The sequence below is a fragment of the Gopherus flavomarginatus genome, chromosome 1, assembly GCF_025201925.1.
Source record: "Gopherus flavomarginatus isolate rGopFla2 chromosome 1, rGopFla2.mat.asm, whole genome shotgun sequence".
NCBI lineage: Eukaryota > Metazoa > Chordata > Testudines > Testudinidae > Gopherus > Gopherus flavomarginatus.
Genome location: NC_066617.1, coordinates 353,763,398 through 354,051,755, shown reverse-complemented (window position 1 = coordinate 354,051,755; position 288,358 = coordinate 353,763,398). Strand labels below are relative to the sequence as shown.

The 288,358-nt window shown below is 44.1% G+C and overlaps 3 protein-coding genes and 1 non-coding gene across 10 annotated transcripts; 2 read left to right on the top strand and 2 right to left on the bottom strand.

The window, feature by feature from the left end:
- Window positions 1-95,107: 95,107 nt before the first annotated feature.
- Window positions 95,108-95,291, top strand: LOC127043399 (U2 spliceosomal RNA). Its single transcript, XR_007772254.1, has one exon. It is a non-coding gene; the product is annotated as a U2 spliceosomal RNA (small nuclear RNA).
- Window positions 95,292-131,678: 36,387 nt separating this feature from the next.
- FAM181B (family with sequence similarity 181 member B) lies at window positions 131,679-134,283 on the bottom strand. The gene has a single exon (XM_050938110.1). The coding sequence runs from the start codon at window positions 134,036-134,038 to the stop codon at window positions 132,914-132,916; it is 1,125 nt and encodes a 374-aa protein (XP_050794067.1). The 5' UTR covers window positions 134,039-134,283; the 3' UTR covers window positions 131,679-132,913.
- Window positions 134,284-185,102: 50,819 nt separating this feature from the next.
- On the bottom strand, window positions 185,103-262,760 carry PRCP (prolylcarboxypeptidase). 3 transcript variants are annotated; one of them, XM_050941783.1, is made up of 10 exons: window positions 262,346-262,435; window positions 247,310-247,479; window positions 209,590-209,730; window positions 207,761-207,862; window positions 207,161-207,342; window positions 203,111-203,268; window positions 200,945-201,117; window positions 195,196-195,360; window positions 193,990-194,177; window positions 185,103-188,742 (listed from the first exon to the last, which is right to left on the bottom strand). In XM_050941783.1, exons 2-10 carry the CDS (start codon window positions 247,358-247,360, stop codon window positions 188,538-188,540), a joined length of 1,365 nt encoding a protein of 454 aa, XP_050797740.1. In that variant the 5' UTR covers window positions 247,361-247,479; window positions 262,346-262,435; the 3' UTR covers window positions 185,103-188,537. The 3 variants fall into 3 exon arrangements, with proteins under 3 accessions (XP_050797740.1, XP_050797731.1, XP_050797751.1); XM_050941774.1 differs by lacking the exon at window positions 247,310-247,479 and having other exon boundaries at window positions 262,346-262,760; XM_050941794.1 differs by lacking the exons at window positions 247,310-247,479; window positions 262,346-262,435 and adding an exon at window positions 211,014-211,101.
- A 255-nt stretch (window positions 262,761-263,015) lies between these two features.
- On the top strand, window positions 263,016-282,321 carry DDIAS (DNA damage induced apoptosis suppressor). Of its 5 annotated transcripts, XM_050940498.1 has the most exons (7): window positions 263,064-263,102; window positions 264,462-266,895; window positions 267,480-267,608; window positions 268,978-269,139; window positions 276,842-276,959; window positions 277,058-277,183; window positions 279,529-282,321. In XM_050940498.1, the coding sequence occupies exons 3-7, from the start codon at window positions 267,496-267,498 to the stop codon at window positions 282,061-282,063; spliced, it is 3,054 nt and encodes a 1,017-aa protein (XP_050796455.1). In that variant the 5' UTR covers window positions 263,064-263,102; window positions 264,462-266,895; window positions 267,480-267,495; the 3' UTR covers window positions 282,064-282,321. The 5 variants fall into 5 exon arrangements, with proteins under 5 accessions (XP_050796425.1, XP_050796465.1, XP_050796455.1 ...); XM_050940468.1 differs by lacking the exon at window positions 264,462-266,895 and having other exon boundaries at window positions 263,016-263,102; XM_050940489.1 differs by lacking the exons at window positions 263,064-263,102; window positions 264,462-266,895 and adding an exon at window positions 263,153-263,222.
- The last annotated feature ends 6,037 nt before the right edge of the window (window positions 282,322-288,358 follow it).

Below are 288,358 nucleotides of genomic sequence, written 5' to 3'. Positions count from 1 at the left end.
CTGCAATGGACGTAATGTCCAGAGGAGGTTGGGGTCAGAGAGGCAGGAAAAAAGACTTATTTGGCACCTGGCTCCCTACCATGGAACTCATTTCTACAGATCCAAGTGACAGTGAAACTCTCGACTTTCAGGACCAATTGAAAAAACTAAATTCTTCCATTTAGAGTTCCCATAACTAGAAAAAGAAGAAGGTCAGAGAAAGAGAGGAGGGAAAAAAGGAAAAGTAGGTATATTTAAAGTCACTCTCTCCTGGAAGAAGGGAAGGATTTAAGTTAGACCACATCATTCTTCATAACCTTTCTAAATTTTGTTAGGCAGTCAGATGAAAAGCATGGTGTAAATTCACACACACACACACACACACACACACACACACACACACACACACACACACACACACACACACACACACACACACACACACAAATAAATCTATCTGAAGAAATCATCCAAGGGACCAAACACAAATATTTTGTCTCTTAAAGGTGACTTCAACTATAGGTCAAAAAGAAATATATTGGAATTCTTGTGAATACTTTAATGAGTTTACTTAAAGACAGATGCTTGTCTATTAGAAGTAGCCTTGATTGTGTGTATATATAATTGCTAAACACTTTCAGAACATGATGTGCTTCTGTCTGAAGTCAAGATTTATTCTAAGCCTTTGACATCTTTTCTTCTTTCCAAGCCCTTTTTCCCTCTGCTGAGGTAAGTAAGGACCTTCAACGAAGGCCTCATCTAAAACAGGGTGCTGTTTATAATTAGTTGTGATATGGCATGAGCTGCTTCAGAAGAGTGCAGATACATTATCTCCAAAGACGACAGCATGCCTCCAAATGCAGCAAGTCTTCTAGGAATGGGCAAAACATGAGCAATCCATAGGTTAGGTTCAGATTCGATAACTGTCCAAAAATTGAGATGTTCATCTGAACCTACCTCTTGAGTCTGCAAATCTTTATTAAAACAGTGACACCCAAGTTATCTCATCTAGTAGTGACAGTGTCAAGCAAGCACACAGCAAATTGCCTCAAGATCAGAGGTCTTGGTATAACCACAGTTTAGGAAGTTGATCTGTGGGCTGTCTGTCCATGAAATTCACTTCTTCACCCACGTGTATTTCTTTGTTCCTTCTTGCACCATATTCGTTATAAGGAACTCAGATACTAAAGTGATGGGCCAAAGATAGCTCTTGTAACAATAAGCATGGGGATTACAAATAGCCAGATGACTGACCATCACGCTAATTTGCAAGTGCTGGAACCCATACACGCCACAGACACTAGGAAACCTTCCAGTGTCATCTCTGCTTCACAGTATCAGCAGAAATATGCAGCATTAATACACCTCAAAGGCTAAGACAATGGTCGTTTATCAGCCTGGTGGCAACTTACAACATCATATTGAAGTGGCGTTTTACACCATGTGTGAGCCAAGCAATCATTATACTTATATACATAATGGTGTCTAAATAAATAACATGCACTCAAGCACAGATTTTGCTCTGGCAGCAGGTGTGGTATTGGGGACTGCACCTTTAAGGGCTGAGCTTCCTAGACAGAAAGTCTATGCAGGGCACCACAACGCTCTTGTTGTTAGGCACAGCCAACCACACAGAATAAAGCAGAGCTCTTGCAAGCACCTTAAGAACTGAGTGATCATGGAGCACCACATGTAATCCAAAACTAAAAGAGATTAAGAAAATCCCGAGTGGAAGAATGGAGCTGTGCTGAAACTCTCTGGGAATGTGAAAGACTGGAGGAAGGTTACACAGCACTTTACTCTGCAATCAGTTGGTGCCAGGAAAAAGAAAGACATTCACAAGAGAGACTTACCAAAAAATTTTTAAAATTATTAAAGCTAATGTTAAAAAAGAATAGAATACACAGGTTAAGAAATGAGGGTCTGTATATCTGGGTATAGTGCTTAGATTATCCACAAAGACAAAGTTTGTTTTAAAAGTCATCCGGTACATATAGTACATAATCAGCAATAACCTAAATGTAGGTGAATAAATTTAACAATACAGTTTAGATATTAGCATCCACTTATTCGGGTACATTACTCATGAAAAGTTATACATAGAGTTGGTTGTGGAAAGCAAATATATGAATGAGTGAAAGTTGTCCCTCAGTAACTGAGAATTTAGGGTAGGTTGTTAGAAAATACAATCCATCAGGGAAGTATTTCAGTGACTTTCCCGAGTGCACTTCTCATTGTCAATCCAGCTCATCACTCCTGGTATTGCCAATGTCCGGTGATGTGTTCTAGGTAGATGTGCCTTGACCATCTGATGGCATCCAACACCGCGAGTTGCTGCATCAGCCGAGCATAGCGTTGACAGATTCCACATTATCTCAACAGTCGCTTGTTACTGGGGTCTCATGCGCCTACTACACCTAAACAAATAGGTGACTGAGCATGTCAATTCTCTTTTTGCTAGACATGGCATTCCTGACATAGTAACCTCTAACAATTGGGCACAGTTCAGTGGGCATGTGTTTAAAGGGTTTGCAGTGAAGTGCAGGTTTAGACATGTAACAGCCAGTCTCTATTATCCTGAATCCAACAGGTTGTGGGGAAACAGTGTCAAAATAATAAAGCCCCTTCTGAAAAAGCCTCCAAAGTCACACTCCAAATTTACCGTGGTTATATTACAGAATGGCACCAATGAAACACGGGCTGTCCCCTGCTGATGTTTTCTTCAGCAGAAAACTGAAAATAAGAAATGTCAGAGTCACTGGGGACTTGCACATGTATAAAGAGACAGATCAGGCAAAACAAAACAAGAAACCAGTCTGATCTGGAGTCCCAGGAGCTCCCATCACTTCATGAAAATGATGCAGTGGGTCTCTATTATGGGAACTAAGGGTCATGAACAGCCGTGATGTCACTAGGGGCTGTTCCATGATAGTATGAGCTTGTAGTACAGCTGGACATCTACTACTGAGGAAAAGGCAAAGCTTCCTCCAGACCCCAGAGGAAGGGAGATAAGGGGAATTGATTCTGCAGCTTAGCCCAAGAAAGTCTTAGACAGGCAACAACCACCACAGGTTGAGACAACAGAGTCCCAGAACAAGGAACAACCAGAAGTGGACTTGCCACCTCCTGACGCCAGTGATGCTGATGTTTGGGGAGCCTGCAGGTCCATGCAACAATCCAGGGCACCTTGAAGACTAACTGAACACTGTTAGCAAGTTTAGTTATTAGGTTGGTTATAAGTATTTGTAATTGTGTATTAGTTAATTGTATTTTTAAGTGTTACTGTTATTAAATGTTGGCTTAGAAGAGTGATATTGGGGACTGTGACTTTAAGGGCTGAGCTTCCCAGACACAGTCTGCTCTTGTTATGCACAACCAGTGCGGAACAAGATACAGAATAAACCAGATCTACTGACAGCATCTTAAGCAGTGAGTGACCATTAAACACCACAGCAGGAGTGACTGGATGTCCTAATAAATAGGTCTTTTCCATCCCTAACATGTGTAATTCAATGAACCATGCTTTGCACACTGCTTGAACTTGTTTAATAATGAATTCCTTCAGAGTAAACTTACTCTTGAAAATGTTACTATGGCAATATTTTCCATTAAAAATTAGATTTCCTGGGAGTTAGAGTTAAATAAGTGCCTTGCAGGGAAAATCAGAGAATCTCATTTGGAATACAGATGGTGGAAAGGTCCTAGATGAATAAATTCTTAGAGAAATTCAACTTGTACTATTGACTTGACTTATGTTAGCTCCTATTTAAAATGCTATAACAAGGATATCAACATATATTTTGCTGTTATACTGAAAGGGCATTATAGTCACGTGTGTCAGCATCATTTAACATCTGGACTCAGAACAGCAATGCACATTCTGCCAGAGGCCAATTTTTCTTTCTTCTTTTTACATTTGTGTGCAAGACGTCATGCTGGGTGGTATTATATTAAAGCTAGCTCTTTCTTCCCACCATTGTGGTCAGACACTGGTTCATTCAGGACTGTAGCTACTCAGTGATGTTTAAACTGCAGTTATATTTAAAGCCCTGCGTGGACACAAAAATGTGGATCCACATCCAATCTGCATCCGCCACGATCAACCCATGATCCACTATCTGTCTTTTACCTGTATCCGCATCCACACCCACAGCAGCAAGCCATCTCACAGCGACCGGGGGAGGGAAGGAAGAGAGTGGGGGGCGGGGTCTTGCAGGGAAGAGGCAGTGCAAGGGTGGAGACTGGGTGCAAGGGGTAGAGCGGGAGTGGGGTCTCAAGCCACAGGGGAAGAGTTAGAGGCGGGGCTGAGGGGAAGAGGCATCACATTGAGTGCTTGCCCCCGGGGCTTGTGAGCAATGGCACACGGCAGCAGCAGTGCATGTTGCATCACAGTGGGGCAGAGGGGTGGGGCGCCAGAGCCGTGCCCACTCCAATCTCTGTGGCCAGGGGTGGGCCTTGCTGCCCAGGAGCCGGTGGGCCAGGCCCGAGACTGGGAGCGCAGCCAGTGCTGCTGGGCCAGGCCTCGGTGGGGATGCTGGCGCTGGCCGAGGGGCCCGAGCTGCTGGACAGAAAGCAGCATGGCAAGCGGTTGCTAAACAGCCCCGACCACGACCTGCTGCCCAGCCCCAGCCACTGGCTGCTGCCGTTGGCCCCGAGCACACTGCACCCCCTGGCTGTCCAAACCAGACGCTGCAGGCCAGGCGCTACTTGTGAGTAGAGCCCTGCACAATTGTATCTGCCTCCAATCCACTATCTGCAAAAATGGTCCATGGATTTGCAGGGCTCTCATTCTATGCGTTTGCATTCATCTCTTCTGGAGAAGAGCACTGTAGCTGTTTAACATAATACTTCAATGCTACACAGCAGTCTCAGAAAAGAAGAATACTATATCCAGTAGAGTATGCAAATTATATCAGCAAAATGTAATCATTCAAGTTGGAATTTGTCCAAAACAACGATCAAACTTCCAAATGCTGAAGAAAAATGCCCTAGAGACTTCGACTACAGAGAGTCAAAGACTTTAGTTTTAAATCTGAGCCAAAAAGAGTGCAGTCCAGCAGCTAATTCGATTCCAAAATCTGGGGCAGTACTGACTCAAAAGAAAGCGTCATCTCCTGTATCTTTTGAGGTCTCTCACCTAAACATTGTCCAAACTCAGCCCTGCATAACTTGTAAGTTAAAAGAGGCATGGTTATCAGTCTGCACATCCAGCTGGGAAAAAATACTAACAGAACTAAAGAAGACACTACTGCAATCACAGTGGTATAAACCAGTTCTCAATGAGGGTCTACAGCCCCCTACGGGGCCACAAGCTGGTTTCAGAGGGTCTGTGAAGCAGGGCCAGCGTTAGACTGGCTGGGCCCCAGAGCAGAAGCCCCACCCCACTGCACCCCACCCCACAGGGCTAAAGCCACATGGAGCAGAAGCTCTGAGCCCCACTACCCAGAGCCTCTCTGCTCACCTTCCACTGGGCCCCGGAGTTTTTATAGCCTGTTGGAGATGAGGTCTTACAGAGTAAAAGTTTGAGAATTCCTGGTGTAGATTATGGTTTCGCAGCAACCAAAACTATATCCTGTGGCAGATCAAACCAAAAACACTCAGAAACCATGTTCATGAAGGAAGTGTATTGAGTTCTCTGTGCCAATCCACAAAGGCCATGAGTTGTTACAGCCCTCAGCGACAGAGCCTTGGTTCTTTATCTCAAGCTAGAGCTGCTCATGCTTCCAGTTCTGGATGTCAACGATTCATCCCTGGTGTGTCAGCCAAAAGGGCAGCTTTGGGGGTTTATTTTCCTGAGCCATTAGTTTAGAGCCTCCTGAGCGGTGTCTTCTTCCAATCCAATTCAAAGCAATGGAAACAAAGAAGAAAGTTTAACACCTGCAAGCTAAAGCTACACAAATTCAGACAAAGAAAAAAAATTACACTAAAGTTTTAAACAGTGAGCCTAATCAACCATTCAAACAATTTACTAGGGATGCGGTGGATTCTCCAGCATTAGATGTCTTTAAATCAAGAGTGAATATTTTTCTAAAAGCTATATGCTATCTCAACCAGAATGTGTGTGTTAAATGCAGGAATTACTTAATGAAATTCTATGGCCGGTATTACACAGGTCAGACTAGATCAGCATTTCTCAACCAGGAGTCCGCAAAGCAGAGTTAGCATTAGACTGGCTGGGGCCCAGGGCAGAAATCTCAGACTCCGAAGCCCCAGTGCCCTGCAGGACAGAAGCCCCAAGTTCCCCCTCACCCGCAGGGCTAAAGCCCCGAGCACTGTGCCCCAGCATCCCAAAGGCCAGAAGCCCTATATCCTCCCCTACCAGTGGGGCTAAAGCCTGCCACTCTGCAGGGCAGAAGCCTGGACCCCGCGCCTGGCAGCTGAAGCCGGGAGTCCCGAGCCCATCCACCCCCCAGCTGAAGGGTAGGATTAAAATTCAAAATGGTCTGGACAAACTGGAGAAATGGTCTGAAATAAATAGGATGAAATTCTATAAGAACAAATGCAAAGCACTCCACTTAGGAAGGAACAATCCATTGTGCTCATACAAAATGGGAAATGACTGCCTAGAAAGGAGCACTGCTGAAAGGGATCTGGGGGTTATAGTGGATCACAAGCTAAAGAGGAGTCAATAGTGTAACACTGTTGCAAAATAAGCAAACATCATTCTGGGATGTATTAGCAGGAATGTTGTAAGCAAGACACAAGAAGTAATTCTTCTGCTTTACTCCATGCTGATTAGGCCTCAACTGGAGTATTGTGTGCCACATTTCAGGAAAGATATGGACGAACTGGAGAAAGTGCAGAGAAGAGCAACAAAAATGATTAAAGGGAACTAACCTATACCAACTTGTCCTGAGGGGATAGAAGAGCTGGTAGCACACCCAGATCATAGAACTCCAGTTTCAGGCCCTAAAAGCAGAGTCCACAGTGTGTATTTAACCCCAAACCTCCTCCATGAGGTTCTTCCCCCATCCCAACCCCCCATTATATGCATTGTGTATCCCACTGGAAGGTTTCCAAACACAAATCCTAGAACAGAGTGGTGCTGGCCTAAAAAGAGTCCCCTGACAAGTCATAGTGAGCTAGTATGCCTCTTTACATATGCTCTGTAAACTTCAGCTCTTAACCAAAGGTGAAGTTTAGAAAGTAAGGAGCTTTTAAGGAAACCAGAATTATCTGCAGTCCACTGCATCTCAATGGACAGCACAACACTGCATGTCTCCCTCTACCAAATAAACCATGGCAAAGACAGGATATTCAAAATATTTGACAATCAGCTGCTGAGATCTGACAAAACTCCACTCAGAAATCAGAATCTTCAGTCTTACCATTAGATAGAGAATGACCAGGTGAGGCTTGACCATGAAGTTTTGCTTCATTGGTAGAAACACTTTCAAAGCAGTCTTCAAACACTGTTGCAATGGTACATGTGAGCACTTGGTCTGTTACCTAGGGTTTTCAGAACCCAAAGCAGTGGTAACTTAACTGTTTCATTCCAGGCGGTGTCAATGGGAACACAGAAATTCTGTCTGATGAAAGATTAATACAAGTAAGCGTGCTCTTATCTAAAACTACAATTTATTAGATTTAAGCACACAGAGACATAATCAATAGGTTTAGTATCAGAGGGGTAGCCATGTTAGTCTGTATCCACAAAAACAACGAGGGGTCCGGTGGTACCTTAAAGACTAACAGATTTATTTGGGCATAAGCTTTCGTGGCTTATGCCCAAATATATCTGTTAGTCTTTAAGGTGCCACTGGACTCCTCATTGTTTCAATAGGTTTAGAACATCTCAAATAATTACCTAGAATCCGGAATGATATTGAGTAATTTACAGCAGGCCCATGATGGCTAGTCACTTCCACGCCGGGGCGTAAGGTGTCAGGAAAAAGATCTCTCAGGATAGCTTCAGAGGACTGCTCCAAATTATACTCTATTATCTAGTCTTTTTATTACACTTGACTAATAGGAAAATTACATTAAATAGGTCAGATAAATGGCTGGACCTTCAGTCGTAGAGGATGATGGCTGAGGTTATTTTCTTTTCTAGGAGATATATCTATATATACACACTGTATACATGAAACACACAATAAGTTTACGTTTAATGAGGGGGGAATACTGGGTTTTTAACTCAAGATAGCAGAATCTGGGATGTCACCAAGAATCAGCCTCTCTGATTTCAGTGACTGTCTTTGCATCATTTTGGTCAATGCCCTTAAAAAATGACACCATCTTTACTTGCATCATTAAAAAAACTTCACCAAAATAACATGCACATGCAAAAAAGTTCTTGATCTTCCATTCAAATGTAAAATATAGCATCACAGAGTGAAAAATGTGCTGATCTGCCCGCTATTAACCGGAGTGAAAGAAAGCACAAGGCACATCTCTGCATAGTCTAGAAATACCTTTAGAAGATATAGGGCCAAATGCAGCACTGGCCTGTACGTTCCCACTAAAGTTGATGGAGTTGCGCCTCCATACTTACACCGGATCTGAATGCGCTCCATAGATCATAACAATAGATTATGTTCCTTTACATTTTTGGCTATAGGACTGGAAAGATAATTACATACAGTTGGCTCTAGTGCTGACTGGCCAGCAGTAAACTGAGATAAATTCATATTATATTATGGTATTAGTGCTTCCCTTTTTCTGTAGATGGAAAAGAACTGTGGCCATTTAAGACTTCTTTGATATATTCCCATCTTCCTTTTAGTTATCCTGAGGATATAAGACCAGATTCTCTCCTACAATTAGCCCCTTTTGTGCCACTCAGGTGACACGAAGCAACCAGATTCTGGCTACATTTGACCAGCTGATCATTCTCCTTACAGGGAAAGATCTCAGCTAGCATAAAGTCGGCATAGACAGTGCCTATGGCACACCTTCCCCCACTGCCGACCACAATGTAGGAGGCATCAGTGGGAGAGATGTGGCCAGAGCACTAATGCTGCCTGTCACTTCTTACCTGATAGATCATCCCTGGAGGATTTCTAACAGCTGGCAGGAGTCAGAGCGGACCACGAGGCTGCTTTAAATTATGCCAGGGCTAGAGTTTGAGCTGTGGAAGGTGGAGAATCAGGGAGCTAGAGCCAGTTTCGACAGTCCTCCATTCCACTTCTCCTGCACTGAACAGACATCAGCATGAGAGAAATTAGCCCATCATTCTGATTAGGTATTTCCTGAAAGTACTATTTATTTGCCCAATTAAAACTGGGTGCATTTGAATGAATACTTTGCCAAAGCGAGTCCAACAGTAAAAATGTGAAGGACGATGAGTATGGTATAAACAGACAAATAGTATTCTATTGCTGCAGAGGACCTGCATTTACCACTATCTCAGTTACTAGCAACAAAATCAAGAAAAGAGATCAAGAAAGTAAAAGTTTTAAAAATATATAATAATAGATCTTCATACATACAATGTAATTACTGTTGTACTTTTCAATGTCATTCCAGGACTCTCTTCTGTTTAAAAAAATAGATTCCAGTAAACTTTAAAAACAGTGAACAAACTCATAGCAATATAAAGAGATTGTGGGGAGCATTCCTTGGGTTGGGCAATATTTTTCCTTGCAAATTCTCATTTTGGACACCAATTGATGTGTGGGTACCTTTCAAGTAAAGATTTCCAGGCGTGACTAGCAACTGGGGATGACTCAATTTCTGGGTGTGCAGCCAGAGACTAGGTTTCAGATTGGGCCACTACACAGGGGTACAATACACTGATACCTCTCTGCAGCAGCTATCATGTTCTCCAGAACCACAGTTTTCATGTTAAATGGAAAAAAGTCTCTAGCTATTATGGTTGTGAAGAAAATTTCAGAAATGTGAACTGATGTAATTGATGCAACCATGTCTACAGGAGTCTGCAGAGTGCCTGGAACAAACAGCTCTGAGAGCTTTGAACTATTTCATTCTTTTCAGTGAGGGGCTAACTCAGATGCCTAGCGATTAGATTTTAAATGTCATCATGGTTAACTATTGCATTCCTCATGTTAGAGAGGAGAAGGAAGATCACAGATCTGCACATAACTTATTGTGAACAGCATCTTGTTTTGGTGCCACAGGAGGGTGGCATTTAGAAGATAACACCATTTTCCCCCTCAATCAAGCTGACAATGCCACAGTGCCTAGCAGACCTTGAGTCCAGCAGAGCTCAGAAAGCACACCTCATCATACTTTGAACATCTGCACAATCTACCTTGAGCAGTGTCTCATTTTAGTGACTTGCTTATTTTGTGGGCAGAGCTTAGAAAAGTACCACCACTTTCCTTGTCCCCTCTCTCAGTTTGACTTCTGCTTGAAAGACCTTAAAGACAAAAGATTTTCAAAAGGTAAGTGATCAGCATTTTCTAAATCTTAGGCCCATTTACAGTGCCACAGGTTGGGCAGCTAAAACTTATTAGTCACTTTTGAAAATCTTTGTTATGACTTTTCAAAGTCCTTTGAAGACAAAAATATTTAGCATTTATAACAGTTTTTATATTATTACACCTCATGCCCTTATTTCCAGGCCAGGAGCCACAGAGAAAAAGGGATTCTCCATTGCATAAAAGCAAAAGCACAAACTCTAATTCCAGTTCACAAAGTAGTAAACCAACCAACTAGATTCATATTTATGATTGGAACTGGAGTTTCTCCCTATTGTGGCATATCTGAGCAACCACAATCCTGATTTATGCAGAAGTCTGACTGACTTCCACTGGAGGTTTGCTGAAGTCCTCCAGGACTGGCTTGAAAATAATAGTAAATAGATCTCCCAGCTCTACAATTCATTGCATGCAGGCAGGCTGCTGCACCTACATAGAATATCAGGGTTGGAAGGGATCTCAGGGGTCATCTAGTCCAACCCCCTGCTCAAAGTAGGACCAATCCCCAGACAGATTTTTGCCCTGTTCCCTAAGTGCCCCCCCCCCCCCCCCCAAGGATGGCACTCACAACCTTGGGTTTAGCAGGCTAATGCTCAAACCACTGAGCTATCCCTCCCCCTATAAAGTAAAGTGGAATAGTTTCAACAGGCAAACTAGATAAACTTCCTTCTTCAAAGAGTAACTCAGCACTCATGGGACAGCCACACTACTAGGAACACAAGGTGGGATTTGAACCAGCTTCGCAAACACCCCAGACCAATACCCAAGCCACCTATGAAAGGCCCAAGGAAAGGAGATAAGCTTTAAGCACCTCAGGGCTTTTCCCTGCCTTATTCTGTCCTCCCTGCAGATGCTGAGGAGCCAGAGAGACTGGGCTGGGGTGACAAGCTGGACTCCAAACTTGATGCCTGAATTCTGGTGAAAAGCCTCATCGGCGTCCAGAAGTTAGGGGAGTCCTACTGATGTCAATGGGGCTCTGCGCAGGTGCAATGAATTACAGACCGGGATCATATGAAGTAAATTTGGTTTGAGGAGCTGACAACGCTTGACAAAACATAAAGAGCCTGTTACAAAGTCCACTGAAGTCCATGAGTGTCTTTCCATTGACGTTAATGGGCTTTGGATCAGGCCATAACTGAAGAAAGAAATGGAACTGTGTTAAGAACATTGATTACATGCTGAAGAGATACATTGCAAAGAGGGAAATACTGGACTCCATCCTCCAGTCCTTCTACAAGCCACTTTCTGACAAACTTCAGTGGGAGTAAGAAGAGGAGGAGGAGGAGAGAGGGAGCCTTTTGTATACAGCAAACAAGTCAAAATGAAAATGATCACTAGCTGCCTAATGCCCAGTACTATACTGAGTGCCTCCTGCTAGGTGCTGAACACCTTCTGTTCCTATTGATTTCAGTGGGAATAAATAGGGGTTATGGGTGCCCAGGACCTTGCAAGATTAGGCCCATTAACAGTGTAACTCACGAGAAACAAGTGTTAAGTACATTCAGCAGAATACTAAACAGAAAAGAATAGCTGGAGCTTCCTCATTATGAACCCATTTACAAATTCATTTGATCTACTGATTTTATAAACTGAACCACAGATTGACATTTCTGAATGTTTAAGACTGAGGGAAGGATGTATATAAGTATATTTCACAGACATAAAAAAAAAGACCCACACACGGGGATTTCAGCTCTTCCCAGGACAAGTAAAACAAATTAAACTATATATTTCAAGTATCAGGTTTCTTTCTCTTTCCCAGCAGCTCTTCGCCATCTCCTGTTAAACATGCCTATTTGGATTAGTTTAGACATTACTAGAAATTGAAAGGCAAAGGCCAGGCATCCTACTGTGTTATTTGAAACCAGTGTTGAAGGCCTCAAGCTGTGATATAGAGTGAACTGTCTATCTCCTAAATATCCCATAAATTATCCCAACCATTTAACCTGGGATGGGAGATTATCTATTTTTCTGCTTGAAATCATTCCTTCACTTTCCCCTCTTTATGCTGGATAGCTCAGCTAGTGTGATAACAGTAGGAGTTCCAGCTCTCTCTTTTCCCCAGTATTATAAGCACAACTCTGGTCATTATTTGTCAGAATAACAGGGCTTCCCATCCATCTTGCCATTTCTTCCATGCAAATTCTCTGGCTTCTTCAATATATACACTTTTTCAAAGAAAAACTATTTAAGGGAGTAGGGAAAGGGGGTTGTAACAATTTTCACACTTCTGGGGATGCTGCATGGATGCAGCCTTTAGAAATGCCAAACTGAATGTTGCAATGGCCTCCTCAGAGGAAGCATTCAGGAAGCGTTCAAGGGTCACAAGTGAGACATCAATTCATTTGTCATGGCTTTATTTTACAATAATCTTATTGATTTGTAAAAATGCCCATAAATTCGTTATTAAGAACATTTGATATTGGGAAAACTCTCTTGGCCTTTCAAACCACATGGTAACCCCATAATCACCCTCCTCAAACATGAATCTAAGAGAAAAGATGGGCCTCATTCCATACCCTGAAGGCTACTCTAGTTCTTCAAGACCAGTGTGGGAGGCAAGGTCCAGAGCCAAGGGCTCTCTCTAGAGAATACCCAGGCTCCTGCCCCACTCTTACAGATCCAGAGACTAGATCTGCTGTGGTGGCATACAGAAAAAGATGAAGTATTTCCAGTAGCCAGGATCCCAGGCACAGATCAGCCATCACTTTGAATCTCAGCCAGAAGGAAATGGCAAGCCAAGATACTTTGGAGAATTGCTCCTTGTAGTTCATTTACAAAGCCAGTCACATTCTACACTAATTTCTGAGTAACCTTCAAGGTTAGCCCCATGCAGAGCACATTGTGATACTCTAAACTGGAAGTAACAAAGGACCATATGAGACAGCAATGATTGTAATTGTCTTATAAAGCACAGATGTTCGACTCATCCCTAAGCCTGGATGATCAGGCTTCGTCAGTGGGGAAAAAAGCCTTTGGCCATCTGCAGCTTGTTAGGAAACTCTGTCCCTTCCTCCCAGTTGAGGATCGTGCCGTGCATTCATCAGCTCTAGGACAAGATCACTGTATGTTGGTATGTGGTTGCAATTGGGGCTTTAGAACTTTTACAGAAGAGAAGTGCAACTGAACCCGCTTAGTAGTCAGCTGAGTCTTGAGCCTCACACCACACCCTCTGTAGGCTTCCCTCGGTGCCACCTCTGACTTGAGCTTCAGCTAATTCACCCTCAGTCAAGTCCCAGCCTCAGCCACACCTTGTCCCCTGTCTATAATCCTGTAACAGACAAAATAACCCAGGCTGCCTGACCTCTGTGCAAGTGTGCAAGGGGGCAGGGGCAGAAATCTCACTATTCTCACTGCTGGGCACAATTGCAATCCTTGTACTTCCCTGTGTTGTAACTATTCATAAAATAGCAGCAATGTTTGGTTAAAAGTAACTGGAGCAGACTAAACCCTTTCCTTTTCCTATCAGAGAAACTAAATTGATTCCCCTAATCCCACCTCAATCATAGAAATGAGAAGCAGCCAGGAAATTGACTCCTCCTTCACTAACCAGAATGACATAAGGAACTCAGAATTAATGGACATGCAAATACTTGGCTGCAGAAGAGGAGGTAACTCTGGTGGTTTTGACAAGTGCTGGATTGTAGACGTCCATGGCTTTATCTAAACACAGCCATGACTGGCTGGAAATGGGTGCAGCTGTTCTGCTGCTGACCCCTAAAGGGTATGTCTTCACCGCAGAGTTAGCCTGGGTGTTTTCTCTAATCCCCCACTTGTCCACCTACACAACCCTCTCTCCTGAGTTCAGTGGTGCTTTCAGGCCCCTGGTATGGCAGGGGATGTGGGTTAGAGCCCAGATTCCAATTTCATTTGGGCTGGCAACCTGCCCACTTTGCAGTGAGGACACAGGCTAAATCGCTCAAGTGCTGATTATTCTCCAATGCTTTCCCACAATTCTCCCTGTGTGCCTGGACACACAAGTTCTTCCACAATTCACTGGGAAAGAATCATACGGCTCAGCTGGCTGCAGCACAAAGAACCACGGGCTATGCCCCCAGAAGTCCCTAGTGACACACCCAGGGGAGTGCAGAGTGGCTACTCACACCTCAGCTAGGCTTACCCGAGCTAACCCCAGGTGCCAATCATCAGCCTAACTCTGCAGTGAAGACCTACCCTAAATGTAGACAAGGATATGCAGAGGTTCACACTGATGAAGCTAATCAAGGTTCTGTTCTCCCTGTAATCAGGATCAATCCCAATTAGCTCAATCAGTGCAAGCCTCAGCTTACTCTTGTCTACATTTAGGGATCAGCACCAGTGCAGCTACATGGGTGAGTGGCTACCACAGACAGAGTCAGGGCTATTCCCTAGTGTGACGCTGTGTGGAATCTGAGAGACATTTCATGACATTGTTGACACCAATATTATAAAATTACAAGGAATCTGACCGGGTATGCCATGTGATGTATCTGCAAAAATGTTACAATTTGCCAAGTATGACAATCTTGTTTATATGTTTGTATCACCTATGTATTATGAGTTATAGGTATGTAGAGTGTGTATGTATTTCAAACTTGTGCTGTGCATCTGGGTCACATCCCCAGACATATTGGCATCAGCACTGCCTAGCCTGCTTAATGACCCATAAAGGGACATCAACTGTACAATGAACCCATTGAAAGGATCAGGGATTACACCTTATGACTCAGCAAGACATGCCTATGGACAGAACTCTAAGGGTATGGCTACACTTACAGTTTTGCAGCGCTGGTAGTTACAGCGGTGTTCGTACAGCTGTGTAGGGCCAGCGCTAGCCGTGCTTTGCAAGTGTGGCCACATCCTAAGTTGCAGCGCTGTAACCCCCTCACCAGCGCTGCAACTCTGTAGTGTAGCCAAGGCCTAAGGTTCCCTGTGCTGGGCAGCTTCTGTTTGGAACAAAGGAAACACAAGCTGCATGGCAAAACACTATAAAAGGCAACTGCATCCTCTCCATTTTGTCTTCAATTCTGCTTCTTACCTCTGGAGGAACTCAGATACAAACTGACGCTCTCAACGAAAGACTGAATGACCCATCCAAACTGTGGATGTATTCCAGAGGGACTTTCAAGCCAGCAAACTCACCAATACTGCTAGGAACCTGATATATGGATTTTGAAGTCTTTGAATGTATGTGACTGTTTTACCATCTCTTCTTCTTTCTTTAGAATCATAGAATCATAAAATATTAGGGTTGAAAGAGACCTCAGGAGGCATCTAGTCCAATCCCCTTCTCAAAGCAGGACCAACACCAACTAAGTCATTGCAGCCAAGGTTTATAATAAACCTTTTGTTTTAGACACTAAAGGATTGGCTAGCAGCATGGTATTTTGGGTAAGATCCAATCTAATATTGGCCTAGTAATGTGTCTGGCCCTCTGGGGTTCAGAAGAACATTTTGTATAGAGAGTAGAGTTTTAAAATAGCTTCTTACTGTATGGACCTAGATGCTGTTTGGGAATCAGGGAACTGGAATGCAATAAGGGAGCTGTGTGATTTATTTTTTAATTTTTTTTATTTGCTTCTTGATAACCAGAGTGGGGCTCAGAAGCACAGTTTGTGACTGGTTGGGGAGTTTAACTTCAGTGTTATCCACCAGTCTTGGGAGTATTTGCTTGGGTTTTTAAAAACAGGCTAGACAAACACCTGTCAGGGATGGGACTAGGTATACTTAATCCAACCTCAGTTCAGGAGGATGGACTGAATGACCTCTCGAGGGCCTCTCCAGGCCTACATTTCTATGATTCTAGAACATCTAGAAAAAGCCCACTGCCCTCTTTCTTGTCTCTAAGTGCTCCCATCTCAAGCGCACCCACTTTACCCTTATGGGTCTCAGAGGAGAAGCTTGCAATTCTTCCATTCTTAGAACAGGTCTCAGGCTCACTAACTCATGTGTACCACTCACTTATCAGTCTGCTGGCAAACACCTGCATTTCTTCCTTTTGGGACCCTATGATCTATGATATTGGTTAGAGCTGGTTGGGAATTTTCCACTGAAATGATATTTCAACAGAAAATGCAGTTGCTCCCAAGCGCAAAAAAAAAAAAAAAATCAACCTATTGCCGGGAAAACCCAAACACAATATTTTGTTTCAGGTCAGCCTGATGCAAATTGAAATCATTTGGTTTGTTGAACTGACCCAAAATGCTTTTTTTCCCCTGCTCGTCCAGCCCCTTTTCAGCAAAGTTCCTGATGGGCTCCCCAAGAAAAGGAACCTATTTGATTCACTGCAGGCTCAGTCTGCAGTGACAAGCTCTGGTTTGTCCCATGGGTTTGGAGGGACATGGGCTTGTAGGAATGTGGAGAGGAATGCCACACAGAGCAGCCATCCCCATTCTCCCCTCGCCTGTCCTCTCTCTGAACCTCCAGACTGGGAAACCTGTGGAGGGGCTCAGAGGAGGGAAATGGGAGCAGAGCCAGCCCTCTCCCTTTCCATGTCTCTATTGGCCGAACCCATGGGACTCTGCTCACCTCTACTGTTATTCTTCTGGAGGGCTTCACTGCAGAGCAAAGGCAGTGGAAGCCTGAACCTACCCCAGTGAACTCAGGGAGAGCTTGGCCACCAATTTCAGTGGGAGTAGAAGCAAGCTCTTGCAGAAGAGCAACTGAAAGCACTATCCAAGGCATTCTCAGCATCCTTACCTACACTTCACTCCTAAATTGTGCCAGCCACAGAGCCAGTAAATGGGAATGAATTCCTCAGGCACTTCTCTTTAGAGTTCAGCACGGAGGGAACATGTAGAATGCTGGATGAAGGTGCAAAGCTAGGGCCCTATCCTCAAATTGTGGAAACTGGTGTAGCTCCATTGACAATGGAGTTATTCCGACTGACACCAGAATTCACTTTTTAAAAGTGGATGGGCATTTGGGATAGAAATCCAAGCACATTTTTGTGTTTGGTCATTATGCACCTTGAATCAGAAGGGAAAACACTCCTGAGATCTCAACGTCTCAAGAATGCCAGACGCAAGTGCCATTACATTTCTCTATTTTACAATTATTAACGAAGAATATTCATTATTCTGTATACCCTCAAAGTCCTTTCTCAGAGATCACCAGCTAAGCCAGATATTTTATTTTGTCTGACCTAAGAGCAATTCTGTGCTCTTCAGGCTTTTCAAAGAGAAGCTGTTTGTGTTTGCCATCTAAACTCACACACCATAATACTTCTTTTCAGAATATATGTCCGTGAAAAAAAGAAAAACATCAGTTCAGTCACTCCACATCAATCTGCATTTATTCATTACAGGGTCCAGAAAGTGAAAAACTGATGCCCCACATGAACCAGGTTTAAAATTCAGCGCTGGTACATTCACAAGAGGATGTTACCAGTACCAGGAGAATTCGGAAACCCATATGCCTAATGAACAGTAATTTATTTGAGAAAGAATCACACAAGTAGTTAAGGTTACACAGTACATGTCTTTTCCTATAAGCCTTAACTCCTCAAGCATAAACCCTCAGTAACTGTGTTAGCCTTACACAGTATCCTGATTAGCAAACAGGGCAGATATATCTACCAATTCTAGATGGAGACTTCTTTTCTTCTCTTCTTTCCCTTTTTAGGTACTAGGTCTGTTAAATGTTCCATCTCACAGTCTTGAACCTCTTCAGATGTTAATTGGGGAACTCACTTAACTAATTTACTTTGTTTAGCATTTGTAACTTTTGTTCTCAAAGGAGTCACATGTCCCAGAAACATGCCTTGAGAGCGTTCATTACTGGTATACTCTAATATTTTGGAAGGAGGGGCTGCAAAACAGACCCAGACCGAAGCTCAATCAACATTTACCCTGTTATCAATTATTCACTTAAGCTCTTAGCGTGATGTCATCCAGAAAGGGTCATGTCAGCTCACACCAAGCCCATTGATTGTATAGAATCACAGAAGAATCATAAAAGATTAGGGTTGGAAGAGACCTCAGGAGGTCATCTAGTCCAATCCATTGCTCAAAGCAGGACCAACACCAACCAAATCATCCCAACCAAGGCTTTGTCAAGCCGGGCCTTAAAAGCCTCTAAGGATGGAGATTCCACTACCACCCTAGGTAACCCATTCCAGTGCTTCACCACCTTCTTAATGAAATAGTTTTTCTTAATATTCAACCTAGACCTGCCCCACTGCAACTTAAGACCATTACTCCTTGTTCTGTCATCTGCCACCACTGAGAACAGCTTAGCTCCATCCTCTTTGGAACCCCCCTTCAGATAGTTGAAGGCTGCTATCAAATCCCCTCTCACACTTCTCTTCTGCAGATATGGGTGGCATGTTTGTAGAAATTGTGGTGGTGCCCAGAACCCGTCCCTGCCCAAACTCTGCCCTGCCCCCAAACTCCACCCTCCACCTGCCCAAGGCTCTGGGTGGGAGTTTGGGTGAGCGAGGAGGTCTGAGGTGCAGACCCTAGGCTGGAGCAAGGGATTGAGGTGCAGGATGCAGGCTCTGGGAGGAAGTTTGGGGACGTGAAGGGGTGCAGAGGGATGGGGTGCAGGGGTGAAGGCTGTGGGGTGTGGCTGCTGATGAGGGGTTTGGAGTGTGGGAGGGGTTCAGGGCGAGAGTAGGGGTATAGGAGGTGAGGGCTCTGGGGCTGGCAATGAGGGGTTTGGGTGTGGGAGGGGTTCAGAGCAAGAGTAGGAGTGGGAGGGGCTCAGAGTAAGAGTAGGGATCTGGCTGGGACTGAGGATAAGGTGTTTGGTGTGCTGGAGGGGCTCAGGGCTCAGGCAGAGGGTCAGGGTGCGGCAGGATGAGGGCTCTGGCTGGGACTGGGGATAAGGTGTCTGGGGGGCTGGAGGGGCTCAGGACTAGGGTAGAGGGTTGAGGCTGCAATAGGGGGGACTCTGGGGTGGGGCAGAGCTGGGGATGAGTTTGGGATGCAAGCAGGATGCTCTGGGACAGGGGACAGAGAGGATTCTCCCCAGCCCTTTCCCTGTTGGCAGCAGCAAACTCTGGGGGAGGAGCCCCCTTTCCTGCCCCCCAGCAGCACTGCAGCCTCACTGGGGGTGAGGGATGGGGCTGCCTCCTGGCATGGGGCAGGAGTGGTGACTGCACGCGGAGGGGGCGGGGGCTGTGCTGCTTGAGGTTCCTGCCAGAAAAGGGAAGGGTTTGAGGAGGAAGGGCAGGCTCAGAGTCAGTCTGTCCTGGCCGCGGATATGGAGGGCACTAGGACCCTGTGGCAGCAGTTGCTGGGAGTCAACATGGAGCTGCTCAGGGAAGAGACAGTCAGTGATTCTCTGCTCCCGGGCCCGGGAGAGACGAGGCGGGGAAGGGCCTGGTGGCAGCAAGTCGGGGCCGTGGAACACTCGGGGGAGCCCTGGGGGGGGGGCTGCAGGTGGGTGGGCACCCGGCTCCACATATTCCTGGAGCTGGGCCCCTGGTTCTGAATATTACTGGTGCCCAGAGCACCACATGGGTATGGAACTCGCCGCCTATGTCTGCAGATTAAATAAGACCACTTCCCTCAGCTTCTCCTCATAAGTCATGTGCCCCAGCCCCCTAATCACTTTCGTTGTCCTCCGCTGGACTCTCTCCAATCTGTCCACATCTTTTCTGTAGTGAGGGGCCCAAAACTGGATGCAGTACTCCAGATGTGGCCTCACCAGTGCTGAATAGAGATGGATAATCACTTCCCTCAGTCTGCCGGCAATGTTCCTACTAATGCAGCCCAATATGCTATTAGCCTTCTTGGTATACTGGTATACTCAAGGGCACACTGTTGACTCATATCCATTAGCCTTCTTGGCAACAAGGGCACACTGTTGACTCATATCCAGCTTCTCATCCACTGTAATCCCCAAGTCCTTTTCTGCAAAATTGCTGCTAAGCCAGTTGGTCCCCAGCCTGTAGCAGTGCATGGGATTCTTCCGTCCTAAGTGCAGGGCTCTGCTCTTATCCTTGTTGAACCTCATCAGATTTCTTTTAGCCCAATCTTCCAATTTGTCTAGGTCACTCTGGACCCTATCCCTACCCTCCAGCATATCTACTCTCCCCCTAGCTTAGCATCATCTGCAAACTTGCTGAGGGTGCAATCCATCCCATCATCCAGATCATTAATGAAGATGTTGAACAAAACTGGCCCCAGGACCGACCCTTGGGGCACTCCACTTGATAAAAGTTGCCTATTAGACATCAAGCCATTGATCATTACCCATTGAGCCCGACGATCTAGCCAGCTTTCTATCCACCTTATTGTCCATTCATCCAAGCCATACTTTTTTAACTTGCTGGCAAGAATACTGTGGAAGACCATATCTAAAGCTTTGCTAAAGTCAAGATATATCACATCCACCACTTTCCCCATATGCACAGAGCCAGTTATCTCCTCACAGAAGACAATCAGGTTATTCAGGCGTGACTTGCCCTTGGTGAATCCAGATTGACTGTTCCTGATCACCTTCCTCTCCTCCAAGTGCTTCAAAATGGATTTCTGCTCCATGATTTTCCCAGGGACTGAAGTGAGGCTGACCAGTCTGTAGTTCCCCGGATTCTCCATCTTCCCTTTATTAAAAATGGACAGTATATTTGCCTTTTTCCAATTGTCCGGGACTTCCCCCAGTCGCTACGAGTTTTCAAAGATAATCGCCAACTGCTCTGCAATCACATCAGCCAACTCCCTCAGCACCCTCGAATGCATTCAATCCAGCCCCATAGACTTGTGCATGTCCAGTTTTCCTAAATAGTCCTTAACCTGTTCTTTCACCACTGTTTTTACATCTTCTTTATCTTGTGGGTTGCTCTTGCTGATATTCCAAAGTTTGATGTCGAAACATCCACACATACCGAGCTTATTTTAACCTTTCCAGTGCAGTTCCAGCACCTTCGGTAGTTTTCCACATCATTTATATAATGCTAAGAGAATCCTACTCCCAGAATCCTCTAGCAAGTTCAGACATACCAAGCCATACCAAAATCATGCTTACCACATTTATTCGTATCAGTCACAGCAATTCATAATAATTTGGCACCATCCCAACAAGGTAATATGTTCCATTGGACCAACTTCTGCTGGCGGAAGAGACAAGCTTTCAAACTTCACAGAGGTCTTCTTCGAATCTGATTTTTGAAACTCGAAAACATGTCTCTTCCACCAACAGAAGTTGGCCCAATAGAAGACATTACCTCACCTACCCTATATCTCAAATCCTTGGACCAATCTGGCTACAAAAAGCACTGAATGCTAAAAAAGGTTACTCATATGAGTAATCACTCAACAGGATGAGGGCTCCATAGTCTGAGCCAGTGTCAGCAGGCACAGACCTATGATGTGGGCAAGATATTTAAATGTCCAAGATACGGAATTTAAAACCAAAGGGGCCTCTCATCGAGTCAGCTACCATGCAGCATGCCTAAAGGTATCAGAATCTCGTCCTAAATTATTAATTAGATTTTTTTAATCTTCCCACAATGGAAGCACTAGGCCCATAACAAATTTTTCACTTTAAATATTTTTGTCCGGATTGGTCAGTTAAAACAGATATGTAAAAGAGCAATAGTAAATGGAAGAAGAAAAGCCATTTTTTTAATGTCTTTCGGACATCAGTGGGGATTTGTTCTGTATTTAAATTAATGGCTTAAAATTATTTAGGAATGGTTAAATAATGCAACATATCAAATCAATTCTAAAATATGCATTTTCAATTTTCCCTATGTTGTAAATTATTCCTTGCTATAATTTATGATGGGCAAGTGTTAATTTACTTAACCAATATTTTATAAATATGTATTGACTAATCATACATCCACAGTTGAGGGTAAATAAATATGTGATTTATAGTCAACCAAGTCACACAATCAATTTTCAGTCGACTGCCTCAAACACAATATCTGTGTGTGACAGGTTTATTGGCATTGACATTAGATGTCACAGTTTTATGAACTGCTGAATGTAAATCTGAAATGTTATTCATTAGCCTGCAGTGGATTGAGCTACACAGCAAAACCTAAGAACATTAAAGAGACTACGGGTGGTGCTGCTGCTGAGCTGTAGCCAGCTTACTTTGATCAGAGTTCAATTCAAACCCTGCTTAGGGATTAGGGGTAGGACGTTGGTTCTGTTCCCATAACATGAGGGAAGGAGGGTTAACCCCAAATTCTGCCCTTGCTCGTCTGATCCAGATAAAGGGATACAGTGGATGAACGAATGGGCCTTCAGCCATTCTTTCTGCACAGGGCAAAATGGTTTGGGGAAGCCAAGATCCAGCCCATTCACCAGCACTCATTACTGTAGCTCAGTAAGTGGACTACCCTAACCATCTGGCTGACCCTCGACAGCAGCATGCCCTCAGAGATGCGCTGGACCTGGCTACGCCCTTAGTCCTGCTGATCTTTCCCTTTTGGAGCACAGATCATTGCTAAGTGCACTTAGCCAGGCATTGTACTCCTGGGTGAGTGCCCTGGGATGCTCCGTCAGGACCCAATCCCAAAGCCTACTGAAATCAGTGGAATGACTTCCATTGATTTCAATGGGCTTTACGTCAGATACTACCTGCACCAAGGCCAGGGCACAGATGGCAGAATTTTTCCCCAAATTTACATTTTCCTCATGAAAAAAAAAAAGAAGCAAGATTTTGACAGTGAGAGTTTGTGTTTAGCTTGTTGCTTGTGGCTTAAGAAGCGGAAGGCATTTTGCTCATGCTTTAAAATAAATACGATTGAACTTCAAACCAGGATAATCTCTACCTCTTACATAGTGCTTTTCGCCAGTAGATCTCAAAGCACATCGCAATCTTTAATGCATCTATACACATGTACAAGGCCTGTGGGAGACAGAAACATGCCATTTTTACACATGGGCAACAGAGGCACAGAGAAGCTAAGTGATTTTCCCAGGGTCACACAGGAAGTCTTTAGCAGAGCAAGGAACTAAACACAGGTCTCATGTGGCCTAGTGGAGTGCCCTTCCTCTCAAGATCAAACCATCCTTCCTCTCAAGATCAAATAAGAACACGGTTCCTGAAAATTTAAGGCATGTAAAAATGGTAGATTTAAATGGAAACTGATTTGCAACTTTAATTATAGTGGATGAGACCAAGTGGAGGGTGGGTAGGGAGAGACGGGTTAATTTTGACAAATAAATTATTCAGAGCAAATAGTTCACCCAGCTGTAGTGGAAAACTTATCTCACATGATGGCTACAATGATTCACTCAATGAGTATGTTATTACTAGATGTTTTAGAGCTATTTAATGAGCTCACTGTACCCACAAAGCCCTATGTTAAAGAAGGGAGCACACAATGAAAGCAATGAAGTGGTAGAATGAGAATAGTCCAGGCACAGTCATTAGAGACACAGGAAAGATGACTAGCATTCTAGGAAGTAAAGAATAGATGAGATCCTTGTTAAAAGTTATGTAGTCTCCTGAAAGAACTAGTTAACAAAAAGTTGGGTGAGGTTGAAAAAGTTAGACAATTTCACTCATCATTTAATTGTAATTTAGATTAACCAAAATACAGACCAAAGATTAAACCATGGTTTTAATCTATGCAAAGAAAAGGCACATAGAAAAAAGCTTCCAGTTTTGTTTCTCCAGACATTGCAGGCTTTGGTTAACAATTTGAATGGAGTCTGCAGGCTGGAGTTAATTATTTGCATTAGCATTTCAGAAGGGTTTCAGTGTAAATATCAACTCTTTGATGTGTTCTGGACATACACAAAAGTTAGTTAAATGTTTGATCTCCTTTACAGAATCCAGGATTATATCATTTAATAGGTAGCCAATAGCTTAGTTACTGAATGATACCAGCCTTTGAAAACAACTCCAGGATCTAATTAATTGGGACACATTATTCAGAGTCATTTGGCATTAAGGAACTTAGATGTATTTATGGTGCAATCTCTTGAAATAAATGAGACTTGATCAGAAAGGGAGAAAAGACAAGAAGAGTTGTCTGAAAAGGACAGAAAGAAAGACATTTTTTCTTGTTGATCTTTAAAGGCCTGGTCCAAAGCCTAAAGTTGATGAGAGTCTTACTATTGAACCAGCTTTAATTATGTCCTGTATCATCATCATATATGTAACACTGTAAACACTCTGTACACCATGGAGCTGCACAATAAATAGGTTAACAGTGCCAATTGGATAGCAAGTCCCTACCGCATAGATCTCAAAGTTGTTTTAAAGGCTTGATCTTACAAGTTGCTGAGTATTTCCTACAAATATTGAAATGCTCTCACCTCACTCTGATATCAAAGGGAGCTAAGAGTGATCAGCACAGGTGATGTACGTAAATATGAGCTTTAAATTCAGCCAATGTAATTTGAAGTCAATTACACTGATCAAGAGTTCTCAGCACTTCACAGGGGGTGCTTAGGGCTTCACAGAAACACATGAACATGCAATAATCCACATGCAAAACTATTGGCAAACATACACTTGAATCATTAAGTAGTTTATTTTTACCCTAATCCTATTCCTTTTGTGTTTGCTTTCCACAAATATTCTATCAAACACATTTCCCGGTGGTGGGTCATTTCATATGGTGGTCTAATTCCATTGATGTTGATGGATTTACTCCAGCAAAGATTTGGCCCAGAGATCTTCATGAATACAGAAAATGTTAACAAAAATGTCAGAATATTCACAGAAAGAGAACTCTGGATTTGTGCTCAGGAGCATTCACATCAGACAATTCCACTCATCCCATTAGCAAATGGATATACGTGACCTCTTCCAGTCTCCCATCTCTGGATGGGTGCTAGTCTGTTGTGAGTGGCTTCCCACATGCTTCTTATTCCCAGGTCTGGGTAGGGATTTGTCACCATTCCAAGCTCTTGGTCTCTCAAGCACACTCCCAGTGCAGACATCGTTTCTGACACTCTTCTTGGCCAGTGGGATCCTACAGTTCAGCCACCTTAGACCCTAAAGCCAGTGTCTCAACCCTCCCAAGGCCCCAGTTTCCAAAAAACAGTCCCTCAGAGTTCCACTGAACCATGGGAACTCTGAATTGCTTGATTAATCCCTTCAGGGAGAATGTGGATACAGATTTAGCTAAGAGATTTCTGAACCACAGGCAATTTACTCTTGAAAGCACTAGAGAGTTACAGATCTTTGAAAAAAACAAAATCCTGACTGCAACCCCTCTTAGCGTGATTCCACTCCCTCCTGTGAGTTCTCAGTTTGGTCAGCATCCAGATCCAGAGTGTAGGCAACCCTTCCTGCCTCCTCAACTTAGTCTTCTTCGATGTGGTCGCTTTCTACTCAGAGAAGCAGACACCTTTTAAAATACTCTGTCTTCCTTTTGCCCTTGTTCTTCCCCAGTTAGTTCCAGGCTGGCTCTAGCCCCACCAGCCAATCAGTTTATATGAAGGAAGTCATTCTTGTGAATGGGTCAGTAGCTGAGAGATGGAATGGATAGCCCTAGATTGCTCTGTGCCATCCTCAAAGTCATACAATGAATTGTCAAGTCACTACCACAGAATGGATGCTTTAATCCAGTGGCTCTCAACCAGGGGTCTGGGGCCCCCTGGGGGGCTGCGAGAAGGTTTCAGGGGTCCATCAAGCAGAGCCAGTGTTAGACCTACTGAAGCTTAGGACAGAAAGCCAAAGCCCCACCTTATGGGGCTGAAGCTTGGGGCCCTGAGCCCCACCACCTGCAGCTGAAGGCGAAGCCTGAGCAACTTAGTTTCACAGGGCCCCCTATGGCGTGTGGACCCCCACAATTGCCCTGCTTGCTACCCCTAATGCTGGCCCTGGCGTTTATATGCAGAAAACTAGTTGTTGTGGTACAGCTAGGCCGCAGAGTTTTTATAGCATGTTGGGACTGAGAACCCCTGCATTAATCCACAATGGAGGTTACAATACAAATGAATGTCACACTCCAAAATGAAGCTTACAATACAGAATAGACAAACTGGCATTCGCAAAACAAAATTCGCAAAACTTCGACACAGACTTACCTCCGGTCTGTCACTAGAGCTGCGCAAATAACCAATTTTTTGGTTTGGTGGCCGAACTGAAAAAAAAATTGTTTCGGATCAACCCAAAATGAAACTGTTTCAAAATTTTTGATAAATAGAAATGTTGAAAAGTTTTTTTATGGATCAACCAAAACATTTCGTTTGACCAGAAACAAATATAGTTTGTTTCAGTTTTGAGGGTTTTTAAACAGTTTTAAGTTATTTTTAGTTAAAATGAGGGAAATTCCAAAACAAAATGCAATAAGTTTTATTTTGGAAATGCCAAATGAATTTTTGACACTTCAGAATTTTGTCTCCTACAAAACAATTCACTTAAATCAACCCAAGTTGGTGAATTGTTTCAGTTGACCAGAATCTGCATTTTTCAATGAAAGGTTTTTTACACAAAAATTTGCTCAGCTATAATCACAACCTTCTGAATGGATTGGTTGAAGATGGATTTTTAATTGCAAATATCTAATATATGAAGCAAAGCACATGTCATTTGCTAGCCACAACCACATGCTGAAATATCTGTATACATATATGGAACATTTTAAACAAATTCCCATGAATTGTCTTATGTTCAAGAATAATTCACAACAATTAGAAAAAGGGCTAAAAATGCAAATAAATTATTCACTTCAAATAGCTTGCCCAGTTGTACCAGAACCCTTAGCTCACAGATTCATATTTCTGAATTGCACAGTGCTAGTTGATTACACGAAGGCATTATGACAGATTATTCCCTATCCTTGGAAATGCACCTGTACAAGCAGAATTCTTTCAGGAAAAATATTACTTTGCACAGGCTTGTACACCTTTCATCTGAGGAGCTCAAAGTACTTTTATAAACATGAACTAATTCTCACAAGACTTCTGTAAGGTAGATAAGCAAAGCTGAAAATCAAATCCATGAGTCTCCATGCTCAATAAGTCTAACCACTATAAGACACTATGTCAAGAAAGAGGAAAGGAGGTGGTGGGAGGGGAAGGAATCATCAGTTATACATAACATAAGAAAACTACCATATCCTTCTTCTCGGAAAGATGTCTACCTACCTTTGGTAGCTATAAGGCCCTGATTAACAAATAGCTGAGTGTAATACAATCTTTAATGTACCTCACAACATCACTGTGAGGTAGGGAACATTCTTTCTTTATTCCCACCCTCACCCCCCTCAGGTGCACAGGGCATCCAGCAGTTTCCACCATTTATTTCATTCTTGTGCTGATCTGTTCAGGCTTCTGAGTGTCATGTTGATGGATTTGGCTTCCTTCTCTATTGTTCTGTGTAATGTTTCTCTGGATGGCATCCACATTATCCCTTGACGTGGAAGTAGTGTTCGTGCCATCCTTAAGACATGTCCTAAATATGTCCATTGTTTTCTTCTACCCATGTTTGTTGCTTTAGACTGGTTTGGTCTCCTTTGAATTCTGATGTTGCAAGAAATTCTTTCCAATGGATTCTAAAGATCTTCTGCAGGCATTTGCTTTGGAATGGGTTGATTTTCTTATCAATTTCTGTTGTAGATTTCCATGACTCTTATCCATAATGGAGGACAGTCATGATGCCAATGCTAACATATTGTGTTTTTGTATCAGTGCCAGTCATGCTACTTTTCCAAATCTTCTCAAATGTATGAAAGTTATTTGATGCTTTTAATATTCATTGCTTGACATCTCATTCCCTGGATAGGTAAAATGACTTACTTCTTCTAGTGTTTCTCCATCTACTCTGATGGTTGCTTTAAGGATATTGATAGCCACATATACCTTTATCTTCCCCTAACTGTCTTCCCCTTGTTGATAAACAAACCAACTTGTTTTGCTGTGTCTGACAAATATCCCCATTTTACAGATGAGGAACTCTGCCACAGAGAGACTAAGCAATTAGCTCAAGGTCACCTAGGAAGTCTGTGATGGATCAGGGAATTCAACCTGGGTCTCTTGAATCCCAAGGGCAATGGCCTCACTACTTCCTTATAGAATCATAGAATATCAGGGTTGGAAGAGACCTCAGGAGGTCATCTAGTCCAACCCCTGCTCAAAACAGGACCAACACCAACTAAATCATAATAGCCACGGCTTTGTCAAGCCGGGCCTTAAAAACCTCTAAGGATGGAGATTCCACCACCTCCCTAGGGATCCCATTCCAGTCTTTCACCACCCTCCTAGTGAAATAGTATTTCCTAATATCCAGCCTAGACCTCCCCCTCTGCAATTTGAGACCATTGCTCAAATGGGCCTGCTGAAGTTCGACCTGCCAAGTGCCAGTCCTTATTCTGCTAAGCCACTTCTACAGAAAGATGGACATATAGGATGTAATTTGTGAGAAAGGTTTTTTATTATTCTAAACAATTTAGTTTTTCAGAAAAAAAGAATATTCCAAAAGATGATTTAACAGTAAGCTTCATTAAGAAATGTTATGGGGCATATTTTTAGAAATGTAATACTGGTGTACTGATTTCCCTTGAGTACAATTATAGTAGCTAAGTTAGTTAATGCCAATTAATTGTCAGTACTTTTGCCAAGTAAGAGCTATTTCAGAGCTATTATGGTACCATCACATTATTTAAATGTATTTTTATTTTTTTCTAGACAGTTAAAATATATATTCATTGTACTTTAATTCCTCCAGTCAGTGCTTTGGAATATTAAAACTAAACAAATCATAACTTGATTACTCTTTTCAGATAATAGGTGCACAGAACATACGAAAACCAGTCAATTTTGTTTCTTAAAAACCTCAGATTCACATTGTTGCTATGCTTCATGTCTCATGATCTCTTTAAATGCCAGCCTGAATAGTCTGATCAAACATTATTCATCTTTGTGATATAATTGTTAAATATCATGGAGTTAATAGTGTTCACTTGTTAAAAGCTAGTGTGTCTTTCCCTGCAAAATGATGTGTTTTAATATACATTGATTGATATTAATTAGAGCTGTACAAGAATTTTCCAATTACACTTTTTTGGGGTCATAAAATGATGATTCATCACTGAAAGCATTCGTAGGAAAGAACCAGTTTTTACAAAACCCTCACCAGGGAGACTTCTCAGGTCTGGGATAAACTGGCTGAAGTAGGGATTTGAATCAAGGTCTCCTAAACATCAGAGAATGCTCTAAACACAAGGCTACTGTCTCATTGTGTCTCAATGTCTCCTGTCGGAGCTGTTCCACTTTGCATAACTAATTAAAGATTCATTGGGCTTGAAAAAGACTGCCATGGTCAGTGGTGATGGCAGCCACACTCACAGTATAGTAAAAACATTGTCTCAGGAGAGTGCTAGTTTGGGCCCCTATTCTTGTCTATGGGTCAGGATCTCTGGAGGATACATCTCTCATAATTCAATGTGGATTTTCCTCTGAGTGAGCAGTGTGGTGCATCCTAGGAGTCACGTGACTCCAGGTACATCATGGGAGATATAGTCCAGTCAGGGAACCTGGCCCACTAGGGTAAAGGTGGATATGACAGTGTCAAACTACAGCTCCCATAGGGCAATGTGTCACTCTACAAAAATGTAGTTTAATATTGAACGGACTCAAAGCTAAGTGTATCAGGTCAGTTCAATAAACCAAAACAACTTTTCAATTTTACTTTTGTTTAGATCAAATGAAATTGCAATATCTCAAAATTTCTAAATAGAAACGTTTCGGCATTTCCATTTTGCAAATTAGAAATTTCAGCAAATGTTGAAATTTCTTGCAGGATGGAAATTCTGAATTTCACTCAGCTCTACCCCATAGTGTGGATTCAGATACAGTGGTATAACTGTTTCAGTAAAAATATCACACCACTAACCAGCATAGTGACATGGGTTCATGCAACTGTACAGACCAGCCCTCGCTGGCAGGGGCGGCTCTAGGCACCAGCAAAGCAAGCACTTGTTTGGGGCAGCCCATTTGCAGGGGCGGCAGGGAAGATGAGAACCAACAAGGGCCTCTAGGAGCTGTAGTTCCTTGATTTGCTCCCTGCCTATAGAGCCAGCCCTGGAGCAGGGAAAGAACTAAATTTCCCAGAATTCCCTTGGGCACTACCAACTGGACAGGAAGGAGTGGGACCTCATGGGGCAGCGTGCTGGGAGCGCTGTGAATGGTAGGGATACCATATTTTAACATTGAAAAAACAGGACACTCCACGGGGAGGGAGGGTAACCCCACCGTGCCACCATCCACTCCCTCTGAGTGCCCCCCATAGAAACCCCAACCATCCAACCCTGCCCCGCTCCCTGTCCCCTGATCACCCCACTCCTGGGACCTCTGCCCCTAATTGCCCTCCAGGACCCCACCCCCTAGCTAAGAGCTGCTGCTCCTTGTCCCCTGATTGCCCCCTCCCGGGACCCTGCCCCTAGGGACCCCACCCCCTATCTAAGCCTCCCTTCTCCTTGTCTCCAACTGCCCCCTCCTAAGACCTCTCCAACTTCCCCCCAAGACCCTACCCCCTACTTGTTCCCTGACAAACCCCTGGGATTCCCATGCTTATCCAACTGCTGCCTGTCCCCTGACTGCCTCCTTGAACCCCTTACCCATCTAACCCCCACTTCTCCCTGCCCCTGACTGCCCCTCCGACCCTCTGCCCCATCCAACACCCCCTGCTCCCTGTCTCTTGACTGACTGCTCCGCGCAGCACCAGACACACTGCTGCATACATGCTGCCGTGCTCCCCCGTGGAGCCTACAGCCTCCCCTCTCACACACACACACACACACACACACACACACAGCACCTGCCTTCCAGATTTGAACACCTCAAAATTCAGGAGTGCTCAAGCTCAATTTGGGCAGCTGTTACTTCATTTCTCCCATATCAAATATACTGATCCACTGTAATTTGCTGTAAAAAAAAGTAGGATAAAATTGAGCAAGAAATGCTTCTCAGTAGTTATTAGGACTGGAATTGCTATTTTCAACAGCCATTGCCTTTTTTGTTTGTTTGTTTGTTTGTTTGTTTAAAAGGAAGACAGTGATATTGCATTGGCAAATTCCCCATAGAAAGAAAGAGTGGAACAAAATAATAAAGGCACCTCAACTTTTCCTCATTTATGTAAGACAGTCTTATAATATGTATCCAGATATCCTCCAGTCACACAATCTGAAAATTGTTCCACTTTACTGCAGCTCTGTATCCATATGGAACCCAATCCTGTCTGTGTTTTGTGCACATCCAAAATTCCTGCTGAATAACCCGCCCTGGGAGCGAGTTACCAGTGACCCAGGATTGCAGCGGAAGGAGGGTGCAGGTAGGGGGAGGGGAGAGCCCAGGGCTGGGGCAGCAGGAGGTGTGAGGGGGGCACTGGTGGGGGTTAGGGGGGAGCCCAGGGCTGGGGCGGCAGAGGGGTGGGGGAGGGCACTGGTGGGGGAGAAAGGGGGAAGCCCAGTGCTGGGGCGGCAGGGGGTGTGAGGGAGGGAGAGCCCAGGGCTAGGGCAGCAGGGGGGTGCAGTGGGGAGCCCAGGGCTGGGACGCGGGGCAGCCAAAAAATTTTTTGCTTGAGGCAGCAAAAAACCTAAAGCCGGACTGCTCACTGAGTTTCCTTTTATAAATGCCTAGAGGGATGTATGGATGCTATTTTATTTCATGTTCCCTCCTCTTAGTCCAAAAAATATTTATTCTGAAAAAGGGCTGTTTTTCATTAGCCAATAGACTCTTTTTGTAACCAATAATATTCAGAAAATTCTTCCTGCCACCTCCAACAACCAGAATTCCTCATGAAGACAGAATGTCCTTGCCTGGATGTACTAGACTTACTTAATCAATCAGCTTCCCGCATCAGTGCTATACCAAGTGTTCGTCATCTGGTAACTGACAGCTGAGGTTAATGACTAATATCGTCTTGGTCCCAAACCACATCTGATGAATTTATTTAGAGTCAATTATTATTTGTTTATAATATGTGGGGACCCCAGATCCTGCAAATAGCTCTCTGTACGCAAACAGATCTCTGTCCCCAGATGGAGCAGTATTGAACCATGGACTGTTTATATTACATCAAGTGCCTGGACCAGGAACTGTGGTTTGAAGTAGTTACTTATCTGTATTTTAATGTATGGGAGAGACAGAGAATATGTATTAAATCAGAGATGGGTTCAAGTGCAACAAAAATTTCACAACCTCTGTTCTTCTTATCATGAATTATTTGCATTTCCATAGTACATAGGAGCCCTAGTCATGGATCAGGCCCTCATTGTGTTTGGTGCTGTACGAACGCAGAACAAAAAAATGGTCTATTATTTTTAGGTTCTCATACCACAGCCATCATCATGGTATCTAATCACCAGTATGACTGAGTCCTTGTGCTCTGTCTGTTGCAGTAATCCCTCTTCCAGTCCTCTATAAACACAGTGACCTTTTGCCTTTTTTCCAACTATCCCTCATTTCTGTTGTTTCCTAAGGGTCTCATCACCTTTGTTAACTTTACAAAATATTAATTGTATTTCTAAGTCTCTGGACTGGATTTGAAAATAACATTAAAGTTTTAATCAACTTGCAGACATTTTGAAGAAGTTTCTTAGACAGCAATTATTGCGTTAGGATTTTTTAGCTCCTTTGGACTAAACCCTTTGAAATAGATAGATTAGGAAGAAGAAAGAGATGGATCTGACATTTCAGTCTGAAAGCAGTGAGACTCATGGATGGTCTAATGGAAGTGAATTTTGTAGTAGTGGGTCAGGCATCAGGAAAACTGTCTTCAACATGCATAAGTCTCACTCTCAAAGCTGGCAATTCCATTGTTCCTGCAGAACGCCACAGCTGTCGCAAGACGTCATGATCACACAGAGTGAGGTGGTCCCTCTGATAGCTTGGGCCAGCCCCGTGCAGGGCTCTGAAAACAAGTTACTATAACTGAGCTACGCCCAGGCATGTCCCAAGTGTCACATTTTGGGGGGTCCCCATGAGGCAAGAGCTCATCACCAGAAGGCACCCTTTCTTTAAATATGCAATTTTCAGATCTCTGCATTTTGTGCTGCACTACAGAAGCTGACAAAAGGGATCTACTGTAAATATAGGAGCATATCTTCACACAGCATTAAATTATGCCAGCTGAGAATCTGTCCCATCGTATTTTGACAGTCTTGTTCAGTTCTGTAATGAGTATGTTATTTTTAAATTCCAATGATGCTTTATTTTGACACAGTGTATTTCTGCATTAAAGCGTTTTGGTTTGGGGCACTAAAAACAACCTGTAACTTCAGTTTAATGTGTAGCTCCACATCGCTCAGACCTGGCAGACACTGTGGAACATACCTGTGGTAGGAGTGAGGTGTGAATAGATGCCTGATGTCGCTTCCCAATTTTACCAGCTAGAAAAGTTTTCTTTTTCCTATTCCAAAGAGAAACTGCTGAACTTCAGTTCATTTGCAAATTTGACATCATCAGCTCAGGATTAAACAAAGACTGTGAATGGCTAGACAACTACAAAAGCAGTTTCTCCTCCCTTGGTGTTCACACCTCAACTGCTGGAAGAGGGTCTCATCCTCCCTGATTGAACGAACCTCATTATCTCTAGACTGATTTTTGCCTGCATATTTATACCTGCCCCTGGAAATTTCCACCACATGCGTCTGACGAAGTGGGTATTCATCCACAAAAGCTTATGTTCCAATATGTCTATTAGTCTATAAGGTGCCACAGGACTCTTTGGCGCTTTTTACAGATCCAGACTAACACGGCTATCCCTCTGGTACTCACCTACTGTTTATCACGTAGCTAAGGCTACTGGTGTATCCAGGGGAACAAAACTGCATCTTTTCTCTGGAACTACTCTGTGAAGGAGGTAATGTACATAAGGACAAATGCGGTCACTCCGATCTAAAGGGAAACTGCAGTCATGGAGGTAGCTCTGTCTCAACTGTCTGTCAATCTAGGCTCTGTAAAATGATCATAGAATCATAGAACTGGAAAGGACCTCAGGACGTCTAGTCCAGTCCCCTGCACTCATGGCAGGATTAAGTATTATCTAGACCATCCCAGACCGGTATTTGTCTAACCTGTTCTTAAAAATCTCCAATGATGGAGATTCCACAACCACTCTAGGCAATTTAGAATCATAGAATCATAAAATATCAGGGTTGGAAGGGACCTCAGGAGGTCATCTAGTCCAACCCCCTGCTCAAAGCAGGACCAATTGCCAACTAAATCATCCCAGCCAGGGCTTTGTCAAGCCTGACCTTAAAAACCACTAAGGAAGGAGATTCCACCACCTCCGTAGGTAACCCATTCCAGTGCTTCACCACTCTCTGAGTGAAAACGTTTTTCCTAATATCCAACCTAGATCTCCCCCACTGCAACTTGAGACCATTGCTCCTTGTTCTGTCATCAGGTACCACTGAGAACAGTGCTTAACCACCCTGACAGTTAGGAATTTTTTCCTAATGTCCAACCTAAACCTCACTTGGTGCAGTTTAAGCCCATTGCTTCTTGCCCTATCCTCAGAGGTTAGAAAGAACAATTTTTCTCTCTCTTCCTTGTAACAACCTTTTATTACTTGAAAACTGCTGTGTCCCCTCCTGGTCTTCTCTTTTCCAGACTAAACAAACCCAATTTTTTCAATCTTCCCTCATAGGTCATGTTTAATCATTTTTGTTGCTCTTCTCTGGACTTTCTCCATTTTGTCTACATCTTTCCTGAAATGTGACGCCCAGAACTGGACACAATACTCCAGCTGAGGCCTAATCAGTGCAGAGTAGAGCGGAAGAATTACTTCTCGTGTCTCGCTGACTACACTCCTGCTGATATATCCCAGAATGGTGTTCACTTTTTTTGCAACAGTGTTACACTATTGACTCATATTTAGCTTGTGGTCCACTATGACCACCAGATCCCTTTCCACAGTTCTCCTTCCTAGGCAGTCATTTCCCATTTTGTATGTGTGCAACTGGTAATTTCATCCTATTTACTTCAGATCATTTCTCCAGTTTGTCCAGATCATTTTGAATTTTAATCTTGTCCTCCAAAGCACATGCAACTCCTCCCAGGTTGGTATCGTCCGTAAACTTTATAAATATACTCTTTATGCCATTATCTAAATACTGGTGAAGATATTGAACAGAACCGGACCCAGAACCGATCCCTGGGACCCCACTCAATATGCCCTTCCAGCATGACTCTGAACCACTGATAACTACTCTCTAGGAATGGTTTTCCAACCAGTTATGCACCACCTTATAATAGCACCATCTAGGTTGCATTTCCCTAATTTGTTGTGATACATTTCATCTTTTCCAGGCGAGTAAATCACATTCTGTCAAATAGCAGCCAACATAATTTCTAAATTAAGGAGAAAAAATCTAGGTCCAACTTATACACATTTTAAAACCATGGACACAATGCAGCATAAATATGAATCTGATTTAAATCTGAGGAGACGCATTGGTTGTTACATTCAGTGGAGATGAGCCAATGAAATAGTGTTCAGATCTTGATGTGGTTCAGATTTGGGGTAACACTTTCAAAAGCGTGTATGTGGCTTGGGAGCCTAAGTCCTAGTTTCAAAAGAGACTCAGGTACTTAAGTGTCAATGGGACTTAGACTCCCAATTAACTTTTGAAAATTGGACCTAGGCTCCTAAGTCACTGTGTCATTTTGACAATTGTACTGTTAGGCAAACGTTTGGATTCGCAACTGGATCAGAGCAGGGGTGATGGGGGTGAGAGTTAGGAACACAGAGGCCTCAATGATACCTACTAATTTTTCCACAAAACTCTTGTCTCATGCAGTGCACAAGAGGGCCCTGCTCTGGAGATAAGTCAGAGTTGGGTAGTGAAGGAGGCTTTTGTCTGTAGGACTTCTGCCTTCATTTGTTGCAGAAGTTGGGTAGTGAAGAGAAAGGAGGGTCTGATCGTTAAGACCGTTGAATGCTGCACTGGAGTCTATCCGACTCTTATGTGTGATGCTAAGCAAGTCACTTAAACCTAACCTTTTTCACAGGTGGTCACTGTGTGCGCCTCATTTTCTGGGTGCCCAGTGTGAGTTCTGAGCACTCACAGCCACAACTGAAGTCAATGGAACCTGTGCTTTGAACATATAAAGTGCTATGTAATGCTAAGTACTCTGAAAAATCAGGTCCTGGGCATCTCAAAGTGGGCAACCAAACTTAGCGAATGCTTTTGACCTAAATCTCTCTGTGCCTTAGTTCCAACAGTAAGCGGTCATGTAGTTAAAGACTGCATTATAAGGAGACAGAATTAAGTTTCCACAGGTATCCTCTATTCTGACATTTCCTAACCTGAGTGCTGGACTTTGTGACCTTAACAATGCTCTTTTAATGTATTTTGTGTGTGCGTACACACGCATGTGCGGTTATATATATGTTTACCGCAGCACCCACAAGAGGCAAAGCCAAAATAAGACATGGTCCTTGGCCCAAAGAGCCTACACTGAGGACCGAGTGCCAGAATTTTAATTCTTTACATGCTACGCACTAGGCACAACCAGATCAATATGGTTTTAGGTACCATATCGGTGTCTACAATGTCTCTGAAATGGTTTAGCATGTAGTGAACCTACTTCCCTCGGGTTATACAAATGCCACTCGGTTTGGAGCCTGGCAGTACATTACAGGGTACCCAAGGAGTTAAATCAAAAGAAAATACTTATTTTAAAAAATGCATTGCTTGCTACAATGGAGTACCGCGAGCACCGTAATTCTTAGAAGAAATGTTGACTCTCTCTCTCTCTCTCTCTCTCTCTCACTCACCTTCTGTAGAACTCTTCACATAGATTTGTTAATTTTCTTTGGCTTGTCAAATACATGAAGGCTTGATTATTAATAAATATTCTAATGTGGCAGGTGCGTGTGTGTGGGATGGTGTCGGTTTTAAGTGACAGATGAACCTTTTGTTGAAATGTAAGGTTTGCTCCGAGGAGGAAGTGATCTTATCGCTTTTTTGGGGCATCGTACATGTTATGATGCAGGATGTTAATATTAGAAATGGAACAGATGGCTCAAATTGAGACCGGGGCCACAGCTACAACTCAGAGATGGGGAAAGATTCAAAAAGGAGCCAAGAAGAGCCGAAAATTCAATTACAACGTTCATTCTGAGGAAGCAGGTGTGTAGCATTTGCCACGGGGAGCTCCATGTTATCGTTTAAAGTAATCCCTTTATGAGACTGGTTATGAGCTTGTCTAACCCTGTCCCTAATACTTCATTATCCCTGCAGGTGATGCCTATTTTGAGGGAATCCGAAACATCATTTGAGTCGCCCACTCTCATTTTGGTTACACCTGAGAAACTGACAGTGCCATTAGATCCTTCTGCATGGGAGGCACTTTAGAAAATCGATCCGTTATTGTTATTATTGCTAGGTATTTGAAACGCCGAACCTGTAGCATAGCAGATTTTAAATGGCACGACCAACATTTTACAAAAGAAATGTCAGATCAATAATACATTTACATGGCTCCACATCTCCTTCCTGACCTCCATGGCCTCACAATGTTCTTGTCTTGCCAGCACTGGCTACTCCCCCGCTTGTGCATTGATAACTTCACTCCCTCACTCCTCTTTTGTATAAATTCCTCTCACAAGCACTCCCATGTTTCCTCCCATGCTGTCCCTACAGCTGAAGCCTCTTCCTGGATCCTAACAAAACAAACAGCGTGACCAAACATGGAAAAAAATCTCCCCAATGCCATCCCAGCCTTCCATCCCCAGCCACTCAGTCTCCCACCTCTAGAGGAAGAACTTGGGAAGACAGATTCGTCTTGCAACATGTCTCGAATATCACGAGATATGAACTCCAGTGGACTAGGGAGAGAAACAAGTTCCTAGGCTAACGACCCCTCATTCAGAATTCCGTGCAGCCAGGCCCCTTCTGTTCATATGAAATATGGGATGTCATAGCATGAGCACCTCAGATGATAGCTTGGTAAGTGGTTAGAGGCTTCCACACCTCACTTACTACATTGAATTATCATTCTGGAATGTGCACAAAAAAAATCAGAGGGAGTCTCTGTTTTTTCTGTCAGTGGATGAAGCAACTGTCTGGACCTGGTCATTCAGTTCTTACCCAGGCAAGATTCCCATTGAACTCAGACTCATAGTTATTGGGCTGCATTCTCCAGTACAATCCAGCTGCTTTAGGCCACTCTGGTGACAAAGCAACTGCAGACCTGGCTTTCTCTTTCGCCACATCGCTAGATAGTGCAAAGTAGCCTGAACAAATCAGGCATTTGGCCCATATAACTGTGTCATGAGTAGACCTCATTTTGCTGGATGGATTAGAATATGAACAAGTACTTTGCCTGATGAAATTTACATCTTAAACATGATCCACAAAGGAAAAAAAGAAAAGGGGGTCACAATTGTATTCCTCGAAGATAACTTTCTCAGGAATTTGGTGACAATTCAATTTCCTGGCCAAGTTTAAGTGCATCCAAACTCATCTAAACTCCCTGTTCCATTTGTTGCAAAAATAACATCAAACATTTCAAATTGGTATATTAATATTAAAAAATACAAGACCACAAGCTATATTCTGGGACCTTAACAAAGGATTCCACAACCTTCAACACTACTTGTCTGCCTGCCTGTTAAACCAAAGGTATAAATATGAGTCCCTGGCACAAGATATATTCATGTCATTCTATAGTGTCACATGATGATGGCCGCTTACAAGCTGCTAAGACAAAGTGGTTGACACAGCCCCTTAACTATTCTCTTAGGTACTTTTTTCTAGACAATCAATTTGGTTGTTCTATCTCATTAAATTTCACTATTTTGGTACCTCATATTAGTTGAAAGAGACAGTCTACGACGTCCTTGAACTGAAGACATTTAAAGATCATTCTCGCAGACAGGAATCTTCGTCAGTTAGAGGGAGACCTGGTGCATCTGTCAATGGGAGGGTTGGGGGATGAACAGAGAAAATTATCAGTCCACATTACTGGCAGAGGGACATCAAGATCATCAAAAGGGTGCTGAATCCTATCTTTTTATCAGGTTAGGCAGAATGCAGCAGTAGCTTGTAGTGTCAGTGTAAGGAACTTATTGAATCTCTGTGTAAAAAACCTAAATGCACTGGAATGCTACACTGCAGCAATAAAGCCAGGTTTATTACTCTGCTGCAGCTTTACTTGATGCTAATAAATTACTGCATTAATAACCCATTATATATATTGTATTAGAGACGATATAATTACCAATAAAAATGTTAACTATATTAGCAACATTGCACTAATTGCATTAAGTGGCAATTTAAAGTTAATGTATTAGAAATATACTGTCCTTGACAAAATAAATTACAGCACATCACATTAAGATTGATATTGCCAGAATGTCATTCTGTTTTCTCCAAGAGGTATTATCTGATAATGACCTCCATGTTAGTTTTCAGGATCCAGTGAGTCCTTTGGCAGGAGTAGATGCAAACTGTAAAATGAGGTTCTGGGGCTGAGATCCTCAGCTGATGTAAAAGCTAACAGAACTAGGCCAATTTACACCAGATGAGTCTCTTGCCCTAGAATTGACTGTTCAAACGAAAATCTTCCAACAGACTTAAAAGGACAGGGTGGAATCAGGTGGTTGGACAGCAGACTAAGTCACAATTCCCAGTCACAATTCCCAGCTGTGTGTGACCATGGACAAGTAGTACAATCTCACTTCCCTCTCCGACTTACTGGATGACCTTGGTCAAGTCAAGTCACATACTGAAAGGAAACTGAGGTGGGACCACAACTATTATTTTTTCCCAAAAAATAATTGAGTACCAAGTTCATTGGCATAAATACACCACCCACAATCCAGTTCTTAGCAGGAGAAAATCATGTCAAATGGAGAGGAAAGATGGTCCAGCAGTTGGATCAGGACTCAAGTCCTTGCTGCCCCCACAGACTTCCTCTGTGACCTTGGATAAATCATTTAGTCTGTCGGTGCCTTTATTCTCCATTGATAAAATGAAGGTAATAGCACTTCCCTGGCTCACAGGGATGCTGTTAGAATAACTATATTAAAGATTGTCAGATGCTCACAGACTAGCAAAAGAGAGAAAGAGAGATTCCATAGCCTTTTGGTTCCATAGAAGACGTTTATATTTCTAGCTGAACACACCCCTTTATATATATATATATATTGTGACAAAGTTCACCCTCTACCTTGGTGTGTCCTGCGCTTATTGGCAGATTTTGCTAGCCTCAGAGATCTTCCTGTGTTGGAGCAGGAGTTGGGAGGTTTGGGGGGAACCTGGGCCCACTCTCTACCCCGGGTTCCAGCCAGGGCCCTGTGGACTGCAGCTGTCTAGAGTGCCTTCTGGAACAGCTACACAACAGCTACAATTCCCTGGGTTACTTCCCTATGGCCTCCTCCCAACACCTTCTTTGTCCTCACCACAGGACCTTACTCTTGATGTCTGTTAATGCTTGTACTCCTCAGTCCTCCAGCAACACATCCTCTCACTCCCAGCTCCTTATGTACACCTCACTAACTGCGCTGAGATCCTTTTTATACCAGGTGTCCTGATTAGCCTTAATTAATTCTAATAACTTCCCAATTGGCTACAGGTGTCCTAATTAGCCTGCCTGCCTTAATTAGTTCTAGAAAGTTCCTGAGTGTTCTGGAATAGTCCCTATTATCTTACCCAGGGAAAAGGGACCTGCTTAATCTGGAGCTAATGTATCTACCTTCGACCACTCTCTTGTAGCCATCTGGCCTGACCCTGTCAATATATACAGAGAGAGAGAGAGAGAGAGCGCGCCTCTGTTGCTCTCCTAATAGCTACACTAAGAATGAAATTCCTTTCAGTCTAGACCTGAATGGTTCAAAATTAAAATCAAAGATTTATTCATTAAGATAAATATAAGTCTGTACGCAACAAGTCTGGACTTTGTCCCAAAGCTCAAGCCTCTGGGGGCCAAAATAGTATTTGACATTTAATTTAAAAAGCCAGGTAACATGATGGGAAAACATCTCTGTATGGATAGTAAAAAAGCAGTGGTGCATTTTATTTGACATGGTGGATTGGATTGGCTTTATTTTGATATTTTAATAAGCTCATCTCATAAAAGTATAATGAAAATAGGAAGATCAGCTATCATCGGAATGGATGAGTGGTTTTTTTTTTAATCCTTGTTTAGAAAAAAGCAGTTGCCTTCCTACTGCTAAAAATAAATGTAAATTAAACAGTATGAAATTGCCTAAAAACCATCACAGATTCCTAAAGAGACATCATGATGTTTAAATGTCAATACTAGATTCATCAAGAGGGCTGATTTTTCATGAAGAGAAATCTCATTCTAAGATAGATTTCCATTTTGTAGAAATACATGGAGATAACATCATTTTCAATTTACAATATTAAATATTGATGTGGTGCTTTGACAAGCAAGAGGCAGGGATTTTACTCCCTGGGTGGAAGGTCCTGTCTGCTTTTACAAGGCCCCTGACGGTAGAACCAGTGTAGAACCATTGGCATGGTAGGGGACATGGACACTGAAATAGGGGGTGCACATCTTTTGTAATGAGATGGCACAGAGTATTAGTCTGTGTAGAATTGTCTTAGGTACTTACAGAGCCCCATTACTGCAGCATGCAAGCGCCTCACAATCTTTAGTGTATTGATCCTCAAAACATCCCTGTGAGGAAGGGCAGCACCCTATTGTACAGGTGGAGAACTGATGCACAGAGAGAGTATGGGACTTGCTCAAGGCCACACAGGCAGTTTGTGGCTGAGCAGGAAACTGAGCCCTGATCTCCTAAGCCCCAAGCTAGTAGCCTAACCATGGGGCCATTCTTTCCTCTATTCAGTCACTTGCTGCCTCTGTGCGCTGTATAGAGAACCCAGCAGGGTGTGGTCCTTGGTAAACAAGGGAGACAAATCCATGACAAACCATGGCAGCTTGTTTGTTTGGGTCTGTAGTTTGTCGCTGTTTTCCTTAATTAAGTATTATTTGTATTTCAGTGGCCCCTGGAAACTCCAGGCAAAGTTAGGGCTTGCCGTTGTACAAACATAGTGAGAGAGTGTCTGTCCTAACAAGCTAAGACACAAACGATGGGAGAGGAAACCGAGGAAGAGGTGCTCAAGGTCACACCGCCGGTTCAGGGACAGAGCTGCCAATGGAGCCCAGGTCTCCTGACTCCCAGTCCAATATACTGTGCAAGATCGCCTCCTGCTTCAGAAAAACAGCAACCCCAGATATCACGACACCACATCAGGGCAACATAGACCTCTGTGCAGAGATGCCTGCAAGCCATAACAAAGGAGACAGATAATGGCTGGGGGTAGATAGGAGAGGGAGGAAGAGGATCAGGGCTGGCCTGACCGTGAGGCGAACTGAGGTGGCTGCCTCAGGTGCCAGACTGTGAGGGGGCGCCACTAGGACCCAGAGTGTAGGAAATTATGTCTGCTGCTGGTGCATATGTATTCTCTCTGCTTACATGCACAGAGATGGTGGAGTGCAGTGCTGGAGGAAGGAGGGCACAAGAGATTAACAGGCAGGCAGGAGAAAAGGGGAGAGGGAATAACAGAAAGCAGCAGGAGCTGCAGGGAGAGAGAGGAGGAGGAGCCTCTTATGTACCTCTCTAGCACCCCCAGGAGCTTGGACTGATTAACACCAGCTTCTCAGGGAGCTTCCTGTTTCCTGCTCCTTCCCTGAACCCACTTGAGGAGAACAGGCAGTCAGCTGAAGTAGTAGGAGCCAGTTAGGCTCTTCAGATGCTGATATCTTCCCTCACTCAGGCCCTGCTACCAGCCTGCTTATTTGTCCCCATCAATTGAGTGTTGAGAGCCACTATAGCTGGTACAGAACAGCAGTCATGGGTGAAAAAAGAAAACGTATGTGCCAAACAATGGAAACTTCCTTAAAATTGTGGAGCAGATGGCTGAGTTTGATGCTGTACTCCAGGAACATCTAAGAAGAGTCACCACCCAAGAAATGTACACACACCACTACCTTGGAAAAACAATTCACGTTGAGATCATACAGTTACTCGCAACAAAAGTCAAACAGAAAATTGTGACAGATCTGAAATCAGCACGATATTACTCTGTTATTCTGGACAGCACACCTGACATAAGCCATACGGAACAAATTACTTTCATGGTGCATTTTGTAACTACAACAGAACCTAGTGAAAATGTCTCTGCAATGGTGACTGTCAGAGAGCATTTTCTAGAATTTATTTACATTGATGATGCTACAGGAGCTAGTATGACAAGTATGCTTCTTAAAAAGCTGAAAGATACGGGAATTGCAATAGCTGACATGAGAAGTTAGGGTTACAATAATGGTGCCAACATGAGAGGAAAGAACAGAGGAATGCAAACACAGATCCGAGAGTTAAACCCTCAAGCTTTTTTTGTCCCATGCAGTTCTCATTCATTGAACTTGGTAGTCAGTGATGCAGCATCAGCTTCTAGTGAGGCTGCTGAATTTTTTTAATGTAATTCAAAGCATCTGTATTTTTCTCTGCATCAACTCATCGACGGCAAATTTTGAAGCAACCTCTGGGAACATCCTCTCTGACACTGAAACCACTGAGTGCCACACAATGGGAAAGTCGAGTGGAGGTGATAAAGCCTATCAAACACCAAATTGGGAAGATAGACGATGCCATAATTGCCATTATGGAGGATAATGCTATGACAGGAACTGTTTGTGGGAGAACAATGGCAGAGGGAAATGGAATCACCAGAAACATACATCACTTCAAATTTCTGTGCGACTTATTGTTGTGGCATAACATACTGTTTGAAATAAATGTTGTAAGCAAGAGACTCCAAGGTGTTGACCTTGATATATCTGGAGCAATGGAACAACTGGACAAAGCAAAGTCATACCTACAGTCTTACCGGTCAGAAGAGTGATTTCAAAACATTCTGAAGAGTGCACAGAAGTTGGCGGTGGAACTTCACACTGAAGCTATTTTCCCACCCATTCAAGAATACAAGAGTTACTGAAGAAGACAACATTTTGATTTTGAGGCACAAAATAATCCCATAAGAAACCCCAAACAACAATTCAAAGTTGAATTCTTTAACCAGGTGCTAGATTGTGCAATACAGTCAGTCAGTTGAAGAACGTTTCATGCAGCTCAAGGGATACAGCAGTATATTTGAGATGTTGTATGATATTTCAAAACTCCTCACTATACCTGAAAAAGACCTACACCAGCAATGCAGGGCACTAGAGACAGTGTTGACACATGATGGCATGCATGATATTGATGCAAGTGATTTAGGTGATGAACTAAAAGCCCTTTCAAGATGCATTTCAGCAGGATCAGCTCCAAACAGGGCTGCCGGGGGGGGGGGGAAGTGGGGCAATTTGCCCCAGGCCCTGGGCCCCATAGGGGCCCCCACAAGAATATTGTATTCTATAGTGTTGCAACTTTTTTATGGAAGGGGCCCCCCAAAATTGCTTTACCCCAGGGCCCCTGAATCCTCTGGGCAGCCCTGACTCCAAAGGTTGTTCTGGAATATATGTGCACAAATAAGATGACCACCCTCTTTCCAAATGCTTTTGTTGCTCTGTGCATACTTCTAACACTTCTTGTAACAGTTGTCAATGCAGAATGCAGCCTCTCCAAGCTGAAGTTAATAAAAACACATCTACGCTCCACAATTACACAGGAGAGGCTGGTCGGCCTTGCAGCCATCTCAGTAGAGCTTGAGGGGGCCCAGACTGTGGACCTCCAGGAAGCAGTTCAAATCTTTACAACCAAGAAGGCACGGAAAGCACCACTGTGATTATTCAAACAGATAAAAATGCCAGTGTTTACTATGCAGACAAGAAAAGTTATATTTGCTGTTCAGGCATTTGAAAGTTAAGCATTACTTAACATTTTTGAACAAGGCATTTTAAATTGTTAGTTCTCCTTTATTGGGGTAGGTAGCAGAGCAGTACCATAAGAGGAGTAGAACAAGAAGAAGGCAGAATTGAGACCTTTCAAAGTTTTGGCCCAAGCGAAGGGGTATGGGGGCATCATTTGAGTTCCCCGCCTCAGGTGCCAAAATGTTGTGAGCCAGCCCTGAACAGAATATCCTCAACATTTCCCTACCCTTCACAGAAGCAGTGCTCTAGAGAAGAGGTGAAAACAATGGGGAGTTGTGGCACCTTAGAGACTAAAAAATTTATTTGGGTGATAGCTCCACAGCCAGTCGTGGGAGAATTCCTTTCCCATTCTCAATCCAGGAGCCACTCAGCTATCCAGGCAAGTTCTGGGCTATGGATTAGAGCCCCAAGAGCTACATCCTGACACACACCAATCCCTCAGCTGGCACACAAGCTGCAAAGCACAACCCCTCCAGCATTTTTCTCTGGCAAACTTCTCCCCTGGCCTATCTCAGGGATGACAGTGATACATTGGGGGCAAGAGAGTAGAAGTGACATGACCACTAGGTCCACCAATTGTATAGATCCTCTGGCACAAACCCTGCTTATTTATGGGAGTGTGAAGACACCTTGTTTACTACAACAGTCCATGGGCCATAGGGTAGAAGTGGCAGCCATGGCCTGCATGCACCAACCTTTCATTGTCATCTATACAAAGCCTGTGTCTATGTGAACTTTGCACCAGTGTTGTGAATTGCACTCCAGAAGGCACAGCTCAAAAATCCTACTCAAATGGGATGTTTCTTAGTTTATATTCATGTTGTGTCCTTGTGTCCTACAGATTAACAACATTTATCTTTTTTTGTCCAGTGAAGGAGAAACATAAATTAGGGCACTTACAGAAACCACCCAGGGAAGATCCAATAACTTTTATAGCTGTTAATCAAGCGGAAAGGAAGTAGTTCCATGGTTGTCTGATTGGGAGATGTCTCCCTATTTTGAATGTTGACTGAAAGTCCCTAATCTCTCAGGTGTGCATTCTATGTTAGCTAAGGAAATAACAGAGTAACTTGAAATTTAAAAAAAAGTTGCTTGGATTTATTGTATTCTGTCACTCTCTGAAAATAAAAGAACTATGTATTTGTTTGAATTTTACTCTGATTGTGCCACCCTTGCTCACATTAATGATCTCTTACACAAACAGACCCTTGATTTCAATGGCATCATTTGCATCAGGAAGTGCTCATCAACACAAGGGTCATGCAAGTTGGCATATGATGTAATGTGATATATTGTACCTGTTCCTTACCATGAGCCCTGTTCACTGCTACTGTCTACTGATAGAATGTCACACCTGCTCAAGAGTGAGTGTTCACGTCACCCTCTAGAGGCTAGCCCACCAACAACTATAAGTCTCAATACTACTCACCGGGGTGGACAAAGGTGACGTTTAGATACACATTTGGAAATCTTCAATATGCAAGCCCTGGTTGGTGTGGGTGGATTGGGATGGGGGCAATTCAGCCTATTCACCCATCTCTACCCCACAGCTGGAAAGAAGGGGCTCAGATACCAGTGACTAGAAAGGTAGAAATCCCCAAGTAAACAGAAGTTACTTCATCATTCTGGGTTTCAGAGGAAGAAGCACAGAAGAAGTGTAGAAAGAGGTTTTTTATGTTTTCAGAGACAGAGAACTCTAAGGCTTGTACTCCCAAACAAAGACAAGCTGAAACTTCAAGTAATGTATCGGTGCTGCAATTTTTTTTTTTCAGGCCAAGCTGTCCTCAGACATTCTGCAACAGCTTCTAATTACTTTCTGTAAATTTCTTCCTAGTTGCTGTTTCCATCTCTCCCGGGATTTCACCAAGGATGACAACACAATTTGCACATCTGAGGTGACTCCAAGCACTCACTGTTAACCTTTCGTGCACTTCCCTTCCCCTGTGAGACTCCTGAAGTTTGTTATTGAGCCAAGTTTTGAAATTATCTCAGAAAAATAACATCTCTTTACCAAGGTCCATGTTTCATATGTTGCCCTCTAGATAGAAAAGTGGGACATATGAGCACAGAAAATTGCCTGAGAAGAGACAAACATTTGTATACAGTAACTTCCTTAACTTCTCCAGCCGGGCTTTTCTTTCTGTACAGAGCTGTTCTAAATCTTCATTTGCCCTGACCTTCTCCTTTGGACTGGGTTTCTCTGACCGTCCAATGGCTGACACAGAAAAGGATTAAGTCCCAGCCCCTATGTCTCATTCCTTTTCTTCCTTCCCAGATCCAACTTTCCTATCTCCACCCACTCTTTTACTTCCTAGAATGGGGCTGCTGGTCAGCCAGATGGGAGCCATAATGAACAGCTCTTCTCAACACACCAGTTGGCAACTTTTCTCTCCATTTTAACTTTCCATTTAAGCAAAAGCCTCCATTTAACATTGTTTTAACATACTTTCAGGATTTAGCTGTTACAGGAGTGCTGCATGTCTGCATAGACGTAAATGCACATCTACCTCGATATAACACAGTCCTTGGGAGCCAAGAACTCATACAGTGTTATAAGTGAAACTGCATTATATCAAACTTGCTTTAGCCTCGAGCATTTCCATTATTAATAGTCAGCAAATCATTTTTGTTAGAACTAACACAGTGTATGCAGTAAATAAATCTGTTCTACAATGGTTACATTGTATCTTCTTTCTTTAGTTACAACAATCATTTTGCTTGGTGTCAAGTATCAGGGGGGTAGCCATGTTAGTCTGTATTGCATCTGAAGTGAGGTTTTTTTCCCCATGAAAGCTTATGCCCAAATAAATCTGTTAGTCTTTAAGGTGACACGGGACTCCTTGTTGTTTTAACAATTATTTTATACGCTTACTTAAAAGATACAGTGTATTAACAACATGGGTACTAAACACTGCTAAATGCAATCATGTGGGCTAGGTTTCATCATACATCAATTGTTTGCTTAGGAAAATGCAAAATTCACATAAAATATCAGAAAATGCTTTTAATTACACATCCTTTGTCACTTAGCCAACCATGTTATACACAGATTGTTAAGTAATATGAACTGTTAACTATTAAATAGTTTGAAAACATTTTAGAGATGGGAGTTTTTACTTATAGAAAAAGTTAAAATGAAGCAAAAAAAGCTAAAGTAATCAAGTTTTAGAGACATTGATAAAATGGTAAATACCTTTTTTTGGTGTACAAGATGCTTTAAGATGCACCCCTTTAAAATGTTTTAATTTTAAAAAAAACTTGTTATGCTTTGTTGCTTCATGTTACTGCGAGCCTTCTTCTTCACCAGGTCAGTTATGGATTTTAACTGCAGTATTTGCAGTCTATCCACATCCTGGCTTTCTAGCCACTTAAGACCAATCTCTAATCCTACAACCGCATCAGCAGCTTTGGGAAGTGGCTCTGAGGGTTCTTCGTCACTATCCTCAGGGTTAGACACATTTTCTGAGGCACCAGGTGGTTGAGGGGCAACATTATGAATTATATCTACATATGTAAGTTGTTCGTAGGTTGGACACAGAGCATCCACCTCCATCCACTCTTGAACATCAGCTATCCCACTTCGAGCCATAAGTTCCCTGTAGACTAGTTCTGCCTCCATGGCCTCTTCTTCTGTAAAACCTTCAAAGTTCTCATCTTCATCTTCTTCTTCATCTTGGTTGTCATCGCTTTCAGTTACAAAAGCACTTTTCAGACCACAATGCCAACATGCTCTATCATTGACGGAGTGATTCCTAGCCAGGCTGTCTCGCCTAAGTTAAATACATCCAGCAAATTCAATTTCTTGATTACATCCATTATGCTACTGTTGTCCTCAACAATTTCTTTACTGAGGCTTTAGGGTAGTTCATTTTAAATGTGGTTATAATGCCTTGATTGAGGGGCTGTATTTTGGACGTTGTGTTCTTAGGAAGGTAGCTCAGCTTTATCTTCCCGTCTTTGCTGGTTAAGGTCTCAACTGGGGAGTGGGTGGGACAGTTGTCAAATAGGAGCAATGCCTCTGGCTCCAGGTTTTGTCTGCATAGGTGGCTCTGGACAGCTGGTACAAAATATTTATTAAACCATTCCTCGAAAATAGCCAATGTCATCCAGGCATTTTTTGAATGGTGATAAATGAATGAAAGCGAATCCATGTTTTTATGGATGGAAAGCCCTACATGACTTGGATTTGCCTATGCACAGAGGTTTAAGTTTATGTGAACTGTTTTTATTCATGCAGAAAAGTATTGTCACTCTCTCTTTTATCACCTTAAAACCTTTGGCCTTTTGTTCTTCGGTCCTAGAAGCAAATGTTCTATCTGGCAGCATACGGTAACATAGGCCAGTTTCATCAGCTTTATAGATTTGCTCCAGAGCATAGTCATCCTCGATGATGATCTCTTGTAACTTTAGTGGGTATTTGTCGCAAGCTTTTACATCTGCAGAGCACATCTCTCCTGAAATTGTGACTTACCGAATGCCATGATGTTTTTTAAAACGATTAAACCATCCACTGCCAGATTTAAATTCGTTACCTTGATGTGCAGAAGCATCTTCACCCGAGCATTTAAAATTGAGATCCTTCTTCAATTTCTCCACTTTTTCCTTATAATGTCACCAGAAATTGGTGTGCTTTCAGAGCGTTCTTGGGTAAACCACGTAAATACTGCTCTATCTAGTTGGTTATCCTGCGCAGTTTTTAGGCACTTCCTTTCTAGGCCTTCACTTTCATCCAGTTCAACTAGCATTGATCGTAATTTTTCCTCATCTTTGATCCACCCTCTTAATTTTGATTCCCCCACTCCTAGTTCTTTTGAGACCTTTGCTTGGTTCATTCCTGATTTTAGTCTGTCCAAAACTTCCAGTTTTTCTTTGACTGTTCATGCCTTTTGTTTCCGTGGCTGTGAACTACTTGCCATCACGTCAATGGATTTTAATGTTAATGCTAACAATTTTTTCAATTGTTTAGAAAATGTCAGTGCAGAGTTACAATGTTTCCAAAATACAACTAGTGAGACAACTTAAGCTTAGTCTATACTGCACACAATTTAGAAACGAGATTCAAATAGGCAGGAGAGATGAAAACACCTAATGAGACCGTGGGCAGACAACATACGTTTACTCCTGCCTTCTCATTGTTGCACATTCTTTCCATCACTTTGATACATGCACATTTGTACAGTCAATGTACCATATGTATGCAATTTAATACAAGCCACATTTTAAGAGCCAAGACGCCGGCCATGGATGGTTTTGTAACAACTTTAAACTGGCAAGGTGGCAGCAGGTTAGTCAACGACAAAGTGAGACTAAACTCTCCTTTTTGATAAATTAGTCATGGCTATAAATACAAAGGCCATTTTTATTATAATGGCCGCTGAAAATTAGCTACCACCTCACACGTTTTTGTTGTCCACAAAACGAACTTAAACTTTCAATGGTTTTAAACTATCAACGGATTTAAACTGTCAACATTATAACTTTAATTAAGACTTGCAGACAAGACTGTTTTTTATGCAATGAAAATCAGAATGAATGTTTAAAAATGCTGTAAATGTGCTCGGCTTTGTGTTTCGACTTTCGATCCAAGGCAGGCTCGTAAAAATATACATACTGAATATGTACGCGGTAATCATTAAATGTATAAACTGGGATTAAACAGAATAAAAGTATGTTGTAGATGAGACAGAAAACCATTTTTGCTTTACCGCGTTATATCCGAATTCGTGTTACACTGGATCGCATTATATCAGGGTAGAGGTGTAGTTATTTAACAGAAGCAGTGCCAGTAGGTGGTGCTCAGGAGTATGTAGTATAGTTTCTGGGGTTTGAAGAACCAATAAAACTACTACTTCTTGTGCACTGCAAACGGCTTCCTTTCTGCAGCTCGTAACAACTATCACTACACCGTACACAAACACCAAGACCAAAAACATGGCCTCATTCTTTCATGGTCCTAGCTAGACAAGGTGCCTACTCTCTCCCTTTTCAGCTTAAATTGTTACTATACAGTGATATGAATTAGAAACAGGGCAGAGTTGTAAATTCAAATCTGGTTTCAAATTTTGACCACACAAAGTTCAGGGTTGTTCAGACCAAGGATTGTTTGTTCATCTCACCCCGGAACAAGGATCCACATTGAAATTTGGATCAGGGTTGAGATTCTGACCTCACCTCTCCTCCCTTCTCAACATCCCAGACACTCAAACCCGTAGTCTCATCAATTTGGCCTTTAGGTTGTAAGCAATTTGGGACAGGGCCCCTGTCTTTCTTGGTGTTTGTACAGCACCTAGAACAATGGGGCCAACATTCCAAACAGCCCAGAAGAATCCATACAGTCACCACATGGCCACCCCCACTGATCTCTTGTGCTGAGGGCAGGAGGAAACAGATTTCCTATGGCTCAGTACACAGAAGGCCTGAAAAGCAGTTTGGGGAGATAGCTAGGCTTACAACACAGTTTTCTCTGCAAAGAACACTTCATAGCTGAGGATTTGGGCTGTAAATGGAGCCCAGACATAGGATTTAGCCCTATCTGATTAATATGTGGTCATTTCTACATTTGGAAGAGTAAACAGCCAATATAGGTTGAAAGGTTGTTTGAGGTAGGCCATTTCTTATTGTGTTTTGCTCACCTTAGATTAGATTGTCACAAGTGAAAGACAGGGATGGACAGCAGGATAGGACTGATTAAACTGTCACACACCAGTAACAAATTGACCTGTTTTGGCAGGACAATAAAAGCACATTTGACATGTTGCTGCCACTGGTAATGTTTCACTATGCATGGTCACAACTGGAGCTCCTGAGGAAGGCAGGGAATAAAATAACAATATATAAAATCAGAGGTATATGTATTGTGCATCACCAAGTGGGGGATGCTAGTGATTAGCAAGACCTACACTTCAGCCAGATCTCTTCCTAACAGGGGACCTGATTCTCCACTATCTTGTTCTTTGTGCAGGCATTTACACCTACGCAGAATGGGTGCAAAACATTACTCGCATGAGTAAAGGATCCATTGTCACACCCACAGACTCCACCTTTAAAATCTCATTCATATTAGTTCTGTTGAACAGTGCAGGACAAGGTAACAGGACAAAGTGCTAATGAAACAGCCCCTCTTTCTTCACTTGAAATATAAAGCAGAGATGAGCAAAGCACAAAAGGTTTAGAGTTCAGGTTCTATTTGGATAAGCATCTAGAAACTCAAATGCTTATCAGAACCTCACCTCTGGAGATTGTAAAAATCATGCTGGAATGCTGTTGAAAGAATCCCAGTGCTCCTAAATCTGGTCACATCCAGAAGTACTGAAAGCACATGCATTTCTCATAGCATTTCAGCTTTCCAGTTCTGATACTAACTAGATGCAGAAGCAACATGGACTTAACAAAATCATTATCCCACAATCAAAGAAGAAAGCTGTATTGGTTAAAAACGGATAGGCTTTAGAGAAGAAGTGAAGGCAGCTAGAAAAAGTTAAAAAAATATATATTAACAAATGGAAGAACAGGAAAGTTGATATAATGAATATAAACCAGAAGGTAGGAATTATAGAAAATTGATAAGGGAAGCAAAGGGACACAGAGAAATATATGGCCAGCAGACTTAAGGACAATAAGAAGGAGTTTTTTAACTGTATTGGGAACAAAAAGACCTATAGCATAGGTATTGGGCCGTTATTGGGTGGAAATGGTAGAACTATCAACAAACATGCAGAAAAACAGAAGTGTTCAAAAATATTTCTGTTCTCTATTGGGGGAAAAACAGATGCAGTCATATCATATAATACTTTCCAGTCTCCCTATATCTCAGGAGCATGGTAAGCAGCAGCTACTAAAATTAGATTTTGTTAAATCAGTAGGTCTGCTTAACTTGCCTCCAAAAGTTTTAAAAGAGCTGGCTGAGGATATCACTGGACTGCTGATTTTCAGAAAGTCTTGGAACACTGGGGAAGTTTCAGAAGATTGGAAGAAAGCTAATCTTGTGCCAAATTTAAAAAGGATTAAGACGATGACCTAGGTAATTATAGGTCTGTCAGTCTGATATAGATCACAGGCAAGATAATGGAATGGCTGATACAGGACTCAGTTAATTATATTACCCTCCTTTTATTCATTATTAATATCAATCCGCATGAGTTTATGGAAAATAAATACTGTCAGACCAACTTGATTTTTAACAAGATTATAAATTTGGTTGATAAAGATAATAGTGCTGATGTAATATACTTAGACTTCTGTAAGACATTTGACTTGGTATCATGTGATACTTTGATTAAAATCTTTACAATAAAAATTAACATTGCACACATTGAATGGAATAAAAATTGGCTAACTGATAGGTCTCTAAATGTAATTTTAAAGAGGAAATCGTCATCGACCACGTGTGTTTTTAGTGGGGTCCCGCAGGGATCAGTTCTTGGCCCTATGCTATTTAACATTTTTATCAATGACTTGGAAGAAAACAAAATCATCACTAAAAGTTTCCAAGTGACATAAGTTGGCAGAGGAGTAAATAATGATGAGGGAAGATCACTGATACAGAGCATTCTGATCACTTGGTAACCTAGGTGAAAGCAAACAATATAGGTTTTAATGCAGCTAAATGTAAATGTATAAATCTAGGAACAAAAAAGATAGGTGATACTTACGGGATGGTGAACTCTATCATGAAGAGCAGTGACTTTGAAAAAGATTTGGGGGTCATGGTGGATAATCAGCATAACATGAGCTCCCAGTACAATACTGTGGCCAAAAAGGCTAATGTGATCCTTGGATACATAAACAGGGAATCTTGAGTATGAGTAGAAAGATTTGTTTACCTTTGTATTTAGCACTGGTACAATCACTGCTGGAATGCTGAATCCAGTTCTGGTGCCCACAATTCAAGAAGGATGTTGATAAATTGGAGAGGGTTCAGAGAAAAGCCACAAGAATTATTAAATAATTGGAAAACCTGCCTTCTAGTGATAGATTCAAGGAGCTCAAATAAATTTACCTTAACAGAGGAGGTTAAAGGATGACCTATTTATAGTCTATAAGTACCTACATGTGGAATAAACATTTAATAATGGGGCTCTTCAGTCTAGCAGAGAAAGGTGTAACGTGATCCAATGGCTGGAAGTTAAAGCTGAACACATGCAGATTGGAAATAAGTTGTGTAAATTTTTAATGGTGAGAGTAATTAACTATTGGATTACCAGCAATTTTAAGATCAAGACTGGATTTTTTTTTCTAAAAGATCTCCTCTAGGAATTATTTTGGGGGTCGTTCTGTGGCCTGTGTGATATAGGAGTCCGACTAGATAATGGTCCTTTCTGGCCTTGAAGTCTGTGAATCTATGAAAATACTTGTGGAACATCTCTCCTCAGCTACTTCACTTTTAAGGTTCATCCTATGTCTGTTTCTTTTTTTGGTTATATGGTAAGATCTTTAGGACAGAGAGCTTGAATCTAATTCTCCTCTCATTTAAACTAGTGTTTGAGTTACAATGGTGTTAACTGAGAGTAAATCCATTTATATGTAAGGAGAATCAGATATACTGACTTTGAGTTAGTCCTTGTTAACACTGCGAAAGGAGAAACAGGCCCATAACTGATCTCTAAAATACTTAGTACAGTTTTGGTAATATTTATAAATAATGAACAATAAAAAATAACTAATTCAGCTTTTTTTCGGAAGCTTTTAAAGTTTCATTTTCAGTTTGACTCAAGAAATGGGGCAGGGTGTCAATTTGTTCCCCAAACCAGCAGACCCATGATATAAAGTGAAATTTATACCAATATTTTCAGACTTGTGAGACCAAATTTAGGCACCTAAAAAGTGGGAACCACAGTTGCTCAGTACCTTTTAAAACAAGACCACTTACTTCCCTGCCTAAATATGGATTTAAATGACTAGCTTTTAACATCCAAGTTTAGAAATGAAGCCCTGATTCTCATGATAGATGCATGTGTAACCTTTGGGTGGGCTAGAGTTCACTTCATTTCCCATCTCCAGTACCTTCAAAAAAACCACCCCAACTCCAATATAAAGTAGCTGGAGGCCCAGAGTTCAGTCTCTAAGGATTTTCAGGAAGGATTGCACAGGGTCAAGCTCCCCACATTCAAGTCCCAAAAGGAACTGAAGAAATGAATTTAATTAAATAACTTTATACATTTATGATAAAGAAGCAAATAATAATCTAATTTTTACAGCATGAAATGGCTATTTTATAATAGACATTACCTTCAGTTATACATAAACACAAAAAAAGAAAACAAATTAAAATCTGAACAGTTCAGTCCGCACAGAAATACAGTGAGAAGAAAATGAAAATTCCCAACAGCTTAGGTTTAGTTCACCTAAGTCTCAGGCCAGGTCCACACTACAGCGTTAAATCGATTTAACACTGTTTAAATCGATTTAACGCTGTACCCGTCCACACTACAAGGCACTTAAAATCGATTTTAAGGGGTCTTAAAATCGATTTCTGTACTCCAGCTAAACGAAAGGAGTAACCCTAAAATCGATTTTACTATATCGATTTAGGGTTAGTGTGGACGGAAATCGAAGTTATTGGTCCCATTCTTTTACTGAGCTACCCAGAGTGCACCGCTCCGGAAGTCGATGGTAGCCTGGGACCATGGACGCACACCACCGAGGTAATGTGCCCTAGTGTGGACGCGTAAAATCGATTTTATAAAATCTGTTTTATAAAATCGATTTTATTAATTTCGATTTTACTCTGTAGTGTGGACGTGGCCTCTGTTAGTGTCTTTGATCGCCAAATCTATACAGCCTGCTGAGTCTAAACAACATCTTCCCTTCACTTGCTTGTAGGACTCTTCAGTGGAATCCATTCAGATTCTTCCTCTGCTGAAATCACTGCTAGCCAGTCAACTGAGTGACTAACCAACCACTCAGTTAAGTGTACAGATTTAAAGAAAACTTTACTGCAAAATGCTTCAGAATTAGGGACAACTACCTGCTTCCTGCTCCTGGGCTCAGTTTCTCCCAACTCACACAGAGCACATGGTCTTCTGCAAAGCAGCTGCCCTGACCGCTTGCCCTCATGGAGTCTGACCCCAGCAACAGGGAACCTATTGAAGCAGACCCAAAACTACCACACACACAATTCCATAAGCTTCTGGATGTGGAGTTTTTAATCTGCTTACCAACAGTGACCCAGACACAGTTCACTCCTACCTCCCCACAATGGATCTCTTAAAGAAATATCTCCCTATTAGACACATGGGTTACACATTTACTAAATCAAATTATACATCTAAATTCACCCTAGAATTATTTATCTATCTATAAAAAGCGACAAAGTGGCACCTTATAGACTAACAGACATATTGGAGCAATACATTTATTAGTCTATAAGGTGCCACAGGACTCTTTGTCACTTTTTACAGATTCAGACTAACACGGCTACCCCTCTGATAGAATCATAGAATCTTAGAATATCAGGGTTGGAAGGGACCTCAAGAGGTCATCTAGTCCAACCCCCTGCTCAAAGCAGGACCAATTCCCAACTAAATCATCCCACCCAGGGCTTTATCAAGCCTGACCTTAAAAACCTCTAAGGAAAGAGATTCCACCACCTCCATAGGTAACCCATTCCAGTACTTCACCACTCTCTGAGTGAAGAAGTTTTTCCTAATATCCAACCTAAACATCCCCCACTGCAACTTGAGACCATTACTCCTTGTTCTGTCATCAGGTACCACTGAGAACAGTCTAGATTCATCCTCTTTGGAACCCCCTTTCAGGTAGTTGAAAGCAGCTATCAAATCCCCCCTCATTCTTCTCTTCTGCAAACTAAACAGTCCAAGCTCCCTCAGCCTCTCCTCATAAATCATGTGCTCCAGCCCCCTAATCATTTTTGTTGCCCTCCGCTGGACTCTTTCCAATTTTTCCACATCCTTCTTGTAGTGTGAGGCCCAAAACTGGACACAGTACTCCAGATGAGGCCTTACCAACGTCGAATAGAGGGGAATGATCACATCCCTCAATCTGCTGGCAATGCCCCTGTAATAACCTTAGTCCCAGATTTGGACCTTAGCGTCCAAAATATGGGGGTTAACATGAAAACCTCCAAGCTTAGTTACCAGCTTGGACCTGGTACCTGCTGCCACCACCCAAAAAATTAGAGTGTTTTGGGGCACTCTGGTCCCTCTGAAAAACCTTCCCTGGGGACCCCAAGACCCAAATCCCTTGAGTCTCACAACAAAGGGAAATAATCCTTTTTTCCCTTCCCCCCTCCAGGTGCTCCTGGAGAGATACACAGACACAAGCTCTGTGAATCCAAACAGAGTGAATCTCCCTCTCTGTTCCCAATCCTGGAAACAAAAAGTACTTTCCTATTCCCCCAGAGGGAATGCAAAGTCAGGCTAGCAATCCAACACACAAATTTCCCCTTGATTTCTTCCTCCCACCAATTCCCTGGTGAGTACAGACTCAATTTCCCTGAAGTAAAGAAAAACTCCAACAGGTCTTAAAAGAAAGCTTTATATAAAAAGAAAGAAAAATAAGTACAAATGTTCTCTCTGTATTAAGATGATACAACACAGGGTCAATTGCTTAAAGGAATATTGAATAAACAGCCTTATTCAAAAAGAATACAAATCAAAGCACTCCAGCACTTGTATTCATGCAAATACCAAAGAAAAGAAACCATAGAACTTACTATCTGATCTCTTTGTCCTTACACTTAGAAACAGAAGACTAGAAAGTAGAACTACTTCTCCAAAGCTCAGAGCAAGCAGGCAGCCAGAAAACAAAGACAAAGACACTCAAATCCCTCCACCCAAAGTTGAAAAAATCCGGTTTCCTGATTGGTCCTCTGGTCAGGTGCTTCAGGTGAAAGAGACATTAACCCTTAGCTATCTGTTTATGACACGCCCCCCAAATTGCAGACAGTGGGGAAGCTCACTGGCGGCGATTTCCTTCTAGAACTTGAAAATAAACAGATTAATACAACACATACACCTTTACATATACTCCTAAGTATATAACTAACAGACTTCTACATTTTAAGAACACTTTTTAACTACTGAATTCTGGGAAACTTTCACGGGAGAGTGCATCAGCTACTTTGTTAGAAGCTCCTGTGATGTGTTGAATTTCAAAATCAAAATGTTGGAGAGCCAAACTCCAACGAAGAAGTTTCTTGTTGTTCCCCTTGGCAGTATGAAGCCACTGTAGTGCAGCATGGTCAGTTTGTAGTTGGAACCGCCGTCCCCAAACATATGGGCGTAGCTTTTCCAGGGCGTACACAATGGCATAGCATTCCTTTTCACTGACTGACCAGTGACTTTCCCTCTCAGACAGTTTCTTGCTGAGAAACACGACAGGATGGAAGTTGTGATCTGTTGCTTCCTGCATGAGCACTGCTCCTATACCACGCTCAGATGCATCGGTGGTTACTAGGAATGGCTTGTCAAAATCCGGGGCCCTGAGCACAGGGTGAGACATGAGCGTTGCCTTAAGTTGGGTAAAGGCCTTTTGACACTCATCAGTCCACTTAACTGCATTTGGCTGGGTCTTTTTGGTCAGGTCGGTCAGTGGGGCAGCGATTTGGCTGTAGTGGGGTACAAATCGCCTGTAGTATCCGGCCAAGCCTAAGAAGGATTGGACCTGCTTCTTTGACTTTGGGACAGGCCACTTTTGGATAGCATCCACCTTGGCCTGTAGGGGGTTTATGGTTCCTCGACCCACCTGGTGCCCCAGGTAAGTCACTCTGTTTTGGCCTATTTGACACTTTTTGGCCTTAACAGTTAGTCCTGCCTGCCTGATGCGCTCAAAGACCTTTTCCAGGTGTAGTAGGTGTTCGGGCCAGGAGTCTGAAAAAATGGCCACATCATCGAGGTAGGCAACTGCAAATTCTCCCAGTCCAGCTAGTAGACCATCTACCAGCCTCTGGAAGGTGGCGGGTGCATTTCGAAGGCCGAAAGGAAGGACATTGAATTCATACATCCCCGCATGGGTGACGAATGCTGACCTCTCCTTGGCAGGTTCATCTAGCGGTACTTGCCAGTACCCCTTGGTTAAGTCTATTGTAGAGATGAACTGGGCACGTCCCAACTTTTCCAATAGCTCATCGGTACGTGGCATTGGATAGTTGTCCGGACGAGTTACCGCATTTAGCTTACGGTAGTCCACGCAAAAGCGTATTTCCCCATCTGGTTTGGGTACCAGAACCACTGGAGATGCCCATGCACTAGTAGATGGGCGGATTATACCCATTTGTAGCATGTTCTGGATCTCCCGTTCTATAGCAGCTTGGGCATGAGGAGACACTCGGTAGGGTGGGGTTCTGATTGGGTGAGCATTACCTGTATCAATGGAGTGGTATGCCCGTTCAGTCCGTCCTGGGGTGGCTGAGAACAATGGGGCGAAGCTAGTGCACAGCTCCTTGATTTGTTGCCGCTGCAGACGTTCCAGGGTGGTTGAGAGGTTCACCTCTTCCACGCCACCGTCTTTTTTCCCGTCGTAGTAGACACCGTCAGGCCACTCAGCACCATCTCCCTGGACTGTAAACTGACAAACCTGTAAGTCTCTGGAATAGAAAGGCTTGAGAGAATTAACATGGTACACTTTAGGCTTTAGTGAGGAATTGGGAAATGCTATGAGGTAGTTTACAGCTCCCAGGCGCTCTTGGACCGTGAATGGCCCTTCCCATGATGCTTCCATCTTATGGGCCTGTTGCGCCTTCAAGACCATAACCTGGTCTCCTACCTTGAAGGAACGTTCTCTGGCATGTCTGTCATACCAGGCCTTTTGCTCTTCTTGAGCATCCTTTAGGTTCTCTCTAGCAAGGGCTAAAGAGTGTTGGAGGGTGCTTTGTAGGTTGCTTACAAAGTCCAGAATGTTAGTTCCTGGAGAAGGCGTAAACCCCTCCCATTGCTGCTTCACCAACTGTAATGGCCCCTTAACCTCGTGACCATACACAAGTTCAAATGGTGAAAACCCTAAACTGGGATGTGGTACAGCCCTGTAGGCAAACAGCAACTGCTGCAACACTAGGTCCCAATTATTGGAGAATTCGTTGATGAATTTTCGTATCATGGCCCCCAAAGTTCCATTGAACCTTTCAACCAGGCCATTGGTTTGATGGTGGTACGGGGTGGCAACCAAGTGATTCACCCCATGAGTTTCCCACAGTTTTTCCATGGTCCCTGCCAGGAAATTAGACCCTGAATCTGTAAGGATGTCAGAGGGCCAACCTACCCTGGCAAAGATGTCTGTTAGGGCCAGGCACACAGTGTTAGCCCTGGTGTTGCCTAGAGCTACTGCTTCCGGCCATCGGGTAGCAAAGTCCACTAAAGTCAGTACGTACTGCTTTCCTCTGGGCGTCTTTTTTGGGAAAGGGCCCAGAATATCCACAGCTACTCGCTGAAATGGGACCTCAATTATGGGGAGTGGCTGGAGAGGGGCCTTGACCTGGTCTTGAGGCTTTCCCACTCTTTGGCATACCTCACAAGACCGGACATACTTGGCAACGTCCTTGCCCATCCCCTCCCAGTGGAAGGACTTCCCCAACCGGTCCTTGGTTCGGTTCACCCCAGCATGGCCACTGGGATGATCATGGGCTAAGCTTAAGAGCTTCCCCCGGTACTTAGTTGGAACCACCAACTGTTTTTGCGGCTGCCATTCTTCCCGGTGTCCACCAGAAAGAATTTCCTTGTATAAAAGTCCTTGGTCTATAACAAACCGGGATCGATTAGAAGAGCTGAGAGGCGGTGGGGTGCTCCGTGCCGCCGCCCAAGCTTTCTGAAGGCTGTCATCCGCTTCCTGCTCAGTCTGGAACTGTTCCCTTGAGTCTGGGGTCACCAGTTCTTCCTCAGACTGTGGACTTGGGCTTGGTCCCTCTGGAAGCGATGTAGGTGATGGGGTTGTTTCCAGTGCTGGTGAACCGCTCTCCGCTGGTGCACCTGAGGGTATTTCAGGCTCTGGCTGAGCCTTTTGGGTATGGCTGTCTGTTGCTTCTGCCAGTTTTGGCTCGCTGGCGCCCTCTGGCGTTGAGTTTGAAGATGTAGTTGCACTTGCTGGTGCTGGTTGCTGTTCCAGTTCCGGGCCTGGGACTGGAGATGCTGTGGCTGTTTCAGTGGTAGGCATGGAATCCGGGTCCACTACCTCTGTCTGGGTCTCTGGTAACACAGACGGGGCCTCTGTGGACGGTTCAGGAACAGGAATGGGTCTGGAAGCTTGCCTGGTTTGGCTACGTGTAACCATTCCCACTCTCTTGGCCCGCCTCACCTGGTTGGCCAAGTCTTCCCCCAGTAGCATGGGGATAGGATAATTGTCATAGACTGCAAAAGTCCACATTCCTGACCAGCCTTTGTACTGGACAGGCAGTTGAGCTGTAGGCAAGTCTACAGCTTGTGACATGAAGGGGTAAATTGTAACTTTGGCCTTTGGGTTGATGAATTTGGGGTCAACGAAGGATTGGTGGATAGCTGACACTTGTGCCCCCGTGTCTCTCCACGCAGTAACCTTCTTTCCGCCCACTCAAATTTTCCCTTCGCTCCAAGGGTATTTGCGAGGCATCCGGGCCTGGGGATCTTTGGTGTGATGGTGGTGTAATGAATTGCACTCGCATGGTGTTCTTGGGACACTTGGCCTTGATATGTCCCAGTTCATTACACTTAAAGCATCTTCCATCTGATGGGTCACTGGGCCGAGGTGAGTTACTGGAGACTGGTGAGGTTGAAGGGTAGGGTATCTGTGGCTTTACTTGGGTGGTATGTGGGGTCTTTGGCTGTCCTCGGTTGTAGGGTTTATGGTCTGTGTGCCCCCTGGGGTAATCGTTCCCCTTGACAGTAGCTTTCTTGCTTTCTGCCAGTTCCATCCATTTGGCTCCAATCTCCCCCGCCTCAGCGATATTCTTGGGGTTTCCATCTTGTATGTACCGCGTGATGTCTTCAGGAACACCATCCAAGAACTGCTCCATTTGTATGAGGAGGTTCAGTTCTTCCAAGGTTTGAATGTTGTTTCCTGTTAGCCAGGCCTCATAGTTTTTTGCAATGTAGTAGGCGTGTTTGGGAAATGACACCTCTGGTTTCCACTTTTGGGTTCTGAAGCGCCGACGGGCATGATCTGGGGTTATCCCCATCCTGTATCTGGCCTTGGTTAGAAAAAGTTTATAGTCATTCATTTGGTGCTTAGGCATTTCAGCTGCCACCTCTGCTAAAGGTCCACTGAGCTGTGACCTCAATTCTACCATGTACTGGTCTTCGGGAATGCTGTACCCAAGACAGGCTCTTTCAAAATTTTCCAAGAAGGCCTCGGTGTCATCACCTGCCTTGTAGGTGGGAAATTTCCTGGGCTGTGGAGCAATATTTGGCGCCGGGTTGTTAGGGTTGGCTGGCACAGGCAGCCCAGCTTTTGCCAACTCCAGTTCATGTTTTCTCTGTTTTTCCTTCTCTTCATTCTCTTTTTGTTGTTTTTCCATTTCTCGGTGGTGGGCCGACTCTTCTTCTGCTTGTTTCCTTCGGTAGGCCACCTCTTCTTCTTCTTGCTTCCTTCTGTGGGCCAACTCTTCTTCTGCTTGTTTCCTTCGGTAGGCCACCTCTTCTTCTTCTAGTTTTCTTTTGTGTGCTGCCTCCTTGGCTGCCTCTTTGGCTGCCTGTTCTCTTTGGTAGGCTGCCTCTTTGATCTGTTCTTCTCTTTCTTTCATCTCCATCTCTTTTTGTTTTATTTCCAGTTGTCGCCTGTGTTCAGCTTCTTTGATTTGTACTTCGGCGTCAATTTTTGCCTTAGAAGTCATGGTTCCTGTTTTCTTGTGTTGGGGTGCCCTCCGGTGTTTATCTTCTGAACTGCAGGTTCTCTGTTGCCTCCTGAAGTCTGCCTAGCAACAGTGCCTTTAGCTAATTTTCCTTTTCTCTTTCTAGCTAATGTTCAATGAAGGGAAACCAGAAAAACCACTTTATTTGCATGCATATAAGTGCTGTTACTTGCCTCCTAATGGGAGGGCTATTGCATGACAAAAGACCCTCAACAGTTTCTTAATGGCTTCTCGCTTAACATGCAAGCCACAAACTGCGAGAGAGAGCAGAAAAAAAAATTCTCTCTGGTTCCCTTTTAAAACCAACTGCTTCTCTCTGCTAAAAAGCCCTTAGCAGAGAAAAGAAAAATATAATATTCCTACTGGCTTCTGGATTCTGTCTATCTCCCACCCACTGCCACCATGTGATAACCTTAGTCCCAGATTTGGACCTTAGCGTCCAAAATATGGGGGTTAACATGAAAACCTCCAAGCTTAGTTACCAGCTTGGACCTGGTACCTGCTGCCACCACCCAAAAAATTAGAGTGTTTTGGGGCACTCTGGTCCCTCTGAAAAACCTTCCCTGGGGACCCCAAGACCCAAATCCCTTGAGTCTCACAACAAAGGGAAATAATCCTTTTTCCCTTCCCCCCTCCAGGTGCTCCTGGAGAGATACACAGACACAAGCTCTGTGAATCCAAACAGAGTGAATCTCCCTCTCTGTTCCCAATCCTGGAAACAAAAAGTACTTTCCTATTCCCCCAGAGGGAATGCAAAGTCAGGCTAGCAATCCAACACACAAATTTCCCCTTGATTTCTTCCTCCCACCAATTCCCTGGTGAGTACAGACTCAATTTCCCTGAAGTAAAGAAAAACTCCAACAGGTCTTAAAAGAAAGCTTTATATAAAAAGAAAGAAAAATAAGTACAAATGTTCTCTCTGTATTAAGATGATACAACACAGGGTCAATTGCTTAAAGGAATATTGAATAAACAGCCTTATTCAAAAAGAATACAAATCAAAGCACTCCAGCACTTGTATTCATGCAAATACCAAAGAAAAGAAACCATAGAACTTACTATCTGATCTCTTTGTCCTTACACTTAGAAACAGAAGACTAGAAAGTAGAACTACTTCTCCAAAGCTCAGAGCAAGCAGGCAGCCAGAAAACAAAGACAAAGACACTCAAATCCCTCCACCCAAAGTTGAAAAAATCCGGTTTCCTGATTGGTCCTCTGGTCAGGTGCTTCAGGTGAAAGAGACATTAACCCTTAGCTATCTGTTTATGACAGCCCCTACTTATACAACCCACGATGCTGTTAGCCTTCTTGGCAAGAAGGGCACACTGTTGACTCATATCCAGATTCTCGTCCACTGTAACTCCTAGGTCATTTTCTGCAGAACTGCTTCCTAGCCATTCGGTCCCTAGTCTGTAACAGTGAATGGGATTCTTCCATCCTAAGTGCAGAACTCTGCACTTGTCCTTGTTGAACCCCATCAGGTTTCTTTTGGCCCAGTCCTCTAATTTGTCTAGGTCCCTCTGTATCCTATCCCTACCCTCCAGCGTATCTACCACTCCTCTGAGTTTAGTGTCATCTACAAACTTGCTGAGAGTGCAGTCCACGCCATCCTCCAGATCATTAATGAAGATATTGAACAAAACCGGCCCCAGGACTGACCCTTGGGGCACTCCACTTAAACCGGCTGCCAACTAGACATGGAGCCGTTGATCACTACCTGCTGAGCCCGACAATCTAGCCAGCTTTCTATCCACCTTATAGTCCAATCATCCAGCCCATACTTCTTTAACTTGCTGGCAAAAATACTGTGGCAGACCGTATCAAAAGCTTTGCTAAAGTCAAAGAATAACACATCCACTGCTTTCCCCTCATCCACAGACCTAGTTATCTCCTCATAGAAGGCAATTCGGTTAGTCAGGCATGACTTGCCCTTGGTGAATCCATGCTGACTGTTCCTGATCACTTTCCTCTCCTCTAAGTGCTTCAGAATTGATTCCTTGAGGACCTGCTCCATGATTTTTCCAGGGTCTGAGGTGAGGCTGACTGGCCTGTAGTTCCCCGGATCCTCCTTCTTCCCTTTTTTAAAGATGGGCACTACAGTAGACTTTTTCCAGTCATCTGGGACCTCCTCCATTCGCCATGAGTTTTCAAAGATAATGGCCAATGGCTCTGCAATCACATCCACCAACTCTTTTATTACCCTTGGATACAGCGAATCCGGCCCCATGGGCTTGTGCCCGTCCAATTTTTCTAAATAGTACCAAACCACTTCTTTCTCCACAGAGGGCTGGTCACCTTCTCCCCCTACTGTGCTGCCCAGTGCAGCAGTCTGGGAGCTGACCTTGTTTGTGAAGACAGAGGCAAAAAAAATCATTGAGCATATTAGCTTTTTCCACATTCTGTGTCACTAGGTTGCCTCCCTCATTCAGTAAGGGGCCCACACTTTCCTTGACTTTCTTCTTGTTGCTAACATACCTGAAGAAACCCTTCTTGTTACTCTTAACATCTCTTGCTAGCTGCAACTCCAAGTGTGATTTGGCCTTCCTGATTTCACTCCTGCATGCCTGAGCAATATTTTTATACTCCTCCCTGGTCATTTGTCCAGTCTTCCACTTCTTGTAAGCTTCTTTTTTGCGTATAAGATCAGCAAGGATTTCACTGTTAAGCCAAGCTGGTCACCTGCCATATTTACTGTTCTTCCTACATATTGGGATGGGTTTTTCCTGCAACTTCAATAAGGATTCTTTAAAATACAGCCAGCTCTCCTGGACTCCTTTCCCCTTCATGTTATTTTCCCACGGAATCCTGACCATCAGCTCCCTGACAGAGTCAGGGTCTGCTTTTCTGAAAACCAGGGTCTGTATTCTGCTGCTCTCCTTTTTCCCTTGTGTCAGGATCCTGAACTTGACCATCTCATGGTCACTGCCTCCCAGGTTCCCATTCACTTTTGCTTCCCCTACTAACTCTTCTCTGTTTGTGAGCAGCAGGTCAAGAAGAGCTCTGCCCCTAGTTAGAATCATTGCATGGGTCCACAAGGTTAAGATTGCTTTTTTGTGTTATAAAGAGTGAGAATGGGAGTAGCTTCACAGAATCATAGATTGTTAGGGTTGGAAGGGGCCTCAGAAGATCATCTAGTCCAACCCCCTGCTCAAGGCAGGACCAATCCCCAAATGGCCCCCTCAGGGACTGAACTCGCAAGCCTGGGTTTAGCAGGCCAGTGCTCAAACCACTGAGTTATCCCTTCCTTATTCGAACCTTTTTTAACAGGATGGCTCCCAATACACATCTCTACATCCTGTTTGAATTCTCTATTTCTTTCTGAATGGTTTTCCCAAAAAACCTCCCATTGACTTCACTGGGTTTTGGATCAGGTGCATATAGTATTCAAACACACTAGAGTTTTTCTCTTCAGAGTCTTTTACTACTGGGAATGTTGAGATTTTGGTTTACGTTATTTTTGCAACTTCAGAGAATAGAAAATGCAGTAAGCTAATCTGACTTGCAAAGCATCAAGAAAATAGCACTCTGACCAGCTCCCACCCATCAATACTGATTTTTGGAGCTCAATGTCTAGAAGTTATTATAGAGCCAAAACTTTTGAATTAGTTTGAGACTGAAGGTGAAAATCCTTGAATCTGTAATCATTTTGGTTGTAAATCTGACCTGCCATCTCCTATATTTTTATTTTATATCACAGGGCCATTCAGCTTTCTCCAGGCACATGCCACAAAGAAACAATTCCAATAAGGGAAATAGCTTCCTGAGGTGTCAGAAGAGACAAGACCCTGTTATCTGATGACAGGCAGGAAGATAATGTTCATCAACCCTGAGCAACACAACACAGCAAATCCAATTAGGCTCAAAGTTTTAGACACCCTACTAACAGGAACTGGATATTTGTGTTGCTTACAATAGACAAGAACAATTTACGTCCCTCATCCATCCATCAGCTTTCCATTGTTAGAAGTAAAGTTTCACTCTCTTCTGAGTTAGGAAACAAAATCAGGCACCAAAGGACACCTGCTTATACCAAGCTATAATTTACTTCCATATTTTGGAGGCATACTGGCCAGGAGGGGAAAGGGGCCAGTAATTGATATGGAAGAAAAACAACTGACTCGCTATTTCAGATAAGTTTTCAGCAATCAATTAATTGCTTGATCAATTCAGCATGATCTAGGCAGCTCAAATTTAAGAGAATTAGCACTTAAGAAGCTCAAATCTCCAGAGGGGGACCAATGCCAGCGAAGTTAACAGTCTTTAGAAATGCAGCTGCCTCATTTGATTCAGGAACAAAACCAGTGTGAAATCAGATACAAGGACATCACAGATAATGACATCCAGAGAGATACCTTTCAACAGGAAGGCTTCAGACTGAGATTTCATTGACACCCATGAGAGAGTTTGCCAACATATATATGTTCCTATTGGGAACCTAACAGCGGGAAGGTATGAATTTTTCATTGTACCATCACACTGTCAAAGCTGATTCTCCCTGAAAGGAATTGTGCCCTTTTATAGAATAAAGGCAAATATCCCTGCAGTTCTTTTTAATTATGCTCTTGCTGTAGTTACTTGTCAGCCACAGTAAAAAACTAGTTATATTAACTATTGTTTATATTCAGCATACGGGCGCAGAGAATTGAGATGTCCTCATTTCAGAGATAATAATGAAAATCTCATTTTCCTCACATAGGTAACAAACTACTGCTGTATACTTGGGAAGGAATAAGATAACTGTCTTTGAATCTTAACCAACCAGCCAGCCACATATCTGATTACTGTTGTGTAAGGAATACACTTCAGACCTGATTTTCAGAGGAGCAAACAGAACACAAGTCATTGACTTCACTGTAAGTCTGAGTGCACAGCACATCTGAAAATCAAGCCTTTAGTTCTTAAGAGAAGGGGCGTGGCTAAGGAATCAGAGCAGACATTCTACTCCCAGTTCTGTCACCAACTTGCTGTGTGACCTGAGACAGTCCCATTTTACCACTTTGTGCTTGAGTTTACCCTCTGTTAAACGGGCAAAAAGTGTTCACCTGCCTCACAGGTGTGTCGTGAAGCTGCATCAACTTCTTGGGGTCCACAGATGAAAAATGCTATACACCATAGCAATAACTTATAGGGAAACTTAATATTCCAGTCTCCTGAAGGGTGAGAGTGTCTTTTATACAGGAATCCAGTCATCGTCAGTGATACTCCTCATGTCAGGAAGGAAATCTACTGTATCTGACTGCAAAATAATAATGTATGTTGCTGGAGAAAAAGTGTATTCATTCTAAAATACTCCTGGAAATAGGCAACCCACGCTGGCATCCTAGTCTCAAGAGTCTCACACTCTAGGAGATGTTAATAAATTAAGCTAGCCACAACTTCACAGCCAAGGGACATACCTCAGTCATCATTACTTCTGTACCACTTCCCTGGTTTGGCTAGGGCCCAGGGGCCAGACATGCTGGTATGGCAGAATATAGATATTTTTTCCTTTCAGTCGGTCACTCATTTATTTCACTCTGCCTTTATGTCACCTCAGGTTGCTCGGCAACAGATGGCAAGTTACAATGATGTGGCAGGACATGTCATCTGCAGGATAATGTGGAAATCCATGTCAAAACACAGATGCTAGAACATGGGGAGGTTCCATGAAAAATGCCAGAGAGCCAAGATGTCGTTGTTTCCTCATCTGTTATTCCCAGCTTGTGCTTCTGGTTGTCTTTGTGTTTCCTGTCAGCTGCAGCCAAGGCTGGCAAACTCTTTGTTTTCATCTTTTTTTTAAAAGGTCATAAAATCCATTGTGTTTTCATTCTCAGTTCATAAAGCATGTGGCAGGCCCCCACGTGGAAAATCAGTGGGCCTAAATCTACTCTGTCAATTTAAGGCAGTCAATGTTCTTCAGAAGCATCCAACATTGGCAACTACAGAACACTGGTCAAGATCAGTGGCTCTCAACCTTTCCAGACTACTGTACCCAAGCTTCACCTCAGTTAAGAACTTGCTTAAAAAATGAGACATAAAAATACAAAAGTGCCACAGCACATTATTAGTGAAAAATTTCTGATTCTCATTCTTTACCATAGAACTCAATTGGAATATAAATATAGTACTTACATTTCAGTGTATAATATACAGAACAGTATAAACAAATCATTGTTTATGTAATTTTAGTTTGTACTGACTTCGCTAGTGCTTTTTATGGAGCCTGTTGTAAAATTAGGCAAATATCTAGATCAGTTGATATACTCCTTGGAAGACCTCTGGTACTTCCAGGGGCATGTGTACCCCTAATTGAGAAAAACTGGTCTAGATGATCACCATTCATTTCCAGTATGGCAATTATGCAATTCCTCTGTTCTTATAGAAGATCTGTGCCCTTGTATGTTGTGGATCACCATCCCATCTCACTGACTAACTGAGAAAGCAAGGCAACTCTGAAAGTCAGACCATGTATGAATAAGAGGATATGCGTGAATTTAATTATGTACCTGATATGTTTAATTGTGCAGGACTTGTGATGCAAGGAGGAGGAGAAGGAGGTCTGTTGTGAAAAAAAGATTGAGTAGCTCCAAGATCTAAACATCCTCCAACTTTTTCCTTTTGATTCACTTACAAACACTGGTCTGAACTCTCCAAACATTTATGTTTAACTTTGCATGTGTGAGTGGTCCTGTTGATAAAGCCATTGTAAACATTTAAGAACAGTGAGCTAATGAGGGGAGATTTTCAAAGGCATAAAGGCTGCTTAGGCAATTGCATGCCCGTGGAAGCTGGGTGCCTTTGAGGATCTCCCTTTGTTGCAGTTTTTCACTTAGGATCTGACCCTGCAGCTTTATGAAGGTAAAACTTTCTGGGCTTCAGGGAGTTTTGCCTTTGTAAGGAAAGTAGGGCCAGACCCCAGCTCAGAAGGGTTATCCAGACATTCTGGATGTTCACGTTGTACTCACAGCATGCTGAGTCACCCTCAACACACAGGCTATAAGTGTGTGCCGAGAAACTGTGGGGTGTGGAGAATGGATTAAGTGCATGCTGGTCGGGCATGTAAATTAACTCTGTCCAGAGGATGAGCTGCTAATGTCTCCCTTCCCTTTGGTTCTTCTGCTCCCTTCCCGTTACCAACTCCTCATTCCTGCCCTTCCCCCTGAGCACATCCCTCTCCACCATTCGAAAGCACACAAAAAATCCCAGCACCAAAACAAGTAATGAAGAAAACTGTCAGCGCTGTGTTCATTTCCTTGTTGACATCACCAACCCTCTGATCTCTCTCCGTGTTTGTTCAGTGCCTAGCAGGATCCCAGTCCCAACTGGAGTCTTTGGGTGCTATCAAAGTATATGTATTCATACTTCTGCCAAGGCTCCATGCAGAGGGGGAGTGCACTCCAATCCCTCACTGCAACCTCACCTAAGGGCTAGACTGAAACGAGCTCTAATTAAATTTTAAAGTTAGATGCATATATCTGGCCCCCATCATGGTAGCATCTAAGCACCTCACATTATTAGGTATTTATCCTCACAAGAGCCCTGTGAGGCAGGACAGCGCTAATACCCCCATTTGACAGATGGGAAACTGAGCCACAGAGAGACTGTAACTTATCCAAGGTCAACTAGATGTCAATGGCAGAGGAGGGACTTGAACCCAGGTCTCCAAGGCTAGTTCTCTAACCACTGCACCATCTGTCCTCTCTATAATTAAATCATTTCCTAAAGTATGTAAAGGGAAGACTACAGCTAATGAGGGAACCATATCTCTGTATCTGAGGTAAACTGGCAAGTGTCCAAAGAACATCCAGCTGTTTCTCTCTTCACTCCTTTGGCCCCTGTCTACTTTCCTTCTGTTTTTTCACCAGACAGATGTATTGGAAGTTCAACGTGGTTACTAGGGCAGGTAGTAAAGTAGTAATAAATACATTCCAGAAAGCAGTGGCTATAATGACTCGGTTGTCTATAAAGTCTATTGTAAATTATGCATTGCTGTTTAATATCCTTGATATCTTTAGTAAGCGCAATAAAACACCTTTATAGAGTTAGAAAGAACTGTGTGTCAGCTCAAAAGAAAAAGAAAAACCAATTGTTTTACTGGCAACAGAATTCTCTAGATTACTAGTGAAATGCAGAAACCTTTTTCCTGTCTTCTCAACAGCATCACATCCCTAAAAGGTTCTGTATTTCATTCAGCCAGACATTAGATTAGGAAATAAAGTGGAGAAGGGAAGGGTGAAGAAATTCTCAGCAGTTTTCCCTTCATTTGCTAGATTCAAAGCAATGGAATTGGTTTTGCTACTGTTTTAACAGTAGGAGGACATTTTCTCATTTGGTAAGCAACTGTAGGCCAGGTCCTCAGCTGGTATGAAATAAGCAGTTCCACAGAAGTCAATAATGCCATGCCAATTTATACCAGACAATGATCTGACCCAGTGACTTTTCTTCACACAATTCCAGCATTTACAATTAGATTTATTTTTAATAGCAGGATAAATTTATGGTCACACACAAGCTTTGATCAGATGTTACAAGCCTGTGAGCACACAAATACAATCCTCAGATTTAGGTGATATCGGCACATTTAGCTATAGTCTGACTTTCTACCAGCTGATCACAGTCTAAAGAACCAAGGCTAGTTTCCTGTTCAGTTTTAGTGCAAGGTTCCTGAAAGGCAACTTCTCTTTTTATAGGGGAACTCTGAGGCTTCAGGTTCGCAGCTGCAGCTGAATTACAAACAGAAATCTGAGTCCTTCACTTCTAACTAGAGCTGGTTGGAACATCTTTGGCAAAAAGAAATTTCACCAAAATATGCTGTTTCCTCAATGCTGAACCATTAGATAAAGCTTTCATGGAGGAAACAAGAGAGTAGTTTGGGATGTAAGAAACCCAGGTTCAAGACCCTGATTCAGGATGAGCTGGAAGGAGTTCTGTTCTGAACCTGGGTCTACAACTTATTTATTCATTTTTCTGAAGCCTTGAAAGTTGCCACAAAACAAAACTGTTGTCCTCCAGTCAGCTCTACCTTTAACTACCTGACAATGAAAGCAAAGCAGGCAGTTGGAAATGTAAGTTTTTGCATCACTTCCTAGCTAGGTTCTTATATGACCCCTTGGCCATGGTATCTGGATTTCCACCTGCAATTCACTCCGACGGTGGGGTGAAAAGTGCTAATTTTGAAGCTGGCCCTTAGCTCCTTTGAAAATTTGTCCCTGAGGGCTCCTTTCCTCTGTATTTGGAGTCTTCACTGAAGAGATGTGCGTGCCTCTTCATTCACATCTTTCAGTGTTTGCAGTCCTTACGGGCCATTTCTCGCTTGTGATCACATTCTGGCTTTGGAGAATATACTGTTTCGATCAGTCTAGAGGCAATGGGATCTACTCAGTATCCTAAGTCTTGGTCCATTTTTATACTGCTATTTCATGGTTATGAAATTTGCCACAGAGTTTTTCCCTGATGCAGAACTCTGCTTCAGTGTTGAAGTTTCCTCCCTCCCTGCTCCAAATTATATGATTTCTTCCCCATATAGTTGCAAAGTAAATCTGCCAAATATGAACCAACTGTAACAAATGTAGTGTTGTTTTCCTGAGTCTGCAGGCAGGCCTAAACAATGGACCTCTTTTACAGTATTTTTATGCCTGTATGCCTCCTTTGCCAACCTGGACACAATTAATTCAAAACATTAAGCATGATGGTGAAGTCTAACAAACCTTTAACTTCCCTAAAGCTCACTCAGGGCAGGGCAAATATTGGAAGATCCTTTATCTACTCACAATATATTGGTTTTGTGATTGTGAGAAAATATCATCATAAAAGGCCTTCCTGACCATTCACTCAAAGAGCAATACCAGGGCAACATAATTCCAACTTTAAATTGCAAGTGTCTTAAAGCAATATGCCACTAGACAATCAATGAAGCCTCTGGCAGACCAGAAAATCAATTTAAAACATGCTACATCAAGAGAATCCATTCCAAATTTATCATCATTGCACAGCCTAATGTCTGCATTGTTAAAATAATGTGATGTGGTTTTGGACTAACTGGCAAAATAAGGCACTGAGAAAGCCAAACTAATTACCTTAAAGTCTATGGATGCATTTTAATCTACAACTTCCCCTGCTTTTAGCATAGTATGCCTCTCTGGCCGGGGTGTGAACTATCACTTCAGACATATAAAGATGGGAAAGAATAACGCATAGCATTTGCTTCGATAGCATTTCTGAAGGTTCAGAGGCATCACTCTCAAAGGGTAAAATTCACCTCTGTGCAAAGGCTGTAACAAAGACATCCCATTTAAGAGCTCTTTTGAGGGCTTCAACATATTAAGTTGATTAAATTGGCTCCAGTGGGGACCTCCATGCAAATATCTGCTGATTAAGATAAGAGATTCGCACAATATGGCTCCAAGGATGTAGATGAAGAAATATATGTGATTGAGACCCAAGTCCATGCATGAGCCATGTGGTGTAAATTAAGATACCTCTGCTGACTTCAGTGGAGCTACAGTGATTTAGAATTGAGTTCTGATCCCATGTTGACATATAGATACACCTGTAATCATCTGCAACAAAGGAGGCAGGGGTGAGACCCTGATTAATTGGTGTGGACCACCAATATTTCAACTGTTTTCTTACTTTCTCCATTGGGTATGAGATGTATGTTTTATTCAGGGCACAGCCATGTTATTTTTAGTGCATTACCAGTATCTGCAGTTATTTAAAGTAGTGATGACAGAAACACTAATACCAGACCTAGAAACAATACTAGAAATAACTGCCTTAACCAGGCTCAAAGCCAAAGTAGTGTCATCATCAACTACCATTAATAAAACATAGCTTTACTCTTAACCTGAGCACACATTCCCTATATGACTATCTATATGGTGGGAGAAATAAAATTGGCTTCGAAGGAAACAGCATGGTTTGATATAATCCACAAGCTTTTGGCTTCAAATATCCCCCACAGTGGATCAAGGAAAATCTGTACCACCTCATCTTCCAGGTTAGATCTGGTGCTACTATGATTACAGTAAAACCTGTAAAAGAGATCACATTTCCTAGACGATTATCTGTCTTCAGAGACCTTCCTCAAAATGTACAATTTATCTTTACATTTATCAGAAGACCACCATTGCCAAATAACTTACTGTACCTTTCTCAGTCCATTGAAAGGCCACCAAGACAGCTCTCATAACAGATAACTCTGTAAGTTCTGTACAACACAAATAGAGAGTTAGCACCCACTCAGTTGGGTGGCACTGGTAAGGGAGCCTGGGTCCAGCAGGCTAAGAGCTAGGGCCCTAGAAGGGTAAGCAGCATAGGCTCCTAGAGGGTGTGGATTCTAGAATATCATGGCTGGAAGGGTCCTCAGGAAGGCATCCAGTCCAACCCCCTTCTTGAAGGTGGGACCAATCCCCAGACAGATTTTTGCCACATATCCATGAATGGCTCCCTCAAGGATTGATCTCACAACCCCGGGTTTAGCAAGCCAGTGCTCAAACCACTGAGCTATCCCCTCCTCTGTGTTTCCCTCCCTGGGTTGCTTCCTTCCACCACTCTCTCTGCTTCTGATCCCAGATAAGGAAAAAGAAATTACAAGAAAACCAAACAAGCAGCGCCAACCAGGGTCAGCATGCAGTCCTGAGGTTTCAGGGGGACATCACTAGCCCCTTTTGCATTCCTCCCCAGTCTCCCTCCTTCTGAGCTGGGTTGCTCCCTTTTCCACCCTGAATCCAACTGGAGCATGCTCTGAAGAGTTGGAGGGGGATGGGGCTAGCTGGGTCCAGTATTGTCCTTCCATTCCAGTGTGGGGTTTGTATACCCCACCACAGACCTATTCTAGAGGTCTGTAGAAGCACGCTCTCTCCTCTAGAGTGCCTCCGTGCATCCAGGCGCAGTGCTACAGTGGTCCTTTCAGTTTAACCCCTCCTCTAGCCTTTCTGGAGTCAAGATAGTCTGTCATCTTAGTGGCCTTGCCCTTCAGCTAAATCACTGCTCAATCTATCCCCTTTCATGGGGAAAAAGTCCCAAAAGGGAATTCCATCTAACACATGTAGTCCTCTGCCATTTGCGCTCTCCCTCGTTACTCTGGCAAAGAGGTAAGGGAAACCAGCCTGCTGACTCCGCTGAGTTCCAGCTTAGGGCCTTTGTCAGAGGAGCTAGAGTTAATCCTTCTCATGTCCCTGGCTGTTCCATGCGCTGCATTCTACCCCTGTGGGCTTTCCCGCCTCTTGTTCCGCTTTTCTTTCTCTGGAGCGTTGGCTTCCCTAGCAGCTTCTCACCAGTCTCTCTGGTAGTCACCCCATCCTGCTGCCTTACTGCCCTTTTAACCCCATAGCCGCTGCAGGGCTGCTAAACAATTCTGGCTGAGCAGGCAGGCCATTTCTGCATTACCCCTTTGTCATAAACAGAGAGCTAAGGGTTAATGTCTCTTTTAACTGTAAAGGGTTAACAAACAGGGACCCAAACACCTGACCAGAGGACCAATCAGGAAACAAGATACTTTCAAATCTCGGTGGAGGGAAGCCTTTGTTTGTTTTGGGGGGGGTTGGCTTTGTTCTCTCTGGGCTCTGAGAGTGATCACACGTACCTACAGGCTCTCTAATCTTCTATTCCAATTTTGTGAGTACAAATGTGGAAAGGCGGTATAGTCTTTTTATTTGTTTTCCTTTATTTGCAATTGTGTAGTTTGCTGGAAGTATTTTAAATTGTATTTGCTGGGGGGAGGTTTCTTTTTAGTTTCTGTAAGTTGACAGACCCTGTAACTTTTTACCATCTAAATTGCAGAGATAGACATTTTACTTTTTTCTTTCTTTTTATTAAAAGTTTTGCTTTTAAGACCTGTCTGATTTTTTCCCCTTGTTAAGGCTCAAGGGAATTGAGTCTGTACTAAATAGGGAAGGAGAAGGGAGGGGAAGGGTGGAATCCCTTTGTTTTAGATTCGCAGAGCTTGAATCTGGATTGCCTCTGGGGGAAGGTATCATTCCTCTCTGTGTGGTGATTCAAGGAGTTGAATCACGGTGATCTCCTAGTGTACCCAGGGCGGGAAAGAGCTGGGAGGAAGAGAGGAGGGGGAAGGGAAATGGTTTATTCCCCTTTGTTGTGAGACTCAAGGAATTTGGGTCTTGGGGTACCCAGGGAAGGTTTTGGAGGAGACCAGAGTCTATCAGGCGCTCTACTCTAAGTCCTGATTGGTGGCAGCATTACAGGATCTAAGCTGGAAATTAAGCTGAGGGGAATTCATGCTAGTACCCATATTTTGGACGCTAAGGTCCAGATTTGGGAATTATACTATGACATGGTGGTAGAAGTGGGATAAAGATAAGAATCCAAAAGCCAGTAAGATTATTATTTTTCTTTTTCTCTGCTAGCTGCTTATAAGCAGAGAAAAAGGGGTTTTTAAAAGCAAGTCTGCAGGGTTTTTTTTTCTTTCTCTCTTCCTTCTGAGTACACTGAAGGCAGAGAGATTAAGGTTTAACAAGGGTCTTTTGTTAAACAAAGCAGGCTTAAGTGGCCAGCAACAAACTCCAGCAATACATATCTGCAAATGAAAGGGTCTTTTATTTCTTTTTACTTTACGTGAAAGGCACTGTTGCTAGGCAACAAAGAAGCAGCAGTTCAGGCAGTAAAACACCAGGAGGCACCCCAACACAAGACATCAGAAACCATGAGTACCAAGGACACCCTGAAACAGGAACAGGCAAGGCTACAAGCCATAGGAAAAAAAAAAGGCTTCCCTCCACCGAGATTTGAAAGTATCTTGTTTCCTGATTGGTCCTCTTGTCAGGTGTTTGGGTCCCTGTTTGTTAACCCTTTACAGTTAAAAGAGACATTAACCCTTAGCTATCTGTTTATGACACCCTTAGCTTGCTTTTGGGCTGTGCAGACCCCAGGACAAGGTTTTTTCCATAATGTACTTGTATGCCTTCTGCAATGAACAACAACTCATGGCATTAATCATCGGGGTTTGGTAAACCTGATTCCTATTAGTTATTGCCTCTTCTGGGGAGAGAGCTATAAAAATATTATATGAAATGTAGGCCTCTTGAGCCATCCTACAGACCTGAACAGAGAATTCTATCCCTGCTACAGAATTTGACAGGATGACTCACACAAGCTATAGAAATGATCTCATTCTCTATTAAATTCTATCCACTTTCAGTAGAATTTCTGGTGAACGCTATTGGTTTCACTCTTATTAAATGCTGTAGGGCACTATTTGTTTGCAAGGACCACTACCTCTCTCACACACACTACCAGAATTGCTACAATATACTGTACTGAACTGGTTGCTTAAATCTAGATTGGCCCCTTGTCTTACTTGGCCAAGTAGGGCAGGGAGGAGGAGTAAGTCCTGCATATGCCTCCTTATTCAGCCTACCTAGATCTAGGGTTCAATTCCAATGCGGAGTGCACCCCATTCCAAATACTTTTCTCCACTCACCCAAGAGCAGTGGAAGGAGAGAGACTGGCTCCGTCTCCTATTCATTGGCCAGAGTGTTTGGCTAAGTACATGGCAAGGCATAAGCTGCACCCTATCAAGAGATGCAGTACCGTAAATGGAAGCAAACTCAGTCACCATTCACTCTTGGGCAGGAGCAGTTATGTGCCATCCCATTAAAGTAGTAATAAATTCATAATTATTTCCCCAATTGTGTATATCTGACTGCAGTGCCAGGATTCTACAGCACTAGCAGAACCCCCCACAAAATCAATTTCCCTTAACAGCCCAAACAAAAGTCTGACCTGAATTCAATTGAAAAAAAATCTATGGGACTTCTGAGAAATAAAAAGGAATGACCTCATGTCAACATGCAGAGCAACTCTGAAATTGATTACTCAGGTGCAGAATGACATGCCATCTGCTGTTGTCCAATGATTTCTATATTCAGTGTCCCCAAGCCAAGCGACATGGACTATTATGTCCTGAGAAAGAGGGAAATTATACATTGACAAAAATATGTCAGTGACAGTGATACTGTTGATGACCTTTTGGAAGAGGCTGGTGTAGATGGATCATTTCTATTCATTCTTTCCTTTAAAAATAGCACAGTACTGCCTCAATTATCCAAAGAATTTTTAGCATCATTAAGAGACATCAGGGGACATGACACTGTTTCAGATGGAGTGTTTGGGATAACTGAGGTTGTATTTATACTGAACACTTAGGACTAGATTCTCCTGCCCCTCACACACACACTGAATAGTAACTATCTCCTGAAATAATTTAACTGAAACTATTTGTCAAGCAAGGTACTATGCTTAACATGAGTAAGAATAGCAGAATGAGGCCCTCTTTAATTCAGTTTAGCATCTCCCTGCAAAGGAGTATTATTTCCATTTTAGAGATAGGGAAATGAAGTCAGGGATGTGAAATGATCTGCTTAAAGACAAACAGCAAGCTGCTGTCAGAGCAAGGATTAGAACCCAGGCATTTCTTCTGCCTAATGTAATAATTAATCCACCAGTCCCTACTGCCACTCAAGCTTTTAAAATGATTCCACCCCTTTTTTTGCTCACGTGCCCAGCTGATTTTAAATGATTCCCAATTATTTAAAACAAAGTTCACTCATTTTCTTCCATTACTGCTCTAGAAAAAAATGACACCAACTTGTTGGGATACAAAGCTGCAGCCTGCTAATGGTGCTCTCTTTTATTTCTTGCTCAGCTAGTGTTCTTCAGCTGAAAAGGGTAGTGCTGCCCTGTCTTGGTCTCAGATAGCAAAGGAATTCTGTTCTGCCTGCCTGAATTTCCCCCTTTTTTCAGTTGCCTAAGCAGGATGCTTTTCACTGCTGAGTACGATGATTTCTGCACCCATACTAATATGTTACACGTACTCATCACCCTCTGTATCAGATTTAAACTCTTAGGTCCCTCCTTGCCCTACTGTACCCAGCCCCTCCCCCACCTACCCTTCCTGCTCCCATCCCTCTTCTGTCTGTTCTCCACGCCGCCCAAGCTATGCGATTAATCATGGGGGAGATTTTTGAAGGCACAAAGGAGAGTTATTAAAAGGCTCTGGCTTTGGACTTTCTTCCACGTTACCCAATACTCCTGGAAACCACTCCCTGCCTGATCTGCCATGTTTCGATCTCTCCACCAACAATGCTTCCTAAAAGGGGCCTGCCCACATCGTTCCATGTGCAGGATCGGGGCCCTAGCCCTCTGCTCAGATGGGCCCGATCAAACAACACGACTGAAAATCTTCATTCCTTTTCACATTAAAAAAATCCAAACAAACTTTGTAGAACCACTATGGAGCAGGCTATATTAACTCTCTCAGCTGCCTTGATTGGGTCTCTTCTCATCCCCTGGTTATGTTTCTACATGGTCTAGCTAAATTGTAAGCACAGCGGGGGAAGATACTCACATAGGTTTCAAGTATTATTTGTATTACAGGTATTACAGTAATGCCTACAAATCCAAACCTCTCCATCCAGAGTCCACCAATTATAATAGTAGTTACAGGAGAGGAGTTTCCACACCACGGAGAAGAAACTTTCCACTAGATATTGTTCAATGGAGCTAAAGCCATCTGAGGTTTGCTCCATCCATGTTCGATTACTGAAAATGCCAATTCTCAAGGAGCCACATTTTAAGATGTTGGCCTTACCTTCCTGCTGCCTCAGTTTGCCCATCTGCAATACGAGAACAACCACCATTATATCTACTATTCTTCACTGGGAAATTGCCAAGATGGATTCATTATTTTTGTTAAAAATCTGTGAGCTTATTGGTCAGCAGGTGCTATAGAAGTCAAAAGTATCATTATTAGCTAAAGATCATTGGCAAGACAGGTGCCTCAGGTTCAGCCCCGCTACTGAAGTTTCTTTGGTCTACTATTGTCAACAGACAGGAGGAAGTGCAGCAATCACAATCCTAGGCAGCAGAGGGATGGCTTAAGCATCTGAATGCTTTCAATTCATGCAAGCTCTTGACCCTTAGGAGGGGTCAAAGATCTTCCTCCGGCACAGCAGCATGGAATCACACATCAAGTTTTCTCACCATGCTTGCCCTGTGCTAGAAGCTCATGTCAGAATTTTTCTCTTTCTTCTTGATGAATTTCTACCCCTCCCATAGTTTAACTCTGGAAGCAAAATGCTTCTTTCTTCCTTGGCCCATTGTTCCTTCAAACAAAATGTGGAATGCAGAACCCTCAAGAGCAGTTCTTAACACTGCCCCGGTTTGGTCTTGCATAGAAGCCCAGTCATCATTATTTGTATTAAGGTACTGCCTCGGGGCCCTGCTCAGGGATTGGATGCCAGGTGCTGGTACAAATATTTCTTGAAAATAGCTTCATATATTCCACAGCCAGAAGGGACCATTGTGATCATCTCATCTGACCTCCTGCATAACACAGACCATATAGTTTCCCCAACATAATTCCTAGAGCATCTCTTTTAGAATGACGTAACCGGAAAACAACTGTATTGTGGCAAGAAGGCATTAGTCCTGGCTTGGGACCTGCCTGGCTGCTAGCACTGTCTTCTAGGCATCATGGCAGAGGTGAGTTTTAAAGAGGGATGTAAAAGTAGATGAGGTGATAGGTAAATGGATTTTGTTGGGGACCTGAAGGAATGTGAAACATATAGTAAGTAGTGAGCTCAAAGGTTCAATTGTTCTGACTGTTATGAAAAAGCAAAAGGGGAAAAGGTCACATAGATCTTTGACCTGAAGTGACCAGGCCAACTAATTGTATTCCCTTAGTTAGATTTGATTATTAGGATCTGAAATAGCCAAACATAAATACTGTCCTTGGAGAATTCTGATCTAACTATCAGCTGAATGCTCACTTGTGTAACATTAAAATTCCTAACAGGAAATAATAGTAATGTCCAAGGCATGGCTATAGTGCCTTTCGTCTCAAAGCTCTTTGCAAACGTAGGGCCCAGCTGGGCAGCTCTTACTCATGCTGGTGAGCACTTTCTTCTGCAAGCAGTCTCTCTTGCAGCCAATAGGACTATATGACAAGCCACTGCTCACCAATATGAGCAGGCATTTCGCAATCAGGCCTTTAAATGAACACCCCCTCTAGCAGAAAAGTGCCCCCTAGCTGGGAGGGAGAATACCTCTGTCCAAAAGCCAGATTACAAATCCCCTACTCACTAAGAAGAGCACTTCCTCACACCCACTGAAGTCCCATTGAAGTTAATAGAACTACTCATATGAGTAACGCCTCCTCAGAGGAAGCAAGGGGTTTGCAACCTGGACTGGAATTCAGGCAGTGGCCCAGCTTAACCCTGCGCTTTGTGCAAAGGGGTAAATAACATAGTAAATTCATCACTATTCGCATCTAGTGGCACATTTCAGCAGAATGGTTAATTACACATGAAATCCAAAAGGAAACTGCACACTCCAAGCAGAGAAAACGTTTGTACACTAAGGCCGCCCTTTTCTATCATTATTTTTCCCTTGCTAAACTGCTGCACTTTATAATATAGTTATACGTTACTGAGCATGAATCACAGGGAAGAGAAAACCAGTGAATTGACTGTACAATAATCAGATCTACACTGTGTAACTGAGAATTGAACACTTAGTCTTTGCTTTTCCCCCAAGCAGACAGGATACTTTGCCTGGAGATTCCAGTTCCATGGGTTGTAATACATGACTACAGTTTGTTACTCATGAAAGAAAATTATTTTCACAAAGAAAACACTGAAGCAACATCCGCAAAGGTGAAGCTTCAGTTTTAGTATACTAGGTTAGCTTGCTCAGGGCAAAGTCACAAGACAATCTTCTCTTGCGTTTGTAGGAGAAAACCTCAACAACATATCAGTGATGTGCATAAAAAACAGAGTTACAGTTTATGTGCTGTAGGGAGATAATTTAGCGAAATCCCCATTGGCAAAACAAAAATGATAATAGCTGCACTCTGCACAAAGCCTACATAACTTGCCAGCTTTTCAGAGTTCCATAAAACCAGCAGAACAATAAGACCCTGTGTCTGGGGAAAGAAAAAAACACAGTGAGTGTGGGTCTTCACCCACCACCAAAGATCAAATAAAGCGTCTGCATATGTAGAATTTAAAAACACATTCATTTCTGTGAGTAGAGGCAACATGCGAAGCACAAATACTGACAAAGGTCGTTTCTGAGTGGATCGTTTGTGTGTAGGCACATCCTGTGTATACACCAAACCTAACAGCTCCTCCTAAGCTAGAGTTGCAGTGTAGGTAAAGACAGCTTCACGGCCTGAAAAGCCACCCACAAGAAACCCACTTAGGCACTGGAGCCAAGCCCAACACACTGGGCTTATTTGTGAATCAAGGCATGCTTGTGTGTCATTCTCTACTCTGCAGGGCATTTAATATATTGACAAGGAGACTAATTCCATTCTTGGGTTTCTTACATGTTTTCATACCCTTCCTGCTCTAGAGAAGGAGGCAGGCAAGGAAGTGACTCCTGTACAATTGCTGTTTCACTACAGTTGCTTAGAAGGCAGGGCAGGTGCACGGATGTTTCATGCCCTAGGCAAAACTTCCACCTTGCCCCCCCCACGCCCACGCCCTGAGGCACCCCACCCCCGCTGCAGCTCCCTCCCTCCGCCCTGAGGTGCCCCCCTTGCGGCAGCTCCCCATCCCCCACCCTCCACCCTGAGGCACCCCCACCGCCCCAGCTCACCCCTGCTCAGAGCACGAGCACCCTGAGCACGCCGTTGCTGCTTCACTTCTCCCGCCTCCCAGGCTTGCGGTGCCTAAGCTGATTGGCACCGCAAGCCTGGGAGGCAGGAGCAGTGAAGCAGCGACGGCGCGCTCGGGGAGGAGGCGGGGCAGGGGTGAGCTGGGGCAGGGAGTTCCCCTGCGTACCGCCCCCCCACGTACTTGCTGCAGGCGGCCCTCTCCGCACTCCCCTGCCCCAGCTCCCTCCACCTAAATGCCGGCGGCGACTGGGGAGGCCAAAGATCCGGCCTCCAAGGTCACTGCCAAAGAAAATGTCGCCCCCCAAATCCCAGCACCCTAGGCGACCGCCTAGGTCGCCTAAATGGTTGCACCAGCCCTGTTAGAAGGACACCATCCTTCTACTCTAGCTTCAGAGGAACCTTTAGGTTTGGTTTTAGGATCAGGAGCAGGGAAAAAATCTTCTATTGGTTTCAGGCCTGTCAAACTTTAGCTCATAGAGGGGCATGATAATACCAATGGTCTACATCACAGGATCCCCAGCTGTTTTATGAATACTGAGGTAAAAGCAAGCCAAAAGCCAGAGACACTGAACCCTGTGATAATATTCTATTACAGGAGTTTTATTTCCATTATACCCAATGACTGATGTAGAGATAATCAGTTTGTCTTCTGGATATGTATGCATTAGACTGCGCTGTTATTTAAGTCTGCACTCTGATTGGCTCAGAGAACAAGCTTCTTACAGCATGTGCCTCAGACCATTAGAAAGCAGATTTATTTGTACAAGTATTTTGCAGATAGACTGAGATTATTTCAATATGTCCCTTCCACAGTCAGATGCCTCCCTGGACGCCACCACCATCCTTCTGATACCAGCTTGCAGAGGAGCACAAGCTACACCCTTAAAAAGATGGCACAGTAAAACTGAATTTGCCAGGAGACAATGGGTGGGATTCACAAAGGTTCTTAAGCACCTAATTCCTATTGAAATCTATGGGAGTTAGACACCTAGATACCTTTGGGAGTCCCATCCAATGTGGCTGCCTAGCTATCTAGGTGCTTCAACAGACCCAATGGAGAGCTTCAAATGCTAATGATTTATCCTGACCACCCTTGTAAGGTAGTGTCATAGTATCTTTCCCCAATCTGAACCTTAGAGTCCAAAAGTTGGGGTACCAGCATGAATTCCTCTAAGCTTAATTACCTGCTTAGATCTGATAAGCTGCCACCAATCAGGAATTCCAGTGCCTGATACACTCTGGTCCCCCCAAAACCTTCCCTGGGGACCCCCAAGACCCAGACCCCCTGGATCTTAACACAAGGAAAGTAAACCCCTTTCCTCACCGTTGCCTCTCCCAGACATCTCCTCCCTTCTCTTCCCCTCCAGGTGTTCCCTCCCTGGGCTCCTGGAGAGATAGACAGATTCACGCTCCGTGAATCTATAACAAAGGGATTCCACCCTTCTCCCCTCCCTTCCCCTTCCCTATTAAGTACAGACTCAATTCCCTTGAGCCTCAACAAGGGGAAAAATCAGACAGGTCTTAAAAGCAAAACTTTTAATAAAAAGAAAGAAAAAAAGTAAAAGTTATCTCTGCAATTTAGATGGTAAAAGTTACAGGGTCTGTCAGCTTATAGAAACTGGAGAAAAAGCCTCCTCCAGCAGAAATACAATTTAAAATACTTCCAGCAAACTACACATTTGCAAATACAGAAAACAATCAAAAGACTATAACCGCCTTTCTTACTAAATACTCACTATTCTGAATATATAAGAGACTGTAGCAGGGAGATTGGCAAGAAACCTGGTTGCACGTCTAGTCCCTTCCAGGACCCAGAGAGAACAAAGCCAAACCCAAAAAACACAAACAAAGGCTTCCCTCCACCGAGATTTGAAAATATCTTGTTTCCTGATTGGTCCTCTGGTCAGGTGTTTGGTTCCCTGTTTGTTAAACCTTTACAGGTAAAAGAGACATTAACCCTTAACTATCTGTTTATGACAGGCAGGGAGCATTATTATCTCCTCACTTCACAGCAGTCGCACTGAGAAATGCGGCAGACTCTGGCCCTAGGTTATTTTCCTAAGGTCGCACAAGAAAAGCCTGTGATAGAGCTGGGCAGTAGACTTAGATATCTTCATTCCCAGTCTATTGCCATAACCACAATATAGGGTCTTTCCTACCACCTCCCAATGTCTTACACAGCTGTGCCCTGCCCCTCTGCCACAGACTGATCCCTCAAGGCACAGTCAAGCCCTATGTTACAGTAGCTACATAGACAGCAGCCACACTACACCTTAGGGAATAATCCTGCTGTACAGCTCTGGTCACCCGTGACGGAGTCCACTCACCACAGGTGGCACCTCCTCCTGGCCAATCTGGGGATTAGCTTTTTTCAGGTCTGAGGCCTTTTTCGGCTGCTTGCTGCACACGTTGCTGACGCTGTCTGTGTTCCCTCCTCTTATTTCAGGACCAGCTGCCTCCTCTTTGTGACTCATCCCACTGGCCAGGTCACTAACCATGTTTCTCCCTTCTGAGGTAGAGTCAGAGACTATTCTCACCAGCAGTCTCAGGCAGTCTTCCCCTTTACTGCCCCGGGGGGCCACTCCCTCTGTGGCTGGTAGGGGAACGCAGACCAGCCTTCTACTCCGGTTTCCAGCCCAGGGATCCTCAAGTCAGCAGCCAAGGTCTATTTCCTCCTAGACCTTGCTACCTTTCCCTGAGCCTCTTCTGGCTCTCCCCACTCCTCTGGGTTTGCAAGCCCAAACTCCCTCCTCCCAGGGAGTGACCATAGGCTACCTGCCTCTGTCACCCCAAGCACACCTCCCTTCACCCAGGAAGAGACTGCAGACTACTTCCCTGCAACCCCCTCTGCTTCTGATTCCTTGGCTTTTTAAATGCAGCCCTGCTCATGCCACCTCAGCTGGGCTCCCTCCCTGCTTAGGGGATTGCTTGGCCACCTTATTCCCCTCAACTGTGGTCTGTTGGGTTAATTAGCCCCCTTCTCAGTCTGTATTAACCCTTTCAGGGCAAGTGTGGGATAAACACCCCATCACACCACCCTATCTCAAAACAGCTATATTAGAATTGGAAACGGTACAGAGAAGAGCAACAAAAATGATTAGGGGTATGGAACAGCTTCCATATGAGGAGAGATTAAAGACTGGGACTTTTCAGCTTGGAAAAGAGAAGACTAAGGGGCCATATGATGGAGGTGGCGAGAAAGTGCATAAGGAAGTGTTATTTATTCCTTCACGTAACACAAGAACCAGGGGTCACTATGAAATTAATAGGCAACAGGTTTAAAACAAACAAAAGGACGAACATCTTCACTCAATGCACAGTGAACCTGCAGAACTCGTTGCCAGAGGATGTTTGCAAAGGCCACAACTATAATGGGGTTCAAAAAAGAATGAGTTAAGTTCATGGAGATAGGTCCATCAATGGCTATTAGCCGCCAAGATGGTCAGGGATGCAACTCCATGGTCTGGATGTCTCTGGCCTCTGATTGCCAGAAGCTGGATCACTTGATAATTGTCTTTTCTGTGCATTCCTTCTAAAGCACCTGGCATTGGCCACTGCCAGGAGACAGGATATGCGGTATGGCTATTCTTATGTAGGAAGGAACACACTTGAAATGGACTAGTGTTTTAATTATTCTTTCCTGAACAGACATGATTCCCAGGCTGGGTTGATTTGCAATTTTAATATTCACTCATTGCACTCAGTACATCAGGTGTTACTTAAGCTGGTACGTAAAAAATGAACAGTGGTTATATCTGCTTTGTTCACCTTTAGCATAGCCATGGTTTCAAAAAATGTCCTCTTTTATTTCTAAACAATACTTTGATTGCAGAACAGCACAGAACGTTCTGCACAGATAAAGTGTAGAAGATTGCTCCGGACATCTCTTTATATTCAAAGGCAATATTTTCCTTTAATTTGGCTTTATGAACAGCCTCCAGCCACTTCAAGACCTTGAAAAATCCCCTCAAATGTGAAGAACTACAGCATTTGCTTTAACCATGGAACCAATTAACTCTCCAGCAGTGTGGAAAACAGCTTTTGAGCTGTATTTATTGATGCATAGATTTCACAGTAGTGTGATATTTGAAGATAAATTGCTGTGCCCACAATTAAGACGGTTGAGGAATTGGCAAGTGAAATCCAATGATGAAAGACCAACAGAAAGGGCAAGTGAGTTAGATTGGTCAGGATGCTGCAATCTATATGACCTCCATGCCCTATTCCTACTCATTGATTTCCCAATTAAATATAACTTTTTATTCAATCAGTTAGAATATGCTGCAGTTTACTGATGTACTGCTCTTAGGAAAAAGCATTGAACTAAAGATAAACCAGTGGGTGGGCACTGTCTCATTTTATCATTTTATTAACCTTACTGGTGATTTTATTCACTTGGGTCTCTTTTTAATTTATTTAAAGAGAACTTGTTCTGTGCAAGGTAGGGCACTTAGGAACGAATCCTGTGAGATGCTGAGCATCCTCGCTTATCTTTTATTTTAATAAGTGCTAAGGTTCTCAATAGCTATCATGGCGGGACCCATAACTGACCCTATACAGATAAAACACTTAGTACTGAGAAGGAAGCAGATTAACAGAATTAAACTGTGAGCAGTAGGAGTGGGGAACATGTCTGAGGTACTTATCAAATAGAAAAGACAGGGATGCAGCTACCAGTTGCAAAATGGCTACATTAGGGTTGTGGCTGTTTGGCTCTGCCAAATTTCAAGGGTCAACCCCACTCAAGCATATTGGGGAGGGGAAAGTTTCTATAAATGGGAGCCTTGCACTTGACAGAGAGTAGATAGAAGGACAAATAAAAAGGAATTACTGCTGAGTTTATCTCAGCTATATTCCTTTGTTAAATGAGACACTCATTTTATCATCACGATTCAGTCTAAGATCCTATTTGGGCCAGTCCAATTTTGGCCTTATTTTTTACCAACTATTTTTTCCTTTTGGAAAGATGGATGCTTCCCTCTGACCCTTCATCCTAGTTACCTGAAATGCCTTAGCTCTGTTTAATTGTTGTGACATGAGTCCAACAGATACACTATGAGCGATGCTACATTATGCTTATTCTTCATCAGAATTTGAGTAATGCATTAAGAGGCTAATAAAATATACACTCAGCTATCTTTCTCATTTCCCTCTCACTACAGCATCTCACATGTACAGCTCAAATGGCCTCCAATTGACTGAAAAGCAATTTAAGCTGAGCACTGCTGACTGGTTTGCCTGTATGTGTTCCTGTCTCCAGGTGAGAATGTGCCTTATTTGCAGACACATAAAATAATTCCTCTGAATGCAGATCTGCCAAGTCCTAAGGTAGTGCTCTAACCACTGAACCATCCTTCCTGTATGCAGTTGGCTCTGGGTGCACCTTAGAAGCATGCTACGTGCCATTATTTCCCGACGTGCTGCATTAATACACAAATGACAGAAGGTCTGTATATGGTATCTCTCTGGAGTTCAATATTAAGCCTTCTACCGATGAAAGATTTAGATCCTGCTTGTAGCATTTGAATTGTGGATGGGAAGAGATGTGGGCCTTGGATGTTTGATGCAGGGAGAAAGAGGAGCACTGAACTAATGGGAAATGGATGTTTAGCGCTGTAGACAGATAACCCTAGAAATGCTGCCTAGTCTGGCTTCAGAACATTCTTATATTCCATCAGAATTTTCATGTCAAGCTTCTGATGATAAATTATTCTTATATGCAGCGTATTTTTCTCTATGGCCAGCTCATGAAAACCTAAGCACTTCTCACCTTACCTCGTTAAACGATATGTAATCAAATCCCAACCTCACAAATATTTAATTTAGTGAAAAACAATTTTCATCCCCCTTTGGTTAACAGTATTTCTTCCCACTTATCTTTGGGTTCCTTCATTGTCTGTTGTTGTCTGTGGATTCCAAGACACATCTCTATTTTTCCCCTCCCTGTTAACAGACTTTCGAAACTCACATTTGAGCTAGTTCGTCAACATTAACAATGAACTTAACTTGGTAAACAACTCCACTGTTTCATTAAAATGTTCTCATTGGGAGCTACTTCACTAGATTTTCATGGAATGCCTTTTATGTAATCTCTGCATAAAAGACACTGAAATTCCCTAATTAATAAAACCCCAGGTTTTACTGGGAGGGATGATTTTTTTTCATGATGGTTTTTATTACAAATGGATTCAAATAAAACCCCTAAACTTTGGGATATTTCACAACCTGACCCTGATCCAGAAGGAAAATTTGCAGCTGGTCCCTCCTAGGGCAAACTTTAGAGCAATCAAAATTCAGGGGGACAGATTCTCGGTTAGCTGAAACTGGCATTGCTTCATGGAGCACAACTGCGCTATGCCACTTTATACCAGGTGAGGATATGACCCCAGATCTTGATCTGAATTTTGCAGTTTGTGCCCTTCTCTCATTTTTCCCCACTGTTCCCTGAGTACATGGTGAGAAACTGACAGGACATCCATAGACTGAAATCAAGTGCAGCAGGCCCAAGGGCATGGAACTATGGGGACCACGGGGCTGGAACATCTCTTTGAAGACCCCACCCCACTGGCTTTACCCTTTGCCCAGACTGAAGGGCAGAAATGCAACCACTTCTGCAGCATCTCCTCCCTTGCCTTGTACTCTGCAGAAGCCCTTACATTGGGTCATGGGAGCAGGGCTAGGAGTAGGAGCAGGTGGAACAGAGAAGCTGTAGGTCCCCAAGGCCCAGATCCTCAGAAAGGTATTTAGGCATTGATTGCAATGGGAGTGAGGTGCCTAAATACCTTTGAGTGTCTGGTCCAAAGCTCCATCCTCTGCTTTGCTAGTCCCAGACAAGTGTCTATCCTGATGAGAGTTAATGATACAGAAAGTGAGATTGGGTCCTGCAAAGTACCATCCGTAACTACCATTGGGCAGCTACAGGGGGATTCAACAAATGGCAACCAGCTCCTCCATGACTCATGTTGCTATAGGGATGAGAGCCCAGGAGCCACACAGAAGGAGGTCAGGGGAGGGGCAAGGAATCTTGTTTGTCTTCTCTGTTTACATGGTAGGTGCTTCAAAAGATGGTGTCTTGCTGTGTATTTGTATAGCACCCCCCACAATGGAGCCCGGCTCTCTGCCATCCACTCTATGTGCTTCTGTAACACACATAAATAAGAAGAACCCAAGCATTGATACCGCTATGATTCAAAAAAGGACATCAAATATTCCCAGATAAACCCTAAATTAACATTAGGAGCAGTTATGATTCTCTAGGAAAACAGATATTACGAAACCGGAAAATTCAGAGTGAAGGTTAAACTCTAAAGAAAGGTATGGGCAGGGCTGGCTCCAGGCACCAGAGGAGGAAGCATGTGCCTGGGGCGGCACATGCTAAGGGGCGGCACTCCGTCCATTCTTGAGGTGGCACAGTCCAGGCGTCTTTTTTTTTTTTTGCTTGGGGCAGCAACTGGGAATGCACAGCAAGGGCACTCAAACAGCCTTAACTCCGCCTTGTAGTGATGCCATGTAATAACCATACAATTATGATTAATGCGTAATAGTGCTGTTAGTTTCAGATTAGTTTAAGCTAAGTTTTAAAGACATCTTTTTCCTCATGGTGTCACTAATTAATTTTAATTCGTAAATAAATTAACCAATTTATTCGTAAATTCTCAGAAAATTCATTCAAAGAGCAAGGGCTATAAATATGGGGATGATACATTGTACTCTTCAAACATAACAGAGTGGTTGGCTGAATCCCTCCTTTAAGGGAAAAACTCAGCTCAGCCTTAACCATGAAACTGTTTTTGGAGTTTCCATTAACAGCTGCCACTTTTTCAGCTATCTCTATTCAAATTGCTATTGCTATGGCTACATCCAGATTGTTCTGCCGGTAGGCCTGTTAGCTGAAGGTCACACCACAGCTCAAGATCTTCTCACAGTACTCTAGGTACAGACAGAACCAAACCGGACACTATAAAAATGGTAATGATTTGAGAAACTAACCAAGGACAACAATAATCTAAAAGAGAAAGCAAAGGATTGTCATGGGATTAAAGCACAAGACTGAAATTTTGAAGATATGGGTTCATTTCCCAGCTGTGGCCAGACTTCCCGTGTGGCTATAGGCAAGCCACTTAGGGCCTGATCCAAAGCCCCCAAGTCAATAGGTTTGTCTCAGTCCCCACCTGTAAAAGAGGGGAAAGAACACTTGCCTACCTCACAAATGTCTTATGAGAATAAAGTCATTAACTATCATGGGGGGCTTAGATACTACAGCAACGAGCATCAGAGAATATCTGACACATACATCAAATACATTCATTCTAGGGAGTTTTGTAATTAAATCATTCAATAGCTGCAATGAATCACAAGCTAGGCACAGGTAGGACCTTTTTCCACACCAAAGAGAAAAAATATATCAGGGGCTGCTAAATTAATTGAATAAGTTACAGTAACTTTTCATATATGAATGTTCATAAGACAATTGCATAGACCCTCTCATCAAAATAATGCTGCAACTGGCTATACAATTTTCTAACTGAAAATATACCTGCTATATCAGATCCATAAGGACGTTGGAAAGACAGCAGAGAAGCTAAAATGAATAACTTAATTACCTGCTATAATGTATTGGACATAGGCAACTGAGTCAATGGATCTCCAAAATTAATTTATGATGTCCTTGAAATAAAGAAACTCCACTTGAAATACTGCCAGAGTTTTGTTATTTTTCATCCAAGGACAAACAACAAAATGTTTTCAGGGCTCATTAGAACATGCTGGTGGGGATAGGACAAGATATCAGTGACTTCTGTCCAAGATCTACTCTCAATCTAAAGTCCATCCCTCTAGTAGAGTAGATTCTCCATGTCTATTCCCATTTTAGCCCTCACTGAGATTCATGAATAAAATGTGCATGTAGTTAGTTGTTGAAGATGAAATACTTATACTGTGGGATAAAATAAGAACTGATGAAGAGATTCTTTAGCTTCATGACATTTATTACATGTATTATGGCAACACCTAGAGTTGCTAGTTGAAATAAAGGCTCTACTGTGCTAGACAGTGGTCAAACATATAGTAAGAATAGTCTTTGCCATGAAGAATATTATCATCTCTATTTTACAGCAGCACAGAGAGATTAAGTAACTTGAACAAAACACACAGGAAGTCTGTGACAGAACTGAGGATTTAACTCAGTCTCAGTCAGATGCCTCAACCACAAGACCATCCTTCTGGCAATATCATTTCTGAGTTTACTAACTTCAAACAGGCAAACAACTACAAAGACTCCCATGATGACATCCCCAGGATATCCCAGAGTCTACGCCTTCTACTAGAGGGATATAACTCTGCACCTCTACCCTACTTCCTTCATGAAACATTTAAACAGTCTAACAAATAGAAAAGAACACAGAAGGAAAGAGATCTCCTTTGAGAGGCCATTCCAGAGCCTCCAGGCTGTATAATACCATCAGTGTATTCATCCAGTTCTTATGTCAGGTTAAGACTGCACACCAGGTATAGCAAAAGACCCAGCAGTTTGCCACACTCACAAAGAGAAACTTCAGCACTGGACTCTCCTGTCTGCTAGTGATGTAAATTTCCCAACTACATTGATGGGATGAAGAGGGGGACTCATTTCAGACTCTCCAAAAGATCGAGTTATGCCATACTGAAAATAGACAACTAAGGCCTGATTGTCAGAGCTGCTGTACACCCATAATTCCCACTGACTTCAATGAGGTGCTTAATGTCTCTGAAAATCAGGTAATAAGAATGGCTTGGAATAAAACAACGTGCTTACCTTGAAATTAATAGTTTTCCTGTGCACTAGGTCTGTATTTAAGGGCTTCCCTGTCTGTGGGCCATGCTAATGAGGTCAGCATTTCAGTTATAGATATATTTTCTTTAAGTTATCATGTCTTTTTGAGGCTCCATCCTTAAGCTGGATGCAGCCATTCCTAATAATATAACAGTGTAATGGCAATACCATGTGCTTTTTTGTTTCTGTTTGAATGTATTACATTCAGTACACAGATTTTAAAGCCAGAAGGGATCATTGTAAGCATCTAGTTTGACCTCCTGCATAACAGAGGCTATAGGAGTAAATGAGTTCCTTCTACAAATCCAATACTGGTAGTTGAACTAGAGCACTTCTTTTAGAAAAACATCCAATCTTCATTAAAGATTTCCAGGGATGAAAAATCCACCATAACAGTAGGTAAACTGTTCCTATGGTTAATTAGCCTCACTGTTTAAAACATTGTACCTTGTTTCTTATGTCTGTAAAATTGCTTGTATTCAGCGTTTGACAGTATTTGATATATACTATGGTGTAGGCACAGAAAAAATGAGTATTACATTACTACATGTTGTTCTGGCTTTCACTACAGAAGTTTCCTCACGCCAATATCAATTTTTCCCCCAACTCTCCTGTATCAGCATTCCTAGAATTGACTTACATTTCCTCTCCTCTCGCCTGACTATAAATAGCTACATCTCATAGATCATTTAAGGAGCATAAAAGTTGTTCCTTGCAGTCATTTATTTGATTTTACAGCCTTTCTTGTATGTTAATCCATCGCATAAAGTGCTGAGGTGCATAGGTGGCAAGAAAAAGTCAATATTTTACCATGAACCTCATTTATCTACATTAGCCTGAAACAAGGTAGATCTGTAAATTTGGGCTTTATTGGATTTAATGACAAAGATCAATCACAGGACCTTAGACATGGTAGGGATTTGTCTGGTGGGGAAAAAAAATCATCACTGCATCCTAAAGGGGATTATAAATGCTAGCTGGTAGGACCTGTCCTTTGCTTCTAGTGGCATGAGCTGGCGTTTAAACACTACTAATTGTATTTGAACTATAGACATGCATTTTAAAAAGAGTTAAAAATCATTGAGGACTAAGTTATGGTTGGCCCTTTGTGGACACAGTAGTGGGACTGGTGGGGGTACAGGGAAAAAAGCATAAATACTCTTCATAGGTGACACCCATGATTTGGCTGCAATACTGTACACACATCTGGACTTGGACTTTCCTTTTCTGTCTGGCAAAATAGATCCTCCCCCCAATTTATGACTGGGGTCTTTGGGCACACTTCCAGCTCTACACGGTCATTAGCACAAGATTTCACTGTATTTCTCATGTACTTAAGGCTGCTATTGGAGGGTGACCACATAAGGCAAGAAAGCAATAGCATGGTCTCATGGACAGAGATCTGACTGAGATTTAGGAGACTTGGGTTCCGTTCGTGATTCTGCCACAGGCCTGCTATGCAAACGTTGGCATGCACTTCCATTTCCCTGTACTTCTGTGTCCCATCCCACCTTTTATCTGTCTGAACTGTCAGACTGTAAGGTCTTCAGCACAGGGACTGTCTTCCTTTGTGTTGGTAGAGCTGCTGGCACAGTTGTGGCTTCTGTATGCTACCATAATATAAATGATAATGAGGCCAAATGCTAAGCTCAGTTATATCTCACTTTGAAGAAGTTCCTCTGATGTAGACGAAAAGAGAACTCAGCCCATTAATTCCATCTGTGTGCACTTTGGCTTATACCAGAAAGTGGCTAGTAAGATGCAATTGGGCAAAATGTGCCCATTCTATCTGGAAATATAAACGAAGCTTGAAAATGTCTAGGTTGGCTCCAAGATGGAAAGTGATGGCTGCAGTAATGAATGAAGACAGGTAATCAGTGATTGACAGAATGTCTGAAATGTCTGGCAGCTCTGGATATGCAAAACAAGTGGACTGAGAGAGCGGAGTGGCCCTTTACATCTGAAGTCATGGACTCAAGCCAGCATGGTAACAGCACTATCAGCATGGGGAAATTGGCCTTTTAATGTATTGTGAGGAGTAAATGCAGCTCCCAAGGCCAGGTTTTAGCAACATATACTGTTCTATCCATGCCTGAAATGCTAGCCATCCGGTGCATTGACAATGTCTTAGCACATCCCATACATAGTTCCACATGCTTCGTTGTTACTGACCAAATGAACCAAGTTCAGAAAATGATGAATGTCTCACTTGTACAGCAAATTAATCCTATCAATTTTCCTTCAATATCTGTTTGTTGTTTTCTGTTTACTCGTGTATAAAGGAAGGAGGAAGTGACAATTAAATTGAAACAGAATGGAACCGATTTTAACAACTTTGGGGAAGCCAAACTTGGCCATTTGAAGTCTTCACAGACAGTGGGGCTTAAAGGGACACTCTCAAAAAATGTATGTCTCACTTTTGGGTTTTGTTACTCTAGAGGGTTTTATGAGAGAGGAACAGAAATTTCTTTATTCAATGGAACTAGTTCACTAAAAAAAGGAATTTCACTGTGAAATTGATATTATAGTGTAAAGGGAAGTGAAAAGTTAGACACTCAGATACAATAGTAATAAGTATCAGAGGATAGACAACAGAGAAAGAGAGAGAAAGAGAGAGAGATTTCACTGTCCTAGCTGAGTGAAATACAAAAAGTAAACAAACTTATATCATCAAATGTTAATGAGATTTTAAAACTGTTTCAGCTTTGATGCTTTGTTCTTAATAGCCCTATTAAGAGATTTTGTTTAATACTGTTCAAGAGTTTTATTCTGTCATTTTCTTGGGAGCCTTCAGGGGTTGATGTTACATTAATTAACATGTGAAGATCTTGGAAGTTTTTGTCATTGTTTGCTTCTTGGCTTGGCTAAAATCAAGTATCTGTTCTTATCAGTTTAATATCTGATACTTCCCTAATCTGGGCACTGTGTATTAAATGGAGTGTTGGAACTGAAACCTTTATTTAAGTCATTGATATTAATCATGTTTTCATTTATACTTTATAGCATATTTTTAAAGAAAGGCTGATTCTCATTGGTAGGTAACCATTAAAATGTGATGATTTGCAACTAAATATATCCTGTAGACTAAAGGTGTTGCTTCTTTTTACTAACCAGAAGAATACACTACATCGATACACATATATTTAAGCAATCGCATAGCTTAACTTAACATTTATTTGGCTTTTAATTTTTCTGGTCTTTATTATGTTAGAAAATGCTGAATGATGCAGTTCTTATTTACTAGATGATTAAGTTTTTACTTGGTATTTTTGTCAAGCTCTGTCTAGATGAAAATTCAAATTCAATTAAAAATGACCAAAACCAGATTTTTACCCTATTAAATAAAACTCCCTTAAATGTGCTGGATATACAAGAAAAGAAGTTTATAAAAAGGTTTATCAGAACATGTTTTGCATGACTTATTAAACAAAGGAAGTATTATCTGTCATTAGGTTTCAGAGTAGCAGCCATGTTAGTCTGTATCCGCAAAAAGAACAGGAGTACTTGTGGCACCTTAGAGACTAACAAATTTAGCCCATGAAAGCTTATGCTCAAATAAATTTGTTAGTCTCTAATGGTACGTCTACACTACGGGATTATTCCGATTTTACATAAACCGGTTTTGTAAAACAGATTGTATAAAGTCGAGTGCACGTGGCCACACTAAGCACATTAATTCAGTGGTGTGCGTCCATGGTCCGAGGCTATCGTCGATTTCTGGAGCGTTGCACCGTGGGTAGCTATTCCGTAGCTATCCCATAATTCCCGCAGTCTCCCTCGCCCCTTGGAATTCTAGGTTGAGATCCCAGTGCCTGATGGGGCGAAAATCATTGTCACGAGTGGTTCTGGGTAAATGTCATCACTCATTCCTTCCTCCATGAAAGCAATGGCAGACAATCATTTTGCGCCCTTTTTCCCTGGATTGCCCTGGCAGACGCCATAGCACGGCAACCATGGAGCCCGTTCAGCTTTTTTTTTTTACTGTCACCATATGTCTACCTGATGGTGCTGACAGAGGCGATACTGCAGCGCTACACAGCAGCATTCACTTGCTTTTGCATGATAGCAGAGATGGTTATCAGTCTTTCTGTACCGTCTGCTGCCATTGTAAATTGGCAATGAGATGACAGTTATCTGTCGTTCTGTACTGTCTGCTGCTATCATGGGTGCCCCTGGCTGAGGTTGGCTGGGGGCGCAAAGGCAAAAATGGGAATGACTACCTGAGTCAATCCCTCCTTTATGGTATCTAAAAATAGAGTCAGTCCTGCCTAGAATATGGGGCAAGTGTACTAGAGAACCAGTGTATCAGAGAGCACAGCTGCTCCATGTCAGATCCCACAGAAATGATGAGCTCCATGCCATTCACAGGGGTTGCCCCTGCAACAACCCCACCCGTTGCTTTCCTCCTCCCCAAACCTTCCTATGCTACCGTGGCAGTGTCCCCCCTATTTGTGTCATGAAGTTATAAAGAATGCAGGAATCAGAAACAGTGACTTGTTAGTGAGATAAAATGAGGGGGAGGCAGCCTCCCACTGCTATGACAGTCCAGGCAGAACATTAAGCAGTGCGAGGGAGAGGAGCCCAGCATCCCGCTGCTATGATAGTCCAGGCAGTACAGGATCTTTTCTTTACACAGGAAAGGGAGGGGGCTGATGGAGCTAAGCCTCCAGCTGCTATGATGAGGACGGTTACCAGCCGTTCTGTACCATCTACTGGGAATGACTGGGAATCATTCCTATTTTTATCCAGGCACCCCCGGCCAGCCTCACCTGAGGCCAGCCAGGAGCACTCACGGGCTGATGACAAGGACGGCTAGCAGTCCTACTGCACCATCTGCCACCGGGGAGGGAAGAGGAGCGGATACTGCTCTTCACTGCCGCAGCATCGCATCTACCAGCAGCATTCAGTGGACATAGGGTGACATTGAAAGAAGTCAAGAAACGATTTCTTTCCCTTTTCTTTCACGTGGGGGGGAGGAAGTAAATTGTCGAGCTATACCCTGAACCACGCCGGACAATGTGTTTGAACCTACAGGCATTGGGAGCTCAGCCAAAAATGTAAATATTTTTCGGAGACTGCTGTGGACTGTGGGATAGCTGGAGTCCTCAGTACCCCCTCCCTCTCTCCATGAGCGTCCATTTGATTCTTTGGCTTTCAGTTACGCTTGTCACGCAGCACTGTGTAGCCTGGAGATTTTTTTCAAACGCTTTGGCATTTCGTTTTCTGTAATGGAGCTCTGATAGAAGAGATTTGTCTCCCCATACAGCGATCAGATCCAGTATCTCCCGTACGGTCCATGCTGGAGCTCTTTTTAGATTTGGGACTGCATCGCCACCCGTGCTGATCAGAGCTCCAAGCTGGGCAAACAGGAAATGAAATTCAAAAGTTCGCGGGGCTTTTCCTGTTTACCTGGCCACTGCATCCGAGTTCAGATTGCTGTCCAGAGCGGTCACAGTGGTGCACTGTGGGATACCGCCCGGAGGTCAATACCGTTGATTTGTGGCCACACTAACCCTAATCCGATATGGTAATACCGATTTTAGCGCTACTCCTCTCGTTGAGGAGGAGTACAGAAACCAGTTTAAAGAGCCCTTTATATCGATATAAAGGGCCTCGTAGTGTGGACAGGTACAGCGTTAAATCGGTTTAACGCTGCTAAAATCAGTTTAAATGCGTAGTGTAGACCAGGCCTAAGGTGCCACAGGTACTCCTGTTCTTTTTATCTGTCGTTAGTGAGTTGAACTGATTATCTCTGATCACTATGTCCTTCAAGATTTTAAAACTAATAGCTCTCATCCTGTCACACCGAACGCTTATTTATAGATTGGAAGAGGAAACCAAGCTTTCCTGCTTTTTCAACTCCCACCTGGTTTCTTAACTTTGAAAGAACTAAACGAACTAGTCATTGAACTGAACCAATTGAATAAACTAAAATGAAGAAAATATTTTCACTGCCCCTGCAGAGGAGGCTACGTCTGTCAAAAGCTGGTTTAGCACTTCAGCAAACAGGGATTTCAGGTGGTTAGCCAGTGACTACTGCCAGTTCAGCAGTATGACCCTCTTTAAAGCTTGGAGGCAAATATGTACTGCTTAATATTATTGTTTGTATTTAATTGAAATGATTTTAATAGATTATAAATCTAGGCTATCAAATTCAAATGTCATTGTAAATAGCTTTTGTTAAATAAATAAACGTGTTTCTTATTTAAATAAAAAGTCCAATTTAAATTTTAAAAATCTGATTTTTTAATAAAATTAAATGCTGATATTTTTATCCACCCTGGTGCTCGGCAGGGAGTGGCTCCACTACCATTCTTTGACCTGGATAAGAAGATTCTCCGTCTTTTACTGGGAGCATTCCCTGGTACTCAGCTGAGCTAGTCAGGCTGGGTGCGGTAATAATTGCCAATGGAATCAGTGACTCGGATCAGGTTGTAAAGTCTCAGTCTCCAATGGCAGAGTTGGATCATGTGACTGGGCTCAATACTTCTGACATGTCATATGGATCAGACTCCTCTGACTGTTTTTACAAGCACTAGAGAAAGGATTCTGACTTAACAGACAAAGGATTATCCCAGGACTGGAAGTCAGAAGCCTGGCCCAAAACTTCCTATGTGATCGTGGATAACTTTCCACGCCTTGCTTTCCACAGCTGTAGAAAGGGAGATGAGAAATTGTTACAATCTCTCTGGCACATTGTGTGGTTAAGTAAGTTCCTGTTTGTGAGGAACTTTGGGACGTCCAGATGGAAGATGCTGTAGAATTGCAAAATATTGCTGATATTGAAGAGTAAGAGTGGCTGACCTGACATGCACATCTGTGAAAATATCTTAGAATAATATTATGTGTAACCAGGACCATATAACTAGGGTATCCACTGAAAAGCAGTGGCACTATTCTGTTCTCATATTTAATTTTACTGTGTTCTAGCAAAGCCTTGTGCAACTCTTATTTGATAGGCACAATACTAAGATTTTAGCACCATCTGCTGGAGATAGGATATATTGGCCACTTTAAAAAAAAACAAATTACCTTTTGTAAAACACATATTTTATGCTGTTGCTTTCATCAAATCTTCAGCATCTCCTGGAGGGACAGAGTCACCAACGCTGAGGTGCTCAAGCAGGTCAGTATACCAACACTCTGCAAACAGAAATGCCTCCGCTGGCTTGGGCACATGTGCCGAATGAATGATGGGTGCCTCCCAAAGGACATCCTCTACAGAGAACTGGCATCTGGAAAAAGACCCAAAGGACACCCAAAATTGCATTTCAAGGATGTGTGCAAGCATGGAGAGAAAAAATGATTTTGTGTTTAAGGTACTTGTCATAAACAGATAGCTAAGGGTTAATGTCTCTTTTACCTGAAGCACCTGACCAGAGGACCAATCAGGAAACCGGATTTTTTCAACTCTGGGTGGAGGGAAGTGTGTGTCTGAGTCTTTGTTTTCTGGCTGCCTGCTTTCTCTGAGCTTTGGAGAAGTAGTTTCTTTTTTCTAGTCTTCTGTTTCCAAGTGTAAGGACAAAGAGATCAGATAGTAAGTTATATGGTTTCTTTTCTTTGGTATTTGCATGAATATAAGTGCTGGAGTGCTTTGATTTGTATTCTTTTTGAATAAGGCTGTTTATTCAATATTCTTTTAAGCAATTGACCCTGTGTTGTATCATCTTAATACAGAGAGAACATTTGTACTTATTTTTCTTTCTTTTTATATAAAGCTTTCTTTTAAGACCTGTTGGAGTTTTTCTTTACTTCAGGGAAATTGAGTCTGTACTCACCAGGGAATTGGTGGGAGGAAGAAATCAAGGGGAGATTTGTGTGTTGGATCGCTAGCCTGATTTTGCATTCCCTCTGGGGGAATAGGAAAGTACTTTTTGTTTCCAGGATTGGGAACGGAGAGGGGGAGTCCCTCTGTGTAGTTTCACAGAGCTTGTGTCTGTGTATCTCTCCAGGAGCACCTGGAGGGGGGAAGGGAAAAAGGATTATTTCCCTTGGTTGTGAGACTCAAGGGATTTGGGTCTTGGGGTCCCCAGGGAAGGTTTTTTAGAGGGACCAGAGTGCCCCAAAACACTCTAATTTTTTGGGTGGTGGCAGCAGGTACCAGGTCCAAGCTGGTAACTAAGCTTGGAGGTTTTCATGCTAACCCCCATATTTTGGACGCTAAGGTCCAAATCTGGGACTAAGGTTATGTCATGGTGTGCAGCTGGTGGGATATAGACAGAATCCAGAAGCCAGTGGAAATATTTTATTTTTCTCTTCTCTGCTAAGGGCTTTTTAGCAGAGAGAAACGGTTGGTTTTAAAAGGGAACCAGAGAGAATTTTTTTTTCTGCTCTCTCTCGCAGTTTGTGGCTTGCATGTTAAGGGTCTTTTGTCATGCAATTGCCCTCCCATTAGGAGGCAAGTACCAGCACTTATAGGCATGCAAATAAAGTGGTTTTTCTGGTTTCCCTTCATTGAACATTAGCTAGAGAGAGAAAAGGAAAATTAGCTAAAGGCACTGTTGCTAGGCAGACTTCAGGAGGCAACAGAGAACCTGCAGTTCAGAAGATAAACACCGGAGGGCACCCCAACACAAGAAAACAGGAATCATGACTTCTAAGGCAAAAATTGAGGCCGAAGAACAAATCAAAGAAGCTGAACACAGGCGACAACTGGAAATAAAACAAAAAGAGATGGAGATGAAAGAAAGAGAAGAACAGATCAAAGAGGCAGCCTACCAAAGAGAACAGGCAGCCAAAGAGGCAGCCAAAGAGGCAGCACACAAAAGAAAACTAGAAGAAGAAGAGGTGGCCTACCGAAGGAAACAAGCAGAAGATGAGTTGGCCCACAGAAGGAAGCAAGAAGAAGAGGAGGCGGCCCACCGCCGAGACATGGAAAAACCCCAAAAAGAAATGGAAAAACAACAAAAAGAAATGGAAAAACAACAAAAAGAGAATGAAGAGAAGGAAAAACAGAGAAAACATGAACTGGACTTGGCAAAAGCTGGGCTGCCTGTGCCAGCCAACCCTAACAACCCGGCGCCAAATATTGCTCCACAGCACAGGAAATTTCCCACCTACAAGGCAGGTGATGACACCAAGGCCTTCTTGGAAAATTTTGAAAGAGCCTGTCTTGGGTACAACATCCCCGAAGACCAGTACATGGTAGAATTGAGGTCACAGCTCAGTGGACCTTTAGCAGAGGTGGCAGCTGAAATGCCTAAGCTGCAAATGAATGACTATAAACTTTTTCAAACCAAGGCCAGATACCGAATGGGGATAACCCCAGATCATGCCCGTCGGCGCTTCAGAACCCAAAAGTGAAAACCCGAGGTGTCATTTCCCAAACACGCCTACTACATTGCAAAAAACTATAAGGCCTGGATAACAGGAAACAACATTCAAACCTTAAAAGAACTGAACCTCCTCATACAAATGGAGCAGTTCTTGAATGGTGTTCCTGAAGACATCACACGGTACATACAAGATGGAAACCCCAAGAATATCGCTGAGGCGGGGAAGATTGGAGCCAAATGGATGGAACTGGCAGAAAGCAAGAAAGCTACTGTCAAGGGGAACGATTACCCCAGGGGGCACACAGACCATAAACCCTACAACCGAGGACAGCCAAAGACCCCACATACCACCCAAGTAAAGCCACAGATACCCTACCCTTCAACCTCACCAGTCTCCAGTAACTCACCTCGGCCCAGTGACCCATCAGATGGAAGATGCTTTAAGTGTAATGAACTGGGACATATCAAGGCCAAGTGTCCCAAGAACACCATGCGAGTGCAATTCATTACACCACCATCACACCAAAGATCCCCAGGCCCGGATGCCTCTCAAATACCCTTGGAGCGAAGGGAAAATTTGAGAGTGGGCGGAAAGAAGGTTACTGCGTGGAGAGACACGGGGGCACAAGTGTCAGCTATCCACCAATCCTTCGTTGACCCCAAATTCATCAACCCAAAGGCCAAAGTTACAATTTACCCCTTCATGTCACAAGCTGTAGACTTGCCTACAGCTCAACTGCCTGTCCAGTACAAAGGCTGGTCAGGAATGTGGACTTTTGCAGTCTATGACAATTATCCTATCCCCATGCTACTGGGGGAAGACTTGGCCAACCAGGTGAGGCGGGCCAAGAGAGTGGGAATGGTTACACGTAGCCAAACCAGGCAAGCTTCCAGACCCATTCCTGTTCCTGAGTCGTCCACAGAGGCCCCGTCTGTGTTACCAGAGACCCAGACAGAGGTAGTGGACCCGGATTCCATGCCTACCACTGAAACAGCCACAGCATCTCCAGTCCCAGGCCCGGAACTGGAACAGCAACCAGCACCAGCAAGAGCAACTACATCTTCAAACTCAACGCCAGAGGGCGCCAGCGAGCCAAAACTGGCAGAAGCAACACACAGCCATACCCAAAAGGCTCAGCCAGAGCCTGAAATACCCTCAGGTGCACCAGCGGAGAGCGGTTCACCAGCAACGGAAACAACCCCATCACCTACATCGCTTCCAGAGGGACCAAGCCCAAGTCCACAGTCTGAGGAAGAACTGGTGACCCCAGACTCAAGGGAACAGTTCCAGACTGAGCAGGAAGCGGATGACAGCCTTCAGAAAGCTTGGGCGGCGGCACGGAGCACCCCACCGCCTCTCAGCTCTTCTAATCGATCCCGGTTTGTTATAGACCAAGGACTTTTATACAAGGAAATTCTTTCTGGTGGACACCGGGAAGAATGGCAGCCGCAAAAACAGTTGGTGGTTCCAACTAAGTACCGGGGGAAGCTCTTAAGCTTAGCCCATAATCATCCCAGTGGCCATGCTGGGGTGAACCGAACCAAGGACCGGTTGGGGAAGTCCTTCCACTGGGAGGGGATGGGCAAGGACGTTGCCAAGTATGTCCGGTCTTGTGAGGTATGCCAAAGAGTGGGTAAGCCTCAAGACCAGGTCAAGGCCCCTCTCCAGCCACTCCCCATAATTGAGGTCCCATTTCAGCGAGTAGCTGTGGATATTCTGGGCCCTTTCCCAAAAAAGACGCCCAGAGGAAAGCAGTACGTACTGACTTTAGTGGACTTTGCTACCCGATGGCCAGAAGCAGTCGCTCTAGGCAACACCAGGGCTAACACTGTGTGCCTGGCCCTAACAGACATCTTTGCCAGGGTAGGTTGGCCCTGCAACATCCTTACAGATTCAGGGTCTAATTTCCTGGCAGGGACCATGGAAAAACGGTGGGAAACTCATGGGGTGAATCACTTGGTTGCCACCCCATACCACCATCAAACCAATGGCCTGGTGGAAAGGTTCAATGGAACTTTGGGGGCCATGATACAAAAATTCATCAACGAATTCTCCAATAATTGGGACCTAGTGTTGCAGCAGTTGCTGTTTGCCTACAGGGCTGTACCACATCCCAGTTTAGGGTTTTCACCATTTGAACTTGTGTATGGTCACGAGGTTAAGGGGCCATTACAGTTGGTAAAGCAGCAATGGGAGGGGTTTACGCCTTCTCCAGGAACTAACATTCTGGACTTTGTAAGCAACCTACAAAGCACCCTCCGACACTCTTTAGCCCTTGCTAGAGAGAATCTAAAGGATGCTCAGGAAGAGCAAAAGGCCTGGTATGACAGACATGCCAAATATCGGTCCTTCAAGGTAGGAGACCAGGTTATGGTCTTGAAGGCGCAACAGGCCCATAAGATGGAAGCATCATGGGAAGGGCCCTTCACGGTCCAAGAGCGCCTGGGAGCTGTAAACTACCTCATAGCATTTCCCAATTCCTCACTAAAGCCTAAAGTGTACCATGTTAATTCTCTCAAGCCTTTCTATTCCAGAGACTTACAGGTTTGTCAGTTTACAGTCCAGGAAGATGATGCTGAGTGGCCTGACGGTGTCTACTACGACAGGAAAAAAGACGGTGGCGTGGAAGAGGTGAACCTCTCAACCACTCTGGAACGTCTGCAGCGGCAGCAAATCAAGGAGCTGTGCACTAGCTTCGCCCCATTGTTCTCAGCCACCCCAGGACGGACTGAACGGGCATACCACTCCATTGATACAGGTAATGCTCACCCAATCAGAACCCCACCCTACCGAGTGTCTCCTCATGCCCAAGCTGCTATAGAACGGGAGATCCAGAACATGCTACAGATGGGTATAATCCGCCCATCTACCAGTGCATGGGCATCTCCAGTGGTTCTGGTACCCAAACCAGATGGGGAAATACGCTTTTGCGTGCACTACCGTAAGCTAAATGCTGTAACTCGTCCGGACAACTATCCAATGCCACGTACCGATGAGCTATTGGAAAAGTTGGGACGTGCCCAGTTCATCTCTACAATAGACTTAACCAAGGGGTACTGGCAAGTACCACTAGATGAACCTGCCAAGCAGAGGTCAGCATTCGTCACCCATGCGGGGGTGTATAAATTCAATGTCCTTCCTTTCGGCCTTCGAAATGCACCCGCCACCTTCCAGAGGCTGGTAGATGGTCTACTAGCTGGACTGGAAGAATTTGCAGTTGCCTACCTGGATAATGTGGCCATTTTTTCAGACTCCTGGCCCGAACACCTACTACACCTGGAAAAGGTCTTTGAGCGCATCAGGCAGGCAGGACTAACTGTTAAGGCCAAAAAGTGTCAAATAGGCCAAAACACAGTGACTTACCTGGGGCACCAGGTGGGTCGAGGAACCATAAACCCCCTACAGGCCAAGGTACATGCTATCCAAAAGTGGCCTGTCCCACGGTCCAAGAAGCAGGTCCAATCCTTCTTAGGCTTGGCCGGATACTACAGGCGATTTGTACCACACTACAGCCAAATCGCTGCCCCACTGACCGACCTGACCAAAAAGACCCAGCCAAATGCAGTTAAGTGGACTGATTAGTGTCAAAAGGCCTTTACCCAACTTAAGGCAACGCTCATGTCGGACCCTGTGCTCAGGGCCCCGGATTTTGACAAGCCATTCCTAGTAACCACAGATGCATCTCAGCGTGGTATAGGAGCAGTGCTCATGCAGGAAGCAACAGATCACAACTTCCATCCTGTCGTGTTTCTCAGCAAGAAACTGTCTGAGAGGGAAAGTCACTGGTCAGTCAGTGAAAAGGAATGCTATGCCATTGTGTACGCCCTGGAAAAGCTACGCCCATATGTTTGGGGACGGCGGTTCCAACTACAAACTGACCATGCTGCACTAAAGTGGCTTCATACTGCCAAGGGGAACAACAAGAAACTTCTTCGTTGCAGTTTAGCTCTCCAAAATTTTGATTTTCAAATTCAACACATCACAGGAGCTTCTAATAAAGTTGCTGATGCACTCTCCCGTGAGAGTTTCCCACAATTCAGTAGTTAAAAAGTGTTCTTAAAATGTACAAGTCTGTTAGTTATATACTTAGCATATGTAAAGGTGTATGTGTTGTATTAATCTGTTTATTTTCAAGTTCTAGAAGGAAATCGCCGCCAGTGAGCTTCCCCACTGTCTGCAATTTGGGGGGCGTGTCATAAACAGATAGCTAAGGGTTAATGTCTCTTTCACCTGAAGCACCTGACCAGAGGACCAATCAGGAAACCGGATTTTTTCAACTCTGGGTGGAGGGAAGTGTGTGTCTGAGTCTTTGTTTTCTGGCTGCCTGCTTTCTCTGAGCTTTGGAGAAGTCGTTTCTTTTTTCTAGTCTTCTGTTTCCAAGTGTAAGGACAAAGAGATCAGATAGTAAGTTATATGGTTTCTTTTCTTTGGTATTTGCATGAATATAAGTGCTGGAGTGCTTTGATTTGTATTCTTTTTGAATAAGGCTGTTTATTCAATATTCTTTTAAGCAATTGACCCTGTGTTGTATCATCTTAATACAGAGAGAACATTTGTACTTATTTTTCTTTCTTTTTATATAAAGCTTTCTTTTAAGACCTGTTGGAGTTTTTCTTTACTTCAGGGAAATTGAGTCTGTACTCACCAGGGAATTGGTGGGAGGAAGAAATCAAGGGGAGATTTGTGTGTTGGATCGCTAGCCTGATTTTGCATTCCCTCTGGGGGAATAGGAAAGTACTTTTTGTTTCCAGGATTGGGAACGGAGAGGGGGAGTCCCTCTGTGTAGTTTCACAGAGCTTGTGTCTGTGTATCTCTCCAGGAGCACCTGGAGGGGGGAAGGGAAAAAGGATTATTTCCCTTGGTTGTGAGACTCAAGGGATTTGGGTCTTGGGGTCCCCAGGGAAGGTTTTTCAGAGGGACCAGAGTGCCCCAAAACACTCTAATTTTTTGGGTGGTGGCAGCAGGTACCAGGTCCAAGCTGGTAACTAAGCTTGGAGGTTTTCATGCTAACCCCCATATTTTGGACGCTAAGGTCCAAATCTGGGACTAAGGTTATGTCAGTACTAGACTGGGATGCAGTGGATCTACGTTCAGTTCCTACCTTTACAACATTGAGTAAATCACTTCACATCCAAATCACTTCACATCTGTAAAATGAGGGTGTAGCAGGGTGGTCCCCTGCTCCTGTCCTGAAGGGCTTAAAACAGCCCAGGAGAGGGCTGTGGCTGGGGCAAGAAGCCTGGGCTGATTGGGGAAAGTAGGCTCAGCTGTGGCCATGCACCAATCAGGCCCAGCTGGCCCCTATAAGAGGCTGTGAGCCAGAAGCCCAAACAGTCTCCGTAGAGGGAGAAGGGCCTGGCTGCAGGGAACTAGAGACAGGGCACCTGAGTGGAGCAGGACTGGGGGAAGGCAAGAGGAGCTGGGGAGCTCCTGCCTGGAAAGCCCCAGGCTGCAGCCTAGCACAAGGCCAACAGGTACTGGGGATTGCAGGGGCAGCCCAAGGGGCAGGCAAAAGGCAGCAGATCCAAACCCCGTTGCCTATGATGAGTGGCTGATACTGCAGTATGCCCCAGTGAATGGGGGCTAGATGGAGGCTGGCCAGTAGCCAAAACCGAGGCAAAGTGGGGATAGTGGGTTGGGAGTTCCCCAGGGACGGGAGACCCTGATCAGAGGTGTACTGCCAGGGGCAGCACCCCAGTTAAAAGGGCACCGGGGTCCAGGGAGGGACACGGGGGCCAAGAGGACAAGTGGATCACTGGCCTGCAGAGAGTGCTCTGGAGCTGGAATAAGCTAATTCCAAGAACCAACCAGCAGGAGGCACCACAGGGGTGAGTCCACTCATCTACAGGGGGCAATAATACTTCTTTTCCCAACCCTTTGTCTGCCTTGTCTATTTAGACCATAAGCCCTTTGGAGGCATGGACTATCTCCTACTGCAGGCACGTACAGAACCTAGCACCACGAGTCACAGTCTCATTTGGGGCTTTTGGGTGTTATGGTAATACCAGTAATAAATAAAAGTGGGTCAGAAAAGTATCTAAGCGTCAACTGTGTATAGTTATGTGATATCTGGGTTCTTTTTTTCTGCATTGCCTGTATCTGTCACAAGCTTGAATACAGTGACAAGCAATTGCTCTTACATTTTGTTTTACATAAGGTTAGAAGAATAGACAGACAAGGTAATATATGAAATGGAAAATAACGTACACCATATTTTTCTGGATAAAAATTAGTGCAGGAATATTGCCAAACTGTTTCCTTAAGGAGCAGTTCAGTGTATCAAGGAACATGTTTATTATGCTGAAAGAGAAGGGATTGCAAAAGTAGGCTGCCCTCTTCTAATAGCTGTGAGAGGAGGACAGCGCTGTTCATCTGAGCATTTTCACTGTTGCTGAACTTGGATAAGAGGCCATTTCTGGCCCTACGTCATGGGCAGGGCAAGAATGAGCCAAAGAAAAGAAAGATGGGTCACTGACTATGTTAATAAACATCTGTGGAAAGTTATTTACAGATGTCACGCAGCCTGTGGCTCCTACCAAAATGCCATTGTAGCCCTTGGTTTTACAGTCTTCTGGATATCCCTCTAGTAGAGCAAAGAAAAGGCCAGTGTGCAGCAGGAGCACGGTATGCAGAAAACTCTGCAGAGAGCCTGGTCTGAGAGGTGTGAATTGTTTCATTTATCTCTAAGTGTTAAGTCTGATACCCACTGATGATGATTTAAATTGTTAACTATTCCATTCTTCAGATAAGAGTGGAGAGGGAAGTTCAGAGAGAGGAGTGGCGAAAGCTGCCTAAAAGTGTGTGTGTGTGTGTGGGACTGGTGTCCGAAATGTGGCCCCGCCCTCACACCACCCCTTCCCCCGAGGCACCGCCCCTGCACCACCCCTACCCCCGGGTGGGGCAGGTACTGGGAGTTCAGGTGGGGGACAGACTGGAACTGGCTGGGCAAGGAGACTGGGGAAAAGGAGGCAGTGGAGGGGAGGGAACTGAGAATGGCTGGGTAGAAACTGAGACTGTGATGATAAACATGAGGATTGAAGACTTGGATTGGCTAGATGAGGAGAAAAGGGCTGGGACGAAGAACCAGGAGTGGGGAAGAGGCAGGATTGAAACAGGGACAGGTTGGAGGTGACAGGGCAGCAGGAGTCAGAAGAGTTTGTGCCTACTAGAGTACACTCCCCTCCAGAGCTTGGAATGGAACCCAAGATTCTTGAGTCTTATGTTTCCTCTGTCCTCAGCAAATGTCTGTGAAACCCATGCAAAGTGTGTCTTATCTCCCTATGCAGCCGATCCACATAGAGGATGACAGTCTACTGCTGCTATCAGTTACTCTGTTGGCTGCCTTGGAAAATTGGATTCTATCTCTGTGTTGGCCAAAGAGTCCCCGTAGGGTGCTAGGCAAGTCACTTAAACCAAACGTTTTAGAAGTGGTCATTAATTGTGTGTTCCTCATTGCCTGGCTGCCTGATGGGAGACCCTAGGGCCTGATTTGCAAAAGTGATGAGTGCTCCCAACTGCAGTGGAAATCAATGGGAGCTGTGCTTTAAACATATCTGTACTCTGCAGGTCCTAGATGTCTCAGATTGGGCACCCACAATTAGTGGACACTTTTGACCTTAATCTCCCTGTGTCTCAGTTCCTCATCTGTAAAATGGAGATAATACCACTCCTCTCACCTCACGGGGGAGTTATGAATATAAACCACTTAATGGTAGTGAATTACTCAGATACTAGAGTGATGAACGCCATAGGAAAGTCAATGAGGAAATTATGAATTCTTTCTTCAGAGCAGAGATTGAACAGTTGGGCAGTAAATATGGTTTATGGGCACACATTGAACAGGGAGGATAAAAGCAAATACTGAATAGCTGCTCATTAAGTAAGTCATCATCCATTCCATGGACTGAATGAGGCAGGAGGAGTCCTATGGAAAACTAGTGTGTGAGCATGTAATAAAAAGATTGCATCATAGTACACATGCACAAGGGGATGAATTAAGGTTGCACAGACAACCTGAATTCTGGCATTTCCTAACTTTTCAGTGTTCAACTCTGCAACCTTAGTAATGTTCTTTTAACATAGTTTTTGTGTGTAATATATAGGTATGTGGTACCCATTAAGCCTCTGTCTTTAACAAATGCTGTTCATCTGCAGATGTTTTACATACAATTTCTTCACTGTCCGAGGCATAAGTACATTTGCAATTTCCTGCCTACCATTTTTTTAATGTTATTTTGACTCAAATTTGAATGACTGTTGTGTGTTCATTGTTATGAAATTGGGTGATTGTACAATGTGTGGAAATTGTTAGCCTAAATATAGCAAATAATCCTGTGGCACCTTATAGACTAACAGACGTTTTGGAGCATGAGCTTTCGTGGGTGAATACCCACTTCGTCAGATGCATGTATGTCATAAACAGATAGCTAAGGGTTAATGTCTCTTTCACCTGAAGCACCTGACCAGAGGACCAATCAGGAAACCGGATTTTTTCAACTCTGGGTGGAGGGAAGTTTGTGTCTGAGTCTTTTGTCTGTCTGCCTGCTTTCTCTGAGCTTTGGAGAAGTAGTTTCTGTTTTCTAATCTTCTGTTTCTAAGTGTAAGGACAAAGAGATCAGATAGTAAGTTATATGGTTTCTTTTCTTTGGTATTTGCATGAATATAAGTGCTGGAGTGCTTTGATTTGTATTCTTTTTGAATAAGGCTGTTTATTCAATATTCTTTTAAGCAATTGACCCTGTATTTTGTCACCTTAATACAGAGAGACCATTTGTATGTATTTTTTCTTTCTTTTTTATATAAAGCTTTCTTTTAAGACCTGTTGGAGTTTTCTTTTCTGGGAAATTTCAGGGAAATTGAGTCTGTACTCACCAGGGAATTGGTGGGAGGAAGAAATCAGGGGGAGATCTGTGTGTGTTGGATTTGCTAGCCTGATTTTGCATTCCCTCTGGGTGAAGAGGAAAGTGCTTTTGTTTCCAGGACTGGGAACGGAGAGGGGGAGTCACTCTGTTTGGATTCACAGAGCTTGTGTCTGTGTATCTCTCCAGGAGCACCTGGAGGGGGGAAGGGAAAAAGGATTATTTCCCTTTGTTGTGAGACTCAAGGGATTTGGGTCTTGGGGTCCCCAGGGAAAGTTTTTCAGGGGGACCAGAGTGCCCCAAAACACTCTAATTTTTTGGGTGGTGGCAGCAAGTACCAGGTCCAAGCTGGTAACTAAGCTTGGAGGTTTTCATGCTAACCCCCATATTTTGGACGCTAAGGTCCAAATCTGGGACTAGAGTTATGACAATGTAGTGGAAATTTCCAGGGGCAGGTATATATAAGCAAGCAAGCTAGAGACAACGAGGTTAGTTCAATCAGGGAGGATGAGGCCCTGTTCTAGCAGTTGAGTGTGAAAACCAAGGGAGGAGAAACTGGTTTTGTAGTTGGCAAGCCATTCACAGTCTCTGTTTAATTCTGAGCTGATGGTGTCAAATTTGCAGATGAACTGAAGCTCAGCAGTTTCTCACTAACAGACGTTTTGGAGCATGAGCTTTCGTGGGTGAATACCCACTTTGTCAGATGCATGTTGTGGAAATTTCCAGGGGCAGGTATATATAAGCAAGCAAGCTAGAGATAACGAGGTTAGTGAAAACCAAGGGAGGAGAACAGAGACTGTGCATGGCTTGCCAACTACAAAACCAGTTTCTCCTCCCTTGGTTTTCACACCTCAACTGCTAGAACAGGGCCTCATCCTCCCTGATTGAACTAACCTCTTTATCTTTAGCTTGCTTTCTTATATATACCTGCCCCTGGAAATTTCTACTACATGCATCTGACGAAGTGGGTATTCACCCATGAAAGCTCATGCTCCAAAACGTCTGTTAGTCTATAAGGTGCCACAGGATTCTTTGCTGCTTTTACAGATCCAGACTAACAAGGCTACCCCTCTGATACTAGCCTAAATATGTAGCTCTCTTGTGTAGTAAGAAATCGGAAGCAGAATTATTTGGTATTAATAGATTCCACATAGTGTATCATAGTTATACTATGTTGAAAAGTTACTGATATTAGAAAAGTGCATTTCAAGTTTTTCTTCTGTGTTGATAAGTGTGCAATTTTTTTCACCTACAGCTAAACAAATTTATTGTCTGTCTGTCTGTCTGTCTGATTAAGGTTCTTCTTCTTCTTCTTCTTCTCACAACCTACTCTTTTTGTAACCTGTGTTGTGTTATTCAGGTCAGACTAGGTGTTCCCTTCTGTCTTTAACATCTATGAATCATTAGTAGGTATGCATCCTACAGTCTCGAGGGGCCATGGGTATGCACTCCTGAGTGGTAAAGAATTTACTCAGTTGGTTTGATGGCAGCCACGGCTGTGGCTGAACAGATCCACTCGAGAGAGACAATCTCTGCCACAGCTGACACATTTGAAGGGGATGTTTTGCCATTTTGGCCTCTGCCTTCTGCAAGCTCTTTTCTCCTCTGCTAGGCTGGACAGCTTCCTCTCGTAACTCCAGAGACCTGTTTAGCTCTTATTTCCGAAGGCTGCGGTCCTGAGTGTGATCATCCCAGTTATCCACATCCAGGTCTGTTTCTTTGAGGTCTCACCCAATTGCCACAATGTCTTTTTTTCCTGTCCAATCTATCCCTAATTCCACTGCCAAAATATTACCCTTAAATGTTTAGACTGTGTTCATTGCCTTCCCTTCATCCCTATAAAGACTGAAGTTCTCTTTACCTTCAAGCGCCATCATCACATATTCTAATAGCTCTTCTTATGCAGCGTCTTTCAGAGAAACGTGCAAGTGGGAGATGGCTTCATGGTATGTTTTTCCCCCTGTTTCTATAAGCTGCCACGTAAACATTCTGGAAAGAGACATTCAGAGCTGCAGGTTCTGGGCACTCAAGTTGTGCTTGCCTGAGAGCTCATGAGCACACAAAAAAAAATCCTTAACTTATACTGCACAAGATCATAAATATCCCACTCTCACTTGAATGGACACCACTAAAATGAGACTGGGAAGACACCAGAATTCAAGCCACCGCCAGGAAACTAATGTGTGTCTATGGTGGTACACACATGTGCCATGCCACCATTGGAGTGTGAGGGCTCACACTCATGAAAGTAGAAGCTTAGAAAAGATTCTTATGAATTTCCGAACAGTCTAGTCACTTTGGGCAGTAGCTACATTGGAGAGAAACTCCATTGGTGCATATGTGATTTTATATTTCAGCAGTTACACATAACATTATGAATATGGTAATGGCCACCATCTGGCTCAGTAAATGTTACCTGCCAAAAAGAAAATGCAAGCATTAGCAAAGTAAGGACAATTCATAATCAGCAGTTGGCCTGAGTCTCCCAATCTTGCATATATCAATTACGGGAAGTAATTAGGCTTTAGCTAAATCCCGATGGAATTTATTAGAAGAAATCCTTGTAAAACATTTCATCCTGGCATGTGTATTTTGATAATGCTGAAGAAAATTGTAATTAAGAAGTAAAAAAGAAAAACCAGTTCAAGCATATTCCATAACAGAATTGCTTCCATCCATTAGGAAAAAGTTTCTAACTGTCAGGGTAGTTAAACACTGGAATAGATTGCCTAGGGAAGTTGTGGAATCTCCATCTCTGGAGATATTTAAGAGTAGGTTAGATAAATGTCTATTAGGGATTGTCTAGACAATATTTGGTCCTGCCATGAGGGCAGGGGACTGGACTCGATGACCTCTCGAGGTCCATTCCAGTCCTAGAGTCTATGAATCTATGAAAAAATCTGCATCTAGATCTGTCCCCCAGCTTGCCATACATTAAAGGCAGACACATAGGAACAGTTGTAATAGAGTAGTAGCCACTTCTAACTACATAAATGCCTGTGTTGGAGCTGGTATGGATGAAAACAGTCTGTGAGATGGGTAAAAGTTTAAGTGGAAGCCCCTAATCAGTTTGAACCGAGCTGGATCTGCAGGTAGAGTCCTACCTCTCTCTATGAAGGGGATGAGATAAAGAACTGCTCCTGTTCACCGGGCTCACCAGGAATGACTATATTCAAAGGGACAGGGAGCACCATGCGAGACAGACCTACCTCTCAACTGCATAAGCACAGACCTCTAGCTCCACTCCCACATGGAATGTGGAAGGTTAGAGTGACAGAAACATCCCTGGGACACGTTTCTGCTTTAAAAAAGGCTTTGTGACCTATATTAGCACAAAAACAGACAAAGAAGTAGCAGTCTCCTAGCAGCCCCTGGTAAAGAACCAAATAGCAACAACAGCATGGCCCCAGACCAGAAAAGCTCTAAAGCACATGCTTAGCTTTACACACATGAGTAGCTCCATTGAAATCAATGGGGCTTAGCCAATTGCCATTAAAGCCACTGGAAAGTCTCCGACTGGCTTCAATCAGTTAGATCAGGCCCATGGGACTTCTCTGATGTTTAATGCTAAGCATGTGCTGCAGTGCTTTCCTGGATCAGTGCCCATGTCCTGAGTAGTATTTACATCCCCTTTGCATAAGGTATAAATGGCTACACAAAGCAGGACAGTGAAGAATCAGGCCAGGGAGTACAAAGTGGGTGCAGAATGTTACCATTCTAATTGGGTAGAATTTTACACATAACTTTCCACAAGCATAAATGACAGTACAAGATGCATGGGAGAGTCACCGTAACCTCTAAACTCTTGTAGAAGGTAACTGGGACTAAAAATGAACTGGACCTTTTATCAGCTGAAAAAGCTAATAGATATAAAAGGGACAGGAACAACAACTAATATTATTGTTAATATTGAATAGTAGCTAGACACCACAGCCAGGGATCAGGGCCCGATTGTGCAAGGCACTGCACAAATAAATACTGTAACACAGAGAGAGTCTCTGCCCCAGTCAGCACACAATCTAGACAATGTGCAACAGTTGAATAAACAGACAATCGGGAGGCGGGAGGACAAGATTAGGGACAGGTGTGCATGCATAAATTAGTCATAACAGCGGTCTCAAGTGGTCACCAGCCTAACCAGTTCTAGGTGGCAGTGAATTGCAAGCATTACAGCAGAGGGAAATTTTAAAGAGAAATTTAAAAGAGGATAAGGTGATGGCTCTGAGAATTTTGCCAGGGGGCATTCCCAGGTAAAAGCAGAGGCATGAGAGAAAGCTCAACAATGTTTACAGGAAAAGTAGACAAACAGACAATATAGTCCTAACTGACATCAAAAAGTTCTACAGAAGTTAAAATTCCCCATATTGATAGAAAAATATAAAGTGACAATACATCATAAAGTTTAAAGGGGCATTACTCTCAGCAGAATCCAAGAAGCTATTAAATCACTCCAAGGCCCTGATTCAGAAAAGCATTAAGCCAGTAGGATTTAAGCATATACTTAAAGATAAGCATTTGCTAATTTCAAGCTGGTAGAGCAGGTCTTGATGTACAATCTTTTTTAAAACCCTTGGATCTACTGTTATGCTAACCACCCTGGTGTCTGGCTGCGCGCAATCAGCGGCCAGGCGATTTGACTCAACCTTCCACCCCACCATAAACGTCTCCCCCTTACTCTCAGAGATATTGTGGAGCACACAGCAAGCGATAATAACAATGGGAATATTGCACATTCTACCACAATTATGCACTTGCTCAGCCTATAGTTGAACAGCTCCTGACTACGTCCAGGCTGCCTGTGTACAGCTTCATGAGCCTTGGCATTAAGGGGTAGGCTGGGTCCCCAAGGATAACTATAGGCATTTCAACATCCCCAATGGTTATTTTCTGGTCTGAGAAGGAAGTACCTTGCTGCAGCTTTTGAAATAGACCAGAGTTCCTGAAGATGCGAGCGTCATGTACCTTTCCCAGCCATCCCATATTGATGTTGGTGAAATGTCCCTTGTGATCCACCAGTGCTTGCAGCACCATTGCAGCACAGACTATCCAATAAGTTCCTGGACTGCATTGCAGACAACTTTTTATTTCAGAAGGTTGAAAAAGCTACTAGGGGAGAAGCTGTTCTAGACTTGATTTTAACAAATAGGGAGGAACTCGTTGAGAATTTGAAAGTAGAAGGAAGCTTGGGTGAAAGTGATCATGAAATCATAGTGTCTGCAATTCTAAGGAACGGTAGAAGGGAGTACAGCAAAATAGAGACCATGGATTTCAGGAAGGCGGATTTTGGTAAGCTCAGAGAGCTGATAGGTAAGGTCCCATGGGAATCAAGACTGAGGGGAAAAACAACTGAGGAGAGTTGGCAGTTTTTCAAAGGGACACTATTAAGGGCCCAAAAGCAAGCTATTCTGATGGGTAGGAAAGATAGAAAATGTGGCAAAAGACCACCTTGGCTTAACCATGAGATCTTGCATGACCTACAAAATAAAAAGGAGTCATATAAAAAATGGAAACTAGGTCAGATTACAAAGGATGAATATAGGCAAATAACACAGGAATGCAGGGGCAAGATTAGAAAGGCAAAGGCACAAAATGAGCTCAAACTAGCTATGGGAATAAAGGGAAACAAGAAGACTTTTTATCAATACATTAGAAGCAAGAGGAAGACTAAGGACAGGATAGGCCCACTGCTCAGCGAGGAGGGAGAAACAGTAACAGGAAACTTGGAAATGGCAGAGATGCTTAATGACTTCTTTGTTTCGGTCTTCACTGAGAAGTCTGAAGGAATGTCTAACTGAGGCTACGTCTTCACTACCCGCCGTATCAGCGGGTAGCAATCGATTGCTCGGGGATCGATATATCGCGTCTCATCTAGACTCGATATATCGATCCCTGAACGCGCTTATATCAATTCCGGAACTCCACCAACCCGAACAGAGCTGCGGAGTCGACATGGGGAGCCGCGGACATCGATCCCGCGCCGTGAGGACGGTGAGTAATTCAATCTTAGATACTTCGACTTCAGCTACGTTATTCACGTAGCTGAAGTTGCGTATCTGAGATCAATTTTCCCCCATAGTGTAGACCAGCCCATAGTGAATGCTTATGGGAAGACGGTAGGTTTAGAAGATAAAATAAAAAAAGAGCAAGTTAAAAATCACTTAGATAAGTTAGATGCCTGCAAGTCACCGGGGCCTGATGAAATGCATCCTAGAATACTCAAGGAGTTAATAGAGGAGGTATCTGAGCCTCTAGCTATTATCTTTGGAAAGTCATGGGAGACGGGAGAGATTCCGGAAGACTGGAAAAGGGCAAATATAGTGCCCATCTATAAAAAGGGAAATAAAAACAGCCCAGGAAACTACAGACCAGTTAGTTTAACTTCCGTGCCAGGGAAGATAATGGAGCAAGTAATTAAAGAAATCATCTGCAAACACTTGGAAGGTGGTAAGGTAATAGGGAATAGCCAGCATGGATTTGTAAAGAACAAATTCTGTCAAACCAATCTGATAGTTTTCTTTGATAGCATAACGAGTCTTGTGGATAAGGGAAAAGCAGTGGATGTGGTATACCTAGACTTTAGTAAGGCATTTGATACGGTCTCGCATGATATCCTTATCAATAAACTAGGCAAATACAATTTAGATGAGGCTACTATAAGGTGGGTGCATAACTGGCTGGATAACTGTACTCAGAGAGTAGTTATTAATGGCTTCCAATCCTGCTGGAAAGGTATAACAAGTGGGGTTTCGCAGGGGTCTGTTTTGGGACCGGCTCTGTTCAATATCTTCATCAACGATTTAGATGTTGGCATAGAAAGTATGCTTATTAAGTTTGCAGACGATACCAAACTGGGAGGGATTGCAACTGCTTTGGAGGACAGGGTCAAAATTCAAAATGATCTGGACAAATTGGAGAAATGGTCTGAGGTATACCGGATGAAGTTCAATAAAGACAAATGCTAAGTGCTCCACTTAGGAAGGAACAATCAGTTTCACACATACAGAATGGGAAGAGACTGTCTAGGAAGGAGTATGGCAGAAAGAGATCTAGGGGTCATAGTGGACCACAAGCTAAATATGAGTTAACAGTGTGATACTGTTGCAAAAAAAGTAAACATGATTCTGGGATGCATTAACAGGTGTGTTGTAAACAAGACACGAGAAGTCATTCTTCCTCTCTGCTCTGCGCTGGTTAGACCTCAGCTGGAGTATTGTATCCAGTTCTGGGCACCGCATTTCAAGAAAGATGTGGAGAAATTGGAGAGGGTCCAGAGAAGAGCAACAAGAATGATTAAAGGTCTTGAGAACATGACCTATGAAGGAAGGCTGAAAGAATTGGGTTTATTTCATTTGGAAAAGAGAAGACTGAGAGGGGACATGATAGCAATTTTCAGGTATCTAAAAGGGTGTCATCAGGAGGAGGGAGAAAACTTGTTCACCTTAGCCTCTAATGATAGAACAAGAAGCAATGGGCTTAAACTGCAGCAAGGGAGATTTAGGTTGGACATTAGGAAAAAGTTCCTAACTGTCAGGGTAGTTAAACACTGGAATAAATTGCCTAGGGAGGTTGTGGAATCTCCATCTCTGGAGATATTTAAGAGTAGGTTAGATAAATGTCTTTCCGGGATGGTCTAGGCAGTATTTGGTCCTGCCATGAGGGCAGGGGACTGGACTTGATGACCTCTCAAGGTCCCTTCCAGTCCTAGAGTCTATGAGTCTATAAAAGTACCCCTTTCGGTTTATGAACTCACTGGCTTGGTGCTCCGGTGCCAAGATAGGGATATGGGTTCTGTCTATTGCCCCCCACCGTTAGGGAATCCCATTGCATAAAAGTAATCCACTATGACCTGCACATTTCCCAGAGTCTCTACCCTTGAAATCAGCAGCTCTTTGATTGCATTGGCTACTTGGATCACAGCAGCCCCCACAGTAGATTTGCCCACTCCAAATTGACGCCTGACTGACCAGTAGCTGTCTGGCGTTGCAAGCTTCCACAGGTCTATCGCCACTCACTTGTGCACTGTGAGGGCTGCTCTCATCTTGGTATTCTTGCACTCCAGGGCAGCGGAAAGCAAGTCACAAAGTTCCATGAAAGGGCCCTTACACACGCGAAAGTTTCGCAGCCACTGAGAATCGTCCCAGACATGCAACATTATGCGGTCCCACCAGTCTGTGCTTGTTTCCCAGGCCCAGAATCAGTGTTCCACAGCATGAACCTGCCCCATTAACACCATGATGTCCACATTGCCAGGGCCCATACTTTAAGAGACGTCTGTGTCCATGTCCTCATCACTCTCGTCACTGCACTGCTGTCACCTACTTGCCTGCTTTTGCTTTTGCAGGTTCTGGTTCTGGTTCTGTATATATTGCAGGATAATACACATGGTGTTTACAATGCTCATAATTGCGGCGGTGATCTGAGTGGGCTCCATGTTTGCAGTGCTATGGTGTCTGTGCTGAAAAAAGGCACAAAATAATTGTCTGCTGTTGCTCTGATGGAGGGTAGGGTGATTGATGACATGGCTGGCTTACTGGGTTGTCACACAGAATGGCCCCCTCAAGGACTGAACTTACAACCCTGGGTTTAGCAGGCCAATGCTCAAACCACTGATTTACCCCTCCCCCCACTATTTACAGAGAGGTGAGGAGCAAATGAATACAAAACAAATCTGGTTTCTTTATTGTTTTGATCCACTCCATCTCTCTTATACATCTTAGGCAGGCAGCAGATAGTGCAGAACAACTGCTAGCCATTTTCATCTCCTGACTGCTCGCCAGAAGATGGTGCAGTACGACTGCTGGCCATCGTCATCTCCCATTTATGTCCAGGCGCCCCCAGCCGACATCACCAAGGCCAGCCAGGAGCACTCATATCTGCCCAGGCGCCCCCGATCGACCTCACGAGGTCAGCTAAAAGAGCACCCAGGAGACGACGATGATGGCTACCAATCGTAATTCACCGTCTGCTGCCAAAACGCAATGAGCTGCTGCTGTGTAGCAATGCAGTACCAAGTTTGGCAGCACTCAGGAGACATATGGTGATGGTGAGCTGAGCAGGCTCCATGCTTGCCGTGGTATGTCATCTGCACGGGTAACCCAGGAAAAAAGGCAAGAAATGATTTATTGCCATTCCTTTCACGGGAGTCGGGGGGGGAGCTGATGACATTTACCCAGAACCACTAGTGAAAATGTTTTTGCCCCATCAGGAATTGGGAGCTCAACCCAGAATTCCAAAGGGCGGCAGAGACTGTGGGAACTGTGGGATAGCTACCCACAGTGCAATGCTCCGGAAGTCAATGCTAGCCTCGGTACTGTGGATGCACTCCACCGAGTTAATGGTCTTAATGGTCTTAACTGGGGACACACCCAACAGACTGCACGTAATCAATTTCTAAAAAATCAACTTCTATAAATTCGACCTAATTTCATAGTGTAGACATACCCTCAGTTTTCATGGCTAATTTTGAACTGAACATTCAAAGTAAATAGTTAGGCTGTAGCATTCAAAGCAAACCACTTGAGGGCTCTAGAGGACTTCTGTCTGCCGCCTTTGCCTATTCATCAGACTGGTACATAGACTAACAGATTAGGGAGATTAGATCAAACACAGGCAATGCTAGTGGGAAGAATTTGCTACCTCTATAACATGACTCTTCATTGAGGGTAACTGTCCTCAGATGATTAGGCTAGTCCACAGCCTTGGAGTTCACCTGGGTGTCTTCCTGCTTCTGGATACCTAAATAGCCTTGGTTGCAAAACAACAAACAAAAAACAAAAGAACGGTTTGCCTCTATGACTGGAGAGAGTGCTGCATTCCCTCCTCTCCAATTCAAACTTAAGCATAGTACCCTGTGCATTCATAACTCCCAAATATGAGATCTGTAATTCTCCACACCTCAGTTTGAAGCCACTGACCTTAAAAACTCAGCAATTGGTTCAGAACACAGCAGCACATCCTGCTCAGCAGTGCAGCTTGCTGAGAGCACCTCAGCCCCAGCACTCTGCTCTCTCCTCTGGCTCCCTGTAGAAAACCAGGTCAAAGTCAAGGGTTTGACCCTCATATTCAAAGCTCTGCATAAGATTAACCCAAATGACCTGAAGGACCTTCTCATTGTCACAGAATCATAGAACTGGACAGGACCTCAAGAGGTCATCTAGTCCAGTCCCCTGCACTCATGGCAGGACTAAGTATTATCTAGACCATCCCTCTCAGGTGTTTGTCCAACCTGCTCTTAAAAATCCCCAATGATGGAGATTCCACAACCTCCCTAGGCAATTTATTCCAGTGTTTAACCACCCTGACAGTTAGGAAGTTTTTCCTAATGTCCAACCTAAATCACCCTTGCTGCAATTCAAGCCCATTGCTTCTTGTCCTATCCTCAGAGGTTAAGGAGAACAATTTTTCTCTCTCGTCCTTGTAACAACCTTTATGTACTTGAAAGCTGTTATCATGTCCCCTCTCAGTCTTCTCTTCTCCAGACTAAACAAACCCAAATTTTTCAACCTTCTCTCAAAGGTTTTCTACACCTTTAATCATTTTTATTGCTCTTCTCTGGACTCTTTCCAATTTGTCCACATCTTTCCTGAAATGTGGCTCCCAGAACTGGACAGAATATTCCAGCTGAGGCCTAATCAGCATGGAGTACAGCCAAAGAATTACTTCTTGTGTCTTGCTCACAATACTTTGTGTGCTCACAACTTCCCACAATAGCTACATTCCAATGGAACTGCAGCCAGGATAAGCACAAACCTTACCACCTTCTGAGCAAGAGAAACCCACTTCTTTGATCAGTCTTCCCATAGCAACACCATGCAATCTCTTTGATTCATGTCTAGTTGTATTTGTTTATTTTTTTTAAAGTGTATTTTGGCTACTTGGAGCTTATAGTGATGACTGTGGTATCAATCCCTAAATGGATCTTGGTTTTCATATCACATACTCTCATAGATTCACAGACTTTAAGGCCAACACAGACCATTGGATCATCTAGTAAAACACAGGCCATAAAATTTCACCCTCTTTCCCCTGAATTGTGCCCAATAACTTGGGCTTGGCTAAAGCCTAACTTCCAGAAAGGCATCCAGTCTTGATCTGAAGTCATGAAGGAATTGAGAATTCACCACTTCCCTTGGTAGTTTGTTCCAAGGGAGGTTAATAACATATGCCTGCTTTCCAATTTAATCTTGTCTGGCTTCAGCTTCCAGCCACTGGTTCGTTATGCCTTGCTCTGCTAGCTTATAGATAAGGCTGTGAGTCCGTCATGGAGGTCACAGATTCTGTGACTTTCTGTGACTTTTGCAGTGACTGGTGCTGGCTCAGGGGCTGCCTAAGCTGGGCAGCCCCTGGGCCAGCAGCAGTAGTTTGGGTGTGTGCGAAGGGGCTCCAGGCTAGGGGCAGGGGTTGGGGAGGGTGCAGGAGCTGCTTACCTTAGGGTGGGGGAATCCCCAACTCCCACTGGCATGGCCCTGCAGCTCCTAGGTGGTGGAGTGACCAGGGGGCTCCGTGCACTGCCTGTGCCCACAGGCCCCGTCTCCACAGCTTCCATTGGCTGAGGTTCCCGGCCAATGGGAGTTGCGCAGCTGGAGCTTGTGGCACAGTGGCAGGAGCGGTGTGTGGAGGCCCCTGGCCCCTCCACCACCTAGGAGCTGCCAGGACACGTGGAGCTGGGTAAGGAGCCCCTGCCAGCCCTGCCAATCTCCCCCCAGAACCAGCAGGTGTCCCAGGTCCCTCCCCCCTGCACCAACTTGGGTGCTGGGCCATGCACCCTGCCCACCTCCCCCCCCAGCACCAGCAGGGGTCCTGGGCCATGCACCGCTGCCCACCCCACCCTCCAGCACCTGCGGCACCCCTGGACCACCCCCCAAGAGCACCCACGGCTCCCTACCCAAGTTTTGGTTAGGGGTATATAGTAAAAGTCATGAACAGGTCATGGGCCATGAATTTTTGTTTACTGCCCGAGACCTGTCCGTGGCTTTTACTAAAAATACTCATGACTAAAATGTAGCCTTAATTATAGAACACTTTAGTACCTGGTGTTTTCTCCCTGTGAAGGTACTTATACACTGTAATCAAGTTACCTCTTGATCTTGATAAACTAATAGATTGAGCTTTTAAGTCTCTCATTACAAGGCATTTTTCCAGCTCTTGAATCATTGTTGTAGCTCTTCTCTGCACACTTTCTATTTTTTCCCTATCCTCTACAATCAGTGACACACAGCCCATGTACCTGTGGCAAGCTGAACCTAAAATCTGTGGCAAGGCCCTGGGTTCTGGTGATGCAGCAAAATGAAAATTCTGTGGTAGACTCAGATGAATTCAAAATAGAGATTTCTATTAAATCAAATGTGAAGATGAATAACAGACCAGTTGACTCAGCCATTGTGCTGTACTTATTTTGCTATGAAAATCAATGTCTTATGCTGCTCCGAGTTTCAATGGGCCCCAGATTTTTCTTTTGACAATCCCTAACTACATTGGAAAAGTTTTCAAGAAGGGAGCTCGAGGTTTCGGCAGCTGCGTAGAGAACAACTGGGGCTTTTGGGACCCAGAAGACTTAGGAAGCAATTTGGGGAATTTGGTACTCAAGAGGTGGCAGCCCTTTTTTGGAGGTACTATATGGTCTGGCCTTAACAAAAGGTTCGACATAACAGTAAAGTCATTCCATTGTTAGGAAGCACTCCATAACAGTCATTCCATTGTTAGGAAGCACTCCACCCCAGCTGGCTAGAGGAAGTGCCAATTCCCTTGCCAGCTCTTCCAGAATATCCCAATTACCAAACTGTTGCAGATAGGTGCCGTCTCTTGCTATGCATCTGGACAGTGCCTAGCACAATGAGACTCTGATAGCGGGAAGGGGCCTCTGAGCAGTACCGCAACATAAACAATAATAATAAATTATACCAGCCCTGGAGCTCAGATGTGTGTTCAGTGCACAATGCACCACTTCAAGCAGTGGGGCTTTTTTTTCTACCAGTTCCTCCAAATGACTCCTCTCCTATTCAAATCACTTACAGAGGCTGCTTAGTCACGGTCCTCAACTTACTGTGCAAACCTGTGACATTTGTTTTGCTAGCACTTCAAGGGCACAGTGACCTTTTGGTGCTGAAAAGGAAATCTAGATAAAATCACTAATTAATGAGGGACTTTGAATCACTCCTCCCAGGCATATGAATAGACAAAGAAGCTAAAGGTCTGGCTATCAAACTGAAGAGTGGGTTGTCTTCATAGAGCAAGCATGGTAGTTAAAACTGCCCCAAATGCTGGTAAGCGCTTTATATCCCTTTATTAAAGTGTTTAGAAGCAATTATATCTAATCGGTAAAGTGGGGTTCCACTATGAAAAGTCACTATGTAAAAATGGCACCTTATTACTTAGCCTCTAGTGAGAAAACAGGAGGGTGGGGCGGTCTCATGAAAATGTTCATTTCTGTTTTTCATTGAAATTTCATTTTTTGCCTAAAATTTCCAACCAGCCCTTCCTCTCAGATCTGCCCATCGCGTAGATTCAGAGCCATGTCCTTTCAGCACTACACAGGGCACACAGCTAAAAGAAAGAGCATGGTTCCATTGCTTGCTGGGTATTGACAACAGGATGGTTTACTAAGAATCGAATGAGTTTCACCTGCCAAACCCCCAGAAGGCAATGGGACAGTGCAGCTGGAACTCAAGGCAGAATTTGGCCGGTAGAGCTTTATTACTTGCCGGTGATAGTCCAGAAATCCAATAGTCCCGTAACGGGGTGCAGCTGGGCCACTCTAGCTTCTGTCCCTGCTGTGCCCACAAACCAGCCAGAGACCTCTGCACTGGTGCAATCACCCGTGCCCTTTATTTCATTTACTGTCCCACCACCTTGTAGCTACAAATAGCCTCAGTCTTACAGAGATGCGCTCCCACGCCCTCTAACTCCCTGGCTTCTCCCTTTCCTCTCTCCCCCAGGCTTCTTTCCTACCAGCCTTTCATAGCCCCTAGCTAACAAGGCCCGCAACAGTTCCCTGTTTGCCAATCAGGCCTGGGCTTACTCAGCCAGCTCCAATTCCCCTTTCTTGATTGGAGCTGGTGTGACAAAGGAACTGGCTCAGTTTTCCTTAGCCAGCACCCTGTCACACACTTCCCCCATTATGAACTACCAGGTTCGTCCTTCCTCATCCTCTCCGCCCCCTGCTGGCGGGGTTTGTCCAGGGGAGTCTCTCCCCTTCTTTCGGGTGATCCTTGGCATTTTGGGGGGGTTCCTTCATCCCCCCAGCCACAAAAAGTATACTGTGCAGAGGTGGATGCCCCCATAGCTCTACCGCCACCCACAGGCCCTTACACGAGTCACACTTCTGCGGGCATTCCTTCTCCTTTATCCCTGTTTCTTCCAGTAGGGGGTCGTGGTCAATCCCGACCTTCTGCAGGACTCCATGAGCCTCAGGTTCTCCCAAGCACCAAGCAGGGTCTGTGTCTCCTCTCCTGAGAACTGCATTGTGGGGAGTCCAGTTGCCCCTTTTCTCCTTCTAAGAGGCTTGGGCTGGCCAGCTCCGTCTAAGCTGTCATGGGATAAGAGGGAAGGTCCTCTGATGGATTGGTAACATGTTAAAAGATAGGAAACAAAGGGTAGGAATCAATGGTCAGTTTTCAGAATGGAGAGAGGTAAATAGTGGTGTCCCCCAGAGGTCTGTACGGGGCCCAGTTTTCTATTCAACATATTCATAAATGATCTGGAAAAAGGGGTAAACAGTGAGGTGGCAAAATTTGCAGATGATACAAAACTACTCAAGATAGTTAAGTCTCAGACAGACTGTGAAGAGCTACAAAAAGATCTCTCAAAACTGACTGACTGTGCAACAAAATGGCAGATGAAATTCAATGTTGAAAAATGCAGAGTAATGCACATTGAAAAACATAATCCCAACTATACGTATAAAATGATGGGGTCTAAATTAGCCATTACCACTCAAGAAAGAGATCTTGGAGTCACCGTGGATACTTCTCTGAAAACAACATACACTCAATGTGCAGCAGCAGTCAAAAACACTAACAGAATTTTGGGCATCATTAAGAAAGGGATAGATAAGACAGAAAATATTATATTGCCTCTATATAAATCCATAGTATGCCCACATCTTGAATACTGTGTGCAGATGTAGTCACCTCATCTCAAAAAAGATATATTGGAATTGGAAAAGGTTCAGAAAAGGGCAACAAAAATGATTAGAGGTATGGAACGGCTCCCATATGAGGAGAGATTAATAAGACTGGGACTTTTCAGCTTTGGAAAGAGATGACTAAGGGGAGATATGACTGAGGTCTATAAAATCATGACTCATGTGGAGAAAGTAAATAAGGAAGTGTTATTTACTCCTTCTCATAACACAAGAAGTAGGGATCACCAAATGAAACTAATAGGCAACAGGTTTAAAACAAACAAAAGAATATTTTTTCAAACAACACACAGTCAACCTGTGGAACTCCTTGCCAGAGGATGTCGTGAAGACCACGACCATAACAGGGTTCAAAAAAGAACTAGATAAGTTCATGGAGGATAGGTCCATCAATGGCTTTTAACTTGGATGGTGTCCCTAGCCTCTGTTTGCCAAAAGTTGGGAATGGGCAACAGGGGATGGATTACTTGATGATTACCTGTTCTGTTCATTCCCTCTGGGGCACATGGCATTGGCCACTTTAGGAAGACAGGACACTTGACTAGATGAACCTTTGTTCTGACTCAGTATGGCCGTTTTATGTTCTCCCCCGCACCCCTCTTTCTATCCTATCTGGGCTCTGTTGCCTAGGGTTTCTGTATTTGCTTCTCCAAGGACCCTGCTCTTCTTCCCTACCGGGGCTTCTCAGTCTAGGGTCCCCACCCCCTTCTTCAGGGAATCTTTCCTTTTCCTTCCAGGGAGAGGGCCCCAGTCCATACCCAACACAACGGGGTATGGTAACTCCTCTACTACCCAACCTGTTTCCATTTAAATCTGCCTTGCACTTCTAGGGGCACCTGGGTCATCGGGCAGTATTTCCTGTCCCTGTGGATACACTCCAGGGCCATCTGTGCACCTGGAATTATCCACTGCTGTTTTACTGGCCCCCTCTGGATGAGTGAGCAGGCTGAAGCTGTATCCACCAGGCTCCTCTGGGATTTCCCTCCCACCCTCACTGCGATGGTGGACAGTCTCTGCTCCCCTTTCCCGCCCTCCAGCATTAGTCCAGCCACAAAATTCAGCCCACCCACATTCCATGTCTGGGCAATCTCCGTTTTTATGTCCTGGCTGCCTGAACTGCCAGCAAACGATCACACCGGCTCTATTGGGAGATTCTCGGGGTTCCTCTTTCTTCCTCTCCAAGCCTTTCCCAGAGAGGGGTTCTCTCGTTTTTTCCCCCACTCTATGTCCTTATAGGGTTGGCCCTCCCTTCAAGGGATGTCTACCTCCGTGTATTCTTTGGTCAGCTTGACCGCTGCGTCGACTGTACTTGGCTGATGTTGCCTGACCCAGACTCGGATAGAATCAGGGAGGTCCTGTAACAATTGTTCTAGGACTTGGGCGTCCGTTATTCCCCCCACCGTTTGCATCTCAGACCTCAGCCAGCGGGTGGCCCAATCCATCAGTCCCTGGGTGAATGCCCGGGGCTGCACAGCCCCCGTCCATCAGGCCAACTGGAATTTTTGGCGTATTTCTCTGCCGACAGCCCACTTGATCTAGGGCAGCCGCCCTCACCGCCTCATGGTTCCAGGCCTGTTTTTCACTCAATGCCACATAGACCGCTTGAACTTTGCCCGCTAGGTAATGAGCCAGACATAGGGCCCAGCTAGCCCGAGCCCATCCGGTACCCGTGGTCGCCCACTGGAACATACCAAGGAAGGCATCCATGTCATCTGCTGGCCCCATTTTACAGAGTCCCAAGCCCGGCGGCCGGGTACCATCCCCTACTGCAGGACTCACCCTTCGTTGCAGGAGTTGCTGCTGCACACTGGCCTGATCTCTTATAAAATCCTGTAGGCTTTTCTGCTGTTCTTCCTGCCAGGTTAGCCAGGCCTGTCTCTTGGCCTGGTGGGACTATTTGCAAATAGTGAAAATTAAAGGCTTTCTTCTTTGCACGACGACAGCTTTTTTTTTCAGAGGTCTAAAAGAAGCTTTGGAGTCCAAGGGATGGAAGTTTAAAATACCAGCAAGCAGCATCATGAAACGTAGCCTTTCCATGTCAATGGTTATACTACAGAAAATGTCACCAGATAGCTTGAACAGGACCTACTTCCTAATCTGGAGGCCAAGATCAGACTGTTAGTGTTTGCTTCCCCTGGAGATCCTAACTTCCTCACCAAATAAAGTGTCACCACCACAGGTTTTTTCCAAGGAAAAGGGAAAAAAACCCACACACTCCCCCTTTTAAATTTAGTAGAAATGTTGCTCAGATTGATCCTCATATTCTTCTTTCAGGGAGACATCTTGCTCTTCTTACTCAAGCTTTAGTGGGGCAGAGAGGATGGTCTAGTGCGCAGTGTTTCTCCACCAGTGGGTCACAAATCACAAGAGTTGGTGGGGGAAGGCGACAGGAGTTCAAATTGAAAATGTTTTTATGATCTAAAGCAAAAAAAATCTTGCTCCCCCACTCCCCGCACACCCTTACTCTTCAAGGTTAAGTAGTCTCTGTCAAGCTCTCGAAACCCACACACAAATAAATTACTTGGACTTACCATTAACACAATTTCCTAGTAAATGAAAGGTGGTGAAGTTTGACTTTGAATAAGGGGTTGCCCATCTGCCATAGATGAAAAATATTGGTCTGGTGGATAGGGCACAAATCAGCACTCAGGAGACCTTACTTGAGCTGGTAGGACATGATCGTCTGGGATGCTGAAAATTCCCAAATCACACCAATCCCTGAGACATGCAGGATCGGACCCCTGATATTTCCAACATGTTTGCTTACATGTCACTAAATTTTTATCCACCTCATATTCTTTAACGAATCAGCCAACATATTATTATTCCTGTTCCAATAACTGCAGGATTACCTTCCATTTGTGCATTGTTGCCAAAAGCAGTTTATTCACAGTCAAAATGAACTTTTTACAATTATTTTTGCTGCACCTTTTTTCCCCTAACATTATATGGATGACTCATTATTAAATTAGAATACATCAGAGCAATTTCAGCCTCAGGTCTTCAAGACACTAGAGAGCCTGATCCAAAAAAGCCCACTGAAGTCAGTGGAAAGATTCCCTTTGCTTTCAATGTGCTTTGAAAAGGCGCAGGCTTTTTAAATCATGGAATATCAAAAATACTAGATATTAGTTGTGATCCCTTTGATAGTCTCATCAGTCAATCACCATTATAGAAAAATATGTTTCCACCATTTTAAAATAAAGGGCTTCTTATTATTTTTCAGCTATTTCATCATCTTTACTGCGTATAAAAAATTAACAGATTTGTATATTCATTTCCAGAGAAGATTTTGATCAAACAGTACAATATGCATAAAATATTTCAGCCACAAAACAGAACTTTGTAAATTTGATGTATTACCTGGGCCATTTTTAAAAGTAGCTATTTTGATGATTTAATAACAGATCCTTGTAAGTAAACAGACATATTTCAGTGAAGAATAAAACCAGCTGGAAAATGCATCTCTATCTATCTGTATTGAAAGGAACACAATACACGTCTTTTTTTAAAAAAAAAGCTAAAAAGGATCAATTTTAGTTCTCAAAACAGAAGACAGTGACTTCTTGTAAAAGCACATTGGACACAATATCTTGCTCAGTTATAAAAAAATGTATTCGGAAAAACACTCAATATTGGGCTTTTAAATAGTTTAAGTAATTTCCCAACAGTATTTAAGAGTAAATGAGACTTCTGTATGTATTTACGTTATGACTGTACTATTAAACTTGTGCAAACCTGCAAAAATAAAAGCCCACACAAACACAGAGAACATAACACAGCCTTTCAGCAGCAGTAGATGGCGCTATTCAATCTGGAAATGATCCAATCACCTTCACTTCAAGGCATGCAGTGTGGTACACAATTCCTTTTAAAGGTTGCATAGAAGTCCGTTGTTTGGTATTTTTCGGGGGAAACAATTGTTTAGATCAACACAACCATTGTTAGCTGCTTTAGTGTTGTCAGCCTCAGTTTGCTCTGCAATAACTGTTGTGCAGATTACCCCTAAAATACTTCTATACCAGAAACACACTTGCACTATAAGTGAAGACTAATTTTAAAATATATTCAGTAGACCAAATCCTGAAGTTCTTCAGTAAGATTCTCATTTAGGGCAATGGGAGTAAAAGGTAAGAAAAGGGATTCCAGCTGTGGCTCAGTGAGCCTGATTCTTTTCTCACTCAGAGCCTGATCTAACTCTTGTTGAAGTCAACACAGAGAGTCCTTCTATAACATCAGTGAAGTGAGATCAGGCTGCTACCTTGGTTTTATACCAGCGTAACTCCACTCATTTCAACAGAGCTGCTTCTCACACTGATGTGAGAGGAGCATCAGACCCATTGAGACTGATTTTCCATCTCTCTGCATTTTGATTAGTCATTTACACCAGGGCAAAGACTGCAAAATGAGTGTAAAATGCTACCAAGTCAGCATTTTACACCCTCTTTGAACAGATGTCAATGCCCACAGCAGGTGCAGGGCAATGGAGAATCAGAGTCAGTACCTTCACAACTGGTATATTGCAATTCCTCTCTTCCAGAGTCCATTCCTGAAGACCTCGGTTAGTCCTTACTTGGGAAAAACTCCCACTGATGTCAGTGGGAACTTTGCCTGAAATAGAATGGCATAAGGACTCCAGTGATTATAAATTTTCACATGCAGGATTTGCATAGCCTGAGAGACAAATAAAAATGCTCAATAAAAAGTTCAGGTGAAAACATATCCCTTCTCAACATATGAAAGTCAATTGGCCATCCCTGCCTTCCTTGTATACCCAAAATTTCCCTTAAGTTGCTGGGAGTGTTGAGTGTGCAAAGGATTCAGGAGCATGCCTCAAGTCAGAAAGTTTAGTGACAAAGTAATATTATGCTAAATATATCAGTGCAAGGCCGTTCGATCGGAAGTGTCCCAAGAGGAAACATAATGGTCCAAAACTGCTACACAATCACACGCAGAGAATAGAACAAAACCATTCATTACCAGACAGCAGAAAAATTACCAACTCAAATGAGATTGAAATCAACCTTGTCCTGACAATCTAAAATTGAATTACATGATGCTACACTGGCTCTGATGCTACACTCTGTAAAAAAAGCAAAACTCCCACACTTTTCAGTAGATTTGCCTAAGTAAAGAATACAGAATGGAGCAAACATAATATGATGCCATTCTGTACTATAACTGACCAAGGAGTCAGGGTTCTCTTATTTACCTACATAGGCTGGACTGGCTGTCCATTGTTTTTATACATTCTTTTAAGCTTAGTGAAATAAACTATAATAAAATCAATATTTTAAAAGTGCATTGAATTTAGTGTACAATACAGTACTGTGCAGTTATTAAACAGATGCCTCATATCAGCCCAGTGTGCCTGCTTTCCAGTGAAGTGATTTTGTATACATAGGTAGGTTATCTGCAAATCACTTGAGTATCTTTTTGGATGAAAGGTGCTGTATAAAATATCAGCTATTATTTTTGTTGTTGAAAAGTAAAATCAAGCCCATTACTGAAACAGTTAGTTGAAGGACTAATCATTTATTTCCAAAGTATTATTTAAAGTCATGCCTCCCCTTCCATACATCTTAATGTTCTTGACCATAAATCTCTGTTAAAAATCTTTGCACTTGTTACTGAAAGAGGCATTTTATTCTTAATTCCCTTCAATGTCCTAGGGTAGAATGCTTTACCATCTCTGGGAGTACTAGTTGGTTCACCATACCTCACACTTCTTGTCCATTTGACTCCCAGTTTAAAAACAAACAATCCAATTCTAACTGGCCCAAAGCCAAAATCCAGGGCTGCCTTTTAAGATTGGCATCCTAACCAACTCCCCAAAAGGAAACTTTACATTCTGTTGAACTAATTTCCTGAAAGTAAGTATTTGGATCCTTTGGCTTTATAATAATTTGCTACCATTCCTGTCATTCCAGTATCTTATTGAAACACTCAATAGAGAAGAACAAAAAACAGGAACAGGTTGTTGAGGGTAAAGTACAACATTTCAGAGGATTTAGGAAAGACAAAAGTGACCACTAGGCTGTCTTAAATTCCGCCAGCCAAATCTAGTGAATGAACTTTACCAAAAATGAAGATGTGGGAGAGACTCTAGTGTATTTCATTCCAACAGTAGAAACAGCCACAGGTCTTTAAGCCATTGTGCAGCTTTATTTTTATAGGACTTATCATAGACTCTTTTACATAATTTAAATGATTATCAAATAATCTCCTGTACACAATAGAACGGATCTGCATCACTTTCAATGCTTTGACACATTCCTGAAAGAAATCCAACACAGTTTGTGGGAACCACGTTGCTACAGTATGTTTTGGCCAGAACATATGCCATCAATTAACTTATTTATTATAGAATTGCTGTTTGCAATATTTTGCAACACGTTGTTAAATTTCAGGACACTAAGATTTGGTAACAGCGTTGATAGTTATTTTTGTTGTTCTCTTGATTTTTTTAAATTATTTTTTGCACTTGTTTGTGTCTTCTGTTGAAAATCTGCCAGCACTTATGACGCACACAAGTGTGGGACAAGATTTTAAATACACTGTAAGAGCTGACTGAGTTTTACTTTTAAACTCAGGTCACTTACAATTGGTCACGGCTGCTTTAAAGAAAAAGTAGCCCCCGTTGCAATGTAACATAAGACATGTAAATCAATTGTATTTGCCTATAGTAAAATAAAAACATATCTCTAATAAATGCTAACATGTAGTTACTGTGCGCTATAAAAACACCTGAAAGAATAAAATAGCTTACATTTTTATTATGTGCAGTGATAGAACCCAAACAAGGAGAGGGGAGACTGCTCAGAATGTGAAGGCAAATAAAAACCTAAAGGCCAGATTCTGCCACTCTTACAAAACAGACGCATTATTTTCATTGCGACTTCTAGCAGAGTCAGGTATTATGCTCTATGGCAAAATCTGTCCCTAAAGTTACTGCAGCTAAAGAGCTTGACCTTTTTCTCTGTGGCACTAGTGTCTGGCCCAAAGCCCCCTGAAGTTAGTGAAAAGACCATTGACTTCAGTTGGCTTTGGATCAGGCCCTTGACTGTACTGACATCAATAGAGTTACATTGGTGTATAGGACAGAAGAATCAGGACTAGTAACCAAACCAAAACACTCTGGCTATAGAAAGAAACCCGTCAGGCTGGCAATCATCAGCTATAACCCAGCCCCAGGATTAAGGGCTAAGTGGGAGCGAGCCCCATTCCACAGCACCCCCCCTCCTCCCCTCCTGTTTTCTTTCTGAGTTTATTGTCCTAAGTCAAACAGTGTAAAGGGAGGGGAATTAAAGTGATCTCGGCTTCTTGCCAGCTGGTACGTTACAAGCAGCCTACGGCTCTGCCTTTCACCCCAAACCTCCCCTAGAGGCCCGAATAGGCCACCCTGTTGTACCCGGCGCTGTACTCGTAAGGCATGGGAGGAGGAGGAGGGAGGGGGCAGTCAGGGAAGTAGGGCGCAAAGGCTGCGGCCAGCTGGGCTGGGCTCTCCTCGCCTCCCGCGGGGGCCGGGTCCGCGCTGGCCGGGTAGATGGGCGCTCCCGGGGCCCCCAGGGCAGGCAGGGGCCGCAAGCTCTCGGGCAGGCTCAAGCTGCTGCAGGGGCTCTTCTTGGCGGGGGGGCTCCAGGCGGGCTCGGGGTAGAGCATCCCCCCGAGCAGGTGCGGGGGCAGCGGCGGGAGGTGGGGCTCGTACAGGGCCGGCTCCATGCCCAGCTCCGGGGGCAGGCGGGCCGGGAAACCCTCCGGCGCGGGGGGCTGCTCCGGGAGGAGGCCGCCGTAGTCGGGCCCCAGCAGCTCGAAGAACTCCGCCGCCTCCGGGCTGCCGCCGCCCCGCTCCGGCGCCTTAGGGCTGGCGCGGGGCGGCGGCGGCGGCGCCACCGGCTCGGTGAAGAACGAAGGCGGCAGGTTGCGGTTCCGCAGCGGCACCTTGCGGGGGCCGCCCCCGCCACTGCCGCCGGCCGGGCCCTTCTCGCCGGCCCGGCCCTGGTGCAGGGAGTCGAAGAGGGCGGCCAGGCTCTTGCTCTGCAGGCTGCTGGCCGCCTGCGAGGCCTCCCGCTTGGCAGGGGGCTTGCAATGGCCGGCGGGGCCGGGCGGGCAGGAGGGCTGGGGCGAGGCGGCCCCCGCCGGCGGGGCCGGCCGCTTGGGCAGCTCCTGGCCCCCGGCCGGGGCTGGCGCTGCAGGGGCGGAGGCGATGATGCCCGTGCAGCGCTTGATCTGCTTCTGCAGGTACTTCCTGTGGTTCACTTTCCTCTTGGACTTGACCGGCTTGTCCAGCGCCAGCTTGATGTTGCTGGACGCCGAGTCTATGAAGCTCAGCAGGTCCCTGGTGGCTTCTTTAAAATCCCCTGGGTCTTCTCCTCCCCCCAGGAGAGCGGCTCCCCCGTCCTCGTAGCTCTTCTCAAGGTCAGCATAGTCCGCCAGGCCCCCGGAGCCCGGGAAGCAGAAGGGGATGAAGTGATGGGGGTTGAGGATAGCAGCTTGCACAGCCATCGCCTCCCTTCTCCTCTGCCCCTGGCTGCTGCTGCAGCTGCCTGTGCGTTCAGCGCCTGGGCAGGGAAGCTACTTTTTGCCCCTGGTGAAAGGTTGTCCGCTGTGGCCCCAGTGTGTGTGTGTCATGGTCCTGCCAGGGTGCTCTGCAAACCCTTGGTCCTGCTGCTGCCTGGGAGGGGACACCAAGGCAAACTACAGATCGCTACACCAGCTCCTGTTCTACTTGCTTTCCCCTCCCCAAGGGAGTTCATTAGTTCTTGGAAGAGGAGGGGGCTAATGATGCCGTGTTTATAAAAAAAAAAAAGAAAAAAAAAGGAGGGACCTGGAGTTGAGCTGATTGTTAACCCTTTGTTTTCATTCTCTTGTGGCAACTGTAATTTAGGGCACATCCGGAGCTAATTTTTATTGTTTGTGTGGTGCTTGGACATCACAGTGATGGGTGCTTTAGGCCCTGTGTGAACTAGGAAACAGGTTGAGTTTATAAACATGCTTTTAAATGCCACTAAAGCAACTTTACCTATGTATTTACTGGTAACCCTAGCTTACAAGGGTCTACTCAGTGTGAAGAGTGACAACAAGGATGGGAGGAGCTGCACTACTCTATGCTAGTGTTTTAAAGCATAAAATGTGTTTGTAAACATGTTTTTAAATGTGACTAGGCATGTCTTGGGAAAACTCTAAGGCCCCCCATCCTGCAGAAACTTTAATTGGACTCGTCTCATGTTAAGCATCTGTGTAAATTGATGCATGATTGGAACTAAAATAGGCTAGATTTTTTAAAAATAGAATAATTTCAAAGGTCTGTTCAAGTACAAAAGGATCTGCCTTGAAAGCTTAAATTTTATTTCATTTTCCAGTAAAAGAAAACTGTTAAAGACATATTATTTAAGACATTTTTAAAAAGTGGGAAATCTTGTATATCCTGAGAGAGTCAAAGGGACTAAACTAAATTCACTGCAAAATCAGTCTCAATTCTCTCAGTCTTTCTCAAGCAATTGCAGTAGAGCCTGTTCACAGAGAATTTTGGATCAAGTTTGTAGAGTAAAATGAAAATCTTGAATTGTTTAAATGCATTACAATGTCCAAATTTCATATCCTAATTATAGCAAAGTTTGGTTTATACTAAAGTATTTCTGCAGAAAACAATGACTTCACCAACAGAGAGTTCATGTGTCAGTGTTTCCAAAGAAAAGTTAAACTGGTAAATTTGGTTTGGTTTTAGAACATAAGAATGGCCATAGTGGGTCAGACCAATGGTCCATCTAGCCCAGTATCCGACAGTGACTAATGCCAGGTGCTTCAGAAGGAATTAACAGAACAGGTAATTATCAAGTGATCCATCCCCTGTCGCCCATTCCTAGCTTCTGGCAAACACAAGCTAGGGACACTTCAGAGCATGGTTTTACATCCTTGCTCATCCTGGCTAATAGCCATTGATGGACCTATCCTCCATGAATGTATCTAGTTCTTTTTTGAACCCTGCTATAGTTTTGGCCTTCACAACATCTTCTGGCAAAGACTTCCACAGGTTGACTGTGTTGTGTGAAGAAATACTTCCTTTTGTTTGTTTTAAACCTGCTGCCTATTAACTTCATTTGGTGACCCCTAGTTCTTGTGTTATGAGAAGGAGTAAATGCCACTTCCTTATTTACTTTCTCCACACCAGTCATGATTTTATAGACCTCAATCATATCCACCCTTAGTTGTTGTCACGGAGTCCCCGGGCGATGCTCCGGAACTGCTCCCCACCAAGCCAGTCAGGACTTTGGGGAGCCTCCTCTCCCTTGGAGCAGACTTGTTCAGGGCAAGAAGCTCACACGTCTTCACCTCCTGGGTCTCTCCTTGGAGCATTCAGCATCCTCTGCCCCTCCGTGCGCTTCCCACAGCGAGTCCACCCCAGCGGGGTCCTGGGGAAGCCACCGGGTTCTGCATCCCCACTTTGCAGTCAGACGTGACTCTCAGCCAGCCAGTAAAACAGAGGTTTATTCGATGACAGGAACAGGGTCTAAAACAGAGCTTGTAGATACAGCGAACCGGACCCTCGGCTGGGTCCATTCTGGGGGGCAGTGAGCCAGACCCCCAGGTCTGCCCTCCACCCTTGACCCCAGCCAGCTCCAGACTAACAACCCCTCCCAGCCCCTCCTCTCTCCTCAGCCCCTTTCCCCGGGCCAGGAGGTCACCTGATCCCTTTGTCTCCAACACCTTCAGCTGGCACCTTTGCATAGGAGGGGCCCAGGCCATCAGTTGCTAGGAGACAGAGTGTCAGGCATTTAGGTGCACTGTCCCTTTGCTCTGCCAGATACTTAAGAACTGCCATGGGGACACTGAGGCACCAACACAGTATTCAGAGAAAACATTAAGAACTTTCCCAGTTCGTCACAGTTGTCTCTTTTCCAAGCTGAAAATTCCCAGTCTTATTAATCTCTCCTCATATGGGCGCTGTTCCATATCCCAAACATTTTTGTTGCCCTTTTCTGTAGCTTGTCCAATTCCAGTATGTCTTTTTTGAGATGGGGCAACCAGATCTGCATGCAGTATTCAAAATGTGAGCATACCATGGATTTATATAGAGGCAATATGATATTTGCTGTCTTAATGTCTATCTCTTTCCTAATGATTCCCAACATTCTGCTAGCTTTTTTGACTGGTGATGCACATTGAGTAGATGTTTTCAGAGAACTGTCCACAATGACTCCAAGATCTCTTTCTCCAGTGGTAACAGCTAATTTAGACCTCATCATTTTATATGTGTAGTTGGGATTATGTTTTCCAATGTGGATTGCTTTGCATTTATCAACATTGAATTTCATCTGCCATTTTGTTGTGAATTTGTTGAAGTTGCCATTTAGTTGAATGTGCAGTAATTTAACTGTGAGAGCTAGGGAAACACCCACTTTGGGGAGCCAACTCACTCCTCCTAGTCTCAGGTTCTTGTGCCTAGAGAGATGTTAATTAAAGTTAGTAGAGGAAGCTTCATGGTTAAAAACTAATCAAGCCTTTAAATGTCCTGGACCAAATTCTGATGTGGTGTAAGAAGGTGCAACTCATCTGAGATCAGTGGAGCAAACCGATGTTCACCAAATCTGAATTTAGCCTTCTATGTTTGCTCTGAATCCTCAGAAAACTCTCCTGCTGAACAGTCTCATCCTTAGATAAATCATACGAATCTGTGAAGCTTTCAGTGATATTCTAGTAGGTACAATGCTAAATGGAGTGCTACATTCTAGAGTACTTTTCCATCCAGTCTATACAGTGGCTTTCAGGCATCCTGACTATTGCAGACAGTTACTGCTGCTTATTGTATTTGTCTTTCTACATTTGCTGTTTCTCCACAATGATTTTTCTGAAATTATCTCCATAGGTGCGTGAACTAGGGGTGCAGGTGGTGCTACAGCACCCCCAGGTTTTGCCTGGGGTCCCAGCTGCCAGCCCCTTGCCTGGGGTCCTAGCTGCCAGCCTGGCTGCCCAGGATCCTGGCTGCCAGCCCCACACCCGGCTACTGGCCCCACGCTCAGGGTCCCAGCTACCAGCCCCGCACTTGGGGTCGTGGCTGCCGGCCCTGGACCCAACCTGGGGCTCCACCCCCACCCCCAGCTGTGAGCCCAGCCATGGAATGGCTCCCGGCCCTAGCTCTAGGGGGCGGTGAGGGGCAGCTCAGCAGGCCCACTCTAAAAACTGTTCCAGCGCCACTGATTACCCCCATTCTGAAACTTCCCACTGAAATTAGCCCTCTACCTACTGCCTCTAAGAGGCAACCCAGATTGATATAATTTAAATGCCAGTAGGATGTAAACAATGATTTTATATACAATTCAGGTAATTCCACATGGTCACCATGGCTGAATTCTGTGATTTCTGTTCAGGCTGAAATGTAATGAGAACAGTTTCAGAAACCCAGCTCCATGAAATGCACACAAACAAGCTTGTTACATAAGCAAACCACATAAATCATGATGTGTAAGGATACGTCTTCACTACCGGCCGTATCAGCGGGTAGCAATCAATTTCTCAGAGATAGATATATCGTGTCTCATCTAGACGCGATATATAGATCCCCGAATGTGCTTCTGTCGACTCCGGAACTCCACCAATGCAAACGGTGGTAGCAGAGTCGACGGGGAGCAGCGGACGTCAATCCCGCACCGTGAGGATGGTAGGTAACTCGATCTAAGATACTTTGACTTCAGCTACGCTGTTCACGTAGCTGAAGTTGCATATCTTAGATTGATCCCCCCGCCCCTAGTGTAGACCAGCCCTAAATTAGGGCTAAATCCTGTAGTCCTTGCTCCGCTAAACTCTCATTAACTTTATTACTATTAATATTATTTCTCTGTATTGTGGGTAGCAATTAGAAGCGCCTCTTGTGAACCAGGATGCTGCTGTGATAGATGCGGTACAAACACAGAACAAAAAGACCATCCCTGCTCTAAAGAGCTTCCAGTCTAATGTCGACAGGCATTTTGTTGGAATATGGAGTGAGGGTGAAATCCTGGTCTCTCACACACAACCTGAGCAGAAGATTTTTTTTTATGTAAGGGTTCTGCATGGGGGTAAAGTCCTCCATCCAGCCTGTGGGCAACAGCACATGGCTCCTGTATGCCCATGCCACAGCTGTGGCTAAAGCCCATGGGTTAGACTCACAGACATGGGATCTGGTACCAACTGATCCACCTTGTCATGGAGCTATCCTTTGCATTCCCCAGGTCCTCTCACAAAACCCTGTTCCATGTTCTGCCTGAGCTCCCACAGAGAGCTAGGGCTGGGAAAGTACTCTGGAATCTCACTAATGTAACTTGTTGCAGAAATTTGGCCCAGCGTGATATGGTAATATCCCTTCTTTTAGGAAAGAATGTTTTAGGAAATACATTTCTCTGTATGTATCTTGCTATCTACTGGCCTTCTGTAACAAGTCCTCTATGTTTTATTCCTGTCTCCGCGCCTCATTGGCTAGCACTGCCAACCGATTGCTAAGCTACCTATTTTCAAAGGCTTGCAAATTCTTCACTCTGGCAGTCCCAGTCCTCCCATCCCTTGGAATCTGCAGAATTCCTTCAACTGGACTCCATGCAGAAGGGGCTCAGAGGCTGGGCCTCGGTGGGGGTGAAGCTAGGGAGTGCTCAGCCTGTAGATATCCTAAGTCCTAGCCATAGTTATTAACTTTGCAGTAAAAGTCTGTCGTACTTCCACTGACTCTGATGAGAACTAAGAGCTGGGCAATTTGCAACACTATCCCCTCAACTGTAGGACTCTCAGGGTGGGCTGTCCCGTCTTTACTTTCTGACGACTGCAAAAACCAATCAAAACTTTCAACCACGAAAGAACCATCGGCCATGTCACACTCATGCACTGAGACTGTAAGTCCACACGCCCCTTCAGTCTGCATGGTGGAGAGGAACGGAAAGCGAAGGCTCTGGTGGGGCATGGCAGAGAGAATAGTTAGCTCCCATGTGTGCTCTTTCTCCCGCCTGCTCTCAGGAAACCCGTCCATGGGTTTCATGTGACACTTTCCGCAAAACAGGAAAAGAATTATATGAGGCCTGAGTCTCTACTATCTGGCACTAACATTGCACTGCACAGGGCACAAGACAGTGGAAAATTTACAGCCATGATCTTTTGCATGGACTATGTCCAGTTTGGGACAATTTCCTTTAAGACAGACATGAGACAATTCAGAAATAGAGTGAGAATGATGTTATCACGTGATGAGCAGCTGCTTCCGCATTATCCGAGCAATATTTCATAGCCCCCCTAAAGAGGGTTTTTAATGAGTTTGGGTGGCATTGTATGTAGAGTGGCTGAATATCCGGTACATGAGAAAGAAAGGCTGAAAGCCTGAGATTCGATTCTATAAGGCGGAATTCATTCAATTAAACAGCTTTACTAATTCAGATACAGTTTAGTGGAAGACTTTATTACATCCTAAAAATTGCAGAGCATTAAAACAATGACCTGTCTGTGAACCAAAGTTTGCTTTCACTTGTGCTAAGCAGCAGAATTTACATATTACAGGCAAGATTTGGAGATTAAAACCCCCTCATAATTGCATTAAACATGCATATTCTTTCTGTTCTTTGAAGCAGAGCTGATTACCTCAAGTAGAGCAATGCCAGGAGGGAAATTTGCTAAACGACATGATGTCAACAACTTGCAAAGAAACGATGTTTCAGGGAAGGAAACAGTCATTTGGTTATTCCTGCAAAATGCTTCTCTATAACAACAATTATGCAAGTCAATGCTTGTTTCATGTTTCTCGCTTTTCCCATGTTACTCTGGGTTGATCAAATCCTGTACTCTGATTCAAATATTCACCCCAGAATCCAGCCAGATAATTCAGCTGGGTGCAGGAAACTGCTCCGAGGGAAGCTGGCTCTTCAGGAGGAGAGCCACAAAACAACTTCTCCAAGCTAATGGCTGGACTAACTGTCACCATCCTCCTAGTCCTCTCTTCTGATCTCCAGAAGAATTGAGTTTGGAGAGGGAGGACAAGGACCAGAGACTCCATGTAGCAGAACATCTTCTGGCTCTGGCCCTTCCCCATTTCACAGAATTCAAAGCCCCTTATGTGAGCTGGACTCTGTGCAAAGGGTATGCAACCTATGTGAGGCCTCCCAAATATTGCATCGTTCCTGTGCAAGGAACCCAACTGGGTATGGAGAGGTTTTGCTTGTTTTATTTGGGTTTGGGGTGGGTGGTTTTTTTTTGTTGGTTTGTTTGTTTTTTTGTTTTGTTTGTTTTTTTGCTAAAACATGTTAAGAAGATGAACTCATAAAAACAGCCATACTGGGTCAGACCAATGGTCCATCAGGTCAAGTATACTGTCTTTTGACAGTGGCCAATGCCAGGTGCTTCAGAGGGAAAGAACAGAACAGGTAATCATCAAGTGATCTAACCCCTGTTGCCCATTCCCAACTTTTGGCAAACAGAGGCTTGGGACACCATCCTGGTTAATAGCCGCTGATGGACCTGTCCTCCATGAACTTATCTAGTTCTTTTTAGAACCCTGCTATAGTTTTGGCCTTCACAACATCCTCTGGCAAAGAGTTCCACAGGTTGACTGTGTGTTGTGTGAAGAAATACTTCCTTTTGTTTGTTTTAAACCTGCTACCTGTTAATTTCATTGGGTGACCCCTAGTTCTTGTATTATGAGGAATAAATAACACTTCCTTATTTACTTTCTCCACAAAAGATGATTTTATAGACGTCTATCATATCCTCCATTAATCGTCTCCACATGTGCATTTGTGATGGCTTAGCCAATGCCAGGGACTGAACCGGGAACCTCTGGAGCTAAAAGCATGAGTGTCTGCAGCTTCAGAGTCAGGCTTTGTAACAGGGCCACATCCTCTGTGAATTGAGCACTGACGGGGATAAGTAACTCACAGTGACCAGTGGCGCAGGGTACAGCAGCTCGGAGATGTAATTCCTACCTTGAGTAGATGTAGCTACTTCTCAAGCTGGCAACTAAAAGTAGCAGCATGATCACGGCAACATAGGCAGTAGCTCAGGCTAGCCACCCAAGCACAGTTCCACCTGCCCTATTGAGTACATGCCCAAGCCTCTGCCCACACTGCTGTAGCTACACTTCTATTTTTAGCTGCTGGCTCAACCAGAACTAGTGCAGATATGTCTACCCGAGCTGGGAATTTTATCTCCCAGCTGCTGTGTAGCTGTATTCTTACACAATCCATAAATCCAGTCATAAGCACAATGTTATCCTTAAAAACTGAGCATTGAGTTTAGCAGAGCAGACAGCAGATATTATCATTTGCTTCAGAGGTGTCAGCAAATGAGCAATAATGCCTTGCAGTGCTAGATTCTGGTACCATTACTCATGCTGAGTAGCACCTTCCTTCATAGGTAGCCCCACTGAAGCTATAGAGCAGGGGTAGGCAACCTATGGTATGTATGCTGAAGGCAGCACATGAGCTGATTTTCAGTGGCACTCACGCTGCCCGGATCCTGGCCACGAGTCTGGGGGCCTCTGCATTTTAATTTAATTTAAAATGAAGTTTCTTGAACTTTTAAAAAACCTTATTTACTTTACAAACAACAATAGTTCAGTTATATATTATAGACTTATAGAAAGATATCCTCTAAAAACGTTAAAATGTATTACTGGTACACAAACCCTTAAATTAAAGTGAATAAATGAAGACTCAGTGGTTTGAGCATTGGCCTGCTAAACCCAGGGTTGTGAGTTCATTCCTTAAGGGGGCCATTTAGGGAACTGGCATAAAAAAAAAGTGTCTGGGGATTGGTCCTGCTTTGAGCAGGGGGTTGGACTAGATGATCTCCTGAGGTCCCTTCCAACCCTGATATTCTATGATACTCTAAGTTAAAGACTCAGCACACCACTTCTGAAAGGTTGCCAACCCCTACTATAGAGTAAGGACGTGTAAGCAAAGTCAGAATGAGCTCTATCCTGACATCTGGTGGTGAGCTGTGGAAAAGGACTTCAGGAGCTGATCTCATTTGCATGGGCACACCCACCCTGCCTAGCATGATGCTAACCCAAATGGTCACTTTGGCTGCTGTGGGATCCCTAGTCTCTTTGTTATTGGGGCAGGAGTAATAAAGTGTTGTTATCCTGGTTATGAGAATTAAGGACAGTAGAACTGTACTTAGCACTTTATGACTAAGGGACTCACCCTCACATAAGTACCACTTGGTAGGCAAGGGACATGAGTTCCAAAACCCAGTGGATTGAGAGAGGCATTTGTATTAGATAGTGTGGGTGGTCATTGTCATTTTGACCCTGCTTCTTGCTACTTTGTAATAAGAGCTAATTTTGACTCCATTAGGAATCTTGTATGCTACAGAGCTAAAATCACTGCTATCTAGCTCTAAGCATTAGATTTACTCTGAGCTAGTGGTTCTGAGTGTTCCAGGACAGAAGCTCTCCTACTAACAGCTGAAATCATTGAATGCTGTATTAAGGGGGAGGGGCTGAAGACATATTGGTGAGTAGCTAGCAGGATGGTTAGTGGAAAGAAGAGATTAGCTGGACAGCTGGTGGAGAGGTATGGCTTGCAGTGAAGACTGCAGCAGATCTCTGCAAAGAGGCATGGCAATTGCTGTTGACCTGAGCAGCGGAGCATGTAAACTGCCTCTATACCTTCCTCCTCCCCCAACCCCAGGCTGAGGGGTAAACTCTGCAGATGAATTCCTGAACTCTGGGAGGCTGCAGTGACCAGGGACAGAAACTGTGGGAGGGGTGACTTTTGGGTTACTGGACTCAAAAACCAAAGGGAAAGGGCATGGCCCAAGCTGCTTGGGGGGTGGGTCTTCTGGTTCATGGTTTGTGTTTGTGAACCCTAATTGTGATGTTTTCCCAATTTAAGGCTGAGTTGTTTACCTCATGTCATTAAAGATTTTTACTACACGAGAGGGGAAGTATTACCTCTTTGAGGCACCCAGGGGTATGTGTGTGATTTTCCCAGGTCACTGCGTGGGGGCACAAGCCTAAGCCTGAGAGTTTTAAGTATCACTTTTATGGTATTTTCAGTACATGGAATTAATGGCAGTTGTTTTTGTTTCACCATTGCCTCAGCAAGGCAGCATTAAAGGAGGAAATTCTCTGTGGCAGAGCGGAGAGGGAATTGTCGTCCCCCCCCCCCCCCCCACACACACACACACACAGTTGTACGGACCTATGTGGTTATCAAGTGATGGGAAAATCTTTCTGCCAAAACAGGTGTCACTGTTCTAAGCATACAGTCTCATTTCCTGATCGTGTCTTAATCTGCTAGTTGGTTGTGAAAGTTGATTTCTTGCACATTCTTATATCAGTGGGAATTTCTGCCCTTCCCTGACAGGCATTATGGGCAGCCTTTGACATACAGCCCTACAGGACCTAAATAGGCTGCTATTCTTTCCCGACACTGAAAGGGAGCTTTGTGCCAAGGATTCATTAAACTGCACTGCACAGCCCTTCATAAATGGGGCTCAATAATGAACAGTCGATTTAACTGGAAAAGCTGCTGGAGCTGTTAAATTAAAGGGAAATAAAGTGCACTTCAGACTCAGTCTGCCAGAAGAAAATGTTGACCTAAAAAATCTTCATTTTATTGAACCTCGGCAGACAGTCTAAAATTTGCAGGAAGTTTATACTTGCAACAGTTAGAGAAATTAAAAACCAACGGTTTTGTGTTCCTGTTACTAAAGAAAGTATGTGACGCAATGAAATGCTTCACTAAGTTAGCCAGAGGACTGAAGGACATATATTTAACCTGAGTAGTAGAAAGTGGGTGTATATATTTATATATATAGGCTTGATTCCCTAAGTGGTGTGAAACAGTGTAGCTCCATTGACGTCAAACAATCACTTATATATACGCTTTTCTTTTATTAAAGGCTCAGCTTTTCAGGATAATCTAGTGGGGGTTGTACTGCAGACTTGACAATATGCAAGGAGAAAATTTGTTTTTCTTTTGAGGGACTTGGGTACCATTGTCTCAGTTTCCCTGGCCCTTTTGATCGTGTTGTCCATTTCATGTTCTCCCAGAACATAGTCCTGCCAGAAGAATGGGGAAAGGGCTGCTTATGCTCGGGTGACACGAGTGTTTGTAAGCAGTGCATCATATTTGCAAGAGTTGCATAAAGATGAAGTCTACACCTGCGACACTGCCATGTAGATGAGCAGAACTCTATGAAGAAGAGCTCATAAGGGCTAGGTCTGGACACCATTGCTCACGCTAGGCCAGATTCTGAAACCCGATACTCTGCATAACTCCCAGGGATTTCAGTAGGACTGCTCGAGGTGTAAGGGGAATGTAAATAAGGATGTCAGAATCCGGCCCTGAGGCCCAGACTTCCTTTTTTTTTTTCTTTTATACACTAAAGAAAGTAAATGGGAATTAGAAATGAAAAAGACCTGCTAGGTCCTTTAAGGCATTTGGCATTCTTTGCACACCCCGAATTCCCACTGGCGTCAGGGAATGCTCGGGTGTGCAGAGAATGCAGCCACATGTCAGTGCAAGATCATGGCCTGTGTGTTTTAGTGTTTTGTAAAGACACTTAGGATTTATAGAGCATGATCCTGCAGCTCTTACTCAAGGGAGGTTTCCCCTTAAAGCCAATGGGAGTTTTGCCTGCGTAAAGAATGCAAGACTGAGCCCTTACTACAGGGGTTCTTAAACTGGGGGTTGGGACCTCCAGAGGGTCACAAGGTTATTACATGGGGGGGTGTCATGAGCTGTCAGCCTCCACCCCAAACCCCGCTTTGCCTCCAGCATTTATAATAGTGTTAAATATATAAAAATGTGGTTTTCATTGATAAGGGGGGGTCATACTCAGAGGCTTGCTATGTGAAAGGGGTCATCAGTACAAAAGTTTGAGAACCACTGCCCTACTAGTTTCTACTGAGGGAAAATATTCAGCCTTATTGGTGAGGAACAAAATTGTTAATTCAAATGAGGACACAGCTTTGTCCCCTCCTGGCCCGCAAGTTACTGCAGTTTTACGCCAATAGAATTCCTTGGTTTCATCAGAATAACTCCAGCATAAAACTGGAATTATATAGTGGTGAATCCGTCTCTCCATCTTAGTCACGTCTTTCCCTGTCATCCGAGCAGTCATATATCTGTTAGTTCATGCCCGTGTCATGTATTTAGTGTATGCATTTAATTTGTCACACTTTCTTATGTAAGTGAAATCTATCTTGGGAAGTTAGAGGGGAAACCTAGAATAAAATCAAAAGAACCATCGAGTAGTAAAGAAAGCATTTCCTGAAACGGTTTGTGAGAAAGCAAACCTCAATTTCAGAATCTAAAACTATGTGTCCTTTTCACTGTTTAGTCTGTAGCTGCCTGCAGGTTTGTTGTATGAACTTTTTATTTGGAAAGCAGGATTTCCTTTCAGAAGCATTTATGTTCACATCCTGCATTGTATTGCAACTTTTGTTTAAATCCTCTAGTTTTAAGAAACATTTTAAAGGCCACTTCAATAGATTTCCAGCTCTCCACTTTAAATTGTTTAGACTTTTTAAAAAACCCAACTATTTAACAACACAAAAACTCGGGGAGGATATTGGCTTTATTTTATAAATCTTTCATCTGCATAATTATTCATGGCTTAATTATAAATAGCCTGGTATAAATCACAATGTCACAAAAGTCACAAAACCATGAAATTCTATGTCTGCCATGAAAATAGTGCATTTGATAACTTTTGTGGGCTGCTTTATTGAATGCAGAGCATCGATGGCTAGCCATTGGCTCTCCCACACCACCAAAGAGATGCATAAAAGCACCATTTGCCTTTAGGAAAAAGAGTGTTAGGGGCTGGAATCATTGTTATTTTATCTGGCTGGTTCATTTTAATACAGATTTGTAAATCCTGCTCCCAGACCAGCATTCAGCTGCAGGATAAATATTCATTAGAAAAAAATCCATAAATATTTGTAAACATTTATGACACTGTTAGTGCTTTTGTAACATAGGAGAATTTTTCATTTTCACCCCTGGCTCTCCTGTGAAATTTGCCATCTTTTGAACAGTTTCATAGCTTGATGCACAGATAGTTTTCCATGTAAATGTATGTGCTGTGAGACGAAATCCATTCCCCTTACCTTCATTGTTTGATTGTGAATCGATTGTAAATTTTTAAATGGGTAGCAAATAAAAAAGGAAGATTTTAAATGAAAAATCTAACGATTAATGTAAAATGCTGGCTTGTCTATCCCAAACTAACTACTGTGGGATGACGCTGATCCCCCTTTGCTTAACAAAAAACATGACTCACTGAATAACATAACGCACTGAAGGTCTGAATTACAGGTGCTGAGCCCCCACAAATTCCAGGCAGTAGGGTTTGTGAATGCTCTGCGGCACCTCTGAAAATCAGGCCTCAGTTGCCTCAAATCAGCACCCAAAGCTCAGGCTCCCAAAGAAAGCGTTAGGCAAAGTGACTTGTCCAAATGCATAAAATGAATCAATAGCAGAGGTGGGAAAAGAACCCAAAAGTCCTGATTCCCAAGTGCCTGCTCTGTTGAATAGATCACACTCATTCATTTTATACAACTAAACCAGGACTTTCACCAACTGGAGACTAATAGGCTCCTAAATCGTTATTGAGGCACCCAAATAAAGATCCATTCTAGCTCCCAGAGATGTCAGTGTAAGTCTTTCCATTGACCTGTCTCAGAGCTGGATTCCCCATTAATTGACCTGATTTTCAGAAGTACTGCATGTCAGAGACTGGGATGTGGATGGTCATACCTAGTGGTTGGACCAGGAGTCAGGCCTTGCAGCTGGAGCCAGAGTCAGTAGCAAGAATTAGGACCCCAGGGTAAGTGCCAGAGTCAGAGGCCAAAGCCAGAAATCAGGAATCAGAGCCGAGGATCAGAACCAGCCAAGGGTCAGAGTTGGGTAACCTGGAGAGAGTTAAAGCTGCATCCAAGGCAAGGGAAAGGCTGGGAACAACCATCGGCATGGTCTGCTGACTCTTCCAACCAATCAGAGAGTGTAGCCAATCAGGCAGCTTCCTGCAGGCCAGCTGTGCTTGTTAGGTAGCCTGGAGATTGACTCTGTTGCAGGCCTTGATTCCTGACGCTAAGGGCGGGGCAGGTCTACACTAAAGAGTTACGTCAATCTAAGTTATGCAACTCCAGCTACATGAAGACAGGCTTACGGCTGGATTGTTAATACTAGAAATGAAAATCTGGGTCAAGCAAAAGAAACCCTGACCTGGAGTATATGGTAGATTTGCTCTAGAACTTGAGGCCAATATTACCGAGCAAGTGCAGGCAGTGCCCTATTTGATTGTCATTCCTTGGACATAGCTCCTTAAAAGTGTCTCTTGAAAGAATTGCTTTGCAGGGCCAGAATTGCTGATGGTTTGGAAATGTAATTGATGTCTGTGAAGTGATTCACTGTATGGCGCCTACGTGCACATGCTTTAGACAGAGATTCTATGCTCAGATGTGACAGTGAAGGGGGCCATATAAATAGATGGATGGACAGACTGATCAAGCAGTGAAGTAGGATTACTTCTTAACCTGTGAATCTCCAGCAGCAAGTATTTCATTAAAGGTAATTCAGCAACTGTATATTATTATTATTGTGTTATTTTATTTCTGTTACTGTAGCACCTACAGGCACCAGCCAAGATCACAACTCCATTGTGCTAGGGGCTGAACGAACACAGAGTGAGACACAGACACTGGCACAAAGTTCCTACCAGCTAATTAGCAGAGTTGTCTAGAAAAATAAACTAGTTTCAAGAAATATTTCAAATTTGTGAAGTTTTTTTTTTCTTTCAAAGGGTTTGAAAGACCCATTTTTCTTTCTTTTTTTAAAAAATGTTCCTGGAATTTTTTAATAAATTTTTTCCAATGTTTTTATTGATAGTCAATATGGTTATCAACATTTTGTGTCAATCAAAAATCTGTCTTTCAGTATATAAAAAACGATGACACCCATTTTGATAATGGTTTGGATTAAAATGTTGATTAAAAACATCAAGAAATCTTTTACAACAAATAAAAAAATTCTACAATGGTATCTTTGGTTTTTAAATTATTTTTTTTAAAAAGCCATTTTCCAGCAAATAAAAAAACTTCATGCAAAAAATTTTGACCAGCCCCACCAAATAGATAAGACAATCAAAAGAGGAGAGAGGAAACAAAGGCATAGACAGGTAAACGACTTGCCCACTGTCATGCAAACACACCAGTGGCAGAGCTGGGAACAGAACTCAGGGGAAATCCTGGCCCCACTCAAATCAATGGAAGTTTTGCTATTGACTTCAGCGGGGTGAGGATTTTACCCCGGATTCCTGAGTCCCAGTCTTGTGCCCTATCCTGTAGACCATGCTGCATCTCTACTGGCTATCAATTTCTTGGATTTGCTTTATTAGCTATGGACTCTGAGCAAAACATTCACTTGGAAGTGGCTCCAAATCACCACTCGTGCATCCATCCCTGGTTAGCCACGGCATGATATCGTTCCTTCTGGGAATGTACAGTCTTACAGACCAGTTTCTGGAAAATCCCAAACTCATGTTGATTTTTTTTTTAATACTGCACAACACCTCACCAGGATCTATTCTATTTATATGCAATAATACAAGTTAAGTTTGAAATATCCTGCATTCACATGTCTTAGCCAGCCAAGCAAAAGTGGGTGAGTGCAGCTCCGTAGCCAGCCAAGCAAAAGTGGGGAAGCAAAAGAAAAGAAAGAAAATGGATCAGAGCACTTCCCCAAGAAAAAAAAATCTTATTACAAACATTATTATTGTTAATGCTATGACAGCCATATGCTTGGCACCCATCAACATGGTATCTGGGCACTTTCCAAGGCTTAAGCTGATGAGATATGCTTGATTTTAATATGAGATTAATCACTATGCTCCCCTGCTATCCTGCCACTGCTCCTCACCTTCACCAAGCAACTAGGAAACCAGCAGAACCTGGAGCACTGAACTGCTTGCCGCAAAACACACCTGCCTAAGTGGCTTAGTTCTTGCTTATCTGTATTTCTGCAGGAAGCAGATTCCCAGGGAGGAGGGGTATTTTTAAAATACCAAATAAAATATTCTGCATGTTAGAAGATTTTAAATACTTTTTTTTGGTACAAAATAGGTCCACCTTGGGTCCTCAGTTGGTGTCCTCGTCACCAGGGCCCTCTTTCACTTCACCTCTGTCTCTCCTCAGATGTCACCACACTCCCAGTTTTGGCTCAGGGGTGGCCGCTGTTCAGGGGAACAGGGTATATTTTTAGCCCTTACAGCCCATCAGCATCAATTTTATTAACATCCTTTATTTTTCCAGCATAGGTTACCTACTGTGGGAAGGCTATGGAGATTATAGCTCCCTTCAGGGACAGGGATAGGTGCCAGCTTCTCTCTCCTACAACAAGGATAACCTTCATGGGGATGAGGTAGGATCTTCAGGAATGGGACAGGTTCAGGGTCCTCTCTACTTAGCCAGGATACACAGAGAAGATGTCACATCTGTCCCCTCTTCTACATGGCGTTTCTTTCAAATAATCTGTACCCTAAAAATTGTGTAGTTAAAAACTCCCAATCACATGGGCCCCAATTCAGCAAGTTACCTAAGCCCACACCTAACCTTAAGCACCCAAGTTGACCCCTGGATTTCAGACTTGTGCTCAAGGTACTTTGCTGGACAGAGGCCTTAATTCACAGTAAACAGTGTTCTAAACCAATGGTTCTCAACCAGGGGTCTGGGCCTCCTAGGGAGCCACAAGCAGGTTTCAGGGGGTCCACGAAGCAGGGCTGGTGTTAAACTCGCTGGGTCCCAAGGCAGAAAGCTGCCATCACGCGGTGCGGTGCTGAAGCCTGGGGCCCCCAGCCCTGCCACCTGGGGCTGAAGCCAAAGCCTGAGCAACTTAGCTTTGCGGGGCCCCCTATGGCCCTACCTGCTATCCCCTAATGCTGGCCCTGGCTTTTATATACAGAAAAGCAGTTGTTGTGACACAGGTGGGCCATGGAATTTTTATAGCATGTTGGGAGGGGCCTCAGGAAAAAAACGTTGAGAACTCCTCTTCTAAACCACTTTATTGGATAAAGTTACCTTTTAAATATTTGTCTATCCCATCCTATTTGTGAAATCTATTTAGATTGAAAGCATTTTAGGGCAGGGAACCTAACTTCTTACCTGTCTGTAAAGTGACTGGCTGTACAAAAATTAAATTATGATACATACATACCTAGAGTTTGTTTTTCTTTTTGTAACACATGATATATACATATATACAATTAAATTAATGTTAGAGGATAATAGCATTTTATTACTATTATAGGAAATACATCCTGAGTATAAGAAGACTACAGTAAAAATAAACTCACTAGGAAACAGCTAATAAAAACATTTATATTTAGATTAGAGAATATGGGGCCCTGAAAATATTTTCTCTTAACCAAATGTTTTCAGTCTTTTCTTACTGAAGCATTCATAGATTATTCAATGAATTATTTCATGTTTGAAAATGGTGTCTTGTTAAAAGAGAGGAGAGAGAGAGTAGCACAAACTGCCATTATTATGCAAATAGGCCCAGAGGAAAAAGGACAGTGAAAATGATAGCACTGATCTAATTATCTGCAGGCCAATATAGCCAAGTCACTGAAAGGGGCCCACAGAAAAGGCTGCCACAGAAACACAAAAAACAGCCAGAAAACAATACGGAACTTAGCAACAGTATAAAAACTGACTTCTTCCTGTGCACAAAGAGCAGTTTTATGAGCATTTTTCTTGCTTTCAGTTTGCAGAAAAGGTTAGACCACACTTTAAATACTATTCCATGTGCTCCTCCCCCCCAAGTGCAAATGATTCTCTGGCAGCTATCATATCTTTGACCATACATCAGTGGGAATGCTGAAAGATGCAGTCTCTGGCTTAACATGTTCAAATTGCCATCCATGTGGTTTCCTTTGGGCCGACACTACAAATTGCAGAAAGTGCTCAAACAGCTTGTGGTCCATTGAAAGACACTGCTGGGCAGTTTAGACTGTGGAAGTGCCCTTGGTGCTGAGTGAGAACTGCTGGCTTACAAGGAAAGAAATAGTTGAAGACATCACTTTTTCCACTTTAGCGCTGCCTTTTTTCCTTTAAAGATTGTCTGGGGAATGTTAGTGCTCATGAGAGGTTCCAGCCCAGAACGCTGAAGTCTTGTGTTTATCTACTGAACAGCGATGCAATCTTCCCTGTGCTGTCACGAAGGAAGGTCCCACCACCGAAGGCATCGGCAGCCGATTGAGCTGCCGCGGAAGTCCCAGCACTGGCGGCGGCGGCAGTTCAACAGTTGGTTTATTAGTGCATGGATCCCAGTGATTGGATCCATTCACAATGGACTGGTAACCATACAGTGGGGTATTGGGCCTAGACATAACACTCAGTTGCCAAGTGCTCCATTGTAAAAAGGTGTCGGTGCAGGGGGCAGTATACAAGTAAGGGCTTGAGGCTGTGTTACTGCGAGAAGGGAAGCCATCGGCTTATGCATCTCACTTGTAAATGTTTGTTCCTCTGCTTTAGTCACTGACTCATGTCATAAGTGCAGCTGCTGCAAAACATTATGTGGTGAACCTTGTGGGGCTACGGGCTTCCATCAGATTTTTCACCTTTCTGCAAGACTGTGTGGCTCTTTGAATTTTAAGAAGTGTTTGCCCCTCATTGTGACATTAGCAATCTCCACAATAACAGCGTGGCTAGGCACAAAGCTATAAAATAGACTTTTCCTTCCATTGTGCTTCCTGTGGCGTAAATCCTGCAAACGTTTATAAGCAAAGTTACACTAGATGTATGAGGAATCTTGATAATATTCCTTTTATATTCATTCCAATCATGATTTTATGTTGCATATATGCCAAGACTTTCAAAGCTGGTGCCTAAAGTTCGTTCTGTAGGACTATATTCAGGAACCCAAGTCAGCAGCCCAAGTTTCAAAAGTACTGACCACCCACTAGCTGCATTGACTTAAATGGGATTTGAAGGTGCTGAGCACTTTTAAAAATCAGGCCCTTGAGCTGGGAGCCTAAACATGGACCTACAAGACTAAATTTTGGGTCCCTTTTTTTAAAATCTTGGCCATTGTTTTAATTGTGAACAGCCTGGAGTCATGAAAAAGCAGTGCTTCAAAAGGTCCTTATGAACCTATATAGAACAAAATAGAATAAAAAATGTGCTAAATTATAATAATTACATCACAGAGCCACTATTCTTTAAACTACACTTTTTATGTAGTGTTAATAAACCTAATTTAGGGCCTGATCCTGCAGTAGTACATATTCACATTATGATAGCGCCCATCCTCATGTGAGCACGGGCCGCTGGGTTGGGCGTTTGGCTGTTTTTCCAGATGCAATGAACAAACAAGACATTTCAATCAGTGGCATAGTTTGCAGCTGATACAGAATTACTCCAGATCGTTAAGTCCAAAGCAGACTGCGGAGAATTACAAAGGGATCTCACAAAACTGGGTGACTTGCAACAAAATGGCAGATGAAGTTCAATGTTGATAAATGCAAAATAATGCACATTGGAAAACATGTTCCCAGGTATACATACAAAATATGGGTCTAAATTAGCTTTTACCATTCAAGAAAGAGATCTTGGTGTCACTGTGGATAGTTCTCTGAAAACATCTACTCAATGTGCAGCGGCAGGCAAAAAAACCTAACAGAAATTTAGGAACCACTAGGACAGTAAATAAAACAGTAAATATCATAATACCACTATATAAATCCATGATATGCCCGTATCTTTAATACTCGGTGCAGTTCTGGTCATCCCATCTCCAAAAGGTTATATTAGAAATGGAAAAGGTACAGAAAAGGGCAACAAAAATGATTAGGGGTATGGAACAGCATCCAGATGAGGAGAGATTAAAAGGACTGGATCTGTTCAGCTTGGAAACGAGACAACTAAGGGGGGATCTGGGTGACCAGACGTCCCGATATTATCATCCAATCACTGGGATTGTTACCATCCCAATATTAGGGGTTTTGTCTTATGTAGGCAACTAACACCTCCCCCTCCTCCAAAAAAGTGTTCCAATTTTTCACACTTACTATCTGGTCACCCTAGATATGATAGCGGTCTAAAAATCATGACTGGTGTGGAGAAAGTGAATAAGGAAGTGTTCTTTGCCCCTTTGCATAACACAAGAAGTAGGGGTCACCCAATGAAATGATATAGACAGCAGGTTTAAAAAAAAACAAAAGTATTTCTTCACACAACGCACAATCAACCTGTGGAACAACAGGAAGGTTGCCAGGGGATGTGGTGAAGGCCAAAACTGTAACTGGGTTCAAAACAGAATTAGAGTTCATGGAGGATAGGTCCATCTATGGTTATTAGCCAAGATGGTCAGGAATGCAATCCTATGCTCTGGTTATCCCTAAGCAACAGACTCTGTGACTAGACAATAGGGGATGGATCATTTAATAATTGCCCTGTTTTGTTCATTCCCTTTGAAGCACCTGGCTCTGGCCACTGTTGGAAGACCGGATACTGGGCTAGATGGACCATTGGTCTGATCCAACATGGCTGTTCTTATGTTCAGAATGACATCTATTTTAATCTAAGAAAACAAGAAAGAACGAAAGTAAAGTCACCATGAGAGAGCACAATGTGTGCCTCTTCTCTGACTATCTGTGCTGAATTGACTACAAAGTGGTTGTCTGTCTCTGTACAAAGCAGCGTCCTTAGATATTTACAGTGCAATAAACAGTGACCAAAGGAGATCAGTTCCATAGCTAAATACCACATATACAGTGATTGGAAAGAAAATTAATACATTGACTGTATCACAGAAATAAGAAGAATATAGTTCAGCTCTGCACCACTGTCTGGAGTGGCTGAATTTTTAGATTTATGTTATAAAGTGTCTCCAGAAATCACGCTTTCTCTGTTTGTAATAAGGGTTGGGAGATGTAGCATATGATACTCTTTTCATGGTTTTCATTAATAATTTGTGAACACAAATGGTTAAGGTCAGAGAACAGATTTTGGTGGAAAAATCGGCTGTGTCAGATAAACATTAGTCATGGTGATTATCTGCCAGCAAATGTAAACAGGCTACAAAGCGATAAGAGAAGCTGCTGGCATGAACAAGCCTGTTTACATTTTTGGCATGTACAGAGAATTTAATTTATTCAGGCTTTGAAAACAACATCTGATCACCATGTCGGATGGGCCATCAACAAATCAGCAACTTTCAACCTTCCACGCATTTACTGCAGTGGGTCGAAATGGAGGGGACTTGGCCCTCACTCTCTAAGGATTATAATTTGGCTTTTCTGTGCACTTCTTAGATATGTGGAGCAGCACATATCATCTTATCTGCTTCTCTTTGGTAACAGTATCTACCACATGCAACTCATCCATCTTCCCTTCCAGCTCTTATTTGCTGCTTCCCATCAACAAGGACACTTGGTTGGAAAAATGACATCAGCAGAGAAATATCCAACATTTTAGCTGATCTAAATTCAAAGTACACTCAGCATTGAATAGCACGGCGAGGCACACAAAGACAACTGACAGTCATGGGACACAGAGGTATACTTCAGAGAGGAACTAGATTGATCGCTACTTCGCTTAACAAGGACCCATGAAAAGTAGACTTAATTGTACATATCTAAACCAAACCTGGATCATTTTCTTTACCCATCATCTACATTGTTCAATGTCCTTCTGGATTGCCCAGCTTCAGAATACATCCCAGTAAAACTAAAAGGCTGTGTCTGACCTTGCATGGTTTCAAGAGTCTGGGAGGAAAGGGCAGTTTCCTTCCCTCCTCCATGCGTACAGAGGACAGGCACAATCTTGGTCCTTAAACTCTCATCAGACCATGGCTAACAGCAGTGGAACAGGGAAGTTAGGAGTTCCTTCATCCGGACTCAGTTAGGTCATAGGGAAAAGTGAATTCCAGCACCAAGGGCTTTCCACTGAGAATGCATTCACCCCAGCTTCTGGATCACTAACTGGTTAAAAGATAGAAAACAAAGGGTAGCAATAAATGGTCAGTTTTCAGAATAGAGAGAGATAGAGTTGTGTTCCCCAGGAATCTGTCTAAGACTGGGACCAGGGCTGTTCAACATATTCATAAATTATCTGGAAAAAGGGGTAAACAATGAGGTGGCAAAATTTGCAGATGATATAAAATTACTCAAGATAGTTAAGTCCCAGGCAGACTGCAAAGAGTTACAAAGAGACCTCACAAAACTGGGTGACTGGGCAACAAAATGGCAGATGAAATTCAATTAATAAATGCAAAGTAATGCACATTGGAAAGCATAATCTCAACTATACATATAAAATGATTAGGTCTAAATCAGCTCTTACCACTCAAGAAAGAGATCTTGGAGTCATTGTGACTAGTTCTCTGAAAACATCCACTCACTGTGCAGCGGCAGTCAAAAAAGCTAACAAAATGTTGGGAATAATTAAGAAAGGGATAGATAATAAAAAAGAAAGTATCATATTGTTTCTATATAAATCCATGGTATGCCGACATCTTGTATACTGTGTGGAGATGTGGTCGCCTCATCTCAAAAAAGATATATTGGAATTGGAAAAGGTACAGAAAAGGACAACAAAAATGATTGGGGTATGGAACAGCTTCCATATGATGAGAGATTAATATGACTGGGACTTTTCAGCTTGGAAAAGAGTTGCCTATGAGGGGATATAATAGAAGTCTATAAAATCATGACTGGTGTGGAGAAAGTAAATAAGGAAGTGTTATTAACTCCTTTTTAGAACACAAGAACTGGGGGTCACCAAATGAAGTTAATAGGCAGCAACTTTAAAACAAACAAAAGAAAGTATTTCTTCACACTATTCACAGTCAGCCTGTGGAACTCCTTGCCAAAGGATGTTGTGAAGGCCAAGACTATAACAGGGTTCAAAAAAGACCTAGATAGATAAATAGAGGATAGGTCCATCAATGGCTATTAACCCGGATGGGTAGGGATGGTGTCCCTAGCCTGTGTTTGCCAGAATTTGGGAATGGGCGACAGGGGATGGATCACTTGATGATTACCTGTTCTGCTCATTCCCTTTGGGACACCTGCCATTGGCCACTGTCAGAAGACAGGATACTGGGTTAGATGAACCTTTGTTCTGACCCAGTATGGCCGTTCTTATGTTTCTATGTTGGATGTCCAAATCTGAGGATCGTCTGTTTGAGTGTTTGCAGCTCATTTCACATGCTAGTTTGAAGCATGAAGACAGATGTATCTTTTAAGATGCACCAGACCCAAAGATGCACATAAACAACAGGGACCACTCACTGGGGAAAACAATGCAACTGGCTTCCCACAAAAATGCTGATCCAACACCTAATGAAGTCGGTGGGAGTCTTTCCACTATCTTCAGTGAACTTTGGATCAGGCTCAAAGTGCTGCCAAAGTAAAGACATTGTCAGAGCAGGATGGTTTCTATTGTTCTGAAGGTCCAGACATTTGGAGGTTTTAGGCAAATGACAATGCATTAACTTGGATACATTAATCATCGTCAAAGACCAGAAATGTCCTGATTACCAGAATGCGGCCACATGGAATAACCTTTAGGAATGCGGGCATCCCCCTACTCCTACCTGGCTCTGTCATTTCCCTGGGTTGGTCTCCAGGTAGCTCTGCGGGCTCCTGTTTCATTAGGAAAGTGTGAAGCTGAATGCAGGTTAAGTTGAAGACATGACACTTTATCAAACTAAGTGGGCTGCTCTGTTTCTGTGGCTGGATTGCATCCAACATAAACTCCCCATGTTCCCTGTTCCATTGCTGCCCTGTAACAATAACATTCCCTCCAGCGAACATGGGCCCTCTGACTCCAATTCCACTAGTCATGGGACAACTCCTTAAGGCTCTGCCCCAGCTGCTCTTTGTCCTGGGTTAGGCGGATACTGGAGTTGAGTTACTAGCTCCACAGGCCCGCTGTTTCCTGCCATCAGCAGGGGATGCTTTGGCTGGGCTGCTGACTCCCTAGCTCTGGCTGCTCAGCAAATCAGCCTGCCCCTCCCCCATTCATAGGCCAGAGAGAGATGGCAGGAGCACTGCCTGGCATCACTCTAACGGTAGCTCTGAGTCTAAGACCATGGCTGAGTTGGGAGACTACACTGTAGCCTCTGTTTCTCCAATTGGAGTGCTCCCATCTAGTCTCTATGGCAGGGGTCGGCAACCTTTCAGAAGTGATGTGCTGAGTTTTCATTTATTCACTCTCATTTAAGGTTTCACATTCCAGTAATATCCTTTTAACGTTTTTAGAAGGTCTCTTTCTATAAGTCTATAATATATAACTAAACTGTTGTTGTATGTGAAGTAATTAAGGTTTTTAAAATGTTTAAGAAGATTCATTTAAAATTAAATTAAAATGCAGAGCCCCCCGGACTGGTGGCCAGGACCCGGGCAGTGTGAGTGCCACTGAAAATCAGCTTGCGTGCCACCTTCAGCACGCATGCCATAGGTTGCCTACCCCTGGTCTATGGTTAGAGACTCTAACTATAAGAGACAGCACCTCAAGCAACTGCAACCATGGAGACATTCTTGAGTGTCTCCCCAAATCAGGAAATCAAAGACCCCAAGATGGGAGAAGAGGAAGAACCAGCTGAAAGCGGGGACCCGTTGGGCAGATCTGGGGACTAATTAGCCAGGAATGGGGCTGCTGCATCCACTGCCCCATTTCACCATCACTCTCTCATTTCCCCTTCCATTAGCTCTGGTTATATTTCCTTCAGCACTACAAATACTATGCCATGCTTCACCCTGCATGCACTTCCTGCATCTGCAGGTCTCTGACTCTGATTCCCCAGCCACTTCCCCTCAGTCAATGTTAATATGAGGAGAGATTAATAAAACTGGGATTTCTCAGCTTGGAAAAGAGAAGACTAATGGGTGGGGGTATGATGGAGGTCTATAAAATCATGAATGGTGTGGAGAAAGTAAATAAGGAAGTGTTATTTACTCCTTCTCATAACACAAGAACTAGGGGTCACCCAATGAAATTAATAGGCAGCAAGTTTAAAACAAACAAAAGGAAATGCCGTATATACTCAATCATAAGCCAGTTCATTAATAAGCCAACCCCGCCCCCCAAGATGGATAAGTAAAAATGGAAAATTTTTATAACCCGTTCATAAGCTGACCTATACATCAGGGGTCAGCAAACTTTGGCTCCCGGGCCGTCAGGCTAAGCCACTAGTGGGCCGAGATGGTTTGTTTACATTGAGTGTCCGCAAGCATGGAGGTAAACCTAAGTAAACAAAGTGTCCAGGCGCACCAGCTGCTTACCCTGACAGGCCGGGACAGCAACTGGTGGGGAAAGTTTTTTGGGGGGAGAAGCTGGGAGACAGGGGAGTAACCCCTGTGACCACCCCCCACATGACCCAACCCCTAGCCCGGGACCCCCACACTCTCCCCATCCCATCCCTTCCTACCTTATCTGGGGAGGGCCAGGGGAGAATGTCTCTGACCTGGCTGGAGCTGCTCTGGCAGGCTGGGCAGCACGGCCACAGCCTGCTCCGGCGGGCCAGACCAGGTGGTGCGGCCGCAGCATGTTCCAGTGGGCTGGGCCAGGCGGCACAGCTGTAGCGTGCTCCGGCGGGCCGAGCAGCACGGCCACAGCCTGCTCTGGGGGGCAGAACCAAGCAACATGGCTGCAGCCTACCAGCCCCAGAGCTGCAGCTGCTTCGGAGGCTGGGGGGAGAGCAGCGTGGCCAGAAGTGGAGACACTTTGGCCCCGTCTCTTCTCTTTTGGCTCTCCTGGCTGTGCTGCCTCTCCTTGCTCCCTCTGTTGGCGGGAGGGGCTGGGTCCCACCTCTCCCTCTCTATACCCGTTCATAAGCCGACCCCCTTCTCCAGTGCTTCCCTTCTTTACTAAAAAAATTTGGCTTATGAACGAGTATATACGGTATTTCTTCACACAACACACAGTCAACCGGTGGAACTCTTTTCCAGAGGATGTTGTGAAGGCCAAGATTATAACAGGGTTCAAAAAAGAACTGGGTAAGTTCCTGGAGGATAGGTCCATCTATGGCTATTAGCCAGGATGGACCGAGATGGTGTCCTAGCCTCTGTTTGCCAGAAGCTGGGAATGGGAGGCAGCGGATGGATTGTTTAGGTGCATGACAGGGACTGTGTCCCCTTGTCTAAAAGCACAAGGAGGAAAGGTGGCCTAGTGGTTAGGATGCAAGCCTGGGACTCGGAAGAACTTGTAGAGTCTAATTCCCTCCCTTTCTCCCCCAGACTTCCTGTGTGACCTTAAACAAGTCACTTAGTCTGTCGGTGCCCCAGTTCCTCATCTGTACAACTGGGATGATGGCACTGCCCTGCTACAAAGCATTGTTGTGAAGATAAATACACTAAACATGCTGAGATGTTAGGCAGTACCTGCTGAAATAAAAACCTTTAATAATTAGAGCTGGTCTAAAAGGAAAACTAAATTGACAAATTTCAGAGTTTTCAGAAAGAACTGATTTCAAAAAGTTGCAGTATGCTTTTACCAAATTTTTCTGTTTTTTTTCCTTTTCCTCCCCTGCTTTTTTCCATTTGGCATCTGAAAAATGGTGAAAAAAGAAAAAATGAATGAAAAGAAAAATAGGGGGAGAAGGAAAAACAAAAATTTTTCATTTTTGGTTGGGGAAAAAAAACCTTTAACATTTCAAAAAAAAAACCACAAAGTTTTCATTTGTAATAAGTCATTTTTGATAACAAATAAAAAATGTTGATCAGCTCTAATAAATTATACATATAATAAAATAATAATAATAATAATAATAATACTTGTTCTTTTAACCCCGCCATAGAGGTCACTCCTCCCATGCCCTCTGATCAAGTTACAGTTTAATGTAGGCAGCATATGGAATTATACCCCCAGTCATTTCCACTAATTTGGTCCACGAGTCCATGCTATTTTTCCAGCTGATACATGCTCACCCCAAGCCACAGACTCAGCCACATACTACGTGTTCATTGTCTTGTTTCTAGCATCACTTAAACTACACACACACACACACACACACACATCTATGCACAATCATTTGCACTTGATTGGTTCATCTTTAAAATGCACTTCTGCATAACATGTCTCAAAATGTACTTGGGAGCATCTTGTGACCTTTCACTGCTGTATCCCTCCGGCTGCCATAATAAACTCCTTTCCCTGCCTTTCGTTTCGTGCCAAACCTTGCTGTGTGGTGTCTTATTTATAGTTTAAGATCCTGGGGCGAGGAGGGCTCTGTTGTTGTTTAACTGTCGGTTAAGCACAATGCACACTTACAGCACTGTCATTATCATTATTCCCTCACATGCTTTACAAGAAAATGCCCTTTTAATAAGGCAGATTTGGAAATATTTTATCACTTATGGCTGTAATAATTGAAGAAGTGAAAAACTAAGCAGATTACTATGTCTGTGGAATTTATAACCCAGCCCAATTACCCTAAAACTAGGCCCATTTTGGGGGTCTACCAGCATTCATCAATTTTCTGACACGGAAGTTAACTAGTGGTTAGAGCACAGGACTAGGTGCCAGCATGCCTGAGTTCTCCTTCCACCTTTGCCGCTGACTTCCTGTACAGGCTTGGACTCTTCATGCCTCTCTGTACTCATGTTCAAGCTGCCCTAAAGCCAGCATCTCTGGCCCTGTGAAGATCACCCAAGTCCAAAGTTTTTATTCATAGATTCCAAGGCCAGAAGAGACCATTGTGCTCCTCTAGTCTAATCTCAACGGTGCTCAGTTCCTGGTGCTCAGGACTTCATTGACTCAATCTCTTACATTTCCCATTGCCACGACTAGAGCAGTTTATATATTTGTAAATCACTAGAAATGTTCTCTAAGCAGCCTCTGAAATATCTGTGATGGCTTCTCTACTGGCCTGCTTATTAAAATGCCCCAACCCAAAACAACAACTTAAGTGATCGTCCCCAAGCAAGGAAACCTGTAGAATAATCCTCCCCTGTTTGGTGTGTGGTCTGGTCGTCTGTTTCGTCATGCAGACAGTACAGAGACTGAGGGTCATACAGGTCATCAGAATGCTAATAAGAAATCTGATTGATGAGCCGGTGCCAGAGGAATGAATGGGATACTTAATTAATGACTTCTGCTCTGTTTAAGAGAAAGTTTCCCTTAACTCCCATTCCTCTTAAAAAAAAAAAACCCTCCAAAAAAAACCCTATAATCCTAAGTTTTCCAAGCAATATAAAGGGACCTTCAAAGACAGACATGGTCACTTTTTTATGTGTTGGGTTGGTTCAGTGATTCTTTCCTTTCTTTGTTTACATGGGCAGCCAGGCTTGATTCCAAGGCTGAAAAATAAAAGGACGCATTGTTTAATGAGATTCTGGATTTCTACGAGAAATCTCCTCCTCCCCAGTAGGGCAATTAACTGCTTCATTTCTGGGTTTGTTAATACAATTTCATTGTAATGATCTATTATATGTGTTACATCACCTGCACGTTTGTTCTACTGGAGATTTCAAATACAACTAAACATCATTTATAAAAAAAACAAACACGAACAACGGAAAACTGGCAGTCTAGAGAGTTTGTTTGTAAATTGGGGTGAGCAGGAAAACTTGAAAATTCCAAAAGAAAAAATGTCAAACCTGACTGCTTAAGTTAGGCACCAACATCTACATGTGGACACTTAAAATAATACAGGTAGAGCTGCCACAGGGCTTAGGCACCAACATAAACACTGGCCTAATTTACAAAAAAGTGTTGCACACTCACCCCTGTAACTCGTCCTGATCTCAGGGAGAGCTACTGGGGGCTCAGCCCCTTTGAAAAATCAAGCCACATATTTAATTCCCTGAATAGGGATTTAGGAGCCTAATTTTAAGCACCCAAGTCTGATAATTTTGTCCCTGATTCTGCTCTTCTCATTGTTTTTAATTGGAAAAGCTTTCACACATTTGAAACAGTAAGTGAGGTCAGAAACAACCTCCTTTCTCAGAACTTGATTCTTTGCGTGGTGACAAGAGCTGTCTTTTTGGCCATAAAGTCTTGTTTGATTCAGCGAAGAAGGAGAGCACAGTAAAGAAGATAGGCAATGAGCCAGTAATATCAAATGCAAATGGGTCTTGTTTGGAATTCTGTTAGTCTTTTAAAGAATTCCAAGCTAGCTCAAAATACCCTGAACAGGGGGAAAAACTTGTAAAGGGTTAATAAACAAACAACCTTAAGCAAATGCATTGACCAATGGGAGGAAAAAAAGTTTGGAAAGGGAGAACATTTCAGAACCTTGGAGGGAGCTCACTTCAAACACATTGGTTAAAGGAAATGGAGAGAAAAAAAGAGAAGTGAGAAAAGATCAGCCAGTTAACGCTGGGCAGCCAATAAAAAACCAAAACAACATTTACCGCCCAGAGCTGATTTGCATTTGTATTGGACACTTGGGGAATACTGATAAAACACTCTTTATTTTTCAGTGGAATTCAGGAAATATCATCTGCAACATCTGTGCATAAACACAAAAGGGACAATAAAAGTATTTCAGCAATCCTGGGCTTAGGCAGTTACAGTGATAATGTCAGAATAATGCATCTCTCTCCCTTTCTCTCCAGATCCCACAGGAAAGAAAAACAACAGATAAAATTACAGTTGCTTTCAGTTGTTTGGGGTGGGGGGGGTGGCATTTGGAATAGGGAATGGATGTCACCAGAGATTAAGTTTAACCTGTGAATCGGGGGAAGGACTCACTGCCTGTGCACCTCCAAGTCACTGGTGTCTGAGGAAGTAGCTGTACTATCTGTGGTCTGACGGTCTGCCTGCTGAGCCTGTTAAAAATGTACTATCCATTGGCAGCATTCAAAAAAAACCCATCACCATCCCTGCAACCGTGCCATCAGCAGCTCAGTGAATCACCACAGCCCAGGGCAAGTATTAATGAGGCAAAGGAGCCTTTCGATGTCCCCAAGTGAAGGTCTGGAAAATAAAAGCAGGAGGATAGGTAGTGTGAGGAGAGCTGTCATTGAAATCCTTTCTCTGTTCCTCCCTATTTACACAGGCACCAGGCTCCACCATAGCCTTCATGATCAGACCAAGATGGAGGTGGGGATGGCAGAATTGCAGAACAAAGGGCTGGTTTCTGCAGAAACTTGGCACTTAAGAAACTGTTGGCCAAAAATTTAAGAGGCCAGCACAAGAAGGTGGAAAATTTTCATCCACCGCAACACTTTGTGGAGTCAAGCTGCTCTGTTTACTCCCTTCCACCTGATGTAAATCATATCCTACAGTGCACTTTGGACATGCCCTCAGATCCCTGTCACTGAGCATCATTTCTGCCCTGCTTCAGTCTCCTCAGAGGCAGCAATCTTTTTGGTATTCTCCATCTCACATCTCCCAAACGTTAGTTCCCCAGGTACCAGCCCTGTGCTTCAGCCACAAGAGCATCCTTCTATAAGCCCCTACCACAATCCTAGACCCCCTAGCAGGGGGCATAAGATGGTGCCCTATCACATCCCAGGGTCATTCACATGCACCAAAAGGTCTTCCTGGCATGGCCCAAATGAAAAGTAGTGCATGGACCCCATGTGGTAACCAAGAACACTGGAAAACTAGAGCAGCCCTGTGTAATTTGTTTCCTGAGCAGCTAGAATGTATAGCTTTTTTGGCAGGAATGGAGACTTTCAGACCATGCTTAGTTGGGCCTGTCATAAACAGATAGTTAAGGGTTAATAGAACAGAAGTACTTCATGTCTCTTTTGCCTGTAAAGGGTTAACAAGATCAGTGAGCCTGGCTGTCACCTGACCAGAGGACCAATCAGGGGACAGGATACTTTCAAATCTAGAGGTAGGGAAGTTTTTGTGCATGCTGTTAGATTTTGGTTGTTGTTCACTCTAGGGGCTCAGAGGGACCAGATGTGCAACCAGGTTTCTCTCCAATCTCTCCGATACAGGCTCTTATCAGTTCAGAATAGTGAGTACTAGGTAGATAAGGCGAGTTAGGCTTATGTTCATTTTCTTTATTTGCAAATGTGTATTTGGCTGGGAGGAGTTCAAATGTGTATTTGGCTGGGAGGGTTTTAATTTGTACTTGTATGCTTAGGCTGGGAGGGTATTCCCAGTGTCTATAGCTGAAAGACCCTGTAACATATTCCATCTTAAATTTACAAAGATAATTTTTACTGTTTGTTTCTTTCTTTAATTAAAAACTTTTCTTGTTTAAGAACCTAATTGTTTTTTTAAATTCTGGTGAGACCCCAGGGGACTGGGTCTGGATTCACCAGGGAATTGGTGGGGAGAAAGGAGGGAAGGGGGAGAGAAAGGTTAATTTCTCTCTGTGTTAGGATTACTTTCTCTCTCAGGGAGAGTCTGGGAGGGGGAGAGAGAAGGAAGAGGGGAAGGTGAATTTTCCTCTCTGTTTTAAGATTCAAGGAGTTTGAATCACAGTGATCTTCCAGGGTAACCCAGGGTGGGGAAGCCTGGGATAGGCAACGGTGAGGGAAAGGGTTTACTTTCCTTGTGTTAAGATTCAGAGGGTCTGGGTCTTGGGGGTCCCTGGGCAAGGTTTTGGGGGGACCAGAGTGTACCAGGCACTGGAATTCCTAGTTGGTGGCAGCGCTACAAATATTAAGCTGGTAATTGAGCTTAGAGGAATTCATGCTGGTACCCCATCTTTTGGACGCTAAGGTTCAGAGTGGGGAATTATACCATGACAGGGACCTATCCAGCAGAGCACTTAAGTGTATGCTTAACACTGAAACCAACAGGACTATTCACATACTTGAGTGATTTGCTGGACTGCGGACATAGCTAGTTGTGCACAAATGCTTCTGCACCAAAAGGATCCGCTTTCTGATTTCTACTTGAAGTGACCCAGAGCTTTACCTCATCGTTCCCATCACCATTACAATGGCACATTCTTCCTGGTGTGTGAGAATCCAGCCAAAGAGAGACAAGGTGGGTGCAGAAATACCTTTTATTGGACCCACTTCTGTGAGTGAGAGCGACAAGCTTTCGAGTTTACACAGAGCTCTGGCTCTCTGACCAACAGAAGTGGGTCCAATAAAGGATATTACCTCACCCACCTTGTCTCTCTAATATCCTAGGACCAACATGGCTACAACAACATGGCATAGAATCCAGCAAAGGCAGTACACATAATGTTGGTGGCTATTTTGTTTCAACTACTTTCTCCAGATCAGGGACATCAGGCATCAGTTCATTTGTGTTTGATCCCATCTCTTACTACAACGGCTTGCCATGATAAGCTAGTTGGCAAATATTGTGAGGACACCACTGCATACAATTAATAGGATTTAGCAAGCCTAGGTACCCTCACTGTGTACCGTGCACATACCAAATCCCCACAGAAGGGAAACAAAATATAAATGTGTTGGTCACTAGCACTGCACATCACACCACAACCCAGTGGCTCAACCTGATCGACTCCCACCTGCTGCACAATTTTACAGAAAAGATTTCCAGTTTCACAGACTTTAAGGTCAGAAGGGACCAATTACATCATCTAGTCTGACCTTCTGTGTTTCACAGGCCATAGAATTTCACACAGTTACCTCTCTCTTGAGCCCAATAACTTCTTTTTGGCTAAAGCCTGTCTTCCAGTAAGGCATCCAGTCTTGACTTGAAGACAGCAAGAGATGAAGAATCCACCACTTCCCTTGGTAGTGTGTTCCAGTGGTTAATCACCCTTCCTGTTAAAAAAATGTGTGCCTTGTTCTAATTTTAATTTGTCTGGCTTCAGCTTCCAGCCATCAGTTCTTGTTTTGCCTTTTTCCACAGGACTAAAGACCCTTCTAGTAGCTTGGATTTTCTCCCTATGAAGGTATTTGTACATTGTAAATCAAGTCACTTCTCAAATGTCAAAATCTAATTGGAGAGAAAAATTACCCAATAAAATATAAATACAGGGATAAACACACTTAGTTAGATCCTATGGGAAGCATTGCTAATGAAAGTCCCAGATTAGCTGGATCCTCTGGAAAGCACCACTAGACTGGCATTAAACTCAAATTACATAATAGAGATTAAGTAACACAAAAGTGAAATATGGTAGAAAGTTCTTTGTCTGATTCTCAACTCCTAAACAGCTTGTTTTTTGAAGGCAGAAAGCTACATCTATGTTACCAACTCCTTTTCTGATTGCTTGGTTCAGCGTGGTAGCACAGCCTCAAATAGCATTTGAGGCTACATTTCCCTTGAGTCAATATCGCTTATCTATTCTCTATTCACTTGGTGGCAATCTGAGTTATAATACTTCTTGGTAACCAGGTAGGAGCCCTCCAAGAACATCTCATAGTTTGATATCCTCCATCTCTCTCCCCCCTAATACTCAGTGCATGATGGTTAGGCTTATGTTGGTCAATCCTCAAACATTGTCCTCTCAGGACATGTCAATTAAAAAAGCCGGGCAGCTCATCTCCCAAGACCAGCAGTCTAACGTTTTCAGATGGGAATTACTTAGGTAAGAAAAAAAGAAATAGGCTTGCTGAATGAATGCAAAATGCTAAACTGTATGTTCCCACTGCAAAATAGTGTATTGAAAAGTGGGGGAGGAGTAGTGCATTTATATAATTTTAGTTCTGAATGTATAAAATAAAAAAATCAGAACACATTTCAAAAAGTAGGAAAGCAGCACTTCTCCCTCATCTCCTAACTCAGAGACAACTTTGGCCAATTAACTCCAGACTTTGTCTAAAACACCCCTGTGCAGGGGGCTCATAACAAATTTCAGGCTGAGAGGAGTTTTGCTAGGATAAACAGGTCAAAATCAGTCTTCTAATGGAACAAGGTTTAAAATGTTAACTATAGGGTCACTACTATGACATTTATACACACACGTATATAAGAATATTCATATATAAGCATACATATATATTACAGTTGATATTGGCAAGGGTCACTCGCTGTGCACACACACTCTGGTTACATACATTAGTCATCCAACAAGTGTCAGTTTATAAAGAAACGTTTCCATCACCACTTTCTGGACTTTTTTTTTTTTTTGATGGGGTGGGCAGGAGAGAGCATGAAGAGAGAAGAGAAATTTAACAAGTGACTGAGATAGCAGAAGTCAGGACCTTGGCATACTCTGCTGGTCAAATCCCGAGGTTTTGGCATTACCTTCCATTTCAGCTGACCCAGTTATAGTGTTGTGACTGCCTATTCCCACGCCACGTCAAAGAAAAGGTTTACATTGTTCATTGGATATTAATTTAAATTATTCTGGGGGTGCCTAGAAACCATTCTTCCTCCTCCCTCCCCAGCATCTCCATGGGGACTATCGCAGAGAGCGTTCGATATAAATGCACAGATACTGACATGCCAGTTTCTTGCCCCCTGACCCCCCCTTCCCCTGCAAATGGTGGTGAGTGATTTTCGCTGTTGACATAAGGGAGAGTTGGCGATACTTGCTGAATGACTTGTCAGGAAAGGGTTTTGGTGTTCTCTTTACTCCTTTGGTGCTGGTACAAACAACCTGTTAATATCGGTCTCCATTTGTTCCTTAGCTCAGATGCTTGTGTTGTGTTTCTGTTCTTCACACCAACATCCTGCTGTTTGTTGATGGTATTAATAATATAATCAGCAGGAGACTGGGCACCCTGGGGCCTGGGCTGTCTGAATAATTATTGAATGACATTAGGGCTGCTCTGTAAATTACTTTGTGACCTAGGAATTCAGCAGGTTACCACTATAACTCAGGCTCTCTCACTTTATTGCACTCACCTCCTGCTGCCCCGACATTTATTAGTCTCATTTACACAGAGAATGCTGACTATCTCTGAGGAGAAAAGGTAAAAGCACCCCTCTCATCAAAGTTGGTTCACAAGAGCCTAAGCTTTTTAAAGGCCCTGACAGTGGAAATCAAAAACGTCAGACTTTCGTCTGTAGGGAAAGGTCGTCATTGGATTTGTACCAAGCCACATTTCCCCTCAGATGTGCGTTTCAATCTTGGAGGGCACGTTTGAGCAGGCCAGTTTTCAAAGCTGCACACCCAAAGAGACATACAGATCTATGAGCAGAAGGATGGATACGGCACTGAACTAGGCCTCGGGAGATCTGAGTTCAGGTCACAGTTCTGCTACAGAGCTCCTGTGGGACCATGGGCAAATCATTTGTTCTCTCTACACTTCAGTCGTCTGCCTAAAAAATGGGGCTAATTCTTTCTTCCACCCTGCGTCTGGGCGTGTAGACAGGAAACCTCAAAGGAACAACTAGGTACTGTAGGAAGTGATGTCTATCATTCAACAGGTAGAGAGCTCCTCACTTTCAATCACTGTTGAACTAATGCCCCAGTCCTATTTTTGCATTGGTGGCACTGTGTTAAGGTATTAATATTATTTCACACTTTCTTCCTCTGGCCTAGATTGTGCCCAGAGGCACAATTTTAGCAGGGAGTAGTGCCCTTGGTCGGGGGGAGGGGAAGAGGTGCAGTAATTTGCTGTTGGCTTGGCAACCAATCATGATATTCCCTACATCTGCTCAGCTGTGCGTGTTAGCGCTTGGAGAGACAGACCAGGGGCTCAGCCCACCTGCTGCTGGGGGAGGGATAGCTCAGTGGTTTGAGCATTAGCCTGCTAAACGCAGGGTTATGAGTTCAATCCTTGAGGGGGCCATTTAGGGATCTAGGACAAAAATCTGTCTGGGAATTGGTCCTGCTTTGAGCAGGGGGTTGGACTAGATGACCTCCTGAGGTCCCTTCCAACCCTGATATTCTATGAAATAGGAGGGAAAAAAAATCCACGAGGCAGAAATGCAGCATTGTGTTACTCCTCTAGCTTCAATGTCTGGGCAGCCCCACCAGGACATAAGGAAGCTTCCTACTCAGCCAGAAGGGGCACACAATCCAAGTCAAAATCCAGGGTCTTCAGCTATTTCAGTTGCTCCATAAATAAAATGGCAACAATAGTACATACTCACCTATCTCAAAGGGTCATTGGGACCCTTAACTGTTCAGGTGAGAAGCTCTATATGCTAACATTTGTCAGAAGACACACACTGCTAGGTGGGAGAATGTGACCCAGCTCCCTGCCCTCCCAGGGCTGGTTCTTATAGAACTTATCTAAATGTTGGAAGCTGTGCCTGGACTCCAGCACAAGCACATAGGCAACCCTTCTGCAGCAGAAGATTAGAGGTTACCTAACACTAACACACACTTACAATCAGTGCACCCCAAAGAATATTACCCACATTACCTCCCCCACACACACACCTAGCTGTCCCCAAAATCTATCCTATATACAACATCATCTGAAAGTAAATTGGTATAAAACATCAATCAGTAGCCCTGGCTGTTGGTGAGATGTCCACTGCAGAAAATGTGTAAGAACTGAAGTGTTCAAAAAGAAAACATTTCATTCCCAGATTATGAGTTCTATTTGGCTTTCTTTAGCTTTGTTACTGACTGTACAAGTATCCTATGGCAGAGAATCTGAATATTTTTGGTGCTCCTGAGGCTGTTTAATACTTTTATTTTGCACCCCTCAAAAAAAGTCAGACCTTGACGCCATCTGGGCTTCGTCATAGGTCTTTGAATATTGTCCTATTTACACAGATTAATCCACGCACACTCCCTGCATGTAACCTCAGCAGCTCATAGAGCTAGCTGAGTCTGTCTAGGAGGACCTAAGGGCTGGGAGTAACTCCCCTCTCTCTGTGTTTCTGCTGTGGGGGTGGGAGAGAGGAGACAACTCACTGACCTGCCAATGCAGCAGCCAAACTGGAGGAGCAAGAAACCCATTCTCAGGCAGCCTAGGGCCCAAGGGACCCATCTAGGGTGACCAGATGTTCCAATTTTATAGGGACAGTCCTGATTTTTGTGTCTTTTTCTTTTATAGACTCCTATTACCCGCATCCTGATTTTTCACATTTGCTGTCTGGTCATCCTAGACCCAGCCTAGGTTCCATCAAGAAACACAACAGAAACAAGACCAGCAGATTTAAAAGTATCCACTTCGGGTGCCCAGCTTGAGATCTCTGGGGCCTTAGTTCCAAAGGTTCTCTAACAATATAGCAACTTGCACTGTATTATTCAGCTCTAGGTGTCTCCATGTGTTGTCCAGAGTTCTAGATAGGATGTGGTCACTCAAACAAGGGAGGCAAAGCTGAAACTCAAAACTATTTGTTTACATCTGTTATTAAAGCAAACAACTGAAAATTAATGCATCCTGGTTATGACAGACCGCAGTTCCATATCTCATGACAACTACTGAGCACCCATAGCTCCCAAAAACATCAGCTGGATTTGTGGCTGCTCAGCACCTCTCAAGATGGGCACCCAAAACTCAAAGCACTGAAAAATCAGTGGTCATTTTGAAAAATGTGGGCCCTGGAGAATGCCATTTCCCAGCATTCCTGTTCCCAGACCTTGCAATGCTGCAATTATTCTGGACAGGAGATGCTGCTGTACTGAGGACCCAGACAAACAAAGTAAAATCATCTGTCCATTCAGTTAACCCTGGTCAGATTCCATACACCCGTAAAGATCGTATTCATAGCTTTCTTTTTTGAAAGTGTTAATATATTTACTGCTGCCTGATGTGGGGGAAAGAACAAACCCAGGGTTTCTTAACCCACAGTGGGCCATATCCTGTGAGATGCTGAGTTCCCTCTCTTATTGATGTAGACAAGGGGAGCTGAGGGTGCTCAACAGCTTGCTGGAATTAGCCCAAGGCAGCCTCAGCAACACTTGGCCTCTGAAAACTCTCCCCCTCTCCACGGTGCCTTTGTATTCTCTAGAAGGTGAAGCGTAAGGGTATAAAAAGCTGCAAACAGTTCCTACCTCTGGAGACCAGGCATTTACTCTAAGAAAGAAAGCTCAATTGCTTCCCAGAGCATTGTCCATCCACATTAGAGAAAGGATTAAGCAGATACATTCAGCTATTCTAACAGATTTTCTTTAAGCCTTGAATACCCCTCTCACACTCACTAAGATAATCACATTAGTTTTGTCATTAAAAGATCCTTTTTATAGAAAGTACCTAAACCGCTTAAACCACCCAGAGAGGTCACATACATTAGAAAACAACAAGCCAAACGGAAGGGATTTGCTATTCCCTGTCTCAGCGTTTCACTGCACCTACTTTCTAAACTCAGGAGATTGAACTAAAAGATTTTGCAAATTATCAGCAAAGGGTAAAGCAGCCGAGTCCTGGGCAGCTTTGCCCTCAGCCCCGCCTCTACCCCAGCTCAAAGCTGAAGAACCACATCAGAAAGGAGGCTCTGGGAGGTTGCAGGGGACGGAACAGTGGGGTAGAATCTCGTCTGAGGAGCACTTGCTCCCCACTGAGGTGACACTCGGTATAATACCAAGAGGCTTAAAGCCAAGTAAATGGAAACATAGTGCACTGTCCACACTACGCTGATTTACCCCACATGTTGAGCCAGCATGTTCAAACAAGCTTGTGAATCATGACTTCAGTTTAACCAACTTATGCATCCGACGAAGTGGGTATTCACCCACGAAGGCTCATGCTCCAATACGTCTGTTAGTCTATAAGGTGCCACAGGACTCTGCTGCTTTTACAGATCCAGACTAACACGGCTACCCCTCTGATACTTATGATGTATGTTACTGGAAAGGACCCTAAGAGATCATGGGTCCAGCCCCCTGTTTTCACTAGCAGGGTCAACTGCTGAGTTTGCCCCAGATCCCTAAGTGGCCCCCTCAAGAATTAAACTCACAACCCTGGGTTTAGCAGGCCAATGCTCAAACCACTGAGCTATCCCTCCCCCTAGGACAGACTGTAACACAGACACAATACAACACTATTATGATTAGTAGAGCTAGTATTTGGGAATTTTCCATCTACATTATTTTCATCCAGAAAAATTCATCTTTTGTGGACAGGGAGGGGGGTGCGGGTGGGAGGGGAGGCAGAAAATTATTGCCAGCTATGCAGTTTCCCTGTTCATTGTCAGCACGGACACCCAGATTTCCAGGCTTCTGGGGCAGCCTGCCAGGCAGATTGCTGCAGGATCAGGACTTCCAGGGCCTGGGATTCCCAGCTCTCCAAGTCTCAGGCTCCTCGAGCTGCCTGGCAAGCTGCTGGTTTCTGCTCTCTCTCCTCCCCACTCCCCATCCCCTTCCCGCAGTGAGCTGCTGGGGTCTCTCTGAAATCTTTCAAAAATGCCCAAATGAAGCAGTGCTTTAGCTTTTTCTATGTGACATTTCAGCAGTCCCAGCCCACAGGAAATTTAGATTTTTCTGAACTAATTTTTATTTTATTATTTTGGAATTTCCTGTGGAACTACCTTGCTGCTCTTGTCCTCACTAGACGGGGTTTTCTCTAAAAATCCTCACTCGAGCAGTGGGACTACGAGGGTACAAATGGTGAGCACTCTACTGCAGCGAGCATGGACACTTCTACCACTGGATCACGCGAGCCTGCTCAGAACAGATCTAGACAACAGGGTGAAAACACTGGGCACCACATGAGACTTAACTACACTTCACTGTTACTAACATTGCCGGAGGCTGACACTGCACAAACGCACATTGGTCAAAAAGTTTGAAAGTTGCCTCCTAACAAATACCTAGGCCAAAATCTCAAAAGGAATAAAAGCCTAAAGTTAAGCTCCTCAGATTGTATTTTGGAATTTACATGGCTGGATTTTCACAAAGCATCCAAGTATAGAAAACTACTTTAGGTCAATGATGGCTCCTGAGACCTACACAGTTGGATTACGAAATACAACATGGTTTTACAAAACGTAGATCGTGCCAAACCAGCCTGATCTCCTTCTTTGAGAAAGTAACAGATTTTTTAGACAAGGGAAATGCAGTGGATCTAATTTACCTCAATTTCAGTAAGGCATTTGATACAGTTCCACATGGAGAATTATTAGCTAAATTGGAAAAGATGGGGATCAATATGAAAATTGAAAGGTGGATAAGGAACTGGTTAAAGGGTAGACTACAACAGGTCGTACTGAAAGGTGAATTGTCAGGCTGGAAGGAGGTTACTAGTGGAGTTCCTCAAGGATCAGTTTTGGGACCAATCTTATTTAATCTTTTTATTACTGACCTTGGCACAAAAAGTGAGAATGTGCTAATGAAGTTTGCAGATGACACATAGCTGGGAGGTTTTGCCAATATACAGAAGGACCGGGATATCATACAGAAAGATCTGGATGACCTTGTAAACTGGAGTAACAGTAATAGGATGAAATTTAATAGTGAAAAGTGCAAGGTCGTGCATTTAGGGATTAATAAGAATTTTGGTTATAAATTGGGGACGCATCAGTTGGAAGTAACGGAGGATGAGAAGGACCTCAGAGTATTGGTTGATCACAGGATGACTATGAGCCACTAATGTGATATGGCCATGAAAAAAGCTAATGTGTTCTTGGGATGCATCAGGCGAGGTATTTCCAGGAGAGATAGGGAGGTGTTAGTACCGTTAGACAAGGCACTGGTGAGACCTCATCTGGAATCCTTTGTGCAGTTCTGTTCTCCCAAGTTTAAGAAGGATGAATTCAAACTGGAACAGGTACAGAGAAGGGCTACTAGGATGATCTGAGGAATGGAAAACCTGTCTTATGAAAGGAGACTCAAAGAGCTTGGCTTGTTTAGCCTAAGCAAAAGAAGGCTGAGGGGAGAGATGATTGCTCTCTATAAATATATCAGAGGGATAAATACCAGGGAGGGAGAGGAATTATTTAAGCTCAGTACCAATGTGGACACAAGAACAAATGGATATAAAATGGCTATCAGGAAATTTAGACTTGAAATTAGATGAAGGTTTCTAACCATCAGAGGAGTGAAGTTCTGGAACAGCTTTCCAAGGGGAATAGTGGGGGCAAAAGACATATCTGGTTCAAGACTAAGCTTGATAAGTTTATGGAGGGGGTGTGTCAAGGTTCCTCCCCCATTCTGAACTTTAGGGTACAGATGTGGGGACCTGCATGGACACTTCTAAGCTTAATTACTAGCTTAGATCTGGTAACACTGTTTCCCATCCCAGAAAATTCCCCACCTACAAGGCAGGTGATGATACTGAGGCCTTCTTAGAAAATTTCGAAAGGGCCTGCCATGGCTACAGCACCCCTACAGACCAGTACATGATAGAGCTGAGGCCACGGGTCAGTGGAGCCTTAGCAGAGGTGGAGGCTGAAATGCCTAAGGAACACATGAATGATTGAAACTTTTTCAAACCAAGGCCAGAATCAGAATGGCGCTAACACCTGAGCATGCCTGTCGGTGGTTCACAGCCCTAAGGTGGAAACCAGTGTGTCATTTACCCAACACGCCTACCACATTGGAAAGAATTGGGATGCCTGGATATCAGGAGCAAATGCTAACTCTCTGGAAGAGCTGTCCTTCCTAATGCAAATTGAGCAGTTCTTAGAGGGTGTTCCTGAGGAAATAGAAAGGTACATCCTAGATGGGAAGCCCAAAACTGTAACCGAGGCGGGGGAGATTGGAGCCAGATGGGTGGAAGTAGCAGAAAAGAAAAAAGCTACTAGCAAGGGGAGCGAATATGAGAGGGGGCAAACCGAAAATAAACCCTGTCACCAGGGGCAACCCAAGACCCCACCTACAACCCAAGGAAAGCCCCAGACACCCTATTGTCCCACCTCACCAGTCTCCAGCAACCCACCTCGTCCCAGTGACCAGTCAGCTGGGCGATGTTTTAAATGTAATGAACTGGGACATATAAAGGCCCACTGCCCCAAGAACCCCAACCGATTACAGTTCATTACACCACAATCACACCAAAGATCCCCAGGCACAGATGCCTCTCAAATACCCACGGAGCGAAGGGAAAACTTGAGAGTGGGCAGAAAGAAGGTTATCGCGTGGAGAGACACGGGGGCACAAGTGTCAGCTACCCATCAATCCTTAGTGGACCCCAAATTCATCAACCCAGAGGCCCAAGTGACAATTCACCCATTCATGTCAAAATCTGTAAACTTGCCTACAGCTGAGTTGCCTGTCCAGTACAAGGGCTCGTCAGGAATGTGGACTTTTGCAGTCTATGACAATTATCCCATCCCCATGCTACTGGGGGAAGACTTGGCCAACCATGTGAAGCTGGCCAAGAGGGTGGGAATGGTCACACGCAGCCAGGCCAAGCAAGCTTCCACACCTATCCCTGTTCCTGAGCTGTCCACAAGGGCCCCGTCTGTGTTACCAGAGACCCAGACAGAGGTGGTGGAACCGGATCCCCTGCCAATGACTGCAACAGCCATAGTGCATCCAGTCCCAGAATCGGAACTGTAAAAGCAAGCAGCACCAGATCCGTTGCCAGCACTGACTCCAACGCTTACAAACCCATCTACAACTCCGCCAGAGTGCACCAGCAGGCCTGAACTGGCAGAACCAATGGGCAAACCTACCCAAAAGGCTCAGCCAGAGCCTGAAATATCACATAGTGCACCAGAGGAAAGTGGTTCACAATCAAAGAAAACAACCCCATCACCTACATCGCTTCCAGAGGGACCAAGCCCAAATCCACAGTCTAAGGAGAAACTGATGTCTCCAGCCTCAAGGGAACAGTTCCAGGCTGAGCAGGAAGCAAATGACAGCATTCAGAAAGCTTGGGTGGCGGCACGGAGCACCCAACTGCCTCTCAGCTCTTCTAACCAATCCCAGTTTGTTGTAGAACAAGGACTTTTATACAAGGAGACTCTTTCTGGTGGACACCAGGAAGACTGGAGTCCTCAAAGACAGTTGGTAGTTCCAACTAAGTAATGGGTAAAGCTCTTGAGCTTAGCTCATTATCATCCCAGTGGCCATTCTGGGATGAATAGAACCAAAGACCATTTGGGGAAGTCCTTCCACTGGGATGGAATGGGCAAGGACATAGCTAATTATGTCCGGTCTTGTGAGGTGTGCCAACGAGTGGCGAAGCCCCAAGACCAGGTCAAAGCCCCTCTCCAGCCACTCCCCATAATTGAGGTCCCATTTCAGCGAGTAGCTGTGGATATTATGGGTCCTTTCCCAAAAAAGACCCCCAGAGGAAAGCAGTACATACTGACTTTCATGGATTTTGCTACCCGATGGCCGGAAGCAGTAGCTCTAAGCAACACCAGGGCTAAAACTGTGTGCCAGGCCTTAGCAGACATTTTTGCCAGGGTAGATTGGCCCTCCGACATCCTTACAGATTCGGGAACTAATTTCCTGGCAGGGACCATGAAAAATCTGTGGGAAGCTCATGGGGTGAATCACTTGAGAAACAGTACCTGCAGAAGTGTTGTTAGGGTTGGCTGGTACATCCTGCTTAGCCCTTGCTAATTCCAGAGCCTGCTTGTGGGCCTCCCTCTGGATCTCCATAGCCCTCCAGTGGTCAGCCTCTTTCTCCTCCATCTCTTTTTGTTTCATCTCCATAGCTCTCTTGTGGGCCGCTTCTTCCCTGGCTATTCTGCATTAATTTCTAATTGTTTTAGTTCCATCCATCTCTTATGTTCGTTGTCTTTCTCTGTTGCTTCCAGCCTAGCTAGTTCTAGTTAGGTAGTTGCTCCACTGGTACTCATTTTCCTGCTTTCTTGTGCTGGCCACACCCCGCTGCAGTTCACTAAAACTGGGATGCACTCAGCTCAGGGCTGCTTGGTTAACACAGACTTTCTAACTAGCTATACCGGAGAGGTAAAAAGAAAGAAAACAATTCAGCTTGTAAATTCCTTTTGCTGGCTGCTTGCTCACAGCTTGAAGCCTCCTCTTAACAAAGACCCTTGTTAAAAAAAAATTAACACCTCTGCCCTCAGGCTGCTTTCTAAGCAGCTAGAAAGGAGAAAAAAAATCCTACAGGCTTTTGGTTCCTAAAAAATCCCTCACCACTGCTCACCATGTCAAGGTTCCTCCCCCACTCTGAACTTTAGAGTACAGATGTGGGGACCTGCATGGACACTTCTAAGCTTAATTACTAGCTTAGATCTGGTAACACTGCCACCATCCAGAAATTTCAGTGTCTGGAACACTTCCTGTCCCCCCAAAACCTTCCCCTCCCTGGGCAGCCTTGAGAGGCTTTTTCACCAAGTTCCTGGTGAACACCGATCCAACCCCTTGGATCTTAACACAAGAAGAATTTAACCATCCCCCCCACCAATTGCTGGTGAGTCCAGATTCAATCCCCTTGAATCTTAAAACAAGGAAAAATCAATCAGGTTCTTAAAAAGAAAGCTTTTAATTAAAGAAAGAAAGGTAAAAATCATCTCTGTAAAATCAGGATGGAAAATACTTTACAGGGTATTCAGATTCATATAGCCCAGAGGAACCCCCTCTAGCCTTAGGTTCAAAGTTACAGCAAACAGAGGTAAAATCCTCTCAGCAAAAAGAAACATTTACAGGTTGAGAAAACAAAAATAAGACTAACATGCCTTGCCTGACTGTTACTTACAAGTTTGAAACATGAGAGACTGATTCAGAAAGATTTGGAGAGCCTGGATTGACGTCTGCTCCCTCTTAGTCCCAAGAACAAACAACCCCCAAAATAAACAGCACAAACAAAGACTTCCCCCCACCAAGATTTGAAAGTATCTTGTCCCCTTATTGGTCCTCTGGTCAGGTGTCAGCCAGGTTTTCTGAACTTCTTAACCCTTTACAGGTAAAAGAGGCATTAACCCTTAACTATCTGTTTATGACAGGGTGGTATAATAGGATAGCCTAATTTTGGAAATTAATTGGTCTTTGCCTATTAGCAATAAATATGCCCAATGGCTTGTGATAGGATGTTAGATGGAATGGGATCTGGAGTTACTACAGAGAATTCTTTCCTGGGTGTCTGGCTGGTGAGTCTTGCCCACATGCTCAGGTTTAGCTGATCGCCATATTTGGGGTTTGGAAGGAAATTTCCTCCAGGGCAGATTGGTAGAAGCCCTGGGGTTTTTTTGCCTTCCTCTGCAGCATGGGGCATGGGTCACTTGCTGGAAGATTCTCTGCACCTTGAAGTCTTTAAACCACGATCTGAGGACTTCAATGGCTCAGACACAGGTTTAATACAGGAGTGGGTGGGTCAGATTCTGTGGCCTGCGTTGTGCAGGAGGTCAGACTAGATGACCATAATGGTCCCTTCTGACCTTAAAGTCTATGATTCTATGTGTAGCGCCCCTCTCCACCTGGTTACCTCCTTTAATGCCAATCTGCTTACGAGTTTTGATGGACAGGTCTCGGTTCTTTTGGATCCCGCCACCCACTCAGCCAGGTGTATCTTCTTTTTTTTCTATGAAATTATTTGGCGGTGCCACCACCTCCCTCGCTCCTTCCTGACAGGGTCACCAGGGCAGCTTGGGTGGAAAATTCTAACTACAGACTAATCCCCACTTACTTACCAGATAGTTGAAGACTTCCAAAAAATAACATAAACACATAATTATATTAAACAGGAGACAAATACAACATAACAGGGTGAAATACTATTTCTAGGGTCACCGGTGCCCACACTGAAAATACCCGTGACTTGATGTAGCAAATGTAAAATTAGTATCCTGTTGGTATGTACTTTGCTGGGGCCCTTGATGACCTATAACCACAAAATTATTCTCTGCAGTGGTTTAGCAGTGTGGCTGACTGGGTTCAGTACAGCCCAAAGGACTCACAAGTGAGAGGAGGTGGTAAATCCCTCCACAGGCGTAATATGCAGCAGGTTATAAAATCCTCAAACCCTTACTCCCTGGCTTGAGGACACAGTTCAGGGAGTAGGGGGTCCCCAAAACAAATTCCCTGACTGACTAAAAGATGGTGCACTCACAAACTCCATGAAAGATCCTCAGGTTCAAAGATGATGCTGGACTCCTTAGTCACTGCAGAGGGGCTGCTGTCTCCTGGCAGGAGTCAGGCTGCCTCAGTCCCAGGATTTCCCCTCACCACAAAGGGGTACAGGGCTCAAGCTGCAGGTTATACAACTACACTAACATCCAAACTGTAGCCTCCTAGCCCAGCCTCGTCACACACTCAGCAGGCAGCTTCCCTGGACTAGCAGGCAGGGCAGATCTGACTATGTGGTGACTGGTCTCACCTAGGGAGCTGGAGGGCAAACACAGCCTGGCTAGGGAAATTTCCCAAGCAAACGCTACAAACTGGGAATCAACAATGGAGAAGGAAAACCCCAGCTGAGGGATCTGCTGTCAGGTCCCTAGAGGCCAGTTCTCAGGAGGACCCTGTCTGTTACAGCCACCCCCCTATTCCATTTTGTTTCTTACAGCTGTCCCCATACTCCATTTTGTTTTTGTTCTCCTCCTGTGGCCGCCCTTCCCTGGCTGTTAAGTTGTTTACCAGGGCCACTGCCCTTCTCAAAGGGAGGGCCCCTTAAGTTGTTTAACAAGAGCCATTGCCCTTCTCAAAGGGATGGCCACTTGTGCTGTGTGCTAAATGGGACCACTGCCCTGTTCAAAGGGTTAGTCCTGTTATCACCTCGTTGAACCTGGGCTTGGTGTAGGGCAGGCAATGTCCAGAGCTGCAAGACCTATTGTGTTTTTAAGATCCTGGGCATGAGTCATAGGCCTCATGTGCTTTTGAGTCACCTATTGCACAGGACTCTGCCCAAACATGCTTCTGTGCTCACCTGCAGTCTTTTCCCTGTGCCTCCTCCCCTGTGACAGAGGGAGCCTATCAGGATTACTGGCGGAAAACTGCCTGAGTTTGCCTTTAAAAACAGACATTTTTGAAACAAACATCAGAAAGGTTCCTGCATTGCTGCCTGGTCCGATCAGCCAGGGGTTCTGGGGGGTCCTTTCTCCGCTCTCGTTTTATTTTTTGAGCGTACCTCTGGTTTTTTAACACCCCCCCCCCCGCGAAGAACGAATTGCTACCTGAGAGATCTCCTGATTATCGAGACCGTACCGAGCCCTCCTTGCTTCTTCTGATGTTGCTGCTACTTCTGCTTCTGCCTTTGCTGCTGCCTTGGGGACTGGTAAGAATCCCTCTGTGAAACTTTCCCTACTTTTATTTTATTATTTTAGCTGCTGGCTCTGTTTCCCCAGCACACAGACTCAAGCTAAACCTTGGTCTGTGTCTTAAAACCTCTCTTAAACTCCGCGGCGCTTTGCCGCTAAAAATAAGTTTGTGCCGCTGCTAAGCTCTGCTCCTGTGGGCTTTGGCTCAGGGCTTCCTGCTTTCAGCTGTATCCACTGCTGCAGCCACCATCCCTTGGCTTCCTTGGGAGCTGCACCCTGGGCACATACCACTCTGCCCTCTGTAACTTCCCCTTAGCATAAGGTGCACCATAGGTTTTGTTTTTTTAGTTTAATAAGTCATAGTTTGTTAAGATTGTAGAGCTTGTAAGTTCACCTGCCTTGTTATAGTTTACTGTTTTGTTGCTCCGTAAGGTTGCTTGTTATAGTTTTGCTTAGAATTGTGATATTTGTTGTTTTGCCTAGTTGTTGGTTAAGCTAGATAAGGTTTTTGCTGCTTAAATTCGTCTTCCCGCTGTCCCGATCTCTCCCTGAACTTTCCCGTGTCTGTTTTTCCCCTGCTCCAATCTCCCCCTCTGTGTGCTGCTTCATGTCTCCCTGTTATAACCCTTTGCTGCTTTTTCCCCCGCATCTGCACTCTTTCCGAACTTCCCACCCTGCGTCTGCATCACCCTCCGAACTTCCCAAACCCCTTGCTGCTTCTCCCCGTGAAACTTCCCAAACCCTTTGCCGCTTTTCTCTTTTGTTTTTGGTGTCCGCTTGTTGCTTAAACCTCTCTCTAGCCCTTCTTGGCACTTCTCCGCTGCCCCTCCCCTACCGAAGATCACCATCACCCTGCTCCATTGTCCTTATCCTGCAGGGCTTCAGAGAATCACTGCTTCCAGCCGCACTCTCCTCTCATCAGTTCCACTAATCATTCACTCCCCTCCCCCCTCCTGTTCCTTGACCCAGCCTTTAGGTACACTCTTGCAGATTATCTGCTATCCTAGCCTCACAAATTAAGTCATTACTTTTCTTTTATACCATTACATTGCATAATTTCACTGATCACCCATATTGTATTATTGCATTGTGATTCACATTTTACTTGTAATTATAACACCCCATTCATTGCTTCCACTTTTCTGATATACTTTGTATTTGCATTGATACCATTGTGTTACATTGTGTATAAGGCCACTAACCACTTAATACATTCTATCTAAGATTGTTGACCATTTTATATAGAAGCTACCTTTTATTTTGCATTTCTTTCGATACGCTTATTGACTGTACTGTACCCCATTGTGCTGAACCCCACTTACTGTACCCCACTGTTAGAACTCCCTACACTGTTCAATAAGAACCCCCCCATCGTCTATTGTAAACACCCTATACACCCCATCCCATCGTATTTCATTGTTAAATTCCCACCACTTCCTTTTTCCTCTAATAAAGAAATTAATTGGCACCCTACCTGTGTGGTAATTGCTCCCCAAGATCCCATATACCTGCAGGCAGGGACAGACCCCTGCTTGCAGGCCTGGGACTCACCTGCTCCCCACACAGCCCTTGCCCTGGATAGCTCCAGACTGACTCCAAAATGGCTTCTCCCCTTTCCTGAACTCCCTGGGAGGGGCATCTCACTCCCTATCGGTTTCCAGACAGACTCTGAGTTTGCCTTGGTTCCCCTTACCTGAGCTGCCAGCAGACAGAGCTCCAGGAATCTAGGTAACCCCCTTGGGGGTTATATATGATTAATAGCAACTAAACTACCATGCATAGGAGGCAGAAGGGTTAAAAAGTCCTTTTTTTTTAAACCCTCTATGACATTTGTAAAATAGTCCATTTCGAACATGCCTGGTGTGTGCCTAACAGTGCACATGATTGGCTAGTGTAACACGAAGAGTTTATCAAAAGGCACAGAGAGTGTGAGTAGAAAGAACATGGGTGACAAACCCATCAATGGCCACAGGGAGATAGTCTGTCATTGCAGTGCTGTAAGTTACTCTGAAGCCTAAATGGAAAGGCTCTTGGATCTTAGCCAAGAGCAGTGCACTCACTCCAGCAGCATCTATCATCTTCTCACTTACCTTGCCCAGGAAGGAGAAGCTGGAGACAAGGCAGTAGCTGCCAAGATGCTTAGAGGTAAGAGATCTTATACCCTTCTTAAGCCTGGACACTTGGGTGGTAACATGCCCCTTCTGACTGCCAGATTCTGATACTCTGACTCGTATTGAAAGCGTCTAACTCCACAAGTGACCAGACAGACTGCTCATCACGTTGGGCACTAGTTAAGATAAATAGGGGCATTACACTCTGGCCCTTAATGAAGAAATTTACTGTGTCAGCCAGCAGTGGGACACACTATTCCCTACCAACTTTGCCTGGGCAAAGCATGAGTCCATTTCATAGGGTGTGACAAATTTCACTTAGAGCTTTCAGGGGAGAATGCTGTATTTACAGTACAAGTTGTAATGTTTCACCTTCAGCTCTCCGAGCAAAGCCTCAGGAAGGCAAGTTGGCCATTTTTCACTTCATTTTTACTTGTTGGAGGACTTGAAGTCTGTTATGTTCTAATTAGGGCCTCATTTAGGGTCCCCCAGCCTCCTTCCATGCTTGTGAACTCAATCCTTCCTCATATTGAGCTTATTCCCTGCTGGGCTGATATTCAAAGGCATGCATGGGAGTTGGGCAGCTCTCATTGGGATTTGGGCCTAACCATCTTCTGGGTCTTTGGAAATCTCCTCCACTTGAATCTTAAATCCTCAAAACTCTTTCCATAAACCTTGTCTGCTGCATTCTGGTACCCAGTTCTTTACTAAGACAAATTCAAGCCATCAGTTCCAAACTTTCTCATTTATTCTCTCTGTTGTTAAGTAGGTGAGCCTATGTGACAGGGTCCCTGGGGTGCAACCTGGACTGTGGGACTACTAAGCCCTCCAAATGCACCAACCTGGGCTGCCTCTCACTGTGATGCTGGTGTGAACCTGCAAGCCCCGACAGGCTCTGTGCACTTAAGAGCCATCCACAGGCAGGGACGCAGCTGAGTTACTTCAGTGATCTCTCAGCCACTCAGTAATCTCTCAGCCACTCATCAATAGAGAGGCTCCAGCCAATGCCCCCTAACTCGCCAGTCTTACACCCCAGAGCTGTACCATCTTGCCCTGGACGGAAGCCTGACCAGTGTAAGTTCATTACTTAGTACGCCACTTCTTCATAGGAAAGTGGACATGCGCCAGCCTTTGTAAGCTGAGCTGAGATTCCCCCAGCCACTTCAACTATTGCACACTGTTCTGGGTAAGATATAGAACAGATTAACTATAGAAAGATCAATTTTAAGCAGGCATAGAGATCAGTTAGAAACAAAAATAACTTTAACAGACTAAGCAAGATTTCAATCAAGCAATGTCTCACTTTAACAGATGGTAAAAGCAGGTTACCATTCCTCTGTATACAGACTGCACCACTTTCCACACTGGGACCAAACTTTCCCAGTTCAAAGTCTTTTCCTTGCAGATGTTCTTCCATGTTTTGAGATGGGGGAGGAGAAAGGCCAAATGATGATGTCACTGTCCCTCTTTATACTTTCTTCCAGCTGCTAGAAAGATCCTTTCTGTGACGTGGGGGTCGGGCTGCCCCCATTGGCCAAGCAGTTTCAACTGCACACATACCTTCTCTAAGGAGTCTCTGGGATAGAGGATTCTTTTCTTGGTGGGCCATCAACGCTGCCTGGCCCTTCTTTGTTGCAACTGAAAGGCTGGCTGAGGGTGTTTCCAACCTCACAACATATTTCAGTAACATACATAGCAATACTTCATAACTTCACATACAATGTTCAACAGATGGAGGATTTTAATATGATATCTCACAAGGCATACTTTGTAGAAATTGCATCATTATATGGCAGTGGTAAATATGGGGGTTCCAGGGTGCGACTTTGAGGTCCAGAGTGTCACAGCCAGGATAGCTTCTCCTCGAGATGGAGTTTAGATTTTTTTGGTAGCCTCTTTGACAATGCAGGTTTGACTGTATTAGAGATCTAGGTCAGTGGTTTTCAACCATTTTTCATTTGCGGACCCCTAAAAATATTCAAATGGAAATGCAGACCCCTTTGGAAATCTTAGACATAATCTATAGGACACCAAGGGGTCTGCAGACCACAGTTGAAAACTACTGGTTTAAGTAGCTAAAGTTACCTATGAGCACAGTATACTATAGATAGCAGCTATTCAAACTTCTCCCCAGCAGCCTGCAGCCCCAGTCTGTATGGAATGACCCTGTGGGTGACATGGCATTTCAGCCTGCTCAGTCCTATCTAATCTTCAGCATTTGAGATTGTCAATTAGTGCCAAGAATACTAGTGGTTTCCATGATGCTTGTCTATCTAGATACTTACATGACCCTCATATCAGTGTAGTACGAGAGCAGACATTTGTCTATTAGGGTCTGGATTGAGACTAACAAAAACCAGCAATCAGATTGCAACTTGCAAATAATACTCACCTGGCTAGATTCAAACCATACTAGAGGGGAAAAGATTATTTGCTCATTACCAACTTCCTGAACCATCTAATCCCCCAAGCAGTTAAGAATTAAAACAGTTTTCTTATTTGAACCAGTTTGGGGCATCTGAACACCTGACCCCTTGGATATTACAAAGCAGTGATAACTTAATAACGGCATATTTAGCTTACTTTCCCTATCTGGGGCTCAAGCATAAACTAGAAAACTAACTTACAGAAATGCTGACAGACCCCAATGTCTGTCTAATATCAGCAATCTGCTTACTTTAAAAATGAAACAAGCAACTTCCAGAAATTCACATTTATTTATCTTTAATACTTGTTACAGCATATTTTTGTCATACAGATTTCAATTTCAAAACCTTCTAGCTGTAAGATCCATTGTTACTGGTTTTTGATTCACATATCAGTGCTACACCTAGAAATTTAAATTATTTGCTTTATTTTATGCATTTTTCCCCCAAAAGGCAACATATACTTAAAACAAAAAAATTCACAGTACACACAGAGAACAAAAGTGTTTCTAGTGTATCTGGGAATATCTTCTTGAAGGGCATGAAATATGGTCCTGTCATGATACAGCTGGGCAAAGAAAGTAACAATCCTATCCCAGCTCTTGATAGTCTAATGTGCATGACATAAAAGCAGGGAAAGTTACATTTCAAAATGAGGTAGTCAATCTTTGTTGATGGTCATTCCCTAATACACACAAACTCTTGGACCAGGTCTGAAAGATCCTTTAAGGAAATAAGCACATAGATGGACCTACAGTTTCAGTGCGTAGGATGAAGGCCTGAAGAAAGCCCTGTTAAGCAGAACAGAGAACTGGTCACCTTGTTAAAAATCTAGGAAAAGTGGCAAGGGCCTGATCCAAAGCCCACTGAAGTGTATGGAAATACTCTGATGGGCTTTGAATCAAGCCCTTAGATACTAGAAGAATGGTACAGCCTGAGTTGGGCCTACAATAGATGGAAGCAATAACCATCTTCTAGAAATCTGAGCAAGGGACTGGATAAAGCTAATGGAAATATTGTTTTAATATAAAGATTTGGGGGCCAGAGTCAAAAAAAGGCCTTTTTACAACACTGAAAAAAAAATCTGACATGTTCCTTTAAAAAAAAGAAAACAAAAATGCTACAGAAAATAGCAAAAAGGCTGAGATGGAGGGAGAGAAAGGAAAAAGATTTTTTTAAAGACAGTCGTTTTTGAAAACCAAAGCGTTTTCAAGACATTTTAGTTCAATCATCTCTAGATCTGACAATGTTCCCGCTGCAGTCAGTGGAAGTAGCTGGATTAGGCCTTTATCCTCTCCTTGGTTATGAATGGTTTGTGCATTCCCAACGTTTAGATTCACTTAGTCAGTTCCCTTTCTTGCCTCCAATAAAGCGTGTTAAAAATAAATCTAGATGCTATCTTAATACTATTGATTGTGTCTTCAGGTTTTAACTTTTGTTTGGCAGTGGATATAGGAAATGTGGTTAGTTTTTATTTGATCTAAAAAGTTTTAACACAAAAAAAAGTTAAGGCCACTATTTTATTGTAAAATGTGTGTGCACACACACCCCTCATAATGCTAGAAAATTGACCTATTTGAATGGACATTACTAATAATTGACAGATTTTAGTCCATTTCTAAAGAGCTCTTCCCCTTGCACTAGGATGCTTCTCTGGTCTTACTCTTTATAGGCTCCAAAGTGATTACCTGCTAAAGGCAGAGCGTGAAAGGTCCAGACTGCTGAACCTGAACATAAATGCTTCCTTGTTCAAATCATTCCCAGAACAGCGGAGCAAAAGCAAGGATATGCTAAGAGCTCTGTCAGTAAAAGAACCAGACGTACAGAGTGTTTCAAAAAAAATAAAGGTTCAGAATAAGATCTATTTTGTTCCTAGAAAATGCTGGATTTTGTGGGAATGTAACAAGCAGCCTGGAGTAAGAAGAAATGTTGTATTTTAGGCTAAAAAATACAAACAAAACTGGAATTCTAAGAGACCCTTGGGTCTGTTTGTTGCGTTGAGACTTTATGAAATGAAATTATCTAGTCCTGTTAGTCTAGAAAGGGGGCCTTTTGGAAGAAGTCTTTCATTGTGAACAAAGCCAAAGCTGCAAAGTGAGAGGATTCCCTCAGCCATTTATTAATGCCAAATATGCTGTCTCCATGAATTGGGCAGTTTGTCTCTTTTGGAAGCCCTACAGAAAGCCAGCTAGAGCACCTGCCCTGCTGAGCACTGCCTCACACTTTGGGTTAATGGTGTCCCAACAGTTTAGCTGCGTTCTGAATAGTTTGCCCTGCAAACAATTTTTAAAAGGCTTTTATTGAACCACCATCAGCAACCAGACCATGCAGAATCTCATCAACACACAGAAAAGGAAAAGAAAACAAGGTCTAGCCCCAATTATGTGTCACTTAATATGATCTAGCTAGCATGAGTACTGTGTCAGGTTTCCTCTCCAGGAGAAGAGTTTAAAGAAAGTTTCCCAGTGATGCTCTGAAAAACAAACAAACAAACAAACAAAAAATGAATAAAATGTTTGTGGGAAAGCAACAAGAAGGAAGAAAATACACACCTCTCTCTTTGGCAGCAGCAGATATCCTAGCCCTGGACCTAAGGGAAGCAGTGAGGGAGGAAGAAAAGTGATAAATTGTGCATGGCTAATCAGAGAATTAATCAACAAAAGTGTATTTAGGGGCCAGTCCTGTTTGTTCTGTGCAGAGAAGAGAAACAACCATACAGTGTATGACAACTTGGTTAAGACGTTGCTGAAAACAAGAAAAATATTTAGGTGATTCCTACTATTCTGCTTTAAAAAAAAAAAAAAAAAAAGTCTTTCCGCCCATGAAATCACATCCCAATGTGGTTCTGTTCCTACTCTAAAATAACTGCTCCTCCCTCCACCCCTCACCATATCAAAGTGGTTTGTATCCCCATGTAACTCTCCAGTACAGAGGTGACAACTGTCTGAAGCCAAAGGAACATGAAAACTCAGCTCCCTATCATGGTTTGTTTTTAACTGGAGGCTGGAAACAATAAAAGTTCTGCTGGAAAGCTTGGAGAGACTCGCAGTCACTAAAGACAAGGGTTTGCCTGTAGGAGGCAATACTCAGCAACTGAACAGATGTGGTGTTTCACTCTCCAGGTTAGAGTATTAACTAATTAGTCTGTGTCTCATAGAAGACAGCATAGGTGCAGTTTGTGTTGATAGGGGCAAGTTCCAGGGCAGATCTCAGCTGGGGCGCTCCTGTCGGAGCTCTGGCAATTTACACCAGCTGAGACGCAGCCCCTACATTGAGATCCAGTTGAAATCAGTGAGAGCTTTGCCATGGAGTTTGGTGGTCCCTGCGTCTGGTCAAGTACACACTTCGTTAACTTTGGAAACTGATTTTGTGAGGATACATGGAGCCTTGCAGGAATCAGGCTCCACACAAGCATGTTGCAAAAAGGATGTAATGCAGCATTTGATAGTAGCAGAACAGGAAGGCATGCCACCATGGGTGACTCAATCCATGTACTTTATTGATTGAGGTTTGTCCAACTGACAGCCATCTCCTCTACCCCCCGCCCCCCCACCCCCGAGTGAAAGGCGCAGTGCTGACAAGCAGGTAGTAAAGGAAGAGAGGAACCATGGGTGAACAATGTTTTGAATAGAACTCTGTAATAAGGGCCTGATCCTGCTCCCATTGAAGCCAATGGAGATAATGACCACCATTATTACAGTACCACTTTAGTGCTTATGCCTGGACTTTTCAATCCATTGCTTCATGTACTGAACTTCCAAGGCCCGGGCTTGCAGCACAGATTTGGGGTCACCGGGATTGCTGGCACGCAGGTCCAAGTGATGAGCTCCTTCTGGGATCACAATTGCAATGAGAGAGTCTGTGATATTCCGAGTCACTCCACCTCCAGACCACGGGTCCAATCCGCCATTGCTATAAGAAAAGTCCATATAGCCCGTTAGATTACAGTTAATATCCTGAGTGACAGTACCTGTGTGATAAAGCTAGGGGTCTCTCAACAGCCACTGTTACGATCAGAGATTCAGTACTCAGGATAGACCCAAATTCTACAACAAATCCCCCTGCTCTGTGGTGTTCTGCTTCAGCATTCTGCCACTAACTACAGCCCAGACTGTCCCCTCCCACACGAAAAAGCCATGGAAAGGAACATCTCATGAGGACAACTCAGTGAAAAATTCAGTGCAAAGGTTACCGCAGATTGCCACACAAGGAATGGGGCCTTACTTGTTGATCCCAGGAGATGACAAGAAGCCACAGGGAAGGAGAATATGGCCCTGTCTGCCCACTCTCCTAGCAGAAGGGCTCCCTTGGGCCTACCCAAGTGAATGGGGCTATTTGTGGAATAACATACCACACAGTGGGATGTAAGGGTATCACATTCTGGCTCAGTATGATTTGTATGAACTCCTTGGGGAGACATTTCTGCCCCCACTGAAATCCAGCTCCTCATGAGACAGAATGTGGCCTTTCTTTCATAGAATTCAGCAACAACATGCAACAGCTTAAACATGAACTGAAGTAGCCTACATTCACTTAAACTTACTGGGGGAATTGAGCCCTCTTCATTTGCAAATTCGCATTCAAATGGGTATACTTTTCAACACAGATTGCCTTTTCCAGACAGAATAAGAGTGACTGTCGCAGAGTGATAGGTCAATATACTTCTATCTTCTCTCTTCCCTTCTGCACTTTTGGTACCAAACTATTCATTTATTTAGGCCTTTATTTTAATGCCTTTTCTGCAAAAATAATGGAACAACTTCCCTGTTTTTACAGATGGGTCAACTGGGAAAGGTCCAAGTTTTTCAAAGTGCCCATGAATTTTGGGTGCCCAGCTGGAGACTCCATCCGGTGGACAATTCTGGAAATTCAAGCCCTACAGGCAATCTAAACCCCACTGAAATCAATGGGAGGCTTTCCACTGGCTTTGGATCAGGTCCGATGTGCTTTACCCAAGTCTATACAGCAAATCCTATTTCTAAACAAACTGAATACAGATAAAATCCTCACCAGTTCGAGAATACTCCCTTTTACAGACTAATCTCCTTTTAGCCTGGGTCCAGCAATCACTCACACCCCTTGCCCACTGTCCTTTGTTCCAGTTTCTTTCAAGTATCCTGGGGGGTAGAGAGGCTCTATCTTTAGCCAGCTGAAGACAAAACGGAGGGGTCTCCCAGGGGTTTAAATAGACTCTCTCTTGTGGGTGAAGACCCCCTCCTCACTCCTATGCAATGTCCAGCTCCAAGATGGAGTTTAGGAGTCACCTGGGTAAGTCACATGTCCATGCATGACTCACAGTTTTCAATGGTACCATCCATTGTTTACAATCTACCTTGAACGGCCTCAAGTAGACTTCTTATGTGGATTGGAGCATTCCAAGATCCATTGTCCTTTAAGTGTTTCTTGATTAAGTACTTAATTTCAACATTCCTTTCTCCAGGAACTGACCAAATGTTCTACTAAAGTTATTTAGAAATCAAGCCAGTACACAGCCAACATTAATAACATTCATAACTACGAATACAAAAATGATACATGCATACAAATAGGATTAATACAATCAGTAGATCATAACCTTTACGGAGATATGCTACATGGCATATGTAGCATAAAACACATTCTAAGCATATTTTCATAAAGCCTTATGGGAGGTACCATCACACAGATGCCTAGAGGGACAGGGGTCTATTAATATCTCACAGCCATAGTATTTCATAAAAATATCAGTCAATTACACTCAAAACATTTATCTCTATCTCCAACTTTTGACCTTGAAGAACTACAAATAAAAACTGACTGCGTTTGAATTATAGTGTTTGTTTTTCCTCAGTGGAAAAATACAGGAAGTCTTGCATCTCTCTCGGTACCTCTAATTTCATGGCTCAGGAGGAAAAAAAACATTCTGTATTTGTAAAACAAAAACACATAGAGCTGCATAATAAGCAAAATGCATTTGATTTAAAAGGTCGCCTGAATCAGCCCAGTGCCTTAGCAACAGTATATTGAGTTGCTGAGAGACCCAAAATGTTCATGGACTTTAATTTCCACATGAGTGGGACCAAGAAATCCAAGCATGCAGCAGGAAAACAACACCATCCCTGGCTTTCATGGGAGAGTCTGGCTGCTCCATCCACGATTCTGGCCAACGTGCCAAGTGATGGTATTGGCAGCACTGATGTAGACTGAGAAACAATGATCAGTAGGCGCTATATCCTGGAAGGTGCTGAGTGCTAGGATCCTGATCCACTAAGGCAGTTAAGCATGTGCTTAACTTTAAGCATATGAATAGTCCTATTTACTTCAATGCAGACTTAAAGTTAAGCTTAAGTGCTTTGCCGAGCATCTTGCAAGTAAAGAGTCTGAGAATACAAGAGAATAAATTCAAGCACACACTCATTTTTATCCAAGTGAAATAATATCCAGGAGTCAGCTATTCCTCTCCATTCACTACATGGTTACAAATGCTTCTTGAGGGACAAGTTCCAAAGCAAATCATCATCTACAAGGATCCTGGTGTGGCCTTGAAAAAAATCAAGTTTCCAGTGTAGAGTTCCTATTTCCCACCCCCATCATTAGTTCTTTAACCCTGCCATCACTGCCCACTACTGACAGTGCAAACAGAGCTTCCTAAAGGGCCCTGACCCTAAAGAAACATCCCTATGAGAAGCTCTCAACCCATCTGTCTCCCTCACCCCTTGGCCCTCCTAGGGACCAGGAGAAGCAGCTGGGAGGAGCCTTCACAATCTGACATCATCACTCTGAAACATGCCACTCACAACAAAAACTCTACAATCCCACGTGTTAACGGGATTAAAGTATGGTTTCCACCACGATGCAAGGTTTCCATGCCATGACAACTGAAAAACTGAATAGCTTCCAGTAAGACACTCTGGTATGAAAATTGCTGAGAGTGAAAGAGTCGCTGCAAACACCAAACTCACAAAACTAAAGTTGTAATAAAGGTGCACTCTCCTGGAGAGCCATACTGCATCGGCTGTGGTCTCTGTAGCATTCACAAGCTGAGAGAGTTTGATGGAAGATCTCCAAGGAGATACAGAAGTGGTGCTGGGGATTTCTCTGAATCAATACTGACTAATGCCTCAGCACGGCGCTCTAGGACACTGCTGCTGAGGGTGTCATCTTTTGGATAAGAGGGCAGAAGTCATGAGCATTTTTGTTTCTTATGATCTCAGGGCATTTTTTGTAGGAGTAGAGACATCAGTTCCAGTATCCTGGCCAAATTCCAATTTGGGTAATTACATTTGGCCTGGAGAAAATCCACCCAACAGTTCCATTCCAATATAGTATGCTTCACTCACTGTCCTAAAACTGTTGTGTCAGTTGCTTTGCAGTTAAACAGATGTTGCATTTTACTCCATGTGGGGCTGCATCTCCATGGTGGGTGTAGGGATCCTTTGTGGCCCTTCAGGATAAAAGGTGCTATATATATATGGCATTGACAATATGCCTGTCCAAAGGGAAACAGCTCAGCTTGTGGTCCAAAGTATTGTCTGTAAAGCACTTCTTTTTCATTCAAAAGATTTTCTGGTTTCAAATGCCCTGAGCTGGCATAAATGCTTAAACATACTTTAAATATGTTTGTTTACTCATCTGTCAATTTCTAAAGCAGAATCATACTGTACAATTGGAATCTTATTAAGAACAAGCAACAATTTGCAGGAACTAAACTAGATGATTTGAGGTTGTTTTTTTTTCTTTTTTTATCATTTAAAGAAAGGTTTCCATCAAAGCATAGTTTTACACTTTGGAGCAGATACCTGCTGGGGAAGGAACAGCAAGAGACCAATAAGAGAGAAAAGCAATAGGCCTTTGGAGCTAAGAGACCAAAGTCACAGGCTGAAATCCTGAGAATAATCCCTGATTCAAGACAGGATGCCTTATTTTTAAAATACACAGCTATTTACTAGGTCCCAAAGACTAATTCTGACTTTCGTTTAAAGAAGTTTCTTTTCTAAAGGAACTTGAACAATTTGAACAATAGCACAAGAAGTCTCTCGGGGAGCTGCCAGTGGTAGGCAATCACTGGGTGCTGCATCAGAAGGAAGACTGATCTCCCTATCAGAGTTTCTAGCTTTCTCTCTCTAAAAATAAAGGGAGGGAAGAAATCTAGACAGCTGCTTAAGAAACAATGATTAATAGTTGTTTGCTGAAAGTTGTCTCATGTTAGGAAAGGAGGGCCGCTTTGTGAGTTTGGAGTCTATACTCCAAATTATATTTATACTCCCCTCATTTTCTTATTAAAAGAAAGATCATTCCCCATGTTACAGAGACTAGGAGATGAGCTGTAAAAGATTAGGCTACTGGTTTCTATATTGAGAGGTAGACTGGCAGGAGGCCCCCAGAATCTCTGCTAAAAGGGCCTGAAAATGAAACTGGTCAAAGGGGGCCAGATAGAGACCTAGTAGACAGACAGAAGGGCAAGGAACCCTGGGAAGGGGCAAGTTGATGTGGACTTGGTGACAGAGCTGACAGGCAGAGCCGGGGGCTGGCAGCAACCAGTATTCCTGGAGTACCCCAACAAGGGGGTGTGTGAGGCTGGGCAGCCAACATCCCAGAGGGAAATTAAGAGACTCAGGCCTTGGCCAAGAGAACAGAGGGCTTGAGACATGACCCAAATGCTGGCTTCCATTTTTAGGGCCCAAAGATAAGGCTTTCAAAAGAGGGTGGGTGGCAGCTCTCCTGTATTCAGCTGAGGGAGGGAAGGTTGCTCCAGCCCACAGCAGAGGCTGTGACTCAGGGTGACAGATGGGGCAAAAGACTCCTGGTGTTGAAGTTTGTGTTTTTTAGACTTCCATTTACCGGGGAAGGGATAGTGCTCTAATTTAGCTGGAGAACTAGATGGCATTACCGTCCTGGGATGCTATGGCAATTACCACATTTACAGGTGGAGAGACAAGAACACGTTTCCTCACAGAAACAAAGCCACACTCCACAAAGCCATAAGCCAAATTCACCCTTCAGAGGTGCACATGTAACTCCCATCAACTTCAACTGGGGACTCCTGGCTACGGCTACACATTAGATGACATAAAATGTGGTAGAGGGTTGTGGTTTTGGTGCTCAGAGCCCCAGATTCTATCCCCACCAGCAACTCACGCTGGTAGAGGGGGATTGTTACAGAAGCAGAAGTAAGCTCACCTGAAGATGATGTTACTGTGTGAACTGATGTTTTTCCCTCCATACAAAGAAGGAATCCAGGAAGGGCGAGGTCTCACTTTCCACAGTTTGAAGCATTCTTCAGAGAAGTCATGGAAGTTCCATTTCCTAGTCTCAAACATGTCATTGACACCATCTGTGCACATTGGCATCACCATTTCTGTGCAAGCCTGGAAGGCAAGGCAGGAAAATGTAACAGTGGCCTCTGTGGGACACTTTAAATATGTTAGTTATGGCTATAGCTGTACTGGAAAGGAGGACTTCTTTCAATGCCTTACATAACAATAGATATTTGCTACATATTAAAATGCAGACACTGAGCCACGAACTACTTGCCTTTCCCACTGACCTCAGTACCATTAGCCTGAGGACACATCAGAAGTGGTTCTATTTGAATAAACCAGAATCAATTTACCCTTTTAAATTTACATGGACTCAAATTCAGGTTTTTCTGCTGGAACTTAATAGTTTGCTTCTAATACAAATGTTGGTGTGAATCTTAAACCAATTGTCAAACACCCAGGAGCCCCGGGTTCTGTTCCCTGCTCTGCCGCTATCTTGCAGTGTGACCTTGTGCAAGTCACTTCCCCTCTATATATCTCAGTCTCCCCACGTATAAAATGGGGATAATGGTACTGACCTTTCATTGTCAAGTGCTTTGTGCCCTAAAGATGAAAAGTGCCATAAACATTCATTATTTTAATTCTTGACGATTTTCCCTACTGCATATCTGCAGGTCACCAAGACATATTACTCATGTCATTAAAAAGCTTCCACCCTATTCACCACCATACATACCAGCTCAAGATAATGTTCACGTTCTGTTAACAGATTTCACAGAAAAAGACTGAAATAATGTTTTAAGATCACAGTCTAATTCATAGAGATCATCTAACACAAACTCCTTTGTTGGGAAGGCCAGGACTGTTCACAAAAGCTAACGATAATCCCTTGACACATTCCTATTGAGTTCTAGACGAGCTTGATTTTGGAAAAAATAAAGTCTGACACACAGTTGGTGCAAACGGCACAGCTTGTGTTGATTTCTCAGGGAAGGTATGCCAGTTTACAGCAACCAAGGATCTGCACCCATATATTAACGCACATTAAAAGATTCTGACAGAATGAATTGAGAATTCACAGCAGCTTTGGCACTTTGGACATTTTGGAAAAGGTTTGTGTATGTACCTGATAGTACCAGCCCGTCAGCCCAAGATTCCTTGTGGCACTCTGAGACGTGTTAAGGCACGATGCAGCTCCTGAGTAGTTGTAGTAGACATTTACTGCCTGGAAAACATTCTGTAGCAATAATTTGTCTGGCAGTTTGGGATTCTTCAAGAACTTGCAAACTACCTATAGCAAGAGAAAGGGGGAAATGTCTCTAATGATGCCGTTGACACACACTGACCAAACCTGAGAACAAGTCGGGTATGGTGCACTGCTTTCTTTTGAAAGTTTTGTCAATCTGAACTACAGCATTTCTTGGACACCCTATTTAATTTTATGGTATATACTACAAAGACAATTATATTAAATCATAAAAACAAATATAAAATATTACATGTAATGCAGCTGAGTTATTTTGCTGCTAGTACCCAACATTTTGAATTTCCCAATTTTATTTCAACTGTACAATCTTAATATTGCGTTAGAAGTTTCTGCATCTGTGATAAATGAAGGGGAGGGGTAGTTCCCTTTTATGGACACCCAGCCAGCCCGTTAGCTATAAAATCCATCTTGGTAGCTGCTCTCTACTTGCTTTACCTGTAAAGAGTTAAAAAGAAAGTCTCCAGATGAAGGAAAGGGAGTGGGCACCTGACCAAGAGAGCCAATGGGAAAGCTAGAACTTTTAAAAGTGGGGAAAAAACTTCCCTTTGTGGGTCTGTTGTTCTCCGGGGAAGAGGGGAACAGGGGAGCACTTGCACTGTGAGAAGCTGAAGGCCAGATGTGAAAATCATCAGATCATATCTAGAACTACTTATTTGAAAACCCCCAAATATGTAAGTAGATCAGGAATGTTTAGAAAGACGAGAGTAAGGTTATTTCTTTTATTTCTGTAAGGCTTGTGGACTCTGTGCAAACCCCAAATGCTTTTGTATAGCTTGTAACCTTTAGGCTGGACCTCAAGAAGGTTATTCCTGATGTTTAATTTTTGTATGTGGTTTTTTAAATCTAGCAAAAACCTACGTTTCAGATGTATTTTCTTTCTTTGTGTTTTTAATAAAATTTACCTTTTTTACTAACAGGATTTGGATTTTTGTGTCTGAAGAGGTTTGTGTACATGTTTTTTAGTTACCTGGTGACAACAGATGATTTCTTTGTTTTCCTTTCTCGGCTCTTCCCTGGAGCAGGGTGAAAGGGCTTGAGGGTACCCCAAAGGAAGGAATTCCCAAGTGTGCCTTCCTGAGTTCCAAGGGGTTCTGCATTTGGTGGTGGCAGCATCTACCCATCCAAGGTCAGAGAAAAGCTGTAACCTTGGGAGTTTAACACAAGCCTGGAGTGGCCAGTATTAATTTTTAGAGTCCTTGCAGACCCTCACCTTCTGCACTCAAAGTGCCAGAATGGGGAATCAGCCTTGACAGCATCCAATTCCCTTGCTTTTTAAAAATAGCTTATGCTTTATAATTAGAAAAGTTAATAAATAATTTGGGGTTCCTTTGGGATGAAAAATGTCTCCTAAAAATATAAGTTCATTGCATCTAGCACAATGGAGCTCCAATCCATGGCTGGGGCTTCTAGATGCTACTGTAATATAAATCAACATAAATTGGGAAGTTTCTCATTTTTAAAGTGATACTGTTTTTAATCACTCTAGCAGTTTTTTTATTTCTTCAGCTCTGGAAAACATATTGGAAGAAGGCACTGTCCTGCTGGAAAATTCAATCAATGCTGGGTTTGGTTTGTAGCTCAGGGTTAAATCCTGGCCTACATCACACCATGATCTGCCTCCACACAGATTTTCCCCCTTCCTAAACAGAAGAGGTATGTGGCAGCTGACTCCTGAGCACAGCTCCCTTCTTATCTCCTGCTCTGTGGAGGGCCCTCAGTAAGTCTGGGATCTACATGAGAAAGGGCAGAGACTGAGCATCCCAATGGTAAGTATCGGGGGGGGGGGGTCAGGGCACATACATCAGACCCCAGTCCCCAACCCAGGCCTCATTTGGGTGGCCATAGGAATCTCTGTTAGTGCGCTCCTGCCAGGGACTGGAGGAGATGCACCAGGGCTCTAGAGCAGTAGTGAAGTCACATGGATGCCTGTGCCAACAGTTCTGGCTACCTGAAGACCTTCTGGGATATACACGGTTTGGGGGCAGGCTCCCTAGCTCATTGTGGGAATATGTGTGTGTGCTGGAGGAGGGGGCAGTGTGTAAATCCTGTCCCTGTCCCCGTGAAAAGATAATCAGGAAGAAACTCTGGGAGGGGATATTTGTGTAGCTTCCTCTCCTCTTAGCCTCTCCCACAGACTTATGGGGGGGCAGAGGTGTGCAATTCAGCCCCCTGCAGGGTGCGGAGAGTACCTGTAACTCCCCCGAAGCTGAAGGGAGTTACTGGTGCTCAGCAGAATATAGCTCCCTTTGGGTTGCGAATAACATTCAGTAAGATGTGTCCTTTCCTCCTGTTAGCTAACTGAGTGCCTAATACAAGGTAAAATCCTACCGAAGAAGAGGTAGTTACCAGTTTTAGCACAAGTTAGCAGGTTGAAGTAGGGGCCATGGGGGAGCCTTGAGTTGTCTGTGACCTGCGAACTCAGGCAGTTCAGAGTTTTAACATGAGTGAGCAGGTCACAGGCAACTCCAGGCTGCCCCATAGTAGTGTTAACACAAGTTAACCTCTACTTTGACCTGCTAACTCTCGCTTCGTCACTAGGATTTTACTTTGTTAGCTAACAGGAGACAAGAATTGACACTTAGGCCTTGTCTTTACTAGTAAGTCACCAACTCTTCTGTCATCATTAAGAGAGCTTTCTGCCTTAGCTAGTTTCAGTGCTTAGTTTGGGCCAGGGCTTGCCAGGGCTGAGCCCCGGCACCGCTAGGCTTGGCAGTTCATAGCCCTGGCACCTCTGGGCTTGTTGCATCAGTTATGAATGTAAAACAATTGCTTGAGACCCAGCACCTTACTGCTTGAGCGCCAGCACCTCTTCCATTATAAATGAAGCACTGACTAGTTCACTAACCAGCTCTGCCCCTGAGCAGTTAAAGGCACTGAAAGCTCACTCACTAGTGCCCTGGTGCCTTGCAGAAGGTAAAGATGAGAGTCTAAAGAGCTGCAGACAGCCCTACTTCTGTAGATCAAGCACCAGGGTGGAAGCAGAGAAACCAATCCCTTCTCAGAGGGCACCATCTGCCCACACTAGAGAAAGGATTATGCAGACACATTCAGCTATTCTAACAGTTTTCTTCCCCTAAGCTCTCAATACTCTTCTCACTCAGCTAATCACATTAGTTTTGTCATTAGAGCTCACATTTCATAAAAGGTACCTAAACAGCTTAAGCCACCCAGAGAGGCCGCATACATTAGAAGAGCCAAGACGAACAGCAGGAAGGATTTTCTATTTAATATCTTACTGAGCCACTGTGGCTCACTCAAACCTTTGAGCTCCCTCTATCACTAACAGAACAGCAAATTCAGGGATGGGAGTGAGGCAGCAAAGTGCATCCTTCAAGCTATATTTAGACAGACAAGAGACTGAAATCGAACTGAGGGTATTTATGCTAGTGGGAGAGCAGCAAAGGACAGGTGAATTTCCATTCTCTCCCGCTTTCCTTTCTTTTCCCTTCCACCAGTCAAGTCTGTGGTTATTTCTGTATGCATGTTTCAGCTTTTGTTAACAAGCCAGAGCAAGTCAAGCCCACTTATGCACACAACATGACAATACACAGTGCAAGGACATGACAAGAAAACCACTCTGAAGCCCAATTCAGCAAATCCCTTACTCATCTCCAGATTCTGCTTTTGTTGCCACTCAAAGTAGTACCTCATGCTCAAATCCAAGGGACCATTCCCAAGGGACTACTCAGTATGAGCAGAAGTGCTTGGGTCCCATTCAAATAAACCACACTACCCACATTAGCAAGATTTTCCCAGCAGGATCAATCCCTTATGTAGCATATAAAACCAAGTCTGCTGACTAAAAGAGATCAACAGTTTGTCTGTTCAGAATTTAGGTTTAATGAAGGATAAACACTGGTATTGACTTTCTTTCTTTTAATTTTACCTACTGTACTTCATTGGTAATTCACAGTAGCTCAAAATGACTCAGAGGAATTCACTGAGGGGTTAACAGAGTAGAGGCAGGCAAGACCAAGAAGTGGCTCAGAGGCACGGAGCACTCCAAATAAGTAGGCTGGCAAATAAGGAAGAGGATGTGGAGAACTGCAGCCAGGAGGTCAGAACACAGCTGCAGGAACAGTCTAGTTCCAGCACTTTGGGCCTCTGAAGACCAGAGGGATTTGGAAAGATCATAAGAGGAAAAGGCAACAGCTGAGATCATAGCAGATGAAGGTATGAATAACGAGGGGAGCCAAGGGAAGTAAAGACCGATAGCGACTTTCCAACAAGATGATGAAAGAGAAAAAAAAATGTTTTGGGGCGGAGGATTGGCTCTACAGAGCCAACATGGAGTAAAAAAGAATTAAACATATTTTTGACACTAAAAATCAAGCAGATGCGACTCCAATACACACAGGCAGCAGATCTGATGAGCCAGAAAGAGCCATTTTTACATGATCACTTGGCAAAGCAGAGCACGCTGAGGTTTGTGATAAGGTCTAAGGAGAGGAAAGTGGAACAAGGAGCTGATTTTAAAATTCCCTTTCCTGATGTCAAAAGAAAAGGACAGCACTGCCAACCAAAAGCAGGTTATAAATCTATTGTGGAACAGGAGGAGAAAATATAGCAGAAACCTGCTACATGTGTAACCTCGTTGCATCCAAAATTGCATTCCTTTAGACAGGGCTCTCTCTCGAGACCTTTGATAAACAACGTATATTCATTGAGCCAACCCATTACTTCACCAGGCCAGTGAAGCCATCTTCTGTGTTGCTTTACTGGAATGAAAAAGTTCTAATCCAAACGAAATTCAATGTATTGGACCCAATCTTGAAAGGTGTGGAGCACCCTCCACTCTCACTCAGTCAGAATTGAGGGTGTTCCAGTAGCAAGATTTGCCTATCCCTGATCTAGGAGCTAACTTTTTGGCCCGAGGGCCACATTTGGGAATAGAAATTGTATGGAGGGCCATGAATGCTCACAAAATTGGAGTTGGGCTGTGGGGAGGTGTGAGGGTTCCGGTTGAGGGTGCGGGCTCAAAGATAAGGTCAGAAATGAGGAGTTCAGAGTGCGGGTGGGGGCTCCAGGCTGGGGAATGCAGGCTCTAGCTGTGGGTGCGGGCTCTGGAGTGGAGCTGGGGATGAGGCGTTTGGGGTGCAGGAGGGTGTTCTGGACTGGGATCGAGGGATTCGGAGGGGGATCAAGGCTGGGGCAAGGGGTTGAGGCACGGGGAGAGGCTCTGGGGTGCAAGCTCCCGGTGGCGCTTACCTCAAGCGGCTCTGCATGCTGCCCCATCCGCAGGCACCGTTACTGCAGCTCCCACTGGCTGTGGTTCCCAGCCAATGGGAGCTGCAGGGGTGGCACTTGGGGCGGGTACAGCATGCAGAGCGGAGGCCACTGGCTGCCTCTACACATAGGAGCCAGAGTGGGGGCCAGGCCGCTGTTTCCGGGAGCTGCGTGGCACGACCCCTGACCCTGCTTCCCAGCTGGAGTTCAAGGGCTAGAATAAAACAGCTTGCGGGCTGCATTCGGCCCACGGGCCGTAGTTTGCCCACCCGTCCTAGATCACATGGATTTTCTTTACTTTTTAAAAGCAGCAATTTGCAGTAAATCAGCATGTCCCAGCCTAAAGCTGAATCAGTTATAGAAGATGCAGACACTCATTTACCTGAATGGGCCAAGCTGGCAGGGGCTGTAAGAAATCAGCTTTATACGGATAGTTCACCATTGCCAAATTTACCCATGTTTCACTTAGCCAAGCTTTCAACACAGCAGCATCTTGCTTGCTTTTTAATGGGCTGCACAAGTGAAATGCGCTGGAAAGCCACTTCAAACCTTCATCTAAGCAAGAAGACACACAAATTAGTGGTTAATGTCCCTGGAGTCAGTCATACATCATAAAGGCTATGGACAGTGAAGACCCGAAACATGCCCGTTAGTGCAGCTTCTCTCTTAACCTCTTCCAGTCCCTCAATGTAATTAATCCACTGAAGTTTCTTCATGTGTACGCAAGCTTTCCTGAGAGCAGAATCTGGTCCAGTGCGTATTTCAGTGAATGGATTACTTGGAGATATGTGGATAGTGCATATCAAGCACATTAGGTTAATGTAAATCTGGCTGGTGTCTGACATATTAATATAGTGAACGTGCTGGCTGAACGTACAAGAGCTGTCACTAGATAACTCACAGGACTCTGCTTGCCCTTCTCTTCTTTGTTTTGACTGGTTAAGAATCCCTCGGACTCAGTTTCCCATTTTTACAGACTAATTTATAATACTGGTTTCTCTAGTGGGGTCCTGAACTAGAACAGGAAAATAAATTTTAAAATCTCTGTGCTCTAGGTAGGCTGAAATCCCATCTGATCTCTCCACCCTAGTGCTAAATGATAAATAGAGCAATGGCCAATTAAGATTTTTCCTTCCTCCGTTCCTGTTTATTTTTAAGCTAGGTTAAAAACAAAAACAAACAGACTACATTTAAGGTCTGCTCTCCCATCCTCTTCCCTTCACCTTTTCTCATGAAATTAAGGATGTTGCCTTCCTTCCCAGTTTGTACTGGGCTGGAATGTGATAGCGATTCCTTAAATTATGATCTGGAGCCAACTCCAGATCTGAAGTTTTCCCAGTGGTCAGGAAGGTTTGGACCTGGATTTTAAACCACTCTATAAAACTTGCACAAACCATATGCTCAGTGCTGCCCAGAGGGGGGCAAGAAGGGCAATTTGCCCCAGGCCCAGGGGCCCCCATGGGAGTTTTTCAGGGCCCCTGGAACGGGGTCCTTCACTCGCTCCAGGGCCCCCGGAAAACTCTTGCGGGTCCTGGGCCTCCGGAGCTTCTTCCGCTCTCAGTCTTCGCCGGCGGTGAGTCCTTGCACTCTGGGGGGGAAGGACCCCCTGCCACTGAATTATCGCTGAAGTGGGACCCACTGCCGAAGTGCAGCTGGGTCTTCGGCGGTAATTCGGCAGCAGGGGCCCCTTCTGTTCCGGGACCTGCCACCGAAGTGCCCCAACAATCCGCGGCGGGGCCCCCCCCCGCCGCCGAATTACTGCCAAAGACCCGGCTGCACTTCGGCAGCGGGTCCCGCTTCAGCAGTAATTCGGCAGCAGAGGGTCCCCGCCACGGATCTTCAGGACACCTCGGCGGCGGGTCTCAGAGCGGAAGGACCCCCCCGCTGCCGAAGACGCCAGGCCCCCGGAATCTTCTGGGCAGCCCTGCATATGCTATGCCATCAGCAAGATCTATTTAAGTTACCTTCCCCTTTTGAAAGGCTGATACCAGCAGACTTCAGAAATAGCATTTCAGTGGTAGCTAACCTCTTCTCTTTTCCCCATTCTAGATAGAGGAAATGGCATAGCACTCTAGATCTAGACTAAGGTCTGCTATTTTTTAATCATTTTAAACAGCCTAGTTATTTACTAGCTACAGTACTGAGCATGCAGATGTGTCAGGGACTGTGTTAGGCCATTGCAAGGCTTGGCCCTAGAAAACAAGGTAAAGCTAGAACTCAAGCAACGTGGAAATCACGGTGGTTGTTTTTTTTGTCTGTAGTTGTTTACTTTAACAAATGTCTCCTGTTTCTATGTGGTATGACAGCATCATCCACCTTCAAAGTCAACTCCAAATGGTCTCATTAAAAAAAGTTAATTTTTTTAAATGTAAAAGCTAACCCATAACAGCAGATGAAGCCTATGTTAAAAAAAATTAATGATACACATGAGACAATCACTCACACTTTCTGCAATTTCAAATTTACAATGATTCTCTTTAGGCAAATTGCATGAACTTCGTGATCCTTCGAAAAACATGATTCCTGAAAGGTCTTGCCAACTTCCTACCTGTGGAGGAGATGCGGTTAATGGCCCCCCAGGAATTCAGGATGCTCTCTGAGCAGCACTGCCCGCTCTTTTTGAAATCATTTGTCACTATACTGTAGAAAGTGCCACAGGGTACCAAATCCTCAAACTGCCAGATTGGGGCAGAGGCTGCAAGAGCTCTGTAAATGGAGACAGAAAGACAAGACTGTTTGGTGAAACGTGCATCTAGCACCTCTTAAAAAAATGAATCTCTGTCCTCATGGCAACACTTTCCTCACAGCTGCTGTCTTCTAATTAAAAGCTTCTAAAAATAGGTGCTTATAATTCATCTGTGTCATTCTTGACTGAGAATTACATGAACAATACTTACATTTGCAAAAATATTCCACAAGATGGAGTGCAAAGCAAGTGGAAGTTTCAGCCATGTCAGATTATCTTTGGATAATCATGGGAGACAGGAGAGATTCCAGAAGACTGGAAAAGGGCAAATATAGTGCCCATCTATAAAAAGGGAAATAAAAACAAACAACCCCAGGAAACTACAGACCAATTAGTTTAACTTCTGTGCCAGGGAAGATAATGGAGCAAGTAATTAAGGAAATCATCTGCAAGTACTTGGAAGGGGGTAAGGTGACAGGGAATAGCCAGCATGGATTTGTAAAGAGCAAATCATGTCAAACCAATCTGATAGCTTTCTTTGATAGGATAATGAGTCTTGTGGATAATGGAGAAGCGGTGGATGTGGTATACCTAGACTTAAATAAGGCATTGATACGGTCTCGCATGATATTCTTATCAATAAACTAAACAAATACAACTTAGATGAGGCTACTATAAGGTGGGTGCATAACTGGCTGGATAACTGTACTCAGAGAGTAGTTATTAATGGTTCCCAATCCTGCTGGAAAGGTATAACAAGTGGGGTTCCGCAGGGGTCTGTTTTGGGACTGGCTCTGTTCAATATCTTCATCAACGACTTAGATATTGGCATAGAAAGTACGCTTATTAAGTTTGGAGATGATACCAAACTGGGAGGGATTGCAACTGCTTTAGAAGATAGGGTCATAATTCCAAATTATCTGGACACATTGGAGAAATGGTCTGAGGTAAACAGGATGAAGTTTAATAAAGACAAACTGCAAAGTGCTCCACTTCGGAAGGAACAATCAGTTTCACACATACAGAATAAGAGGAGACTGTCTAGGAAGGAGTATGGCAGAAAGGGATCTAGGGGTTATAGTGGACCACAAGCTAAATATGAGTCAACAGTGTGATGCTGTTGCAAAAAACGCAAACATGATTCTAGGATGCATGAACAGGTGTGTTGTGAGCAAGACACGAGAAGTCACTCTTCCGCTCTACTCTGCACTGGTTAGGCCTCAACTGGACTATTGTGTCCAGTTCTGGGCACTGCATTTCAAGAAAGATGTGGAGAAATTGGAGAGGGTCCAGAGAAGAGCAACAAGAATGATTAAAGGTCTAGAGAACATGACCTATGAAGGAAGGCTGAAAGAACTGGGTTTGTTTAGTCTGGAAAAGAGAAGACAGAGGGGACATGATAGCAGTTTTCAGGTATCTAAAACGGTGTCATAAGGAGGAGGGAGAAAACTTGTTCATCTTAGCCTCTAAGGATACAACAAGAAGCAATGGGCTTAAACTGCAGCAAGAGAAGTTTAGGTTGGACATTAGGAAAAAGTTCTAACTGTCGCGGTGGTTATGCACTGGAATAAATTGCCTAAGGAGGTTGTGGAATCTCCGTCTCTGGCAATATTTAAGAGTAGGTTAGATAAATGTCTATCCGGGATGGTCTAGACAGTATTTGGTCCTGCCATGAGGGCAGGGGACTGGACTCAGTGACCTCTTGATGTCCCTTCCAGTCCTTAACTCTATGAATAAAATGCTAGTTCAAACATTTTTACAAATTTTGCAGGCTCTTAGTCCATGTTTATATTTATTTGTACAGTAGTGTCTAGAGACCCCAACTGAGATCAGGCCCAGTGTATTAGGCACTGCAGATGGATGGATAGAGAGAGAGAGACAGACAGACAGACTAAAGAGACAGTCTGTGCCCCAAGACTTTACCATCTAAATAAACAAGGCAGACAAAGGGTGGCAGAATTATTATCCCTATTTTACAGATGGGACTCTGGGGCACAGAGAGGCTAAGTGACTTGCCCAAGGTCACATGGAAAGTCTACTGTGGAACTGGGAACTGAACCCAGAGCTCTCAAGTTACAGGCCAGTGCCATAACCACAAGACAATCCTTTCCCGACAGCTATACAGTAATCCTACATAGGGTCTGATACAATACAAAATAGCAGTGGCTGCCTAGGTCATAACAGCCCCAGAAGGTTATGGATGCTGGCTCTGTGGCAGGAGAGGCTTAGATGCTGCAAAGCAAAGTCACCAAAAGAACCTTCCCATGATGAACTGTGAAGCTGTCCAAGGAAAGAGAGCATCCAGTAGTTAACTCTTGGGACAGCTGGGCAGACTGCTTGCTGAGGCAAAGACCATGTAAGTTACAAACAACTCTACTAACGCCCTTGCATGTTTCCTTGAGGGTGGTAAGGTTGGCTCAGGCATTTGGAGGGCATATAGAGGAGCTTCTCTTACTTCTAGACACCAAGAAGAGAGCTTATGTTCACAATGGCATTGTGGGAAACGCTTACCCTCCAACACCATAGTTTATCCTGGCGCCTCTCCCTTTCCTCATGATGAGAAGAGGAATATAAACAGAAGTGCTGAGTTTTCAGTCCAGTGCGACTCTTTGCTCTTCTCCCTACCTGACCTTCAGAAAAAAGAGGGCAACCAAGTGAAGTGTCATGAACTTGGCCTATCCCATATGAAGTTCTTCCCTAGCCACACGAGGGAAAGCTTGCCTGCACTTTAAGCCGTCAGGGGTGAGGAGAGTCCCACACTCAACTACATTTGCTGCATCAAGGAACAAAAATAGCCATTGTAAAACATATTGGCACTGGTCAGATATTCACTGAGTAAGAGTTTTGGGTTATGCCAAAAATCCCAATCACTTTTTTCTTTTTGTTAATAAATTTTAAAAGTTACCTCGCCCCAGAGAGAGACAAAATCTTATCTGCCATCTGCAACTTTTAAGGACAATGAAGCCTGAAAAAATCAGGAGACTCAAAAAGTCAATTTTCTTAAAAGGGATCATCTTAAAGTAATTAGAACTTAATTAACAGGTTTACTTGAAAATCCTCAGAAAAAAGTCAACACTAGCTGCCAGCTTTCATATGTATTTCCCTTCCTCAAATCTTTGGAATCTCCTAGAGGGACAGAGTCACCAACACTGAGGTACTCAAATGGACCAGCATACCCAGCATGCAAACACTCCTCACACAGAGACACCTCCGCTGGCTTGGGCACGTGTGCCAAACGAATGATGGGTGCATCTCAAAGGACATCCTCTACGGTGAACTGGCATCTGGAAAAAGACTCAAAGGGTGCCCAAAATTGTATTTCAAGGATGCGTGCAAGCGAGACGCAAAGAAATGGACCTGGATGTGGATCACCCTCAAGACCACAGCCTTTGGAAATAAGAGCTTAAAGGTCTCCGGGGCTACAAGAGGAAGCAGTCCAGCCTAGTAGAGGAGAAAAGAGTGCACAGAAGACAGAGCCCAAAGGGTCGAAACATCGCCTTTATATCTGATAGATGCAGCAGAGATGGTCTCTCTCGAGCGGTTCTCTTAAGCCACAGTCGCAGCTGCCATAAAGCCAACTGAGTACATTCTTTACCATTCGGGGGCGCATTTCCATGGCCTCTTGAGACTGAAGGGTGCCTATTACTACGAACTGGTAGATTCTGTTCTGTAAATTTTGGAAGAGATGGTTATTGGCTGAAGAATAAAATAAGAGGTTGAATCCGTTTTAGATGAAAAATTTAACACAATCTTAACTCTGAGCTTTCAAGAGTGCCTCCACAATATTCATAGCTATAAATGCAAACTATAAATGCAAAGAAGGATTAGGTCTTCCTAACAAATCCCTCTATTTCCAGGTCATTTTTTATGTGCCATTTCTGATCTGTGTTTAAGCACAGCAACTGCACTTACCCAACCACCACATGAGGGTATTTCATTCTAAACCAGGCTGAAAGCATCCCTCCATAGGAACCCCCTATGGCAATCACAGGGGCATTTAGGGCTCCTGGAATAGTCTCCTTTACGTGCTGAATTAGTATCGCAAAGTCTGCCAGAGCTTGTTCTGACGTCAGGTAATTCAGGTGTTTGGAATCCTGAAACAAGAACATATTATACAGCATGGGACAGATTTTCAAACACCAATCTTTGTTTTTCCATTTGCAATTTGTGAGCTGCTGAGGATCACGGTGGCTACATTTGGGCAACAGGTGAATTGATCTCTGCAAGTGTAGCTTATAATTCTAGAAATTCCTAGAGGCTTTTGAAAGGTACTGTATAGAATCAACAGTTATAGAAAATGCAACTCTCCTGCCATACATATTAGTAAACGTAGCCAAATCCTGCTCACATTACTCATGCAAGTAGTTACTATGTAGTCAATAGGGTTACTCACATGAGTCAAGCCAGCAGGATTTATACTAGCATAGGAGAATTTTAAGGAGAAAGGAAGCAGCCAATTCTTCTCAACAGCCTTGAAACCAGTGGGTGATCAGAGTGGGAAAAGGCACTTACGCTGTAAGACTTATTTCCAAAGGGCAAGGATTCTCCATAGTATCTGTGTTCAGCAAATATTAACATGGCATTAAGTTCTTCTGCCACGTCCCACATAAAACCCTGGGAGGAAAAGGGATGTTTAAAACAATGAGCAGACACTGAATTAATACATACTTTCATTTAAATATACCCATTAAACTCATATTCTTCAATAGGGAAGATGCCCCTGAGACAGTTACTAGTCACTCAATTATTGTCTAAGGATAGTAAAAGTAAAGAGAACTAGACGGGTACAGAATGTAATGGAGACTTACTAAATCACCAAAAATATTCACAGGGCCAAAATTCTGCATGGGGCAAGTGAGTACACAAAAAGAGAAACATATCAGGTGAGGGAAAGTGCTATACACCAATATTGTGCCAGAGCCAGTTCAGGTAATGCTGCCATAACTGTTGTAGCAAAAGGGACGTGGCTCATGGGAAATCTATGAATAAAGATATACACATCTCAGGATTCTGATTAAGTTACAGGTGACATGAATGTCATTTTGCGGCAAACACTATATAAAGAGGGCTTCTGATTTCGGTTTTAGCTGATAAAAACCAATAAGACATCCCTGACATTAATAACCCCCTGAAATCAGTGTTCATCCAGGAAACATTAAAACAACACTGGAACTGGTTACTTGTATCCAGGGGCTTGTCTACATGGAACAGTAATGCATACTATGGGGGTGTGATTTCTAAAGCACAGTCACATGTTGTGCATTAATTGGTCTGTGTAGTCCCTGCTGCTGCATGCTAAAGCATATACTACTGTAATGAGTAATGTATATATTGCAGTATATACAAAAAGAGAAGGTCCCCAACCTCCCACCCGACCCGATTTTTGGATATCTACGTAAAACTCAAAAATTGCTAAAAATTAACCCTGAAAAACAGAAGTCCTGTCTATAATCTATATAATAAGATTCCAAGAACGTTACTCTGAGGTGTGACGGTCTGATATCTAGATTATCTATTGAGTCAGTGTGAAGTGATGGAAATAGCTACAAGCATGGTTGAAAGCTCTTTTTGTTCAGAACATCTCCAAGTTCTATCACCACTAGGATTTGAAATCTGTTACCATCCCATTTTTTAAGTTCTCAGCCATTTTGACTTGAGGAATTATACCCATGTGGCAGCAAGGCACGTATCTATGCCATGGTGACAGTCCTAGACATTGGTTGAGTTACCTCTTATATCACAATCACCAGCCTAATTCTAAAGCTAATTTATATGCAACAATTTCATTGCTTGTACGGAGTGCACTGATGGAGGATTACTTGGCCCAACTACCACATCTGTGTGACAGCATGGATGTTCAGTTACTAATATTATGTATAATAGAGACTTTCCTATGGTGATCATCAACTTAGTATCAGACCACCTCAAAAAGAACAATGAATCTAGACTCAACTCCCCTGCAGGGCAGTGGTGTATTGTAAACTCCATTTTACAGATGGGGAATCTAAAACAACATGATGTGAGGTGACTTACCAAAATCTCCTGATAACCAGTCCAGTGTCTCAACCACAATATCACCCTTCCTCTCAGGACCTGATTTACAACCCTTTGAAATCAATGGAAGTATTTGCATTTACCTCAATGGGCTTTGAATTAGGCTCTAAACTCCTTTATTTAGTTTGCTCTTTTAGCTTACTGTTCCTCAAGGAACACTATTATTTTAATCAAAATTACTGCAGACTTGGATTTTAAAATATGTATTCCAATGCTGTCTCCCACTAATATGCCATACTGTAAAAGGAAGAGGAATATTAGAGAACAAAAATCTATTTTATACACACTGTATTATTGCAAAACCAGGTGATATCGCCTTCATTGCCAGTGTAAAAGAGAATCGATCCATTGTTTTTTCTCCAGTGCTGATCTGCTACTAGGTACCGCTGTTGGAATGTAAGATCTTGATCAAATCCAAAATGATCAATCTGTGGGAATGAACAGACAAAAACAAACCATCAAATAGCTTCAGAAAGGTCTAATAGGGTCAAGGAGTAAAAGTGCTGACATAAGATGAGATTCACCAAGACTGAAAAACATAATTAAACCCAAGAATCTTTGACTCTAATACACAAACTGATTTAAAGTTTTTTCTCTCCAAGAGACAGTTAACCAGGGTTGGCTGAAGGCTGTACACTCAAGACAGAAGTGAAATTTAATCTCAGTTACAAAAGATATACGCAGTTTTAATAGCATCATATTTAAAGGTGATGCTCTCCAGGAGTTCAGGCCTCCCATACTATAGATATTGCAGTAGCATCTAGAAGACCTGCATCAGGGATCAGAACCCCATTTGCTAGATGCTCTCCAAACATAGTAAAAAATACAGTCTTTGTCCCATATTGATTACAGTCTTGTGTCAGGTTCTGGGGTGCAATCCAAACCAATGAATGGTTGTGTGTCAGCATGCCAACAACTTAGGTGCCTTAAATGCTCTGCTGCTATGGCTCACAGCCTGGACAGCAACACCCAGCAGACAAGCACGCACTGAGCATCTGTGTATTAAGCAACTCTGGCTCAGCACTCTGGATTCCAGCCAGCTGCTTGTTACCCCCTAGCCACACTCTGGAATCTATTAGTCAAGTGGCTAATTAGATGACTCCAACACTCCCAGTCCCAAGATTTCCCAAAACCACATGTTCTGTAATGTCCAGCCCTCTCCTGGATAATAAGGTTTGTTCGTTCCTCTAAAGAGACAAAATTCACAGCGTACCACTGTAAGTCAAAAACACAGCACTGGGCTGGTTTAGATTAAAAGTAAAACAAGCTTATTAACAAAAGGAGGTAGGATTTTAAGTGAGTTCAAGTATAAAGAACACAGTTAGAAATAGTTACAAGCAAATAAAGGTGAAAAATGCTTTCTAGAGACTAAGGGTACGTCCAGACTACCCGCCGTATCGGCGGGTAGCGATGGATTTATCAGGGATCGATATATCGCGTCTCATCAAGACACAATATATCAATTTCCGAACGTGCTCCCCGTTGACTCTGGAACTCCACCAGAGCAAGCAGCGGTAGCGGAGTCGATGGGGGAGCCGCGGCCGTCGATCCCATGCCGTAAGGATGGGAGGTAAGTGGGAATAAGATACGTTGACTTCAGCTACGGTATTCCCGTAGCTGAAGTTGCATATCTTACATCGACACTCCACCTAGTGTAGACCAGGCCTAAGCTTAACAAAACTATAGTCTTGATTCAAAGTAAGATTCTTACCACATGCCCAAAGAGCAAGATGGCTGACTCCCTCACCCAATCAAGCTCTCTCCCTGAAGACAGTGAAACTTTGAAATGGATTCTTCTAAAGGTTACTCCCCAAAATAAAGTTAATTCAGGCTGCGAGGAAGGAGACATGAGATCTGGTGATAGAGGAAGGAGACATGGGATCTGGTGATAAAGGAAGTTCCATGCTAGTTTCTTTCCCGATTATATTTGCTAAAATGTATATTGATCTGTTCCTGCCCTCTCTGATGCAAATGAGTGGCCTCCTGATGTGATACTAATTGACTGATGGTACCTAGCTGGAGATGATGGCTTGTCCTTTCTCTGGGACAAGTCCCCAGACTTGTCTGGTAAACATATTTTAGTTCTGTAAAAGCAGCAATGCATCTGACATGCATCCGACAAAGTGAGTATTCACCCACAAAAGCTCATGCTCCAATACGTCTGTTAGTCTATAAGGTGCCACAGGATTCTTTGCTGCTTTTACAGATCCAGACTAACACGGCTACCCCTCTGATATTTTAGTTCTGCATTTCCTTCATTATTTGTATGGTCCCTTGGGCATTTACTGTACCTACCTCAGAAAAACCATTAATGATCAGCACCTTATTCATTTTTCAGTGATACCTTACATTACACCTATCAGATACAATTTATGACATTAATGAATTGGGGTACACTGGTCAGGCCAGCCGAAACTCACTACCAGATACCAGTAAACCCCTTGCACTCTTGCATCGGGATGCTGTTAGGGTCACATCTCGGTAATGAGGGAAGCTGTATGAAATAAACAAATGGGGCACAGTGGAAGGCAGAAGAGTGAGGGGGTAAATGACAGTGCTGGTCAAAAGTTTTCTGACAGGTGTTTTTGGAGATGTGTGGCAGGGAAAATACAAAGTTTTTTCAACTAAATGGAAAATTTTCAAGGAATTATGTTTCCTAGAACATATTTGATGGAATACTAAAAACCCAAAACTGAAGTTTTCCTAGCTAAAATATTTTTGGTTTTCAACAGTTTACAGGTGAAAAATGGTAAAGTTTTCATTTCTGATTAAGTGTTGAAGTTTTCCACTGAATGTTTTCACAAAAAAACATTTTTCCTCCCATTTTCATCAAAATTTTCCGGGGAGTAGAGGGAGTGAGCAGATGTTTTTCTACATAAGACAGCAGTAGTATCAGTGGGGCCCTACCAAATTCACATCCATGAAAAACGCATCTCAGACCGTGAAATCTGGTCTTGTGTGTGCTTTTACCCTACACAGATTTCACAGGGGAGACCAGTATTTCTGAAATTGGGGGTCCTGACCCAAAACAGAGTTGCAGGGAGTTGCAAGGTTATTTGGGGGGAGGGTCACAGTATTGCCACCCTTATTTCTGTGCTGCCTTCAAAGCTGAGTGGCCAGAGAGTCGCGACTGTAGGCTGGGTGCCCAGCTCTGCAGGCAGCAGCGCAAAAGTAAGGGTGGCAATACCATACCAGGCCCTCCTTCTGCGCTGCTGCTGGCAGCAGCTCTGCCTTCAGAGCTGGGCACCTGCCAGTAGCCACCGCTCTCCAGCTGCCCAGCTCTGAAAGCAGTGCCATCAGCAGCAGTGCAGAAGTAAGGGTAACAGTACCACAACCTCCCAGCCCCACCACACACACACACACCTCCTGTTTGAGTCAGGATCTCTACAATTACAACACCATGAAATTTCAGATTTAAATAGCTGAAATCATGAAATTTACAATTTTTAAAAACCTATGACCATGAAATTGGCCAAAATGGACCCTGAATTTGGTAGAGCCCTATTTATAATGTTGAAAATTTACCCTGGATTACAGAGGTGAAATGTTCAGCCTTCATTTATGCTACTTTACACACACACACACACACACACACACACGTTTATACACATCCTTCCCCCACCCTTTGGAGAGCCCATCTACACTGGGAAGCAAGGGCGATGCTCTGAAGGCAGCGCCACTGCCAGCAGCAGCAGTGGAGAAGTAAGGGAGACATACTGAGCACAAGGAATTGGTGAGGACTTGGAAATAACAAATGGGAGGGGAGGGAGCATGCAGAGAGAAAGACGGGGAGGAGCACGCATAAGGGAGGGAGGATCACAGAGGGAGAAGCGGGCCTTGGTTAGGGGAGGAGGTCACAGAACAAGGAAGGGGAACATGCATGGGGGAGGGGGATCAGAGAGGGGGAAGGAGAGAGCATACACACAGGAGGGTCTCAGAAAAGGGGAGGATCCATAGGTGAGTGGGACTTGCAGTGAGAGGAGGATGCATAGGGGAGCAGGGATCACCGACAGGGGAGGCAGGCATGGTTAAGGGAATGGGGGACACAGACGAGGGGCGGAAAGCCCCAAACAGAGAGAGAGTGGGTGAAGAGATGAGTCCCAACTGGGCAGGCACCCTGCAAGGAGGAGACTGGCACATGATGAAGCAGCACATGGTTGGGAGCACATGGGATGGTGCTGCTGCAAGCAGGGGCCATCAGACATTGTGAGGGGTCTTGTCCCACCTCCATGTCTGTCCGAGGGCTGCCAGTAATTGAGCCGAGCTGTACCTCAGGGCAGCAGGCAATGTGAAGTGGGCAGGGCTGACCTCGAGCCCCAGGTCCAGAGCCCAGAGTGACTCTGGGGTGAAGGCAGCAAGGGGCCACAGCCCTTATGCTCTCCCCAGGCCTAGTGGGGGGGACAGGGGAGCTTCAGTGCTCCCATGTATGCCCAAAAGGTGTATAGTGCAGCCCCTCCTCCAATTTTTGGTCCAGCCCATCTCAGCCACGCACCAGGAAGAGGCTGGCACCACCCCTGCTGGGAAGTTTACCAAAATAGCTATCCTGGAATATCTTCTTATGTGGACATTCTTATTTTGGTATAAGAGTGTCCACATGGGGGCTTATCTCAAGATAACTATTCTGGAGTAGCTGTTTCAGTGAATTTCCAACCATAGCCAAGTCCTAAAGCATCGTCACTTTTGCTTTAGAAACCAGCACTTGGTGCTTCCGCCCTGGGAGTGAGGGTAGCCTGTAACTGGATCACTCTGAATTATTCTAGGAGAGAGCAGCATCTTTGCTTCATCTCTCTGTGTCAATCTCCCTGCTGGACCAGTAGAACAGGGACATTGGCAGTAGCTTATGGTGTGCTGCTGGTAGAAACCTGACATCTGCTGGACTGAACATCTGTGCCTGCTGTCATTAACATACAGCCTCTACAGTCCCTCATGTGCCCCATAAAACCTGAGCTCTTTTAACATGGCCCCTGTTCTGAAAACATTTGCAAGCAGATTTAGTGCTCATGGAAGCGAGGCACCTGAGTACTAGATCAAGCCATGCGGAGCATAAAGAGCTGCTGTGCAGACTTCCCCATGCAGCTCAAACAATGAGCCTAATTCCGGACTACCAGAACCCAGATATTCCAGTAAAGATAGCAAACTGCATGGCCTTGTGCGCACACTGTTTAAAAGGTTGGTAGGTATGAACAGAGAATGGGATAAGACCCCAGGCTTTGCTTGGGCCCAAGATCAGGAATTGAATTTAAAAAAAAAAAAAAAGACATTTTATAATGGTTTATTTTCAAAACCTAACAAGTTTGCAAAACGTCTTTTGCTGCACTCACTTTTGGGGATGCTGTTATTAGAGATGGGCCTTAGCAGCATTGAACGTAGAGGAAGTTTAGATCGAATGTGCGCCTCAGGCCCATTCTACTATTCATATAATGCCATATGTGCGCATTTTACCTTATAGACATGGAAAACAGAGACAGTCCTTGCCTGAGAGTTTATGAACTAGATTTAAGGTTTTGACTGGTCCAAAAATAACTGGCCAATTGACTGGTTAACCATTGGTCAAATAAAATCAGAAGCGGTCAAGTATTTAATCCTTTTGCTTTCTTTGATGTATATATTTTTCCCTGAACCCCTTGTGAATAGTTTTACTTCTGGTATTTAATCTCAGTTTGTTTGTTTAGAAGACAAGCTGTTACCAAAGCCATAGTTTCAGTTTGGGGTCATTATCTCATACGATTAGTCTTGGTGTCTAACAAAGAAGATCAGACATAACCTTAGGATAAGTCTGAGCCATTTAATGTTCATGGATGTAAATATCAGAAAGCTACACCAAGGAAGCTTATCTTTAAGCTTCTTGAGAAGATAAGTCTGAATGTCAGATGGTTTAGCAAACTGGCAATGGGAGTCAAATATGACCAGATGAAATATATCCCAGGTTGTGAGGGACCACAGGGATCTCTGGTCCAGAACCAGTGCTATGAAAATTTGTACCAGTCCGAAAAGAACTTGCATTGGTTGACTAAAGTTTTCTAGCTTTGGCAAGTCATGAAGCATGAAACATTTTAATTATGGTATCACTCATTTAACTGTAAGAGGGATATCAGTTTTTCTTGGTATTGTTGCTGCTGTTCATTATCAGTTGTGTAACACTTGCATAGTTCCACAAAAATTTAACCAAAAAAAAAAAAAACAAAGTAAAAATGAAGGACAAGATTCTCTGTTGTTCCAAGTTCTCACTCTGTGAAGATGGAGATTGAAGGACACCGTGGAGCTAGTTACGCTTTTCTTGGCCCATTTGGCAAAAGTCCCCAAGGGAACAGCCACCAGACCTGAGCATAGTCAGAGCAGACCTATTTGTGAGTTATTGCCAACTGATGCTGTTTGGCCCTGGCAAAATGAGTTGTCTGTTAAATTAATCACTCCAGTTCCTATTGGCCACCTGTCTACATCGCACAAATCTCCATCCAATTAGGCTTTAATTGTTGAGGCTTAGTGCAAGAGCCAAGGACTAAACAGATGTAGCACCTGAACCAGCCTCCCACCTCCTCTGCTGTCACACCTATCGAAAACTTAACAGCAGTTGGGCAGTTGCTGTGCTCCAACCATCCAGATCAGTGCTGTCCTTGTCTGTTGCAACTACTTGTGGTCTCTTGTCGTATACTTAGATTGTGAACTCTGAGGCAGGGACCATCTTTTTTGTTCAACACTTTGCACTACAGGGCCCTGATCCACGGGTAGGAGCCCCGACATAAATTAGACAACTAATTTGGTCCCTAATCTTGTTAACTATTTATGCATGTGCTTAACTTTAAGCACAAGTTGTCCCATTGCAGTCAATGAGACTACATGAATGCTTGAAGTTAAGCATATATTTAATGGCTTTGTTGGGTTGCAGCCCTAACAAATGACGACAATAGATTATGTCATGGTATACTGATATTTGACTTGCTACTTTTTGCAGTGCCATTATTTTACATGTAATAAAATGTAGTGCTGTAGTTGGAAAGTGATTCATAGACTCATAGACTTTAAGGTCAGAAGGGACCATTATGATCATCTAGTCTGACCTCCTGCACAATGCAGGCCACAGAATCTCACCCATCCACTTCTATAACAAACCCCTAACCTATGTCTGAGTTATTGAAGTCCTCAAATTGTGGTATGAAGACTTCAAGCTGCAGAGAATCCTCCAGCAAGTGACCCATGCCCCATGCTGCAGAGGAAGGCCAAAAACCTCCAGGGTCTCTGTCAATCTGCCCAGGAGGAAAATTCCTTCCCGACTCCAAATATGGCGATCAGTTAAACCCTGAGCATGTGGGCAAGACTCACCAGCCAGCACCGAGGAAAGAATTCACTGTAGTAACTCAGATCCCATCACAGACCACTGGGCATACTTACCTGCTGATAATCAAAGATCAAGTGCCAAAATTAATTGCCAAAATTAGGCTATTCCATCATACCATCCCCTCCATAAACTTATCAAGCTTAGTCTTGAAGCCAGATATGTCTTTTGCCCCCACTACTCCCCTTGGAAGGCTGTTCCAGAACTTCACTCCTCTAATGGTTAGAAACCTTCATCTAATTTCAAGTCTAAACTTCCCAGTGTCCAGTTTATATCCATTTGTTCTTGTGTCCACATTGGTACTAAGCTTAAATAACTCCTCTCCCTCCCTGATATTAATCCCTCTGATACATTTATAAAGAGCAATCATATCCCCCCTCAATCTTCTTTTGGTTAGGCTAAACATGCCAAGCTCTTTCAGTCTCCTTTCATAAGACAAGTTTTCCATTCCTCGGATCATCCTAGTAGCCCGTCTCTGAACCTGTTCCAGGTTGAATTCATCCTTCTTAAACATGGGAGACCAGAACTGCACACAGGATTCCAGATGAGGTCTCACCAGTGCCTTATATAACCATTCTAACACCTCATTTTCTTTGCTGGAAATACTCGCCTGATGCATCCTAAAACCGCATTCGCTTTTTTAACGACCATATCACATTGGCGGCTCATAGTCATCCTGTGATCAACCATTACTCCGAGGTCCTTCTCCTCCATTACTTCCAATTGATGTGTCCCCAATTTATAACTAAAATTCTTGTTATTAATCCCTAAATGCATGACCTTGCACTTTTCACTATTAAATTTCATCCTATTACTATCACTTCAGTTTACAAGGTCATCCAGATCTTCCTGTATGATATCCCGGTCCTTCTCTGTGTTAACAATACCTCCCAGCTTTGTGTCATCTGCAAACTTTATTAGCACGTTCCCGCTTTTTGTGCCAAGGCAGTAATAAAAAGGTTAAATAAGATTGGTCCCAAAACGAATCAAGAACAGACTCAGCAGCAGAAAATACTCAGTTTAGAAGTATACAGGTTTTGGGGAGGAGATTTAAGCAGGTTCAGAGAGAACATATTTGATAAATAGTTTCCAAGAAGTATTAGAATAATATAGTCTACTAAATTGAATACTCTGCTGGCAGTAACAGAAAATCCACTTTGATATCCAGTGAGAAATCAGTTTCCACAAAACTTCTTTCTCTCCTTCCTGACAAAGTGAGATTCTATGGGTGGCTGATTAGGACACTGGCCTGGGATGTAGGAGACCAAGGTTCAAGCCCCTGCTCTGCCTGATTTGGAGTGATGTGGAATTGACAATTCTGCTCCCTACCAGGGAGGGCAAGGCCTTAAACCTGGCTAGTACCCTAACTACTGCCCTATGGAGTGTGACATTGACAAATACATACACATCCCTCCCCTGACAACTCCATCTTTTGCAAAAGATACCTGAAAGGTTTTGTTTTTGTTCCTCATTAGACCAACAAAAAAATTCAAAACCCTGAAAGTTGCTGTGAAGCAGAATTGTCAACCTCCAGCCAATTTTAGTATACATGTTCATTTGTTTTTTTATTTATACAAATGCACCAAAGTTTTTAAAATAATTCTGTACTAGGAGTTCTATTTTTCCTTACTAAATAATGAATTGAAGGGGAAGATCTGGAATAACATTAGTCTAGTACAGAAATTGGCAGATTCTCAACTTTCTGACACAGAAAAGAATCTTTCTGCATAAAATAATGAATCTGATTTTTCTAACAATTTTTAGAATCCTGAGTTTTAAATTAAAATTAATGTTTTAGTTTGAAGTGCGGAGGTTGTTCAGTTCCCCCTCCCCTCCCCCTGCTTTTGGCTAACTTTCGTTTTAGAGTTTTGTCTTAGTGGTATTTTCTTTTGATATGGTTTTATTCTTCTGTCCCTTCTAAATGCAAGGCAGAAGGCCAACCTGCCAGTGCACTATTGATGGAGTATCTTCGATTTTTATTACTGATGGAGAAAGAAATTCTATTTTTCCTTCCTCTTTCATTACTGCTATTGACCAAGATTTTAATGAATCAAGTGACATTATGACAGTTCTGCATCAGGACTCTTGGTCTATACTGCTGCAGACTCATTCCTTGATCGTGGCCATCACCTATATTAGGTCTGCACAGCATTTTGGAGCAAGCCTCCGAGCCCAGCTCGATGGAGTCAGGTTAGCAGGCCTCATGGTAAAGCTCTAAGAATAGCCGAATATACAGACCTTTTATGTTGTGGCTTGGGCTGCAACTCCAACACTGAAGCCCACACTTCTCCCTTAGTACTAGCATGAGCCCCACTAACCCAAGTCTGTTGACCTGGGCTGGGAGGCTCGCTACAAAAATGGTGCATAGACATGCCCTTAGGGCTCTGTAGGTTTCTTCTCTCCTCCCCTATCTCTAAAGTTATATTAACCCCACTTACCTTCCTCACAGCACTGCTGAGGGTTAGTTAATAAGCCCAATTCTGCTGTCCTTATTCAAACAAATTCCCTTTGATTTGGCTTGAACACAGTAAACAAATAGTGGCCATATGAACACACAGACATCACACATCTGGCCACAGAGATCAAATTCCAGACCTTCCGCATCAAAAGCACAAGTACCTCTACTTGTGACAAAATATACCTCTACTCCAATATAACGCAACCCGATATAACACGAAGTTGGATATAACGTGGTAAAGCAGCGCTCTTGGTGGGGCGTGGGGCTACGCGCTCCAGTGGATCAAAGCAAGTTCGATATAACGCGGTTTCACCTATAACACAGTAAGATTTTTTGGCTCCCCCGAGGACAGCGTTATATCAGGGTAGAGGTGTAGTAACTTCTTTAAGCAGTAAATAAGTAGCAGGCTCATCCTTAATAGGACCAGTTACTAGGAGCTAAGCCAGTTTATTACAGAAGGACTGCAGGAGAGAATCCAATGTTTGTAAAGTACTTTGAACATGCAAGTGTAAATATTAATGTCAAGAAATCAAAAGAACTTAAAAATCAAAAGATCAAATACATTATCTACGTGCTGCAAGGGAGATTTACTCATGCAACTTCCACTGACTTTAAAGTTGCAACTGTTTGAAAGTTTCTACATGTCCAGAGAGACAAGAATCTCCAGTACCTCGGGAGAATGTTAAAAAGCAATTACTAAAGTTAGACATTTTTAAATCAGCAGATCTAGATAACTTGCACCCAAGAATTTTAAAAGAGCTGGATGAGGACCTTGCTGGACTGTTAACGTTGATTTTCAGTAAGTCTTGGAACATTAGGGAAGTTCCAGAAGTCTGGAAGAGGGCTAATATTGTGCCAATATTTAAAAAGAGTAAACAAGATGATCGGGGTAATTATAGGCCTGCCAGTCTGGCATAGATTCCAAGCAAGATAACAGAACAGCTGATATGGGACTTGATTTATGATGCATTGAAGGAGGATAATATAATTAATGCAAATAAACATGAGTTTATGGGAAACCGATCCTGTCAAACTAACTTTAGTTTTTCTTCTTATAGTACAAATTGGGTTGATAAAGGTAATAGCGGTGATGAAATATACTTAGATTTCTGTAAGGCTTTTGAATTGATACTGCACAACACTTTGATTAAGAAACTAGAACAAGATAAGATGAACATGGTACAGATTAAATGAATTAAAAGCTGGCTAACTGAGAGGTCTCAAAATGTAACTGCAAAGAGGGAATCAGCAGCAAGTAGATGTGTTCAGTGGCTCCTGTGGGAACTGTTCTGGACCCTATGCTATTTAACGTTTTTATCAGTGACTTGGAAGAAAACATAAAATCATCACTGATAAAATTTGCAGTGACAGAAAAATGGGGATGTGGTAATTAATGGGATACAGAACAATCTGGATTGCTTGGTAAACTGGGTGCAAACAAATAATGCGTGTTAATTTGGCTAAATGTAAAGTATACATCTAGGAACAAAGAATATAAGCCATGCTTACAAGAGGCAGGACTGTAGCTTGGGATGCAGTGACTGTGAAAAAGATCTGGAAGTCGTGAAGGATAATCAGCTGTGGCCAAAAAGACTAATGCAATCCTTGGACGCATAAACAGGGTAACCTCAAGTAGAAGCACAGAGGTTATATTGCCTCTGTGTTTGGCACTGGTGTAACTGTTGCTAGAATACTGTGTCCATTTCTGGTGCCCACAATTCAAGTAGGATGTTGATAAATTTTAGAGAGTTCAGCCAAGAGCCTTGAGAATGATTAAAGGATTAGAAAGCCTGCCTCAGCGATAAGATAAATAGATTTTACAAAAAAATTTAGTATGAATTTTTTTCCAGTGGAAGGAAAATAGGTTTTCCTTTGTAGTTTTATCAGCCCAAAGAACAACACTGCACTTAGTGCATGGAAATCTAAAAGTGAAAATGACGAGAAACAAAAACAGCAGCAATGACACAGAAATGATTATACCAGAATTTTAAAATTTTAATTTTAATCATAATCTAAAGTGTTATCTGTAACACTGATCAAGAGATGGTCTATATTATCTTACACTGTGTATTTGTGTATGTAAGAATGTTATATAGATAGTGAACCCATAATTACAATATAGCTACCAGAAGGGATATTACTAATAAATGCACATGTATGAAGACATTCATTCTGAGTGACTACATAGGCTTAAAATTTAAGTTTCTACTGAGTGTACGTAGCTTAAGAGAACTTGGTTAGAAACAAGCCTAGTCATCAACAGTAGCGGTGCAAGCCAGACCTTCAGAACAGCGTTGTATTTTACAGTTTTGGAGTAATCCAAGTGTGACTTCAGCATTTACCTACAGCCATGGTAACCCACAACACTGAATTTATACTTCTGAAATGTTAATGAGTTGGATGTAGAACATCTCAGATTTCAGAGTAGCAGCCGTCTTAGTCTGTATCCGCAAAAAGAACAGGAGTACTTGTGGCACCTTACAGACTAACAAATTTATTTCAGCATAAGCTTTCGTGGGCTACAGCTCACTTCTTCGGATATATAGAAGTAAACACACAGACAGGAGATATTTATACATACAGAGAACATGAAAAGATGGAAGTATACATACCAACAGGAAGAGTCTAATCAACTGAGATGAGCTATCATCAGCAGGAGAAAAAAAAATTTTTTGAAGTGATAATTGAGGTGACCCATAGAAGGTGTGAGGAGAATTTAACATAGGGAAATAGATTCGATTAGTTTAATGACCCAACCATTCATGAATTGGCTCCCTATTTCAAAAGTCAAGAGTTTTCAAAATTCTTGTATTATAGACATATTTATTATCTTATTGTTTACATAGCGCCTTTGATCTAGAAGGACACAAAGCATTTGGTAAAAGCTACCTAAGTATACACTTCACCTATAGCTGAAAGGCAGCCACCTCCAGATGGAGCACTGCAACTATTTAACAGTGCACAGAAAGAGTTTAGGACTATATCCACTTGAAATCGCCAGATGAAAATGTAGGTAGACAGAACATAATTATCCTAGCTTATACCCATTTTCAGTATCTAAAAGATCAGCTAAGGAGCTGGGTGAAGGCCAAAGTCAACAACTTGACTTCTTAGGCACAGGTGAACTTCCTACAACAAGAGTAAAAGCTCACCCATGCAAGAGTCAGAGCATATTTGGGGGTTGATCAGAAAGTGTGGAATGAAATCCTCCAGCAACTAGACCATCACAAATCTCACCACCTTCCACTCTAAGTGCAAGGTACGATTCCTTGACCTTGTCTTATTATACGCGTGCTGCTATCCCCCACTCCCCGGGGGAGAGGATGAGAGAACAAACAAGTGGCAGATGTTAGTCACATTGTCTTCCTGTAGTGCATTAAGCAATCACATACTACTGTGATAGACAGAGTATAACCACCTACATGGAACAGGACAGAGCATCAGGACTAAGAATCCTTCTCTATTCAGAAGTCCCATTTGATCTTTAATGATCACAAAGTCAGGATCTCGGTTCTAAGTCTCCTCCAGAGGAGATTATACCCATTTTTTACTGTATATAACTGCAATGTTATGTACCTCCTGGAGATTCTGGCAGGACTCTAAAGCATTGCTGTGATGGCTTATCTTTCAGAATTCCTCTATACAATAACAGCTTTGTTTTACATAGTTGGATATTTCATTTGCAACTGAGTTTACTTTAGTGATTCCATTGGTGAACAGCCAAAACAAGAACCTAAATAAAAGAAAGCCACCCTCCAAGTGCTCATCCTGTCTGAATAATTTCCTCACTGTGGACAGACACAGGAAGGGCAGAGGATATCCTCCTGCTCTGAGAAGCAGTGTGGTCATTGGCCTGCCTCTGACTCGTGGGATCTGGGTTCTATTCCTAGCTCTGCCATTGACCTGCAGTGTGACCTCAGGCAAGTTACTTTGCTTTTCTGTGCCTGTTTTCCCTACCCGGTTTTTGCTTGTCCTGTCTCTGTAGATTATAAACCAGTAGTCCCTAAACTTTTCTCTTGCCCCACCACCTTACCAGTAATAGCATGTGTCTATGCCTACCCCCGCCCAGGCCAGGAGTGGAGTGGGGGGCGGCAGCAGGAGTGGGTCTGGAGACAGAGTGAGGCTGGGGATGCTCCCTCCCTGTCCCCTTGTGGGAGCTGGCCCAGGCCCGGTGTGGCCTTCTCTCCCGATGTTCCTCTACACCCCTCCAGGGTGTGGGTCCCACAGTTTGGGGACCACTGTCAAACTCTTCAGGGTAGAGATGTATATGTAGAGCATCAAGCCCAACTCAGCCCCACTCTTGTTTAGGGCTTCTGGGTACTATCATAGTACAAATAATAAATACCATCCCCAAGTCTATGCCAACAAGACACATCAGTAGTTAAGAAAATAAAATGCTATTTACCTTTTATGAGGGGAGGAAAAGGGAAAGGGAATAAAAGCTAGGTAGAAATCAAGCTTTTATATTACAATAGCTAGGATTTCACACTGTACTTCCATTTTGAGATTGCTTATACTTTCATTCTTGTTCACATAAAGGATCAAGCGCCACCTTGTGTCACCCATTGTTTGGTGAAATTCTCTCCCTTCTCAGTGCCAATTTGGTTTTGTTTAAATCTACCCTTAAAACTTCAGTATTGCCAACCTCAAGATCAAAAACCACCATTTAAAAAAATAATCAAATGGTTTTAATCTTTTTTTGTTGTTGACTTTTTAACTCCCTTCTATTCCCTTGCCAATGAGTGTGCACATGAGAGAATTTCAGGTTGAAATATCAACCTTTAATGCATACAAACACACCTCGCCCTGGCTGCTCAGTTGGAGCCCCTATACCCTCTCCTGACCCCGAAAATGGGAACTGCCATCCATTTCCTCAAGCACAGTCTTGATGCAGCAGCAACACTTCTCTACCTCCGGCTGCCCTGGGACGTCTCTATGCAGCAGCACTACTGTCCCGACTCCCCACCCACCTTCTTCCTGCTACCCCAGGACCTTCTCTCTGCTACAGGGCACACATGAAGACAGGTCAGGTCTGTGTCCTCAGCCCCAAGGCTCTTGCACAGAGTTCTGCCCATGTGCCGAGCCCTGAAAATCATGGGATTGAATCACGGAAGCGTCTTGTGTCATCATGACAGTTCCCACAGTGGGCTCCAAAATCCTGGGACTGAAGATCAATTAATGAGAGTTGGCAACACTGCCCATCCTGGCTTCTCAGAGGGGTCCCTCACTTACCCACCTAGCCCCAGGCAGAGGGAGTTGCCACTCTATCCACACCATCTGATGATGATAATGATAATTGGAGATATACCAATCTCCTAGAACTGGAAGGGACCTTGAAAGGTCATCAAGTCCAGCCCCCTGCCTTCACTAGCAGGACCAAGTACAGATTTTTGCTCTAGATCCCTAAGTGGCCCCCTCAAGGATTGAACTCACAACCCTGGGTTTAGCAGGCCAATGCTCAAACCATTGAGCTATCCCTCCCCCAACTCTTACACTGTCCTCTGCATACTCCTCAACCTCCCCACTGCCTCCACATTCCCCTGAACTCCTAAATAGACCTCCTGCTCCACTCATTCTTCCCCCATCTACCTTGCACAGAGTCACTGCTGGCTAATCCTCACAGTCCCTGTGTCCCACTCAGCCCCCTGAACCAGACTGAAGCCATGCCCATGGACAAAGTGGCTGCCAAACTGTGGGACTTTATTGGGGCAGCCTCACTTCCAGATGCAGATAGACATTGGGTTCTCAAAATTCATTGCACCGCAACCCCCTTTGACAACAAAAATTACTTCTTGATCCCCGGAGGGGGGACTGAAGCCTGAGCCCACCCCAGGGCCGAGAGTAGGGGGGAAGCGGACACAAATTACTGTGGTCCAGTGGTTGGGAAGGGGGCCCAGTTTCCCAGGCCCTGTTTAGCCGGTCGACCCTTGCTGGGAGGCCCGAAATTTTTTTTTCCACCAGGGCCTGAACCTGCTCTCGGTGACTCTGCCCACCCGAGCCCCTCTGCCCCAGGTTGGGGGGCCAAAGTAGGCAGGGCCAAAGCTGAAGCTCAAGGGGCTTCAGGTGGGGTTTCAGCAGGCAGGGGGCCTGCAACCTGAGCCCTGCCACTCAGGGCCAAAGCCCCTGGGCTTTGGCCCTGGGCAGTGGAGCTCGGGCTTCAGCCCCAGGCCCCAGCAAGTCTAAGCCAGCCCTGGCGACCCCATTCAAAGGGGATTGTGACCATACTTTGGGGTCCTGACTCAGTTTGAGAACTGCTGAGACAGACTTTAGGGAAGAGGTGAAGTGATCCATTGGTAATAATATGAGATAGCGGCCACACTGAATAAGGGAAAATTCATGAGCTGGCCACACGTGAACACGTCTTCATGAGACAGGTAATGAAACACCCCAAATTTGCTAGAGTCACAACAGAAAAAAAAACAATCACAAGAGCCGGCAATACTGAAACGTTGCTTTTTTAGTTTATTTTCCATTTTAAGTTAGTGGGCTTCAACTTGTGCACCAATATTTTTTTTCAATGGGTGTTTGTTGTATTCTTTTCAGAATGCTGATACTTGTAGAAGATGCTATTGATTAAATAATATAGTTAAATCCCAAGTATGATCTGTTTGAATGAGAAAAGTTGGGTGCCATTTACCAGAAGGGGTGAACTGGGATATATTTCCATCTCTTACAGCACTGGATCATGAACTTTTCTAATAACCTTGAAATACTCAAGGACAATTAGATAATGTTAAAGTGCTAATAAGTGCAAAGTAGTTATTATAAATAACTGCATTTGCCTTTCATTTTTTGGTTTTAAAAAGTTCGTAAAATCTCAGTGATTTTAGTGTTCAATTTCCTCCTCTCAGCTTCAATTTTTTAAAAACAGTCTAGAAGGCTGGACTCCTATTGTGTTTGTGCATAGTTCTGTCTGCCCTTATGGCAATAAGGATAAGCTAAAGTCTTATTTAAGACCTTAAATTAATTTTCCAAGGTTAGATTCGGAAATTAAATCATTTTATGAAGTGCCAAAAGGAAATCAGTCTATAATAGCATGACATACAGGAGAGCTGTTAAGATATGACTGTACTTCCTGGCCCAGCTCCTTGACCCAAGACAGGATTAATACCTTGTCATATGGCAGGGACCAGTATTAATTTACACCAGTGGTTACTCTAACACAGGAGAGGCACCGGAATTTACAACCAAATTTTTTCAGAAAAAAGACGGTTACTCACCTTTGTAACTGTTGTTCTTCGAGATGTGTTGGTCATATCCAGTCCAATTAACCTAGCAACACTCGGTGGGTTGGCTGAGCACCCCCTGGCATGGCGCCGCTATGGCACCGAGTATATATCCCTGCTGACCCATCCGCTCCTCAGTTCCTTCTTGCCGGCAACTCCGACAGTGGGGAAGGAGGGCGGGTTTTGGAATGGATATGAGCAACACATCTCGAAGAACAACAGTTACAAAGGTGAGTGACCGTCTCTTCTTCTTCGAGTGCTTGCTCATATCGATTCCATTTAGGTGAATTCCAAGCCTTACCTAGGCGGTGGGATCGGAGTGAGATACTGCAGAATGCAGAACCGCTGAGCCCAAGGCTGCATCATTTCTGGATTGTTGCACCAAGGCATAATGGGAAGCAAAAGTGTGCACTGAAGACCAAGTAGCTGCTCGACATATCTCCTGGATAGGTACTTGAGTTAAGAAGGCGGCCGACGAGGCCTGAGCCCTAGTAGAATGTGCGGTAATATGACCCGGAGAAATATGAGCTAGATCATAGCAAATACGGATGCACGCCGTTACCCAGGACGAAATCCTCTGAGAAGAGATGGGTAGGCCTTTCATCCGGTCTGCCACTGCAACGAAGATTTGGGGCATTTTGCGGAAGGGCTTCGTCCGGTCAATAAAAAAGGCGAGCGCTCTACGGACGTCGAGGGAATGTAACTGTTGCTCCCGACGGGATGCCTGCGGTCTGGGAAAGAAGACCGAGAGGAATGTGTCTTGATTGAGATGGAAGGCCGAAACTATTTTGGGGAGGAATGCTGGATGTGGAAGCAACTGCACCTTGTATTTGTGGAACACCGTATACGGTGGGTCCACCATCAGAGCCCGAATCTCAGAGACTCTTCTAGCCGACGTGATGGCTACAACAAAGGCTGTTTTCCATGACAGATATAGGAGCAAGCAGGTTGCCAATGGCTCGAATGGAGGAGACGTAAGCCTCGTCAGGACCAGGTTGAGGTCCCAGGAAGGGGCGGGGCGGCATACTAGGGGGTACAGATGCTCCAGACCCTTGAGGAACCTCGAAACCATAGGGTGGGAGAAGACAGAATAACTACCTTCTCCTGGGTGGAAAGTAGAAACAGCCGCCAAGTGCACTCGCAATGAAGAGGTAGCGAGACCTTGCTGTTTAAGATACCAGAGGTAGTCCAGTATAGTGGGGATGGGAACCTCCGTGAGTGTGGCATTCAGTGCTTGACACCAGCAGGAAAATCGCTTCCACCTGGCCAAGTATGTAGACCAAGTGGAAGGTTTTCTGCTACTCAGGTGTACTTCTTGCACTGGGGCAGAGCAGCGTAACTCCGATTGGGTTAACCATGCAGGAGCCACGCTGTGAGATGAAGGGATTGCAGGTCTGGGTGGTGAAGCCTGCCGTGGTCCTGAGTTATAAGATCTTGATGAAGAGGCAGGGAGATTGGGTCGGCTATTGAGAGGTCGAGCAACGTGGTGTACCAGTGTTGTCGGGGCCACGCAGGGGCAACCAGGATCAGGCGAGCCTTGTCCCTGAGGAGCTTTAGGAGAACCTTGTGCACCAGTGGGAGGGCGTAAAGCAGCTGGCTCTTCCATGGGATTAGGAAGGCGTCCGATATCAAGCCCGGGGCGAGACCTTGGAAGGAGCAGAACCTCTGGCATTTCCTGCTCTCGCAAGAAGTGAAGAGATCGATGTGGGGAAGGCCCCACTTCTGGAAAACAGAACGTATAATGTCCGGACGAATCGACCACTCGTGAGACAGAAAAGATCTGCTGAGTTGATCTGCCAGAGTGTTCTGAACCCCTGGGAGAAAAGACGCCACAAGGTCTATTGAGTGGTCTATGCAAAATTCCCACAGTTGGATCGCCTCCTGACAAAGGGGGGAGGATCGAGTCCCTCCCTGCTTGTTTATGTAGTGCATCGCCGTTGTGTTGTCCGTAAGCACTAAAATACAATGACCATGCAGATGTTGCTGGAATGCCCGGCATGCCAAGCAGACTGCTCTCAGCTCTCGGACGCTTATGTGCAGCGCCAGCTCTCAAGATGACCAGAGACCTTGCGTGCGAAGATGGCCTAGGTGAGCCCCCCAGCCGAGAGATGACGCATCCGTTGTTAGGGACACTGAGGGCTGCATCGGATGGAACGGAAGTCCTGCACACACCAGGGAGGGTGTTAGCCACCAGTCGAGGGAGTGTAGAATGCTCTGAGGAATGGTGACCACCATGTCTATGGCATCTCTGCCTGGGTGGTAAACTGAGGCGAGCCAGGTTTGAAGGGGACGCAGGCATAGTTTGGCATGCTTGGTTACAAAGGTGCATGAGGCCACGTGACTGAGGAGGCTGAGACAGTTGCGAGCCAAGGTTGTTGGAAAGCCTTGGAGGCTTTTTATAATTGAAACTATTGCCTGAAATCAGGGTAGTGGTAAGCAGGCTCTTGCGAGTTTGGAATCTAGAATGGCCCCAATAAACTCTGTTCTTTGTGTGGGCACTAGAGTAGATTTTTCTAGATTGATCATCAGGCCTAATCAGCTGAATAGGTCCTTGACGATGGCCACATGCCTGGTGACTTGGGCCTCGGAGGTCCTTCGAATAAGCCAGTCGTCTAGGTAAGGAAAGACATCTATTCGACGACGACGGAGGGAGGCGGCCACTGCAGCCATATACTTCGTGAACACGCGAGGGGCTGTAGAGAGGCCAAACGGAAGGACTGCAAATTGAAAATGTTGGCGGTTCACCATAAACCGTAGGTACCGTCTGTGCGGAGGGTAAATGGCGATGTGGAAATATGCGTCCTTCATGTCGACAGCCGCGTACCAGTCTCCGGAATCCAGGGATGGGATAATGGTCCCCAGGGATACCATGTGGAACTTCAACTTTTTCATGTACATGTTGAGTCCTCGTAGGTCCAGGATAGGCCGGAGGCCTCCTTTTGCCTTGGGGATTAGGAAGTATCAGGAATAAAAACCCTTGCCTCTTAATTCCTCCGGTACCTCCTCTATAGCTCCGATCGAGAGGAGCGTTCGAACCTCTTGCCAGAGGAATTGCTCGTGAGAGGGTCCCTGAAGAGGGACGGAGAAGAGGGGTGGAAGGGAGGGGTTGAAATGAATTGGAGGTGGTATCCAAATTCTACCGTGCGTAGGACCCAACGATCCGAGGTTAATTGGGTCCACGCAAGGAGGAAAGGCGGTTTCAAAAATGAAAAGGATCCTGGGGAAGGACTGGTGCTCTGCTCTCGGGCGCACCTTCAAAAGATCGGTTTGGGGCCCGTCGTTGGTTTGGTGGGACCGTTATTGTGGCCCCCTTGGGGTCCAGACTGCCGTCTGCAGTTACCACGACCGCGCCTTCTGCCAAAGTCTTGTCGTGGCCTGGATGGGGGGGTAAGGGCGCTGAGGCTGGCTACGGAAGGACCTTCGCTGGGTCTGTGGGGTATGCATCCCGAGGGAATGCATAATCACCCGATTGTCCTTGAGACTCTGCAGCCTAGGGTCCGTTTTCTGAGAGAAGAGGCCCTGGCCTTCAAATGGCAGGTCTTGGATGGTGTGCTGCAGTTCAGGAGGTAGGCCTGACACTTGCAGCCAAGTTATCCATCTCATTGTGATTCTGGAGGCCACAGTTCTGGCTGCCGAATCGGCAGCATTCTGTGAGGCCTGGAGGGAGGTCCATGCAACTTTCTTTCCTTCCTCCAGAAGGGCCTGGAATTCCTGGCAGGAGTCCTGTGGGACCAGTTCAGTGAATTTGCCCACCGCCTGCCAGGTATTATAATTATATCTACTAAGCAGGGCCTGTTGGTTCGCCACCCTGAGTCGGAGGCCCCCCGCAGAGTAGACTTTACGTCCCAACAGGTTCATACGTCTAGCCTCCCTTGATTTTGGGGCGGGGGCTTGCTGGCCATGGCGTTCCCGCTCATTCACGGATTGGACCACCAGAGAGCATGGGGAAGGGTGGGTACATAAGTACTCATATCCCTTGGAGGGCACCATGTACTTTCGTTCCACCCCTCTGGCCGTGGAAGGGATAGACGCCAGGGATTGCCAGATGGTGTCCGCTTTGGCTTGAATGGAGCGGATGAATGGTAAAGCCACGCGAGTTGGCGCATCTGCCGACAGGATGTCTATCACAGGGTCTTCAACCTCCAGGACTTCCTCTACCTGTAAATTGATATTTAAGGTGACTCGCCTCAGAAGGTCCTGGTGAGCTCAGAGGTCAATAGGGGGCGGGCCCGAAGAGGATGTTCCGGCTACCGCCTTATCTGGGGAAGAGGAAGATGACAGACCAGGGACGAGTGGCTCATGTATGGACTCGTGGTCAGGAGGCACATCAGGGTCTGGGAGGACCTGAGGGTCTGGTGCCAAAGGAGATCCATCTGTACCCGCTGGAGGGGGGTGACTAACAGTGGCCTCCGGTGCGCGATGTTCCAACGGGGCGGAGCGTGATGGTACCGTGGGTTCACCTTGGGCCTGGTGATATGCCCAAGGCGCCCAAAAGGACCACTGTTGAGGACCTTGGTCTGGACCTGGAGCCTCATGTAGAACTCGGCTGTGTATGTCCGAATCCCCGCAGGAGGCACTATCGGCATGCGATGAGACAGACGCATGCGCCGATGGCCATGGTGGAGCGGAGACTGCTTGGGGAGGAGCCCTGCGTCCAGCAAACTATTCTCCGTGCCGCACCGGAGAGTGGTACTGGGTTCTGTACCGGTACCGGGAGTAGGACCGGGACCTGCGACCGGTGCGGTGCTGGGAGGTTGACCGGGATCTTGAAGCTCTATGATGCGAGCGGCTGCGGCGGGAACGGTGCCGGGAGCTGGATCGGCGGCTGGAGTATCGGGCCGGTGAGCGGATCTCGAGTGGTGCTGCGAATACGACCGGTACCGAGATGGAGATCAGTACCGGGACTGCGAGCGGCGTCGGGAATGGGATCGGCGCTGAGATCGAGAATGCTGGCGGGACCTCGATCTTGAGTGGTGCCTCTCGGTAGTGCTGATCGAGGACAGTCTTACCATGGCAGGCTTGCCTGTTAATTGAATAACCCGCACCGGCGGTGCCGGGGGTCGAGGCAGGGTGGGCTCCGTTAATGCAATCAGTTCCCTCGCCGTAGAGAATGTCTCTGGCTTGGTGGGAACGATAAGCTCTACCGAGGCATGCGCCAGGGAGCTGACAGGCACCGGACTCGACGGCCCTTACGAGGAATCAATGGTGCTGAGATTATCGGTGCTGCAGCAGCTACTGGTGCCAGGCGGCTCGACTTAGGCTGCTGCTGAGACTGCGGTGCAGATAGTGAAGCTGCAGGAGCTTTCAGCTTCTTGGCTCGCGGGGAGAGGAAGCGGTGCCACGCAGGTTTCTGGGCCGGTGCCGGTTGGTGCCGAGATGCCTTTGTGGTGCCGGTGCACTCCAGTGCCAACGAGGCACTTCTCCCTGGTGTGGACTGACTGGCGCCCGGTGCTGAAGGTGGAGGAGTGAGGGCTGCCTCCATTAGGAGCTGCTTGAGGCAAAAGTCCTGCTCCTTTTTTGTCCATGGCTTGAAGGATTTGCAGATCCGGCACTTGTCTGCAAGGTGGGATTCCCCCAAGCACTTGAATCAGGAGTCATGAGGGTCTCCTGTGGGCATTGGCCTGTGGCAAGCCGAGCACGGTTTGAAACCCGGTGAGCCAAGCATGGGCCTGGGCACCGGGTGAGGGAAAGGGCTAATCCCCAACCCTCTGAACTATATACACTAACTACGTTTACAAAAAGGTATTAAAAGTATTAACTAGAACTATAGAGAATAAACTATATACACAATAAGTATTAGAACGAGTGAATAGCTAGGGAGGTGGAGATCAGCTAAGCCGCGCTCCACTGTTCCAACAACTGACATGGGTGGTAAGAAGGAACTGAGGAGCGGATGGGTTGGCAGGGGTATATACTCGGTGCCATAGCGGCGCCACGCCAGGGGGCGCCCAGCCGACTCACCGAGTGTTGCTAGGGTAAAAATCTTCCGACGAATGTGCATGCGGCGCGCGCACACCTAATTGGAATCGATACGAGCAAGCACTCGAAGAACCCTGAGAACAGGGACTCAGCGAGGAAGCACCTCTTCAACTGTGACTGTACCATTGTAAGCAGACTGCTAGTATGTCTTCTTTGCCGAGAAGAGCAAGTTATTATACTTTCACTTGCTTCACTAGGGTTTGTTTTATTTTGTCGTAGCCTTGATACTTGTTCTGAATAGGTGGTTGTTGTTTAAATGAATCACCTGCTTCTATCACCCATTTGTCTCATTTGTGATTAGAAACACTCAAAAGGGAAATCTTGGAGAGGAACTCTGCTATTGTCCTGTGTCACAGCTTAGACAAACTGCCTGGAAAACAACAGGCTGAAAAATACTGAAAAATACCCAGAGGAAACTGTAGGAAAGCAGCAAACGCTGTTCACGTTAGCCTCTGTTAAAAACAAGTCACCCAGTGAGCAGAACATAATGCAGGGCTATTTTTATAGAAAATCAAAATTGAACGGTTAAAATGTAAATGGCAACACAGTGAAGGTCTTAGAGAATGAAAGACAATCTGGGTTACATGCTTTGACAAACTCCCCGCTCCTTTGAAACAGCCTTGGCTGTCTGATTAAAAGCATAGATATCCATGCCACCTAAGGCAGTGTCAGAATAAAATTGGGTTTTAATTATTTAAGGGAAAAACCCTGTGGAAATCACAGTAAGATCACACTCAGGGTGTGTCTACACTGCAATGAAATACCCTCATGGGGTTTGAGAGTGCAGGTGCCAGCCGGAGCCCAAACACCTCCACTGCAATTTTACAGCCCAGCAGCCCAATCCCCACGAGCCCAAGTCAGCTGACACAAGCCGCAGCATAGACATACGCTCTCACTCCCTTCACAGCACTCCCCACCACATCGATCTTCGAGCAATGGACAGGTTTGTGCTGCAGAGAACCAAATAAAAGTGTAAAATTGCTGTAAAGCACTGTCCCAATACATGAGCAGTTTTCATGAGCTAGCGAAAAGGAACAGCTAACAGGGGAGTTTTGCGAGGGAGCTCTTCAGGTGAAGGAGGAATGATTACTTGACCCTTGGGGTAAGTTTGTTGCCTGTGGTGTGTTTGCGTTGTGCTTGCTGCTTGACTGAAATATACGGTGGTATACATAACAGGATTAGCCTACAAGGGAGTTTTGCGAGGGAGTTTACAGAAGGCGTGTGAGGGTGGCTACATACACTTAACATTCTTTACACTTAAAGCCAAAAACACTCCCTGATAAAAAACAAAACAACAAAGGAACAAGCTTCAGGAGTCAAAAGGGAACGCAGGCAGAAGTCCAGCAACAGAGTAGGGGCTATCCAGTTTATTGCACCCAATGCAGCATGTCTGATTACCTGCCCTATGGGCAGGTGGCATATGTGTGCATTCAGTGCAAGAAGCTCCTGGCCCCCTGAAACTGTGTACAGGCTTTGGAGACCAGAGTGGCTGAACTAGAGGAGCTAAGGGAGACAGTCTCATTTGTGTATCTCTCTTTCTGGGACACAGTAGAACGGTCCCACCCCAGATCTGACAGCCTCTGTGCTGCTGAGGACGATGAGAGTCTCAGGGAAAGAGAATATCCAACTGGAGCAGATGGAAACGATCCCATAGTTGGAACCCTCCTTTCAGATGATGTTGTGGTATCCTCTCGCACTGAGGATACCTCTCCAGGGGAGGAAACTACAGTTATCAGGAAGAGACAGGTATTAGTAACGGGCGATTCAATCATTAGAAATAGAAGATAGCTGGATTTGCGATGACTGGGAGAACCACATGGTGACTTGCCTGCCTAGTGCAAAGATTGCGGATCTCTCGAGATATCTAGATAGATTTATGTGTAGTGCTGGGGAGGAGCCGGCAGTCATGGTACATGTAGGTATCAACGACATAGGGAAGCATAGGAGAGAGGTCCTGGAGGCCAAATTTAGGCTGTTTAGGTAAGAGATTGAAGTCCAAGACCTCTATGGTAGCATTCTCTGAAATGCTTCCAGTTCCACGCGCAGGGCCAGTTAGACAGGCAGAACTGCAGGGTCTCACTGAGTGGATGAGATGATGGCGTAGGGAGAAGGGGGTTAATATTAGGAACTGGGGAAACTCTGGGGAAAGAGGGAGCCTATACAGGAATGATGGGCTCCACCTAAGCCAAAATGGAACCAGATGGCTGGCACTTAAAAAGGCCGTTGAGCAATTTTTAAACTAAGGACTTGGGGAAGGTCAACAAGTGCGGAGGAGCACATGGTTCGGACAGAGACATCCCTTAGGGATCTATTAAAGGAGATTCTCTATGTCCTTGTAAAAGGAGGAGAGGATGGAAAATGATAAAAGGTAGGATCTGATGAGAAACAATCAAATGAAAAAAACACCCATTCAATTACATCATATAATCGCAGACAGCTAAAAAGTAACAAGTTTTTAAAGTGCTTATATACCAATGTTAGAAGCCTAAATAATAAAATGGATGAACTAGAGTGCCTCGTATTAAATGAGGATATTGCTATAATAAGCATCACAGAAACTTAGTGGAATGAGGATAATCAGTGGGACACAGTAATACAAGGGCACAAAATATATTGGAAGGACAGATCAGGTATTGCTGGTTGGGGAGTGGCACTATATGTGAAAGAAAGCATAGAATCAAATAAAGTAAAAATCTTAAATGAACCAAACTGTATCATAGAATCTCTGTGGCTAGTAATTCCATGCTCTAATAAAAAGAATATAGCAGTAGGGATATATTACTGACCACCTGACCAGGATGTTGATAGTGACTATGAAATGCTCAGGGAGATTAGAGAGGCTATTAAAATAAAAAAAATAAAAACTCAATAATGGGGTATTTCAACTATCCCTATGTTGGCTGGATAAATGTCACCTCAGGGCGGGATACAGAGATAAAGTTTCTTGACACCTTAAATGACAGCTTCTTGGAGCAGCTAGTACTGGAACCCACAAGGAGAGAGGCAATTCCTGGTTTAGTCCTAAGAGGAGCACAGGATCTGGTCCAAGAGGTGAATATAGCTGGACTGCTTGGTAATAGTGACCATAATATAATTAAATTTAACATCTCTGTGGTGGGGAAAACACCACAGCAGCCCAACACTGTAGCATTTAATTTCAGAAAGGGGAACTATACACAAATGAGGAAGTTAGTTAAATAGAAATTAAAAGGTACAGCGCAAAAAGTGAAATCCCTAGAAGCTGCATGGAAACTTTTTAAAAAGACACCATAATAGAGGCTCAACTTAAATGTATATTCCAAATTAAAAAACACAGTAAGAGAACCAAAAAGGTGCCACTGGGGCTAAACAACAAAGTAAAAAGAAGTGAAAGGAAAAAAGGTATCCTTTAAAAAGTGGAAGTTAAATCCTAGTGATGAAAATAGAAAGGAGCATAAACTCTGGCAAATGAAGTGCAAAAATATAATTAGGAAGGCCAAAAAAGAATTTGAAGAACAGCTAGCCAAAGACTCAAAAAGTAATAGCAAAAAAAATGTTAAGTACATCAGAAGCAGGAAGCCCTGCTAAACAACATGTGGGATCAACGGACTGTGGGATGCATTAACAGGTGTGTTGTAAACAAGACACGAGAAGTCATTCTTCTGCTTTACTCTGCGCTGGTTAGGCCTCAACTGGAGTATTGTGTCCAGTTCTGGGCACCGCATTTCAAGAAAGATGTGGAGAAATTGGAGAGGGTCCAGAGAAGAGCAACAAGAATGATTAAAGGTCTTGAGAACATGACCTATGAAGGAAGGCTGAAGGAATTGGGTTTGTTTAGTTTGGAAAAGAGAAGACTGAGAGGGGACATGATAGCAGTTTTCAGGTATCTAAAAGGGTGTCATCAGGAGGAGGGAGAAAACTTGTTCACCTTAGCCTCCAATGATAGAACAAGAAACAATGGGCTTAAACTGCAGCAAGGGAGATTTAGGTTGGACATTAGGAAAAAGTTCCTAACTGTCAGGGTAGTTAAACACTGGAATAGATTGCCTAGGGAAGTTGTGGAATCTCCATCTCTGGAGATATTTAAGAGTAGGTTAGATAAATGTCTATCAGGGATGGTCTAGACAGTATTTGGTCCTGCCATGAGGGCAGGGGACTGGACTCGATGACCTCTCGAGGTCCCTTCCAGTCCTAGAGTCTATGAGTCTATGACTCAAGCACAAGAAGGCCATTGCGAAGAAACAATGAATTCTTTGCATCAGTCTTCACAGCTGAGGATGTGAGGGAGATTCCCAAACCTGAGCCATTCTTTTTAGGTGACAAATCTGAGGAACTGTCCCAGATTAAGTTGTCAGTAGGGGAAGTTCTGGGACAAATTGATAAAATAAGCAGTAATAAGTTACTAGGACCAGATGGTATTCACCCAAGAGTTCTGACGGAATTCAAATGTGAAGTTTCAGAACTACTAACTGTGGCCTGTAACCTATCATTTAAATCAGCTTCTGTACAGATGACTGGAGGTCAGCTAATGTGACGACAATTTTTGCAAAGGGCTCCAGAGGTGATCCCAGCAATTACAGGCCAGTAAGCCTGACTTCAGTGCCAGCCAAACTGGTTGAAAGTATAGTAAAGAACAAAACAGTCACACGATTTGTTGGGGAAGAGTCAACATAGTTTTTGTAAAGGGAAATCATGCCTCGCTAATCTACTAGAATTCTCCGAGGGGGTAAACAAGAATGAGGACAAGGGGGATCCAGTGGATATGTGTACTTAAGATTTTCAGAAAGCCTTTGACAAGCTCCCTCATCAAAGGCTCTTAAGCAAAGTAAGTTGTCACGGGATAAGAGGGAAGGTCCTCTCATGGATTAGTAACTGGTTAAAAGATAGGAAACAAAGGGTAGGAATAAATGTTAAGTTTTCAGAATGGAGACAGGCAAATAGTGGTGTCCCCCAGGGGTCTGCACTGGGTCCAGTCCTATTCAACATATTCCTAAATCAGGGTTTCTCAAACAGGGGTCACCACTTGTGTAGGGAAAGCCCCTGGCAGGCCAGGTGGGTGTATTTACCTGCCCCATCTGCAAGTCTGGCCGATCACGGCTCCCATTAGCTGCGGATCACTGCTCCAGACCAATAGGAGCTACTGGAAGCGGGGTGAGCCTAGGGACTTACTGGCCGCCGCTTCAGCAGCCCCTATTGGCCCAGAGCAGCAATCCGCAGCCAGTGGGAGCCGCGATCAGCCAGACTTGCAGATGGGGCCGGTAAATACACCTGCCTGGCCTGCCAGGGCATTTCCCTACACAATCAGTGACCCGTTTGAGAAACCCTGTCCTAAATGATCTAGAAAAAGGGGTAAACAGTGAGGTGGCCAAATTTGCAGATGATAACTATCCTGAGTAGTTTTGTAAGTCCCAGGCAGACTGTGAAGACCTACAAAAGGTTCTCTCTAAACTGGATGACTGGGCAACAAAATGGCGGATGAAATCCAATGTTGATAAATGCAAAATAACACACATTGGAAAACATAATCCCAACTATATATATAAAATGATGGGGTCTAAATTAGCTGTTATGATTCTATGATTCTATGTAGGGCCATGAATGTAGGGCTGGGTCAGGGCTTGGGGTGCAGGGGGGGATGGGTGCACCAGGGGGCTCAGGGCAGGGGATTGGGTTTGGGGTGCAGGAGGGATACAGGGTGTGGCCTCCAGCCCAGCACCGCTTACCTTGAGTGGCTCTGGAGTGGCAGCAGCATGCAGCAGAGCTAAGGCAGGGAGCCTGCCTGCTCTAGCCTCGCACTGCTCCTGGAAGTGGCCAGCATGTCCGGCAATGGCGCTTGGGTGGGGAAGGCAGCTCTGCCACGCACTGCCCTTGCCTGTGGGTACCACCCCCAAATCTCCCATTGGCCATGGTTCCCCGTTCCCAGCCAATGGGAGCAGAGGGGGAGGTGCCTGCAGGTGAGGGCAGTGCATGGAGCCCTCTGCTCCTCCACCACCCCACTCCCTTGCAGGAGCCACAGGGATGTGGTGCCGGCCGCTTTCAGGAGCGGTGCGGGCCAGGGCAGGGAGAATTTCATGTACATAGTTATGAGGCTGAAAGTGTGTCCTTGTGGCTTAAAACAGGCCCAGGAAAAACTCTCCAAGAGCAGAGGGGCAGTTCACACTTCATCAGGGCATGTATGGGACAAACCCAGCACAGCCTCACAGGAACAAAGGACGCTGGCCTAGGCAGCAACAAAGGATCTGTTGGACTCAAGTCACCCCCACTTCCTCCCCTTGCTAAGTTTGGGACTGCGATGAGGTAATGCTCACCTGACTCTGAAGGAGAAGGGGCAAAGCCAAGAGGGAAGAAAGAACATGATAAAAGAGAGAGACGTTTGCCATGTTCTTCCTCTCTCTTCCACCTCCATCTACAGACATCACCAACAAGTGACTGAAGCACTGATCAAAAGGGACATCCTGCATGAAGGGCAACCAGCCAGCCTGTGGTGAGAAGCAGCTAAGTTTGTAAGGGCACTGAAAGTGTTAAGATTATCTTAGAATACGTTTTGCTTTTATTTCATTTGACCAAATCTGACTTGTACTTTGACTTATAATCACTAAAAATCTATCTTTGTAGTTAATAAATTGGTTTGTTAATTCTACCTTAAGTAGTGCATTTGGTTTGAAGTGTGTCAGACTTCCCTTGGGATAACAAGCCTGGTACATATCAATTTCTTTGTTAAACTCATGAACTCTTATAAGCTTGCAGCGTCCAGCAGGCATAACTGGACACTGCAAGAAGGAGGTTCCTAGGGTTGTGTCTGGGACTAGAGGTATTGGCTAGTATCATTCAGTTGCACAATCCAAGCAGCTTGCATGCCAGAGGCTGTGCGTGAACAGCCCAGCGGTGGGGGTTTTCACAGCAGAGCAGGTTAAGGCTGGCTCCCAGAGTCGAGGATTGGAGTGACTAGATGATCATCGGTCCAGATAACATCAGGGGAATGTCACACCAAGACTATAACAGGTTCAAAAAAGAACTAGATAAACTCAGGGAGGATAGGTCCATCAATGGCTATTTGCAGGATGGGCAGGGATGGTGTCCCTAGCTTCTGTTCGTCAGAGGCTGGGAACGGGCGACAAGGGATGGATCATTTGATTACCTGCTCTGTTCACTCTCTCTGGGGCATCTGGCATTGGCTACTGTCAGAAGAAAGGGTACTGAGCTAGATGGACTTTTGATCTGACTCAGTATGGCCTTTATGTTCCTTTCTATTCACATCAGTGACACTTTACATTAGGACATTCTGTCTGATATAAAATAAATAACATGGCCCCAGAGAGAAGTGTTTCTACGAGGAGAAAAAAAACCTACCTGCATCCAAGCTGGATTAATCAAGGTGCATTATTTTGCATTGCTTAGAGCTGCAATAGGCACCGGGCAACAGGTGAGGAAAAAACTCAATCCCTACCCCAAACAGCTTACAATCTGATATTAGACAGAACAGCTGGGACAATTGATGTGAAGATTGAACAATCAAGATGGAGACACGACCAATCACCACTATTTTTCTAAGTAGCTAATATTAGGGATGATAAGCTCATGTTGTGGGAGTCACAGACGAGAGTCTTAAGGATAGATTTGAATGAGGAAAGTGAACTGGTACCCCTCCCCTCACCCTTGATGTGACATTTGATAAAAGCTGTAATCTTGGTACAAGGATGTGTTGTTTGTTTTGGGAAGCAGTTGGAGGCATTGTTAAATAACATCATTAGATAGTAATACACACTACATAGTCTCTTTCAAAACAAACCAGGAAAGAGAAATAGTCTCCCTAAATGCATCTTTTCGAATTGGACATGGTGAAAATATGTTGTGCAATACATTATTACTCCCAGGCTTTGCTAGAATTTTACAAGCTAGGATTAACAAACATAGGTCCAAAAACATCAGCATAGGTTTAGGGTAGTAAAACACTTCCTTTCAGCTGGATTGTTTCGTAAGTGACTGGGCCACACATTATGAACACACCGTGCAATGCTGTCACTCCTACAAGACCTGAATCACCAGAATTTTAAATGGCAGATTCCCATATATCCATTAAGTTAATTGCTTTGCATCATGAGGAAGAGTTTACTGTATAATCACAGAACAGGTACTGTGCAATCATAAAAATATAGACCTGGAAGGGAACTCTAAAGGTCATCAGGCCCACCCCTTTGTGCTGAGGCAAGAGTAAGTATACCTAGACCATCCCTGACAGGTATTTGACTAATATGTTCTTAAAGCTCCAGCACTGGGTTTCCCACAACACAACTTTTAGACCCAGAATCCCAGTTTCTTTAGGGAGGATTCTTCAAGTAACAGGTAAATCAGTTATAAAACAGTTGCTGGTTCTGTCTAGCAACTTAAACTTTTAGAATCATAGAAGTGTAGGAGTAGGAGGGACTTCAAGAAGTCATCTAGTCCAGTCTCCTCCACTCAAGACAAGACTATGTAATAGCTAGACCATACCTGACAGGTGTTTGTCTAATCTGTTCTTAAACTCCAATTATGGAGATTCCACAACCTCCATAGGCAATTTGTTCCAAACTGTCAGGGTAGGTAAACACTGGAAGTGTTTCCTAATGTACGAACCTAAAATTCCCTTGCTGCAATTTAAACCTATTACTTCTTAACCTTTGAGGACAGGACAATGAGAACACTATTTTCCCCTCCTCTTTGTAACAACCTTGTATGTACTTAAAAACTTACGTCTCAATTCAGTTTTCTCTTCTCCAAACTAAACAAACCCATTTTTTTTCCAATCTTTCCTCATGGGTCATGTTTTCTAGATCTTTAATCATTTTTGTTTCTCTCCTCTGGACTTTCTCCAATTTGTCCACATCTTTCTTGAAAGGTGATGCCCAAAACTGGTCACAATACTCCAGATGAGGCTTTACTGGCATGGATCAGAGTGGAAAAATTGCTTCAAGTATCTTGCTTACAACACTCCTGCTAATACATCCCAGAATTATGATTCTGTCCTCCCGCACCCCAAGAGTTTTCCACTGATGACTCATACTTAGCCTGCAATCCACTATACCTCCCAGATCCCTTTCTGCAGTACTCTGTCCTAGGCAATCATTTCCCATGTGGTATGTGCACAAATGACTGCTCCGTCCTAAGTGGAGTATTTAGCCTTTGTCCTTATTGAATTTTAACCTATTTATTTCAGACCATTTCTCTAGTTTGTCCAGATCATTTTGAATTCTAATTCTATCCTCCAAAGCACTTGCAACCCCTCCCATCTTGGTATCATCCACAAAGTTTATAAGTGTACTCTCTATAGCATAATCTAAATCATTGATGAAGACATTGAACAGAACAGGACCCATGACCAATGCCTGCAGGACCCCTCTTGATATGCCCTTCCAGCTTGACTATGAACCACTGGGCAAGTCAGCTAAAACAGGGGTTTCATAAATTTCAACAAGCAAGCAGCAATTAGTCATACAGCCATACAACATTAAAGATCACCAGCTGCCACTCTGGCAGTGCTGCAGCAGGGCTCTACATTGCTCTGTTAAAGCCATAAAGGAGACAAAGCTCATGCTCCAATACGTCTGTTAGTCTATAAGATGCCACGGGACTCTTTGCTGCTTTTATTGAAAAGGTTATGATTCACTGAATATGATTATCCTTTTTGTATACATGTATCATTTTGGTGTCTGAAGTTAGGAATATTGTCTATGCATCTATTACAAATGTGTTAACACCTGAGAAATGCTCACTAGGCAGGATGCAATCAGTCTAGATGGCTGGTTGGCAAGGGCCATTAGGGAGAACAATAGGTCTTAGAAGAAGCTAATCTCCCACGGGGGAGCCTTCCTGAGGATGCAACAAACAGCCTCTGATTTATGACTGCTGTGACTCTATAGGGGCATGTGATCAAGTCACCTGATACTGGACTCCATCTTGGAATACCAATGTTTTTCCACTGACCGGCTGTGGGAACCAAGTTTGGAGATAAAGGGTTCCTGCCATGTGCAAAATCTATTTAAGGCAGGGGGTTGACATCATTGTGGTTCTTCACTGACTCCCCACCCAAAGAGACTCCTGGAAACACCCGAGGAAAAAGGACTGGACTGAGGAAGAAGGGCTGAACCCAGGCTTGAGGGATTTTTAGCCTGTGAAAGGAATACCTGGGGTTTCAAGTTGCAAGCAAGTGCAGTTTGTCCTTTAAGAATCTCTGCAACCTGCTCGATCATCATTTAGGGTGAGAATTTGTTACTCATATCCAATCTCTTTAGTATTTTTAGCTTAGATCGCATTTATTTGCAAGGTAATCTGCTTTGATCTGTTTGGTATCCCTTATAATCACTTAAAATCTATCTTTTGTAGTTAATAAACTTGTTTTTGTTTTGTCTAAAACCAGTGTGTGGAAATCATAACTTGGGACAGAAAGCTGTGTATATTCCTCTCCACATTGAGGGAAGGAGGCGACTTTTATGAGCTTATGCTGTACAGTTCCCTGTGCAGCTCAAGATGGTATAATTTTGGGTTTAGCCTCCAGAGAGGGTGTGTGTCTGAGAAGCTGGTAAGTGCCTAGCTGTATAGCCTTCCCATGCAGGGGCTGGTCAGAAAACCTGTCTCCATGTTACTACAGCTCGGTGTCTCCCTGCGTGCCAGTGAAAGTAGGAGACTGGGAGCATGTCTGCAGCTTGTCAAAGCATTACAGGGTGAGTGGGAGCTCAGGCTGGTGGGTCGAGGGGCTCAGTGGTATCCCTTCCCAGCCAGCACCCCGGAAGGAACCCATCACAATGTCCTAAAAAGCTAACCTACTCTTTTATTTGAAAATCAGCAATAAATTCCAAAGTGTTCCATTTTAATCTTGGGATTAAATTCATTTTGTGATAAAACAAAGATAATTGCACAGCTGAAGTCTGGGAGTGGCATTAATCAACAGGTGGAGCAGTGTTTACAGAATACAGTAATTTAGTGCCTGGTTAAGGGCAGGTGAGTATGTAAAATGTACAGGTCAAGGTTTCAGAAGCAAGAATTAGTTTCTGTAAAACTGCAGAAAAGAGCAGACTAACATAGGTATTTCAAGTGACTGAATTCCTGCATAGCTAAGATAATTTTTGTCCTGACTACTAACAGACTTAGAGTCAAATTTTTATTATTTATATCATGGTATAACTTAAGGGCCACTGGGATCAGGGGCCTCACTCCACTAGGCATTACACAAACAGAATGAGAATCTCTGCCTGGAGAGTTTACAATTTAAACAGATAAAATAGACAAAAGATTAAGGAGAAAGGGATATAACAAAGAAGGTTTTGCAAACATCCTGTTAGTGCCACCATATTTTCACCCTTTGTTTGGTTTAATTTTTTGGTTGGGGTTTTCTTTGAGAGGGGATCAGCTAAACAGGGAGACCAAGGGAATGTAGGGGGGGAGAAAAGTTATCAAGCAGAACTAACACTGTTTCAATTATATTCCATCTCTCTCTTTTCATTCTGCATTCCTTCAGGTTTTGAAACAGATTCAAAGACAGTCATGTGGTCCCTAACCTCTTCCCAATTTGGGATGTGCTACAAATCATCTACATTTAAGTCAATGATGTCTCATCACAAACATGTTCTCAAGCAGTTATATGGTCTTGATCTTCTCAGTTGGAGAATGAATTCAACACAGAACATGTTGACATTAAATACCACTTTGAACTGCTAGCAGGCTCTGAACCCCTACCAACAGAGGAATTCACAGTTTTGGTTTGACCATTAAACAGAGGGCCTGATCCTCAAGTGGTGGAAATCAGAATAACTTCAATAGAACTATTCTGATTTACATCATCTGAGAATTTAGTTTGTGTGTGGAGTTCATGAAAGGCCTCTTTCTACTTCGAAGTTTCATTTGTTTAGCCTTTTAAACTATCTTTAATCAAGACACTGTCATCCACTATTCTCACCCTCTGCTTATTATAGTTTTAATGATTAAAACGGCTGGTGCATGAAAGAGGAAGTGTTTATTTTCAAAGAGATAGTGGTGATTATTGCCGCCTTTTGTAGTTACTGTATTAACTGCTCCCTTGAAGGAAGAGGCTGCAAGTTGTGAGGAAATTAAGTGTTTCCTGCTTACTTTGAAAAGTTGATGTCTGCATTGTGACCCATAGACAGACAGTGTATAAAAATAAAAATTCACTGGTAAGCTGTAACAAGTACTTCCGCACTTGCCTATCTGCTGAACAAAATCTATTGTTTTTGCTTATAGCTTGTATTCATTTATAGCTCCTGGTTTAAATCCCATTATGAAATCACAGCAGAGCTGTTGCCAAGTACTCCGATACTACTTGATGAATAAAACATATAATCAACATAGTGTTTGTCACAGACATGAATTATCACTTCTTTTTCACCAGTGACACTACTTTTAATTAGCACTAAGTAGGTTTCAAAAATCACAGATTTTTTTATAGACTCATAGACTCATAGGTCAGAAGGGACCAATCTGATCATCTAGTCTGACCTCCTGCACAAGGCAGGCCACAGAACCCCACCCATCCAATTTTATAACAACCCCTATCCCAGGACCGAGTTATTGAAATCCTCAAAAATGGTTTGAAGACCTCAAGCTGCAGAGACACCACCAGGAAGCGACCCGTGCCCCACGCTGCAGGGGAAGGCGAAAAACCTCCAGGGCACCTGCCAATCCGCCCTGGAGGAAAATTCCTTCCCGACCCCAAATATGGCGATCAGCTAAACCCTGAGCATGTGGGCAAGAGTCACCAGCTAGCACCCAAGAAGGAATTCTCCGCAGCAACTCAGTACCCATCGCATGCAACATCTCCCCGCAGACCATTGAGCAGACCTGTCTGGTGGTAATTCAAGATCAATTGCCCAAATTAACGATCCTATCATAACATCCCCTCCATATACTTATCAAGCTTTGTCTTAAAGCCAGGAAAGTCTTTTGCCCCTACTACTTCCCTCGGAAGGCTATTCCAGAACTTCACTCCCCTAATGGTCAGAAACCTTCGTCTAATTTCAAGTCTAAACTTCCTAATATCCAGTTTATACCCATTCGTCCTCGTGGCTACATTAGTACTAAACTTAAATAATTCCTCTCCCTCCCTAACGTTAACCCCCTTGATATATTTATATAGGGCGAGCATATCCCCCCTCAGCCTTCTTTTGGCCAGGCTAAACAAGCCAAGCTCTTTGAGTCTCCTTTCATAAGGCAGTTTTTCCATTCCTCGGATCATCCTCGTAGCCCGTCTCTGAACCTGTTCCAGTTTGAATTCATCCTTCTTGAACATGGGACACCAGAACTGCACACAGTATTCCAGATGGGGTCTCACCAACGCCGTATACAACGGTACTAACACATCCTTATCCTTGCAGGAAATACCCCGCCTGATGCATCCCAAAATCGCATTTGCTTTTTAACAGCCGTATCACATTGGCGACTCATAGTCATCCTGCTATCAACCAGTACCCCAAGGTCCTTCTCTTCCTCCGTCGCTTCCAACTGATGCGCCCCCAACGTATATCCAAAATTCTTATTATTAATTCCTAAATGCATGACCTTGCACTTTTCACTATTGTATTTCATCCTATTTCTATTACTCCAGTTTACAAGGTGGTTCAGATCTTCCTGAATAGCATCCCTGTCCTTCTCCGTGTTAGCAATACCCCCCAGCTTCGTGTCATCTGCAAACTTTATTAGCACATTCCCGCTCTTTGTGCCAAGGTCAGTAATAAAAAGGTTAAATAAGATCGGTCCCAAAACCGATCCTTGAGGGACTCCACTGGTGACCTCCTTCCAGTCCGACAGTTCACCTTTCAATACGACCCTCTGCAGTCTCCCCTTTAACCAGTTCCTTATCCACCTTACAACTTTCATATTCACTCCCAGCTTTTCCAATTTAACTAACAGCTCCGTGTGCGGAACCGTGTCGAACGCCTTACTGAAATCTAGGTAAATTATATCTACCGCATTTCCTTTATCTAAGTAATCCGTCACCTTCTCAAAGAAGGAGATCAGATTGGTTTGGCACGATCTACCTTTAGTAAATCCGTGTTGCAATTCGTCACAATTACCATTGACCTCTATGTCCTTAACTACTTTCTCCCTTAAAATTTTTTCCAAGACCTTACATACTACAGACGTCAAGCTAACAGGCCTATCATTACCCGGATCACTCTTATTCCCTTTCTTAAAAATAGGAACTACATTAGCAATCCTCCAGTCATACGGCACAACCCCCGAGTTTATCGATTGCTTAAAAATTCTCGCTAACGGGCTCGCAATTTCACGCGCCAGTTCCTTTAATATCCTCGGGTGGAGATTGTCCGGGCCCTCCGACTTCGTCCCATCGAGCTGTTCAAGTACGGCCTCTACCTCAGTTGCAGTAATATCCACTTCCATATCCACATTCCCGTTTATCATCCCTCCATCATCGCTAGACTCCTCACTAGTCTTATTAAAAACCGAGGCAAAGTACTTTCCTTTTATCAAAAAAATTAAAAGACTATTGTATTATGTTATCAGTGATGAAGAGATCCAACTTACTTGTTCCCAAATCTTACTATTCTGAGATGCCATCACCAGTACCAATTAAATATTGCACCATAATTACTGGAATTAAAAGAATTAATCTCAAGAACATGTGATTTAAGGACACCCTACATCAATTCATTGTTTTGCCCAGGCTTAGCGTCTGTGCTTCAGTTTTATCAGTTCAAAAAGCAGGTATTGCCCACACATCTTTCCTTGTAAATTGGTTTGAAATCCATGGATAAAAAGTGCTACTTTCATGCCAAGTTATATTATACAGCTCTGTTTAAAAAAAAAGCCAGACACTAATCCACACAAAAATATCATGCTGCATTGAGAATTCCAGAGTTGGGGCTAAAGGCATTTTTGTTTTCATAATTATGAACTCCCTTCTTGTGAACACAGTACACAGGCAGGTCAAGAAACTGTTAGACTTAGCGCTCCATAGGAAAGGGGACTGTTTCTCAAGTAGACACGACTCATGCCATATTGGGTTTGATAGATGGAGTCCATACCTTGTACCCAGAAATTATTAGGAAGCCAATGCTGCTCTCAAGGAATTGCATATTACAGTCTTTGAGGCCAATACAGTATCACATAGCAGGTAGCTATCACATTCTGAACCAGCTGTAACTTCCAATGAGCTTCAAATGCAGCCACACTGACAGCACTGCAATAATCCAATCTGGACGACAGAAAGGCAGGAGTGACTGTGGCAAGGTCCAGATCTGAGAGAAGCGTTCAAATTCTCACAGTCAGAAACAAATGACAAAAATGAAGTGAAAGATATGTTTAGCTACCTTCCATACAAACAGTCTGAAGGATTACTACATACACTACTCTCCATGCCATATACAATTCAACTGTGGAATTTATAGGCAATAGCTATTAAGCTTCATACCCTTTTAATGGCTGTTTTCCTGCTTCCCTCCCCACAATGACTTATTTTACAAGGTATTTTAGGGTTAATCATGTTATAACTTAAAAAATATATATACAGAAAATCCATCCTGAGCTGTGCCTAAACTAGAAAAATATTTAGTTTCTCTCCACTTCAGCTCCACCAGTGGGAAATTTTAGTAGAAATTTCCTAATGCAGGCACATACAAAGATAGAAATTTCTAATTTAATAACAAAACCAACTCATATTGTGTTCTTTGGGTCAGGGACAGTTTCTTACTAAGTGTACAATGCTTAGCTCAACAGGGCCCTGATCTAACATTGGACCTCTAGGCACCATTGTAATGAAAACAAACATGCTTAACCTTGCTCCCCCTCTCTTCCCCAATAAAACCCTAGCAAAAACAAAATTTCTTAGAGCAGACCAGGCTTCAGAGACTTAAACGGCCAGTCACACTTCAACACTGCGTTCTTTATCTAATCATTTGACCATGCTTAGCACCATCATATCCCAGCACTCATGGTGGTGGTCACAGAATGCATGGGCTTCCCCAGGTGAATGTGAAGGCTTGATAATGAATAATAATCCAGATTGTAGCTAGGTCTTGTGCGTTGCTGGGAAAGGAACACATTAAGTGTGAATGTGTCGGAGTTCCTGATGCATCTCTTGGAGGCAGGGCAACTTCTGTGACTGACAGGAAGAACTATTTCTGAAGGAATAGCGTGTCTTCTCCTTTCCTCTTTAATTTCTTTCCTCCCTACTTTTGCAGTTCTGACCTCAAGGTCTTTCTTTCCCCAGCTCTTCTAGGTTTAGCAGCATTTTTGACTGTAATGTAAGCCATGGTACTGAAGGCATCTGATACAGCTGGAAACTGAATTAGCTGTATTGTTCCCATTGAAAAAAAGCCAAATTTTCATGTCTCAATGCACTCTCCCCTTTTATGCACATGCAATTTTATGGACACAAACATTTGTGTTTTAGAGCATTACTAATTACACACATACTGGGTGGCTTTGTGTGTCTATTTTATAATGTGTATGAATTAGCACCTGAAGCTGCTTGCATGCAGAAAGAACACATTTTGAAAACTGTCCCACAATTTACATGCATTAGTTTGAAAATATAAACCCTTTGCTAAAGATAGTAGTCTCACGATCTTGATAGAATTGTTAGGACCTGATCTTTCAAACCAATGCTGGAAAAGAGTAAGTTTTAAATAACGCATTATATCCAGGGCTTTGGAGCGGAGCCCGGAGAAGCGAAGCTGCAGGTTTTTGCCTGGAGCTGGAGCGGAGCAGGAGCACAGCTCCAAAGCCCTGATTATATCAGTACAAGCCATTGCACAGAGGCTTAATTCTGTGATAGATGGAATCAGAAAGAGTGATGAGGGGAAACAGGGCCTATAAGACATATGCATCAAATCCCCCAGAAGCACTACGTATCAAAGAAAACTCTGACATAAATCTTATTAGCTCTTTTGCTGAGAACACTTTAAAAGTTATTAAATACTATGCAAAGAGTCTCATCAAGAAATACAAAAGTTAAAGTTCTCACAGTAACATCACCTCTGCCATACTGGCCATAAGTGGCATTCTGGATCATCAGTTCAGCTGTTAAATTTGTACTAAAACCAGATGTTTTATAGGCTCTGATGTTCTTCATGCATATGTATAAGTAGCTCCTCCCATGCCATATCTTAAATTCCTCACCCTCATAATGTTGGAGTGTCTTTATCTTATAGGTTAGCATATTAATTAGTTTAAATGTATTAGCATATACATTGATTGGGTTACTAGGATTACATGCAGTGAGACATCTGCAGATGCTCTCTAAAAAACACCCTAAACTGATACAAACTGGCTTCTTGCTGTTACCTGTCAGCAGTTTTCCTTAATTTCAGCACTTGTGATTACTACAAAACAAGCGAAACAAAGTCTTTATGCCATCCTGTGGTTTAAGGTCACTAATAGTTTACTTATGCTATCCCTGTGATACTGACAGATCAGCCAACTTGGGTATCATCCATAACAACTTAACAGGAGGCACTGAAATGTGATCAAGCCAATCTACTTGTATGTGAATTTCAGAAAAAATATATTAGACCAGCAATCACTAACCTATTTATTTGCACTAATAGAAGTCAGCTTGTAGATGCTAATTCCCTTTCATGTCTTAAGCGCTTTGTATTATACATGCGGATGGTTCAGTTAACCTTAAGATCAAAGTTGCAAGATACTGCAGGAAACTAATAAGAACAGATTTAAAAATTTTATTACGATGATGTTAAGAAAAAAGTGGACGGTACAGAGTTTAAGCACAGAAGTTTCTGGTTATCAGGGAATGACATACAGATTATCGAGAGTGCAAAGTTTGGTTTAAGAGCAGGTGGCATAAGGAATACATAATCTGCAATATCCCCAATTGGAGGTAAAAGGTTGATGGGTCGAAGCACAGACAGAGATACGAGGGTATGAAGTTCATAAAGTGGCTATGTTCATGTCTGGAGTATAATGAGTGGATATGATGATGAGGATGGATTGATCCTCATTTGGGTTAGATGTAATGTTCAGGGAGTTTACAGTTCCAGTTCATATGATCTAACAGAGAAAGTCTCTTGGTCCCTTTCTTGTAGTCGAAGAACAATGTCACTCTGGCTACGCCTCCTGATATTGTCAGTGGCTGGTGATGTGCTCGATATTATCTTCAACTTAATTATCTATGCCATAATGAAGTAGTGGCTAATTGCCTTATGTGAATGAATGCAACTAGTTTATCTGTGTATGCCTAGGAAATAGACGATTAACTTCAAAGCCACCATCTGCACTGCCTATTTTTCCTCCGGGGAGGTCCTGCTGTGACAAGAGGCTTGCCAGCTTGCTAGGGAGCTATAAAATAAAGCTCTGGGCCTGATCTTGACATCTCAGGTCTGCCTAAATTTTAACAGGGAAGGTTTAACCATAAAACAGAAGTTACCTTGGATTACCCTGGAATTCTCATGGAAGAATTTGAACAAATTCTACACCTGGACTACCTATTGGACTATGACCTTCTAAATTGATTCCAGAAAGTCTTTTACAAACCAGCAGGCTCACCATCTCTGCTATGAAACTGACCTAAGTACTTTACACACATTTGGATCTATATTGATCCCTAAGCCATATATAACTTTTTTCTTTTATTAATAAATCTTAGATTTAGGCCTTGGCTACACTGGCGCTTTACAGCGCTGCAACTTTCTCGCTCAGGGGTGTGAAAAAACACCGCCCTGAGTGCAGCAAGTTACAGCGCTGTAAAGCACCAGTGTAAACAGTGCCCCAGCGCTGGAAGCTAATCCCCACGGGGAGGTGGAGTACCTGCAGCGCTGGGACAGCTCTCTCTCAAGCACTGGTGCCGCAACCACACTCGCACTTCAAAGCGCTGGTGTGGGAGCGCTCCCACGGCAGCGCTGTACAGCTACAAGTGTAGCCATACCCTTAGTTAGTAAGGATTGGCGTGCAGCATGTATTTGGGTGAAATCTGAAATATTCACTGGTCTGGTGGGCAATGTGTCTAGTCCTTTGGGATAAGTAAAACTTTTATGGTGAATAAGGTTTTTAGTAACCCCTCATTATATTAGAGCTGTCTACACTACCACAAGGGGTCGATCTAAGATACGCAACTTCAGCTACGTGAATAGCGTAGCTGAAGTTGACATACTTAGATCTACTTACCGTGGTGTCTTCACTGCAGTAAGTCAACAGCTGATGCTCTCCCGTTGACTCTGCTTGTGCTTCACTTTCTGGTGGAGTACCAGAGTCGACAGGAGAGTGCTCAGTGGTCAATTTATCGCGTCTATAAACAAGATAAATTGACCCCTACTGGATCGATCGCTGCCCGCCAATCCGGCGGGTAGTGTAGACAAGCCCTTAGAGTTGGCTGTCTAGATGGAAGCCAAAGGCTGGATTGCCTAAAAGGGGACTGCATTTGGTTTCTGGTTAACCAGTGTGGTATTACAGAAGCTATTTTGTTAATGGATTGGTGAATCTAATTATAGAATAAATCACCAATCTTGGGCATTGTCTGCCCTTTCTCAGCATGGCCCATCCAGGCACCATGGTCACAAACCCTTTTAAGCAACTACTCCTACACAGCCTGTTTGCCCTTACACTCATGCTAACTGCTTGAGTTCTTCTCACAGGTCTAGGCCTATGGGCCCCTTGCATTTCTGTGTTATGTTCCTAGTCCTTCACCTTATAACCATTGTGCAGGCTACAAGCTCTGCAAGGACTACAGTACTTTAATACACATTCCAGTGTTTCCAGTCTAGGATGTGGGATTCCTGGATTGCCAGACTAGTTTTAGGAGGCAGTAGAGGATCACTGTGGGTCTGGAAAGCTGCATGATTCCAGATTCTCTACCCCTCAGGCCCCCAAACACATGGCAAAGCTGCTGCCAATCTGCAAATAAAAGTGGTAAGTGGTTCCTTGAGAGCTACCCACACCTGCCTCTCATTGTGATCTCTGACATAGCTGGCTGTATAAAAGTAGCTCACACAAACGTGGGTGCAAACTGCAGATTGTCATCCCCAGCTTCCCTTCTCCATTATACTCAGCTCAGCTTCAGACAGCATCAGTGAACACTCTCAATATGTAGCCTTCTAGTGAGTAGGAGAACGGGCTCAAAACTACCAAAGAAAGGAGGATAAGTTCTTGTCTACACATAAAAATTGTACCGTATTAACTATACCCATATAGTTAAAGCAGTACATCTCCTGTTATGGATGCAAGTATACCAGTATAAGAGTGCTTATGCTGATATAGCTTATTATTGTCATGGAAGGGAATTAAGCTATCAGCATCCTCATATTGGTATAAATGTGTGCACACAGAGGTGTGGGGGTGGTGTATCACTTTAACTATTTCACTAGAAAAGACACATATCTAACCCAAATAGTTATACCGATATAAAATTCTGTGTGAATCAGACCTAGAAGTCAGGAAGAAATATGTATGAGAGCAAAAATGAATAAGAAAATAAATAAAAGACAAGATGGGAAAAAGAACAGTAAGGAGAAATAATAGGTAGCAAAAAAAAAAAAAAAAGACCTGTGTCAGGACATGGCCATCATTGCTCCAGTCCATTCCAAGCCTGGTTTTCAACAAATAAGATTGACAGCCATTGATATGCACAGTACTGTACAAAGAACAAGAGTACTTGTGGCACCTTAGAGACTAACAAATTTATTTCAGCATGAGCTTTCGTGAGCTACAGCTCACTTCTTCAGATGCACAGAATGGAACACACAGACAGGAGATATTTATACATACAGAGAACATGAAAAGATGGAAGTATGCATACCAACAGGAAGAGTCTAATCAATTGAGATGAGCTATCGTCAGCAGGGGGAAAAAACTTTTGAAGTGATAATTAAGATGACCCATAGAAGGTGTGAGGAGAACTTAGCATAAGGAAATAGATTCAATTAGTGTAATGACCCAGCCATTCCCAGTCTCTGTTAAGCCCTGAGTTAATTGTGTCTAATGTGCATATTAATTCGAGTTCAGCAGTCTCTCTTTGGAGTCTGTTTTTGAAGTTTTTTTTGTTGCAGAACTGCCACCTTCAAGTCTGTCACTGAGTGGTTGGAGAGGCTGAAGTGTTCTCCCACTGGTTTTTGAATGTTATGATTCCTGATGTCAGATTTGTGTCCATTTATTCTTCTGCGAAGAGACTGTCCGGTTTGGCCAATGTACATGGCAGAGGGGCATTGCTGGCACATGATGGCATATATCACGTTGGTAGATGTGCAGGTGAACGAACCTCTGATGGCGTGGCTGATGTGATTAGGTCCTATGATGGTGTCACTTGAATAGATACGTGGACAGAGCTGGCTTTGTTGCAAGGATAGGTTCCTGGGTTAGTGTTTATGTTGTATGGTGTGCAGCTGCTGGTGAGTATTTGTTTCAGGTTGGGAGGCTGTCTATAAGCGAGGACTGGCCTGTCTCCCAGGATCTGTGAGAGTGAGGGATGATCTTTAAGGATAGGTTGTAGATCTTTGATGATGGGCCTGTCCTGTAGTAGGTGGCTTCTGGGTACTCTTCCAGCTCTGTCAATCTGTTTTTTTACTTCAGCAGGTGGGTATTGTAGTTTTAAGAATGCTTGATAGAGATCTTGTAGGTCTTTATCTCTGTCTGAGGGATTGGAGCAAATACGGTTGTATCTTAGAGCCTGGCTGTAGACAATGGATCATGTGGTGTGTCCTTGATGGAAGCCGGAGGCATGTAGGTAACTATAGCAGTCAGTGGGTTTCCGGTATAGGGTGGTGTTTATGTGACCATCGCTTATTAGCACAGTAGTGTTTAGGAAATGGACCGCTTGTGTGGATTGATCTAGGCTGAGGTTGATGGTGGGATGGAAATTGTTAAAATCACGGTGGAACAGGACAGGCCTGTCATAAACAGATAGCTAAGGGTTAATGTCTCTTTCACCTGAAGCACCTGACCAGAGGACCAATCAGGAAACCGGATTTTTTCAACTTTGGGTGGAGGGAATTGAGTGTTTTGGTCTTTGTTTTCTGGCTGCCTGCTTGCTCTGAGCTTTGGAGAAGTAGCTCTACTTTCTAGTCTTCTGTTTCTAAGTGTAAGGACAAAGAGATCAGATAGTAAGTTCTATGGTTTTCTTTTCTTTGGTATTTGCATGAATATAAGTGCTGGAGTGCTTTGATTTGTATTCTTTTTGAATAAGGCTGTTTATTCAATATTCTTTTAAGCAATTGACCCTGTGTTGTATTATCTAATACAGAGAGAACATTTGTACTTATTTTTCTTTCTTTTTATATAAAGCTTTCTTTTAAGACCTGTTGGAGTTTTTCTTTACTTCAGGGAAATTGAGTCTGTACTCACCAGGGAATTGGTGGGAGGAAGAAATCAAGGGGAGATTTGTGTGTTGGATCGCTAGCCTGATTTTGCATTCCCTCTGGGGGAATAGGAAAGTACTTTTTGTTTTCAGGATTGGGAACAGAGAGGGGGAGTCTCTCTGTGTAGTTTCACAGAGCTTGTGTCTGTGTATCTCTCCAGGAGCATCTGGAGGGGGAAAGGGAAAAAGGATTATTGCCCTTTGTTGTGAGACTCAAGGGATTTGGGTCTTGGGGTCCCCAGGGAAGGTTTTTCAGAGGGACCAGAGTGCCCCAAAACACTCTAATTTTTTGGGTGGTGGCAGCAGGTACCAGGTCCAAGCTGGTAACTAAGCTTGGAGGTTTTTCATGCTAACCCCCATATTTTGGACGCTAAGGTCCAAATCTGGGACTAAGGTTATTACATGGTGTGCAGCTGGTGGGAGATAGACAGAATCCAGAAGCCAGTAGGAATATTATATTTTCTTTTCTCTGCTAAGGGCTTTTTAGCAGAGAGAAGCAGTTGGTTTTAAAAGGGAACCAGAGAGAAATTTTTTTTTCTGCTCTCTCTGGCAGTTTGTGGCTTGCATGTTAAGCAGAAGTCGTTAAGGACTATTAACAGTCTTTTGTCACACAATAGCACTCCCATTGAGAGTCATACCAGCACTATATGAATGCAAATAAAGTGGTTTTTCAGGTTTACTTGACATTGAAGATTAGCTAAAAACACTGTTGCTAGGCAGACTTCAGGAGGCAACAGAGAACCTGCAGTTCAGAAGATAAACACCGGAGGGCACCCCAACACAAGAAAACAGGAATCATGACTTCTAAGGCAAAAATTGAGGCCCAAGAGCAAGTCAGAGAAGCTGAACACAGGCGACAACTGGAAATAAAACAAACCGAGATGGAAATAAGAGAAAGAGAAAGAGAGGCGGCCCACCGCCGAGAAATGGAAAAGCACCAAAAAGAAATGGAAAAACAACAAAAAGAGAATGAAGAGAAGGAAAAACAGAGAAAACATGAACTGGAGTTGGCAAAAGCTGGGCTGCATGTGCCAGCCAACCCTAACAACCCGGCGCCAAATATTGCTCCACAGCACAGGAAATTTCCCACCTACAAGGCAGGTGATGACACCGAGGCCTTCTTGGAAAATTTTGAAAGAGCCTGTCTTGGGTACAGCATTCCCGAAGACCAATACATGGTAGAATTGAGGTCACAGCTCAGTGGACCTTTAGCAGAGGTGGCAGCTGAAATGCCTAAGCACCAAATGAATGACTATAAACTTTTTCTAACCAAGGCCAGATACAGGATGGGGATAACCCCAGATCATGCCCGTCGGCGTTTCAGAAACCAAAAGTGGAAACCAGAGGAGTCATTTCCCAAACACGCCTACTACATTGCAAAAAACTATGAGGCCTGGCTAACAGGAAACAACATTCAAACCTTGGAAGAACTGAACCTCCTCATACAAATGGAGCAGTTCTTGGATGGTGTTCCTGAAGACATCACACGGTACATACAAGATGGACACCCCAAGAATATCGCTGAGGCGGGGGAGATTGGAGCCAAATGGATGGAACTGGCAGAAAGCAAGAAAGCTACTGTCAAGGGGAACGATTACCCCAGGGGGCACACAGACCATAAACCCTACAACCGAGGACAGCCAAAGACCCCACATACCACCCAAGTAAAGCCACAGATACCCTACCCTTCAACCTCACCAGTCTCCAGTAACTCACCTCGGCCCAGTGACCCATCAGATGGAAGATGCTTTAAGTGTAATGAACTGGGACATATCAAGGCCAAGTGTCCCAAGAACACCATGCGAGTGCAATTCATTACACCACCATCACACCAAAGATCCCCAGGCCCGGATGCCTCTCAAATACCCTTGGAGCGAAGGGAAAATTTGAGAGTGGGCGGAAAGAAGGTTACTGCGTGGAGAGACACGGGGGCACAAGTGTCAGCTATCCACCAATCCTTCGTTGACCCCAAATTCATCAACCCAAAGGCCAAAGTTACAATTTACCCCTTCATGTCACAAGCTGTAGACTTGCCTACAGCTCAACTGCCTGTCCAGTACAAAGGCTGGTCAGGAATGTGGACTTTTGCAGTCTATGACAATTATCCTATCCCCATGCTACTGGGGGAAGACTTGGCCAACCAGGTGAGGCGGGCCAAGAGAGTGGGAATGGTTACACGTAGCCAAACCAGGCAAGCTTCCAGACCCATTCCTGTTCCTGAGCCGTCCACAGAGGCCCCGTCTGTGTTACCAGAGACCCAGACAGAGGTAGTGGACCCGGATTCCATGCCTACCACTGAAACAGCCACAGCATCTCCAGTCCCAGGCCCGGAACTGGAACAACAACCAGCACCAGCAAGTGCAACTACATCTTCAAACTCAACGCCAGAGGGCGCCAGCGAGCCAAAACTGGCAGAAGCGACAGACAGCCATACCCAAAAGGCTCAGCCAGAGCCTGAAATACCCTCAGGTGCACCAGCGGAGAGCGGTTCACCAGCAACGGAAACAACCCCATCACCTACATCGCTTCCAGAGGGACCAAGCCCAAGTCCACAGTCTGAGGAAGAACTGGTGACCCCAGCCTCAAGGGAGCAGTTCCAGACTGAACAGGAAGCGGATGACAGCCTTCAGAAAGCGTGGGCGGCGGCACGGAGCACCCCACTGCCTCTCAGCTCTTCTAATCGATCCCGGTTTGTAATAGACCAAGGACTTTTATACAAGGAAATTCTTTCTGGTGGACACCGGGAAGAATGGCAGCCGCAAAAACAGTTGGTGGTTCCAACTAAGTACCGGGAGAAGCTCTTAAGCTTAGCCCATGATCATCCCAGTGGCCATGCTGGGGTGAACAGAACCAAGGACCGGTTGGGGAAGTCCTTCCACTGGGAGGGGATGGGCAAGGATGTTGCCAAGTATGTCCGGTCTTGTGAGGTATGCCAAAGAGTGGGAAAGCCTCAAGACCAGGTCAAGGCCCCTCTCCAGCCACTCCCCATAATTGAGGTCCCATTTCAGCGAGTAGCTGTGGATATTCTGGGCCCTTTCCCAAAAAAGACGCCCAGAGGAAAGCAGTACGTACTAACTTTAGTGGACTTTGCTACCCGATGGCCAGAAGCAGTAGCTCTAGGCAACACCAGGGCTAACACTGTGTGCCTGGCCCTAACAGACATCTTTGCCAGGGTAGGTTGGCCCTCTGACATCCTTACAGATTCAGGTCCAAGCTGGTAACTAAGCTTGGACCTGGTACCTGCTGCCACCACCCAAAAAATTAGAGTGTTTTGGGGCACTCTGGTCCCTCTGAAAAACCTTCCCTGGGGACCCCAAGACCCAAATCCCTTGAGTCTCACAACAAAGGGCAATAATCCTTTTTCCCTTTCCCCCTCCAGATGCTCCTGGAGAGATACACAGACACAAGCTCTGTGAAACTACACAGAGAGACTCCCCCTCTCTGTTCCCAATCCTGAAAACAAAAAGTACTTTCCTATTCCCCCAGAGGGAATGCAAAATCAGGCTAGCGATCCAACACACAAATCTCCCCTTGATTTCTTCCTCCCACCAATTCCCTGGTGAGTACAGACTCAATTTCCCTGAAGTAAAGAAAAACTCCAACAGGTCTTAAAAGAAAGCTTTATATAAAAAGAAAGAAAAATAAGTACAAATGTTCTCTCTGTATTAGATAATACAACACAGGGTCAATTGCTTAAAAGAATATTGAATAAACAGCCTTATTCAAAAAGAATACAAATCAAAGCACTCCAGCACTTATATTCATGCAAATACCAAAGAAAAGAAAACCATAGAACTTACTATCTGATCTCTTTGTCCTTACACTTAGAAACAGAAGACTAGAAAGTAGAGCTACTTCTCCAAAGCTCAGAGCAAGCAGGCAGCCAGAAAACAAAGACCAAAACACTCAATTCCCTCCACCCAAAGTTGAAAAAATCCGGTTTCCTGATTGGTCCTCTGGTCAGGTGCTTCAGGTGAAAGAGACATTAACCCTTAGCTATCTGTTTATGACAAGGCCCAACAAAGAAAATAACAGAACACCACCATAGGACCTAATCACATCAGCCACGCCATTCAAAAACCAGTGGGAGAACACTTCGACCTCTCTAACCACTCAGTGACAGACTTGAAGGTGGCAGTTTTGCAACAGAAAAACTTCAAAAACAGACTCCAAAGAGAGACTGCTGAACTTGAATTAATATGCACATTAGACACAATTAACTCAGGGCTTAACAGAGACTGGGAATGGCTGGGTCATTACACTAATTGAACATATTTTCCTATGCTAAGTTCTCCTCACACCTTCTATGGGTCATCTTAATTATCACTTCAAAAGTTTTTTTTTCCCCTGCTGACTATAGCTCATCTCAATTGATTGTACTCTTCCTGTTGGTATGCATACTTCCATCTTTTCATGTTCTCTGTACGTATAAATATCTCCTGTGTGTTCCATTCTGTGCATCTGAAGAAGTGAGCTGTAGCTCACAAAAGCTCATGCTGAAATAAATTTGTTAGTCTCTAAGGTGCCACAAGTACTCTTGTTCTTTTTGCAGATACAGACTAACACGGCTGCTACTCTGAGTACTGTACAAGGAAGGTATGCAAGTTAAAGGTCCCATAGCAACAGTAGCTTCTGCATTACTTGATTTGTTTCTCAACATTCTGGACTTCAGCCTCCATCAACATAAGCTTTTTGCATTTGATCTCACTTTAAGTAAGAAAAAATGGGTAAAGAGGAAGTTAATGTTAAACTTTATAATTCCACTGCGTACTTCCCCAGTTGCACAAAGAGCATATTCAGCAATAGCTGAATCTCAGCAGTGAAGCTTCTGATACAAATCCTGCTTCAAACAGTGCTATGAAGTGTTTATATGCTTCACAGTCAAACTCATACTAAACACAGAAATACTGTACTGTAGAAAAGTGATTTTCCCCTACAGTCATTTGCAACTTTTTATTTAATAGTCTTTCCCGCCTTTCCACAAAAAAAATTTACCCAAGGGATTAGTTAGAACTTACTATATGAAAAGTTGAGACTTTTTAAGGTGGTTCTTCTGAAGTTATCCATTTGCAACATGCCATTAAATATTCTTTAAAGTTTAAAGTATCAAGTTTGTTCTCTGACAATGGAACTTACTCCTTGTTGAACGGATTCTGCTCAAACTTTTTAATGTACTTCTTTGGACAGAGATCTAGTATAGAAAGTTTCAGCCACAAAGGAGAATTTTTGTAAGTGGTGAATATACAAAAATGAGTTAAAAATGAAAGTCTGCTTTGTGATTTACACTATGACATTTGTTGCCACATTCACAAATTCAGTTTTCTCTTTTTATACAACATTCTGGAAGTCATTATGCCAAACTTGTTTTTCTCCTCTCAATCCTGTGTTAGAGACCATTTGGATCAAAACAGGATCTTTGTTGCTAAGAAGCTAAAATAAGAAATAGGGAACAGAAACATCATACTTTGTCCTATAAAGTTGTGAAACCTTGTTATCCCCATGTCAGGGCTCCTTCCCCACTCTAAACTCTGGGGTACACATGTGGAGACCGTATGAAAGACCCCCCTAAGCTTATTTTTACCAGCTTAGGTTAAAAACTTTCCCAAGGCACAAATTCCACCTTGAACAGTATGCTGCCACCACCAAGTGATTTAAACAAACATTTAGGGAAGGCCACTTGGAGCGCTATCTTCCCCAAATATCCCCCCAAGTCCCTACACCCCCTTTCCTGGGGAGGCTTGAGAATAATATCCTAACCAATTAGTACAGGCGAACACAGACCCAAACCCTTGGATCTTAAGAACAATGAAAAAATCTATCAGGTTCTTAAAAGAAGAATGTTAATTAAAGTAAAAGAATCACCTCTGTAAAATTGGGAAGGCATGTACTTTACAGAATAACACAAGACTCAAGAACATAGAGGATCTCCCCTCTAGGCAAAACCTTAAAGTCACAAAACCAGGGATAAACCTCCCTCTTCCTACAAAGGAAATCACAAGCTAAAATAAAAGTAAGCTAACGCATTCCTTTGCTGCTACTGCTGCTGCTACTACTACTAATGGAGTTGGATTGCTTGCTTCCTTGATCTGTTTCCAGGATGCATCCGATGAAGTGGGTATTAACCCACGAAAGCTCATGCTCCAATACGTTTGTTAGTCTATAAGGTGCCACAGAACTTTTTGCTGCTTCTCCAGGAAAAGGCACACAGAACAGACTGACAAAGCCCCCCACCAAGATTTGAAAGTATCTTGTCCCCTTATTGGTTCTTTTGGTCAGGCGTCAGCTAGGTTACCTAAGCTTCTTACCCCTTCACAGGTAAAAGAGGAATTTACAGGGTAAAGAGGGATTTTATGCTACCCTTAGCTGTATGTTTATGACACCCCATTTTCTATGCAGTATTGTTATAGTAAGGTTGGTCCCAGGATATTAGAGAAAAGGTGAGTGAGGTATTATCTTTTACTGGACCGACTTTATCGGTGAGAGAAACAAGCTTTTGAGCTTACACAGAGCTCTTCTTCAGGTCTGGGAAACTCACTCAGGCTATGTCTACGCTAGACGTACTACAGCTGCACTGCTGTTGCGCTTCAGGCGAGGATGCTCTAAGCCGAGGGGAGAGAGCTCTCCTGTCGGCTTAATTACTCCACCTCCCACAAGAGGTGGTAGATATGTCAGCAAGAGAAGCTCTCCCACCAATATAGCGCTATCTACACCAGTGCTTAGGTCAGAGTAACTTATGTTGTTCAGGAATGTGGATTATTTACGTCCCTGAGTGACGCAAGGTATACTGAAGTAAGTTCTAGCATAGACAAGGTCTCAGAGTGTCACTGATAAATACAAGATGAAACAGATTGTTTAGATACGTACTTAACACATATATAAAAGGACCATTCAAGGTGACGTGGCCCATTAACTCCCCTCCAGTTATAAGGAGGAAAGGAGAGGGAGAAACAGCTGAGGGGGGGGCTTGTGTGTGGGGAAAGGAGACTAAGGTTATGTCCATGGGCGGCATGTCTCATAGGCAGAGGAAGGCTGTGCCTCCTCAAACAGCCCCGGTGGCCTCACCCACACTCAGTCCAGAGTGCCCCCCCCCGCAGCTAGTTGGCCCGAGCCCAAGCAGCCTGCAACTCTTCCAGGACGGGACACCTGCTGGGGCTCAGATTTGGGGTAGCTTGGACTGCCCAGGGCCGAGGGGACCCCCTCCCCAGCCCCTCGCGCTGGGGTGACCCCGGCCCAGCGCCGGGGGGACCCCCTCCCCAGCCCCTCGCGCTGGGGTGACCCCGGCCCAGGGGACCCCCTCCCCGGCCCCTCGCGCTGGGGTGACCCCGGCCCAGGGGACCCCCTCCCCGGCCCCTCGCGCTGGGGTGACCCCGGCCCAGGGGACCCCCTCCCCGGCCCCTCGCGCTGGGGTGACCCCGGCCCAGGGGACCCCCTCCCCGGCCCCTCGCGCTGGGGTGACCCCGGCCCAGGGGACCCCCTCCCCGGCCCCTCGCGCTGGGGTGACCCCGGCCCAGGGGACCCCCTCCCCAGCCCCTCGCGCTGGGGTGACCCCGGCCCAGGGGACCCCCTCCCCAGCCCCTCGCGCTGGGGTGACCCCGGCCCAGCGCCGGGGGGACCCCCTCCCCAGCCCCTCGCGCTGGGGTGACTCCGGCCCAGGGGACCCCCTCCCCAGCCCCTCGCGCTGGGGTGACCCCGGCCCAGCGGAGGGGACTCTCCGGCAGAGGCCGGGGCTGTCTCCGGCAGGGCGAGCGGAGGCGCTTACCTTCTGGGGGAAGTAGCGGGTCTGGTAAAGGGCGGCGGGACGGGACTGAGCTCTCCCCGGGGGGCCGCGCCGGGAGGCCAGGGGCAGGGCGGAGCGGGGTCCCGGAGGGCAGCGGACGCTGCCCAGGCCGAGCAGCAGGAGCACCCAAGGTAGCCCCAGCATAGCGACTATGAGCAGCGCCGCCCGCGCTCCGCCCGCTTTATACCGGCCGTAGCTCCCCGGGGCACTGCCCGGCCCCGCATGGGGGAGGGAGAGGCCGAGAGGGGAATCCCGGGGTGGGGAACCTGAGCGGAGGAAGGAGCGAGCCGGGGAGGGGGGTTCTGGGGGAGGGGGGCTCAGTGCCCCGCCCCCATGCCTAGCGGGGGGAAGAGGTTCGGAGCTATCTGCCTAGGGCCCCTGGCGCCCCCAGGGGGAGGGGCCTATCCCGGCACGCAGTTCTGCGGCTCTGATTGGTCCGCGGGCCGGGCATGCCAGGATGTGGTTGGATTTCCGGGGATGATCAATGAGCGTCTCTCTGAGTTGACTGCAGTGATTGGCTGCAAAACTGAGAATAGCTACTTCTGATTGGCTGCTGCGTTTGGAAGTGGTGTTTGGCGCATATGATTCTTTGACGGTTCTCTGTGAAGAGCAGCAATTGGCTACCTGGTCTGATAATTGGGAGGCAGCGATTGGCTCCTTGTGGATCTTTCACTCACGTGATCAGTTTCTGTGCTGTTATCCCAGGAGGTCGAGGGTCCGCCGGTGTGCACGATAATTGGTGTGTGAGAACGAGACTGTGCGTGTCACGTCACTTCCCCTTCGGGCTAAATGAGCCAGGTGTGGGGGGGTGGAGGGCGTTAGGAGCGGGGGACCTCACCCCGAGCCGGGCCGCGAGTGGGTGAGTCCAGCAACCCCCAACCGTCTGCCTGGTCCTAGGAGCGGCCCCTCAGCGCCTGTCCCTGGCGCCCCGCCTCCTGCCCGCCGTTACCACCCCGGGAGCGCCCCAACTTCTCCGCCCGCCCTCCGAGCCCCCGCTCCCTCAGCTGGGCTGTGCCCAGCCTGGCCTCAGCAATGGCCTCGCCTCCCCCGCCTTCGGGATATGCGGCCTTTGCCTGTGGCTAGCTCCAGCTTGGGGCTCCCGGCCATACCCCCGCGGCGCCGTCCCTCCCCCGGCAGCGCGGGAGCGGGCGCCGAACGCGGGCAGGAGCCGATGATGGTGGGGTCCAAATTCCCTAACCCCTCCCCCATCAGTTCGCTCACGGTCCCCTCAGACAGGGGTTAAGTGCCCCCCACCGCTCCCGCGGCCCGGATCTCCGGCACAGAAAGAGACTGTCAGTATGGCCGCAGCCTTGGGCAGTGAGGAAGATGGGGCGTCAGAATGACGCACTGCCCGTTGCTATAGGGGTGCCAGTTCCTAGCTGTGTGGCTTGCTCACCTGTGTGTTAATTGGGATGACCAGCATCGAGAAGGGCGTGCATTGCAGCATTGCATGACCTAATCAGCCTTCCTCATCAGCATTCACTTTAACAACAGGTCTAAAATGCCAGAAATGGTAACTGCGCAGCTAGTGAGCTCCATTTAGGAGTCTCAGGATTAGAATGGCAGGAGTACTGCAGGTTCCGATTCAGGTGTATTGCTTTCTTCATGAGCACCATAAACTCGTGGCTGAAGGGGGGGGGGGGGGATGAACTGATCCACTAGAGGGCACCAAACACTGACTTTGGGGAGGGGACAACATACCTGGAGAAGGGGGATGCCTATTGAAGCCTGTCAAAGAGTTGTGTGATACAGCCGTCTCCAGGGCTGTGCCTTTCGATGCACAGCACTCTGAGACAAAAATGATATTCAGGTAATAGCAACTAAAGCTGACTCAGTCTCTCATGTGTCTGACGAAGTTGGTATTCACCCGCAAAAGCTTATGCTCCAATACGTCTGTTAGTCTATAAGGTGCCACAGGACTCTGTCGCTTTTTACAGATCCCGACTAACACGGCTACCCCTCTGATACTGATTGTATGTTTTTCTATATAAACTGCACCCGAGGGGTTAACAACAAAACCTATAAAATGCAAATGTTACACCCCACCTCTCACCTTGTCTCCCGTTCAGAGTGTGCATTTGTGTTTATTTCCTAGCAGACTGAAAATGCATAGATGATAACGGTGTTTTGACTGCATGGTGCCAATACTGCCAACTTCTCTGCATGAAACTCCTATTGATTTCTATCTGAATTTCATATTTGGAGTAGTTACAAGATCAGACTCATTCTTTTGTCAACTCTCGAATTTATTCCATGTACCAAGAAAATAAGTTCGGACTTTTATGTGGTTCTGTAGCTCTCTTGTGTGTGTGTTCTTGAAATTAAGACTATTATGTGGTTTTGGTAGCATTTATGGAACATAATGTTTATACAGTCAAATCTTTCTCTGGTGCATTAATGCTATGGATAATATCGGTCCTGTCATTTGATATCCCAATGTATTTTGTCTTTCTATGTCTGTTTTCTAAACTTTAAACTCTCTGGGGCTGGGACCACTTTGATATCTGCACAGCACTGGACATGTTGTCTGTGCATACAAAAACAAAGTTAACAAGTCTTGTAACCTGAATATGACAACTGGTGCTTGTTCCAAATCTTGATTTACTTTTCCAAAATGGTAGATACACTCTGCCTGATCTGGCCAAGGTCAGAGGAGGTGTCATCAATTATTTAGATACTTTGCCTTAAATATTTACAAAATAGATATTCTTTTGAAATATTTTAATATAGCTATATCTACAAACGCTGCCCTTGAAGTCATACACACATGCATACCAGAAGGAGCCATAGGCTGATGCTGTGGATAATGTAGGACCTGGGAATTTATTAAAAACATTTTCTCAGAGTTGTAAGTTTTTGGGGGGAGGGGTGTGGCTAGTGTATCTTGAAAAGGGACATATAGGTTTGGATAGTACAATGACAGTGAATCTTGCATAGAGAAGTTTTATGGCCTCTCCTGATGCAGTTGTAAAGCTCTGTGTAGTCCTTTAAAGAAGTTTGATTTCTACATCTCGCACTGCTCAAAAGTAGCTTGGCTGTGACTTTATTTGAAGGCATAAGATGAGATGGTTCTACCCTTCAGTGGAGCAGAATACCCTTGGATATTCCTTTTGATTTTAATTAGACTATTTAAGGTGTGAAGGGTATTGTTCATTGTGAGCAATCATGCCTAAACATTGCCATTATCAATTGTTTGCTTAAAAATGGCACCTTTGGAGCTCACTGGGGATACCTAAATGGTTGAATGCACAAATGCTCATGTCAGTTATATGAACACTTCAGTTTGTCAGTTTCAGAAATTCACACTCTATTCTCCATTCTACGAACTTTAACAATCTGAAGAACTATACATCATCTTAAATAAGGCCCTTAAACAAAGTCTTCCACTTCTATTTGACAACTTTGGAACAACGTCTTTCATATTGATTAGTAGAAGATATTTCTAATCTGTAGTAACCCACAAATTGATAATTCAGTGAAGAAAACTAGAAGAATTGGGGTTTTTAATTAAAACTGTACACAGTATAAGGTGCTAACTCTTTCTTTAAAAAAAATCCTCAAATATATTTTAGGGCAGATAAAACTTTGCCCCCAACTATATTGAAATGTTAATTTGGAATTTTACTGTTGTCTGGGTCAAAAGCAGGTGTTCATGGTGCCATATGATTAAAAGGCTCTTTTTTTCTCTTATGCCAGTATACTGAGGAGGTTGCTTTACAAAAGCAACATTAAAATTCTAAGTGTTGCCCTGTTGGATTAAAAATGTTTATCATGATGAAACATTTTAAAGAGATGCTTCAACTTGTTTTTTGAACTTGATTTGATTTCATGTTAAAAATAGTTTGCGGGACTTCATCTATATAAGTCCTTCTGATAACTCTTTAGTTTTACAATCACGTTTTCCTATTCTTAAACGAGCTGTTGCTGTCAAATACATAAGAAATATTTCTGTAAATAAACTCTCTCACTGAAATGATTTGAGTGCTCTGCAGTTTCAGAATTGAAGTCTTTTGGTACAGATTCTTATATTTTTTAAAAACCCGCATAACAAGAAGCATATATGAATGGCTAAATGACCCTTTGAGAAAACAGCAGCTTTGAGAGTAAAGTGCACCTGAGCAAAAATGTGTATATTCAAACCAGATGACCTGCATTTTTTAAATTTGGTGAAATACAAGACTGAAACTGCATGTACCAAATGTCTGCTCAAAAGAAGGATATTTGAGTTAGTCCCCTAAAAAATAGATTTATCACAGAGGTGCCTTCTGTGATTTAACTATAGCAGGGGTGGGCAAACTACGGCCCATGAGCCATGCCGCGCGGCTCTGTCCCGCTCCGGCCAGGGCGCTAGGTTGGCTGCTGGACCCCCCGGCTCCCGTAAGCCGCGGCACGGCCCTGCTCTGGTTCTTACGCGCTCCAATGGGAGCTACAGGGGCGCTGCCTGCGGATGGGGCAGTGTGCAGAACTGCCTGGCTTTGCCTCCACATAGGTGCCAGAGAAGGGACATACACTGCGTCCGGGAGCCGCTTGAGGTAAGTGCTGCTTGGAAGCTGCACCCCCCTGAGTCTCTCCTTACACCCCTACCCCAGCCCTGATCCCACTCCTGGTCTCCAAACCCCTCAGTCCTAGCCCAGAGCAGCCTACTACACCCCAAACTCCTCAACCCCAGCCCCTCCCAGAGCCTGCACCCCTTTCTGCACCCCAACCCCAATTTTGTGCACAATCATGTCCCGCCATACAATTTCTATTCCCCGATTTGGCCCTCGGGCCAAAAAGTTTGCCCACTCCTGAACTATAGAGTACACTGGTAATTCTGCAGAGAAAATTAAGACTAGTTAGGAAACTATTTAGCTCCTCATTCTACTATCAGATCCACATGGACAGACTTGTGCCTCATTGAAGTTAGTGGTGCACTTTGCTGGTCTGCAGTTAAATCAAAATGCACAATTATGGTCTTCATTCTCAATTGAAAGGACAACCTAGTGATATTCCGAGTGCCTCTTGAATGCCCAGTGTCCACCTGTCCCCTGATCGTTCTTTATTTTTAAGAAAAAGAAGTTTGTGTTAAAATTTCATAAATGAGAATCTCATCAGATCATTCTGTTTCTCTTTTCAGGTGACACTGTGAACACATGAATGGCAGGAGAAGACTGTTAGCTGCCTCTGTAATTTCTGTCCAAAACTCCAGCTTTGTGTATCCTTCTTGTCAAAACTGCTTTTCTAAGCTGATACTAGATTCTAATAGGTAGGTCCAGGTTGAGGCATTGCTAATTGTTAAATTGGAAAGAACTTGGCACACTTCAGGTGCTGTATACATAAGTGGTCTGTAAAAAGTTGCTTTAAAACTATTATGTTAGTGCCTGGGAACCTAGTCATGGACCAGGATCTGATTGTTCTTAGCCCCATACAAAAACAGTCCTTGCCCCAAAGAGTTTACAAATGTAATTATAAGATGACACAGCAGGGGAGACAAAATACAGAAGGGGAGCACAATGAGAAAATTCTCATGATCATCAAAGACAGTGGTCTCCGCACACTAGCAGCTTAACTGTTGTCAAGTTTTTTGTATGCATTATGGCAATGGAGAGTTTTGGGGGGGGCGGGATTTGAAAGAGGCAGAATATGGGGCACTGAGCACATAATACGTTTACTTTTCCATAGGTTCCTTGGAGTCTAGATTCACTAGTTCCTGCTTTCTTATGCCAGTAGGAACTATGGGTTCAATCATGCATCTATAGACACTTTCTCCTGGATGTCTTAACTTCAGTTTAAGATGACTAAAACTGAGCTGGTTTCTTGAACTTCATGAACCCTTTTGACTTTCCTCATTCTGTGACTGTAGACAACCCCATCCTTCCTCTCATAACATGGGGTCCTCCTTTGTGATTTCTCCTCCTCACCATATATCCAGACAGTGCCCAAATTTTGCCCTTTCCTACTCCACAGCATTTGGCAATCACACAGTACCATTTCTGTAAAATCAAGAAACTCCCACAAATGTGTGGAACATCCAGACTCCTGTGCTGCAAACCCTGGGCACTGAGACTCTGAAACACATGAAAACAATGAATTCCGGAAATACTAAATCGACACATCCAGTTTTATGAAGCTCAATATCTCCATAGTGTCAGATATTGAAGACAGATATTGGAGGTTTCTAACATCTGAGGGGTTTTGTTATCTTTTTGATTTATCCAAAGCTCTAGATACTAGAGTAAATTAAAAAAAAATTTCAAAATACAAAAACTGCTGTGCTAGGAATTTCAAAGTGAAGTCAGTCATCCCGCAACTTCCCCCCCCCCACCAAAAGAAACTATTAAAGTAACCCCAACACCCCACCCCCCCGGTAGCATATATTAAGCTTATGTTTACTAAATGTTTAAAAGAGCTTCACTGAAGTTCATGGGGCTTTGCATGATCACAATAATCTGCCTTTGTTAAGCTTATTGCAGGATTGGGGCCATAAAGAGCAAAGAATAAGGGGAAAAAAAACTCTAAATTTCTGATTTGGTACAAGGTGTATGATGCTGGTAGTATTTATTGATGGATAGAAATTCTTTCTTACTATACCATCAATTAACAATGTGTGCTCATTTTTTCTACTGTCTTACCAGGTTTAAATGCCTAAAATGTGGCTGCACGGGTAAAGCTAAGGATGCAAACTACAGGTATAAGCTGTCCCTAAAAGTTGCTGGCACTAGTGATTTATTTGACGTTACCGTGTTTGGAAGCTCTTTAGAGCCATTCTTTGGGGTCACGGCAGGATGTCTGCAGAGGTAAAGGATGCTTTTTTTTTTTTTTTTTTTTTTTTTAATTATATAGCTGCCTCCCCAACCTCAGCCTAGTAGAATCTGGAGAAGGGTGCGTGGGGATAGAGGGGGTATGGCTATATTTGTGGCTCTGCAGTGTGTATGGCTACATTTCGTGGCTCTAAATATTTTCTTAGACCTGTTTGCCAACTTGATATCTGAGCAGTATTCCTCAGTAAGCTGATAAAAATTAGATCTGGGTAGATGGTGATTTATTTGTAAGGGAGAACTCGGGGAAAATATCCACTTGTTACAAGCATTTATTTGGCACCTATCACCATATTATCTGGACACTTTAAAAGACTTAAGTTGAGACATTAAAGATCTTCCTAAGGGTATGTCTACACTACAGGATTATTCCGATTTTACATAAACCGGTTTTGTAAAACAGATTGTATAAAGTCGAGTACACGCGGCCACACTAAGCACATTAATTCGGTGGTGTGCGTCCATGTACTGAGGCTAGCGTCGATTTCTGGAGCATTGCACTGTGGGTAGCTATCCTGTAGCTATCCCATAGTTCCCGCGGTCTCCCCTGCCTATTGGAATTCTGGGTTGAGATCCCAATGCATGATGGTGCAAAAACAGTGTCGCGAGTGATTCTGGGTAAATGTCGTCACTCAATCCTTCCTCCGTGAAAGCAACGGCAGACAATCATTTTGCGCCCTTTTTCCCTGGATTGCCCTGGCAGAGGCCATAGCATGGCAACCATGGAGCCTGTTTTGCCTTTTGTCACTGTCACCATATGTGTACTGGATGCCGCTGACAGATGCGGCACTGCAGTGCTACACAGCAGCATTCATTTGCCTTTGCAAGGTAGCAGAGATGGTTACCATCCCTATTGCACCATCTGCCATTGTAAATTGGTGATGAGATGACGGTTATCAATCATTTTGTACCATCTGCTGCTGTCATGGGTGCTCCTGGCTGGCCTCGCTGAGGTCGGCCGGGGTCTCATGGACAAAAATGGGAATGACTCCCTGGGTAATTCCCTTCTTTGTTTTATCTAAAAATAGTTCTGCCTAGAATATGGGACAAGTCTACTAGAGAGCCAGAGAGCACAGCCACTCCATGTCAGAGTCCCAGAGATCCCGCAGAAATGATGAGCTGCATGCCATTCTAGGAGGTACCCCTGCAACAACCCCACCCGTTGCTTCCCTCCTCCCACACCCCTCCTGCGCTACTGTGGCAGTGTCCCCCCATTTGTGTGATGAAGTAATAAAGAATGCAGGAATAAGAAACACTGACTTTTTAGCGAGATAAAATGAGGAGAAGGCAGCCTCCAGCTACTATGATAGTCCAGGCAGGACATTAAAGTGTGGGGGGGAGAGGAGCGCAGCCGCCTGCTGCTATGATAGTCCAGGGAGTACAGAATCTTTTCTTTAGACACGAAAGGGTGGGGGCGGGGCTGATGGAGCTCAGGCTCCAGCTGCTATGATGAGGACGGTTACCCAGCATTTTGTACCGTCTGCCAGGAATGACAGGGAGTCGTTCCTATTTTTACCCAGGCGCCCTCGGCTGACCTCACCGAGGCCAGCCAGGAGCACTCACGGGCTGATGATGGTTTTCCACCATTTTGTACTGTCTGCCATCGGGAAAGGAAGGGGAGGGGATGCTGCTGTTCAGCGCCACAGCACCGTGTCTACCAGCAGCATGCAGTAGACATACGGTGACATTGAAAAATGGCAAGAAACGATTTTTTTCCCTTTCCTTTCACAGGGAGGGGATGGGGGTAAATTGACGAGATATACCCTGAACCACCCCAGTCAATGTTTTTGACCCTTCAGACATTGGGAGCTCAGCCAAGAATGCAAATGCTTTTTGGAGACTGCAGGGACTGTGGGATAGTTGGAGTGCTCAGTCCCCCTCCCTCCCTCCCTCCATGAGCGTCCATTTGATTCTTTGGCTTTCCGTTACGCTTGTCATGCAGCACTGTGCTGAGTCCCTGCTGTGGCCTGTGTCTATCATAGCCTGGAGATTTTTTTCAAATGCTTTGTCATTTCGTCTTCTGTAACGGAGCTCTGATAGAACAGATTTGTCTCCCCATACAGCGATCAGATCCAGTATCTCCCGTACGGTCCATGCTGGAGCTCTTTTGGATTTGGGACTGCAGCGCCACCTGTGCTGATCAGTGCTCCACGCTGGGCAAACAGGAAGTGAAATTCAAAAGTCTGCAGGGCTTTTCCTGTCTACCTGGCCAGTGCATCCGAGTTCAGATTGCTTTCTAGAGCCGTCACAATGGTGCACTGTGGGATACCACCCGTCGGGGAGGAGTACAGAAACCGGTTTAAAGAGCCCTTTATATCTATATAAAGGGCCTCGTTGTGTGGACGGGTGCAGGGTTAAATCGGTTTAACGCTGCTAGATTCGGTTCAAATGCATAGTGTTGACCAGGCCTAAGAGACCAAATCCCATGAATCTTACTGTCTGCAACTTAATCCATCTACTAGGAAACTAAGCATTAACATTTGAGAAGATCTTGTCAAAGAGGTGCACCTCACAATTTCATTTCATGAAGTTTATTGGTATGACAGGTTTACAAGTGTTGCCAAAGTGTAGGAGAGAGACCTGAAGGATCTCTGTCAAAGGTAGGTATTATCTGCCCTTTGTGAGGCTCACATTGCATTTAGAGTTTTGGTCCCTTATGTCCCTTTATCATTAGTGATCATTCCTGGTCTGATGGCAAGTTGCTAAATAACATAGCTTTCTTCAAGTTTTTAGACACTTCTGCATCATTTAGATGCCTCATTGGGGGATATCTCTCTTGCACTACCTTGTGTTTTGGACATGGAGATAAAAAATGTCTTGTAGCTCTTCACTGAAGTGGTCAGGTTTGCATTTTGCAAGAAATGAATTCCCAGGCTTGCTACTGAGAACTGAACCACCAGCCCTACAAGCTTCACCCTTTGGGCATAAAAAATCCTGCCCACAAAAATCTTATAATGGGATTTGACTTGAATGAGAACTTTATGCATGTGATCAGTAGGAGCAGAGTTGGACCTAAGCCAAGCATTTTTGAAAACACCACCTTAATAGCTCCCGTAGGTAGGGAATACGTTCCCACCCATCTGATTTGTATTATCTTTTGCTAACTCTCTAATAACGTACTTACAGTTAGTCTTGAAGCTGATGAACAATCCTGTGATCTCTCCCTCTCTCAAATTTCACACACAAGTTGTGGCACCCCGCTTTGTCTTATGTTCTGAATGGTTAGGAAAATATTCTTTCTTTTTATCCCAATCTGGCACCTGTTACTCCTGGGGGAATTGTGCAGTACTGTGTGTGCGCATAATTAACAAGCCCTGTAAATTTCTAATTTTTTGCGCAGAAAAAAGGTTCTGCTGAAACATTGCTGCCATTCTGCCTTTTGCCCATGAGAGGGCACTATGGCGCAAGAACAGCAGCAGCTCCCTGCAGAAAATAACTTCTGCAATTCCAGCTTTTGCTCACCAGAGTGTGCTGTGGCAATAGAACAAAGCTACAGCTCATGGCCAGCAAGGGAAGAAAGAGAGCTGCCTTCTTTGCAGAGCTTGTCAGGCCAGGTCAGGAGACAGAGGCTGTGGGAAGGCAGACAGCATGGGGTATAGGTGGGGAGTCAGACAGGGGGCTCATAAGGGTTAGTGGGGGAGTACAGACTGGGGCAGGGGCTGAATGGGAGTGGAGGCACAGGGCCATAGCGGGGAGAGAGGTGTAGACACACATGGGGACAGAGAGACACCTGGGGCAGGGGCAAATGTGCCTGATTGAATGGGAGAGGCTAGGAGTCAGCCAGGGTTTGTATGGAGAAACTCCTTAACAATCCCTTCCCACCCCCCAAAAAACCTCTTCCATACTTTTCCCACCCATACCCAACAACCCTCCAGATTCAGACCCAGGTTCCTTCCTAGCAATTTACTTCCCTCTTCCTCAGCTCCTCTGTTACCTCTGACTCCCACAAACCTTTGCGTTGCTTCTGAGGGGTGTGGGGAAAATGGTTCTGTACAGTAGTTTAAATGAATTACTCAAGAGTTCTGTATTAATATGCCTAGTAAGGAATCTATTTGTCAAAAACAATTTCCTGAATCTTTTTTGTCATCTATGTTGTTACAGACATACTTGCTGATAGGTATTTTGAAACAAATGGCCAAAAATAATTGAAATTGGTGTGATGATATTGTGGTGTTTTGACAAATAAAAGTCTACAAAATTCCGCATATTTTAAAGTATTGTGCGCAGAATTTTTAATTTTTTGGCATAGAATTCCACCAGAAATAACCTGTCCGTCAGCAGACATCCACATTAGAGTAATATGTGGTACCATCTTTTTACCAACTGACATTCTCATGCTTCAATTCCATGTTTTTTAGTTCCTTTATCAGCAGTAGTTTATATGAATAGGGAGTGTAGAGTGTCTCAGGGCTTGTCTGCACTCACAGTGCCACAATGGCACTTATTACTCCAATGGGAGAACTTCTCCCATTGGCGTAGGTCAGCGGTTCTCAAACTGGGGGTTGGGACCTCCAGGGGGTCGCAATGTTATTACATGGGGGGGTCGTGAGCCGTCAGCCTCCACCCCAAACCCCACTTTGCAGCCAGCATTTATAACGGTGTTAAATATATTTTAAAAGTGTTTTTAATGTGTAAAGGGAGTCGCTCTCAGAGGCTTGCTATGTGAAAGGCATCACCAGTACAAAAGTTTGAGAACTACTGGCGTAGGTACACCACCTCCCCGAGAGGCGATGATTATGTTAACAGGAGAAGCGCTCCCGTCAACATAGCACTGTCTATACTAGGGGTTAAGTTGGTATAACTATATCACTTAGGGGTGTGAATTTTCCACACCCTGAGCAACACAGTTATACTGACAAGTTTGTAGTGTAGACTAGGGCTCAGTCTGTGTGCACACATGCTTCTGTACATTTTTATTACTTTGTAGCAGAAGAATGTATCCTTAATACTTAGTTTTAAAAAATCCACCCAGTGTGGTGTGAATTTATTGCTATATTTCAAGCTTGGTGCTAGCTTTAATTTTTGGCCTTGTCTACAATAGAACATTGTACTGCTTTTACTATATTGTTTTACCTGAAATGGCAGAACTCCCACCCCCTCTTAGTGCGGATAAAGTTATATTAGTATAAGGCCTGGTCTACACTACGCGTTTAAACTGAATTTAGCAGCATTAAACCGATTTCACCCTGCACCCGTCCACACAACGAGGCCCATTATATTGATATAAAGGGCTCTTTAAACCAGTTTCTGTACTCCTCCCCGACGAGAGGAGTAGCGCTGAAATCGGTATTGCCATGTCGGATTAGGGTTAGTGTGGCCGCAAATCGACGGTAGTGACCTCCAGGCGCTATCCCACAGTGCACCATTGTGACTGGTCTGGAAAGCAATCTGAACTCGGATGCACTGGCCGGGTAGACAGGAAAAGCCCTGCGAACTTTTGCATTTCATTTCCTGTTTGCCCAGCATGGAGTACTGATCAGCACGGGTGGCGCTGCAGTCCCAAATCCAAAAACAGCTCCAGCATGGACCGTACGGGAGATACTGGATCTGATCGCTGTATGGGGAGACAAATCTGTTCTATCAGAGTTCCGTTACAGAAGACGAAATGACAAAGCATTTGAAAAAATCTCCAGACTATGATACAGAGTCCACAGCACAGTGCTGTGTGACAAGCGTAATGGAAAGCCAAAGAATCAAATGGATGCTCAGGGAGGGAGGGGAGACTGAGCAATCCAGCTATCCCGCAGTCTCCGAATAGCATTTGCATTCTTGGCTGAACTCCCAGTGCCTGAAGGGTCAAAAACATTTTCCCGGGTGTTTAAGGGTATATGTTGTCAATTTACACCCTTCTCCCCACCCCCCCGGAAAGAAAAGGGGAAAAAAAACGTTTCTCGCCTTTTTTCAATGTGACCGTATGTCTACTGCATACTGCTGGTAGACGGGGTGCTGCAGCGCTGAACACCAGTATCCCCTTCCCGGTGGATAGCAGTCATATTGTACTGTCTGCTATCATCATCATCAGCCTGAGTGTGCTCCTGGCTGGCCTCGATGAGGTTGGCTGGGGGCGCCTGGGTAAAAATGGGAATGACTCCCGGTCATTCCTGGCAGATGGTACAGAATGGCTGATAACCGTCCTCGTCATAGCAACTGGAGGCTGAGCTCTATCAGCCCCCCCCTTTCAAGTCTAAAGAAAAGATTCTGTATTGCCTGGACTATCATAGCAGCTGGAGGCTGCCTCCCCCTCATTTTATCTCACTAAAAAGTCAGTGTTTCTTATTCCTGCATTCTTTATTACTTCATCACAGAAATGGGGGGACACTGCCACAGTAGCCCAGGAGGATTGGGGGAGGAGGGAAGCAACGAGTGGGGTTGTTGCAGGGGTACCTCCTAGAATGGCATGCAGCTCATCATTTCTGCGGGATCTCTGGGACTCTGACATGGAGTGGCTGTACTCTCTGGTTCTCTAGTAAACTTGTCCCATATTCTAGGCAGGACTGACTGTATTTTTAGACAAAACATAAAGAGAATGACCCGGGGAGTCATTCCCATTTTTGTCCATGCGCCTGCGGCTGACCTCAGCAAGGCCAGCCAAGAGCACCCATGACGGCAGCAGATGATACAGAACGACTGATAACCATCATCTCATCGCCAATTTACAATGGCATGGCAGACGGTGCAATAGGGATGGTAACCGTTTCTGCTACCTTGCAAAGGCAAATGAATGCTGCTGTGTAGCACTGCAGTGCCGCATCTGTCAGCAGCATCCAGTACACATACGATGACAGTGACAAAAAGCAAAACTGGCTCCATGGTTGCCATTCTATGGCATCTGCTAGGGCAATCCAGGGAAAAAGGCGCGAAATAATTGTCTGCCATTGCTTTCACGCAGGAAGGATTGAGTGACGACATTTACCCAGAATCACCCGCGACACTGTTTTTGCATTGGGATCTCAACCCAGAATTCCAATGGGCGGGGGAGACTGCGGGAACTATGGGATAGCTACAGGATAGCTACCCACAGTGCAATGCTCCAGAAATCGACGCTAGCCTCGGTACATGGACGCACACCGCCAAATTAATGTGCTTAGTGTGGCCATGTGCACTCAACTTTATACAATCTGTTTTACAAAACCGGTTTATGTAAAATCAGAATAATCCCATTGTGCAGACATACGCTAAGTGTGCTTAATACCAGTATAGCTATTCCTATACCAGAAGGGGAACAAGTTACTCTGGTATGTCACCTTTATACCAGTATAACTGCATCCACACTGTGGGTGGTACCAGTCTAATTATCAGTAAAAGCACACCCTTAACAGAAATACTTATACTACTATAAACATTGCATACAGGCCAGTCCTAAAGCAAATTTATGTAGTTGTCTGATTCTGCTTATTCCATTATTTCCCTACTTGATTTTTTTTTTTCCAGTTGCGTGTGTCCTTTCTTTTCTTCTGAATAATCTGGAATTGACAGATAGTTAAGTTGATTCTCTGCAGATCACTGCTTTGTCCCTGCTAACTTCCTATTCAGATTTCATCTCTTCATTCTATGTGTAGCTCAAAAACCTAACCCAATACCCCATCTTCAGTGTGGGTGCCCTAATCATTACAATTTAAATACTACATAAAGCTTTGTCTGCCCCATGTCAATACTTAACATTTAGCTTTCTTCATTCAAGGTATATTCAAGATTTTAATCAAGTATCAGGAGAGCTGGATAGAGATGCATCTCCACATGTGTTAATTCAAGCAGTCAAAACTTGTTTCATTGGGAGAAGATTTATATTTGGAGTGAAGGTAACTTTCCACATTTGATTCATTAGCTTCCAGTTGAATCATGCAAATTTTACGAAGCAGTCTTGAGAGTCTAATGTATCGTGCTCCCACACTGATAGAAGCAGAGCAGCATGTATGATGTCTTCTGGGGACTGAAATATCCAGCAAAGAAGGCGGTGGGGCTAGGCTACAAGATGAGGAATCAGACCTGTGTGCCACTCTCAGTTCTGCTACTAACTTCCCATGTAATTGAGTAAGGCCCAGATTCACAAAGATACTTAGCAGCCTAAACCCCAGATTTAGGCATCTATGTTAGGCACTACTTCCATCCACAAAACCCCACTCAGCTGCTGTCTGTAGAACCTTAGGCCACTTGGCACCTAAATTTTCAGTCCACCAACTGGGAGAACGATCTCGCCTGTTGGGGTCTGATGCAATTGGCCTGCTCAGAGCAAGCCTACCGAATCAGGCCTCGTTCAAAACTTGCCGGGAGGTACCCACCATTGTAACGCTTAGTCTCTTGGCTAGAGCAGACACCCAGGATGTAGGAGACACAGGTTCAATTCAATTTCTGCCTAATGGGGGGAGAGGATTTGAACAGAGGTCTCCCACACCTCTCAGCAGAGTGCACTCACCACTTGGCCGTGGGATGTGTGTCTCTGTCTCTCCTGATGAAGCTAGTCCACTTTGAATAAATATCTTAGTCATTGGAGCCAGGAGACTGGACTTGAGGTCTCCCACCTCCCAAGTGGGTGCCCTAACCCCTGGACTATAGTATAACTTTCTCTCTCCCCAAATGTCTCGTTTGTTTGGGGGTTTTTTGTTTTGTTTAACATTGGGACACTGCAAGATAAAAAGTGGTAAATATATTATAATTGCTACAGTTTAGCACCTGCACTCACAGACCTTTTTGCATCTGAGTGTTTAGAGATCTCCACAGATCCGAAGACACTACTATAAACTGATAGCTCAATAGAAACCTCCAAGGTGTTGGTTATATTTTTATTTTAAACTTTCATTTTAAACATTTTATATCTTTTGTAATTTCAGGTTTTGTTAGTCCAGACATTTCAGTCTAGATTAAGTCCTGAGAGATACTGGTTAGCTCCCACTCCCACAGATGTGCTGGGAATTCTGTGTGACCTGTGTATTTCTAGTGCACCTATCTCCCTGGTATCTGAATAGTGGAAGTTGGGAGAGCAGCTTTATGAGAGTAGCTATTCACTAAGGTTCCAGTTATCCGGCCCTTATATATGTGAGTTCTCTTTATGCACCTGAACAGTCCTTTTGATGGGAATGAGGCTACTCACATTATAAGAATCACTCTGATGTTTAAGGAGTGTCTGACTGGGTATAGTTGTGTACACAACTATGCACGCTCCCAACTCAAAACACCAGTATTAAACTCTGCAGTGTTAAAACTAAGACTCAAATACAAAGGGATTACCCTAGCCTATAAGTATGTACATGAGGAACAAACATTTAATAATACTCTTCAGTCTACTAAGCAGCACAAATTCGGACTGGAAGTAGGCATGTATTTTTAACAGTGAGAATTAACCATTGGAACAACTTACCAAGAGTCATGGTGGATTCTCCATCACTGACCATCCAAGATTAGATGTTTTTCTAAAATACCTGCTCTCGGAATTATTTTGTGGAAGTTCTCAGGCCTGTGCTATTGAGGCAGTCAGACTAAATGATCATAATGGTCCCTTCTGGCCTTGGAATCTGTGAATCATTCTGCAGTCTGTGCTTTCCACCAATACATACATACACATACTTCTCTCTTCTGAACCATATCTCCTCCCTCTCAAGTGTGGTATTAAACACCACAAGCAGAACTGCAGAGTCTGGGGGTTTTCTGACACAAAGTACTTGCAGGTAGCTATAATTTGGGCAGTTGCTCAGCTATGGCATTGCATTTCCTCTAGACACTAAAGGTGTTTTAATCGCTACATGCTTTATGCCTTTCTTTTTCCAAGAATGCCTCTAAATTTGAACCTGCAGTTTACATCCAGCGTATGATAAACGGGGGTGCAAATAGAGTTCCAGGTGAGGCGCCTCTGATAATCTGACTATTAAGCTCCAGCACTGTCTAGACCTAACTGAAGGGGTCAAGGTAATATTCCTCTCCCATCCATGCCCCTGGGTATACGGGTGCCCAGCTTTGAACATTGCTCAGTATGTCATAGTTCAAAGGAAGGGATCTGCTGTCTAGTGGCCATCTAGTCAGTTATGCAGTACATCCCTCCTCACAAGATGGCCTTCTCTAGTGAAGTAGTTTTTCTTCTGCCCGAATTCCTACTGAGTTTTCACCAAGCTCTCTGAAAATTCCTTCTATCATTGCAACAAAGGCCTTCTGGGTGGGATGTCCTTTATAGCCTTCAGTAGCGCTCATTTGCTAGGGTGTGCTGCTGTGAGACAGCAGGTTTTTCTCTTTCCCAAAGACCCTGATGAAAAGAGAAGTTCTTTAAAAAGAACTGTGGACTGGACTTGTTTGGATCTTTCTTGCTCTCAAACCCCATAAAATTTTCCACTGTATACAGACAAATCATTACACTAATAAACGTAATGAATTCTTTTGCAGAGTTCTGAAAACCATGATGGAGGGCACTCTGTTTCTGACAGCATTTTGCCAAACTGCTCCAGAATTAATAGACTTACAAGAGATCTTACAGCCTGCCAGATCTTCCTGCCAAACACTGCTGTTGCCGGCTTTACTGTTATCAGCTACTTTCATCGGCTCCTGCAATCTGCTAATTTCCGGAGCAGTCACAGCAGCTCACAGCAACCCGATTGTCCTTTCATTGCAATAGATGAGCCTAGCAGTGAGCTCAGCAGCTTGTGTAGCTCTGGCAGCAACTCATGTTTTGTTCAGTCAAGGGGCCGAGAGAGTTTTTCAGTACCCTGGCAGCAGTCCTTTGGCCTGACTTCTTCATCTGTTGAGTGGGTAACAACAGAAGATTTTTCATCTTTAGAACTGAGCAAGGCTGCTGGTGAACAGTGTAAACTACAGGAGAGAGACCAAAGCATTCAAGATTTGCAGCTCTGTAACTCTATGAATGAGAGAAATGAACAGCAAGATAGTGAATTTAGTTCACTATCCAGTAGGTCAGACACAATCACTGCGACTGAAAAACTAGAGAGCTGCTCTCATTTAAAGAGAGAGTGGTCACCTGCCAGGAACAGCTCTAGGTTGTTACAAAGTCCATTGGATTTGGGGGTAAAATACTCTTGCCTAGAGATTATCAGCAGACATGATTACTGTCAAGAAAAATCTTGGAACTCCTTGCCTTGCCAGATAAAAGATGATTCATTTTGCTCCTCAGCAGTGTCTCCTAATCATGGAAGTGTAGCTGGAACTTCTCAGGATGACCCTATGATTTGGGACGAGCTGCCGTTCTCTGAAAGTCTAAATGATTTCATAGCCAAAATTGAAAACCAGAGCACCATATCCGCAGTAGGCCTCAATGCTCATAAATGTTCCCTTCGTGAAAGAAACGAGTTGGATGAGAATCATAGCAAAACATCTTGTAGGCAAGGCATTGTACATGTTGCCTGCAAATCAACCACCACAACAGGGAGGTTCCCACCACTAGCAGAGAATGTGAATACTTGCAAAGAGCATATTCTCTCCTGCCATCAATCACACCTCACTCCTGTAAATGGCCAAGTATCACAGTGTGAACCTTTGTACAGCATTTTATCTACAAGTACTAAGGGAGGCAGAGAGTCTGACTTTATACCTGACCCACCTCTGCTAGTGCTGTCGCAGTCCTCAGCAGTTAGAGCAACTTGTGTTCTTTCAGCGGGCAGTTTTCTACAATCTGAGAAAGCAAATGTTAATATTTCAAACAATGCCCATTCTTTCACCAACCTTCAGTGTACTATGAAAGATGCAGAAATCTCATATTTACAAAGGAGAGAGAACCCCGCCCATTTACACTCTCTGTATGATGGCTGCGTAGCTGATTGGGAAAATAAAGAAAATTGTAGTTATCCACCAAACCTAAGAACAGATCTTACAAGCTCTCAGGAACTGGGCTGTGATTTAGCAGCTCCCTACAAAGCTAAAAATACGTGTAAGAGAGAATTAGAACTATTAACTGAATTGCAAGAAAATACTGTTAGAGCTATAAACCAGAATGACATGCTACAAAACAACTCCAATCACTCCAAAAGCAGCTACAACGCTTCTGCTGACCTCTTTGAGGCTAGTGCCAGAGAGATGGAAACTATGGTAGAATTTTCAAATAAGTCTCACAACTCTTCAGCACAGGAAAATGTTTCGACTGAAAAGTACACAGCATCTGAATTAGTGTGTAGTCCTTTAGATGTTGGCTGCAGCTATTCAGAGTGCAGATCCTCACTTAGTTTACCACCTCCTTTTGGTAAACACAGTACACCCATAAGTTATTCACTTTATGATTCAGAACTTGATCTGGTAGATACCCAGAACTTTGTTCCTTACTCACAGTCAACTCCTGTTGCAAGACCTCTTCAAAAATTCAGATCCCAGAGGGGGAGAGAATCAGTTCTCCCTAAACTGACATCTATAAGTCCTACTAAAATCTGCTGCAAATCTAAACAGTCTAGGCCGTCTTTTAAAAATACTTTAGTAAGACAACTTACCAGCAAGTTCCTGAAACGCAAAAGATCAAGTAACACAGCCATCAGTAAATCTGTTTCACAGCAGTCATTTATCAACAGCGAGATGCCAGAGAATGATTCTAAAGAATGGATCCCTCCATCAGCAACAAAATTGTTACAGCCAGTTGCATTTTCTAATTTTAAAACAGGTGGATTGCAAGCCAGGAGCCCAGCTATCTGCAAACCCATTGACAAAAAGACTATTTCTGAAAACAAAGTCAGCAGTGGAAAGTCAAGAACTGATACATGTTTAAGAAGCAGAAAATTAAATCCTATGAATAGAGCTGGAATTCCAACAACTCCTATACCTGCAAATGCTGTTAAGGCCTTGCTTCTAAAAGATGCAGGCTCTGGAACTTGTGCCTGCTCAGAAACCCAGAAGAGCCATTCATGTGCAACTTACTTAGTGGGTGGACTAGATGCAGCAGTTAGCTGGTCTCCTGAACTGTTTACAGAAAAATACTATTTCTAGTATGTGGCTCTTGGAAAACCTCATTTTGTTTAATTTTTGGAAGTGTGCCAGCATTGCCGGAGAAGGAAAAGGGACATTTTAAAAAAGTTTAATTATTCATATATCTCTCAGCATCTCTCGTTTTAAGATGAATTCTACCTAACTGCAAAGCCTTTTGTCCTACACGGAGGTTGGGGAACACAGAACCCTGCTGTCACATTATTTTATTGTGGATGAAATGACTAAGCTAAAAAAAGTGAAATAAAAGTTTAACATTAATAGGCTATGCAACCTTACTTTTCAAGCCTGTTCAAGCAAAGGCTTGTTTAGCCAATAATTGTATCTTCCCTAGAGAGAGAGCCCTAGGAATGCACCATGGTCCTGCCATGAGGGCATGGGACTGGACTCGATGACCTCTTGAGGTCCCTTCCAGTCCTTGAGTCTGAGTCTATTCTCCTGCTTTGTTCAAAACACAGGCCTTGGATTCTGCTTTCAGTGAAATCCTTTTGTGGAAGGCTGACTTTGCTGTTTTAGGACTTGTTAGGAAATAAGTCACAGGAGGAAATAAATTCCATTCTAAAACATTAGGTACTGTGACTGGAACTAGGCATCAGATGACCTGTATTCAGTTCCATCTCTGCTACCCATTTAGCTTTCTTTTTGAGGGAGGTCATTATGATATTTCTAATGCACCTGTCTTGGCACCAGGAACTGTATCCAGCCCAGTCAGATGAGTCAGTAGGAGACTTTTTTTTCATTATTTCAGGGGCTAGTGGAATGAGCTCCAAGGCATCCACTGTCTATGGGCCTTAGATTTTTCAATCTGCAAAAGACAACTCAGCCACTGAGAGCTACTTGCAAGCAGTGTGTAAATGCAGATCTCTTCCTGTTCCAAATCTGCCTGAACAGCAGCTTTCCTTTATTTTCAGCATGGAAATTCCACCTGCCCTATGGAGCTCTAAAAATCTCTCCCTCATTTCTCTAGCCCACCTCATGGCCCCCACATTGTAGCCACTCATCTCCTACCCAAAGACTTGGAAGCCCCTCACTGTTTCTCTGTATTTGGTGAGAAGGGTCAGTTAGCAGGAGGTGCTTCCTCCCTCTTAGGAGCTGACCGTATTGGCACTGCAGTGTTTCCAAAAGCCAAAAAAGAAAAGTCATTAGTGGACACATACCAAGGCTCCCTAATATCCCCAAACAAATCCACTTTAAAAAAAACTTTTCAGTTGTGCTCTGTGATGCACAACGTGAGGACCTCACACCCATTCACAGTCTGATCTTCAGCAGCCCATGAGGCAGAGCAGAGTCATTCTCCATCTGTATGTGCAGGTAGTGAGAGACACAGGTTCAGTGACTTGCTGGAAGTCTATAGTAGATGGACAGACATAGAACCCAGACTGCCTCAGTCCCAGAGCAGAATCTTAACCACAGACAGACCGACCATCTTTCCTCTCAACCTTCTACTACTCACTGTGGCACTCTTGACACCGAATAAGAGTTCTTCCCACTTCTGGGGATCCTACACCACTAGGTGATGAAGGGAAAGGGCTGGGCCACGTTGAGGGGCCTGCAGGAATGTTCTGCCAGCCCTGTCCCATCTGTGGATCCTAGACAGAGGTATGAGAGGAAGAAAACATGTAGACTCAGCTACACCATAAAGCACAAAATAGAATTTAAAAACAAACAAGTGAACAGGGGAAAAAAAAAAAGTCTTTACCTGTCTGAACAGTGCCACCTAAAAACTGGTGATCTTCATCATCACAGGCTCTGGACAGCTGGCCCAAGAGTCTAACCAGCTGCCCCGTGAGTAAGCATCTAGTGGTCCTCCACACTGCATAAATGTAATCTCTGCCCCTCATGCTGTATGCACAAGACAGAATTATTCAAAACATCCAGTGGGTGGAACACACCAATAACGTGAGCAGGTACATAGATGTAAAAGCCATAGATGGTGTGCCCCTGCAGCAGAGAACACTGCCTTTCCCTGTGGGACAGATGCACCAGCCCAGAGGCCTTGCAGCACTCAGGGCAGGGATGGAAGGGGAGGGGACATGCTGCAGTTGGGGTACCAGAAGCCAGTAGGGTAGCGTGGATGCTTTGTGCTGGTTCAGTCATGCTAGTGCAATTCTCATCTGCAGATGAGGGTGCAATACTGAGTTTTGGCTGTCTGGGCTTGTGTCCATGTTGTCTATTCACACTGAGCCGCCTCACAAGTTGTTTGGCATATTTGATTAAGTCCTATTTGCTAGCTGACATGTACCCACGATCAGCCAGTCAGTGCAGTTAGGTGTGACCATCAGGCTTGAGTGCCTAGAAATACATATTAGCATGGCTATTGTATGTAGAAGATAGACCCACGCTTACTGTAAGACAAGTATTTAGATGGCACAGAAATAAACAGTTCAGCTTCAGAGACCTCTCCATTCCAGTTGTCGTGTTCTTACATGATGTTCATTATGGGAAAACATCTACATAAGGGTACAATGTCCATGCTAGTTCAGAACAGTAGCCAAAGACTAAGATCTGCGCTAATGGGGAGCTGTGATGCAAATATACATTACAGACCAGACCATCCCATTTCACAGCTATAGTGTAATTGATGTCAGCAGGGTTTTGCTTCTCTTAATAGAGGAAAATTTGGCCCTTATGTCCTGTAATGTCTTGCTTTGCAGCAGTTGAGCTGTGGAATCCAAAGCCACAGGAGTGAGAGATTTTGCCACCTATTGGCACCAAGTCTTAGGAATGGCTAATTGCAACACATCTGCTGGATGGCAGAACTTGCAGGGTAAGGCCTAATCTTCCATGGCGTTTAGCTAAATGTAAACAGGTGAAGATAACAATGAAGAGCCCAACAGCAAAAAGCTTAAATTAATAAATTGCACACCAGTGCAAAGCACAGTTAAAGCAAGTACTTGCCCTAAACCCCCCACCCTTTGCACTTGCATGCAAACCGGTCATTTATAAAGAAACTCCCTGGCACCTCTTCTGTAGAGATCTCAAGAGTGCCTCATGTTAATGAATTAACCTGAGAGCCCTTCAAGGAGAGGAGGGGAGGGAAAAGATTGATTGGTTTTACTCTTATGACCCCATCATGATGGTTTCTAGTCTCTGCCTCACTTGGTCCCTTTTTCCCCCCTCTGTTTGGTGATCCCCAGCACATTAGACCCTGGTCATGCTGGGCTATTTACGCTTGGCTAAAAGGAATCATCCTGGAGAATAGCCACGGGGTGGGAGGGGTAGGTGCTGCACATCCACCCCAAACCCACAGCAGCTCTTTAAATGCCAAATCCAACCAGCATTGGTTGCTATGGGAAAGAAGGGCACTGCAGTTGGAAACCATTACCACATGTTATGAACGGGGAAGAAGCCAACCCCATGTACCCTTTAGCTTACCATGGCTGCCTGGAAACCAAATTCTATTGCCCAGCTGTGTGTGATGTGTCACCGTACCAACAGGTGCTCAATATAAAAGGCAAAATGTGACCTTGTACCTAAAACACATCTTTCACGGTGAAAGTCTCCCTTTTGTTTTCAGAAATGTATCTTAAATTCTACTCTCCCTTTTTTCACCTCCTGCAGCTGCAAATTTTTCTATGTTCCCCGTATCAACACCATCCTTGAGGTTATCGCAGATTAGAAGGTGAAAAAACAAGCTAATGCAGTCCTCCTACGCTGATAGGGCACAGCTGAATGCATGGAGGCATTCGGTGGCAGAGGCCAGGAAAGTATACAATGTGCGTGATCAGAACATGTAGGAGGAGATGCTGAGGCTAATGGGGGAGTAAATGGACATGATGAGGTGCCTGGTGCAGCTGCAGGAAAGGAAACTAAAGTACAGAACCCCCATACATCCATTGTGTAACCGCCTGCCCTCCTTGTCAAGTTCCATATCCTCCTTACCCAGATACCCAAGAATGCATGAGGGGGCCCTCCAGGCACCCAGCCACTCAACTCCAGGGGATAGCCCAAGCAACAGAAAGATGTTGTTCAAACAGCTTTGATTTGTAGTATGGCTGCAATAAGCAATGTGGCTATGGCCTTGTCCTTCCCTCCTCCCCCAGGCTACCTTTTACTAGTCAAGATTGTCAGTAGTTGAAGAGGGGTGGTAAGCTTACAGGGAAGTACGTTTGTCAAAGAGGGCAGCTTTGCATCAAGGACAAACACACACAACTGTCACACCATAGCCTGGTAAGCCATGAAACTGTTTTTCAAAGCCTTTCTGATGTGCAGTGCACCGCACTGTGCTCTTCTAATTGCTCTGGTGTCTGACTGTTCAAAATTGGCCACCAGGCAATTTGCCTTAACCTCCCACCCTGCCTTAAACATCTCCCCCTTACTCTCACATATTATGGAGCACACAACAAACAGCATTAACAATGGGAATATTGCTTTTGCTGAAGTCTAACTTACTCAGCAAACAGCACCAGCGCCCTACTAAATGTCCAAAGGCACATTCTACCACCCTTCTGCATTTGCTCAGCCTACAGCTAAACTGCCCCTTACTGCTACTAAGGCTGCCTTTGTACGGCTTCTGAGCCATGGGAGCAAGGGGTAGGCTGGGTACCCAAGGATAACTATTGGCATTTCAACTTTCCCAGTGGTATTTTTCTGGTCCGGCAAGAAAGTCCCTTCTTGCAGCTTTTCAAACATCCTGGAGTTCTGAAAGATATGGGCATCATGTACCTTTCCTAACCATCCCACATTGATGGTTATTATTATTTTTATAATTATTTATATATTTTATTATGGTGAAAGGGCCAGTGCTTGCACCACGATTGAGAAGTGCCCCTTGCAATTTATGTACTGTTTGTCAAGGTGGTCTGGTGCCAAGATAGGGATATGTATGCTGTCTATCGCTACACCACAGTTAGGGAACTCCATTGCAGCAAAGCCATCCACTATGATGTGCACATTTCCAGGAGTCACTGCCTTTGTTAGCAGAAGGTTATCAATTGCCTTTGGCTACTTGGATCACAGTAGCCCGCACGGTAGATTTGCCCACTCTGAATTGATTCCCGACTGGCTGGTAGCAGTCAAGCATTGCAAGCTTCCACAGGCTCTCTCTCATTGTTTCACAACTGTCAGGGCAGGTCTCATCTTGGTATTCCTGCACTTCAGGGCGGGGGAAAGCAAGTCACAAAATTCCATGAAAGTGGCCTTACACATGTGAAAGTTTCGCAGTCACTGGGAATCATCCCATACCTGCAACACTGTGGTTCCACCAGTCTGTGCTTGTTGGCCAGGCCCAGAATCAGCATTCCCCTGTATCAGCATGCCCCAGTGCTGCCATGATATCGCAATTGCCACATCCCATGCTTTCAGAAACGTGTGTGTCCACGTCCTCAATCTTCCTTGTGCTGGCAGCACCGAGCTAGGCTCTGCACATACTGCAAGATAATGCACAAGGTGTTTACAATGCTCACAAAAGCAGTGTGTATCTGAGCAGGCTCCATGCTTGCCATGCTATGGCATCTGCATGGATAACCCAGGAAAAAAGGTGCAAAATGATTGCTTGCCATTGCTTTCAAGGGAGGGGGGGGGGGACTGACAACATGTACCCAAAACTACCTGCTACAATGTTTTTGCCCCATCAGGCATTGGGAGCTTAATCCAGAATTCCAGTGGGCAGCAGGGACTGTGAGAGAGCTACCCACAGTGCACCACTCCAGAGTCGATGCTAGCCACCGTATTGAGGACACACTCCACCAACCTAATGTGCTTAGTGGGGACACACATGATCGACTGTATAAAATCGGTTGCTAAAGATTGACGTCTATAAAATCGTCATAATTTACACATGCCCTAAGATGCCAGTTTGAGTAGTTTTAACACAGTATTGTCAAGAGCTGTCTTGTGTCTGTGTACCACTGCCCTCTAGTGGTGGAATTGCTATTTCAGCTAAGTGCTGTAGGGCCATCTCCTTTCAAATGCAAATAGAAATTGTTTTTTGGCTCATGTAGGATGTACCTATGCTCACAAGGATGATAGCTCTACACCTGCTCTTTTTGTGAAATTCTAAGTGTGTGTGTTCTACCACATGAAGTCCTAGGTGACTATGGATTTGTTACATTAACATTAAATACTATGCTCTTAAAGTACATTGGTTTATTTTTTTACATTTGAAAGGGAACTTCACATGTCAAGTCTCGCTCACTGGGTGTGAGACTCACTAGCATGCCATCTCGGGGTATGGCTACACTTACAGCTGTACAGCGCTGGGAGTTACAGCTGTCTTCGTACAGCTGTGTAGGGAAAGCGCTGTAGTGTGGCCACACTGACAGCTACCAGCACTGCAGTGTGGCCACATTTGCAGCAT

Coding starts and splice junctions, on each gene's coding strand:
- DDIAS (XM_050940468.1), top strand. CDS start 267,496: ATGAATGGCAGGAGAAGACTGTTAGCTGCCTCTGTAATTTCTGTCCAA. Junction 269,140..276,841: donor ACGGCAGGATGTCTGCAGAG/GTAAAGGATGCT, acceptor TCTTCATTCAAG/GTATATTCAAGATTTTAATC. Junction 276,960..277,057: donor GATTTATATTTGGAGTGAAG/GTAACTTTCCAC, acceptor CCACACTGATAG/AAGCAGAGCAGCATGTATGA.
- FAM181B (XM_050938110.1), bottom strand. CDS start 134,038: ATGGCTGTGCAAGCTGCTATCCTCAACCCCCATCACTTCATCCCCTTC.
- PRCP (XM_050941774.1), bottom strand. CDS start 262,507: ATGCTGGGGCTACCTTGGGTGCTCCTGCTGCTCGGCCTGGGCAGCGTC. Junction 207,343..207,760: donor TTGGAAATAAGTCTTACAGC/GTAAGTGCCTTT, acceptor TTCTTGTTTCAG/GATTCCAAACACCTGAATTA. Junction 194,178..195,195: donor TGACGGGCTGGTACTATCAG/GTACATACACAA, acceptor CTTGCCTTCCAG/GCTTGCACAGAAATGGTGAT.